Genomic DNA, 270,006 nt, shown 5'->3' on the forward strand with positions numbered 1-270,006 from the left:
CTCACCAGGTAGAAGGCAGCAGCGCTCAGCTGTCTTCATCCACATTTGGAACCACAGCTCTCTAAAGAAAGGACAACACCGGAGAAAGGCCAATGGCATTCCAAGAACAAAAAGAAAAGGCTTGTTTTAAATTGGAGGTCTTTTTGCATGCTAGACAATGTCGTCCATCCACTAATTGCACTATTAACTCCGGTCTATTAGTTACATTCTCTGAGAAGCCCTGTTGTGGTTTACCTCACACGTAGCAGTAACTGGGACGAGATATTACTTAAACTTAACTGAGAACAGGGGAGTAAAATGCAGTTTTCAACTCCTTCTTTGAAAAGCTCCTTTCAAAATTCATGGCTCATTTTCAAATCTCACCTGAGTCGGTTTGGTCTGGAGTCACTGGTTCCTCCCTGCCCGGCGACTGGGTGCTGAGAGCTGCAGGCAGGGGAGCATCGCCTCTCGCACCCCATCGCATCCCCTCATGCCTCTCCCCAGCAGCACAGCCGGGGCACCCAAGGGTGCTGCCACCCATCGCTCTTGTGAAGCAGGCGGTGAGCACAGCTCCGGGAGCAGCAGCCCAGCCAGGAGGAGGGGACGGGGCTCAGCCCCGGCCGTGCCGCTCCCCAGCCAGGCGCTCTGCTCTGCCTCCTGGGACCCAGATGGATCCCTGCCCTCACTTGCTGGGGACCGCCAGCCTCTCTGCTTCGCCAGTGAAGCACTTTCCCCTCTATAAAATCATCATGACTCATCACTATTTTATCGTATTTTTTCCATATTTCTATCAATTACATTCTTTGGTGTAGCTTCCATACATTTGCCTGATAGAGACACTGAACTCTGTCTGTACTTCCACAAATCCCTTTTAAAAAGTGGAATCACATTTGCCATGTCCCTTTCCTCTCATATCAAGGGCGTTTTGTTTCACGGTTACATAAGCAGGTAGATGACTAATTTCTTGTTTAGCGTGCAACACAGGAGCGAGTATGATCTATTGCAAGCAATTTCTTCTTATGAGCAATTTGTCTTAAGATTTCTTCTACTTACTTCAGTTTGAAACAGATTTTCTGGCTGACTCATTCCCTATAAAGAAAAACCTCAGCCAGGGAATGGCCTGAAGCTGTTCTGTAGTAAACAACAATGTACAGGCTTCAGCTGGCTTCTTGAAAACCTTTCAAATTTTCTCTTGGTGTGAACCTCCATGCATTTGGACAGTGAATAGACAGAAATGGGGGTCATCTTGACCTTGGGCCTCATGGGGAAGTTGACCATCACACCAGTGTCCAGCTGCTCCTCCCAGGGTCTGCCTTTTCTCCTGCCCACCCCTGGTACCCAGCTGGGCAGAAAGCCTGGGAGCATCATCCCACCCTGCACGCCCAGAAAGCAACCGCTGCCCACAGCTCTCTGCTTCGGAGTCAGCTCCCAACCCTGTGAGGAACGGGACTGCTTCTGCCCAGCTTGATTACACACTACATTTGTCACACAGGTGTCCTGTAGGCAAGCAATGATGTCCGAGCTTCAGGAGCTCAAATATAAGCTAGAGCTCTGCTTTATAAGCATTTCATTAGTTCCTTGTCACACTGCACCATGCATTTTCTCATAAGCTGTCTTCTACCATTCATATTTTAATTCACTAATTATTTGACACACAGTGAGCGTATTTCCAGTCCAAAGCTCCAGCCCAAACTACTCAGTCTTCAGGGCCATGTATTCAGTTAATTCTACATCCATATTACATCAGTTCACTATACGTCATATGTATATAAGTAAATATCATTAATATATATCATATATAACATACCTACAACCATAACCATTCGTTTATGTACACATATACGTATAGCTTTAATCTGGATACTTTCGCTATTTCCTCAGGCTGCTCTTCTGCAGCGGGAAAATACCCCAAGTGTCTTGTGAAGATTTTCTTCCATCCTTTATTGTAACCTTAGTGGTGTTGTCCTGCTTGGAGCTTTTTCAGAAAAAAATGTGAAAAAATGCTGTCCATCAGTTATTCTCACATTTCCTGCTGCTTCCACTGCACACCTCTAATACGTAGCTGTACCTTCAGGCATGCTTGGCATTCATTGCTTTAGTTTCCATTAATACTTATGAGGAAGTGAACACAGAGAAAGTAAATACTAAACAAGTAAACATTTACTGAAGAAAAGGCATGGGTTTATAAAAGAAAAAGGAATTTGATGAGGTCTGTTTTCTAGGCTGGAAGATATGGAGCTCCCCGTTTGCCCCAGTGCAGGGCACAGCTTGGGCAGAAATGGGGGATTGTGCTGAAAATGAGCAGAACAGTCTTCCACGTGCAGTGGAGCTGCTCAACAGGTATATGATCCTTTCACGCCTGGTCTGCGCCCCTCAACCATAAACCATCTAGCCTACGCGAGGCAGCTTTCTGCCTTGAGACAGCAGAGCAACTAACCCCAGCATCGCCTTTTTGCACGGTTAAGCAACGCTGCCCTGCTTAGACTTGTCAGTAAATGGTCAATACAAAGGATGCGCAGTGACAATGTGGAAAGTGTTTTTCAACATGCCAATCAGGGAAGGAGCAGCCTTTGCAGGAGTTCTTTGAGTGGCCGGCTCAAGCCAAGGGCTCCTTCAGATGTCGGCAAACCATGCAGCGAGCCTACTGGACTGGAGCGGTCTGCTGCTTTGGAAACACATGCCCTGACATCAGGTCCTCTTGCACAACTTACCTTACGGGCTCACCATTCTCCATGTATCTCTGGCCTCACAGTGTAGCACCTTTCTTCATTCCCCATCTGTGACTGAAGATGAGCAATCATGCCATCTGCAGCCTGGGAAGATGCTTGTGAAGCGCAGCCAGCAGGACGGCCCCATCATGGTGAGGCAGAGCTGCACGCTGTTCCTGCAGGAGAGCAAATGCCAGCAGCTCTGCAGGGACAGCTCTGCCCTCTGCTCACAGACAGCTTTGCTCTCTGCATACAAGTGGAGGGGCACGAGAAATCACACTGGCCCAGCAGATTTGAATGAACTCGATGAGGCACGTGTATGTATAGATGGCATAGTTAGGTTGTTAGTTAGGCCCACTGTTCCCCTGACTACCGTAACAGAAGACAGAGGTGGCTGCTAAGGGCCAGCCCCAGGCTCTTCACAGGCTGTTACCTGATCCCTGCTGTCCCTTCCTGGTGTTTGGTGGAAACAAGCCATCCATCACCCAGGACAGCCCTCAACCATTCAAATGAGTCACCTGTGGAAAAAATAATGGAATAGGCTCCCTTTACCTTGCTCTGCAGCTGCAGCTGCTGTGTGCTTCTTTCTGTGCTGTTACAAAAGCTGTCAGAGGGAGAAATGTTAGATTTTGAACTACTTGCAGAATCAGACCACTCACGGCAGCCTTCCAGCTCAATTAGATGCTTTGATGGGGAATCTGTTTTGCCAAAGCTGGTATCTCTGGCAGACACTCTCTCCTTGGAGAGCTGAATGCAAATATGCGGAGAAGATGCTCTAACATCTCTGACTGCAACAAAAAAACAACAGTATTTGGGAAAATCTGACTTGGATTATGCAGAAGAGAGGTTGACAGAGACAGTCTGAACTCTAGCTGTTATTTTCCAAATACAACTTTCCTATGAATGCAACACTCCAAGCATTTAGCTCCACTAAATGTGCACATTTCACAAGTGATGGATGAGGGTTAAGTTGGCTTAAGACAGTTTTATCACTCTGTAGTGAACAATTCATTTTTCTATAAAGCCTGAAAAACAACTGATTGAATTAAAATACAATATAATTTCAAGGCTGCCTTAGTATTTTGAACTACAGACCCGGAAGGGTAGAGTAGTTGCTTCATTGCTACTGATCTCCTAGATTGACTCATGTAAGCTGTGGATTTCGGCAAGAAAGAACATTCAGCCAAAGCTTTGTGAAGGATTTAGGCTGACATGAGAAAGTTTGCAGTTATACCCTGCTGGGTCAGAAATAAACAACAACCGACGCTCTCCTGGCATGAAGTCAGCTGGCCCATCCAGGGCTCATTTGGGAGCTGCCTCAGCAGCCCCCATCCCCCTTGGCACCTTAGCCCAGAGCCACACTGTGCCAGGGCACAGGGCACCCATGCCTTATCACCACCATAAACCAATGGGTATGTTGGGAGGGTTGTACCAATCTCGACTGGCAAAATGGAGCACTGCTTGCCCTGCCCAGGCTTGAGCGAGTGTGTAATACTGCCTGCCTCCGCAGTGCTGAACTGAATCTGACTCTCAGGAAGCAGACTTGACCCAGCATTCAATACTGCAACCTAAAGTGAAGGAGACCATTGAGGCGGATCACACGGATCTGCAGCTCTCCAAAGACCCAAGACTCGGGCAAGAACCGGGTTCACTCCAGCACTAGGAGCCTGAGAGACAACCAACATATTCTACCTCGCTACCAACACCTGGGAAGCATCACATTGCTAACAAGGCCAAAGAATTTGACTTCTCTGCCTGCTTACAGGGGTGTTATTTACCTAAAATGCCTCCTTGTGTGTTCCCTGTATTGCCCTCACCAGGTCTTGGTGGAGGTCAGACTGCAGCTACTTGCAGCTTTGTGAGTGGAGGTTTCCCCCGGTGAGGCAGCTTCTTCTGCTGTCCCCTCAAAGGGGGGGACCGCTGGCAAATGAGAAGGCCGTGGCCTGGTGTTAAGCTAGCTGGACAGGGTGGGAGAAACTACTGATAAATTGCTGGAGATAACAGGTAAGTAGGAAAAGATGACAAGGTAGCAGCTGGTGCTGAGGAAGGTGGCAGGATTTCACAGGCGGTTCAGGGGAACGACATGAAGAAGGGCTGAGGCTCAGCGATAAGGAGAGGGAGAGCACTGGGTACTCAGTGGTGCTGTGTAGGGCTGGGACTGCCCCAGTGGCAGTATGGTCCAGTGCTCTTCTTTCTTTTCTACTGGGAATACGCTCGGGAATGGTTAACCTACATATCGCCTCATCTCTGCCTCCCCTTCTTCATTGTTATTCTGCAACAGCGTTTAATTATTTAAGAACTGAATTAGAGGCAGAGTGTGTGCACGGCCACTGGGTGGCAGCAGAAACCAGAATAAGGATTAAGTTTGGGCAATACCTTGTTTTAAATGTTTGGGGCAGGCCCCTACCAAGGGTAAGGTGAGAGGTGCTAGGGACGCCACACCACCCTGAGAACCGAGGACTTCCCCTTGAAGATGCTCCTGGAGAAGGGGGAAGGCAGGGGGAGGCAGAGGACAGCGCAGGCTCCTTCGGGGCGCGGAGGGGAAGGCCAGGCCTTGCTCTGCCGTCCCTTTGGGAGGGACACCCGCACGAAGGAGCGCGGCCCTGCAGTCAGGCGGCGCGTACGGGGACAGAGGGACAACCGTGACCTCGGGGAGGGCCCCCGACATTCACACTTGCACACTGCCGCAACACCCAGCACAGGGAGGAACGAGCCGATTGGTCTGGCCTACCATGAATTTAGTCTTACCTCCGGAGGTAAAAAAAAAAAACAAACATCAAACCAACGAGAGCCAAGACCGGGTGTTCCAAGCTTTGGAGCGGCTCCGAGGATTGCAGCGGGCGCGGTCCCTTAGCTCGCAATTCGCCCCTCCGTCCCGCTCGCCCCGAGCCCGCGCTCCCTGAGGCGGGCTGCTGCCGCGGTCCCGCTCGCCGCCGGGGCCTGTGGTGCCCGTCCGATGCCCTGGCAGCGTCGGGCCGACCCGCTTGGAGCTTCCAAGCGACTGCTGCGGACAGGCCGACGCCGCTGGGGGGACGCGGCCGCAGCGCGGGGAGCAACGGCGGCACCAAAGGAACTACCCCCAAGATGGCGCTCACCCCCGCCGCGCCGCCCGGCCGCCATCTCGTCTGTAGTCCCGACCCCGCGAAGGGCACCCCGCGCATGCGCGGTCCCCGCGGCGCCGGGCGCAGGCGCAGAGTGCCCCGCATGCCGCGGCGGCCGGAGCTGCTGAGGTACCTGCTGTCCAGGTGAGCCCCGCCGCCGCCCGCCGGTCCGGCAGCGGCTCCGGACACTCCCCGGGCCGGCCCCGCGCGTCCTCCGCCTCCGCCGCCTCCGCGGCACCGTAGGCGCTCGGCTGCCGCTCGGCAGCAGGTGCCGCACGGCGGCTCTGCGGGAGCCCGGCGCGGCGGGCCGGGGTTCAGCCGCTTGCGGCGGCCGCGCCCGCGGGCACCGCCTGTCCCGCCGAGGCCCGCGGCCGGCGCTGCCCGAGCCCGGGGCGCCGCCAGCGTTACCCGAGTGGGGGCGGGGGGTGGCCGGGCGGGCCCCGCGGGTCCCGCTGCCCGCTGGGGCCGGGCGGTCGCTGCCGGCGGGGGGGGTGGGGGGGTGGAGTGTGCCGTTAGGAGACGGCGGAGGGTCGTACCGCCGCCTCAGGGAGCGGGGTTTGGGAAATGGTCCCTCGTCATACCGGGCTTCGCTGGGGAAGAAGAGAAACGCCTCGAAAGTGCCCCTGGTTTTATTGCGGAGATGATTCTTTTCATGTAAATAGCGGACTGGAGGTCTCTGGGCTCTCTGCCTGCTCTCATCGGTGGCTTTTCTTTCTGGTGTTCAGAGCTCAAAATTCTCCGTTGTGTTATTTACTTTGGACAACGAAAACGGTGGTTTTCTTTAATTCGTCCAGTCTTGTCGGTATGTGAATGGGAAAGGAATGGCTTGCAGACGGTTTTTTGTTGACTTGCATCATCACTTTAGGTCAATGTCAGTTTCTGTTTTTATATTTAATGTAAGTCACAGGGAATAATTCAAAACCTTGTAGCAAAGTGAGATGCTTCTGCTACCTTAAAAACCATCGTTCTAAAGTCCGGTGCAGAAAATGCGGTGTTCCCAGACAAATGAGGCTGCGTAGCACTGCCCGTGGCTTCCCCGGGGCGCCAGCAGTGCCGCCGGCTGTCTTGGTGGCAGTGCCGCGGGGCCGTGCGCTGCCGAGCGAGGGCCTGGTGTCTGATCCCGACTTTGATTCCTCTCAAGGCCGCGGAATCTGGAACCGGTGCGCGATCAAGTCGTGATACAGTGCGGTCGCAGTACGTGAATCGCAGTCAAAGTTTGTAGCGGAACTGGGGCGACTCAGTCACACACGTGTTTGCTCCGGAGGATAGGAAAGGTCTGGTAAGTGTCAGGGGGTTGTATCTGGGAAACCCAGAAGAGCTTTTTGTGTGTGAATACTGAGGTGATGAGAAGATGAGGGTTACAAACGGAGAAGAATCCATGTCTGCTTCCTGTGCCAGGCATGCTCGTGAGTCTCCCGTGTTCAGATAGGAGGACCTGGGGGTTCATTACTTCAGCTCCTGTCTTTCCTTTTCTGTAGAAACAAGAGGACAACAGTCTTCCAAATCCTGGAGCCTGTCAAACCGTGTTTAGCACCAGTGTATCAGTCTGTGGTGAAAAGTAAAAAGGTAATGTAAAGTCTAAGAGCTGAGTTTAAAATCAGTGTGGAGCTTTTCTAGTACAATAATTGATTTGGATTAAGGGAGCAGAGTTTATCAAATGAGTCTCTCTCACTGAATTGGGGGTAGACTCCTGAAGAAGCAAGACAATCGCTAGGGTTCATTTGGATTATTGGCCATTGGACTGCAGAGAAGGCTCAGGACTGGCAATGACTGTTCCAATTTCATTTATTTATTTGGGATTCTGAAACTTAGCTTGTGTGTGGCGCACGAGGCACTGAAACTGGCTGTCTTGAGGGCAGAAACTTAGTGTGAGCTATACTTGGCTTGTATTGAGATGTTTGCAAATGTAGAACCTGGGGACGTTAGAAAATAAAAATTAAACAACTGCTGGAAGCAGCATTATTGGAGGCTGTAATTATATTCCTAACTACTCATTTTTTATCTAAGGTTAAAAACTAATTGAAATTACAAAACCTGTTTAATTTGCGTTTTGCTGATCTCAGATCACCTTCAGAAATCCTCCGATACTTCTGTTTGCAGCTCTTACTTTGCATTCTTCATACATGACAGGATCTTTAGTGTTGTTCCTTGGAAAGCATAAGTGTAGTTGTACATTTAAATTCCAGAGGCTTTGTTACGTACAACATATATTTTGGTTCCTTAAAGATATACTAGTACGTTTTCTTAAAGATGCTTCAAGGACTGTTTTCTTAAACTTTCCTTTGTTGCATGCTCAAGGTAAATGTTATAGCAAAGTAGTGTTATGTAGATATGGTATTTTAAGTAAGAAGCTCAAAAAATTATGGTCATAATATAGTCTAAGCACAGAAATAAAAAAAAAAAATAGAGGAGAAAGTAAATCAGCTTTAAAAAATTCTTTGGGTTCAGTTTTCCTGTGTAACAGAATAGGGAATTTAATTTTTAATTATTTAATTGTCATTCTGACAAGTAATAGCTCAGCTGGATTGCCACCACTGTTGCGTCCTGGAAAAAGGTAAAGCCAAAACACTCAGAGAGTTCTATTTCTGTAGGCAGTACTGACACCACAACCCTCCATTATCAGGGTTTATCTTGTCCTCATCATCTGTCAACTGTGTCTTGCATAGAAGAAAATATGCCTTTGCTGCTTATGACTCTTAAGCCTCATGTTGGACAGTTGCACAGTATTGGTTACAGCTATTTGTGTCCGTAACTGTTTACAGCCTGGTTTAATGGGTGTTAGTTAAAGGAGAACAGAGGAGTGGTTTGCTACTGTTTCTCTGTGTAATGTTGAAGAAAACGCTCCTGGTATGTGTCTTGATGCATCTCAATGGTCTCATTTTCATGTGAATGTGGTTTGGAAGGAATAATAAAAATCTGTATTGCTTTTCCCTGGGAATTTTCAGTATTCTGGCCAGATCAGGTCAGTTATTAAGCAAAGCAGTTGTAATTTGGTCCTAACATGGGAAAGACTGGGTGACTGTGCCTTCTACTATGCAAATCAGAGTTGATCAGAGATTTTAATAATCTCAGTCTTCAGTTCTGTTCTCGTAAATTCTGAATTGTAAATGAGATGCTGGATTTTTAATAATATATTCTTATTGATCATTCACCTTTTTCTATCTGGTCATATCCCCTTGGCTTCTGTGACTGAGTAGCACCATTTAATGTAGCAATCAAATTGATGTTGTGGGAAGCATGGGAAGGAATAGCTTTGTTTTCATTTGGCTATCATCCTTACCAGACTTGGATGCATTTCTGTAATTACAACAGGTTTTACTTCACCGAAGAGGTATTCCTTACTTTACATAGTATAAATACAATAGAGGTTATAAATGCGATGTTTAATTTTAAAGTAACCTTTACTATTCAGTTGTGTGTAAACCAAACTCCCTTCATAATTACCAGATGAATTAAAAATGTGAAACTGGCCCTTTTTTTTTCCCCCACAAGAGCTGGAATTGTGGCTTTTCTCTGTGTGTTTGAACAGAGGATATAGAGAATCTGCTGCTTCCTTTTCATCTGTAATTTGGTGATGAAGCTGGATGTTACATCTTAAACTGATCTAATGACTGGTAGGCATGCAAAAGGCCTGGTCGTATTCTTGCTCTGTCTTGTATTACCTGCAGCATTTACTGGATGTTTTCCTGAACCAGTTCAGTTTGCTAAATAAGCAAGGCACTGATGCAGCCCTCCATGTCCCCATCTCCCCAGAAGATCAGCTTTTGCTGGGTAAGCAAGTTGAGTGAGTTCAAAGAAGGGCTGAGGAATACCAGAGATGTAATTGATTTTTACGGAATGGCCATAGAATCAGGTGGAACCTGGATTCTTTCCTGACAGTGACCAAAAAGAGAAAAGCATAAGGTCAGGGCAAATTATGCAAACCTTTGTCTGATAGCCCTCTTGTCTCTCGTCAGCTGTAGGATGTCAAGAGGTAGATGTTGTTTGCATTTATTTGGTTAATGTATCTTTCTCCTGTGAACTTGCCCGTGTCCCCCGTCCATTTGAATGCATCGCACTGGCACATCCCAGGGGAGACCTTCCAGAGCACAAGATAATGTTGTAGGTGCTAACTACCTCTGCTTGTTTTCTTTTGAACTTGACAGCTGCTAGGTTCCTTTCATATCTCTTCGCTTTTGTATTGTTTGCAAACAGCGAACAACTGGTTCTATTTACCTTCTCCATGCAACTCATGATTTTATAGGTTTCTGTCCTATGTCACTGCAGTAATCTGTTTCCAGCCAGAAGAACCCTAGCCTAATTGGTTATTTCTCATTATTCATCTTTTCAAACCTTGTTTCCTTTTAAAAAATATTTTCCCTTTCCCTTATGTCCTCTTGAAATGAAGGAACAGGCGCTGCATCCAGGATTTAAGCTGCAGACATTCTATAGCTTTATATGGTGGTTTAATTACTAATCATTTCCTAACGTTAGGTTTGGGTTTTTTGTATGTTGAATGGCTGTGAGCTGATGGTTTTATCAGTCTGTCATGACTCCAGCAAGACTTTCTGAATCTTAATGATCGGTTTGGAGCACATCACTCTATATGTGAAATTAGCATCTTTTTTCTTTGGACTGCTACTTTGTTTGCACTGAATTTCATCTGTTATTTTGTTTTCCGATTATTCAGTCTCATAGGGTTTTTCTGCAGGTCTTCAGTCAGCCCTTTTCTTTCCTGAGGATATAAGCTATTCTGATAGTAGGCTTTCACTCCATTCCTTGCCCCCTTTTCCAGATTGTTTATGAACACAGTGTATAGCAGAGCTCTGCAAAAGACTCCCGGCAGTCTCCCTCCCTGTGAAAATTGACCGTTTATGCCTACCCTCTGTCATCTGTTTCCAGCTAGTTATTAGTCCGGGCGAGGGCTTTCCCATTTATCCTTTAGCCACAAAGCTGCTGAAGTTCAGTGGCTATCTGAATGTTATCTTGTATTGCAGTTTCATCAGTGCTATAAACACCCACCCGTGACAGCCCTGCTAAAGGAGAGGTTCTGCCCACCCGCACAGCCCTCGCTGATGCTCCCCACCAGCACTCCTGGTGCTGTGCGGTGAATCCAGTCTGGAAACAGATCTGGCTGGAAATGAACCCAACAAATTATAAATTAATGCTGATTTAGTGTTGCTGTACTGATAGTATACAAATGTGTGGATTTAATTAGAATCAATTCAGTTGGATAAGTGCATATTTCTATGCTTGCTGCTGATTGAAAGTGTGAACTTACAGGCTGAACTATAGTCAAGACTGAAGGCAGTGCCAGTATAAGTGCATAGACTTGCACTTTTTGTTTCAAATTGGCATGAATTTGATGCTGTAGTTGGATTAGTATGACTTGGTGTATGAATCGCACCTAAATACTAGTTCGATTGATTTTGTGACTGCTCCTTGAATGTTTTCACTGCGCTGAGGCAGAAAAACAATCTGACCGTGTGTTGGTATCTGGAATTTCTTAAAGACAATGTACAAGGTGGGATTTCTAGTGCATTTCTGTAAATTGGGATCTAGAATTAGTTTTTATTCTCTATATGGACTTTATTCTAATTTATTGGGAACAATTGCATCATAAATATTTCAAAAACATGTAACTGGAAATTCACAAATTAATGGTGTAAATCTGCTTTTCTGTGCTGCCAGTTCAGGTGCTGCATGGTTTGTCTCTGCTGTGGCTGGAGAATTAATATAACAGTGTTGGGAGTGTCAAGCAAGCACACGCTCATCAGTTGATGAAGAGGTGTTTTTAACCACTGTACAGTATTCTACCTTTGCTATTTCGATCATGCAGTTCATTCTGACATGGATTTCATCAAAGAAATGTCCTTGTTACAAATTCAACTTTTTTTTTCCTTCAGCTTGGATGAAAAGGTTACCAAATGCGTTACTTTTGGTCCTCAGGAAAGCTAGGGAAGATTGTTTCCTCATTTTACAATGCAATTGAGATTTATCCATGGGCTAACACAGAGAAAGGCACAGGGCTTGGAGAAAATCTGTACATAGATTAGCTCAGCCACAGAACAAAATTATACTTCCATGACATTTTTAAGAGAAATAGTTAATTGGAAACATTCATTATTTAAAAGAAAAAAAGGTCAATAAGAGAGCTCCTACACCCTAAATGTTTTTGTTTACTTCTAGCAGTAAATGGATGGAACATCCAGCAGGCATTCCATCCAGTTCACGTTTGGCTAATGAATCAAATCATTTGCCAGATCACCTGGCAGTGAGTGGCCTCTCAGTTCTGTTCCCGCAAAGGTGAGCGGGGTCATGCTGCTGTAAGACCTTGGTGCGGGGGAGGGGACTGGGAATACCGTGGAGTTGGGAGCAGAACTGTGGGGCCACAGGTCTGTTGGCTTCTTCTGGCAGCAAGGACGTTGCTGCCAACCTCATAAACTTCAACAAGACCAAGTGCAAGGTCCTGCACGTGCTTCGGGGAAATCCAAGCACAAACACAGGCTGGGCAGAGAATGGATTGAAAATAGCCCTGAGAAGGACTTGCGGGTGTTGGTTGATGAGAAGCTCAACATGAGCCAGCAATGTGCGCTCACAGCCCAGAAAGCCACCTGCACACTGGGCTGCATCCCCAGCAGCGCGGCCAGCAGGGTGAGGGAGGGGATTTTGTCCCTCTACTCCACTCTTGTGAGACCCCTCTGCAGTGCTGCCTCCAGCTCTGGAGCCTGTTGGAGCTGGTCCAGAGGAGGCAACAAAGATGCTCTGAGGGCCGGAGCACCTCTGCTGTGAGTATAGGTTGAGAGAGTTGGGGGTGTTCAGCATGGAGAAGAGAAGGCTCTGGGGAGACCTTAGAGCCCCTTCCAGTGCCTAAAGGGGCTCCAGGAAAGCTGGGGAGGGACTCTTGATCAGGGAGGGGAGTGGTAGGATGAGGGGAGATTTAGATTAGACATTAAGAAGAAACTGCTTACTGTGAGGATGTGAGAACACTGGCCCAGGTTGCCCAGAGATGCTGCGGCTGCCCCATCCCTGGAGGTGTTCAAGGCCAGGTTGGACGGGGCTTGGAGCAACCTGGTCTAGTGGGAGGTGAGGGTGGAATGAGGTGGTTTTTAAGGTCTTTTCCAACTCTAACTATTCTGTGATTCTATGAAATTATCCTTCAGCATTTTACGCAGTATAATACCTATATAAAGCAAATGTCATAGCTGCTGTTGTGGTGTTGGAAGAAACAAAAGGAAGGATGGGCTGTTTAGAAGATTGTCCATCAAGATGTCTCCTTGGTGAAACCTCGCACTCGCTTGTGTCAGTCGGTGAATGTCGGGTTGTAACGCTGTCTCCCTGGCTACAACTTCAATGTTTGTCATTTTGCAGTGTTTGGTATTGTGCTCATTCATAGTGCGACGTCATATAAATGAATGATTGTAATGGAGGAGTCAGCATAGAGTAATCTGGGACTGTCAACTGCAATTTTTCAGTTACTAGCCCACCATCATGAAGATTTCCACACAAATGTCAAAATTGCAAAAAGGGCTGGAATTTTCTGGCAGAGCGAATACAAAAGCACAGAGGAGGTTGTAGCATTGTCTGTACAAAAGAGTTAATGAAGAAGTTCAGATCATCTCTGCCTCCAAGAAAAAGTTATAGCAATTTGGGTTTTTGGAGAGCTAAGTGTCTTTTTTTTTTTTCTCACTGGCATATTAAAAAAAAAAAATATAAATGAGGCCTCAATCCCCAGGGAGGAGTGGAGATATGATCTGTGTGCTATAGTGACTCTATTGTATCTCAGCCTGGGAGTTTTGCAGTACACGGGGTCTTGCCATAAGAGAGTGAAGGTTTAAAAAATTCTTCTGATCACACTGCAGCAGCTGGGCGGCACCCCAGTGTTGGTTACCATTTGGACACTTAATTTGTGCATTTTTAACTGTTTTTAAATGGTCTTGAGGCTCATGGCTGTTCTGGTCCTGGACTCGGTCATGGGGCTGACCACGTGAAGCAGGAGCTGATGCAAGTTGACTGATTCCAGGGGATCACAAAGCTTCTCTAAACTTCTACTATAACGCCACAAACAACACACAGTTTACTCCTGCTGCCGGTCAAGCTTCAGGAAACACCCAGTGCTTCTGTGATCTCTCTTGCTCATCAAAGCTATCTCTATGGTCTCTTCAGCAGCATTCCAAATCTTAGAAAACATAAACCATCAGCATTTCTCCTGGTTTCTACACCCAAAAGGGTTATTTATGGGAAGTTGCTAAGTGTGATGCTTGCAACTGGAGAATGCTCCTTAAAAAAGGAGCTACAGGGGCTTAAAGTGGGGTTGATTTCATTGTCCTTTAGCTCAGGTTATTCACTGTGTTTGAATATACGCTTGTCTGGATGTATTGCATGTGGTAAGAGGATAGGTGTCCAGACTGCTTTTTGTGAGTAATTGCTGACTAATTTTTCTGGGGACGTGCTCTAACGGGAGGAGTAGTCTCAGATGTGTGATTCTTGCTCAGTGGTGTTACTTGTCTTAAGAGGATTGACTTTACTGCAGCACTCCCTGTCCCTCAGCCAGCCTGTGTTCCAGTTTCCTTCCCAAACCTGCGAGGAAGTTGGAGACCTTTGCTTACGTGATTTCCTTGGGGAGTGTCCTGGTTCTTCTGAATTTCTGTGGTGGCACACTGAAGAGCATAGGTGGTGGAAGTGCAGGCATAAGAAACACCATACTCCCCCCCAAAAATTCTTCCTTCCTGAAATAACTATACTTTGGGTGGTGAATGGAAGATATTTTTTTTTTAAATAAAGATGACCTGACTGGGTGTGGATGCACGCAGCCTTTCTGGCCACTCTCCAGCCTGAGATCATCATACCAAGACAGTGATGGAGACTTCTTCCACTCTTCTTACCAAATGCTTTTTGCTTTTTTTCGTTGTTTCCTGTTAGTGCATGTTGAATATGAATTGATTTTGCATGATGTGTACTCCCATGTTGTCTTCACGAATTCTTTGCAAATGCATAGGAATGTTGGCAATGATTCCCAAATTTTGGCTAGCCTGACAGTTGCTGTTGTAGAGGGTTATTAACTACGTAATAGATCCTGTGTGCATATATTTCAGCAGTCCTTTGAAATCTGGGAAGCAACAGCTTCAGTGCCAGGGCTGTCATGTGTCTACTATAGAAGCTTCACTGGTGTAATGAGACCATCAAGCCCTTCTGATAGTGATTCAGCTTACACTGTGAGAAATGGCTTTTATTGTTATGCCTGGTAGTAATTGCCTAAATGAAGTGTTTTCAAGGCTAATTCTAGGCCACTATAATTATATGTATGCTGCCACTCACACCAGTATAAAAATGTCTTTAAAACAATTTGCAGAGCTCACCAGTTGGTTACTCGGGAGGGGGGTCCTGTGCTTGTTCTGCATGAATGCATTCCATTTTTAGTGGTGTTTTTAGGTGTTAGAAAACGATATTTCCTCACTGATCACAGTTTTTCTTGGCAGTGCAGTGACACCTAAAGACTTCTTAGAAGTCTGTCATCCTGCTTCTTTTTGTTAACCATGATATGCCAAAGGGAGCAGAGCTCCTGGAGGACACTTAAACCATGGCAGTGAAGAACGGATGGGTGTCTGTAAGGCTGTGAGGCGGAGCAGAAGACGGCTTTGGAAGGAACAGTGAGCTGTGTGCTCGCGTTGCTGGTGGCCGAGCTGCAAGCAGCATCCTCAGCTCCACTGCCGGGCAGTGCTGTTCTGCTGCGCTTCCAGCAGAAATGGTGTGCGCAGTGATGCTGCAGCACGGAGGCTGAGCTGCTCTTCTCATCTATCCTGAGAAGCTGTTTTGGTCTGGAAAAAAAACTTCTTTTTTTTTCCCCCTCATTTAAAACATGTTTTATTGAGGTTGCAAAACAAGCACGTGACAGCCAGCTTTTAAAATTGTGTTGCACAGGATTTCTCAGGCAGATGAAGGAGGCATTCGCTAAGCATTAGATATTTTTTTTTTTGTCAGTAGTGGAAGGATAGGGGAGGTTTTTCCTTTGGCCTTTCACAAGGTAACTGATTTCCCCCCCCCCCTCCCCCTTGACTTCAATTGCTTCATTCTTCTTTATTAAAGACAGCAGTTTCTTAACAATGAAAGCCATAAAACAGCCAGAGCTTGTGCTCTCTTAAAAAAAAAAAAAAAAAAGAAAAAAGGAGAAATTAAGAAATAGAATATAGTTCATTGTGTGGTATAGTAACCTTTGAACAAATTCCTAGTGGAATTTGAATATGAATTTAAGACTTAACATAAAGGCAGGAGAAATAATGTCAGTACTTCATATTCATAAAATAAGAACTGTTTAGGCAGAAATCTTATTTAGCCTTTTATGGACATCTCCAGAATGTAAATCTCTATACTTTCTCTCATTGGTAGGTAGTAGTTGTTGGGGGAAAAAGATGGAAATGGCTTGAAACACATGCACCAGAAAGCTTAATGTGTGACCCAAGCATTAATTGCCTGAACTGAGAGGTGTTGTAATGCAGGTATCTCGCTTTTCTGTAGTTTGATTTCTTTGATGTGCTGTATTAATGTTTTCTCAGATCTCTAGCCTTCAAACGTCATTCTGGGCTGTGGATTGGTTGTAAACATGGCACTTATGCTGCTATTTTTGTCGTGTCTCCACGTTAAAATGAACTGCTTATGTAGAACCCATCATCAGTCACCTTGTTGGCCTAAAAATGAGTTAAGCAAATACAGTCTTAGTATTGTCAAAGCTTTCAATAAGGAAAGGCTCACAGAGTTTAAATCCTGATCTTGAAACATTTCCTTTAGTGAAGTCTTATCATAAATCACTAGACTCAAATTTTCTTTTGCACTTCTAAGAGAATCCCAGGTCTTCCCAGCAGCAGTGACTCCAAATTGCTTTTCGTAGTCTGGGGCCTTAGCTTTCAAGACTGGCACTCACCTTTCCATAAATCAAGGGACTTGTTCCGCGCTCTTGGCCGCTGTGTCCCCGCAGCACGGTTGGAGCGTGGGTGTGAATGAAGGGGACGTCCAGTCTGCGGGAGCGGAGGTGCTGCCCTCCCCGGGGCTGTCGGGGAGCTCTGGAGCCTCCGAGTTCCCGAGTGCAGTTGCGGCAGGAGGGGGCTTCTCCTTCTCTTATCTGGCCAAACAGACAAGGACTGCAGTGATTTCTGTGCAGCTATTGGAAAGTTCCAGCCTTTTTTTACTGACATACCTGTATACTGATCATTTTTAAGGGATGAGCAGTCACATCTCAAAAATGACAGCTGCTGCCTCTTCCTCCGAGCACTTGCATTAACACAAATTAGCCATCGCCATCACCGCTGGCCTGGTAAGGAGCTTGGTTGAGCAATGCTGTTCTGTCTTTCTCTCTCTCGCAGCGACAATGAATTTTATTACTGTTGACTGGGTAATAAAAGGTAGATAAAAGCTTTCAATCTGTCTGCAGGGCAGTGGTGGTGAGGGGAGTGCTGCTTCGCTCCAGCCTGGCTGCAGAGTCATTGCAGGGGAGTTGGCCTCTTTCCCCGTTTCTCCCCTGATTGCAGCTTAATTTGAAGGAAAACCAAAACATTTAAACTCTACCTGAGGTAAATATTTAACAGGAGGAATGTGTCAGGTGCCTGTGTGTCGGGCTGCAATGGAAGTTGGTCCCTTCATTAAACGGAAAGTTAATCGGTGCTGACTCAAAAGATCACTAGAGAAATGGCATTGCTCAATCTCATCATTCGTGGCTTGGTGAAGGAATTATATAGAGAAATTCATTATCCTGTACTAGGCAGGAAGGCCAGACAGATGAATGAAACTAATCTCTTCTGACTTTACTGTGTTGAATAATATTGACATAAGAAGCATTACTTGAAGGGCCTAAGAAAACCAGGAGTACAGCCTGAAAATAGATTAGGATGAACTACTGAAACTAAGTCAGATCAATGTATTGTTTTGAAAAGAAACAAACACCTGAGCCTGTAATGACCTCCACTGTGTCCTTCTTTTGATTGAAGCTCTGGAACAAGTAGAGGAGTATGGGACTTCACTGCTGTAGTGGATGGACACTTTTCTCTTTGCAGCTACCAGGCACTAACCTAGTGTAGCTCATACACAAATGCAGAAAATGTACATAAAAGGGCTAATTTAAAAAAAAATAATTACAAATTGAGGCCAACTTGAGGTCAAGGGGGAAGAATATGAGCAGTTTAGATTTAAAGTGAAGTAATAAAATATTTTTTAAAAAATTACCAATTCTGGGAGTGGTGGGAGAAGCAGGGCACTATGCAGAAGGTTCCCTGCACATTTGTGAAGGTATGTGGTAGTATTAAGGCACATTTCTAAAGAGAAACTCTAATAAATCTCCCTGAGGAAGCGTGAAAAATGGTCCTATAGAGCTGTAAAATCTTAGACGTAATCTACACTGGAGATCATTATCAGCATAATTATTCTGGCAAATTTGAGTATAAGAGGACTAGAAAAGAGAGAGAAAGGTGACAATACAGAGCAAAGATGTGGAATGAGAAGAGGAGGAGAGATGAGACAGTTCAGGACTTTGCACCTTGGAAAGGAGCCACTTGGAGGACAAAAGGAAGTAATAAAGCTTTATGAAAGCATGACTGGCACAGAAGGTGAGTAAAGAATAACTGGCATTTCTGAGAGCATGAGGACTGTTGGGACATCCAGTAAATATTTACCTGTAAATCTGACAGAAGGAAGATTTATTTTATACAGTGTTTTCGCAATGTTAGCCATTGCCAGAGAATGATGCAGCAACCAAAAGACAAATACATGGATGAAAGGTGACAATGTTTGTTTGTTGATTAAAAAATAAATAATTTATTATAGTAAATAGAAGAGTTAACTTTGAGGAAACGTGGAAAAATCCTATGGCACTGAGGGTTTTAAATTCAGTGCAGTGAAGTAACATACCTGGAGACAGCCCCCACTGTATATATACAGCGACAAGCTCTGGATTGGCTTTCCAGTCATAGATGAAACTTGGGGGTTATAATAGGCAGTTATATCCGAATATTATCTCAGTGTTTGGAAAAGCAAATTGAAGGTTAGATGCTTGTGGAAAAATAATAGTGATCAAACTAGGAAACATACTGCTGCATAAAACCATAGTGCACTGGTGTTGTGAACGCTGCATGAGTGCTGGTCTCATCGCTCTTAAAGACCCAGTAAAACTGGGAGAGATCCTGAAAAGGTTGACAAGAATGATCAAAGGTCTGAAATGAGTTCCTTTTGAAGAATGATAGCTAGATCAAAACTCTTCAGGCTCAGAAAGATATCTTTGAAGAGGATATGATGGAAGCATATAAAGTCTTAGCAGCATGGAGTGTATGTGAACCCATTATGCACTGTCTCTTCCGATAAAAGTACTAAGACCACCAAACGAAAGTAGCGTGTGGCAGGCTCAAAACAAAGTGAGATATTTATAAAGTGGAAGCAGGACCTCCTCCTTTCTCTGTGGCATTGAGGTTTTAATCTGTTGGAACAATTCCCTGGATTTAGGCTGATTTATTCTGCAGTTAACACTTCATCAGAATGCTGTTCACAGGGCTTTGAAAGCTTAGCTCTAGAGCTCTGTTCATAAGAGAAATCTTTTTGAACGTTGGAGTAGGGATATGAAGTCTGGCAGGCTGAAACAGCCCCTCTGATCATTTTTCATTGGGCAAAATCAGTGCCATCAGTGTTTTGGTGCAAATACCCAGTGAAGTCAAATACAAATCAGGTACAGATCGCAACATATAGCCTGGCCTTGTGGCTGGTATTTTGGGGTTGTTATTGGTGTATTAAAGCTTCTGTGACAGCAAGAGCTAATGTATCCTCTTGGTCTGACAGTAAGTTGGGATGGTGGCATATTCTTACAGTTGTGGTAGGTAGTTCCAGCTTCAGCTACTGCAGAAATAACCCAGGAATAAAATACCAACCAGTGGCAGTAGTGTTATTTTGAGATTGCTCCATAGTATGTAGAAAAGGACAGACTGAAGGAGAAGGTTTTGGATTCATGGAAACTGGACATGGTTCCAATGTGCAAGTGGTGTTTATTTGTGGTTTATTACCTGTGGCTTCTTGTCTTCACATATTCATTGACAAAATTATTTTCTTGCCATTTTAGGCTGATTCAGAGCATCTCGCTAAACATTTATCTACTTAATTCTAAGAAGAGGTATCACTTAAACTCATAGACTGCTCAGTTGAATTGTGCTTTGTGTTGTATTTCAGTTAAACATCTGCTTCTGACCTGGAGAAGGGCTTCTGGTCACAAAAGCTTGTCATTATTTCCAGCTAGTTAAAGAAAAGATATTACTTCTTTGAGATATCTTTGAGATATTCGAAGGTTGAAAGAGCGGGGAGAAGAGTGATGGGGTGTGTGGTGTAGCCGAGGTACAATGCCCCTCTGCTGTAAGGTGTTCTGAGCTGCGGTGTGCGCACGCGGCCTCGGGGACCTCGCTCCCTGGGACCCCTCGCTTCTGAGCAGGGAACGGCTGTGCCTGAGGCTGAGGCAGGCTCTCGAGATGGTGCGGGAGTATTCTGTGGTAAGGTGGGTTATAATAATTTTGCTTTTAAAGTATTACGTAAGATCCAGAGTAATTGGATTACTGGGGTTTAACAGATAACTAATTGTGTTATGCTCTGTGGGTGCTCTTAGACCTCTCCACTGGTCAGCTAAAACTCATTAGCTTCAATTGCTGTGGAGGAGGCTCAAAAGAGAATCTGCACTTCGGTTCCATGATGGTGGCTTAAACTAATATGATATTTTTTACAATTGGGTTTGGCACCTGATAGTACCACAATTCACCTGACTAATACCATCCTAATTACATCTTGTGGTATGACTACCCTTCTTCAGAACACTTTAAATCTCTTTTGAGGGTTTCTTTAGAATTCATGGCTGTAACATTGCAATACTGGACACGGGGTAGGTAGGTATATCTGCCATTTTCCAAAAGGATAAGGCAATGCAGCTTGGAGAAGGAGGGGGAAAAAGTACTATTGGAGCGAATAAAATCAATGCAGAACTAACTAGGGCTCTCATTTTATTTCTGAGATGACTGCATCAGCAGTGTCTTTAAACTGAATTCTGCTTAAACATTAATATGGGAGAAATGAGCATGTGATGTTACAGAGAGGAAATACTGAAACCAGGTAAAAATATTTGATAATTTGTCTCCAGGTGAGTGTTGGCGAGCTAGCGTGTCTTTAGAGAAGGTATTGACAGGCTTTTGTAGGGTCAAGGCCAGTGTCTAACACTTGCCATTTGCTAAGGGCCTTGTGTTGGGAAGGTCCTTCTCTGGACAACACACATTGACTTCTGGAAAGTTGTGGCTGCTCAGAGCTGTTGAAATGCGCTGTCAGAAAGAGTTAGTCTTTGCTTTACCCTCCAGAGTGTGTTACTTTATATTCTATATAGTTTTTTGGTTTTGTCATGTTAGGATGAAAGAGTATTCTGTGTATGATCGGTAAAGACGTTCATAATTTTTGTGATTATCAGGGAAGGAGAGAGGCACCAAACTAGATTTCATGGGTGAGGCTGCCTTACCAGGTTTTTTTTGCAGCACAAAGCCTGCAAATAAATAACCTCTGTGGTCAGAAAGAACAACAGCATTTCAGTGCGCCGGGGAAGAAGCTTCTACAGGACCTGAGAAAGACTGATGCTTCTCTGAAATGCGCGTGGATGTACAAGCAAAGAGGGAGCATCACTAGGTGCTGTTCCCTAGGCGTTTGCTCTTGAACTGTATCAGGCCGGATCTTGCACCACGCGGACCCTGTGCAGTCCTTCATGTGTTCTTATTCTGGAAAATATTGAATATTTTTCAGGGCAGGGATCAGTTTAATATTAAACTTGTTATTTTGACATATTAACATCTGCCCTGAAAAATCTACCAGGAGATGAATTTCTGATTCACCTACGCCTTTAATGTGTAGTATTTGACTTGATTCCTTATTCATTATTAAACACTTTGAGAAAGGGAATTTTTAAATAGTGCTGATGTGTGGCTGTAACAGTCACTACTTTTGGATTTTCTTTTTTCTTTTTATTCTGGTCTGTGATATTTTCAGGTTAAAAATTTCATTGTTTCTACATCTGCTTTGCAGCAGCTGCCTGTTTTGCCAAATTTGTTATGGTTTGAGAAACCCATAACAATTTATTGTCATTTAGACAATCATTCTATCACCTGATGAACCCTCCCCACTCACGAAAGGGAATCGGGGGAAAAACAAGGAAACTCTGGAGCTGAAGTATAAACAGATTTAATAGAGTGAGATTAGATAATTAACATTAATGGCACTAAAGAACCAACATTGATCCCAATACCAATACAGAATATGCAAAGATTATCCTCAGCCCATTCTATCCGTAGGAAGCTGGTCACCCCCAACAGGGGACAGCAAATGTGGGACACTGCGAGTGCTGCGGCTTTGGGAGGAAGGGAAAGGCTCAGGGCTCCAGCACCGAGGCACAAAGTTCTCAGGGTCGCTGCCTACCAGCAGCTGCCTTCCAGCCTTGCAGCAAGGGAAATTCCCGTTGGATAAAAGGAAACAATTTTTGCCATGAGAGTGGTGTGTAATGCTGGAATCCACATCCTTAGAGATTTACAAATCTGTAAGGCCCTGAGCAACCGGATCCACCTTTGAAATTACTCCTGCTTAGAGTAGGAGGTTGTGCTAGATGACCTCCAGAGATCTCTTCCAGCCTACCTTGTTCTGCAATTGAATTCAGATCCCATAAATGGAAACCTTGCAATGTCTCTGTCGTGCAGTCTTCACCTGCAGAAGTGGCTGTGAACAGACTTCTGAGAAACTTCCCCCTGGTACTTCCTACTTGAGGAATTAGTTTTGGACTTTGGTGTAGTCAGCTTTATCCTTTACTGTTGCCTTGGAGTGGTATGTCCTCCTTATCTCATGCTGGTTTGTAGGGAATGAAATCAGGAATTAATCTGTTGTAACCAAGTCTTTGTAAATGTGGGAGGATAAACGTGAAACGCATGTGAGGGTTCAGCTTCATTCAGAACTGGAGTATTGAAACTGAATCACTTGCATTGAGGTCTTCAGCTGCTTTTAAAAGAAGTAAAATCTTATGTTTTAACATCTTTGTGGCTTTGTTCACAACAACTACATGTCCTAGTTGAAGTGCCTGTGCTATCATGGATTTCTTTCCTGCCTAAAATGCTAACGGGGCTTGGATGTGGAGGGACAAGATCTCACCAGGGCAGGAAGCACCTTCAGGATGTGTCTGACTTTGGCAGATCTCGGGCACTAATGGCCGGGGTTGTTGAAGGAAGATGTAAACTCGCAAGCATCCAGAGCCAAAAACAGTCACTGGAATCTGTGGAGAGCAAACTGGGTTTGGGTGCGCATGGCACCCGCTAATTAGGCCAGAGATTCCTCCTTAGGCCTTATCTGACAAACTCACAAAATTTGGGAAAGCATATTTGGTACAGAGTGCCATCCTCCTTTGGCCTCCAGCTGCTTTTGGAAAGGCATTCCTAATTTGATGGAAAACATCACTTTCCTTGTGAAGATATTTTCGGTATCTACTTTATGTTTAGTTTTATAATGGACTCCAAACAGAAGTCATTGTTCTGATTAGCGATTTGAAATCAGTAACTGATGGCCAGGAGTCAGACCCTGGAGATTTCGTTGAGGCTGTGCTGAGATTGTTAAATGCCGCTCCAGGGGCCTGTCAAGGGTGACAAATTACTCGAGCAGCCACGAGTGGCAACAATCCACAGAGCTCAGGCCTGTCATCAGAAGGAGCTCCTTTTTTGATTTTGGTTAAAATGCCACTTGGTCATAAGAGCTTATGAAAGAGCAGCGGTTGGCTCCCCAGTGCCCCCTCCTACGCTCGCCTGGGACCCGGGCAGCTCCGAGCTGTGCAGCTGCATCAGACAGGGCCCTCTGAGAGAGACTGAGCCCGTTCCGCTGCTGAAAACTCAGGGGCAAGTGATGTCACTCCTGAAATAGTTAATGTATTTTGCAGGAAAATTTTCTTTGTTCTTTCTCGTCCGGCCAACACCGAAGAAACCCACATGAACACGTTATTTCTAGGCAGCTGCCACCCAGATTCGAGCATTCTGTTTATCCTCAGACTTGCAGAATTTAGGTAAAGGTCAGCATACCTGATGATATTCCAGGCCTGGTGTAGCATGATTCGGCTGCCAGACAGAGGATTTGAATAAAAATTTGTGTCGTTGATGGATGGCAAGGGAAGGAGGGCAGGCATCCGTTTTGGGGCTCTTGGTACAGCTGATAGTGAAATACATCTCTCTCACCTCTGCGTTTCACCGTGAGGTGACTTCATCTGGTGATGGGGGGGGACTCGGCTGTCTAAAAACTGCCACTTTGCTGTATATGGTTGGGGGGTTACAGGTCAGTGGCTCCCTGCTCAGGTGATGAATTTCACAGTTGAAGAGTAACAGTCCCAATCCAGGCACAGTCAAAACCAGTTTGGTGCAGGCAATTCTGTAGTTTCCTTGCAGGCTTCTCTGCTACTTGCTTGTTTCAGTGTGTAGAGAAATGCGTGGTCAGGGCTTCATGTAAAGTGTGTTAGATAAAGATGGGTGTAAGAGGGACGCTGTTTGGCGTGCCCAGCAGTGCATCTGCTTATCTGATTCTCCAGCGTGGCAGTGGGAGAGCTGTTCAGGGAGAGCCTGTGAGCTGGGCAGCTTACTGCTGCTTTTCCCCATTGCTCTCCCGGGATCCACAAAAGTTGGGCTATGGATACTGGAAGAGAGATCCATTTTATTATTTTTTTTTTCCCTGTCTAGTGTCTCTTTATGGGCCTGTTCTCCTGAATGCATCAACCCATTTTTTTGAGTCTCCTGAATTCAAAACCTTGAATATTTGATTTCTATTAATAGTTCTTCTTAATGGGGGTCGTATCCCGCTCTCCTTTCTCCTCACTCCCATCATCACACTGGCTCCATTGCTCCTGTGGTCACAGTGAGCTGCTTCAACTCACTAAAACAGCAGAAAGCAAACCTCTGCCTTAGGAAAAGCATCCACCACCCCCAAGTTTTGCAACTACAGCAGGAATAAAAATGTGGTTTTAAATTAAGCTCTTCAATGAGTTTTAACTTTCAAACATTATCACAAGTACTGAACCACCTGATGTTTCTGTGCATGCTCTTAACCCCAGTGCTCCTTCTGCCCCACGGAACATGCTGGGGTGGGGTTTCCCTGGCAGCTTTGGAAGTGATGGCTGATGGCATGTATTCGCTGGTGCCTGCGATGGCTCTGGCACTGCACAGTGCCCCTTGTACATTGTGGTGGTCGCGTGATCTCATCCACGCTGCCTTCCTGGTCGTGACGTGTTTGAGTAACACAGTTAGCAAGTAAACAAGTAACACAAACTGTCAGTTTGAGCATCCTTTGCCAAGGGACCAGTCTAATTCTTTCTTTCTTTTAGTCCTCTTAGCTTCCCGTTTGCTTTTGGTTTGCTATGCTTCATGGGATTTCCTGTTTTCCTCGTCTGGACAAAATTTCCACTTCTTTTAAATCCCAGCCGTTCCCAGGATAACCTCCTTAAACTTCCTGTTGAGTCATGCAGGGTTTGTGTATAAGGTAGCTCTGTCTTTATGCTTGCATAGACTACCTGGACTTCCCACACAGCATTTTCAACAGTCTCCAGGGTCCTTGTAGGATTCCTTCTTTTGGTTGCTTTTTCTAATTTTTTAAATTTTGTTTTGACAAATTGCCTTGTTTTTTATATAGTTTCTTTTTTTGAAATTGAGTGTCTGTGAGCCAGATTTGCTGGCTTTGTCACTCTACAGCATTTAGCCTAATTGTACTGTGTTTTCTCTTGAAAAGGAGATCTTCCACTAGTATCCTTCAAAGCATTGTTCCAGTCTAACCTATTCTACAGGATAACATTTCCTAAAAGAGCAGCTGTAACAGGTCCTGCTTCAGTTTGCTTCTAGGAAACAGGTCACTTGGAGCCCTCGTGTGCCCGGTGTCACTTGAGGGAAGGGCCAGGGTCTGACACAAGTACATCCCTGCGAACCGTGGAGTTCCCGCCTCAGCAGCTGGGCAGATGTACCTTGCAGGGAGCTGACAGCCTCGGGCACACTGAGCGGTCTTGATTTACTACTGAAGCAGTTGGTGTTTTCCATCTGTGTCTCTGTTGTAGTCATGCAGGTGTTCACAAATTGCTCCCCTGACTCACGAGGGAGGATGCTCAGAATGGCTGGAAGATGGGGTCAATTGCTGCATCCCGTGTCTGTTTCCACCCTCTCTGAAATAAGACATTATTACCTGTTTTAGCAAAGGGCTTCTATCCGTTTCAGAAACTTATAACATGAATGCCCGTGCCGATGCACACTAGATGTTAATTTATAGCCCCCTTGTATCCAGGGAGCACCATGAAGACTGTAGTGAGTTAACTACTTCATTTGTATATTTGCCTACTCTGTATGTTGTATGTGATCCTCAACTTAGACTGCAGGAGTTGGGAGATGACTCCAGAGCTCATTACATGTCTGGTCCCCATTACATGAGCTGATCCTGATGTTCATGTGATTGTCTGATAGACTCATTCGGTTCAGTAAAACAGCAGAACGCTAGCCTGGCAAAAAGTCAGCATTAAATCTGCTCACGTTGCAGTCAGGCGTGCCAGACACTGCTTAAGGCAGGGTTTGGGTCACGGCTGCAAGGGGACGGAGGAGCAGGGCAGAGAAGAGCGCAGGAGGATTGGGTGTTCCTTTTCAGAGCCCGTGAGGTGAAACTTTAGTTCCTCTGTATCCTAAAATAATACCTTACAACAAGGCAACTCAGATTAGCAAACTGAGTTCTGGTTTATATTCTATATACACTTTATCTAAATTGATTAGATTTAGCATATCTTGAAGCTAAGTGCAGGCCCCTGCGTATCGTCTGGCAGTGTTGTGAGCACATACTTTATCCGCTCCATCATTCAACTGAAGAGCTAACACTGCCAAAAAAACTGCTTTCTTACAATCAAATCTCAAAGCAAAGTCTTTATACTTAACAGAAAAAGAGGTGGTATACAAGGAGCTGAAGGAGCCTTTTCCTCAGTCAGTTCACTGATCCAAGTGAAAACTAGTCCTGGAAAAAATTAAGGAGGCAGGGAGCAGATCTGACGTGCCGTGTTGCCGCCTGATCATCGACCTGGTGCAAAGGGAAGGAGAGGGAGGAATTTCTGGCTGGCGTAGGGAGAGGGGAAGGACAGGAACATCCCTTTTGGCAGCAACTGACAGTTATATTAAATGAATAATGAAATTACATCCTGAATTGATTCTGAGTTGCCCTATATCCGTTACTGGTTTTAACTGTGTTAATTTGAGTTGCCTCTCCTGCGCTGGCCAGCTGCCTGAGAAGGGGCATAAAATTCAGCCTGACACACACAAGGATGTTTTCTGCTTGAAAGTTAATTCACAGACTGGAAATGATGGCGGTGACAGCAGTACAGCAGTTGTGATGGTTTTGAAGTAATGACACTGATACTTGAGAGGAGATTGTCCTTCAGATGATGCAGGATGAGCAATAAGCCAAACTGAAAGAGCTTGTTCTGGGAAGCTCTAAGGAGCAGTGCTACATGGGTAAGGGAAAAATGCATTTCGTTAATGAGGAAAAAGGGGGAAAAGCATAGAATAAAAATCTAATTTTAGCAATTTGTTTTTCATACAGTGTATATGCGTTCTTAAAATTTATGTCAATCCTGTGAATGACCCTTTTGCAAGCTATTTGCACTTACAGCAGATTAAAATAGTGAAATTACATTCTGAGAGTTAAGTCTGTCTTCTGTGTACATCTGTAGTCTTACATTCAATAGACATAATTATTTAATACTAAAAAATATGTATTTGCTGTGATAAAACTGAAAAGATCTCTTCTGTGTCAGCTGGTAACTTGGAATTGGGGATGTTGAAATGTTTGATCAGCTTTGACTGCAAGTATATTTTCTGATGGCCAAAATCCATTTTTTCAAGTTTGAATGAAGTAAGAAGGAAAGTTTGGTTTTGCTCTCTGAAGACATTAGTAGAAGTGATTTAGATATATATACGTATGCAGCACAATGAAAGCGTTTTAGTTACCTGAATGACCTTATACGAGAAGTAGTTGTGTTGTCTTAGCTGCTGAGGAGCTAAGACATTATTCCTTCTTCCTGAGCTTTGCACATCTGTGATGATTTCTATACTCACATTAAGCTAGGTTTATCCAGGCTGCACTATATTACACTGCACGTGCCGAGAGATGTGACCAAAACTACTTGGTGCTAGTACTTCACTGTTGAATATATGTTATACATCAGTTTTAGGTTGTACAATTTATATATATGAGTGAACACAAAAAGTTTAAGGTAGTTTTATTTTTAAAATGAAAGTGACTCTACAAACTTTTCCTATGCATTTGATCTGACTATTTTTCTTCCACCCTAATAGCATTTTGCACAAACGAGTTAAAAAAGATCATCACAATTGCATTACAAAATATGAAAAGTGAGATCTGACTAAATGTTTGTTTAGCTACACTATAACTTAAATGGTGGTTCCTCCCACACAGCAAGAAGGCTCAGTTGGGTGTAGAGGCTATATTTAGCAATGTAACTTAATGTTCGGTGGCCAGTGAAAATGCAACTTTTTCAATAAGATAAATAAAATGCAAAATCAGCGTTAAATTTCAGTAAATTGAAATGTGCTGCTTGAGGATAAAAGTCATTGTTAAAATCTCATTTAAACAGATTTCCAATCTGTCTTACTCTTGAACGCTTTATTTTGCTCAATGGGATGTATATTCACATTTTATTTGTTTTTTTTTTTCACTTAAAATGTAAAAACATAGAGTCAATTAGTAGGAAGCATAGTTGAAACAAAGCAGAAACAAGCTTGAAAATAAAACTGCAAAGGGAACCGAAGGATCTGGTGGAAAGTAGCCAGATTTAATCATAAGCTGCTTAGGAGTAAGCTGCTGCTGAAGAGACCAGTTTCCCCGCTTGCCCTGTGTCGTATCAGAGGACGTGTGCGTGCAGAGCCATTGAGTTCAGCTACACGTACAGCCTCAGAGTGGGGAGAGCTTGAAAGTGTTGTCAGGGGATGGATAGAGGAGATGGCACGGGGAGAAGCTGTGGCGAATGCAGTGATGGTAGACAGTGCTGATGAAGAGCTACCAATGTTTCAGTTGGGGCAAACATGCAACTGAAGACTTCGAGAGCCCTCGTCCATACCTGGGTGGGACCTCCTGAACTACGGAGGTTGTGGGAACAGGTGGCTCAGTAGAGGGGAAAGCATCTTTGAACAGATCCATTTGAGCATGTCCTTCACCGTAAAACTGATAAAAATGACTCTGTGGTTTAGTTTGAGCTGTGTGAGCTGAGCTGCTGACGTTGGATAATGCAGGTATTGCTTTAGAGTGGTGCCACTGGGCAAGAAAGGGACATGGAAAAGTCATGTGAATAACATAATCGATAATAACAGCCACTGCTTATTTCATTTGCAGCGGGGAGAAGAGCTTATTAAGGGAAATGCTGCAAAGCTATTTGAAAGAGATACTGTGACCAGAAAAGGCTCTTTTGGAGACAATAATTTGCATCATTTTCGTAGAGAAACTTTTCATTCCAGTTTATATCCTGGATGTCCGCACTCTAAAACCTCTTGGACTGCACTGTACAGGGGAACTCAGCATAGTTCAGGGTTTTCATGGGCACTGGTCCAGGTAACAAAACAATTTGAAAACTTTTAAATTTTTCTTGCATTCTTGCTCAATCAGCCCTATAGTTGATGCCTGTTAATTCAAAAAGTGACTAAGGATGATGTCATGCTAGCTGAGCTCAGTTACGCGCATGGCACTGTGATGCTTCTTGTAATTAGGATTGGACTCTTTCTCCAAAATTAATGGAAAGCTGGGCAAAGACCTTTTCCTTGCAAAACCATTGTTAAATGTAGGTCTCATTTAAACGCCTTAGAAAGTATATTTCGCAGTTGGCATATCTGTCCTGGGTGTAGCCCAAATTTAAAGGAGGTAAAAGCATGCTGTGTTACAAAGCTGCTGTCACTGGTGTGCAGTAGCTGGCACTGTGCTAGTTAAGCGGAACATGATTTCTCTGCAAGCTCGCAGTTTATTTTGGAGGTGGAACGCCATGTGGTGTATTCCAAAAAATGTATGAGCTGGAACACAAAGTGAGTAACCTAGGAAAATATTTTGAAAGTGAATTTGGACCCTTTGCCTGTTTTGCTGGAAGTTTACTGTGTCAGCCAGCTTTTCAGGATAGAAACTGCGTAGCCTATGCAGGTGGTTAGGAAGCACAGCGCTGTTGAGAGGCTTACAAAGGACTGATGAGCAACATAACAGGAATGCCCAAGGGTCTCAAAGGCCGTAAATGAAACTTATTTTACATAAGATCTATATGCCAAGACAGGGGGCTGCCCCACCAGACTGAGGAGCCTTGTCAGGCAACTTGTCTTCTGGGGTGGACGAAAGAGAGAAGCAAAGGAGGCACAGGAGGCAGGAATCCCCTTATGCAGAAAGGAAAAAGCTGTAACGAAAAGCTACACAACACACAGGGCTGAGTAAATGCCTGAGCTGCAGACCTGGGGACCATGGGGAGGTTCCTTTGGTTCTTGCACTGGCTGAAATTCTGGATTTGTTCCCGTTGTTGCCATGAAAAGCTGAAGTCAGGACTCTCACATCACCATCTTCCTTTGCACACTCTGGAGCAGCATTTCTTCTTTCCATCTCGTAAGAAACAGGTAGCTGTGTCAGACAGCAGTTCTTGGAAATGTAACCCAGGTTGTCATGACTGTAGGCAAGTCAGTCCCTAGAGAGGAGGCTTCTTCAGCCAGCCTCTGCTGGGCTGCCAGACAAGGGAGCATGTATTTAGGTACGTTTAATGCCATGTTTTGTAGCATAGCTTGATAACTGTCTTGTGTAATGTTGCCTCAATGCGATTAACATACAAAGCAGGAGCATAACGGGCTATGGAGTTAACAAATTAGAAGCTGTAGTCAAGTTGATGTATGAGTCAAGAGATGAATGAACAAGAATTTTCAGCCTCTAAATACAAGATTTTGTTGCACTGAGTTCCTACATGGCATGGAGAGATTTCACCTCCATAATAAAACAAAATATTCAAGGAGGTGCCCAGAGAGTTGGACTCAAGATCCAGCTCTTGCAGCTGTAACCCTGTGGGAAGCAGTACTGCTGGAGTTTTGGTGACTAGAAACCAGAGCCGAAGTACCCACAGGCGGTGCGGTTTACATGACTGGCTCTGTGGGTGCAGGTCTGTAGCACTCATGCTCTTGATTTACGGAACTTACTTTTAACACAGATTCTTTTTTTTGTATATCGAAAGGATGTAAATTGAGAGCACCCTTCTCTTGGAATAAGCATGGGAGCACATATTTCAGATATTATTTATAGGTAGATGGTTTCTTTCTTAGGCTCACCTGCCTTGTTTTTTTGCAGCCTTCTGTGTCCTACCCTGATTTCTAGTCTCTGTGCTAATGATTCACCAAATGTCTTTCCTCGATTCTTGTCTTAATGGTTTTCAAAGAGCATACAGTCTACTCCAGCCTTCGGGAAGCCTTTGGAAAGGGATGGATGGTTTAAATTGGGGTGTTTGAGCGTATTTATAGTCATATGTAAATGGAAGCAAGAGGAATACTTGCAAAGCAGGTCGTACTGGGACATTTATAGAAAAAATGTATGATTTATACACGGATCATTTCAGGCAAACCTTTTGCTTTGCCTGCAGCCTGTCTTCTACAGAGCTCTTCTGTGTGCTATGAATATTTATGCTGCTTTGTTGTGGTATTTTAAACTTGCTTTCAGCATATGAAATGACATATTTGTTTATTTAAATAACAGGAGGAGTGGAGGGAGAGAATTCATTGTTTCCTGGGCAGACATGTCTGCAGATCTTTTACAAGGAGTCTTTAACATGGTCGGAGCAAGGGATAACCCAGGTCACCAGTACTTTACCCTTCCCTTTGCCTCTGCATTTGGAGATGTGCTTTACCAGGTGTCTCTGCTACAAAGCATTCTCTTTTGAGAATTTTTTATGGCCTTTTTTGGACAAATGTGTCCCTTCGCCATGTTTCAAACCAAAAACCAGGTTGCTGTTGGCATAGAACGGTGCTCAGGTGAAGTTATGGTGAATAACCACGTAGAGCGAGTCAGATCTCAGGCTGTAATAACAAGTTACCCAGATTTGGTCCAGGGCAATCCCATTCAGGTTGCTAAAACCTTGGGAAGAGAAAAGTGCGTGCATCTGCCTACAGAACATCCTCTGAACGGATTCAAATGAAGTCCTGAGGCTGTCACAGCCATCTTCCGGAGAGCTCACAAGTGAGTGGATGGGGAAAAGCTGGTTCAGCAATCTAAAAAAAGCTGCTTGCAAGCAGTGATGGGAACCCCCTGTACCTTTTCCTTCAAAAAACCTTCAAAAAACTTTGAGTTTCTAGGAAAGCAGAAACAAACTCAGAATTGCTGGATGAGCAGATGAGAATCAAAAGGTTTAGAAGAGAAATCCACTGTCTGGCCGTTTATGGCTGTGTAGGTTTAATCTTTCTGTCTGATTTTGCTCTCAGTGCAGCAATTTTCAGTGGCTTGCTGGCTCACCTCAGCGTTTGGTCCCTCCCGGCCGTTTCGGAGGTCCTGCTCTTGCTCCTGCAGCCTGAGTGAGGATCTGCTCCGAGCCAAAGAGTCTCCCAGGCTGACCGTGCTGCAAACTCAGTGCAGAGCATGTCCCTCACTCTTCCTCCCTGCTCCCCTACAGAAGTTTTCCCAGCTACATGAGCCCAGTTGGTGTTAAGGAAGGTAGTCCCTTCTCCTCAAGGGAGTTTCACCTAATTCTGAGCCCAGTGTGCAAACCAGGCGCCTTTCAGGTTGCTACCCAGCTTGCTTTAACAAAGGAGCAACAGGCAGTGCAGGTGCGACACAGCAGTTTGTTGCCTTAGCCCCTAGAGACCCCCCTTCCCCTGAAACTGTATTTGGAGCAATAGTGGCCCCAGAAGATAAGCATCAGATTAATTTCAGAGTGACTTTGTTTATTTTGTGCACTGTAGTTGCATCAAGAGACCAAGTATGAAATCGAGGTTGATGAGATAAAAGCATCTGATAATCCTTGCTTTGAACACCTACTTAGTTTTTTATTATTCTCATATAACAAACGATTAGCAAAGTAGTGCATGGGATTTACAAATTGTGTCTCTCTCCCTCTCTCTCGATTTTACACGCTTTGTGGACCAGCATGCTTGTGTGGGCAGCAAACAATGTCCCACGGCAGGGTTATCCCAGGGCTTGCTGGGAGTTGTTGCTCTTTGTATAGCTTGGGGGAAACTGGGAGGACTATCTGCAGAGCTTTAGCAAAGCTTTAGCTTTGAGCAATCTAACACAGAGCTCTGAGTTGTGTTCTTTGGTCAGTCAAAGATCAGTAGATGCCCTGCTTCACTGTAGGCTTTGGTTTAGGCAAAAATGCTAGGTGTGAGCCTGACTCGTGAACCACAAAGCAACCGTCATTTTCCACTCCCTTGTGTATAAAACCTGACAGAGAAAGGTGGCTGGTGTGTGCAGTTTTTTAATCCCTTTGTGTAGAGTGGACAACTTCTTGGTCTCTTGGGTGACCTCAAGAATAAGCATCACCTTCCTGCCTGCCATCGGGTCCAGTGGGTGTCTTTTCAAAGAAGCGTAAGAGAGGAATGAGCTCTCCAGGTAACGAGTGGGTCGTTTTAGTACTGTGTCACCTGCTGCAGATAACGGTGTGGGGCTTGTTTGAAACTCCTTTGGTGTCTGTAACCTTGTGGGGTGCTGTTTTGGAGAGAACCTGGTAGGTGTTGAGCTCTTAATCAGTCCCAGCGTATACAGGAGTTGCAATTCCTTAGTAGAAAATATTTTTTGGTCTCCATAACACCTTATCAGAATTACAGTAATTACCTCTTCCTCTGGGGCTTACAGTGCATTATATAATGACTCTTACTGCTATTCTGAATAAAAATTCATCATTGGGTAAGGGGGATGTTACCTCTAAATTAACTGTTTTCTTGGAATTCTCATAACTGATGTGTTTTACAGCAGAAAAATCTGAAAAAGAAGAATAATTTCAAGCTTTCCAAAGAAAAGGAGCTAAAAGAGAGGGGAGTTCCTATGGCTGATTTGCAGAAGGAAAAGGCATTATGATTTGAAATTATGATTTGAAAGCTGGAGAGGGACTTTTTGCAAGGGCATGTAGTGATAGGACGAGGGGGAATGGCTTCAAACTGGAAAAGGGAAGATTTAGATTGGATAGTAGTGGTGAGCCCCTGGCGCAGGTTGCCCAGAGAAGCTGTGGCTGCCCCATCCCTGGAGGTGTTCAAGGCCAGGTTGGACGGGGCTTGGAGCAGCCTGATCTGGTGGGAGGTGTCACTGCCCAGGGCAGGGGGGCGGAACGAGATGAGCTTTAAGGTCCCTTCCAACCCAAACCATTCTATGATTTGTGTTGCGCTAGGCTAGCTTCAGCCACACCAATGTTAGTCCTGGCACAAAGGGGGGTGACAAGAATAAGCAGCTTTGCCTAGTGATTGGGGTAAGGGGAGCCTCTCCTTCCTGGGGCAGTGCATGGATGTGTGGAACTAAGGTGGCTGAAGAAGCACAGTTGCAGTACTCTTTTTCCAATTTTTTTCTTCTGTGGTTAGCAGCAGAATATTGTATTGGACAAAGAATTTGATTTGTGACAGTGGTTGAGAGTCTTTTTCTAGCACACTCAGCTATCGCCCAGGAAGCCCACCACATGCCTATTCCTGTCCCTGCTTATGTCCATGACTACTTTTATTTCATCTATAGTAATCTGTATAGTTTTCCTGAACAACCAAATAATCTGCACCATCAGGCATGATCGTCTCCTCTTGCCAGAGCCTTCTTCATATTTCTCCAGCTGCCTGCTCTAGAAAGTCTCCTGTCTAGAAACACAGGTAGAGCCTCTAGAATAAAAATTAAATCCCTGGTAAACTCTGCCGTATTTTTCCTCTGTCCTCATTGTTGTATTTACACTAGAAGATTTCTTCCCTGACTGTGGCAGCAGTGATTTCCTATACGTATGGCAACCTCACATGCTGTTGATCACTTTCTTTTTTTCCTTTGATGACTGTGCACCACCTGATGGAGAATGATTGCTTGGGCTGAACAATTAACAGTGTTACTCTGCACGCGTTCAACTGGACCAGGACTATCTGGGGGCCATTTTTATATTCCACCTCATGAAGCAAGGGCTGCCTTGGGTTCTGGGCTGTCTTATGTTGTGCCAACAAGGTACTTGGATCTCCACACCTCTGTCTCTCATGTACAAATGCAGTGGTGGCTGCGTGTCTGGTGGGTTACAGGCACAGTGCTGCCATTAGTGGCTGGATGCTGTGGTTCAGGTGTGTCAGGCATGGCAGGGAGACGCCAGTATTCCCGCATATTGAACACAGTTTTTCATTCTGCTGGTCCAGTCATTTGCAGTTCATTTCCAGGCAGACTATGGCTGAAGTACCAGCAATGTGTGGAAGTGGATCCAAAAATTCTGAGTAGAAAGGCCTGAGCTTTCAGGGACAGCTTTCAATAGGCAAGGCGATGTGCAGGGTAAGGAGTGACATAACTGAGACACTCTGCAAACGTGGCTGTTTGCCTTCTACAGTTAGAGGTGCTTTGTGTTGCACCGAGAACCAGCTTCTTTCAGACCTTCAGGCTTCGGTTTGAGCATATACAAGTCTAATGAAAGATCTTAAAGCTTTCTTTGGCTAGTATCTATTCTAATACTGGTTCTAACAATATGCTTTTGTTTCAGAATCACCCATTTGCTGCTCTGAGGGTTAATTGGCTCTACCTACAGCACCATGGATGAACTGCAGGATGTTCAGTTGACAGAGATCAAACCGCTCCTGAATGATAAGGTAATGCTAGCTGCTTCTTTGCTCTCACAGGTGTACTCTGGTTGACTTTGGCAAGAAGCCCTGATTGCCAGGGTTTCCTTACAGCTTGGAAGTACCTTAAATACTGGAAAACAGTAAATGCTTCCCCACTCTGATAATCCACCACTCTATAATATTCTTCCAAAGTCTCAGGGAAAGACAGCCCACCACAATACAGGTAAGTTTAGAGTCACAGAATCACAGAATGGTCAGGGTTGGAAGGGACCTCTGGAGGTCATCTAGTCCATCCCCACAGTATGTCACAACTGTACTGAGAATTTGCAAAGGCAGAGCAGAAAATGTTGATACCATTTCTGACCTGGAGGAGCTGTAGAACCTCTAATAAGTTTGTGCTTGTTAGAGAAAGCTTGGATTGTATCCTGTTTTCTTTTTTTTTTTAACTTTTTTTGTTTAAAATCTCGTGTCTTAAATTATCCTTTGGTGTTTTAACCCCCAAAACAATCCTGCCTCCCTGGATTCAGTAATGGAGAGCCATTTCCTTTTAATACCTCCAGAGCCTAGCTAGAACAGTCCAGATTCATGCAATACTGAAACTTTGGAAAATCATTATATAGCAGCAGCTGTTTAAGGCTTTCACTCTGTCTTCTTTGGGCTGGAGGAGAGCCATCTGGGCTTTAGGAAAGCCCTAGCCTCACTGGATTCTGCCACAAACTGTTGCTCCAAGTGCCTAAGTCATTATGGGACATGCCAACAAGATCTAGAATCTTGCATCTTCAAATTTGGCTGTGAGCAATGTGGTTTGGTCACTTTCCATACTTAACAGCCAAGGTTGATGGTATGTGAAGTCATTCCCAGTGCTTTGCTGTTTAACAGCTGACATCAAGAACTAGCTTGTGCTGCCAAAGGGATATGGTACTTTGTCCACTCACTGTGTGCTTGTGAAAGACTGTGCTGTCTAGTGGAGACTCCCACCCAAAATGGGTGAAATTGCTGAAATTCTGCTATGTTTTAGTTTGTGGTGCTTAGTTTTTCCTCGTTTCTGCAGTGTGCTAACATATCTGTTTAGTGTCTGTAAAATCTAAAAATTCAGCTGAAATCTGCAGTCCAGCTATGTATACTTACAGCCTAATGCTGACTACTAGGCTTCCACCATAGCTTAAACATAACTTTTTAATATGTTTCCAAGGGGAGGGTGAGCCTTGGAAGAACAAAATCAGTGTAGACCAGCAGATAAAACTACAGAAAGGCCTTGAAAACAGTTTATGATTTCAAAATTAGAGACAAATATTTACAGAAGACAAGCTTCCTGAATGCAGTGCCCCAGCTCTTGCTCATGATTCTCCTAGGATTTTCCATGTTTGAGTTGAAGAGGCGTTGTGGTTTAACCCCAGCCAGCAACTAGGACCACACAGCCTCTCGCTTATCCCCTGTCCCTACACCCACCCCACCCCATCCCCTCCCCCGAGAAGGGTTGGGAGAAGAGGGAGAAAAGGAGGGGAAAGGGAAAAAAAACCTTGTGAGTTGACATAAAGACAGTTTAATAGAACAGTAAAGGAAAATAACAATGGTAAAAGAGTATACAAGACACAAGTCACTCTAACTGCCTGGTGAATTGGTTGCCCAGCCCTACCTGAGCAGAGATCAAGGATTCCTCCCCGCCCCCCTGGCTAAACCTCACATATATGCTGAGCATGACATCTGTGGAATGGAATATTCCATTGGCCATTCTGTTCTGTCTATGCTCCTTCTCAGCTTCTGTGGGAAGCTGAAAAAAGTCCTTGACTAGTATAAACATCACTTAACAACAACTAAAATAATATGCATTATTGACATTCCTTTCATACCAGCTCGAAAACACAGCAACCACTAGAAAGAAAATTAACTCTATCTCAGCTCAAACCAGGACAAGAGGGTAGATTTCCTGTGCTTCAGTGAGCTGACCTCAGTAGGAGGTATTGAAGCATGCCAAAACACAGTGTTTTTCACTTTATAAGTTTCTAGTCTCTCTGTTGGGTATTGCCTGATCAGGCCCATCGGGTCCCTGCTGTGGTGTCATCTCCACAGCCACTTCTCTTAGCTAATAGCTGGGACAGTTCTGGTTTAAATGCAGAGTGCTTTTCTAAACAGCCCAGTGGTGTTAACTAGCATACAGAAGGACACATACAAAGTCATATTTGGCTTCCTTGACTCAGTTTTGAAGTTACAGGAAGTATATATTGTCTCAGTAGGGGAAAAAATATGTAGAGTGGCTCCAGAGCCATCCTCAGCACTGTGTGGGAAGAGAAGTGTGCTGTGGCTCTCCTTTTTACACTTTAACAAAATAAATGCCTCAGGGAGCTACCATCTCTGAGGTGTGGCCCTTATTAATGCTTTCAAGCTTGAAATAATACATAGGTGCTTTTTAGACATAGTTTATGGAGCATATGGGTGTGGTACCATAACATGCTGTTCTGTGCAGCGTATCAGAGTCCAAAAAGTATTGAGCTGGCAGTTCACTAAGATTTTTACCGACCAACCAGCTTTAGATGTAGGAGTTTGAGCCAGCATGGATTAATGGCCAGAAATAGTACAGTAAATCTCTTAAGGTGCTAATGAGTGAGTGCTCATGAACTCTTCAGATACAAAGGCTGCTGTACTCTGGTGTCTTAATACTCAAACTCCAAAACCAGTGGAATTGCCTGGGAAATGGAAATGGGTCATATCTCGTTCACTTGTCTGAACTGTTGAAAATGCCACTGGGCACCACTGAGTCCTGGGTTGGTTTTGTCTCAAATCTGTCAGCAGAAAATTGCAAGCCTGACTTTTAAAGAATACACTCTTATGTTTGTGTGTAACTTAAGCTGAATAGCAAGTGCAGGGAAGTAAAATACATTAGATTATGTATGTTCACCTCATTCAGGCTCTCTAAAATGTAGTGAGTTTATACTGGGAAAGAAAATCAACTTCAAATGTTCCCATTTAGTTGAACAAGAGAGAAAAAGAGAGTACTGCCTGTAACCTGATCAGAAAACTTATCCCCATGACGCTTTATTATTCTGGCTGGTCCATATTCTGTCACTTTTGACTCCTATTAATACAACCTTTGTGAAAAATTGCTGAAATACAACAGCTTAACTCAGGAAATTGAATGGGGAGCCCTTAGACTGGATTGGGTCATTCCAGCTAGCTCTTTGCCTTTGAGGTGCAGTCGTCACACCTTCAGAGGACTGAAAAAGATGCCTTAATCTTAGACTTTCTCAAGTTAAGACAAGGAATAGATTAATGGTTTAAAGTCAGATTTTGGTGTGTTAAAACCAAGTAACCAGGAGTCAGGACATGGCAGCACTAGTGCTGCTCGTGCATGGTGGTATACCCTGACGTCAAACAACACAGGTGCAGCCTTCATTCTCTGCTTTGTGTCGTTTCCTCCAGGCTCCCCGTCCCGGGAATCTTGCTTTTCTCAGTGTAAATGCAGATCAGCCTTTTCTTTACTTAGCATGCACAATCCAAGTCCAGTTCTGGGTACAGAAGTTTCTTCATAGGCTTTTTTACAGTCCTTAATCACTGTGGCATTGGATGAGTGATCTTTAAAACCTGGCAGATGAGAAGACTCTACTGTCTGTATTTAACAGAGTGGGGAAAGAGGCATAGACAGAGGTGTCGGAAATCTCAACTAACTTCAGGATCTCAAACTGAAATAAGAGGGGGCTGCTTTTTATTTTCTTTTCCCCCATCCTAAGGATTTGATGCTTTGTGTCATGTCACGTTCAGTACTTAACACAGGAGTGATTCTTAAAACAAATTTGCAGATATCTCAACTTAAAGGTCTCAGGCTGAAGAACATAGGTAGCAACCTGTGTTCTTGCTAATGTGGCAAAGCTCTGGGGGGAGGAAAACAGCGCTATTTGTTCACACACGGAGAGGAGTTAGGGTGCTTAGCCAGAAGAAGTATTTGGGGTGGTTCTGTTATGCATATATGGTCCTAGTTGTAATTTTAGCACTAAGGTGCTACACCTAAGACACATAAGCTAGAATGCTGTCTCAAATGATTTGCTCAGCCTTTTCTGGCCTTTGACAGCACTCCATAGCGTAACCTACTCTGTGGTCAGAGTGAGAGTCTCACCACACACGTGGGCATACGGACAAGTTACTGCGGACCTTCAAATTTGCAGTACACCCATTGTGTGCTGTACTTACTGTGCTCACCTTTATGCGTGGTCTCACCCTCTGGGAAAAGTCAGTTGTGAATTGCTGAGCCCAGTTCCCGCGTGCTCTGGTTTCAGTAGCTGCGATTGCTGTGGAACCATACTGCCCACACTGCAGTTACTGCATAGCTTGCTTTCTTGCGCTCATTACGAGAGGTCCCAGTGGTAGTCCTTTCAAGAGTTTTGTATTCAAATTGATAGTGGGCACCAGGATCAGACAAAACCCAACCTCCTAACGAGCCTGACTTGGGTCAGGGTCCTTCCTACGTACCCATGTCCCTGCTTGAATGCTGTCAACTCTCAGCGGTGTCCGCAGGTGCTCTCTTTAGCTGACAGCCCGCCAGCAGACTTGCTCTATAGTAACGTGCAGAACTTGCATGCAGTTTTCTTGTTCGGGTCTTACATTTTGCTGCTGTCCTGACCGCAGTCGGGCTAGACTGTGCTGAAGCAGAGGTCTCTGAGGGGAACTTTCATGGTGTTGTTGGGGATGTTCTGGGGTATTGTGCTGAACTTTTTTTTTTTCTTTTTTTTTTTTTTCTGGTTTTTGTTAACAGAATGCGGCTCGCAACTTCCAAGACTTCGACTGTCAGGTAAGAAATGTGCAGGAGACAAGGATTTGTGTGCAGACTCCCCATTGCCCATCAGTAATGCTGAGAGAGAGAGATAAAAAGCTCTGTATCTTAATTTTAACTCCTGTTAAGGTTTAATCAATAAGAAGTTGAATATGTCCAGTTGGCAGATAATGCCTTTCACCCTTTCGTGCAGAGCACATTGTTCTGAGCTCTGAGGTGCAGACCCAGACTGCTCTGCTGAGGCTCCACAACATCTCCTAGGGTGGCTGGTTTCTGGAAAAGCAGTTTCTTTGAGATATGCAATATGTTGAAGAGCTGCAGCTCTGTCGCATCCCATCTGGTTCATTGGCTAGGAAAGGAGGATCCTGCGTGCTCTGTCTATTTGCGTAGAGAGGAGATGGAAGTCACCAAACTGCCCCAGATACAGCACCCCTGCTTTGCTGGGCCTGGGTCATGACAAAGCCATGGTTGTTTTCTGGGAGGTTATTCACCTGGCAGAGTAGTGCAGAGATGAGCCTGATGGCTCCGGTTGCTATAGGAATAATCCTTTTAGAGGAGCAGTTGCACCACAAGCATCCAAGACAGAGGACGCATTCTTTGTTAGGCGGAGCGCAGCACTGAGATTACGTGGAGCGTTTTGTAGAGCACAGGCTCGTTTCCCATGCCGGATTACCTTGCTGACTTCCCACTCAGCATGCTGGTACGCAGCCGGTGGCTTTTCTTTCTCTTCAGCTGCAAGAGGCTGCTGTGTCTGTAGTGTTCTGCTTAGCACAGGACAGGCTCTCGCTGCTGTATTACACCAGTGGTGCGGCTAGGGGGTAGAGCTGTCAACACCACATGATAGCTTTTAATAAAAGTCTGTTGATGTAGATGATTCCAGAAGACCTTCGGCAAGGGTGTGCAGAACAGGGATATAATAAATACAGTCTGAAGAAGATAGTGTTGCATTTTTTTTCAACAGACACTGAAAATACACCCCATCTGGGCAGGCACATGTCACTGTACTGCTTTAGCTTGATTGATTGTGAGTTTTACTGTTACCTTAAAGCCTATAAGTATAAAATTACTAGTCTTAGTAAGTTGAAACTTTAGTGTCTAGTCTTGGAAGAGACAAGTGTTATGCAATGACTTTTCTATTTTAATAAAGGTAGATAATGTGTTTAAAACACTTCCCTGTACAGTCTTGTCTCTGTCTTTCTGCATCTTCTCCATCTCTGCCAGAGGTGCAGTGTGCTCCCATATTGGATGTAAAAATAGATGCAATGCTTTTGAGTAAGAGCGTTAGGGAGTACAGGCACTGCCTGCTGGGGCCTGTCTGCCCTGGTTGGAGGGGATATAAATACAGTGCCTGAGCATCTGAGTGTATTAGCCGTCGCTGCAAATTCTCTAATGACCCAACAAAGCTTTAGACTGTGTAGACAGCTGCCTGTCTGTGAGCAGGTGTGGTCTTTGGAGCTGGAACGGAGTGGGAAGGAAGGAGGGAGATCCTGTAACAGAGCTGTGCGTCGCTGCTGCCTTCTCACTCTACACTTTCCCTCTACAAGCAAAGCCTCTTTGCGCACTTCTTCAAAGAACACCCCAAACCTGAAGCTGTGCGAGCCCCAGAGGAACGCAATGCTGCAGCCACTGACTCATGGGCGCTTGGCACCTCCCGGTGCTGTTGTTGTCTCGGCTCTCTGTCCACCCTGGGACTGAGCTGTGGGAAGAGCTGCCAGTGGCCCCGCAGCCAGGGAGAAGGGCTCTCTCAGGGAGAGGGGCTCTCATGAGTGCTGGGCCAGGGAAGGACATGCTTGTTGCTTCTCTGTGCTTTGATTTAGATCAGCAGTGAGCTGGTGGCCATGGCAACAGTTGGGCAGGAGACAAGATGTTCCTTCCAGGAGCCCTCTTGGTAATTCATTTAGAATATTTTTTTTAGCAGGAAGTTAACACAGTGTCTCTTGTGACTGTAAATGTTGTCCCAGCCTCAGCTTCCTCCAGCATCTCTCCCTACAAGGGATGGTTTCAGGGCACACCTGGCTTAGCCCCCTGTCCTACCTGGAAAGTACCCCCGGGGGCTGGATTAAGTCTCTGTTTGAAATCTGTCAGAGAGGATAGATGGTGCGTTGGGGTCCTTGGATTTTCTGCCTCAGTTGCTAATACCAGAAACAGTATTTAAACTCGGATGTTGAGCTCTTCTGTTGTCCTGTGAAAAAGTACTGCTGCTTTTTAATCTGCCAAAGCGCATCCAGCTGCCACATTGAGGCCTCTGTGAAATTGGTGTGACTTTACTTACCAGTGTTTGAGAAGGGGGAATTGGAAGAGAAGAGGTTTAACTAGGGCTTTTAGAGCAAGGGAGATCTGGTTGTGTAAAGAGAGACTTAAAAGCACTTACGCTGAGTCTGGGGTTTAATTTGTCCAGAATTTCCCAGGGAGGAATAGCCTTAGGGAGGATCTCAATTATAGAAGAACAGACATACGCTGGCCACAAATTCGTGAAGGCTGGTAACTGGAAGATGGTTTCCAGTTACAGTGCAGTGAAGTTCTCTATCAGCTTCTGATAGCAGTAACATCTGCAAGGGACCTGGTGTGTTTTAAGAGAAAATTTCAGCGGTTTGTGGGCTGGATTATATTATCTTAGAGTGTAGTGTGTGCAGTACGACAGCATGGCATTAGTGATGCAGGACCTGCATTTCAGACCTTGTTTTTCTAATAGTTCAAAAAGAGCTGTTTTAAATGGAGATAAAGCTGTGGCTTTGCATGGTGTCGACCACATCCTGGCCTGTGCTTGCAATGTTGCAGCCAGCAGGACGAGGGAAGGGGGTGCCATCTGTCAGCACTGGTGGCACCCTGTTGACAGTGCAGGTCCAGTTTGAGCTCCCCAGTACAAGACATTGATATACTAGAGTGAGTCCTGTATTATTTCAGCCTGTGTTATTCTGTGCCCTCAGCCATGGATTCGCTGTAAGTCCATCCCAGCTCCTTCCAGGGCTGACCTTGGATACAACCAGAGCAGTGACACAGCCCACCTCTGCGTTTGTTCATCCCACGGTGCCTCTAGACCTCCTTCTGGCTGGAAGCTGGAGTTTCAGAATATTTTCTGCAGTTGATCCGTGCTTATGAGTGGGAGAAGTGTTTAGTTTAGTCCCAGCTTACGAGCATGTCATTAACACTGTCACTGACTCTGCGCACAGGTTAGGCATGCTGTTTTCTGTAAAGCTTTGCCATGTGTTACTTTTGCAAGGTAACATGCATATTTAAGGTTTGTAAGATCTTTCCTTCCTTTGGGGAATACGGGTGATGCCATTGTGAATTTTTGTTGATTTCCCGGTGTGTTTGGTTTTAGTTTTGAATAACTTGCCAGGATCAGACCTGGGCAAAGTCATCAGAGCAAGCATTGTCTTGCCTCTGAAATTTGTTACTCAGATTAACGTGATATGATAAAAGCTTTTAGCTTTTCTGATGCAGCTGACTTTCAGATACGGGTGCCCTCATTTTCTTAAACTGTTCATCTACGAGCAACCGCAATTAACCCTGACAAATAACAGATTGCCTGGGCATCAGTTGAAACAACCCCCACATAATCTGATACCCATTTGCGATGGAGATAAAGGAGAGCTAGCGGGTTGGCTTAGGGGCCTTTATCAATATGAATCTAGGTTATTCTCAGAAATAAAATGTATTAACCTAAATCTGAGACCTACATTTTACTTGAAAGCTATATGAACTCTAATGAAATCTGGGCTTGGCTTCGTCTAATGTTTGTGGGCAGATGGTGGATTAAATGGTCTGGGTTGCTGGTGGACAGATGGCGTGGTGACCTACACGGTTAATAGAGCTGTGCTTGTGCTTTTATTATTATCTGCAGACCCTCTTCAGCTGTTTGGAGAAGTAGGTGGTCTGGTTAGCCTAAATCTCTCCCCTTTTTCCAGGTGATTTGCTTTAAATACCAATGAAGGAATATGCTGATATATTTGTAAAACTGTCCAAATAAATCTGTGTTACCTTTCGGTCTGACATAAGCTAGCGTCTGATCTGTAGCTAGCGCTTCCGCTCTGCTGCCTCCCACCCACGTGACGGGAGAGAGGTGTTTTGCTCCCCAGCACACGCCATGCAAAAGACGACCTGGGCTGTGGAGATGGGTCTGGGATTTGGCAGAGTATTTGCAGAAAGCTCACAAGGTATGGAAGAGGTGGGAATAAGTAAGTTCAGGACATGCACAGTTCAACTGAAATGGAAGGGACAAGACATGCATAAACCCATGCAGGAAAGAAAGGGAAAGTTTCCCTGTACAGCAACTTGCTATGCATTGCTGGAATGAGTTGAAAAGGTAGAGTTACTCGGTGTTGCCTGTGTTCAGAGTAAAACACAGCAAAATGTTTGAAGAGTTAACAACAGACCTCAATGGGGAATTTTTTGCCACCTTTTTCTACTGGAAGTATAACTTTTCAATAAGCCCGTATTTTTACTGATTCAATTTTGGAGAAGTTCTTCCACAAGTATGTTTGTTTAAAGCTTTTTATTCTGCATTTTTAAAAGTTTGCTTATCCTTGCCCAATTTCTTTGCTTTATTTTTGCTTGCTGTGCAGCAGGAGATGGTATTCTGCTATTGAGAGGTTATTGAAATATCCCATCATGTGCATTGCTGATGTCAGAGACGTTGAATCGAAACTGTGCTCAGTTTTTAATGAAATCATTAAAGCCAGCTTGTGATTGCTACACAGTGCATCGAATACAAGACGGTTTAAAGCACTTTCTGTTTATTATAATGAAATAACATGAAACGTTAGCACTTTGAGGAAGGGTTTGCTTTCTCTGTGTGAGTAACAGGGGAGCTGTTCTCACCAGCATTGAAACGTTTTGTCTAAGATATTGAGGACCGTTCTTCTGATTTGTACAATGAGTTCTTTTGTTCTCTTGTTCAAAGTGCTAGAGTGAAATTAATACAACACAGAAGATGTTTTGACCTAGAAATCAAGGGTTTTTTAATGCTTACTAAATTAGGAGCTGCCCCTAATCTTATGAAAACTAGTGACACCACTAAAGTCCTGGGTTTGACTTCTAGTGACATCACAGCAGCAAATACTGTAAAGCTAAAAATTATTAAAATGGTATTTTATTTTGGAAATTTCTTTTCATTATTCTTATTGCTTGGGAAGTTCTTCCTCTGATTCTTCTGACACTGGTTTTCCATCTAAAAAGTTTGTTTTCTGTAAAAGTGCAATGTTGAGTTCTGGAAAGCCTTCGCTAGCTAGACTTGGGCTGAAACATGATTTTTATTTTTAAATGGATGAGCACAATCCTCCCATGGGGTTTAATTAAACGTTACTTTTGCTTTCTGTATGCTTGTGACAACAGTGTGCTAAAGAGGCTGATTATGCAGATGTGGTATTTGAAGTTCCTGTGCTTTTTTTGTTCCTGTCAGTGAGTTCTCACAGCAAAGCAAATGTATGCACTTTAGGTTGAGAAAGGGATTTGCCTCCTTCCTGTCTTCAGAAAAATGAATGGTGCCTTTCCATTAACAGTGACTGATTTGTTTCCATTCGTTATGCAACACCCGTTAATGGTATCTCAGAGCAGCTAATGAGTAATTGCAATACTAGTGATAACTCAATGCAGTTAGACTCAGTTCTAGTTCCCAGGGGCATGGAAGGTTTGGAGACACAGAACACGGCCCTGCTTTCTCTTCTTCAGGAGATTTTAAGATGTTTGTGGTCTTCAAAAATGTAGTTTGGCACACCATGTCAGCAGGTGGACTGTCCTTGGCTGGAAACACGGCCCCTGGCCTGTCTTCCAGGTTGGCTTTAGGGATTGAGATGATCTGAGGTCTAGGAGGCACACAAAAGATGTTTAGACTTGCCTGTGTGTTAGCACATTCAGATCTTCCTTGTGTAGTATTCGGGTTTACAAAGGCTGTGTGTCTGCAGGTTGTGGCACCTTCAGCCTGCCGTTCAGGGGATGGAAGACCACTTGAGGCATCGACTTGTTCGACTGCAGCCTGTGGGGAAGGCTGCAGCCTGATGCTCCACTGACTCAAAACAGTGGTGCAGAGTGCTGGAAAAAGCCAACCCACTGCCATTCTTGTGCAGATGAGAGCTGATCTGTAAGCGGTTTAATTCACCCTGAACTACTATAGATGTAGGAAGGTCCAGTTTCCTGCATTAGGTGGGGAAGGGGGAATTTGCAGGAGTAAGAAGCACCACATATTGCTAAGTCCGTGCTGGGTGCCTTGCACGTGACATTGAAAACTTCACTGGAGCGCGAGAAAGTTGTGGCTTTAAGTGCTGGTTGTAATACATGGGCAGGGCAGGAGATGGAGAAATACATCTTGCTCCATCTCCAACATCTAGGTGTTGTCATTAGTTGTTTATTAGTCTCAATATTGTGTATTGTTTGGTTGTAGGAGTTTGTGATCTCTGTCGGCTGTACTCCTGTTGTAGGTGACTTGACTTCAGTTCATTTGGCTGCAGAGCCAGTATCTGTTCCCTAGGAGAATCTGAGTTTTGGAGGTCACTTGCCATTTCTCTCTGGCTGACACAAAACATTAGAAAGGGTGACAGATACGCACTAGGTCTGTCCTTCAGCATCATGTGCCTTCGGAACAGGAACACACAAAGGCTTGTTTGTATATACAACAATAGGTTGGGGGTAGCCCAGCAGCACCTTTGGCTCCTGATGCTTTTGTGTTTGTGTAAGCAGATTACACACCTTGTTCTCCTGCTGCTCTTGATTCTCACCCAGCATTTCTCTAATTTAAGACTTAATCCAATTACACAAAGTACTAGAAACCATTGCCTGCTTGCATAGATCATATTGTGTTTTCTATTAATAAATTTCTGCTCTATATGGAAATGAATAATTTAGTTCAAGATGTTGCTTTAAATCTGATTTAGGCTTGCTTCCCACACAGCCGTCTCCTTCAGCTCTACTATTTCCAAAATAATTTTGTGCAGAGAGGACATGGTAAGCACTTACCTACCAACTGCGTTAAGGTCTGTGGAACTGTAATGGTAGGAGTTACTAGATGGTGATGTTTTACAGTCTTAGAATATTTTTTTCTTAGCTTATGGGCATGCTGTTGTTGTTTTAGTAATGTGTAGAACTTTGAGGGCAGCTGTTGCAAAGAGCAAGACAGTGGAACCTCTGCTTTAATCTCTGCAGGGTTAATAGCTGTAACAGGTCGCCTGAGGAGCATGCTGCAATTGTTTTCCACCTTTGCCAAGCCTGGCAAAGATGACACAAAGTAAATGATAGCTGTAGCTACAGTTTCACTGAAAAAGGGGAAAACCTGATGTGAGTAACCTGTATCTCCTCCACCTCACAGCAAAGTGGCAGTTTTCTTTGCCTCAGGTGAACTAGGACCTGAGTGTCCTTAAGCTGAATGGTTTTTTTGGGACGTTTCTAGCCCTCTACTAGTAAAGACGTTCGACAAGCTTGAGCGGAATGTGAGCAACAGACACCTTGCTGCTCTGTGTTCTGCTAGATTTGAATTAAAAAAAAAAAAAATTAAAGCGGTTTCACAGATGTGTTCTTTATTGTTGGTCTCCAAATTAAATAAATTCTCAGTTTTTCCAGGGAATTAATTTTGAACTTTGAGCAGCTTCACATTGGGAATAAAACTCATCTGGTAATACCAAAAAAAGAAGCTTAATAAATTAGTCGTGAAAAGCGCTGGTAATATGAATTCTCATCATTAATCATTCCCACTGTGAAACAAATGGTTTACTTCAGTCTTTAATAACTTTTAAAACTTAAGCTGAGGGTCACACTTGACCTGGAGCTGAGGGAGTATGAGTGGAATTTGGCGTACTGCAGTCCGGCACCCGGGTACCTGTGTTTGCTGCCTGGGAGTCTCTGGAGCTCAAGGCATTAGCACCTCCGAAGCTGCTGTTGGGTGCTTCATTTGCTCACTCAGAAATATTTTTTCTTCATATGGGAAATTTCCTGTGGCACTTGTCAGTGGCACTGTCATTGCTTCCCTGTCTGGCCAAAGACAGGGGATGGCAGTCAGCCATGGTTCACCCATTTGAAGCGTTTGCCTCCTGGGCATGCGCCCCACTTCTTCCCGTAGTCAGTCCCACAGTAAATTTAGACTTTGGCAGTCATAGTTGGGTGTGTGTTTTCCTCCTCAGTTTAAGAATTATTCAAAGATGTTAAGGCCAAATAGGACAATGTCCCAGTCTAGTCTGACCTTCTGCAAATCTCCAGCAAGGAATACCTCCCAGCAGTTCCTGCTTGTGTTTAATCTCAAATGTTTTAAAGCTGTTGTTGGGTTGTGTCTTGTCAGCTTCTGGCATCTGAGCCTTTATGGTTCACACACATCTCGTTTTCTAAAGTGTAGGGCTCTGACTAAAAGCAGTGATTCTCAGGAGCTGGGACCATAAGGCATATAGCAAAAATCACAGGGCTTTTGGAGATGGTCAGCAGCATTGGTGGTCTGTTTCTGGCTACTGTCTGTTATTCTGCCCAACCCCTACCTGAGAGTATATCTCAAGAGTACAGCTAAGGCAAGTCAGTGCTTCTGCCACTCTGTGCACCCACAGTGCTTACCTTCCATCCGAATGAGACATCCTATGGCTGCAGGGTCACTTTGCTGCAGTGGGACAGCAAACCCAGCCCTGCACTCCCACTTGTAGGTTTCCATGAGACCGTCAGCTCACTGGACATGGGGCAGGGCAGAGGGATGAGAGGAGCACTCTTTTCAATATCACTTCATGAAATCAGCCAATCTGCAACAAGAAGATGTACACATAATCTCGGTTTTGTTTTGTTTCTGCCAATGGTTATTGTATTCTTATCTGAGATCGTAGAAGAGAGTTGAGGTGCCTCTTGCTGGACACTGACAGTGGAACACTGATACCTGGATGCAGTGTACAGGAAGGAGAGGGTGATGCAGGTGGTGGGAGAGGATGCAGATGGATGTTAAAGGAAGCTTGTTGATCTGATTTGGTTCTAACTAATGTCAGTGAATAACTTAGATTCCCCTTAGACTGAAATCCCAGACCTAAATAAGAAATTTATGTTTTGTCTGTAATTGTGGGAGTGCCCAAGATGGTGATCAGAGAAGCTACAAGGCGAGGAGACAGGACAAGGATAGGAAGGTTCAGCTGCCCAGTGTCAATTAGACGGATGTGGCTGGCTGTCTGGCATGACACCAATGTGCCATTTTAGCCACAAACGTCTATGGAGCAACAAGTTAGGGAGCCCCAGGGGGCAGAAGCCATCATTGACATGATTCTGAGAAGGGCAGAAAAACATGTTCAAAACAGTGTCTTCACAGAGCTGCTCTGTGATGGGAACCATAATGTGCTCCATGTTAACGTCCTTGGGAAAAAATAAAAAAAACCCCAAACCATGGAAAACTTCCACTGGTTTTGCACTCAAAGTTCGAAACAAGAACTGCACAGAAATGGAGAAGCTTATTGAAAATAAGCTAAGCAGAGAGCAAATGCCCACCATCTATCACAGCAGACATGAGAAATGGTGCAGGGAAGCCAGCATGACTAAACAGAAGGGCATGGAGGCTATTGAAAACAAAAAAAGCATTTTTCAAAAAGCTGGAGAAAATGGAAAAGGTTATAAACTCTAGCAGATTAAATATATGAACAGAACAAAGCAGGCAAAAGGGGGTTTTGAGAGATGACTTGCAAAGGACTGGGGGCGGGGGGGATAGTCCTGTTTCAATCTATCCGAAATAGAACTGTGTGAGAGAGTTTAGAGAGTGCTAAGGCTGCTCAGGCTTTGAACGGAGGACTCAGAAAAACTAAATTTATTTTTTTTTCTGCACGCAAGCTTGGCATGGAGCAGCTCACAGAGGTTACCATGCTGGAATGCTCTTTGTGGGCAGAGGCCCTGCCTTAAACCGCGGTGCCTGTTGCAGAGGCTGTGAAAAAGCTAACATCCATGGTTTTATAGCAGGTTGCCAGGACTGGATGTATCAACCCAGAAGTTTTAAATGGGTTTCAGGATGACATAGTTGAGTTGTTAAGTCAGAGGCTGTGCTCCTCTGCTGCAGTTGCTGTGGTGCCCGAGGACTGCAGTGTTTCATCTGTAAGAGTTTTAAAAACTGACCGGGGGGAGTTCTGGGAATTCACTGGCCAGCTGTACCAGACAGACTGATAAAACTAGCAAGGAGTATAGTGGGTGAATTACATGGATAAATATTGGGAAAATGTTACCGTGGTTTTTGCAAAGGGAAGGAGTCCTGCTCTGCAAACTGTTGGAATTCTTTGAAGGAGTCAGTAAAGGCAATTCAGTTGATGCAGCCTACTTGGATTTCCAAAAGACAAGACCCCTTACCAAAAGGGGTCTTAAGACCCTAAGTCTTAAGGGACTTAGGTGGCCATGTAATCAGAGAAGTCCTTTCATGGATGAAAATTTGGTTAAAATAGAAATAAGCCCCAGCAATTATTTTCACAGTTGCTTGAGATCACTCGAGGAGCACCTTAGAGATCTGTGCTGGGCTCTCTGCTGCTCAAATCTACTCTTAAATTATATGGAAAAAGTGATGGAAGGTGCAGTGGCAAACTTTATCTGCCTTTGTGTAAACATGAAGTGTGATGCACATTGAGTAAAACCATCCCACAGCGGAATACGAAAGGGTGGGCTCAGGGCTGATGAAAACCCAGAGGCGTAAGACTTTAACATTGCGAGAGATGAGTGAAAATGTCAGCTCGGGGCTCATGGCTTTCAACAAAGCAAATAAATTCTTGTTTATCAGGAACAGAGCAGCCTCATTGTGCTACCGTGTAAATCCACAGCACACCCACGTGTGTTTGACGTACTGCCAGCCCCCTTGTCTCAGAAAGGACAGAGCACGACAGGGCGCTTTTGGAGAACAACAGTGTGGTCAGAAAAAAGCTGCGGTACCAGGACTGGCCAGATAGTCCAGAGTATGTTGGCCCAGAAAGGGGCACGTGATGGGGAATCGCAACAAGCTGTTGGTTCGTCACTGCTGTGCGTTGTGGAAATGGGATCAGTCGTTCTCTATCTTCCAAACCAAGGACTGGGGGACCTCATGCAAAACCAGCAGATACAAGGCAGGAAACAAAGTGGTTCTTCACCATGCACATTGTTAAGCTTTGGCTTTTCTGGTCACAGGGTGAGGCAGATGCCAAAGGCACAAGTAGCAGGGGGTGACTCCCCCATTCTCGGAAGAGAAAGTCAAAGTGAAGACCACCCCTCTAGTTCAGGCAGTCTCTTTTCACCTACAGATAATTGGAGCTTGGGAAAATTAAGGGAAACTGTTACATGATGCAAGTGTTTGAGGAAGTATTGCTACATGCTTGCTCTATTTTATTTCTCCACAAGCACATGCTCTTGAAGTCAGACTAGGAGGGTAGCAGGGCCTTCGGTCTGACCAGCCACAGCTGGTCTCCATACCTCCTGATCCTCCTCCATCCTTGCTTTTCTCATCCGTGCCCCGAGGGAACTGCTGGGTTTTGAAGCGATGGTTCGCAGCTTGTTTGAGTGGATCAATAGTAGCTGCCTGCACAGGACGCGTGTCCCTGCCCTGTGTCCCTAGCAGCGTGCTGCTGTTCGGCATGTGTGCGTCACAAGCTTTGCGCCTACGGCCAGCGAGAGCAGGCTGCCGAGAGCAAGGCTGCCTCTGCTGTCGAGTTCCCATTTACAGCAGGTTGGCTGCAGCTGCTGTTTATTTTTTACCTACTGTACGAATAAGGGCAGAAGATAAAAATCTCTTCAGAGAAACCTCTGATAAAGTTTCTAGTCCCTAAGTGAAAATTAAATTTTATCAAGCTTTTCAAAACCCAACTGCAGATCATAATCTTCTCTCGCGTACATCTCCCTTATTTTGCAGACTGCACATTTGTTAAAATCTGCCTGTCTCCCGGCCGCATCTTTTCCACCTGCCTTCTCCTATCACTGCTTCCCCGCACTATGGCCCCGATCAGTGTTCAGACCATAGCTGGAGTCACGCAGCTGCAGGGTAACGATCTTTGAACCCCCGTTCAAGCTGTGCTGCTGCAGTGGGTCAGAGTTGGCCTGAACTTTCCAACACTGCATTTCTACATGAGCGTTGGGCAAATCCCAGGAAAGAACATGCGGAATTGCAGGTGGGCAGCGGTTATGGAGGCAGTGTGACACAGGCAGGAGCTCTCGCTGGGTGGCTGGCGGGGAAGGTGTATCTACAAGAAGGACGTGAGGAAATCATGGTTGGCAAGGGCAGAGGGTGCAGCCTGAGAAGCTGCTCTTCTCTCACCGAGCACTCTGCTACCCATTGTAACTGGGTTATTCTGCTCCGGGTTTGGAAGAGTAATAAACCAGTAATGAAATAATAAGGGGGTTTTTGTCCGATTCAAGGTAGCAGTTGGATAAGCGTAGAGACTGTTGCCATCTTAAGCCTGATACCTAAGCTCTGCATTAAGCATCTGCCTCGTGCTGTCCTTTGGCTTTGATATGTGGGAGAGCACTGTTTTGGAGAAAGCAGGTGACAGGGAAGTCATGTGTGCTGTAATTGCGTGACGTCTGAAAATGTTTTTGTCCTTTGCAATCATAGGTCAAGATAAAAGCCCTAAAGCTACAGGGCAAAGTTTCAGCAAAAATAAAGTTCACTGGAAAAAATGGACATAGAATTACCTGTAGAGAAGCTATGGGTAAAACTCGGTCTTATCTCTCCAGGTAATCTTGAAAAGGAGATCAGCACGGATGTTGGAATGTGTACCTAAAAAAGTGAATGTAGAAACCCTTATCTTGAGTGTAGTTTCTGCTGCTTGCTTTGGAGAGCTTGGAAAAAGCCTTTAAAAAGTAAAAGGCTGTAAGTAGAGGAGGGAAACTGCTTCCCAGCGGGAGTACTTCCACCTTGCCTGGGAACTAGCAAGAGAAAAAAGAAATAACCTTAAGCACTCCCAGACTAAGGCTTTGTCACTGGACCGGGCAGGATAAGCAGTTTGCAGATTTAGCATCTTAAATATTTTAAAGTGCTGCTTGCTGACATTTGTTAAAGAAGGGATTTTTCAAGTTGCTTCCATCTTCAGTGGATGTTCCCTGTCTTTGAATCACTGATGTGATTGAAGGAGGAGCGAGGTGAGTACTCTTCAGATTGGGCTAGTGCCCAGTGGACACATGAAAAAGCTCTTCTCGACAAACTATCTCACTTCCCCAAATCACAGTTTACACAATCTGCAAAGTCAAAGTGGGAGAGCAAGGATTGATTTTTTACCTCGAGGAAACTCTTTTCCTTCCCTCCTGGAGAGCGAAGACCCAAGCTCAACTTCAGAACACAGAAATGCAGGGTGTCGCAATATGAAGCGCATTGAGGTGCTTGAACAAAAGCTCTGAGGAGAGGTGGGTGTTTCTGTTTCTAGTACCTTGTCCGGTATTCTGCCTAGTGGAAGCACATGTGACAGTAGCAGTAAGTTTGAATTTAATTCCAGAAAAGACACTGTATTGCTGACTTTTTTTTAATATCATCAGCTCTTTTGTTGATTTTTGCGCTTTTCTCGCTGTTGGCTCAGCTTGGGTTTTGTGCTTGTGTTTCATAGTTGACTTTTTGCTGCTGCTTATAAAACCCTGCCTAGGGCTCGGGAGGTGCAGTTTCATGGGACGTGAGTCAGTTTAACCAGCCTCGTGCTCAGGGCAGGGTTATTTCTTCTGCCACCCCATGCGCTCCCCTCGGGCTCTGAGCCAGCACCACAGCGTTTGCCAGACTTCTCTGTGAGCTTCTTAACTCACTGACCTGGCAGAAGTCAAAGTAAGATTAAAAAAAAATCAAAAGCAGCTGGATAGTTTCCTGCCAGGTCAGTGAGTTAAAGCTGCTTATGGAAGAGGCCACCAACTGCCAGAGCTGGCAGAGAGACCTGCGTTTAATGGCAGCCAGCCCCTTGGTTAGCTCGGGTGCGTAGGGAAGTGCATCCAGTGGTTATGTGCTCCGGCTGCTTTGGCACTTGCTGGGCTCTTCAATGAGTTTCCTGCGCTTCGCCGTTTCAGCCATGTGCCCTGCCAGTCGCCACCCTTGGCCTCGTCCAAAAGTTGCCACTTTTGTTAAAGGACTCGTTAACACCTGCAAACTTGGAGAACACTGTGGCTGTACGTGTCCTGCTGGAGGACAACACAGGCTGTTGCCCGGCTCGGCAGAGCAGCCCAGAACACCCAGAAGATGGGCCAGGGGCAGAGCTGGGTGGTTTTGCCGAGGCTCAGGGGATGGAGGCTGTGCCCGGGGCTTCCTGGTGCGCCCTCGCTGCGAGGACGGCAGTCCTGCCGCGTGGGCCCAGACTCACTTGGCACACACGGACTAGTCGTTCCCTACCTGTGCAGGACGCGCTCGTTTCCCAAGGGAAAGGGAGCCAGGTGAGTATCGGCCTGGATAACCTCACCTGCCGTGTTCTCAGCTCTCCTGCAGGCAGGTCACTGCTGCTGTGCGGGTGCCGCAGCTTCTCCGTGTGCACAACGCATCAGCTGCGTGCAAATAAAACACAACCCCTTTCTGAGGACCAGGGCAGGCAGCTGTCTTGTATCCTTCAAAGCCGAGCTGGAGAAGGCTTCAAGCTACCTCAGATGATTTGGCTGTGGGCATCTTACTCCTGGGGGAAGGGGAGAGGCTTTGGGGCCCCTGAAAAGAAGTATACAGCTGGAGGGAGGAGGATCTTCCACTGCAAGAACTAAATCAGCGTGGCCCACAGCCAGCCCTTGGGAGTGCCCAGAAAGCAGGGCCCAGGTGAATTTCTGATGTGCTGCAAGCCAGGTACTCTCACCTCTCCGTGTTTGGTGTAATCACTTTCAGGTTACTGGAAATTACTTTTAAGAAAAAAATAATCCCATACTTCGTGTAAACTAGTAAAAAATATTTTTGAGGTTGTAATGTCCTGTCTTCATGCTGAACTACAAGGCTATTCTCTAGGCAGATATTTTTGTAATATCAAGAAAATAATTGATGCTTTTTACAGTGTCTGTAAGTCAGCACATCTCTCCTTTGCCTTCTGTGGATGAGAGAAGGGACTTACAGCTGCTGTTGTGTACCCAGCCTTACTGCCATCTCTGCAGCTTTTCCAAAGTTATCCCAGATCAGTGTTTGTCTCAATATGTTTGCAGCTATTTTAGTTAAACTCAGACAACTTCATGGGTACTTCTGTGTTCCTCATCGTGAGGTTGTGGCTTCTGTTTCTGCACTGGACAAGTACTGGAGAGCTACCCAGAGTCCTCGTGGTCCTCTTGCTGTCTTATGCAAGGCGCCCTGCAAAAAGCCCTTGATGTTTTGCTTGGGAAAAGGCACGTAGTTTTGCTGGCAAATAATCATAAGACAGGTCGTGAAACTGCTCCACTGATACCAAGCTGGAAACCAGCATAGCCTCCTGTATCTGTGCCAGCTGCGGGAGGAGCCTAAGGGTGTTTTACTGCCACATTACCAAACCTGGTAGCAGGAAAAAAAGTGTTTGGTTAAGGCTCAGTGCTGAGCCTTCCCTGGGGTGACGGGTCAGTGAATGTTAACGCATCACTGTGGTCCAGATCTGGTGGGCTATTGGCCAAATGGGAGAAGAGGGACATGTGGATCTGTCTTTCCTTTTTAAATGCTGTTGAAAGGAAAACTGCCACCCGCTCCCGTGTGGATGGGTACAACCTCCTGGACAGCTAGTGGTTGCATCTGCAGAGCATGAGTCTCTTTGCTGTCCCAGCCATCTGACAGAAGGCTCTGGTATGTGGTGCCCAGGGGCTGAGGCTGCTGCTGGCCTCTCGGACACTGCTGTGTCCCCTAGCAGACAGGACGCTCCCAGGGGTGTGGGTTGGAGGCACACTGAAAAGTGACTGGTGGGTTGGAGGGAGAGGGATGCCGGCTGGGGAGCAAGGGCCTGGCTGTGGGAGGGGAGCTGCATTCGTGCCGTCGCGAACCCCTAGAGACAGATGGACTCATGACACCTGGCTTCTGCTACGGTGCAGCAAGGTCACTAAAGGCCACTGAAATGAGATCTTGGTCAGAGGAAGACACAGCCCCAAACCCTTCACACATCTGTAGAAAAGCAACCTGCTTTTGGCAGTGGTTGGAGGGAGAGAGAGACTTGCCAGGGTTGCAGATTGCAAGAGCTGTACTGAGCCACCAGCTGTGGGTAGGAGAGCAACGTTGAAGTGCAGATGAGGCCCTTGCTGCTGGCCTTCCGTTAGGGTTCCCTGTGGCACAGGCAGCACACGTAACACTGAGGCTCCTTCTTCTCTCTCTGCAGGAACATGATATTGAGACAGCTTTCGGAGTGGTCCATGTCACCATGCGGGGCACACCCAAAGGAAACAGACCTGTCATCCTCACATACCATGACATTGGCCTCAACCGTAAGCCCTTGCATTCCCAGGACCCTGAAAAAGTGGTTCTTTGTGCTATTTGCTTTTGAGTGTGGGGACCAGCGGGACTGGCCTGGAGCTGAGATGAGACGGGTCATTCCAGGGTAAAAAGATAAAGGTCTGCAGGAGACGCCCCTGTCTGTTCCAGCAGCCCTTGAAAGGTAGGGCCAAGGTGGAAAGGTGGAAATAGGTCCACCCACCCACCATACTAGAGTGCTCTAGCTGACATGTTGCGCTGTGCATTAGAGCTGCCACAAGGCATCCGTTCCCTGGATGCTGGGCAGGTGAGCAAGTCCCTCCTGCAAGGCTGTGGAAGTAGTGTAATATTTCTTGTGGCCTCAGTTGCTCTTTCCACACGTCTTCCTACCCAACACGTACTGTTATGTTCACACAGGTGCTCCTCAGTGTGTACCGGGAGTCCCCAGGTGCTGCAAGGGCCTGTTTTCCTGGGCATGCACGTTGGGGTGTCATTTGTCTGCCCTCCAGTCATGGCAGCTACTTTGCTGGGACTCGCTGCTGCGTTGCAGTCGAGGGGCACAGCAGCATGCATCACCCAGCACCCACCGCCCCGCAGACTCAGCAGGGGGGGTGGGCTCGTGCAGGTGTGTGCCATGGTGTTTGGAGGGTGGATTGCAATATAACTTCAGGAAATGTCTCATTTCTTTTTTTTGTTGTTGTAGACAAATCCTGTTTTAATGCATTCTTTAACTTTGAGGACATGCAAGAGATCACTCAGCATTTTGCTGTGTGCCATGTGGATGCACCAGGCCAGCAGGAGGGAGCCCCCCCATTCCCATCTGGGTAAGAGCTCTGCAGACACCTTTGTTGTTCCAGATGTGGTCTGGACTGCAGTCTGGACTGAGGTAGCACACAGTTTAAGGCAACTGGGACTGCCAGGCTGAGTGTAGTGGGAGGCAGCTAATGGGAGCAGAGGAAATGGGAAGATGAGGAGGCTTCCCAAGAGGCATTCGGGGAGCACTCCTATTCCTGAGGCATGGGTAAAGCCCTCACTAGTGGTGAGTGCTGGTACCAGCTTGCTGACTTGAGCATGAACCCAGCACACTGCAGTCTAGCTGGCGTTCCTTGCTCTGTCTGTCCATCCTCCCACAGAAGTCTGACTGCTCAAAAACCCACAGCTCTCTGTCAGTCTTGCTCTGAGGGCAGGATCCCTGTAGTTGGCTGGAGTATACGGTATTGTTGGAAAATAATCACCTGCGTACATTCCTGTCAGATGTTCCTTGTCTCTCCTACCGTGGGTAGAACTGGAAGGTAACTACTTTGAGATGTATTTGGAGGTGCTTTGATTTCAGTCTCTCTTGGTTTTCAGGTACCAGTATCCCAGTATGGATGAGCTGGCTGAAATGCTGCCTGCTGTTCTAACACACCTGAAGTAAGTCTCTGAAAGGAAGAGGGGTGAGCCAGCTGGACACAGCCATTCCAGCACCCGTCTCTATCTCTGCTTGCAACTTCTGATATGCTCACTGAGTTGTCCCAAGAGGCCTGAGCGTCTCCTAACCTGTGTAACCCTGTCTGGTTCTTACATTGGGAACATTGTCTGCCGCATGAGACGGTTTATAGCTGTTGCATCATTGCTGGATCGTTTTGAAAATGAACCATAAGTGAACAGCTGGATGCAGAGAGGGGAAAGGCTTTGCCTCTAGGGATGCTTCAGGTATGAGCTTAAGTTAGCCTTGCTGATTGTGAAATGCTTATATTTCAGCCTGAAGAGCTTCATTGGGATTGGACTGGGAGCTGGCGCTTATGTCCTCAGCAGGTGTGCAGTAAGTATATCTTCATTTCCTTGTGACTTACATAAGCTGTGATCTTCCACTCATCAAACAGACGATTTGTGGGGCACGGGCAAAGTAGCAGTAATTACAGCAGGCCTGCAGGGAGCCATGTGAGAGCTACTTCGCATCCAGATGGTTAAATTGGAGCAGCCAAGGTTACTCTGAAGCTATGCCAGACATGGAAAGATTGCAATGTGATGCCTTTGAGTCAGCAGAGCCCGTCCTGGCTGCTGCTTTGTCTTCATCCAGCCTTGTGTCTTCACAAAGACTGGCTGCATTACTGTATGCTGTTTCCAGTGTTTATGACGCCAAACAGTTGATTTGGTGATGTGCTGTGAACCAGTGCTGATGAGGAAGGTGCTTTGTCACTGAAAGGAGGTAGATTTTGCACTTCACCCTTTGACAAGAGAGCACTAGCTTGATCTTGGTACTTACTTCTACATTTCTCTGTAGTGGAGCGTTCACAAGCATGTGAAATCAGTGGACATAGTTTAGCAGTCCAGGAATTTGCCTGAATCTTTCAGAAATAGTGTTTTAAAAAAAATACAGAAGTCTGACATTCTCAGTGAAGTTTGCTTCAAGTTGTTGAGTGCAGAGAGTTGCCGATGATTTAGGCTATTATTGCTTCTTAAAGCCACTTCACCATGCAGCTGCCCCTCCTACAAAAAATTCTCTGCTTCCCATTTCCTCCAGTCAGGGTTGAGCCTGGTGCAGTGTGAGGCACTGGTGTTTGCTCTGTTCCTTGCCTTTTGTTATCTTGTGTAGTTTTCAGTCTTGCCAAAGAGAAGGTCACGCAAATAAGCTTTTGTCCTCAGCTCAGTGAAGTGCCAGAAAGCCCTTGCCATGCTACCTGGATTGCAGATGGTTTCCTGCTGACGGAGTTGTTTCCTTCTGCTCAGGCAGTGCTAATCTGTGCAGTGGAGCAGAAGAGCTGCCGTCAAATTTCAGCCTTGGAGTGAGCCTGGAGCTCAAAGTTCTCTGGTTGTGTTAGGTTGCTGAGTTTGTCTTTGCAAGCAGTTCTCAAAGTATTTTGTACCTGTGCTGCCCACGCACCCCCTGAGGTAAACTGCAGGGTGCTGGGGGTGCCGGGCTGGAGCAGGGGAATGGGTGTCTGCGGGCTGGGGGGTGGTGGGGGTGCCCTCGGGTGAGCTGGGTGCCCCTGCAGTTGGAGCTCCCCAGGCCTCTGCTCAGGCTGCAGGTGCTTGCGGGGCCTCAGCCACAGGCAACTCCTGTGCCATTTGCCAAATCTTGCCATTTTGCCACATCTCCACTGGGAGACTGCTTCCTCCTTGAGGAGTGGAAGGAGGTGCTCTCCGGGCACAGGAGTTTGTCCAGGTCCTTCCCGGAGGTGCCAGATTGGAACAGAGATGGTCACTGCTCACAGCCCTGTAATAGATGGGAGCCTGAGCAGGACTTGCAGCTGCACCAGATGATGGGTCACCAGGAGACACTGCTGAGGCCTCCTCAGGCTGCAGGTGCTGTGTGAGCAGTCAATCTCTCAGTGCCAACAACTGAATCGGGTAAGGACTGGGAGCCAGCTTTGGGCCGGGCTCTGAAAAGGCCACTGGCTGCCTAGCACAGAAAGAGCTCCCCACTTGTCTTCATTTTACTCTGTCTTCCTTTTGCAAGGAGCTTTCCAGCTGCTGCACCTGCCGTTCACCAACGCGTGGGCTGAATCGTCCTTCTGAGTTGTGCCTGTGCTCTCTCCCCACAGCTCAGCCACCCCGACCTGGTGGAGGGACTCGTTCTTATTAATGTTGACCCATGTGCAAAGGGCTGGATTGACTGGGCAGCGTCCAAGGTGAGATTCTCCTTCCCCTGCACATCTCCTCTCCACAGTTCTTAATGAACGGCGTGTAGAGTAAGAAGAAAAAGGACGGAGTACAGGAATTTGTCGGTTTATGGTAAAAACTGTACAATCTCATTTCTGTCCCTGCTGCGTTCTCAGTCTGGGTGTAGTATGGCCTCCACTGAAGGAGCAGGGGTGGGTGTGATCATACGTGAATGAGAAATCCTGGTAAACTGTGTGGATATAGGTGGCTGTTGAGCACTCTGCTTTCCTCTGATTTAGTACTCACGCTTGCAGGCTTCATTTGACTGAGGTTGAATGGACCTTTTAACTCTTCTGTTATTCTGGCCCCTTGCAGTTTTGGGAGAGCTGTGTGTCATGTGTGCACAGGCTGCTTTGAAGCCTTTCACGCCCATCCCAAGCTTCAGGCGTTTGTTTCTTATATCACTTGAATGGTTTCTTTCTTGTTTTCTTTAGTCTGAGGAGCTGCTTTGAAATTTGTAATGAAACTGCATTTTCCAGTTATTCTCCCTCCTCATTCACGATCGCTATTCAGTTTTCAGGCTGGACAACCAACATAGTGGATATTGTCTTGGCACATCATTTTGGCCATGTAAGTACCCAGCGGGTGTTAATGTTGTCCATGCAACTGTACTTGCATCTATAACTTCTGTGGGTAGTATGTACCTGCTCTGAAATAGCTCTGGTCCATCAAATGAGGGTTGCCACAGACAGTACTATCTTCTCTGTGTGTCAGGCTTGCATCAGGGCTTTGCACACTGCGGGGAGCACGCACACCCTTACGTTTGTCCTGACTGTCTCCAGACACGTTAAGGAAGTAGTGTCCCACACACTAGTGCTAGAAGTCCTCCTGTCTTTGTGGTGCCCAGGCAACTGTCTGCAGAAACAAGTGGCCACTGGTTCTCTGTAGCCAGCATGGAAGCATTTGGGCTTTGGGTAGAGCACAGATCAGCTGGGAGCTGACAGTGGGATATTGTGTGTGCCAGATGTTGAACTGCTGCATTCTGCTCTGCGTCTTCCCCTTCAGTTTCAGCAGAAGCAAACCAGCCCCTCCTGAAAACTTTGGATACAGCAATGCCTTCTGTTTGGGATTTGCTGGCTCGCAACCAGCAAGCTTACTGGGCAGCTGAAAGGGTCTGTGCCTCATGCGCGCTATATATGACATGCAGCAGATCAGCCCCTGACGTGAAGCCCTCCTGCAACAACACACATCAGCACTGGAATGAGTCATGTAGCTTCCTCCTGCTTAGAGCACATGCTGTTCTCTCCCTGCTTTCGGGACCCTTCCTTATATGTAGTGCTTCCTTACATTCCCTTTTCTGTCTCTTTCTGGCTGTCACTGGAATGCAGTTTCTTCTTAGAACTGGGTGTTGGGATTAAATTTTCCTTTGGTCCCAGTCTTGGGGCTTATAGATAAGGCTTTGATTCTTTAACATTAAGCATAAGCATAAGACCTTCCTAAAGCAGAGTGATTTCTATCTGTATAAGCATTACTGAGGCTCGGGAGCTAACTTACCCCATCTCAAGATACCTTTGTACTCCTGCAGCAGCATGTGCGCTGCCATTTGTAAAAGCGTAGTCACATCAACAAAGTATAGCACCTAACAGTCGTGGTATAGAAGCACTTCGTGTAGCCTAGGTACTAATGCGGTCTGGAGTCGCTGCCCTTTGTGGTGTTGTTCACAGGGGAACGATGTGTATGGTGGCAGTTTAATGCTTCAGTATTTTTATGAGTATCATTTCTTTACTTGTGAAAAAGAGGGTGTTTCCTGTCTTTCAATTCTTCTGCTTTTTTACAGGAGGAACTGCAGGCAAATCTAGATTTGATCCAAACATACAGGCTTCATATTGCGCAGGACATTAACCAAGATAACCTTCAGCTGTTCCTCACCTCATACAACAGGTACAGGATACCTTTTTGCCTGCTAGATTGCTCCCATAGCTTCCCTGCTCAGTAGATTTGCTGCTATATATTTTATTCTATTGGGCATTGTGTCATATGAACCTTTGTCCTAAGTCTAGTCTTCAGCCGTTATCCTGAGCCAAGCTCAGGCCTCATGTCTGGATGACCCTTTCACGCCTCGGTACATCATGTCTCTAGACACACGGCAAGCTTGCCGTGGGAGCATGGATCCTGTTTTCTGGTGGTGACCACTGGGGCTCGGGCTCATGGCATGCCACAGGGAGTGATAACCTGTTGCCTGGGTGCTGGAGCCAGCTCCTGGCTGGATTTTGTATGCTCCCACGATAACCGGTTTCCTCTGCTGACTTGATGGGGTTCTGTTTTGTCTTTCAGTCGTAGAGACCTGGAAATTGAGAGACCAGTTCTTGGCATCAATGAAAATACTGCAAAAACACTCAAGTAAGTTGCTGTGAATCAGCCTGTCTCAGTTACTTACTGCACAGTCCCTTCAGCAGAAAAGCTGCTGCTGCTTCTCAGCAAGAACCCCACAAGCCCAGGTGCTGGGAAGACTGTTCAGACAGTCCCAGGCTGTAGGTGCAGTCTGCAGGCTGGTCCCAGCAGGTCCCAGGCTGTCAGCAGAGACATGTCTGGAAGCCCTTTCATTAAGAACGCATTGATATTCTTCAGAAGGCAGAGGAATAAGTGAACCCACCCAGCAGTCACTGTACTTGCTGAGCTGTTAGTTTGGTTGCTTTGCATGAAAAATTAGGGAGGTGGGTTTTTGTTTGTTGCTACTGACTGCCTTCCCCCCACCTTGCCAAAAAAAGTTACCTGCACGGTTCTCCCAGAGATGGCAGTGGGTTCTGAATGCAGAGAATGCAGTGGTGGTCTCCCACCTTGGCGGTGACTCTTTCGTCTGGGAGGGGATACTCTGTGTAGGGTACAGCTGAGAAGGGACAGAAATCAGCACGGGGGAAGGATAAATAAATTTTCAGATTCCAAGCAAGAAAGCAAAATGGGCAAATTGACTCCAAGGTGTAGAGCACATGAAGACTGCAAATCGCGGTGCTGAGGCAGGATGCCTGGGCTGGGCTAGAGACTGCTGCCTGGGCTCTGCTCTTGGCTCCTTGGAACTGGGGGCTTATGCTCCTGCCAGTCCCAGGAGTGTTTTAGGCACCCACAAACAAATTCTCTAGATCTTGGCTAACCTAAAAGAGGTGGATTTTCCTGCTTGGTCTCCAAGCAAAGGCAATCACGCTGCTCTCTGTGTCTTGCAGACAGCTGTAAGCCACAGAGCACTGTCTGTCCATTCGAGTGACTCACGGGGGTCTGCAGACCCTTAAAATATTTCTTGTGGAAGTGTGGATCTCCGTGCCAGTGGACTTGCATATAGGTCCTCTGTCTTCTTAGAGGTGGTGCTTCACTGGCTCTGAGGTCTGTGGCTCACAGCCTCTCTAATTTTTGTCATCTAGTCAACACACAAAAGCGGGGCCTTGATCTGTAAATGAATCGTGTAAATTCACAGCCACCTGGTCAGTGATCTCCTGTGTATGTTTTACACATTGAATGTTAATTGTTCTTCTAGAATTATGATACATATAAAAATGGATATGAAGGCACAGGTTTGCCAACAGAGGCTTTGATATCGTGACATTGTTCAATATATACCCTGACATCTTTTGCGTTTCTTTCTAAAATCCAAATCAAAATACAGGGCTGAGCCGTAACCAGCCTCAGAAGCATTAATCTCTATTGGATGTGGTTATTCCTGAGTTCTAACAGACGTTCATTTCAGAGAGCACACTCCCTTTTGTAGCCTGGGATGGTGTTTCTCCCAGCCCTAGGCACAACTTTTAACACGTGTGCAGCAGTAGCGGCAGTTGCTGTGCATGGAGGGGACAGTATGGGTGTGCGTGCAAGCCCTGGAGGATGTTTTGGTGCAACAAAATGCCACGGTGTGGTGGCAGGTAGGGATTTTGCTGAGCGTTGTTAACGGTTCAGGAGGCTGTTGGATCACAGAGCTCAGCCTTCTCAGAAATCCCTTAGATGCACTGCGAGTAACGTCTCTCTTTTGGCTTTTGACCAGGTGCCCTGCCTTGCTAGTGGTTGGCGACAACTCACCTGCTGTGGAAGCAGTGGTATGTATAGGTGAACTCTTTCCTCTCATGACATCAGCCCCACAAATCACTTGGCAAACCTGCCTCACCCAGCAGTGCTTTCACCTTGCACAGAACTAGTCTCAGAAAGTGGCTTTTTGTCCCAAGCTCTTTTCCAGTCCCCCAGCTGTTGAGACTTGTCAGCCACCAGTGGGAGAGCTGGGGCTTGGGATACTTACTGGCCCTGAGGGCCACTCTAAGGTGAGGGTGGCAGGATCTGAGTAAGAGTCCTTGTGCCCAAGCATCTTGTTCAACAAGTGATGCTGAGGACCCCTTTCAGGAACTTGCGTCCTCCCCCGAGCTCGGCCAGGCTGCTGCCTGGAGTTCAGTTCAAGTCATGAATTACTTTCCTCTTGCCATTGTACTGAGGCTGCCGACGGCTTAAAAATAAGCAGTGTGACTCCCAATTCCTGTGGTGGGGAGTCACACAGAGCACTGCAAAAGCAGTGCATCATAGGGAAGGCGACACTTAGAAGCAGCTCCTTCCTGTTGTTCTCTGCAGACACCTAAAACCCACTTCCCTCCCAGCACAGTTGTAAACGGGGCATGGCACAGTGCAGTGTGGTTGTGGTGGATGTTGCTCCTCCCCTTCAGCCAGTGATTGTGGGGAGACCAGGGGTTTGTGAACAAAACCAGTCATCTTCAGAAACTGTGGAAGAGTGTAGGAGTCTCCTAAAGCGGTAGCTTGGACCTAGGAGCTGCGCATTGAGAACTGCTGTGGGGCATTTTCTGGTCATGGCCTGTTGCCTTTTCGTCAGTCTGTTTGGCCTGGAAGTCTGAGACATTCTCCAGCTTTTGACTTTATGAGGATACTATCTCTGAGGATTGTCATTACTTCCCACCCACAGCGCGGGGACAGGATAGGGTCTTCTGGGTCTTGGCTTGCCTATCTGGCTGCCCAGGTTGCCAGCTCGTGACAATCTTCCCTGCTGGGGTTGCTTTTCCTATAGGGCCCCCACCTATTCCCTTTGTGCAGCAGCCTTGCAGAGAAGAGGTGGTCGCGGCCTCCTTGTCTGTCCAGGGAAGGAGTGATCTCCCTCCGTGCTGCGCTGCACAGAAGTCTCCTTTCCTCCCAGCGTTGCTGTCAGAGCCCTGAAGGTGCTCCAGGGTTTCACGGTGTATCCCCAAAACCAGGGGATGATTTCCCTTGAAGTCACGACCCCATCTCTCAGAACGATGATATTCTGTAACCACAAGGTCCCCTTAGATGGGAACACCTGCCTTTCCTCTCTGCATCTTTCATTCATTGTTCTCTTCCTACATGCTCTCTGCTCTCTTGCTCAGTCCTTGGCCCCAGAGAAGCTCCCGTTGCTGAAAACAGCCACTGCCTCTGGTGCAGCTGCCCCACGTTTTACATCTGACTCTTCAAGTTTTTGTGTGTGTTATCATGTCCCTGTTCCCTCCTTTTATTTTAGGTTGAATGCAATTCACGTCTTGACCCAACCAAAACTACCCTTTTGAAGGTGAGTGCCACTCCAGAATCATTTCAGCCTGCACAAAGACGTTTTTGCTGAGGCCAGCTCCACTTAGGTTTTTGCCTTCCATACATTTAGCTTTAAGAAGTTTGTGCAAAGTCATTCAGGGCTGTGTTCTCTCCTGAGTGGAGCCAGACTTGGGAGAGAAGAGTTTGTCAGGGGATCCCAGAATTCTGTTTTATGGCTACTTCTCTGTTATCATCAACCAGCCAGGAAGACGGGCTGAGAGTTAGCAGAGGTGCCCAGCCTCCACCCTGCTCTCAGCCAGCAGCAACGTCACTTTTTCTAGCTTTATATCAGTCCTTCCCATCCCCACCTGTCGCTCCGCAGTGTGCCAGACAACTGCAAAGTGACAGGTTTGGGAAGAGCGGCAGGAGGAGCTGGGGCTCCTGGGCTTCTAGAGTATGGCCTGAGATCACTTGGTAATGCAGCCGCCAAGGTGCTGGGTTCCTCCAGAAACAGGCGCCCAGAAGATGTATCACCAGGCCTTGCTTTGGCTTTAGAGACAGGATGGTAGAAGTGTGCCTCATGTAGCAGTGCAGCCTGGTGCTGTCAGCCCCGGTGGGGTTGGCAGTGCTGGCATGGTTCTGGGGTTGTCCTCCTGGGGTGGGAAGGACGGTTCAACCTCCCTTTTGTTTCCTGTTGCAGATGGCCGACTGCGGGGGCCTGCCCCAGGTGGTTCAGGTGAGAAATGCCTCCCGGCTCCCCCTTGGCATTTGGGTTGTACAGAGCCCCTTGCTCTGCTCGCACTAAAGCCAAGCTTTCTGTTTCCACAGCCTGGCAAGCTGACCGAAGCCTTCAAGTACTTTGTGCAGGGAATGGGCTACAGTAAGTGGAAACACAGTTTTCTGGTTTGGAGTGGGGTGGTTGTGAAGGGAACTCAGCCTTTCTGGTCCATCTGAGCCCATTGGCATCTGTGTCCCCGCCTGTGAGTTAGTGTGGTTGCCAGGAGATCCATCCACACTGGAAAATCAACTAGTGTGCCAACAAGCCTTAGCAAACCAGTGTTGTTCCCTGACATGTGTTTAATCCGCACTGCAGCTGGAATGGTGACCCCTTTTTGGTTCCTGGTGTCAGTAAAACCTTGTAAGTCCGTCTTTGTGCCAGGCCAGAAAAACGTGCTTTCAAGAACAGTAGATCTGCTGAAATCTTCTGTGTATACCTTCTCCGGAGGAGAAGGTGCGTCCTTTCTCCTCGGACATACCTATTTCTTTCAGACTCTCGCCAAGGGTAAGCGATATCTCAGAATGAAACCCTCTAACGGCAGAGCAGAGCGCTGCGTGACTTCTGAGACACCCGGGGAGCCCAGAGGGAGCTGTGCTTTGATCCAGTGCACGCCCTGCCCTGTGGCTTTCTCCTTGTGCTTGGAGGCAGAAGGCATTGTCTGAGCGTGTCAGGCTGACAGCTGCTCAGCTCCCCTGCCCTGGTACTCCAGAGGCTGGGGGACTTCAGGAGAAGGGCTTCTCAGTGCGCTAAAGCAACTCTGTCTCCATTGCAGGCATCTTGGCACAGCTCTGTCTTGCCTGCCAGGGGCCAGGGCTAGGAGTTCGCTTCCATGGATGATGAACCCTCAAAAGCTGCAATTATGGGAGGGGTTGGTTCATGTGGCTGGTTAACCACTCAGCATGGCCACCATGGCAGCTGTGACACTCCCAATGGTCTCCACAAGGCCAGAAGTTCTTTGCCAACTCATGGGCACAGAAGAAGCTGTCCTTTCCTTAGAGCTATGTGTAGTTGACATGAATGTAGTCGGACAATCGTGTTCTCCAAGGCTGGCCAGAGGAGCCTGGTCCTGCAGAGGAGGGCGCCAAGTGAGAATGCTCCCTCAGCCTCACAGCCTGAGAGCATTTCGATGTCCACGTCTCTTGTGTTCCTGGTGTTTGTAAATTCAGCAAGTGCCATCATCAGAGGAAGGACTTCAGCAGCACTTTTGGGGTCAAATCTCATGCAAATAGGATGCACAGCACTGGGGAAGGACAGCGGATAATTTTCTGCTTCCAGAATTAGTAGCTAGTCCGAAAATGTTTTTCCCGACTTTGGTGGACAAGACTGTGTGGGCACTGCTCAGCTTGGCCAGCAAGGCCTCCTCTCTCGGGGAGAAGAAGAGAAGCAAATCAGTAGCTTGCCATTTCTAGAAATGCACGAGCCAGTTCCTCAACAGCTATTTTTGTGCCTTCCACACATTGGCTAAAACAGTTGGACCTGCTTGTGCTGACACTGCAGGCGGAAGGTCGTGCCTTGCAGGAGGCTTGTAGCAGGAATCTGACGCTGTCAACTCAAGGAAAGACATGAATTTCTGTTCTGTATCTGGAGTTCCGGAGTATACCCCAGTTTCCCCAACATAGGAAAATGATGTGGCTGTTGAGCAGTTGTGGTGTGTCCGGTGGGGAGGTAGGGTCACCAGGTACATTGCAATTTCCAGCTAAAGGCATTGATGAGATCTGGCCCTGACGGATTTTTGAATCAGCTTGGCATCTCCCTGAGATGCTCGTTAGCAGCTGTTTTCACAAGTATTGGGAGGTTTCAGTGCAGTGTGTGAGCTGGGAGCAGAAGGGAAAGTAGCTGGGGATCCCAGGAGCAGTGCAGCTGCTGGTCACACACCACAACTAATTGGCTCTTTCCTGTATTCATCCCTTTCCTTGTCTCGTGTTGTTTCCAGTCCCTTATGTGCAGCTCAGCCACCTAAGCACTGAGTCAGGTACCTTCAACTGTGCATCCGCCTCGGCCCCACTCTGTGTACGGAGTTGAATGATTCTTCGGGTGCATTGCTGTGTCTCGGCATGTCCTGCTGGCCTGCTGCGGGCTAGGCTGATCCATTGTACAATGTGTATGCTATGGTTTTTCGCCTTTCATTTGTATTTTGTTGATTGTTGCATGACTTCAGCTCTGTGGTTTTCTAGAGTGACGAGACTAACTTTCAAAAGGTCATCTGTACAGCAGCTGCCTTGGTTTGCACAGACACTCCCCATGACTGCACTTGCAAATGATCAGTTACACTTCTGGCATTTGCTCACCTTGGACCTTTTGAAATTGGGCCTTAAACATCTTGCTTTAGACGTGCAAAGACTTAATTTTGGCAGTGAAGAGTGAGTTTTCTTCCTCGCTGGGTATAGCTCTTCTTGTGCTTACCCAGTGGCACATATCTGAGTGACTGTGATACCTGCTGTAGGAGCTTCCTCCTTTTCTAAGTCCCACACTTGTTCTTTCTTGCAGTGCCAGCAGCTAGTATGACCAGGCTGATGCGCTCCCGTACTCACTCCTCCTCTAGCGTGGGCTCTGGTGAGAGTGTCCGCAGCCGGTCTCATACTAGCAACCATGGTGAAGGAAGTGCTGGAACCCCAGAAGGAATTGACCTCCAGGATGCACCTCAAACCATGGAAGTATCCTGTTAGGCAGGAGCCCCTCTTCTGGATTCAGACAACTCCACTCGCCCCCACTGAACCTACTCAGAATCTAGCATTTCATCCAACATGGCATTAACTGTTCTCTCTAACTTGTGCATGCCCATCTGAGCTGCCACCTCCTTGGTAGTCTGTACTTGGCATTACTTTGGTCCTTTCTGTATGCCCTTGGCATCGGAGCCTCTTTAACACTCGTTAACATTCCGCAGTCTTAGTAAGTCACGTTACTGTACATGCTGATACCATCTCCTTTCTGTGCTGTATATCAATCCAGATGACAGCTGTTGTCTCCCCTCTTCATTTAAATATAATTTCTGTGGCTTTGTGAGGTTTAGAATTGCTTTCTAGTTGTGCTTCTGCTAAAGGACCCTTGTGGTGCAGTAGGTATGGCATCTGTGGGACGTGGGAAAGCAAGACCATGACGATGTGAAACTCCAGGTGCTGGAGCAGGCGATGCTCTCTGGCAGAGCTGTGCCTGGAGCACAGAACCCACCAGAAGGTCTTTGTGTTCCCAGGCCTCTTGGCATGCCAGGCAGTCACGGGGAAAACAAATGGTCAGAAATACTGTCTTGGTCTCATCTCTGTATGTGTGTTAAGAAGGAGCAGAGTGATATCTTACCTGAGCCTCCTGAAAGGGCAAAGCAATTAACAAGTAAACTTACACTAACCGAGGTGCACTGTTAACCAAGTACAAGGGATATTAGACGACAGCAGCTCTGGCTTCCAGACCGCCTTTGCTGACTCCTGCAGAAGAGCCAGGCGCAGTTAACACCCAGTCACTGTTCTACCCTGGCACAGGTGAATCTTTAACATCGAGTAGGTTGTGAAACGGGCAGCAGTATCCCTTGTCTGGGGACCCAGAAATCTCCTGCACTGCCAGCTCTGCTTCCCGCTGCCGCCCGCCCCGGGCAGGGGGTCTGCACAGGGTATTAACTGAGGCTCAGGAAATACCAGTGAACGTAAATGACGGCCAGTAGACGCACGTTCCTGTGAGTCAGGTCAGATGTGTGAGCAGTGAATGCCTCTGTGCAGGTACTCTTTACTGCCTTCGTGGAATTCACAATTCTGCTGCCTTTTTACGTCTGGCCGGGTCACAGAGGGCAGGAGGCAAATGCCTGCTGCGTGCCAGGGTCTTGCTGTTAATGGGAGAAAAGGGATGAGTGGTCAGGCTGCTACAGGTCTCAATAGGTGAGCAAAACATTCTTTCTTACCTGTTGAGCAGTCCTGACCCACTGGGAGCCAGCTCCTCCAAGGGTCACGCTCATGTTCTGCTCCATTTCAGGTAGGGAATGGGACTGGGAGGCTCTGCCTGAGGGGGACTTTGTACCAGTTATTAAATAAAGCTATAACTGAGTTTCATTGTTACCCTGTGTGCTGGTGTTGTTTCTCTTGGCTCGACCCCACACCCCCGCCGGTTTTGTCAGCTTTGGTGTTTCCTGCCGTCAGAGGCGAACTCTTCCCTGTGGAAGGGGCAGCACTGGCCACCTCCCGCGAGAGGTGTCCTTGCGGCCGTGTGGGAGCAGCGTGGGCCGGTGTCCCTGTGTCCCCTGGGAGAGGCTGCCTAAAGGCACTGCAGAGCTGGCTTCCGCGAAAATGCAGAAAAGAGACTTCCAGCTTTGACAGAGTGGAGACTAAAGGACAGGTTTGCTGCAAAACAGGCATGGACTGCCACCAAGAATTGCCTCCGAACAAAGGTGAGCGCTAGGAGCTGCCTTTCCTGGTGAGCAGTGCTCTGCACCAGCATCTTTCACGGGCCTAACACAAAATTAACCTGTAAACCCCGTGCCAAGGCTGTTGTCATGACGTGCAGAGGCCGAGGGCAGTTTGGAAGGCAGCGTGAGGTCTGTTTGCCCATCTGCCCCCTGCGCCGCAGCCCGGTGCAGGTGGAGCAACGCACAGCAGCCGGTCGTCTAACCCAACCGTTTCTTCATCTTCTGCTTTTCACATCCAGCTTTTGCTCTCAAGTTTCAGCTGTCATCTTAACTTTCACAGAAAGCTTGCGGGGACTGAAGAGGGGTTAAACTGCTGGTCACAGATCAGTCCTGGCCTTGCTGTCCTGCCCGCGGCGTGGACTCCTGCAGCATAGGGCTTCGACTGTCTGAAGACCTTTGGGGGGGTCAGTGCAGGAAGTGAGACAAAGCGGTTTCATGGATCGCAGATGGAATGAAAGGTGAGAAATGGGACCGATTGGCCCATTGTATTGATGAGCAAGTAGTGAAGTGACAAAGTGAACAAAACTATGAGTTTGAGTCTGCAGAAGACAGGAGAGTTTCGTAGAGCTGGTGCCACCAGGTACCCCATTGCTGCTAAATGCAAGTGCCGGATGCAAAGCAGTGTACGCAGAGCAGTGTACGCAGGAGAGCTGATGTACGCGCACCGCTGTGATTTAATGTCAGCTAATTATGCTGAGAAACGGTCCTTCCTCAAGTTCCCTTATGAAAATACATCAACAGACCAAAAGAAAGGCAAATGCAATATTAAAATGACAATGAAATGAGTTAGAGGAAATAATACCACAGCAGGGGAGGGTGCGAGCTCGCCCAGTGCTCTTCACAATGATGTGGAGCAGGAGAGCTCAGAGCTACAGGCTGCCCATGCACGAGGAACCCAGGAGAGTAGAAAGATGAGATATTTTAGCAATTTGGAAGAGGGGTGATGAAAAAGAGAGTTTTGTTGCCATGGTGGTTCATATAGGTGTGAGCAAGGCAAGATTTGTAGTGAGGGTTGTCATATATTTTATTACCCCAAGCATAACTGGAAAAAGTGAACTTGTTTTCACATAAGCAAGTGCTTTTCCTGGTAAAAATACAAAAATCGAAGCTCAATACAAGTTGAGAAATGAGTTTAATAAAGGACAAAATGTTTCTTTGGGTGGCAAGAGCAATGCCAACCAAATCCAGGAGCAGAGCTTGAGCTCGGGCCGGGCTTCCCTGGGCTGGGATCCCAAACACCCCCGGCACGGGCCCCGCTGGCTGCCAGGGTGGGAGCTGGACACCCACTGGCGGGAGGGACACAGCTGTGCATTTCCACACGTCGAGGGGCAGCGTGGAGGTTAGACTCCATCCCTGTAAATTACCGGAGTATTTCCTAGACCTCTTTCTTCTGGCTGGCACTGGGGTGCCCAGGGAGGCGGCTCAGTGGGAGGTGGGCAGGCGGATGGAGCCAGCACTTTCCAGCTCTCCCACACCCTTAGCACTGAATTCCCAGTTGCTCAAAACTTTGGGACAAGCTCATTCAATGGCACTTCCAGCCTAAGAGCCCAAAGCTTTGCGTCGATAAAAGCATGCATCCTTTTCTTCAGCAGCACGGGGTGAGGCTCGAGGAGCTCAGTTCTGCTGAAGGTTTCTCTGGGGTCACTGACGGAAAAACACTCTCACAGCCATGGGCTGAGGTTTCTGCCAGGCGGCTGCTGGGCTGCGGTGCTGCTTGTGCTGGAAGGTGCTGTACATCACCCAGAAAACCACAGTCCCTGCGAGACGGCAGCTTCGCTCTGCTGACCCAGCGCTGTGGCCCAGCTGCAGCCGTGGCTGTGCACTCACAACTGATGGACTCAAACTCTTCTTGGCCGTGCCAGATGATGCTGTGAGGACTAACAGCCAAACATTGTGGTTTGGGAGGCTCAGAACTGATACTGGGATCTTTCCCCCATTTTAAGCCAGCAGGGTGGGATGAGAGGTGGGGAGGGATGTGCAGCCTTGGAGACTGTCAAGATGGAGCTATGGCCAAGCTGGTGTAGCTCGTGTCAGTCACGCATTGAGGAGGAAGCAGGACTGGGGCCCTCAGGAGCTCCTTCCCCCCAAAACGTCCATTATTTGATCTTAACACCTGAAACACCCTGTTGGGATGGGTGCTGTGGCTTGCTTTGCCTGGAGCCTTGTCCCTCTCCATTGGCATCACTGCTGCCCCTGCCCACTTGTGGCAGGGGCCTGCCTGGCAGGGAGGGGAGGCATGGCTCCTGGGAGCATCCTGTGGCCAGAGGAACCCATGCCTTGTGTGCCACATTCCCACCCATGTGTTAAGATAAAGCCCCTTTGCCCAGCCCTGCTGTCCAGGGTCGGGGGGGGATGGGGACTGGGGTCCCATTGTATTCTCAGCGCAAACCCAGGATGGTGCTGGGCAGCGCAGTGCTGGGCTCGGGGGAGCTGAGCCACATTTGGGACAGGTCATGGCACCCCACATCCCCAGGGACCCCAGTGGAACTTCACCACCAGTTCCAGGAGCAAATGAATCTTCTCCCAAATATAATCAACCCTTTCAAGCCAGCAGCGTCTGAGCTCAGAGCAGGCTCAGAGGGGCCCTGAACCCCAACAACCACACACAGCCCCAGTGGGCGGCTGCTTTCGTAAGCTTTTTTCCATGTGCACTTCACACCGTCACGGTGGTTTTTGAGTGACCAGAAAGTTTCAAGGGCACAGTGTAAGCAGCAGCAGGATGTTCAGCCGCAGCCGAGCAGTGGCAGGGGCACAGCAGGCAGCGGGGGGGACAGTGCCGCACAGCCAGCACAGCATGGCCGGTGCCAGGCCAGGATGGCGGCACAGAAGCTGCCGGGTGCAAACCCCAAGGGCTTTCCTTGAGGCAGGGAGGGGGGCATCAGCAGGGCCTGGTGCTGGAAGGAGCTTGGGAGAGGCTGGGGATGGGCCCGAGGTGGGGCTGCCCCACACGTAACTCAGCCTGGCACGGGCATGGCTGGGCTTGGCAGTGTTGTGCCAGGGGACACCCATGCAGTGTCCCACCCAGCACCACACGCCGTCCTGAGGGCCGCGCATGGCCCTGCTGCTGTGGCCATCGCATGGAGGAGACACCCTGCGACCCCCACGGCTTGTCCAGGCTGGGGACGGTGCTCATCCAGCCTCAACCACGGAGTCCTGCAGTCGGCTCTGCTCCTGCGCGCGGGTCGCCCATCCCTCCCTCTTCCCCACCCCCAAATCCCACATGGTGACCGTAACGCCTTGAGTGCCCTCAGGGATTTTCATAGGCCTTGTCCCCCATGCCGAGGTCCCTGAGGGACACAGCTGAGCAACCTGTCGGCTGAGTGAAAAAGAGAAAACCCCACTGTGGTGCAGGCACACGTCACAGGAAGCAGCGGCAGCCCACAGCCCCAGCTCCAGCCTCGCACCCCTCGCCGGCAGCGCTGCCGGGAGCAGCCTTGGCTCCGGCACCCGAAAACACCCAGCTCTAGAGCAGAGGGACGGGGGTGAACCAAGCAGGTCCTGCAAGGGGTTGCCCTGCACGAGGGAGACTCCCTGCGCCAGAGGGACCCCCTGCAGCCTGGGTGCCCCGAGGACCCACCGCGCTGGAGGAGCACCCCACGGGGCAGAGCCCAGCTGATGTCTGCCCGGATGGCTCCTGCACAATGGTGAGAGCAGCGAGAGGCAGGTGAGTGGGGTTCGACCCTGCTGAGGGCAGCAGCCGGTTGGGGAGCAGGGGGAGAGCTCAACCCGGGGCGGGTGTGGGTCACACACAGCTTTGGCTGCATGTCTCCATGGCTGATGAACCGAAACAGGCAGAGGGGTGTCCCCATAGCCACTGAGCTCCCCATGGGGACCAGCAGCTTGGGGCATTGGGACGGGGTGCCCCACACACTGGGAGACACTGGACTGGGGTGGGCTGGCAGCACTGAGCATGGCCAGGGGCATGGGGCAACCATGGGGATGCGGCTGCCCTGTCCGGGGAGGACCCCCAGGTCGGCCCAGCTGGGGCTGTGAGTCCTCAGATGTCCTCCGGGGTCAGGAGGTGGTTTCCTCAAAGGGTTCTCCAGGGAGCTGCTGCCAGGCTCAGCCCCAGCCCAGAGCCCTGCCCTGGCCCTGCCTTTCTGGGGAGCCACCATGCCAGCATCAGCCGGTGACAATGCCCGGCCCTGTGACCCATGGGCCTGCATCCCAACACTGCCATGCCACAGGGCTCGGGGCTCCACAGGGGACCAATTCCCCTGCCCTGGGCACATGGTGCTGCTGGCACCGGGCATGAGCGTCTCCTTCCCTCCCAGCCAGCTGCCTGCTGAACCCCAGGGATGGGGAGCCTGCCCAGCCGGGAGAAGCCGCTCAGCATCCCGCCAGGGGTTGCTGACTCCATGCAGCCCCCGCTGCCCACACAGGCAGGTAAGCGCCTGGCAGCTGCCAGCTTGGCCATCAGCCCCCGGTGTGCCCGTCCTCCCGCCCCAGCTGGGGCTGGTGCCGGGGGAGCTCTGAGCCCGCTCACCTTCCCCGCAGCCCCCAGCAGCTTCCTGGCCCTCTGCGACTTCCCCTCTGGCGCCGGGGCAGCTGTTGTCCTGAGGATGGGGGAGCAGCTCCGCGTCCTCTCTGAGTAAGTCCCCGCACCGGGCAGGCACCCCTGACCAGTGTGCAGCCCGTGGGGCCATGATGGCGGCTCCCATCCTGGGGGGTCCCCTCCCTGTGCCCGGCAGCCTCGGCCCCTCAGGATGGCTTCTCCCCCTTCCCTGCAGGGATGGGGAGTGGTGGCTGGTGGTGTCTGAGGTGTCTGGCAAGGAGTGCCATGTCCCCAGCAGCTGCGTGGCCAAGGTCAGGCACAGGTAAATGCTGGGAAGGGTCTGTCCCAGGGTGGGGCCAAGGGGACATGGCCCCATTGCAGAGACCCTGGTCAGCCCCGAGGCCAAACTCCAGCCACTGCGCTGGGACGTCCTGCCCCGTTTCTCTCGCTGGGCCGTGGAGCAGTGCTGGGGCTCAGGGAGGCAGCACGGTGTGCCGTGGTGTCCCCAGGACATGAGCTGCTGCACCCCAAGCTGTCCCCTCTGTCCCGGCTGGGGCAGGACAGAACCCGGGGTGCTGGGCGTCCCCGCGCAGCCGGGAGAGCGCCCACCCAGCGCCCGCTGCCTGCGCAGGTGGCTGTATGAGGGCGTCAGCCGGCAGAAGGCGGAGGAGCTGCTGCTCCGGCCAGGCAACCGCAGCGGGTCCTTCCTGATACGGGAGAGCCAGACCAGACGAGGTGAGAGCCCTCGGGCCCCGTCTCCTGTACCCCCTCCCAGCCAGCCCCACTGGGGTGCTGAGTGGGGCCCCAGTGGGGCTGGTCCTCCATCGCTCGCACCTGGTGGCAACGGCCTGCCCCGCACGGTGGTTTCCTGGTGCCGCTGCTCCCTGCTGCGTGCTGAGCCTCCTCCTTGGGGCCCCAAAAGAAAAAAACGCCAGCAGGCTTCCTGCAGCTTTTGGTTAAGCAGAGAAGTGAAAAGGTTCAGCCTCTGAAATGACGTGGGGCCCCCATCACGATGATGTGCCGAGGGGACACCACCGGGTGCCCCAGTGCGCACGGCTGATGCACCGGCACAGCGCTGCATGGCCCTGTGGTGGCCTATGCACAGAGGGGCCATGGGGCTGGGGATGGCTCATCCCTGCACGGCACCCGAAAGTGGAAACGGGCACAGAGCCACAGCACCCGACGCTGAGGGCACGTGGGACATGGCAGGCATTACTTGAGGTCATCCCATGTCCCAGCACTTCCACAGTCCCCAGTTTGGAGGTGCTCATGCCGTGGGGCTGGCAGGGGGATGCTCGCAGCCCTGTGGGGAGACGGGTGCTGCCGGCCACCCCCATGGGGCGATAAAATCCCCGATGTGGGAGAGCGCGGGGCAGTGGGGCTGAGCGGGTGGGTGCCCATGGCAGCCCGGCCACCTGCCCCTTGCCCTGGCAGGCTGCTACTCACTGTCGGTGCGCCGCAGCGAGCGCGCCTCGTGGGACTCAGTGACACACTACCGCATCCACCGCCTGGAGAACGGCTGGCTCTACATCTCCCCCCGCCTCACCTTCCCCAGCCTGCATGACCTGGTGGACCACTACTCCGGTAACGCCCCACCAGCCCCCCAGGACCCCCAGTCTGGGCGGGGGGATGCTCTGCACTCTGCAGGGAGGGAGGGGGGAAAGGTGGCGGCCGGTCCCCAACCTGCCCGGCTGCCCCCAGGGTTGGGGTGCAGGTGAGGGGCTCCCTGCTGACGCTGCCGGCTCCCTGCCCAGAGTTCGGTGAGGGGCTGTGCTGCCCCCTCAGGGAGCCCTGCTCCATGGAAGGGGTGAGGGTGGCCCCAGTCCCTGCCATGCCTGCTGTCGTGAAGAAGCCATCACTCAACTGGGACAAAATCGACAGGTAGGGAAGGGGAGGGGGGAGCGGGGGGGTGTGGGGGTGTGGCTGGGGCTCCCCCCCCCACCCCTGCCAGACCCTCAGGGGGCCTGGGAGCTGCCCGCTGACCGTCCCATCTGCCCTCCTGCAGTTCCCTCCTGTTCTCGGAGGCCACGTCCTCGCCGGAGGAGCACTCTCCCATCAGCCTGGGCCTGCGGGAAGCCATCAGCTCCTACCTCCTCCTGACAGAGACGGCCGCCCCCGAGCAGGGCCCTGCGGGGAAGGGGGCGAAGAGCAGCTGAGGGCAAGGCCCCCATTTGGCCACAGCCCCACGGCGGACACACGGCTCTTGTTACAGCATTCGCCTGGTTTCAGCCACAATGGCTCACTGGTGCGGTGGGAGCCGGCCGCTCTGGAGCTGTTGGCCTGGACACGGGCCAGCTGAGAGCAAGGTGGGGACAGCGGGCACTGATGCTGGAGGAAGGGGCTGCCCCAGCACCCATCCTCCCCAGAGGCGGGTACTTTGAGCACCCCGAGCATCACCCAGCGCCCACGGCAGGAGAAGGCAGAGGCTGCGCACAGAAGGTGCCCTGCCTGCCCCCCCGCGTCCCCACGGCAGCAGGGAAAGGGGATGCAAATGCCCAACGAGCCAACGCCTGGCCCAGGTGGGGGAACACCCCAACCCCACCAGACCCCTCAAGTTGATGCACAAACTTCTTTTGGGGTGGGGTGGCCGTGCAGGACAGGGCCTGTGAGGAGCAGCTGCGGACCTTTGTGCCCTCACCCACCCGTAACTCGCCCCTCTGCTTGTCGGGACCGGCAGAGAAGCGGCCGGGAGGAAACCAGCCTCTTACTGCACTCGAAGTAGCTGATCTTTAAACCTTTCAACACATGGATTGTACTGGATTTAAGGTCCATAAAACAGTATCCTGCTGGACACGCAGCAATAACCTTTTATAGCATCTTAATTAAAGAGCATCTAATTCACAGTTGAGGGTTTGTGAATAAATTGTGAACTGCCAGCTACAACCACAGGGCAGGTTTCCATCTGCCGCGGCCACTGCCCCGGCCCTGCCAATGGCTTTCCCTGACCTGGGATGAGCCGACGGCCACAGGTCAGGTCTGGCCTCTGGCCAACTCACTTAGGGGAAATTAATGAGCCCTAGAGGTTTAGAAAAGTTTAACATCGCAACTGCTGTTTTAGGAGCAATGGGGAAAGAAATGGGTCCGTGCCAGGACTAGATGATCCAAAAAGGCAGAATGCAAATACTCGTGCTCAACCCCGATCTAAGCTACGCCTCTGGGGGAGAGGCGGCCTTAAAAGCAGCAGAAATGCCTCAGAGCAGCAACACACCTGAGCATTCGCTTTCAACAGCCCCTTATCAGCAAAACACAGCCCGGGGAAAGCGCCCGAGGCTTCCTCTGTGGTGAGAACCAGCACAGAAGCAATTTTGCTGCTTGGTGACATCCCTTCCTTCCTTTCCTCGTGCCCAGAGGCCGGTGCAGCAGGAGCCCCGCACCTGCCGGTTTCCTGCTGCTGACATGCTCCAACCTCCTCTTCACGCCCATGCCTGACCAGCTTGCTTTTGCAAATCCACCGTCGCGTTCCCATTCCCTTCCACGCAGCAGCCCAGAGCTGTACACACCTGCTCAGCCTCCGGCCCCGATGTCTTGTCAGGTCAGGACACAGGTCAGGGTTTGTCCCTCAGCCTTGACCTTGCCCCGCAGCCAGCTGAGCCCGCTGCTCTCACCCCCGGGGCAGCCCAGAGGGTTTTGCTTTCTTTAATTTTGCCACCAACGCACACTGTGTGAATGAAGGGGAGGGTGTGACAGCCCTCGGGCCTCCTTCCTCCACCTCCAACCTGGGCCCAGCTTGTTTGGTGCTTTTACACCACAGTGATGGTTCTACCTCAGACTTGGAGGCAACCACACTCAAGAAACCGCTTCTCTGATATTGGTATGGTAGCGACTGGGAAGATGGGAAATACCTGGTAGGAAAGCTTACGCGAATCCTCCCCCCAGCGCTGGCGGCGCTCGAGCTGGCTGAGCCCTCCTCCTTCCCAGCCCCACAGCTGCTCCTTTTTCCCCATCACACTTTGCTCATGCTGGGGAACATCTTCAGAGACCCCCAGACCAGCGGCTGCTGCCGGGGGGATCCCAGGGTGCTTCCCCATGCCGAAGCCCCGTGAACATCACCGGCACAAAGCCAGATGCCAAACCAGGTCTTCAAGGAGTGGAAGAGGCAGAGAGCAGGTCCCAGCATCTCCCAGCAGCAGCTCTGGCCCCAGGCCGGGGAGGGCAGACGCAGGGGCTGCAGGGCCGCTGCCGGGGATGCTGAAGGCTGTGAAGGGACAGGACAAGCCCTGAGGAGACCCACCGGCACCAGGGCAGCAGAGGAGCTGCTAGCTGCCTCAGCCACCCAAGGGCGGGCAGCCACAGAGACTCAGCAGGGCCAAGGGCTGCTGGCTGTCCTCACCAGAGGTGCTCTCAGTGGCCAGGACGCTCGTGGGAAGAGGAGATTCTCAGATGCTCTCCACTGTGCGTTGAGGGCACACTGAGCTTGCAGAGCCATGGGCACTTTGGCCACATCAGCCATACTGTGGACAGCACTGACCTCTGAGAGCTTTGTCACCGACCTCCTCTGAAGTGACGGGTACTTAGTGACATCTGGATGTGCAACCTTGCCTGGGCTCTGCCCACCTGATGTGTGAGCACCTCTTTCACAAGAGCAGCCACCCAGCATTTGCAGGGATCAATAGCCAAAGTATCTCCAGTAGCTTTGGACCTCTGTTCGAAGGACACAGCCATTGCTGGAGCCTAGATTCAGTGTGGCATTCAGCAAACCATTACTCCAACTGACACACGAGGGCACGGACGCAAACCCATCACTTCATGGGCCAGTCCTTCCCTTGGTGTCCCTTGCAACAGCGTAGATACTCCATCTGCATAACCTAAAACCATCGGAGTCTGAAAGCTCAGGAGGTGCACACAACTCCTCCTGAGCCCAAAGCACCCAACATCCCTAAATGACTGGAACGGGGCCCACGCCATCCTTAAAAACTTGGTGTGGAGTGTTAAATCCAGACTGTGCCATCATTCAGCCTTTACTGACTGAACATCTCCGTGGTACACAAACACCACCAGCAGAACCCCCCTGCAGGCAGAACACGGTAAATTCCAGCCTTGTTGTTGCTTTGTTGTTCTGCCGTCTGCATGTGTGTTCTAATAGGAAAAAACCGGGTATTTTCTGTTTTTAACCACCCGCCTCTTTGAACATGGACTTTTTCTGGTTAGCTGTGGCAGGTATTAACCAGACGTGTTTTTTTTTTCCCTTCGCAAGAGAGTTGCTATGCAAATACTGAAGGATTAGTGCAAAGATAGGAAATACTCTTCCAAACAAGTGTAATAGCTTGAGGTGATGAGCAACGCCACTGGAAAAACCAGCCCAAGTACCAGTCACGAACGCTCTCGCGGTGTGATGAAATGCCAGCGCTGCAGCAGCAGGGATGGTACTCCAGCATCAAGGTGAGCATGAACGAGATCTGCGGTCTGGGCAATATCAACAGTAGATCATGTAATTAGAAGAGATGATACTTTGTTCAAATAAAAGTAAGAATATTAGAATGGTTGTGTCAGATTTCTTATGAGTTCAAGGTGAATGTACCCACATGAAGGCTGACAGATGACTTGGCAACTGTCTCCTGGTGCGAGTCCGCCCCTACAAGACTTAAGATCAAGCGAGTGCTAAAAAAAAAAAAAAAAAAAGAAGAGAGGGGAGGGCACACATTCACACATTCCCAGAAACACGGCTAGCCACAGCACCCGTTTCATGGAATTACTTCAAATGCAGATCACATCTTCAAAACCTGATTTTGACATTTAAGCGATCAGCAAAGACCTACGTGATTTCATTGAACCATGAAACGCATCCTGGACCTGCCACCAGCGGCAGAGGTTTCCCCAGGCTTCACGAGGCGGGCTCCAGCAGAGTGCTGCGCCCTCCAGGCTTAAAATCCAGGACTTTTATGGGAAACTTGTTTTGAGAACGAAATTAGGAAGGCCAATTTGTTCAGATGAGGGAATAAACCTGTTTTCCTCCCACTAGGGAAACTGAGCAGAGAAGAGCTGGATCCAGAAATGCACCCGAAGGCCCCTGGACGCCTGCCGGGCCTTCAGGCACGGCCCGTGCCAGCTGCGCTTTCTCTCCAGCACTTCCCAGCTTCTCCCCTTCCCGTGCCTATGCGTTTTTTCTGCGTGGATCGTTCAAATACATCGAAAGTTCCTGCCGGGGCGTTAGTGCTAAAGCAGCGCTCCCTCACACAGCGAACGCGCAGCTCCTACACCCAGCTGCTGCCGCTGCCCAGCGTACCACAGCGCCTCGCAGAACCTCACGGGCGCAGCAGGAGGACCTGGTGTTCCCTTCCAGCTCAGCTCTCCCGAACCTACCTGAAACTCACCTGCCGGCCTGCTGCTGCGTGGGCAAAACACATTTCCACCTGAAAATTCTATAGAAACGACGTAGTTTTCTCTACGCGGTTTGCGCTGTACAGCTGACAGCACTTGTCCTAATCCACCTGGCCTCGGGAACCCCGCAGGGAAGCTACGCCGTCAGGTGCCTGCGCTCCTGCAAGGAGCAGCCCGGCTTCACGCTCACCGCGTACACGTGCTTCCAGGTGCTACAGTGCTGCGCTGTTCTGGTTACAGCAGCTTCCCACCCGCAACACTCAAGTCCTTTGCGATCGGAGGGATGAGCCGGCTGCCCCTCTCTCGTCGACGCTGCCACGCGCTCGGCAGCAGCCCCGGTAGGCTCTTCGTGGAAATAGGCACAAAAATTAGGGTCAGATTTCATATACGAGGTGCTAATATATTACACATATTAGGATTTGGGAATAAAATGTACAAGCTTCTCAGTAAAACAATTTCCAACAATACATAACAGTTTACCTGTTAAGAATACTTATATAAGACTGTCCTGGTTCCAGCAGGAATGGGGTTCATTTCCTCAAGGATGGAGAGGGGACACAGGTAGTCCATACCATGAGCCATGCCCGGGCTACAAGGAGCTGGTGGGGAGGAGGTGGAGCAGGCTGGGGCAGTCCGGGTCCAGTTGATGAGCGACCGCACTGAGGGGAGACGCGAGGTCAACCCCTGGGGTTCTGGAGTCGGGGATACAGAGGATCCGAAGCCCGCTACACTCCAACTGGAAAAGAGATATTGGCAGCATACGAGAGGGTTTGAGCTGCTTCGGAGGTGGTTGGCACTGAAGCACAGCTCCTCTTGGCACCTCGACTGCCAGTGCTGGGCTGGATGTTCAAAGAAAGGGTCCCTGCCACACGTCATGCAACTGATGCTACGTGGAGTAAGGGGATTGCACTGATCACACAACGAACTCAAATATCGCCCGGGAATACTGGAAGTGATCATGGACTGGCCGGAAGGCAAAGATTTCAGAATATCACCAAAGGAGGTGACGCGTGTGGAAGAGGCCCCACCGTATAACAAACTGCCAGAAAATGAGAAGAAACATGCCCTGTTCACTGATGGGTCCTGCTGGATTGTGGGAAAGCATCGGAAGTGGAAGGCTGCTGTGTGGAGCCCAACACCACGAGCTGCAGAAGCCCCTGAAGGACAAGGCGAGTCGAGCCAGTTTGCAGAGGTGACAGCCATCCAGCTGGCTTTGGACATTGCTGAGCGAGAGAAATGGCCGGCGCTTTACCTCTATACTGATTCATGGATGGTGGCAAATGCTCCGTGGGGGTGGTTACAGCAGTGGAAGCAGAACAACTGGCAGCGCAGAGGTAAGCCCAGCTGGGCTGCTGAACTGTGGCAAGATATTGCTGCCCGGATTGAGAATCTGGTTGTGAGAGTACATCATGTAGATGCCCACGTACCCATGAATCAGGCCACTGAGGAACACCAAAACAGCCAGCAGGTGGATGGGGCTGCTAAGACTGATCTGGGATCGTGACGTGATCTGGACGTGGATCTGGGCTGGCAACGTAAGGGTGAACTATCCATAGCTCGGTGGGCCCACGATGCCTCAGGCCATCAAGGAAGAGATGCGACATATAGATGGGCTCGTGACTGAGGGGTGGACTTGACCATGGACACTATTGCACAGGTTATCCATGAAGGTGAAATGTGCTGCCATTAAGCAAGCCAAGCGGTTAGAGCCTCTTTAGTATGATATGATGGCTAAAATATAAACAGGGGGAGGCCTGGCAGATCGATGGTATCACACTCCCTCAAACCCACATGCTCACAACGGTGGAAGCAACCACTGGGTGGCTGGAAACATACCCTGTGCCCCATGCCACCACCCGGAACACTATCCTGGGCCTTGAAAAGCAAGTCTTATGGCGACATGGCACACCAGAAAGAACTGAGTCAGGCAACAGGACTCATTTCCAAAACAGCCTCATAGACACCTGGGCCAAAGAGGCATTGAGTGGGTATATCACATTCCCCATCACGCACCAGCCTCGGGTAAGATAGAACGGTACAACGGACTGCTAAAGACTACCCTGAGAGCCACGGGGGGGTGGGACCTTCAAACATTGGGATGCCCATTTAGCAAAAGCCACCTGGTTAGTTAACACCAGGGGATCTGCCCATCGAGCTGGCCCTGCCCAATCACAACTTCCACGTACAGTAGAAGGGGATAAAGTCCCTGTAGTGCACATGAAGAATATGTCAGGGAAGACAGTCTGGGTCAGTCCTGCCTCAGGCAAAGGTAATCCTAGCTGTGGGATTGCTTTTGAACAAGGACAGGATTTTGGGTGAGAAGAGCCAATGAATCAAATTGTATGATGTTAAGTGCTAAATAACCCTGCCACTGTATGTCATTGTTACTATAATTGCTATCAATGGTACTACAGTAAGAATCACCCAAACCAATGACAGATGGACTTTGATGAGACTGAGCAGCAGTGATGGGACCAGAACTGACCTCAGCAGCTGGCTCAAGATTGACACCTTCAGCCCATCAACTGTAGGCGTGGGCCTCACTGGCCCACCAGCCACGAGCTCACAAACCATCCCCCCTGCCCTGAGAGACTGTTCTCACAGAGTTAAACGTCATGGACTAAATGAACTCAAACATTTTAGAGGGAAGGCCCATAGACTGTGGGAATTAAATCTGTATTTGTATATATGTACATATATATATAGGACAGGGAAAAGTGGTGGTAATTAATTGGGAACTGTAAGATCTGGGCATGACGTAAATGGTATGGAATAAGGGGTGGATAATGTCCTGGTTCCAGCAGGGATGGGGTTAATTTTTCCAGGGATGCAGCAGGGGACACAGGTATTGCACACCACGGGAGCCAGGCCCAGGCTATAGGGGGAGCTGGCCGGGGGAGGCGGCTGGGTCCGGTGGGTGAGTGCTGGTACCATAATCGCATTTGTACATTCCTCTGTCAGTGTTGTTGTTGGTTTTTTTTCCTCTTTCCTTTGCTGTTCTCTTAAACTGCCTTTATCTCAACCCACGAGTTTTGCCTTTTTCTTCCGATTTTCCCCCACAGCTATGGGGGTTGAGCGAGTGGCTGCACGGTTCTTTGTTGCCAGCTGAGGCCAAATCACAACAGAGACAGATCTGGAAAACAATCATTTCCATACTTTAGGAACAGTTAAGATCTATATTCCTGTCCCACAACAGTACCTGCATTTCAATGCTGTGATAAGAAAAAGGTCCAAAATTATTTTATTGAACAATCAATTGAAACAAAGACTTTACTAAGACTTAACCAGCAAAAACCTATTTATTTATTCCAAACACCAAGATACAGAAGTTTTCAAGTTTTGCAAATATTGCTCCAAAGCAAAATTCTATATACAGCGCCCTCGGTTCTAATAGTGCATAAACAAAGACAAATATACTCATGTATCCACAGTGCAATGTTTGCTCATTTCATCAAGGCTCCACGTTGCATTCACTTACCAGTGATTTAAAGAAATAAAAAAAAGTGACCTGCCAGACCGAACAGTTGGCCCAGACTAAGAAATAACAATGTGGAAACTTGCAAAAACAGGGACAAAACTGAATCCAGGCAGAGCACAATAAAGAATCTTTCCTGAACATGGAAACACTACTCTATTTTAAATAAATATTTTCAGTCTTTCTTCAAGGGCTTCCCTAGCTCTACGAAAGGAAAACAAATCTCCAGTATTTGCCATTTGATTCACCCATCGGAACCACCTTTTCTTCCAAATCTTAAAGTACTGCCCTGAGCAAAAATAAACTGGCAAAGTAAAAACGTACAACGAACACACGAAAAATTGCTTGGGAGGGAGAAGTTCCACTCTGGAGTGAAAAGTCTGCTCAGGGATTTAACTGCTTTCACGCCCTCAAATTGACAACACAGTTATGTTCTTCTCCAGAGACGCCCCGTCAGAGTGCTTGCTTTTCAGATTTCAACCAGGGAACACCTTTCTGGTCGATCTCACCTGAAAAAAAACCTCAAAACCTTCACAGTTGTCTGGGGTGCTCCTTCTGATGCTGCTCTGGTTGTCTGGTTACTGCCGCCTGTTCTAGAGCTACATGGTATATGTGAATTCAGGTGTCATTAACAGGAATGAGACAAGGTATAAGCATTGGTCTCACCTTCAGAGAGCAAAGTGATTCTTAAATATCATGTAAGCTTTATGCCAATCGTGTTACAGAAAAATAAGTTTATTTTTCTGCTGTACATACGTTGTATTCACTACATATGAACTAGTACTATAAAACTGTGAGACAATTATTCCCTGAAACGAGTCTTGGCACAAAAGCCTTAGTTACTAACTAGTGTAGCCTAATTATTTTGTTTTCTGAAGGAAGTAAAATATTCACTGTGTAGATACCCTTAACTCCTACAATAACACTGGATATTTCAAGTTTACATTATTCTTTGCAGTATACAGACATTACAGATTCATATCCAAAATTAATAATTTGTACAGTTATGGGCCTTTCAATTACAACTGTGCCTAAATTTTACCCTTTGGTGGTACCGTCACACACAATAAAATCAAGGGAACAAATAGAGCTTTTCAAGGACACCCTCTCACTGCAAAAAGAGCTCACCATCTTCGACAGTGAACTTAACTCAGCAACGTTTGGGAAGGAAAACCTAAAGTCACAGCAATTATTTATGGAGCTGTGATCTGTAGCTCAAAGACTTTTAACGTTTTAAATACTCACAATACGCCAACGTTTCAAAAGGTACTGTATAATGTGACTTGAACATAAGCAGCATTTTCACCTTGCTCTCACAAAGTAATACAAACCAGAAAATTAAGGTATAAAAAGGGACTTTGTGAACATACACCGTTTAAGATAATAACCCACTCACTGTCTGCGAGGACAGCACCTCATGCATAGATCTTGAGGCTTTATTTACACAAATATAAAATAAACTGATTCCCAAAACCACACATTCATAGTAAGTCTTTACAATAAACACGTTCAGAGCATTGAAAAAAGTCTACATTTCAAAATATAACCGGAATGGCAATTATTAACAAATGGGTAGAAAACTACATAACGTCCATTACAGACCTTGCTGAAGTCTGGAACTCCGAGCGCATCTCCAGTCTCTTCCCGGCAGTATCTCATACTGCCACAACGAGGGTGTCCCACTACCACTGCTTCAGGAGGCACAGGATGGCCATATTTAAGAGCTCAAGAACGCACATAAACACTATGTCAACAGGTTTCCCCAGTACCGAGTCATGTGATAGTGACAAGATAAATATGGAAAACAATCATTTATTCTGAAAATAAGTGCAATCCACCCGTGACCTTCTGCTACATTATTTAACATAAGAGAAGTGGGGTTTCGGCCACTGTTACTTGCAAACCTCCACATAACACTTTATAGTTAAGAGCTGGACATTCATACTCACTAAGTCTGAAAACTGTTATAACATTTCCTAATGATTAAATACTGTGTGCTATTATGCATAAACCAGAAGGAATAGAACATGACACAAGTCACTTAATCTATGCAAAGTTATTTACAACCTCTGTCAACTAAACATTTTTGGCTCTTAGAACTCTGTTCTTCAGTGGCACAATTTTTAGTCAATTTAATTATGAAAAAGTCTACCGTTTCAATGAGCAACTTGTAAGGAGTGAAAATTTCAGTATAATTTATCAACCAACACCCAACCTCTGAAGACAACAGTATCACCTCTTCCATATCGTTATAATCGCCTAATAAACCCAAAATTATGGTGAGATAAAATAACCTTTTTGCTGTTCTTTGAACAGTACTTCTTCACGAATCCCTGAAGTCAATCTGCATCCCATGCAGCCAGCATGCTAACTCATTTAAATATACAGAGCTGTTCACATCAGATGCTCCAACTTCACACTCAGTAACAGTCTCCAACATTTTCTAGTCTCACGTTGAGCAGCAAAGTGCAATTTGCTGCACTTTGCCTAGGTCCGTTATAAGCTGCTTTATACAATGTTTGAGCTGTGGGAGTCGAGCTAGTGGTTCTGGTGGTTCCAGCTCTCCTGTATAATCCAGCCAACTCTCCAAAACTGCAAAGAAAAACAGAACTGTCACTATTCCCGTTCTCAGCAAATGGATCACCTTAAGTCACAAACCAGGAATTCTTTAAATCTTGTGAATCTTGAGAGAACAGTGGGCAATGTTTTTAAACACACAGTATTTGAGAAATCAGACCACCAGGGTCCTCACACCAAACTTTGCAAATAGCCTTTGATACACAGCAAAATAATTCCCGGGGCGGGGGGGGAGAAGAGAAAAAAAAAACCAAAACAGGTGTTCCTAGGAGAGAGCATGGAAGGAAAACTCAGGACTAGATATTGTGAAATCTGGTGCTAAGCTTGCTCTGGAATTGATACAGATCAGAGGAAGGACACTGCAGTACAGGAAGTTTATCCTATCAGAATACCCTTAAGATCAGCATTAGATGCAACTGAAGAGCCTATAAGGGTAGGACTACACTAACAGAAGCAGCTTGCCATTACTACAGAATACAATTGTCCACGAGACAGAAGAACTGGGTAACAGAAAATGGAGATGAAATCCAAAAGCACAAACAGCAGACTAGTGCACAACAGAAATGAATTCCTGCTCTAAAGCTTCTCAGCAGGAAGCAAGAACCAGAAATACTACTGACCAAGAGACAACTCAGGTGAAAATGTAATACGACCACGAGAAAGGTGGTCAGACTGCACCGTGAGTTCGGGGGACAGAACAGTACTGCTAAAGGAGACTGAAACAACAAAGACAGAATATATCCACCAAGAGAAGCAGCAGAGGCCATCACCAGTGACTAGATCAACAGGCTAGATCCACCTAAGCGCAGTATCTGCTGAAGAAGTGGTGGGCATCACCCAACTACTGACACATCCAGCCCTGAAATAAGAGAATTCCTGATCAGAGTAGCAATGCTCTGCGCAGCCCTCCAGCTCAACAGCAGACACAAGAAGCCTGACTTTTGCGAACCAGAGCTTCTTCATTTATGGAATAGGCATTATGATTACAGGCCTGACTGAGGGTTCAACTTTTCAGTACCTTACTGAACCACAAAGAGAGGACTCTGCTTTGCAAAGGTTAGATTCCCCAATACACTTGCAAGAAAAGCTGCTGTTGTAACCACTATACAACCAGCAGTCAGACTTAAAAATGTTAAGAAAAAGAACTACCCTGAATTGTTTAATGTAACACAAAGGGTTTAGAAGTTTCTCATTACTAGGAAAACAAATTTCACAAGACATTTAAGTAAAGAATTCGGAAGAGACCGAAAAAGACGAGCTTTGTGCACCCAAGAGGCCACCTAGAATAGGCTAACACAGCCAGCAAGCCCCTGAAAAACAGGGGAGTTCAGATACATAGAAGAGCTATGGAAAACGACAAAAACCTGAAAGCAAAGAGACATGGAAGATATTCCACTACATCATCTGATGCAAGTATTTAGACATGTTCTCACTAGAACTTCTATAAAATTCTGCTCAGTTTAATTTGATCTTTGTTTTTAAATCCACCCCCTCCAACATCAGCAGCATGTCTGTTTTCTGTTAGTAAATGCAGTAAATCTGACGAAGCAATGCTCATCTCTTTGTAGGTCTGCAGAAATAAATTCAAGTTAACATGTTTTGAACAGGAAGTTCAGTTAAATACAGTTAATTTCTGAAATAGAAAAGTGCTACCTACCATCTAGCTCCTTCTCAATGAAATCCATTCTGTGTATGACTTCATCTTGCAGAGATTCCACATGAGCTAAAAGATTAAGCTGCCACTGCAGCTGCGAGTTCACAACTCCTTCTTTGTCTTTTTCCAGCAATTTCATTTCAATAGCTTCCTCTGGAGAGACTTTCTTAGAGACAGACTCTCTTACCTAGCAGAAATACACACATTAATATTTGTTACAGTGAAACAGAATTGGTGAGCCAGACTGTCTGGGTCCCTACGGTTACCCACACTAATTGCTCAACTAATCTTAGGCTAGTGGAGAAGAGACACAGAGAAGAGTTCATAGACAAATATTAAGGCAGTTTGGGCAGGAGGATCTAACTACAGATGTGCTTTTACAGGTATTTTGCTGAGACCTGTTCTTTGCACTTCACAGGCACCTGATTTTCAAAAGGTAACATCTACACACGTAGCTAGCGCCCTGCCAACCTCCAGCTGGAAGATACTGCACTTAATCTGTGCATCCTAGGCAACGCTAAAGCCATTTTTAAACGTGACAATAATCAATTAAAGAGCAAATAATTTTATAGTGAGAAGGGATTTTTCCTCAAGGAACCTAATCTCAATTCCACTAAAACTTTCATTGAAGCATCTAGAAAAAAATCGTTACTACCACTTACAAAACTTGACTACATTGTCAGCAGTATTGATTCTACTCCCCTGCTTTTTTCATCATTCTGCTGAAATACGACAGGGTTTAGAAAAAGGTTCCTAAAAGACTGAGGAACTGAAATATATGCCTTTCTGGGAAACGTAATCTCAATTCATTTGCTAGAAAAGCTAAAGAGAACATAAACGACAGCCTACATAAGTATGAAAGTAGGGGAAAAAATTAGAAAGGCCAAAAAACCCAGCTAGAACTAAACCTGGCTTCTGTTGTCAAGGACAACAAAAAAAGTTTCTATAAATATATTAGCAATAAAAAGAGGACTAAGATAGGGCTGGTAACATAGTGACCAAGGATAAGGAAAAGGCTGACATAATGCCGCCTTTGCCTCAGTCTTCAGCAGTAGGACCAGTTGTTCCCCGAGTACTCAGACCCCTGAGCTGGAAGACAGGGATGGGGAGCAGAATGAAGCCCCTGTAATCCAAAGGGAAATGGTGAGGGACCTGCTTCAGCACCTGGAGGTGCAAAAATCTATGGGGCCGGATGGGATCCACCCGAGGGTACTGAGGGAGCTGGCGGAAGTGGTCACCAGGCCACTTTGCATCATTTATGAGCAGTCCTGGATAACTGGGGAGGTCCCAGCTGACTGCAGGGTGGCAAATGTGACACCCATCCACAAGAAGGGCCGGAAGGAGGATCCAGGGAAGTACAGGCCAGTCAGTCTGACCTCAGTGCCAGGGAAGGTCATGGAACAGTTCATCCTCAGTGCCATTACACAGCTCATGCAGGAGAACAGGGTGATCAGGCCCAGTCAGCATGGGTTTGTGAAAGGCAGGTCGTGCCTGACAAACCTGACCTCCTTCTATGATAAGGTGACCCACTTAGTGGATGAGGGAAAAGCTGTGGGTGTTATCTACCTGGATTTTTGCAAAGCTTTTGACACCATTACCCCAAGCATTCTCCTGGAGAAACTGGCTGCTCATGGCCTGGACAGGTGTACTCTTTGCTGGGTAAAACCCTGGCTGGAAGGCCGGGCTCAGAGAATGGTGGTGAATGGAGTTAAATCCAGTTGGCGGCCGGTCACGAGTGGTGTCCCCCAGGGCTTGGTACTGGGGCCAGTCCTGTTTAACGTCTTCCTCAGTGATCGGGATGAGGGGATCAAGCACACCCTCAATAAGTTCACAGGTGACACTAAGCTAAGCGGGTGTGTTGATCTGCTTGAGGATAGGATGGCTCCGCAGAGGGATCTGGACAGGCTGGACCCATGGGCCGAGGACAACGGTGTGAGGTTCAACAAGGCCACATGCCGGGTCCTGCACTCGGGTCACACCAACCCCATGCAGTGCTACAGGATCAGGGGGGAGCGGCTCCAAAGCTGCCCGGCAGAGAAGGACCTGGTGAACAGCCGGCTGAATATGAGCCAGCAGTGTGCCCAGGTGGCCAAGAAGGCCAACGGCATCCTGGCCTGTATCAGGAACAGTGTGGTGAGCAGGACTAGGGAAGTGATCATCCCCCTGTACTCTGCACTGGTGAGGCCCCACCTCAAGTACTGCATTCAGTTTTGGGTCCCTCACCACAAGGAGGACATTGAGGTGTTGGAGCGTGTCCAGAGAAGGGCTACAAAGCTGGTGAGGGGTCTGGAGGACAAGTCTTATGAAAAACGACTGAGAGAACTGGGGTTGGTCAGCCTGGAGAAGAGGAGGCTGAGGGGAGAACTTCTCGCTCTCTACAACTATGTGAAAGGAGGTTGCAGAGAGGTGGGGGCTGACTTCTCCCTGGTGCCAAGTGATAGGACAAGAGGAAATGGGTTCAAGTTATGTCAGACGAGGTTTAGATTTGGTATTAGGAAAAATTTTTTCACTGAAATGGTTATTAAACATTGGAAGAGGCTGCCCAGGGAGGTGGTGGATTTGCCATCCCTGGAGGTGTTTAAAAAAAAAAAAAGGGGGAAATGTGGTACTTGGGGACATGGTTTCAAAGTGGTTTTGTCAGGGTTGGACTTGATGATCTTAAAGGTCCCCTCCAACCCTCAGCAATTCTATGATTCTATGAAAAAAGCTAAACAACCTTTTAATCTGTAAAAAAGGGCGGTGAGTATTTCCCAGATGCTTTCTAACATCAGGCAAACTGTATTTCATATGACTTGGCAGTAACCAACTGAAGCAAAATTCTTGCACTAGGGTATAGAAAGGCAGGCCCCCAATAGACCTGACTGAGAACCAAGAGCTGAAATGCTAAAACTAGAGTGCTCCAGCAGGAATAAGATACAGGACCATTCAATGGTGATTGTTCTTAAAAACTTAGTTCAGGCTCCTCCTTTTTTTTTTCTCCCCACCATGAAATGCTGCCTGAAGAACCTGGAATTAATTTAGTTAATGTAACTATTAAAAGAAACAGAGGAACAAGATGGAAATAACTAAAAGCTGGAATACCAGTGTATTTGTTAGTATCACACAGGCTTGCCCTCTTCCCTCTCCATCCCGCTGCTAGTGTTTATTTTTGTATTTAACGCACATAAAAGTAAGCAGCAATGAACTGCCAGTAGACCATAACAAGTATTCCACAGACAGTGCAGATGACTTCATGTCGAGAAGTCCTCTTCAACCTATTTTTTTTTTTAATTATTATTTGAAATGGACAAGTTGATAGTATCTATCATTTTAATTCATACTGGCAACTTAACTGTATAGGAAAAAACTAAACACAAATAAACAAACTAAATACTATTAAAAAGGGTTGAGTTTTGCTCTTTGCCAGGCAAATACATCCGCTATGCGGAGAGGGCTGTTTTAATACAAATACCTTAGAGTAATTGTGTTTGGATTCATTTTCTATCTTGCATATTTCTCGGTCCAGATTCCAGCCAAATCTCTCTGACAGGGCATCATCCCCATTTTCCCTTATTCTATTCACTCCATCCTCCATGGCTGAACCTCTCGTTTCCACAACCAGTCTCTGCTCTATGGCAGGGTAGTACGCTCGAGGCTTCTGGTAACAGTGTTCACTCGTAATGTAGGATTCCTCCACGGAAGGAATGGTTGAGGGTTTCTCAACTGTCCCATTCCAAGTTCTGTAACTTGCTGTCTCCTCTTTGCAACAGTCTTCCTCAATGTGAATGATGTGCTTTGTATGAATTTTTTCATCCACCGTAATGTGCTTCCATGGATGGCACCAAAGCTTTAGGTCAGGATGTTCTTTATTTCTGTTCAAACATAAAAAAAGTAAAACACCCAAATTTAAACATCAAAGTGACTGAGCAAACTATCCTATTACGTAAAGAAAATTAAGAATATTTGAACCACTACATGCTTTAGCCATCATACTCAGTAAAAAAACCCAACCCAATATTCTGAAATAATACAATTTCACTGACCTCAACTGTGTATCTTCCTACAATGTTCTTTTATGTTCACTATTTTCATTTCTATAACATGGTATAAAAGCCAAGTGTTGGCATTAAGAAAAAAACTAAAGAGTAAGTTTCAAATAGACACAACTTTTCACCAATGTTGCCCTTGAAGAAGCACTTTGCTTCAATATTTGCAATTTATTAACAGCATAAACTCATTTTCATGGGGGTACTTTTAGTAAGGCGAGTCAAGTACACTGAAGTTAAACTCTGATTTTAATTTTAAACACCAGTAAAACAAAAAGACCCCCCTCAAACCACTCAGTTTAAAACTTTAGCCTGTAGTTCCCCAAAATAGACTTAAAAATTTAATCCATTAATCTTTTATAACCCTCTAATAACAACAAAGTCTGGGGACTTGGGGTAGTGGTAGTGTAGACCTTCTTTATTATTTCCTTTAAAACTTTAACTTTCCTTTAAATCCCAAGATGCTGAGCAAACTACTGCCTGGTACACCAACATGCCATAGTCCCCCACCTACTTCTTATAAAATTCTTATTATAATTGTTTTCAAATTGACTAATACATTATTTATTCCAGCAGCAGGGACAACTATAAGTATCAGATTCTTACATGGATATAGAAAACGAACAAAAAAATTTAGAGTGAGCGTTTTAACTGATGCTGTCCTTCCACAGTCATTAAATGTCAGGCATTAAAACAGCAGTAAAAAGGAGAGCAAAGCAGAATCACTCTGCTTATCTTCAAAGGGTAGGCAGCTTATCTGCTACGGGCTGCAAGAATGCAGCAGCAGCGAATCCTGACCCTAAAGCACCTGCACTCAGCTGCACAGAAAGGGGGGGTCTGCCCCAAAACCCCACCCTGCACTTCCCTGCAAACAAAGGCAGATGGACTTACTCCATTAAGCTGATCCAGCTTTTCCAGCTGTTAGCCAAACCACTTAACAAAACACTACCATTTTACGTCCAAAGCAACTGCTTTCCAATCCGCTGTACAGTAGCTAAGGTTTCTTCAGTGTCTATCGCAGGAAACTACAGTTGGTACAACTGCTCAGACCGCTCTATGCAAGCGCCTCTACCTCCAGCGCCCGCGTTGTCCACGATATCCTCGGGGAGCAACCCTGAAGGCATGCACAGAAAAGTGAAAGCCAAGTGTTCCTTTACCACAGCTTTCTACTCCAGTTCCACTGATACTCTACACCTAAAAGGCGCTACTTTGCTCAGCAAAGAGCAAGGGATAACTCTACAGAAAACAGAAAATTGAAAGATGATGCACCAGTTACATAAGGATGGAAGTTTGAACACTTAATACTCGAGCAACCTTTTAACTATTGCCTTCTGACGGCTGGCTCTCCCTCCCATCGCACCGAAGCTGTCAGTGTCACCTCCGATGCTTTGCCACCTCCTTGAAATACCAAGCACCACTCCTAATAATTTCAGGCAGCTGTGAAATCATCTCCTCTCTCCTAGAGGATAGATTTGCATCAAAAATATAGTCATTCTTCTAATTCAGCAATTTTAAAAATCCTTTCTGATGTATGTAATGATAAACAAAGGATTATAGCTTTTAACAAGACGGTCCTAACGGGACCACACCTCATCTTTAATTAAACCAGGCCATCACACCAACATCAGGACAGGAGAGAAAAGGAACAAAGTCCGTAACAAGCATGACATACTTGTCCAGTGCTCCATACCTTGGTACTAGGCAAATCTCAATTTACTCTACAATTGGGAAGTCACAATCTAAAGTCTTTCTATTTAAGAAAAGGCCTAAGGAGTGGTCTTACAATATTTATGTTCCACCCTCTCCAAAGAGGAAAGGGACTACTTACAGATCTGACTAAAGAATAACATAATGGGAAAGCAAAAACTGATGCTAAAATTGCTACTTTCTTGCTTTAAGCATCCTTCCACCGTTTAAGCATTTCAAGTACTGCCAGTGGCCCTACTGCAGCACTACAGATTAAAGTTAAGGGAAAAAGTTCTAAAGAACACTGGAAACACTAAAAGCTTTGCTTTCCAAATAGCTGCTGCTGTGCAATTTATCAACTAATAAATTATAAATATGGAATTCAATCAATTTAAAACTGCTGGATTTGAGTTTGAAAAAAGATTTTTTTTTTCCCCGTCATCAGAAGCCAAGGATGACTTCAAACAGGAGAAGATGCACAAAACTTGATTTCTACAGTGATTACGGAATATGGTATTTTGTCATATATATCCATAATAATCTTTGCAGAAAAATGAATTGCTACAGGTTGCTGAAAGTGCCGCTGCTGCTCTCCCACTACAACAGAGCAACACATGCCGAACAAAAAGATTTTATTTCTGCCGGCAAAGCTGTGATTTAGAACTACGGGAATTGAGAAGGCAAGTGTTATAAGAATGTCGCCATGGGTTATATGCCTATCCTCTTCTTGTTACTTAAATCTATTTAGGTGCTTTAAGAGAAGCTGTTATTAGTCTTCTCCCTCTCTCCTTCATACTTTCCCAACCCTTCTCTACACACAGTCAATTTATACTCAACACACTTAAACGGTTTTTAAGCAGCCAAGTCCTTTTCCAAGATCACATCTGTAATTCAAACTATGTTGTTATATATCCACAAAGCACAAAAATAAGTCTGAATTTCTAGTTATTTTTCTACTATTTGAAATCTATTTCACATTGAGAACATGCCAACTGATAGTTAAATACTGCTTACTGTAATATGCTCATCTTCAGCTGCAGTCCATGCAGTACTTCTATCACTCTCTGTACATCGCCAAGAAGTTGGTGAGTGGCTACTATCTTCTTGGCATTCTGGTGGGAATAATTTTCTTCCAAAAATGCTAAGCCATGCATGTGACCGTTACTTAACCACTCCTTCTCATACCAGTACTTTAAGCTGGACCTCTGACCTAAAGCAACAGTAATGAGCGTGTTAAAATGCAGCATTAACTATGGTATGTTAACATTACTAGTAGTAATTCTGATTATCTCAAAGTCTTGCAACAGCTTATTTGTTCTTATCAATAGTACCAATAAAGATCCTATAACAACAGACAAAAGCCTGAAGACACAAAGCACTTGTGAAGTGGGAAGTGAGAAGATAACCTCAGTCAAAATCCTCTGCCCAACTGTAAAAGCATTCAGATCCAAAATTCCATCAAAGGACATCAATAAGAGGTAACTGCAGCTGATGCACAGAGAAAAGTGAATTTTTAGCAGGGTATCACACTGTCTAGTAACCACGGTTACAACTAAAACTACAGTTTGAATACAGCTCTCTGCAGACAGAAAAATGCAACAAAAGGCAGTGAACTTCCCTTCTCCAGTGGTCTTATTTTTAAGTGTCATACATGTATTAGTACATTCAAAAGTGAATTTTAAAGGAATCAGTGATGAGGTTCTGATGGAGAACTTGCCTAAGTCAGGCTATTAATAAATGCCAACTCTAGCTTAAGAGGTTTGAGTATCAACAACAGCTGAAATGAAATTATGTTAAATGTGATAAATGCATCAGTAAAGTAACTTAAGAAGCCAAGCAAAACAGTATTAGCAGGAAAGAGTGGAACTTGAGATGCTTGCTAAGTTGCAAAAACACGAACAAAAAAATCCAAGCTAAAAACCCAACAAAAGCCCCCACACCCCCTGGAAAATGTATTGTTACAACAGATGTTCTCAGAAGACAGCTCAGCACCCTGAGAAACACCACACCATTCACTGGCCTATATACAGCCCAGGCAGCGAACCTACAAAATCAGAGATAATATTGGAGCACAGACTCAGAACGATATTCACAGAAAAAGTCTCCAATATAAGCAGGTAAATATTGACTAGAAGTTTATCAGTCAAGCAGAAGTTTAAAAAAAAAAAAAAACCCAAAAAGCAAACAAAAAAAAAGTTCTAGGCAGTGGAGTAAGCACCAGGGATTGCAGTACATGCGCATTACGTAGCGTTGCTGCCCATGCGACTAACTTTGGCACGATGAAGCAAACCAACTCTCTGAAAGCCGTGCTGAGAAGTGAGCAGAACTTGGTCACAGGTGTTTATGTGCTTTTGGAAGGTAGCAAAATGGTTTCTGTATCGTGCCCTGTATGAACAGCTGTAGCCATAAAGGACACTTTCAAAGTTAAATTCAATACTAACGCTCTGCCTCTAAAGGAGTAAAAGCAAAGGAGGGCGCTTGTAAGCACGCTCAGGCACTAGACTGTATAGGATACTACTCAATGTTTTGAGGCAAGACCTCCAAAAACTCTCAAAGAGAAGCCAACACAGGGAAGAAGAAATTCTGAAGGCTGTAACCACTCAGCATTTCAGGCAGATAAGCTGTGTCGAGCGAGAGATCTCCTAGGTGGGGCCAGACCCACTTTGGAGATGTTCCTGACATACCTGTATTACCCCCCCCCCCCCCCCGATTTATTTTTGTGTTTGAGAAGTTACCATCTGTGACAGAAAATGAAGTTCAGTGCACAAGAATAAAACGGTGAGTTTTAGAACTCCACGGGCATCTGAACATCAGTGAGATTACCCAACTTAAGCCCACCCATGGCACTGTTCACTTAGCGGCGTACTCAGGGACAGCAAGTGCTCTCTTTCTAGGTGCATAAGCATAAAAGACGACACAAAACCAAGAAACAACATTTAAGCAAGAGTAAATGTTAACAAATCTCTTAAAAATCCCACTTGATTCAAAGAAAACCTGTCTAAAATGAGAGTTGGTAATGTTTTTAGGCATAATTACACTAAACTTGCTTTTATTCCCAGTAATTTGAATGGTGCTGTTACAAGTCCCAGCACTATACTGGGGAAAGCCCCCAAATAAGAGTTTGCTGAATGGCTATGCCCAGTTTTAAAAGCAATTTTGCAGACTCATGAAGTCTATTTAGCTCATTTTAAGCCAACAGCAGATTCACTGAAACTGAGAAGCCACTTTTGCAGGCAAAAAGGTGGATATGTTTTCCTTTTCCAAAACGGAGGTAAAAATTAAGCCCAAATAAAAAAAAAATTAAGTTTCAGGATCTTCAAAGCAAGAGTTCATAAAAGTGATTAAACTAATTAAGCAGATAAAGTGTTAGTTGTAATCAGTTTTCACCAAAAAGCATTCTGATAAAGCTTCTTACTAAATACAAAGAGTTCAATCCTGATGGCACAACTTCATTCTGAACGTGTTCTTTAGTTATGTTTAAAACTAACTCAAATTGACGCAAATCAAAGCAAAATATCTTGAAAGTAGAAGATTTAAATCCTGGATGCAAGATACTGTAAAAAACTTCGATGTTAAATTATTTTACTACTTAGATAACTGAATGCAAGCACAGCCTGTCTTCCTTGCTTTGAGTACAAACATTAGTATATGAACTACACAAATCAATGAGTTCAGCTACAAGAGAGCTGCTAGTTTTAAACAGCCAGAAAAGCAGATCCAAATGTGTATATAAACCAAAAAGGTCTTGTGATTAGGCAAACAGAGACCCCACTTCCTCATAATTTATGAACATGGACTCAAGCCCGAACCTCATCCATTTCCACACTCAGCGAGGCTTTATAATTCATAGAGTAGGAAGTCAGAAAAGACCCACATAAGCGTAATTTTACCTGCTGCATAAGATGTACTAAGACATTTTAAAACATGTATTTAGGAGTAGAGAACATATTGCTTAATCAACTCTGACTACATTACCCAAGAAAATTTATATTTGTAGTTATACGCATGGGTTGCGAGTGCCTTCCCATAACAAGCCCCAGCACAGCACGGCTGTTGAGAACCAGCGAGCGTCTCGCTGACTTGTTTTAAAGAATGCGTGAGCCTGGTCTTGTTGGAGGAAAGCTGCAGTCACATCCCACGTGGGGAGTCTTTGCTTAAGTCTCCTGAGTGCTTCTAAACTCATTTTTCCATACTCAGACAGTACAATCCTTATTGCTGGCAAATATGTGACAGACGGTCATCACAGTGAAAACATTCATTTCCATTCCTGCCCAACTGTAATTCCACAATATTGACTCATGTACATTCACATAAATTAAAATTTCTGTATCTATAACTGAACTCAATTACCTATAATGACAGACACAGCTAGGGGGGGAAAAAAGTTTAATGTTTGCAATATATATATATATATAAAACCTAATAAAGTTACTACATATATAAGAAGGCTCTGTAACCTTAAGTTTCTGTACCTGGAGGATCTTGGCAAATATAGCAGGTATATTTCTCAGGTACATTATCTTCCAGTAAACCCATACAGACTCCATGCTGCCAGCACAGACACTCTTCACACTGTTTGAAGTCAAGAAGTGCACATCAACAGAAATGAAGCCTACAGGAGCTCAATAAGATTATCCCAATTAAGAGACACATCATCTACATATTTTAAGACAAAAAGGTGTATTAATACCCACCCCCCTCTTCCAGCTACAAGCAAATACATTAAAGAATCAGACTACAATGACATTTGAAGCCTTCCCACACATTTTTCACATGGATTTCTGGAGAATGACAACTACAAAGTGCAAGCAGAGATCCTGAAAGGTGCAAAAATGTTCCCTTTGGAGAGGAAAATCTTTCATGAGATGCATGCACACATAATCAGGACAGAAAACAGTATGCAATCAAGCTTTCTTTAGCAAAATACATCAAGTTTTCTGAATTAAAGGGTTTCCCCCTCAAACAGTAAATCACATTCAATTACAAAATCCAAGGGATATTTTATGTCACACAGGACTGGCCAATACTATGCTTTACTAATACTTTTATCTCTAACATTTTAGCTATTTCAAAGGCAGCTCCACTAATATAAAACTAAAGTGCAGGTGCAGTTGTACTAGCTCTAAAAACTTCTGACATCCTTCCCAGCGTGAGCAACCATATTGGGAAAGACTGAATATAATTTGGCGCTACTTTAGCAGTTATGCTATTTAAAATGCAATCACTGTACTTAAAGCTATACAATTTTAGAGCAGGAAAAAACATACCACATGTTCTGTTTCAGTCACTTTCCCCACACACGCACTTTAACAAGCAGACGCCTAAGGACCACCGAAACATGGGACAAACCCCACAGAAGAATATTAAGTCAATTTTGATTGGAAATTGTGGTGTCAGTTCAGAATTACTATTTTCACGAGCAATGAGACAACAGGTCATAACCTTTATTTCTCAGGGCACAAGCCAAAAGCTTAATGCAGAGATCTCATCAACATTAGCAAAGGTTTTCAAAATCAGCTAAACCAAACAGCAACCACAAGCAATCTTAGATGCTGCTCTTCACTGACCTACAAAGATGGCAACTTGATAAACATCTCATCCTTGTTGAACACCATTTTGACCACTTCTATTAATGCTCTTGTGTGCTGCCTTTCCTCAAGCTAAGACAGAGAGAAAGGAACCACCCATTTTTTTCGTACATCACTGTATTAAATTAGTGGTCCAGGTGTGGAAGAAATAGAAGCACTGGGAACAGGGAACGGTTAGAGAGAAACAGGTTGCCTTACAAAATGGCTAAACAGCCCTAAAGCAATAAGGAGACATCTTCAAAAAAGGCTAAGAGACCATCCTCCTTTCACAAAGATGATTAGTAGGAGCCAGAAAAAGGTGTCCTAAAACAAAGATGACAGATTAAGAAAGATAGACTGTGTGCTAAAAATAAGGAGGGAGCTCCTGGGCGCAGCAACGCTTGCATCCTAGAAATCACGCCATATGGCACAGAGATACACTCAGTGATTTTCCAGGCAAATTTGCCCAGAATTCTAATGAAGCATCCCAACGTTTTTTTTTTAATTTTACTCAATCGATAGTCAAATATCCTCCCCATCTGCATGTTCTCCTTCACAGCTTGGCTGCCAGGCTGCAGGCCGTTGCTCTCGGACACACGCTACAAAGAAGCTACCCCCGGCCCAGGCAGTAGTAGGGAGATTCAAAGCAAGCCAAATAAGAGATTTTGAAGAGGAAAAACATGCATAGTGGAACTTTGATTTAAATATTACTGCACAAGTGTGAAAGAAATAACCGAACCCAAGGGACATGTATTTCAAGCAGCTTTCATCTACCAGAACAAAAAATATCCCAAGTCCATTTGCATCCGTCACCTCCAAAGGCCGCCAAATCCAGCTGCAGAATTCTCTACAGCACACACTAATTCACCAACATTTAGGTATATATATATATATATAAAAACCAAACAAGCCAAAAGGAAGGGACAATGACCTTTTGTCTGGAACTTTTCTGGGCCCAAGCCTTTCCCTAGGAAGGGAGTGCCGTGCCTTCAGAAGCGGAACACGGCAACGCTAAGCTACGACTTCACACAGGCCTCACAGTAACCTCCTTGCAAAGTTATAGAGACTGGAATGAAACAGCATTGACAAGTGATAGATTAATTTTTCTATTTTTTTTTTTCCAGTTTTAACGTCTGCTAAGGCAGGTACTTTAAATGCAAAAGCATATTTCTGTATCCCAGTGTAATGAACGCCATTCTTGCACAAATTGCTTGAGACAATTTAAGGCAAATTCAAGATAGAGGAAGAGTTTTTTGCAAAATTTCTAAGCTGAATTTTTGGGGGTTTTATTATTAAAGATCTAAATGGAACAAACTCTCGGTTTAACTGTGTAAGAGTTTCATTAACCTTAATGGTCCCCGACCTCTCAGGAAAAATAAAGGTGCTGCTTGTGTTTAAAACTAACATTTTTTTCCTCATTATTTCCAGATTTAGGACATTCATGGAAATGAGTACAGCTCAAAGAGAAAATTACTTACCATTCTCCCTCTTTTAAGTGGGCACCATACGCTTATCTTGGGAGGAATAAGCCTCCAGTCATGCACATGGAGAAACTGCCCTGGCTCCTAATTTTGGTACCAACTCGAGGCAGACTGGCACACAGGCACACGCTCACCCCACGTGTCAGCATATTTCAGTCAGATCTCAGAGTGATAAGCAGGGGCAGAATAAACATCGAAACAGAGACTAGTCCAAGAATGACAATATTCTTCTAAAACCCCATACACTGAGCAAAAATACTTATCTTCAGGAAGAAAGGACAAGTCTAAACACAAGTTATCTGGGGTAGACACTTCCCAATTTAAGTTTCCAAGTGTCAAATTAAAGTCTGCATAGGAAATAGGGAAGAAATCTTTCCTTCTTATGAAATTATGACAACTACACAGGATTCTCACTCTATAAAGTCAAAGGGAAGTGTCAATCTCAGCACTACACCTCTGAAAAGCTGAAAATAAGTTTCTCCTCATCGTAATTCCACAGTTGTATAACACAGCATCTTTGCTTTGCGTGAATGCTCTGTAATTAAAGAGCTAACTCAGGCATTTCTACATCAACAACAGAAGGCTGTCTAAAAGATTTTCCCAAAAACTACAGGCTGACAAAAAGGTGTGGGGAGCACAGCATCTGGTATCTTGAGGAAACCATCTGCCTAACCTATCCCCCCAAAATCTTGTTACGAGCTCCTTGCTCCCCAATTCCTATTGCTTCAATCCCTGTAACGAATGCAGGTACTCGCCACGCTGTCAATCTGCATCTCTTTTCCGAAGAGAATAACCCGCTCTCCTAGACAATCCTTTTATAACACAGCTAAATTGTTTAAAACTTCGCAACAGACTCAAAAAGCCCCCAAACTAGTTCAACCTAGAAAACCGATCTCAGAAGCAGCCCACGAAACCTTACGTGAAAGCTGTCCATAGACTATGTTGTGAGCTAGCTGACAGTTCTCTGCATTCCGCAATCATAGTCTACTTTTGAGCCTACTTTTGCCAGAAATATATCTGTTTTTCATTGAGCCATCTCCTCAGAAGGCAGCCGGCCTCCTTTATTCCCAACTGTCAGTCTCCTTTTCCTCCTATACACTCAGATGCTATATATCTAATTTTGTCCACTGCCCATCACTGCACCCTTTCCTACTCACGCAGAAGGTATCTATTGCCCTGGGTTGTCAGGATCCAACACTAATACAAAGGTGTGCATCAAAATGAACTCGGCACTAAGAGAAAAAGCATCCCACCTTCCAGAGCAAATCTCCATAAAGCCGCATGGAAGGCTAAAGAAAACTACCCATTGAAGTTAGCTGTTAAACTTGATTGTTGACGACAAAAAAAAAAAAAAAAAAAAAAAAAAAAATCAAGCGTCCTCTGCGTTAGCTAGCCCTATTAATTTTTAAAATGAGGTTGTTGATGTTCAGAGCAAAAAAGGTGTTTCAACTCTCCTGCTGCAGAAGCCAAGAATTCTTCACACTACAATTTAACCAGTGCACCCCCTCTTCTCTGTAACAGGTTTCTACCCCCATTCAAGCAATAAAGTCCACCAAAAAATAAACAGCAGCTGTGAGGTGGTACAGATCAGTTTGTGTCTTTCCTCTTAGTTCCAAACAGCAAAAAAGAAATTTAGTTCACAGCAGCGTACCAGGAATTACCCTGGCACAGGGTCCCATAAAGTCAGATTCAAACCTCCCCAAAAATTAGCAACAGAATGCCTGGGAAAGTGAATTCAAAAGCTGCAGATTGGGGTGAGCTTCACGTGCCAGAAAAATATTTCTGAAGTCAGTGTCATGCCATATCCTTTCACAAATAAAACCACCTCCTCAAAAGAATGCAATAATTACCTTAAAATTTGCAATGAGCGCAGCTGCCAAGCTATACTACCGCCCTTCGAACTGAGGCCCCGCAACAAGCAAAGCAGTATCTAGCTAGGAAGAGTGGGAGCCTCCTAAAGAACAAAACCAAACAGAAAAACTGAAACCTGATTTCTTCAGAAGGGCAACTAGGAACAGCTCATGATTTTGGCTGAAGCACATGATGCACATTATGCCCCTGCATATGCTTCTTCTAAGACTTCGGGGGAATTACCAAAGGGGACCAGGCAGCTCATGTAAGAAGCAGCAGCAAAATGAACTAGAGCAAAAAATGCTGAAATAGGTTTTTTTTTTTTTATATGTTTGACTTAATTATTTGAAATGAATAGGAACTAGGTGGAATGGCTCAGAGCAGCTATGTGGGGAATGGCTTCCTGATAACTTACAAACATCTCAAGAAGCAGAAGTTCCAAAGAGGCTTTTATCAACAGTTTTATGCGGGATGGATAACAGACACTGCTCTAGCTGGAAACAGTTTTCTGTAAAGTTGGTTCAGAAAGAGTACATATATGGAGAACAGACAGATGGCCTTACGCAGACTAAGAACTCTGAATTTACAAACTACAGAAGAAGCTGCAGAACAGATGAATGCAACTCTTGCTTCAAAACAGAAGACTCAAGTAATGATTTTTTTGTTCATCCTATCTAGTTGAACAAGTTTCTTGCTGGGGCAGAGAAATGGAAGGGTACCACAACTTCATGGCAGTGCTCTAAATATGCTCAGAACTAAGGGGAAGCAAAAAAGCCAGACAAAAAGCCACTGAATATAAACGTATTCTCCAAAACTAGGAAGTGTTCTAATTTTTAGCAAAATGCAAATCCACAAGCGACAACCCAACCCTTAATGGCTTGTATAGAATTGTCCCTCTTCCCCCACTTTCTTCCGATTAAAACCAAAAATGTATCAAAAAGCAGTTTTCTACATATCTTATCAGCTGCTCACCCTGTCAGGTTACCTTAAAAAAAAAAATATGTTTTCAGAGGACAACAACAGTTCATTTCATGTACAGAACGTACCTGTGCATATTTCTACAATGGTTTTTCTACTGACACCTTCCACTGTATTCACCGAAATGCGCATTCACCCTCCACGCACTTCGTACCTGAATCATGAAGTCATTTTCTTCTTTTACTTCACAAACACACCGAACAATCTCAAAATCACTTTCTTCAACTTCTTCGTCAGGGTTCGTGGTTACATCAACATCCTGACTGCAGTCATCATCACTCCAAAGCAAACTATCCATAGATGACTCACTCAGGGTGTCATCCTCTGTACAAAAAGTAGTTAGCAATTATTCAGGATTTTAAGAAGGCCAAATAATGCTCAAGATTTCATCCCAAGTATACAGACATACATTTCTAAAAGTATGACTTCACCGTGTAATTTAAGGAACATCACAGTGTTACTACATTATGTACTAACCTTCAATAAACAGTAAGGTTTATTGAAGGTTACTACATAATGGAATTTTATATTGTCATTAATAGCTCCTTCAAAACATTCCAACTTAACAGCTTCTGTCATTAAAATTGTACTCTCAACATACAGTGCCTCAAACTAAAGGCACAAAGTCTCTTTAGACAAGTAAGTACAATAAACAACACCAGATTTATAAATTCAAATAGGATTCAAACTAGTTTCTGCAATTCATACACAATTGTGACTTGGTACTTTCAGAGTAGAGCTCCCAAAAAGAGATAAGCGGGTTCTGCCTTACAAACCATTCAGTCTCACAAAGCAATGCCTCCGTCACAGAAACATTCAGAGTCTAACACAGAATTTAATCCTGCTTCAGAAGAGACTATTTCCATTTCATCTCCTGTTGAGGACACTTTTGTCAGTTCAGGGGCAGTGCGCTGCCCAAGGTATTCTTTAAGAATGCTCCCACGCTACTTAAAGCATTAACGCATCTCTGGATTGAATAAAAACTGCCAGGAAAATCTTTAATTGAACAACATGCTAAATTGAGGTGTTTACCTCAATACTATTAATGCAATGTCTACAGCTTCCTTGGGGATAGAATGGGAGGGTCAGAGGGACAAGACAAGGACTTCAATTATTTGGGAAATACTGTAATGAGCTGGAAGAAAGTGGACAGTAAAAGTTCAGTCACTCTTAAGTAGACTGTCTCACCCAATATAAATATATATATACCCAATATAAGTCTCACTTATATTGGGTAGAACCATTTCGATCACTTAACCCCTAAAACAAGACTGTAGAAGTAGATAGAACCACCAGTCCGTGGTATAAACTAGACCTTTGGAATAACATCTGTTCTCAAATTTAAGAGGCTGAGAATCTGATGCATTAGTTAATGATCATGTTTAAAAGGTCTATTCCACCTCTGAGATGGGACACTCTTTCCTTAAGTACTCTGGCAGCGACAGGTTAAGCTCACTGCACTTTCATTCTACACAAGGGTGTTAATAGCACATACACCAGATCTCATCTATCTAGGCACTGCTTTTATTGCTAGTACAAGTTCTGCAGATGCAAAAAGCAGCAAAGCAATTGCTTAAAGGATGAAATAAAACTGCTTCCAATGCTTTTCACCCCTTTCAACGTCTATGAACTGATCAAAATAAGTCTGAGCAACTGATGGCCAAGTTGCTGAACTGCCAGTGTGTTCAATGGTCAATATGTTCCAAGCCCACAACTGATCAGACTTGCAGAACATGGTTTAAGACATTATCACCATCTGTGCTTCAGTAGTTTTTAAATGCTTCCTCTTTTCTGTATATAATGGAATTAACCAAAGTTAATTTTTACCTTTTACCTAAGACCAAACAATAGAACAGTTGTGTAAAAAAAAAAAATAGAAAAAGAAACGGTCACCAACAGTGTACCTGTACAATAAGGAACTGGAGGTTCCTGTACATAATCAAGCTGTCATACATTTCCTATTTCCTTCAAATTTGTTAGCTTTAATAATAACTGAAGGATCAAAATGTACGTCTCCCTTCTTTATTGTACTAGCTTGTGACAGTAAATAGCAAGGATGGCCCAAGATATTAAAAATTCTGAAATCTGGAACACAGCTGCCACATTTTTATGAGCTCTGTTTATGAAGTACTACGAAGACACTAATAAATAGCTACTCAAGAGCTTCTAATCATGAAGCTCAGAAAGTCATTATAACCATGTCTCATACTGTGTCTATACAACTACACATAACCACATCCAGTGGTGTCTCAAACAAAACACACATGCTTTAAAAAAATAGATGCTGTGCAAGTTTTAAACTCTGAACGAGTTATTACTTTGTGGAAACCTTTGGAAATATGAAAAGTTTAAATACTGAAGTCTAAGCATCGTTGTTACAGAGTTAATAACGTGCTGCAAAAAGGTGCAAAATGAGTTTGAGTTCTGAAATACGGGGAAGACTTCAGCAGAAAACTGCTTAAGACTAAGAAGTCAAAGCAAAAAGCAACAACATCGAGCTCTCCAAGTGAACTGGTTCAACTTCAGGCAGGGGAAAGGAAACACACAGTCCTGCATAAGAACAGCCAAATCTACATCATGAGTACTGGCTTTAGTGTGTGTTAGGCGCGGCTCACACACTTACTGCTAATGAAAGACAGAAGCAGCAAACCATAGAGGAGAGTCACCTTACCATTTGTTTTTGATTTTCCTCTGTGCTGTCCAGAGTCAGAGCAGTGTAGCAGTGTGCTTGGGTGGGCAGATGATTTATTTGAAGAAAGACATTTTGTGACAACTGATTTTTCAGGAGAAAGCTCCTGCGAGATATCTGTGTTTTCTTCACTGCCAGAGTATTCTGTGAAATTGTAAGAAGTGTTATTATTAGAAATCTGTGGTCAAGATAAGTTGACAGAGGAAAAAAATACCAGGATCATGTCTGCTACGGGCATGCATGGATAATTCACCGAGACAGCTTCCACTTCAATATGCCGGGGTTCCAGGACTTCACTATGCTGCTGAAAGATTTGCAAGCTTTCCAGAGGCAAGAAAGTTGTTATTGCCTGAACCAGGAGAAAAAAAAAAAAAAAAAAAAAAAAAAAAAAAACACTTACACAACTTAGTCATCCTTTACTGCTGACGTAAGTGAGAAAGGCTAAAAAGACTGGTTACTTAAACTTAACTATTCTTCGGGGTGAATATGTCTACAAGTGTTTTTACATTACAGGCACTTGCACACAAGCACTGCTAGCTGGAGACCTCTCCCACACATGGGCTACGCACATTCCCTAACCTCACAGGCTGCAAAGCGGACAGAAAGCATCTCTTCTCTTGTTTTGCCAGTGTACGTATGGAACAGGATGCACGGGTGGAAGAGAAAAGCCCCAGTTAGGAATGCGTGGAGAAAACACCTAGAAATCTGCAAAGTACCCATTTGTCACATCCTGAACTGTGTACGTGGAGGCTGTCTGCAGTTAGAAGCAGTACCCTCCAACCAGTTATCTGGAGAACACCTTCAAAGCTCCTGGACTGAAGAACCACAAGGGTAACACCAAAAAAAAGGCAAGCAACATTTTAAAACCCAACAGTAGATGGACAAGCAGTTTGGGGGTACTATTTGTGCAACTACTGTGTAAGTTTACAAATTATACTTTGCATATTATCATTACATTTGACGGCACCATATAATCGGAAACTCACTAAAATTACTTGTTTCAGTACAACTCTGAGTCAGTCTGCCTGTGGTTCTTTCTTCTACTCTCCCGTGACAGCTTGCCCTATTTCTTCATGGCAGCAAACAAAAAGGTAAGGTATTTCTTCCCCGTCTCAGCAACTCCATACGGAGCTCTAGTTTAACAAATTATGCGTGCCAGATTGAGATGTGCTGCATTAATGATCCTAGACATCCATCAAGAGCTGAGAAAGCTGCCACACTTGATCTGTAAACAGTTCACTAGAGAAATCTTTCAGAACCTATTGTGATTTTTCAGAACTGGAGAATCTGATCACCTGTGACACCTGGGCCCACGTATGAAGTTCAAAGTGTAAAGTGGCCCGAGGAAAGCATTCCCAAGCCTCTGTAGATGAAATCAACAGAGAAGACATGTTCCTACTACAACCCTATTAATACAGGTGGAACAGCACGTTACAAGACATGAGAGGGACCCAGCATGAGTATAGACTTTATATCAGGCTTTTACTTCATGTCTCCAGAAGAGAGGAAATAAATCCTTTAGGAAAAAAATTAGGATGCAACAGGTTCAATAGAGCTTATTGTCACAGGCCCTGAAATCCCATACTAAGTGAGGATGTAAGAAATAACAAGGTTAACAGCAGGAAAAGAGGACCCAACAACATTTCCAAACTCCGCAATTCATACGGGAGCCCCCAAACTAACTCATATAACTGAGAACATCTGGTACATGGGGTACTTGGTAACAAATCAAGGGGATCCGCACCCTCATTCACTGGGTAAAACTTGCATACAAGTACACTTGCTAATGAAAAGCCAGACTGAAAGACTCCTATATCCATTTTGTAGTTAGAATTATTCTGTGCCGTTACAAGCACTACTATAAGCTGTCATCCAGCATTAATAATGCACCTCAACCAGCAAAAAAATTATCTTTCCAATCACAATTTAATATTAACCACTTAATAAAAATCAGAACTACGAGATTAATGAAGAAAGCAGTCCAATCTGCAACGCCCGCTCTTAAGAGCGTGGAACTGGGTAACAGGCAAGACAAAATAATGAAGCTGTTTTCCTCTACTGCAGAAAAAAGAGCTTTACCAGACTGAGTTCTCTTTTTCTTTTTTTTCTTTTTCTTTGACGTGGACCTTCCATAGTCTTTGGATTTTCTTTCTTTGTTCTTCTCATGGTCTTTAACAGCTGAAATTAGACAACATTCCAACTTAATTTTTAAGCTATATACACAGTTATTCTACTTATTAATTTTCTTAAAGACCTCCACAGTTTCTTTGGACAATCAGAGCCAGTTCACTGTAAAAAACAACAAGAAAACTTATTTGCAAGAATTCCCAGCTCTCATAATTGGAATGGTCTGTTTTAAGTCCCAATTTGATTGTCCCATAACAAAACTACAATAGCATGTGGGAGAAATCAACTGCACACCAATGCCCATTTACTACTTACCTGCTTCAGAGATTATTAAAAAAGAATATACTGGGGGATTTGTTATATCCATTTTCTAAATTATTATGGCTGAACATTTCAGTAGCATTGTGACAGAAGTTTGACAAGAACAAAACTGCAAACCCCCAAACTCTAATACAGTTCCTCAGTCAAAGATTTTGTTTTCATTGAAAATGGAGTAACAACTGGTTCAGTTGGCTTTAACTGCTATTTTCTCACCATCTGTTCTCCATCCTATTTTTAAGGGAATAAAAAAACCACCATAATTTTTGAATGATTGGGTGATATCTTTTAATCAAGTTGATCCTCAAAGCATGTTTCCAAAGCACTTGCCATGAACTACAACCCCGCTGCAAGGTAATGTGCAGAAACCCTTGCTTTCCATAACATAGCATTTGTTTATAACTCCTGTCTCTCATACTTAGGTCTCTGCAGCAGAATTTCTAGGTACTTATACAGTTCCTTAAATTAAATTATCCTTACTCGGCCAAGACTGTAGGTGGAATCATAAAATCTATTACGGAAGGATGCTTTGCATCTCAAAAGGGCTCTGCTCTCAGCGTGCTTAGCTGATTAAGCCACTCACCATCCCATTTAGAGACCTATTTCAATTTCTCATTATTGATATTGGAAAAAGACACCCTGTACTGTAAGATAGCTTCTTCTGCGCAAAACATTTATGGACCCCAGCCGGTCTGTAACCACTCATGAAACAAACCAGCAATGCCGGTGTATTGCGTTAACCTCTTTCGTATGTGCTAACAGTAACCTCCCCGAGCCCCAGTCTGAGGCGACGTATCTATGGCACAAACTGCTCACTCTGAGAAACTGGAAATCTCAGTCCCGTTTCACCAGCTGCGAGGAGCATGCAGGAGGCAGGACCACTAGGCTCCTGCTCGTGAGAGTCTTCGGCTCTATCTCTCTCCATCCTCTTAGCCCTTGAAAATCTCCTGCAACTTTGCCACGTATGTTCCTCTTCTGGCATGTCATTAGTGATGGCTGCTAAAATTGTGCATTGCCAGCAGCCACATCAACCGCTGGCCCTGATGGCACCCTGCCATTCCAATTACACGTCCTTCAAAGCCAATATGACTGGCAGCATAAAAAAACTCCATCCCCCCTCCATTACCATTTGTTGAGAGGGGAAAAAAAGAAAAAAAAAAAAAAAAGATTCATATTTAAGTCTCAGCACAGAGCTTCCAACTTCCTTCTTGCTTTCCTTTGTCATTCAGTACCATTTCCTTCTCCCTGCTCATACACAGGGGCACAAGAGTAAGCTCTGCCATTTCATTTTCCAGAAGGGCAAAAAGAGAGCAACTGAGGTCAACGCAGGGAGGAAAATTTTGCATCGTTTCATTTGGGAATTGAAATTTGCACAGTCAGATTGTCTGATTTGTTTTAGGATACTGAGAGCAAAGTATGCTACTTCAGTCACTATCAACATATCCGTGATAAGTATGACAGAAAATTGTCACTTTTTCCCCCACACTTTTTCCCCTTGAGCTTGCCAGTATGTCATTTAAAAATCTGAAAAAGTCCACGTATTTGCAAATTTCTGTGTACAGCTATCTGCTTAAATGCACACCACAGTTACTGCAGGATTTTTTTCTTTAAAAAAATCTGCAAAGAATGAGTATTATAAAAGGCACCTTCTAAAAACCCTGTACTGAAGAATCCTTTTGTCTCACGTTTCTTGTAAGCACTCTGAAGTCCAGTGAATTCTCACTGAAAAAAAAAGACCAGATAAGGAGGCTGCCTAGGTTAGGAGCATCCTCAGAGATTCACGTGATCAAAGAGAAAGGTAAGCCACCCAATATAATCCTAAAAATGCATCACAAAACAACTACATTTTTAAAAAGGATTTTTTTTGGCAAAAACATAAAAAGACCTAAGCCTTCTCAATTTCCTTGAATGGCACAGAGACTAACGGGGACCGAGTACCCAGTCACATCCTCCACCACCACTATGAAGGTTTATTCTAATCTCTCCATGCCACACTCCCAAGTAAGAAGCGTCCCACGGGCTCAGCCCCACGAAGAGACACTATCAGATCGTGGTCAGACCTTCCCACAGGGAAAGGCAGCGAAGGATGCCCCAGAATAAACAGAGGCGCTCACTTCTGACTGACCGCTCTGACCAACGGAACAGTACAGCGACAGGCGAGTAAGGGGACCTTCTCCAGACTGTCTCTAGAACAAAGATCACCTGTCACAGCTAGAATAGTCTAAGCACAGATTTTTTTGGTTTTTCCTCATCACTGTGAGTCATATTCTGACCATATATCTGAAAGAGAGTGGTGACATAGTAAATATAGAAGTATGCTGGAAATCAATTATATATTATTTTTATATATAAAACTATTTAAATAGAAGTATTATTTTTATATATGTGTATATGTATACATACACACCCCTGTCCCTCTGCATGGCGGTTACCCATACATACTATAGTGCATTCCATTATAAATAGGGTTTACACTGTACCACTGAACAGTCAAAGTCGTGAAGTAAAGTTGTTCAGAGATGTTTAGTAGCAAGGAGTAGTGACTACCAGAAGCAGTCAAATGCTATTAAAAATACAAAACATAAAGAAGAAAAGATGAGGTTGTCTTGTCCCGTCCCCCCCCCCCCCTTTTTTTTTTTTCTTTATTAAGTTTAGGTATCTCAACTAGTTCAGGATTACTTAAAATATTTAATGCTTTGGGCAACCAAGAGTTTAACAAAATTAAGACACATATCAAACAAGCAAGAAATAAGCAAGAATATTTTCATGCCCATTTTACATCTTGAAAATATTACACATTGACTGGGAATAATAAACCTCAATACATATAGCAAGAAAACTTGTAAAATCCCCTATTACATCTTCATTTGAAACTACTGCAAAGAAACAGTGAAAAAAAAACACTGCTTGCATTTTATACTGTACATTCATAAAAAATTAAACTCTAAGAGAAGGTATGCAGAACACTTTCTATCAAAATTATCAGTTCCTTACAATACTTAAAGACTTTTCCAAAACTTTTTCAAGTTTAACTTTTTCATGTTAAACCAAAAAGGCGTACCATTTTCAACTCTTTTTTTTTCTTGAGGCTTCCGCAGTGATCTCACTATGTGGTTCTTGGTTTGTTCTCTAACAGAATGTCGATGACTATTTAATGCACTTACAGGAGTTGAAGTTCTTCTCTTTTCTATTTTTTCATCTCTATATGGGGTACTCCTTAGGGCTATGTGTAGAGGACCATCTACAAAGAGAATAAAGACGAAGTCCAAGCTTTAAATACTTTCAAAATCTGATTCCACTTCACCAGCAGCAGTTCTGGCAGTCCGTGTGGAGCTTTTCTGATCAGACACACCGCTCAGCTCTCAAGCCTAGCAACTGGACCACAGCAAAGCTTTTAAACAGAAGCTGAATTAAATGCTAAAACCTGTTATGCTTTTGTTGGTTTGCTTGCTTTTTTCAAAAAAAGAAACAGTGGATGCAAATGCCTTCCCCAAAGATCTGTTCTTCCAGAAATACTGCAGCTTTGGAGAAAGATGCAAAGAGAAACAGTTCAGTTTGGCAGAGATATGGGTAAGGGGCCTGTGGATTTAACTGGAGGAACCACAGCTTGTTCTCAAAAGCGTGCTTTGTCATGAGGCATACAGAAGTGGCATAGAGAAGCTCTACACACCCAAGGAAGGGCATTTTTTAATACATACCACTGAAACACCAGTGTTTCAACTGAGGGCGAGATGCAAGAATTCAGAATCACTACCTAAAATTCATAAAAATCATGAGATAGACATGGCTTCATCTGAGATTCCATTTACTATTTAAGTCAAGTCAAATAGTTCTTATCTTCCTAACTACAGCTAGCAAGCAACTCCTACTGAAAGACTCCTGGACGTGGGAAAAGGGAGGTGAAGCTGATAAAAGCTAAGGCCTCATGGCATGCAGGACAGCCAGACTGAGACAAGTACATCACAATTTTGGAGTATGACATCAAGTATCTTGGTCAATGAGACCCAGCAGCACTGAGCTGACACCTTGCTGACTTTCATCAAGAACATCCAATTCTATCATCATAAGCATTTGAAGAGTTGAGTGGACACAGAACACAACTTCCTTCTTGTCTGCAGACTTACATGTAAGATTTTCACTTGGACACCTCTAACTTAATCGTAAGCAGTCCCCAAAAATGACTGAAAAACAGAAGGAAAAGAGTCCAAGAGAATATACTTCAGAGAAGAAATGGTATCAAGTACTCTGCCCTGACCAACGTTTCAAGTTGAAGCTGTAACAAGGCACATTAAGACATGTCATCATGGAGCTTTCAGAATCAAGCAGATGTCTTCAGGCAAAAGAAACTCCAAGATCCAGAAATCTGAAGGCCATCAGACAACTTTTTCCCTGGTCTCTCCCTCTGAGCTTGCATTAGAACTTAAAGAAAAAAAAGAATAGGAGCCATTCGTAACTATTTCTGTAACCAAATGGTTACCTTCTAGTCACCTGCCATAGTGCTTCATAGGCAAAAGAGAAGACCGATATTAAACTAAACCCCAAATTTCCACACAAGACTGTCTCAAAGGTACTTTCTGTCCAGTCAGGTAACTCACTGCTGCCTTTCCCTGGATGCTTATTTACCTCAAGATCTATGAGACTGTAGAAAGTAGCATGTTTTGTCCATGAAGAATTATCAAAGCCAGAAAACACTCCTTGATAAGATACTGCAGTGTATGTATGGCCTTCCATTTTCAACAGGACTAACTTCTCTTGCAGGAATAAGTATAAAGAAGGATTTTTGTTGCTTTGTTTATGGGTTGTGGTAGGTATTTCAGTTTGTTTCTGTTGGTTTGTTTGTTTTTTTAAATACAAGTCTATTTTTTTTTTAGGAATTCGCTCATCTGAGGACTTCCGTGATTAGTGGGTTGAACAAGACATCATCAGTTCAGACAGCCAAAACTTTTTCCCATGGTACACATTTGCTGAAAAGTAAGATTAAGGTACTTCATAATCTGTTTGGGAACACTAGTGTCATAACAAACTTTCTGAAATGCAAACTGTTTATAGCAGCACAGGGTGAGAAGTCATGTAAAAAAGCCTTTCTTGAGCTTTCCCAAAGCCTACCTTTCTGCATTAAGCTTCAAAAATATTTACAGACCACCTCCTCCAGGAACCCCAAAATCCCAATATAAAAATCTATACAAACCCCTCCCCTCTCCCAACAGCTCAACTCCATTTCATGAATTAACATTTGAAAAACCCTGTGGCCACCTTAATCCCACCAGTCTTTCAAAGAGCCGAAGGTATCTGGTGTTCCTGTGGGCTAAGATTTGTCCACACAGACTCTTGGTGGAATTCCGTGTCCATTAGTTTTTTTCAGCTTTGCAATACTGAAGTTTAAGGAGATTTTTGCCAAGAATATGTCACATCTCTTATGCCACTTAAAGGTTAATACATTTCCGTAAGACTTTTCAGCCACCAGTAACATTGTCTCGGGGGAGTTCAAGGGTACATCCAGTGTATGATGGAGTATTTTTCTTCAAAAATTGACAAAAAATGGTTACAAACAGTTTTGAAACCCCTTTTGCTCCATTGATAGAAAAGTTTAGAGGGTCTATGAGATATTTGAGCACTCTGAAATATATTTTAGGAGTTGAGACTAAATTTCAGAAGAAGATGAGATTAAAAAGCCAGGAAGTTATTCTAAACTTTTGGAAAAGTAAACGTTAAAACTTGTGCCATGAAGACCCAAACTTGTAAGCCTTCCACATTTAGTGTTCCGTTTTCCCTCAATACATTTTCAAGTATAATTCAGACAGGCCCATCTACAAAATGACTCCCAAAAGAATAAAGAACAATTACTTACCATAACCAATCACAACAGAGAACTTTTATTTAGGCACATGCCTTTAAAACTTGCACCTTCCCCATGGTCACACCTTCTTTGTTAGCACCACCTGCAGAGCGTGCCACTTTCATCCTCCCGACTCCCCGAGCCAACCATCATTCTCCAGAAGGCTTCCTACTCCTCTCCCAACCACAGGACCTCCTGATTTCCAGTTTCAAGAAAGGCCAACCCAGAGGGCACAATACACTGTATTTACATAGACAACACCTGCAACTTTTATTAGTGTCATAACTAACTTCTCTTTTAAGTCACTCGTCCGTGTAAGCACTCTACTGAGACTGCCAGGCAACAAGACGACTGTACTGCGAGACTGTAGCGAGCAGGAGGACCAAGCTCGGAGACTCCCATTAGGGTGCATGGGACACTCCTACACATTTCCTAAAGCTGTCTATGCAGGTCCCATGCAGACACCTGCACTTGTCTTATAGAGATATCCCGAGCTGTGACAGTGGTGGCATCTAAGCTACAACTTCCACACATTCCTAACGATGACCAACTCAAACAAAAATAAAAATAGATATTAGTACACTTTAATACCTCTGTGATCCAGAATATCTTTGATCATCATTAGAATTACACAATTCTCTACAAATACACCACAAAAGCCCTCCTGACATCTGGGGCAGTGAACAGTTTCACTGTTCTTCAACAGTGTTGTTGGAATTAAATACCAGCAGATTAATTTCTAGCTCAGATGATGCTAAATACCACCAAGAGGAACAGGAGATGTGTTCATAAAACACTGGAGATGGAGGCTTGCTTATTAACTGCCCACAACCTTCTTCCATAGAGTTCTTCAGGCCTCTCTTCTCTGAGCCTGGAAGAAGTATTGTCTTCCATATTAAGAGCTGATCCAGCAGCAGTGTAGGGTCTTAGAAACTAATGAATACAGACCTGAGCTATGAAACCACCTCAACCATGGCAGAAACGGTAAGGACAGTCTTGAGAGAACTTATACTTAAGCATGTCAAGACTCAGGGACAGAGAAGACAAAAGCTTTCTGTCCAACGGAATACAAAACAGGTCAGACTCCAGTTAAGAAGATAATTCAACCTTCACAGAAAGCAAAAAGACCGAATTGACAGTTCAGTCTGATTGGCAATCAGACAATATTCACCATCCACAGCCCTAAGACCATTTGCTGAGAATATCCACTGATACTTTCAAGAACTGAAAGACCACCTATCATCTTGGCTTACAGCTAGAGCACTTCACACAGCCATCCTTCATCAACTAAATGAAGGATTCTCAAGATAAGCCAAAGATGATCGGGAATTGTGCAGAACACAGAGGGTGTTAATGCAAACCTTCACCTACTCCAACAAGAAACCCTGGGTCTGCAGGTCACTCGTGCACATTCCACCGCCTAGCAAAGGGGCATCCACCAGCCAATACTCGGCGGAAACAGGAAACCCTGCAAAGGATCACCCTGAAAATCACTCAGCCACGTGCCAGAGGTTCATGTATTGACAGCCACCAGTTGACAACTGGATGCCTCAGATGTTTTAAGCTATACACACACGGTTAGGATCCCATCAGCAACACAAAGACGAGACCCCTTTTTTCTTTATGCGTACTCCTGGCGTTAAGACTCTTAGTTACAGTACATTGTGTCAATGCCTAACTTTGAGTAGGCGGTATTTTCTAACAACAAGGTCACACACGAAAATTTAAACCTACTGACAAAATACATGGTTTTTCTTTAAGTACCTTTTATAGACTCCTCAGTAGGACAGATTTTCTACAGCCTCTGAACTACTAATTGCAGGTCTGGTGCCTTCTTTTCTTCCTCATGGCATGGAGACCAGCAGAGCCAAGACCGGCAGCAGCTTGCTGGACTGAGGCTGCCATTATACACCCACATACCCAAACTGTGGCCTAATACTGCACGGTATTCTTAAAAATCTCAAAACCAGGTTTAACTTCTAATAGAACAAAACTCCTCAGGGGAGCTGAGCTACGTCCTAGGAGTGTAAGGGTATCAACTGACGAAGTCCCTGGAAGCACGACAGTCGTGCTGTGGGCAGTTTCAACTCTGTCAGCACTACTAAGTGGTGATTAAGAGCAGTAAGAGTACACCCGCCACCTTAGTGAAAGTTTTGATGGCATTTCCTCGCACACACCTATCAACTCCCCTACTTTTTCACATCTAAGAAGGTTAGAATTTCCTCACAAATCCTCAGTACCTATCAAGCATAGAGCTTCTTCAAGGTCTGAGGTGAGGCGCATCAGCCGCGCAAGCACTGAAGCCTGGCACAAGTTAACTTTCAGATTTCAGAAAAATTGTTCAACAAGGGCATGAATTAAATTTTGTTGAAGCTCCAAATGAAAAGATGTTACTAAAAAAAAAAAAAAAAACAAAAACGAAAGCCACCAATTCAGAAAGACTCACAGTCAAGAAAGAGACACACTTCAGACGTCCAAGTTATAAGCTTGTAGGTACAAACAATGAAATGAAGCTATTCCACGTCTCGTGCCCTTGGAGCGATCTAGGCCAGCAAACAACAAAATTTATTAAAAATAACCTTTTGCAGGCACTTCACATAAAATAACATGGACAGATAGATATATCAGAAAGAAAACCGGCACCTTCAGAAGAAGCTGTTTACAGTAAGTGTAGGGCACAAGTCACAGTATGGGATGACAGACTCCAACAGTAAACTAAGTGATTGCGCAGAGGAAGAGAAGGGACCACAAAGAAAGGTTAACGCATATGAACATGGAATGTGGTTCTACTCCTTTTTTATTACAGCAATCAACAAGTAACTGCCAAGAATTTTAACAGATACTACACCACATTCAGTTTCCAAGTGGTAAATTTGATAGAACATCTCAATTTGAGCTGTCAAAATCTTAAGCAGCTCTCTCCTGCAAGACAAGACTTTGAGAAGCCATCTGCAGCCTGGGCACAAAAAGCGTGTTTTACGTTTACACATCCACGTATGTTTTGCGCAAGTCTTGATTCTCCTCTTCAACAGAAGGGCTGCAGGTGGCTCTATAATGCACTTGTAGAGGTGCAATACAATTAAGAGCTGAGGGCAGAAATGCCTGCATCGCCTATATTCCAGGGGGACACAAAATCAACTGCCTTATTCTTTATAAGGACAATTCTTTCAGTAAAGACCAAATAGCAGCAATACTCACAGAGGTAAGTATTATAACATGGGACTGAGGGAAGAGTTGTTTCATCATAACGATCTGCTAATATTTCCTGATAAATGGAAGTAGTATCGCCTGAATGCACCCAGTAGCCTGCATCGCTCTGTTCAGAGTAGTAAGGCATACCTAAAATACAAGCTAGAGAATGGTAGTTCCTTCCCCTCTGTTCAACAAAGTGCCACTACAGAATTTAGAGAGATCTGCCAAATTTGACACTGCAAAGGTAAAAATCCTTCTTAGGAAAAAGGGAGAGACAGGACAAACCAGTTCCACAGTAACCTTTCCAGCTCACTCAAGTTTTGAGGTCAATGCCAAGTGGCACAATTTACATTTCAGGTGTCAAAATTTCAGAGTTTCCACTTCAGTGCAAAGTAATTATACTCAAATTGTTTCTTTCCTGCATCCCACAACACGGTCATTGAAGACCACTTACATCCATCTTCTATGTGTTGAAATTTTAAGTTTAGGCACTTCAAGGAAAAGGTTTTGCTACTTTTCTGAATATTGTGTAATTTTGTAGAGCTTTAGGAACAATAAGTATTTTCACTTAAAATCTAGCCAACAGTCAATCCCCACCATTTATTTATGTTAATGTGTAGCAGAAACAGTAAGGAACCCCAGAACTCCAAAACAAAACTTGTGAGATAAGGACTTAAGTTGGATAAAGCTTCTAAAGCAAGAGTATCTCCAAGCTTATGGAATAACAAGACTCATGATTTCTAAAGTCTTATCTGTTGGAAATCGACACCTTTTCTTAAGCACTAAAACCTATCTAATATAGCAAAAATATATGAAAAGAAAAGGACATTTGTACCAAAAGGTAAAATGATTTAAATATATGCACTTTGTACAGGAATATTTTTGCTCACAAAAGGATTGTAAAGACGAAAAGTAAATCCACCATGTACTTAATTATGTATTCAAAAACCTTCACTCTCACTAAGCAGTACATCCTGAAAAGCCTTTAAAAAGGTGACATTAAAGCGTTCAGTAGACATGGAGAAAGTCTTGCTTAGCAGGCTGTCTTCCTATACATGCCATCAGGAACAGAAGAGATGCTTGCAAAAAGACAGGAGAACAGAACACCAAATGCAACAGTATGAGCTCATAAACCCCATTAAAGTTGCTTTAGAATGTGTGGTACCCCCACAAGAAAAATTAGAAGAATTAAGAACACATTGAGTGAAAAACCAAATGGCACTTAGTATCAGACATATGATATAACTGATATATGATGACACTACTTTTCCTCATCAAGAAAAACCTTACTGTAGCTCCACAATAGCAGGCTTTGACAGTGAAGGTGACTTGAAAACTTTACAGTCTGCCTTCCACCCTGATGCACTGTTCAAAAGCCGTCAGCACAAGCCAGGGGCTACTTGCAGGGATATGCTATGAAGCACATCATTGAAGCAATCCGGGTTAAAAGTATCCATCCGCAAATGTGTGAAAGGGGTGGGGGCTTAAAGTAAGCAAATACAGTTACAACTCAACACCCTAAAGAATTACCTGCCAGCGCAGTCAAGATGCTGACGTCAAACCAACTGCGTGCACTTGGGGGAAAGGATAAACGAAAGGGTCACGATCCTGAGTCACTAGTCAGTTCATTCAAGACAATCACAGGAAAACAAACTTCTCAAACCGAAATAATTATGCAGTTACAAGAAGCAGAATAGAAGTCTGTTCGTGGGAAAGCAGATGGCATGCAAGAAGCCTGTGTTGATCCCTGTGCGGTTGTTAGCGGCCGTTCTTCACAAAGCGCTCGTCTCAGGTGTGTTTGCACAGGCAATACTTCCCTTTCAGTGAAGCTGCATGCAAAGTATAATACACACAAGCTGGCACATCCTAACACATTTAAGGAAAAATCTTCCTCCACCTAATTAAATCTTACGCCTTTGCATTATTTAAAGTTACAGAAGTTTACATGTAGTAGCGGTATGTTATATTATCTTGTTAGGAACAGGCAGTAGCACCTCAAATGAAAAAAAAAAAAAAAAACCAAACCAAAACAAAACAAAAAAAAAAAACGTTTACCAGACACATTAGGAAAAGCAGACACTGAGCAAAGAAAGGCTAGATGCATTCTGCTGTAGTGAGCTGTAGAGCTCAGTGAACAAATTGCAAGACTTAGACAAAAACCACCAGGGAATTCAGCAAAGAGAAGCTGGATTTTAAAAAACAGGCTCAATCAGAAGACAGAAGAGAGAACAATTTTTACGGACCTGCAGTACAAAGAGAAGTCGGTCCACAAGAACAAAGTTTGGATATATTACTAACAACACTACAGTTCCCAACTAGACCTAGATTGCCACTCTGACACTATGCAAGCCACTAAGAAGAAGGCGCTTCAGAGAATGAGACAGCGAAGCAGAAATTACCGTGTTTCTGAAGACTGCAAAGCAGTTATAACTTCAGCATACATTTTTTTCCTAACAATTAAGTTTTTACCCCTTTCCACTATCTATCAGTTGCATGAAGATATTTTTCAAGTACAGCTGTAGCGATTGCATTTGTTGAATACTACGCCTTTCTTCCCCACAGGTCCAGCAACAAGAATGGTAAATACCGCAGCAACTGGTACCGCGTTTCTACCCAAGTACATTCTTGAAGTCAGACCATCCATGCAAGGTAAAGACCAAATAAGAAACGGGAGAGAACTGGAGTTACCCAAACTATTTCCTTAGTACAGAAATGGACAAAAGTCTTTGAACAATACTATTTAGATATTTGTCAAGTGGGGGGGGGGGGGGAAGAGTCAGAAACTCAGAGAATTGTAGTTTTGAAAGAAGAACAGAATTTTAATACTCAAGTGAGTTGTTACAAAGGAGTAAGAGAAGCTGCATAGTCAGCTCATTACAGAACATGATCTGTATTTCTAGATGAGGGAGTTTCTTCAGTTTTATCATCTCTAAAACACGTTTACATGTATTATGCTGCTTCTCCACAAAGAAATACACTAAGACGGAGCCCTAAAGAGACTCCTTCGGCCCAAAAGAAAATCAATTTCTGCTCTTTCCTGCTCGTCCTGCCTGCTGCTGTTTAAAAAAAGGAAGACATCAGCAACATACTTACACAATGAACCAGCTGCGGTCCGTCCTCTTTTTGACCTTTCTTGATTAGCTTTTTCAGAAGCCAAAGAAGCTCTGGTTTGAATATTTCTTTTTACGGGGTTCTGCTGTGATTCTGCAGCCTTCTCCACTCCATGAAAGTATTTCATGTGATAATGCAATAACTTGGCTTTGCGGAAGGATTTTGAACAGTCCAAGAACTTGCATTTAAACTTGTGATCTTGATCAACAGTTGCAGCTTTTTTTGATGCAAGAAAGTTTGCTCTCCTACAAGGTTTTGTTACTGGAAGAACAAAACAGATAAATTCCCCCATGCATTTGCTATATTTATCAAACCGTTTCCTAAACTTAAAACAACAAAAAAAGTTAAGAAATGGGCATGCATTCAAACATGTTAGCTATGAAATGCTAAACATAAAATTTTAATGCCGCATCTGCCTTTAAGATCAATAGCTTTTAAGGCAAAAATTTGCCCTACTGTGCTCTTAAAAATCTGTTGTCATGACATCAGTGCTTTTATGAATGAGTTATTGTCAGAAAACAACATTTTGCTTCCCAAGTCCCTTGCGCAACCGCTAATATCGCTGTATAGAGCGCTACTATAGATACAAGACCAAATTACACAGAGAGTGTGTATTTTAGAACACTGGATTATGTTCTATCAAGTATTTATTTAATTCCTTATAACTGTTCATATCTTTGGTGAAAGCAATTTCCAAGGAAAACAGTTCTGCGTCTTTGCTTGTAACTAATCTGCTACCTGCTTTCTGGATGCCCTCTCCTACCACCCAAGTCTGATTCTTCCAAGAACAACGGAAGCAGTATGTCAGACCTACATTTTTCAAGTAAAATTGGAATTCATTTTGATATTCAAGCAACAAGGAAAGAATGAAAGGAAGCAAAAGGAAACTTGCTTGCATCTGTTACAAAGCGTCCCCTATGAGCTACAGTTAGTTTCTCAAACAAAGCAAGGAAAGTCTTCAGACTCAAATGGAAAATCATTTTAAGGCATCTGTTTTACAGAGCACTGTTGTGCACCCCCAGGGATACACCTAAACTTGACCTGGTAAATTCCTATTTCTTCTTCCAGCATTGCAGAACCTTTGAATTCATCTTTTTGATAAGAAATACACAAAAGAAATATTTTGAACTAAGAGTAAATCAAATACTGTCACCAGTACGTGTACGCAATGCAACAGAGCAGAGGTAGAAATTTGGAAACACACAGATATAGAGAGATCCAGGCAACTGTCCATCGCTAATACGCACATAGCATCTGAAAAACCCTTCCCAACTAGCAGACAATGGAAAGGAGGTGTCATTTTTACAAAACAGCTTCCAAATACAATTTTTCCATTTGTCTTGCCAGTACTAAAATACTATTTCCACATTTACAAGAATTTTCAAACTTGGAGGATTAAGAAAGAAGAAATGTTTAAAGCTAAGACCTCAACTTAGCAACAGTGATGCCAAACTAAAGGTATGCAGCACACGAATGAAAATTAAGACGTTATATTAGTAGTAGGTGAAAACAAGGAACGCGAAAGGACCCAAAAACATTACAAACAAGAATAAGTGCAGAAAGACTAAGACTTTCTGCAAGCGCACATATGCAGGAATGCATTGAATGGGAGTGTCAAAGGTAGTGTCAACACCAGCTTGGTGTCAGAACGCAGGACAGCTCGTTCAGAAGTTTTTAGCACATAGCAACAAAAATGGTGAGCGTTACTGAGCTGCATACGTAAAGGTTATATCATAGTGAAGAAAAGCATCCCAGATAGCTGTATCTGAAACACACTCAATTTTTATGTAATGCGTTAAGACAAAGAAACTAAACTTGAAGTCATTCATAGCAAAAAAACAAGTAATGGTACTATGGAGGCTGATATACAGGGAAGGATTAAGTAGTCATGTACACAGACTAGTTAAAAGAATATTCAGTTAGTTTTGAGAAGAAAACAGTAGAAACGAAGACACTGCTTTTGGGTGTTTTGCAAAGACAATGACAAGGAGAAAGAGAAAGACATATTGGTATAGCCATATTAAGAACATGCTGACAGGGACGCTGCTTCAAGCAATTATGGTAATAAGATTGCAACAAAGGCAAACAACTGGATCACACTAGCAGAATGAGATGGTTTGCCAACACCAAAATCAAAATATACTGTACACTATCAAAAGCTGCATTCATAAAGAATGAAAAAACACGGCAGGAACAGTCGGTGACGTGGCCTGTGGGTTTAGTGAAAGCTAGTGCAGAAAGGCTCTCTGACTGTAAAGCTAAAAACCAGCACTCGGGACAATGAAAGAGAACTTGCTTCTATTTAATAACTAACATGAAGATGGGAAAACTTAACTGCAGCAGAAGGGGGTAATGGGGTCTGAAGATTTAGCCAAATAAAATATTACAAAGACGACAAGGGAAACTTATACCATCACACAACTGTCACGATGAGGCCCTGTATCCAAGCTCAGAGCACTTCCCTTCCATTGAGATGGACAAATTCTGGAGAAGATACAGGGAATGGCTTCTAATTGATCAGCTACAAGTTAGAAGAGGAGCACAGGATCATGTTAGCTGAAGTTTAGAAACAGAGATAACAAAAACACGGGGTAAGGGGAAAGAAAGCAGACAAAAAACCCTTACTGCAATGTGCAAAAGGAATCTATCCAAAAGTACTAAAAAACACAGACAATCCCACACAGTTTGAAACAAAGCTTAAATTATTACCATCACCACCACATTTGGGGGCATCTTCCTTCTCTACAAGTAACACAACAGACCTCGGCGCTGCCAGGGCACAGCAGGAAGCTGATGCCCAACCCCCCCCCAGGAGAGCCTCTGTGGAGCCTGAGCTCCCAGCCCAGCGCTCTGAAGCCCACGCGTTACACCAACATCCACACTGGGCAGCTTCCAGCTTTACCCATATTTACAATTTTTGCTCACAACGCGTGGTACTAAAACTGGTTTCTACGGAGTCAAAGTTTTGCTGCATTAGCTTCAGGTTTTCAGGCACTTGCCTTTTCAGAGGAGCTTAGCGGGTGTTTTCTCTGGGTGCAGAGGAAAGTTAACGACAGACCTACCACCTACTATTCCTTCCATGTTTATAACCAAAATTAGAACTCCTCACCTGGCATTCAAGTAGCCATTACAATATTAAGCGGAGAGACTCAAGGTCAAACAACAGTGTCTCCTTCAACTACAGAGAAAGAAAACATCCCTTCAGCATTCAAGTCAGCAATGTCTCACTTCTCGTTGTGCTGTATTATCCGAGGTTCACACCACGGCCACGTTCAGCAGCAAGTTTACAGTACAATGTCACCATGTGACATTTCTGAGTCCACCAGAGATACTCCCCCTCAACACACACCAATTCTTTGTTTGAATTGACTCCTGCTGGGACAGGAACGCTTGGCAGCAGCACAGCATCGTGACTGAAGGTCTGCCATCCTGTTGCATCTTCTGCAACGCACCAGTAAGCTATCCCAGAAAGCCAATGCTGTACATAACACTTAGCATTTTCCCCCAATTAAAGCTGGCCTTGCTGCAGTTTCTAGCCATTATATCTTCACACGCAACGCTCTGTTAAACTGATGAGACTTTCAGTCTCTATTTCCTGGTCTCCACAGAAATACTAAGAGAAGACCAAATTATTCCTTTATCTGCTGTTAAACTAAACACATGGAGTCTCTTTACAAGATGTTCTCTGGTGCTTCCATCTCTATTATTTTCAAGATTATTCGTTTGTTACCATTGCCTTTCTCAAGCTAACGCTTTTTACACTGTGCTTTGGCTTGCTTACTCATTAACCACATATTTCTTTGGTCTTATTTCTTCTGAAATCATGTTGTTTTTCTTGAGCTTACCAGAAGTGTTGCAGTTCATCATTTTAGCACCCAAATTATGTTTCTTCCCTTATTTTCAAACACGTGTCTTTCAAGATCTCAGCTGTGAAACAAAGAACACCTTGCCTAATCGCTCTACTCAAACTACTTTAGGTAAGGACAGCATCCAAGCATTTCCAGTGTGTTCGGAATCCACTCAAGTAGAAGCTTGGTGTAATAAATACAAACAGCACCAATAATCACAGGTCATTACATATTTACAAAGTTGTGATTTTTTTTTTTTTTTGAGCCTGAAGCATTACTTGACGATGCAAGAACTACTCAAGATAGCATTTCATATGATCCTCCAACTCCTCATTTTCTCCCTGTGCTGCCATTAAATTTGTAGGGTAAAACTGGGAAGCCTGCACTGCACAAAACGCCGGTGCAAACGCAAAGTGCAGTGCCCTCCTGTGCCAACCGCGCGTACCTTTAGAGGGGGCCGGCAGCTGGGTGGGCGCATGGGCTTCACCCGCACCTTGAGGTGTAACAGAAACACTGGGTCCCGATCACGGTGTCTAGCTGTAAGAAGTAAGTGAGCAAAGCAGGGCGGACGTCTTTACATACTGTATGGTTAGGCTTAAAATGACAGCTTTTACACTACCTTGAAGGAATCAAAGCCCACCTAGGTAAGCTGCAGGATACACAGCTGCTCTCTCAAACTGGATGCAAAGATATTATGCTTCTCCTTAACTGAAACCCAGAGCTAAAAGTGACAAAATTAGAAAAACACGTGGTAAGTATAAGGCAAATGGAATCCCTGATGCATGTCTATGCAAATTAAAAAAGTCATCTTAAGAGTTCTGGGAAATACAACTACAGACACAACAGCAGATCTGTGCGCAGCAAAGGCAGCTCAACTTTAAAGTCAAATCAGTTTGTACAAGTAAAGCCACACAAACAGCTGGGCAGTGCCTCTAAGTCTGTTTTCAGATATATGGAACAGAGCTTTAACTGGCTGCAAAAATTTGCCAACAGACTGTCACCATTTTTTTTTTTTTTTGAAAGACGATTTAGCTAAATCCTAATCGCCAATTTTGGTGCCAAAACATTACAGGAGCCAAACCCCATCAGAATAGGATTTTTATCCTCTAGTGCACGTAATTAATTGGAGTTTTGTTGAAAAGGAACTTGAGTTATGACAAGCAATGCTACATTGCCCTTTCAAAACATATTACAGACATACACATTTTAAAATATACCAGGCACATAAACGCTCCAAATTGTATTTGCTGTTACAACTGTCTGCAATTACTATAGATCTTGAATCATCTACCAGCCAGCGACTGGGAAAACAGTCTTTAATAAGAATGCTTTTGTCCTTAAAAATTCCCGATATTCAAATGCTTAAAAATCATGTTCTTCCTATACATCATGCAAGTTAAAACTAGTCCTACCAGGGTGCATCAGTCACCCGTGTCACAACGACACTAACACAACACACGGAAGAAAATGAAGGTTATTTAGTTAGAATCATAGAATCACAGAATGGTTTAGGTTGGAAAGGACCTTGAAGATCATCGAGTTCCAACCCCCCTGCCATAGGCAGGGACACCTCCCAGCAGACCAGGTTGCCCAAGGCCACGTCCAGCCTGCCCTTGAACACCTCCAGGGATGGGGCCTCAACAGCCTCTCTGGGCAACCCATTCCAGTGCCTCACCACCCTCACAGTGAAAAACTTCTTCCTAATGTTTAATCTGAACCTGCGCTCTTCCAGTTTAAAGCCATTCCCCCTCGTCCTATCACTATGTGGGCTACTAAAGTCCTTCCCCAGCTCTCCTGTAGGCCCTCTTTAGGTACTGGAAGGCCACAATAAGATCTCCCCGGAGCCTTCCCTTCTCCAGGCTGAAGTCCTATGTTTAAACAGAATTTGCGATGTTTCAGTTTGTGTCCGCTGTCTTTTGCCCTGTGCTTAGGCACCAATGAGAAGAGCCTGTCAACGTCTTTACTCCTCCCATCAGGCATTCATCGGCACAGATAAGGTCCCCTGAGCCTTCTCTAGGATGAAGAGTCCCAGCTCTCTAAGCCTCTCCTCAAGTGAGAGATGCCTGCAGTCCCTTCATCACCTTCACAGACCTGCACTGGACTCCCTATAGTAAGCCCATGTCTCTCTTGTACTGTGGAGCCCAACACTGGACCCAGCACTCCAGATGTGCTTCACCAGTGCTGAACTGGGGAATCAAGTTTTATTATGTTTTGTAGTATTTTCCAACAGGAAGAGAATAAATTCCCATCAAGTGACTAAAGCCTACAGATAAATACAACAGTTAGTACTGGGTTACAATGTTGTACTTATTTTAAGTATGAGAAGTTATTTTTGACCTTAGCGGCCAGGCTTTATTTTGTGGGAATCTTCTACGGAAGAAATACCCCTTTTTTCCACCTGCACCACCTACCTGACAATATACTTCTCCCCCCTTTCCAGACCCCAAATCTCTTTAATACCTACAGCAGTCTGAGATCATAACTGCTTGACATACGGTTATTACTATTTGGAGATATTCTATCTGCTCCCTGGGTCATTTCCCATGAAATAAGTTAACTCGGCTTTCAGCCTCCAACACCAGTTATTATAAGGACAGCGTGCTCAGTCTCTTTCGCACTCCCCTGCCCCCAGGAGCAGGAAGCCACTGGAGATTTTCTGGGACATTTTCAGATCCCACACTGAGCGGCCTCTGCCACGCTGCTGCGCGCACTGGCTATACCAGGTGAAAGCCTCACTGCTCCCCATTCGGCAGCTCATCCACACTGGAGGGTACAGGCACGGTCCCACCAGACAGAAGCACATACAGGAAGACACAGATCCACTTTTAACTACAGAAGATTTATAGGATCTACAGATTCTAGAACTCTTGCATCAACAAAGCACTTGTTAATAACATTTTTGATGTTGGTTAAGTATGGAAGCACAGATTTTTTTTTTTGTACTTGAACTTCAGGTGACAGTATTTACTTAAAAAGACTCTGTGCAGTTCTTATTCCCCATCCTTAAAGAGTTTCCAAATTACAAATGCTCAGCAATATATACATTAGGAATACGTTATCACTCCCCTCTGAAGTTCGAGGGGAAGTCAGAGGGGAGTGGTAATAATGGCATAAGATACCTGAAGAGACCACAGATTTTTTGAACTCCCAATGGTTCAGTAGCACACCAGCATTAGACTGGTGCCCTGCCCCATCTACCTGCTGCCAAAACTGTGCTCCGCAAATGCTGAAACTGCAGAATTGAAAAATACTACCTTATAAATTTCAAATGTACAAGCGAATTCATCTCCCTACTTCCTTACAAAACACAGCATTTCACCCCAACATGTATTATACAAGTTCAAGGGGCTAAAACAAGGCAATTGTAAACTACATCTGTAACCTCAAGCAGAATGTAAGTATGCAAATAGAGGAAAAAAATCTGCTGGTATTTTAGTTTGACTTAAATCCTTAAATCTGTCAATCACTTCCCTAAAGTTTTTTCATGAAAGGAGAAGGGATTTCCCCATCAGCAACCAGCAACAAATACAGAAGTAACATTTTTACACAACCAAGCCTGTTTTGTCTATTTGTTCTCTCCCAGTCACTAGAAGAGATTTGTTTGTTGTAACCCCTAACACACACTGCTGAGTATGTGCTAGCTCTCACTGCATTACCGCTCTGAACTCAGATCCCCAAACTTTTTTTTTTTTTTTTTTTGGAAAAAAAGCAGCCTTCTTTGAAAATCACCATACAGCTACGACAACACGTACGCCAGTAAAAATTTTTCAATACACCTTTGCTTTCATAGTTACTCGAAACTGAGACATTGTAAAACACCCTGAAAAGCTTTGCAACCCAAAGGAGTAGTTAGAAAATAGATACTCTTGCAGGAGGCATTTTTAATAGTATTTGACTACTGACCCCAAAGGTTTGTGATTACACATGTTACAGTACTAAGTAAAATCTTTGTTTTTCAGACTATTCTGTGGCTACTTATGAATTATTTTACAAAGGCAGCAGATATCTTCTTAATACTGCATTAACTGTTTGGAAGAACATCTGTACATTAACACAGTTTCTCCAAATTCTCAGACCTTATCAAACAAATTGTGGTTTGTCAATATAGTTCAGTAAGTACCTCCAAAAGATTACACAAGAAGAGTTTTCTTAAAAATGCTACGCTTGAAACTGAAAGTTTGCAGGAATTCACAAAATAAAAGGCTAAATGGGTATCAGCTAAAAAAACCCGCTTTAAGAAATGCAGTAAGTCTATCATGCAAGAACACTGTAGTTCAAAAGCATTTTATCATGCTGTTCTACAAAAAGCATGTCCAAAAGGTGACTGTATCCACTCTAGTGGAAAACTTTGCCATACCTTCTCTTCTATTAATAGTTTGTCACAGACTGAAAATTCAGTCTTTTCAGACATATTAAAAAATCTTTCAATTTTCAAAACTGCTACAACCTCCTATCCCTCTTAGAAGAGCTGTCTCTAAGGTGCAAATCCTGCACGCCTCACCTCAGAGCAATTCAGTTCCCTGTACCTGTCTGGAGCTGTGCCTGTACCTGCACACCTTCTCACGCGCCTAAGACTGGAGTCACAATAGCCACCACTCTTTCTGCTTGCCTGAAGCACAAGATTCCAACAGGATCAAGACGCATCACCACTTTTTAGCATTTTTTCCACTCCCAGTGACACACAAGTCACTGGGAGTCACGGCAGTCTTTCTGTCGAGAACTCCAGTGACATCTTCCAGAGATCCAATGAAGGAGGAAAAAAAATTAACACTCCCCTACTGCTACAGCAGACAGCCCCTCCTGCCATCCGCAAAAGCTACTCCAGGGTGAAAATAGGCAAACAGTACATGGCTGTTGATCTTACCAGAATTACATTCAAGGATGCCTATTCCATTTCAAAGGCACCTTCGTGGAGAGGAACTTAAAATTCCAAAGGAAAGAGCTACAGAGCACAGCACTACCTGCTAACATTGCTGGCGCTGCAAACTTCTAACAGACAGGCTACCAGTTTAGCTAGCCCGGACAGCAGCTTATTACAGCAGCACCTGACAAGTGCTTGTGAGGAGCTTCACCAGCTGTCAACATGTGACCTGAAGGAAACCAGTGATGTTACACTGCAATTAAATAAAAGAGTTAAACCCAGAAGTACTTTACAGACTGAAAAGGACACAGCAGCCCGACTAGCAACAAGAATCTGCAGCCATTCCGTATCTTCTGAACTCCCTGCCAGAATGTAGGGAAGGAAAGGCACGGCTCCAACACACATCAGCTGAAAAGACTGCATATACCACAGTTGGAATACAGGCAGATATATGATCAGCCTGGTTAGGAAGGACAGCAAGATCAAAACAGCTCCAATTTTTAAATAGTAGAAGACCATTTACACTTCAATCCTGAGCAAAGGAAAAGAGGTAAATTCCTTCCTGCACTGAAGGTGCACATCAGTGGCAAAGGGAGAGGACATTTCACCTGTACAGTTACACGAGAGTGGGTGAAAGAGGACATGTGCAAGCAGGAGGGTAAATTTGGAATAACCAACAAACAGAATGAAAGCTAGCACACAGATTACTTGAGCAATGCCAAGCAACCACAAATCCCTCTAAGTGCTCTCCATTCCACCTAAAAATCAAGCTTATTTGATAAAGCATAAACTAGGGAATTTGTAGTTCAAGTTTCTCCAGCTAGCTGCACATACGAGTATTAAAGTTACAAGAAATAATCACAGGACTGCACTATGTTTTGGCATAGTCTACTATCCATATAGGAAATTTTAATCTGAAAAAGATAAGTACACTCCTCAGCTAGGAGAATATAGAATCTACACATTATTAAGACAGACACTGCAATGACTGAACTATAAACTCGCACTAAAACCTCTAAATAGTCAAGAGTTTAACAGAAGCCAAAACATAAGGATATAGAAATGCACAATCAGGATTCCCATACATCAATGCTACCACATACCTGCAGCGCAGAAATAACCTGATCTTTTAAGATGTTAGTCAAAATTAATCCAGAATTACAAACATTAAATTACAACCTGAAAACAAGCAGTTGTTAATTTCACCATTCACATCCTAAAAATATTACACCCAGTCATTTAAAAATTATGATTTCAACTTTTTGGAAGATTGCTGTCAATCTCCCAAGCATAAGATCAAAACTGAGTCCAAAAGGAATAAAAATATGCATTTTCCCCCATGCTTAACATTGCAAGAATGCACAATTTTTGTTAGTGACACTCGTACAAGCACAAAACACCTGGCATCAGTTGCCTTACGAAATGCATCAATACTAAGTACGGAAACAAAATTTGAACCTGTAGCAGCAGCAGGTTCTTCAGTTCTGACAGTAACACTGGAAGATTCCGTGTCTTCAACTTTTTCTTCCTGTAAACTGGCATCCGTACTGAGCGATGTGCTATGTGATGTGTTTCCAGGAGATCCTTGTTCACTGAAATTTTGGTCAGATTCAACAGGAATTTCTAACTGGACTAGAATGGAGGAAAAAATTTTCATTGAGTAAAACGCACAGAAAAGCACATTCCAGAACACCAATACGTGTGTTCGTCACATTATTGTGGAGACAAATACCCATCCATGTTCAGACTGCTTGCTGTTATACTAACACAAAATTAAGTTTTTACAATGCAGCTACTTGTAGCAACCCTCTAAGTTTAGAGCTGCTTAGAAACACACAGGCTGCTAACTCTTTATAGCCTAAAATGAGACAGGTCTCCTCAAACCATTATCAGAGCTCCCCATGAAAGGGAAATGCAGTGAAACAGAGGGCAGAAAAGGGGAGTGTTACCTCCACCTAGACTAAGAATAAAATCATCCCGTTTGGGGTTTTTAACTGTTTAATCCTCTTGTTGAACACCAAGTTCAGCATTTGGGTTACTTCTTCAATCTAAGCATTAAAACTTAAAACCAACGACAACATTTCCTTTAACTTATTTTACAACCTATGGAGCTCTCCTTTGGAACGGCCAATTATCCCGGCCAGTTATCCCTCTACTGGAAAAGCTCCCACCACGCAAGGGAAATGCCAGGGTTAACTGGTGGAGAGGGAATCAAAAGCAAAAGGCAATCACGGCAGCAGAGAGAGAGAGAAACTTCCCTTAAGTCTCCTCTGCACTGCTGATAGAATCAGTTTTTAATTGCAGATATAGTGCCTGCAGGCTATGGAAGTGAAAATATAGTGCTTGCAACAACTATATGACTGCCAGGCCACCACACGCCAGAGTACACCAGGAAGCTGCTTACCCTTCTCAGATTCCTTTTGGTTAGATATTGCATCTTTCGAAGGCTGAATTTCTGTTGAAGTTGTGACATGATCTGTATTTAAAATCTCATGGCTAATACTAGACGAGAGTCTTGAAGATCGTCTCCTGACCTGGTCTCTTTCAGGGTTATCTGAAGAGTTCTTCAATTTTTCCTGAGCTGGAATAGACAAATTGAATGGTACCGTGCAGTTCCAGGATTACTAAATAGCTCACAAGCAAACTTTAAAGACTTCCCCTCCCAGTGACAGTTTGAAAGTGTGGGGGGTTTTTTGTTGGTTTTTTTTTGTTTGTTTGTTTGGTTGGTTTTTTGTTTGTTTTTTGGTTTTTTTTTTTTTAAGGACTGAGGTTAATAGTAAAAGCTAAACAGCCCTGGTGATTAGACCTCTCTGTAAAAGCTGCAATCATATTAACAGTTATAAACTAGCACAAAAATAAAGCAAAAGCCTACCTTATAGGCGTCCAACTACCTCTTTCAGTAACAGATTTGAAGTAAGAATACAGATCGGTGTCTTACTGGTGAAACTTTGCTTTAAACAGCAGTTGTCCCACAGACATAAGTAATACCAGAAGTATGAGACAATTTGGACACACAAACAACTTGGACCCTAAGCTGGATAACGTATGTGCACTGAAATTTTAGGACTTTGTGGTCCTAAGGAAGGGAAAGACTCTCTCTCATGACACTACTATAGAGAATATGATTTTCCTTCCTCATCAACACACTCAACTTCAACATCACTACACAGTATACCAAGATCCAAGATAAAGCAGAAGCTATTAGACTGCAGTGACATGAATATTTATCCAGTATTCAAGTTTCTTTGCTAAGCAATGCAGTAGATTCTCCACCAAGTAACTAAGGAGTTTCTACAACTAGAAAAAGGCTTTTATAACTTTCTATGTATTGGAAGCAATATAATCACTGCCTCCCCTGCATCTACGAACTTCTGCATCAAGACTCACACCTTGATGCTTCCTTTATCCAAACCCAGCTTCCAAGATTTAGGTTGGAACTTCACCATGATGATGCTACACATGAATGGCCAATTTAAGAAAAACAGGTGCTGCATTTCAGGCATTTCATGTATCACAGTTCAAGGTTAATACGACAGACTTTTTCTCCCCCCCTCCACTTAAGCTTCAAGAACTTGTACTTGAAGATATACATGTACTGTGAGAGTTGAATACCAAAAAATACTCACACAAGTTTTTTTCAATCCTGGGACGCTTTGACGGAACGTCACCTCCTTTAGGTATTTTCCGACGTCTTAACTCCAAAGTTATGGGCTGCAGCGTCTGAGAACTTGGCTCTACATATTTAGATAGACAACAAAAATTGACTGGATATGAAGCTGCAAAACTCTTTAACTCACTTCTTAAAGTACTGGACTTGCGTAAATGCAGTTTCACCTGGCTTTCCAAAGTCTACATACGATATATAGCAGTATAGTATAGTTTTACATACCATTTACAGGACAACCAGATGATCAGGCCCAGCCAACACAGGTTCATGAAAGGCAGGTCCTGATTAATGAACCTGATCGCTTTCTGTGACAAGGCGACCCACTTGGTGGACGAGGGAAAGGCTGTGGATGTTATTTACCTAGACTTCAGTAAAGCCTTTGATACTGTTCCCCACAGCATTCTCATGACAAAACTCACTACCCAAGGCTGGGACAGGCATACACTCTGCTGGATCAAACACTGGCTGGATGGTCATGCCCAAAGAGTGCTGGTGAATGGAGTTCAATCCAGCTGGCGGCCAGTGCTACGAGTGCTGATCCCCAGGGCTCAGTGTTGGGGCCACTCCTGTTTAATATCTTTATTAATGATCTCGATGAGGGGATTGAGAGCACCCTCAGTAAGTTCGCAGATGACAGCAAGTTAGGTGTTCATCTGCTTGAGGGTAGGAGGGCTCTTCAGAGGGACCTGGATAGACTGGATCGACGGGCTGAGGCCAATGGTGTGAGGTTCAACAAGGCCAAGTGCCAAATCCTGAACTTGGGTCACAACAATCCCAGGCTTGGGGAAGAGTGGCTGGAAAGCCGCCTGGTGGAGAAGGCCCTGGGGGTGTTGGTCGACAGCCAGCTGAATATGAGCCAGAAGTGTGCCCAGGTGGCCAAGAACACCAATATCATCCAGGCCTGCATCAGGAATAGTGTAGCCAGCAGGACTGGGGCAGTGATTGTCCTGCTGTACTCTGCACTGGTGAGGCCGCACCTTGAGTACTGTGTTCTGTTTTGGGTGCTGCAGCATAAGAAGGTGCAGGAGTGTGTCCAGAGAAGGGCAACAAAGCTGGTGAGGGGTGTGGAGCACAAGTCTTCTGAGGAGCAGCTGAGGGAACTGGGGTTGTTTAGTCTGAACAAAAGGAGGCTGAGGGGAGATCTTATCACTCTCTACAACTACCTGAAAGGAGGTTATAGAGACGTGGGCGTTGGTCTCTTCTCACAAGTTACAACTGATAGAACAAGAAGAAATGGTGTCAAGTTGTGCCAGGGCAGGTTTAGGTTAAACATTAGGAAAAAATTCTACACTGAAAGGGTTATCAGACTGGCACAGGCTGCCCAGGGAAGTGGTTGAATCACCATCCTTGGATGTATTTAAAAGGCATCTAGATATGGTGCTCAGGGACATGGGTTAGAAGTGGGCCTGGCAGAGTTAGATAAAAGTTGGATCTTAAGGGTCTTTTCCAGCCAAAATGATTCTATGATATTAGCATTTAATCCTACTGCAGACATGTTTTATAATATATGAAGACTACTTGCCAAAATCTAACCTCTGACCAAACCACTGAAGCTCCAAATCTGACTAACAAGTATGCTCCCAGCTGTCCTAACCAAGCCTGAACAAAGATGAGTTTAAAACTTTTTAAAAGTTTCTAGAGACTTAGGCTGTGAAAGAACAAGAGCTTTTTCAGTCCTTTAGGTAAGTTTAGAAGGGTTCTGATATATGGCCTAAACACTTAAGTTAAGCAACATACCTGTTGGAGGTGTTATCGGCGGTCTTCCACGTTTTCGTTTAGTTTCCTTTGTGTTTTCCTGTGGACTCTTCACATTGTCATTCTCAGGCTTCTTCTCAATTTGTGTATCTACTGAATATTCCATATCATTCTCTGATATATTCTCTTTATCTTCTTTTCCATTCTTAGATATATTCTTTTCTAAGACCTTGCCTTTTTCTGAGATGACTATCAATTTTCCTTCTTTATCAGCTTGCTTAACTCTTTTCTCAGTCTTTAATGTCTTTTCATCCTTGTCTTTCTTTGCATTACCTGTTGCTTTCCTCTGTTCTTTAAATTTCTCCCGCTTTTCAGGAGATGACGGAATTTCATTACCTCTTTCCTTAGGCTTAGCATTACCCACAATATTCTAGAATAAAGAGAATGACATACAAAAATTAACTTATTGCAATCTGACAGTCCTCCCCTGCCTTCATATTTAGCAGACTCACATTCTTGTCCAATTTTTTTCAAAGAATAAAAGTATATGCTCTACTGCAACCCACAGATTAAAACTTAGAGGCACTCAAACTGTTCAAGGACCCATACAGCTTCAACAGCACAGGGCAACAGATTCACCCTTTTCACAACTCCATGGCATAAGAGATTTGCTGTTTCTTCGTTCTCATGTGCAGGTTAGGTCCGTAGTAGCTCGCACCTTGCACAGTACTACCTAAAGCCTACTTGGGACACTGAGGAAAGAGTGGGAGTCAAGAGCACAGAAAAGGATGAACAGCTCTATCACTTGGATGCAAAACCTGTTTTCCTTTCACAAAAGTCTCATTAAAAAAGACCAGTATTCAGCTTCTAACTATCAATGCTACTGGAACATGCTAAGTAAAGAGTCGTGTAAAGCAACTGCAATCACCAGTTTGATCAGGAATCCCATGATGTTGAAAGTTACATATTTAAATTTGAAAACACAACTTTAAACTTTGTCTTTCTGTAATTTGCATTCAGCATGAGAGGACACAAAAATCCTTATTAGTCCCTGGCCAACAAGTTACTAATACAATATTCAGCTGTAATCTCATTTCCCCATAGTTCTCATATACCACCACCAGACCAGGAAGAACACCCCTATATCAACAGGTCACTACTACTCAGTGTCCTCTCTGTTTTGTGATCAGGTTTCACGTTAACACCACCTGGGGGTATGCCGATTTTGGTTTCTTCCCCTTCCAATGACCCTGCTACAGGCTGTCCCAGAACTTCTCTGGTCTGATGAACAGAAACCTTCTAACTTTGCACCTGGATTAATAATTTATATTTGGTCGTGTGTCAACCCTGTCTTTAGTTGGACTAACTTCCCTCTTCTTGTTGCCTAATAACTTGAAGTATTAAAGAGCAACCGTGCTCCTTTACAGGCATAGTTCTGCAAGGCACAACAAGCTCGTACTTTGAACAGGATCAGAGGACAAGAAAGGCTGAATACCTCTTGATACCTCTTTGGGGAAAGCAAGCAGAACAGCTGATTTGAGTTGCACAAAATTCTGAGAATACACTTAAGACTCACTATCTCCTTGTACTACACTGCATCTTGCCTATTCCCACCCCAATCTTCCTACCTATATGTCGCTCATGTGAACTTACACCTATTAAGATTGCTATTTTCAGACCACAGTCTTGAGAAATAATCTTGATGCAGTAAAATGGTGTGCGGGCAACCTGCTCCACCTTCCACGACGTTATTTCAACCATACTTGGCACAGAGGTGATAAAAAAAAAATCACTTTATAAAACATGAGATAAAATTGCTGTGTATTTCATGAAACCAGATAGGCAAAGAGGAAAAAAGTCTTTCACCTTCTTAGGTGTCTGAGCACCACTGTTACCAGACATCATAAAAATCTGTCTTCTGTAAATTCCTTAAATGCCACAGCTATGGGAGAAGCTTCAGTGGAAACTCAAATATCAGTGAAAAAAATTCAAAAAAACTCAACGCTCAGACATTAGGTTTCATCAGTTGTGCTGTTCACAGAACCATCCGATTTAAATCAAGTATGTGGTACTGGAACACACATGAACCATCTTAATCAAATTATTCTCAAGAAACTGAACTGTAAATACAGTATGTCTAAATTACTTTTTGATGTTACTGAACTCTTAAAAGCAGTGTGTCCTTGCTTAAGTACATTCACACTGGGCAGGTCATTAGTATTTTACCATCACTGTTCGATGTAGCACATTACACCCTCTACACAGGGACAGACTAACACAGTCCTTAAAGAAAAGACAACCAACTTACGTTGCTCTCTTCAGAAATCAGGCAGTTTAGGGGTTTGTATTTTTTTTAAAGAACAGCAAAGATATGAGCCACATGTGTCTTCAGGGCTACAGTCTCTCCTAGTGATGAACAGGAACAAGACACTTTCCCTCCACTGCCAGCATGCTGCTACATTAGAGATGCACCTGTATGCACAGAGCTCACTAGGAAATTCTCCCTTTACGCTTGCTTATGCTAAAGGACTGAACAAAGTGTTCTAGCATAACTTATCTCTTGGGTTACGAGAAATCTTCCTGGCCAGTGGTTAAATAGAGAAGAAAATTTAAACCCCTTTCAAAAACTACCCAAAGCTACTTGGAAACATGAAACTCCCTAAGGGAGAAAGGAGAGACAAAATATTTTGCCTTTCTCATGCAGGATATTTCTTAAAATTCTTCAACTTCACGTATTTAAGGTTAAATATGGTAGAAATATTTCTCATGGCAATGAAGATAGTTCCCTTGTGAGTATTAGTCAACCCTCAACCAGGCACAATTATTACCATTTGAAAGCTATTAAGCTATTAAGAGCACTTTGTGGCAAATCTGAAATAATTTTCCCTCCCAGCCTGGCAGATACACAAATCTGGAGACCTCCAAGGAATGGCATGCCTCTTCACAATAGTGACAGATTTAAATGGTAGCCATTAATATTCATTATTGGAATCTGTATTTAAGACTTTTATTTATATGCCTATGACTTCTTTAGTTCAAGAGATGCATGCATGAGAACATAAACCTGAGCGCTTTGCAAATCATACCATGAATATTTGCATAACCTTTTCATTTTAATAGATTTTATTTCAGATGCATTGTATCTTAGCAACAGAGATGTTTCATTCATTTCATATTTTATCATTCATCAAATCTAGCCACCTGAACTGCCAACTTTAGAATACAGTAGTAGCACGACCACAATACTTACCTGATCTTTGGAAAAAGCTTTGACATGAATGTTTTTGACAGTCTGAACTACACCATCATAAAATTTCACAGTGTATGTACCTAAAATTTGAAAATAAACATAGTAGTTTAAAGATCAGAAGTTATTTAAGAGAGCATTTGCTAACAGCTCCAATATTCTAGCTGCGTATTTAGCTCTAGATAAAAGCTGCCTTATTTATGTTAGAAACTTCAACAGCAGCAGTCTTACACAGGCCAGGTAAGGGAGAAACAGTGAAGTGACCAAAAATAATTATGGTAAGCATAAAGGCGCATGTCTAAGCTTAGAGCTGCTCCTTAGATATACTTCCCTCACAAAATCCAAACATATTTTTGGTGGAATACTCCACAGACTTTTTCCCTTTGATCTTACAACATACAGTCAATCTAAACAAAGCTCAGCACAAGAACAAGTCCTTCGTGGCTCCTTACTGATATTCAAAAAGGAGAAGCATGGCTGTGTGTTTGTGTTTTTTCCTATTTATAAAGCGTTTTTGCAGCTCTGACTAGTTTTACTGCCATTACATGCATCTCTTGATATCAAACTTAAGAAGAAACAACTTTTCCCAAATATATTCCAGTTATTGACTGGATATCCCAGCGTAAAGTTCTGTTATCTCATGAAAAGGCTTATAGGTTAGGTTAAAAAAGTTGATGGCAGACCAAAACACATAATTGAAAATTATAGACAACTTTTCACAGTTGTCTTCTGTCTGCTGTACTACCTTTCCACCTAAGCAAAAACGTTAGAATACAATTAGAAATGCATTACTAACAACCATGACAAAACCAAAAGTGACGCCTTACCATCTTTGTTAACAGAAGTAACTTTGGCTGGATAGAAGCGACAATCGGACCAGCATGCCAATACCTGATCATTTATATGAAATCCCTACAAAACAGTAGTTAAAAGTGTTTTCCTCTGAGGATTACTGAAACATACAACTTCATTAAAACATCAAAATGATTAGTTTTCCAATATTTAAAGTAAATCATAAAACATGCAGCAGGTGACACAGCAACAGTGAAGCATTTTAATGTTCATAATTCATACAACTGCACATTAACCTGTTACATACTCAACTGTCTTGTTTTCTACTTACTGCACAACCTTCTTCCTCATGTAATCCTTCTTTTCTTAACTGTATTTTCTCTAAGGGACGCAAGTAAGGACTGTCCCAACAAAACCATTCATCATATCTATGGTTCCAGCGTTTGAAATGGATAAGTACTTTTCCTTCTTCATAATCAATTTCTTCAATGTGAGCTGGATACCTGGTCAAAAGGTAGATTAAAATATTTCAATTAATAATAAGGTAAGCTGTCTCAAACACTTAACTACAGTACAAAACATTACACAAATGAAGCCTTCTGCATGATCAAAAGCAAAATATCTGAAGATCTGCTTGATCAAGTGTGATGGGGAGCCGAGTAACTACACCTGACAAGCTTTAGCTTCTACAATCTTAATATTATTTGATGTGTCACTTGTATAAGCAATAAAGATGTTACAACATGACTGAATGAACCCCAAAACTTGCAAAAGCAAACATTAGCTGCAGGAAGAGGAGATAACTAAGGTATTCTTGGTCTGGGGCAGAAAAAATTGTAACTAGAGATCAAGGACAGAACAACCTTCCCTACATCTAGAAATTTCACATATTCACAAAACTGATAGCTTCAGCTCCCTCTTATCAAGAGTAACACCTAGAGGTCAATACACTCACTTCTCAGAGATATCCATCAACAGGCATCATGAATCATCTTCCTGGTATAACAGCAAAAGTCTAGCAGGCACACTAAACCTAATTTAAGTTTTAGATTCTCGAAGTTAAATTTCATCTGCAGAGCCCTGGGACATTTAAATAAAAATCTCTCAGTATATTACAAGAACAGGAATCTGACATGAGCCAGATTCAGTTGTTTCTAACCAGGAAGACCTTATAAACTATACATTTCTTTAATTGCATTGGTAATTTGTAACTTCAGTAAGTATTTCAGAATCAGCATATTTCACTATCACAACAGAAGATAACATCCCAAGTATTGATGTTTTCCCCTCCACAATAACAGCACCAGGAGAAAATCTTCACTTGTCAGTGTTTTCACTTACTTGTGGAAGAAAGGCAAGGCGCCACTGAACTCTTGAACAAAGAGCTGAAGAAAAACAAAACCCAAGTACACAAGCATTCTTTACCTGATAAATGTCACTTAAAGATACAACAAGTGGTAGAAAGAAGTGGCATCTCCAAAGGATCAAGCTTAATGCTAGAAATAAACCCCAGACATGTCACAATTAAGACTTAAATGCAATACAAACTACCCCTCTACAATCCTACGCAGATGAAAAAAAGCTACCTACAACTGAAATTCTTCAGCAGATCTGAGACATGGCCAGTCATGACTTCTTCAAAAAGAGCTATCAATAAGCCACGCTAGAGACTTGCGCTGCAACCACAGACTGAGGCCCTGCCTGACACTCAACGCAACGTGCCTCAAGCTGTGCCATAAGTTCATCCCAATACGTTATTGAAACAAATGCAGCAAAGGCTGTGGAGGAGAGGAAAATAGATGGGAGATACTTACAGCATGGATATCTCTAACTGGTTACCAGTTTCCCAGGCGACTTCCCTCATGTAACAGTCAACATATTTCGTATTTAGGTAACCCCAAACACTTCCCTGCACAGGTTCATGAGGAGGGAATATTCAGTCTTTCCACATACAACAACATAGTTCTATTAAACACAGTTTATTTTTAGATATCTCAGCAACTGCCTATCACCAAGTACAGGTAATAACAAAAGTCAGTGTCCTGTTCCCTATAAAGTGCAGCAAAAATGGGGGTAGGAATTCCCAGGTCCTCTCAACAAGAGACTAGCCAGAAGGACACTTCTGCCATGAGGAATACAATGACCTCAGGCTTGTCCAGATTCTCAAAGATCAAGAGGGCAGCTGGTAAATGTTGAGTCAGTACTCCGTCACCTTAAGCAGGCAACCACCTCCGGTAAACACACTCAATCCACTACCTTTCTGCAAGCCCAAGTGACAACACCCAACTGACTCTATGATGCAAGACTGTTCCCTGCTTCACATCCAGTAAAAGGAACCTTTTCCACCAGGAGAACCATCATCCCAGAACCACGCACCAGTATGATCTGCACCCATCCCACCTCACCTTCTACAGACTCCCTTGATGAAGGAGAGATGCTGCTTTATGATCAAGAACAGCAAAAACATACCTGACAGAGTCCAAATTTCAGCCTGGTTGAGAGCCAGCGTGGGTGAACTGGAACTCTCAGCCAGCTCCTGGATAACACGCTGCAGAGCCTGAACAAATCTTCTCTTTCTGAAGCAACCAACATCAACAAACGTACGTTCAGTGCTCCAATCAAACAAGAGACTTCTGCTTATGTTTAAGTGCCAACATAGCAACTAAAGGTCTAGCACTGGGAAAAGCAAGTATCAGCAAAGGGAAAGTTTTGTATCCACGTAAAAGGAGTGCATTGTCAGCACGCCATAGAGTGGCCCTGCTCACGCAGCGGCAGGTGAAAGTAGCTGGGGAAAAAAAAAAAAAAAAAAAAAAAAAAGAGAAGTCTGCTGTCCTCCACAAATCCACACCTGGGGGGGGGGGGGGTGTATCAGCTTGTCACCACTGATATCACCAAGAGAAAATAAGCCCCCAGCTCTTATAAATTTTGGTTCAAAAACTCTGAAAACAGAAACACACGCAGCTCACCAGTCAAGGAAACACAGACTTTCTGACCCAGGGTTCAAAAGCTTAGCAAGCAAAAGCAAAAACTTTCAGAACTGGAGAGTTAACTAAGGTTGTGAGATCAAAGAGTTGCAAAACACTGTGCACAGTACAGGTCATTTAAGATCAAGTGTTTTTAAAAACCAAACAGCATGGCTTGGTTGTGGACATGCAGCATATCCAAAATTCAAGTTTAAACCAAGGGTTACATGGAAAGTATAGCAGGTGTTTCCCCGTCCGCAAAGTTTTCCCATGTAAGAGCAGTGTATGCCCATACTTTGAGATACTGTTGCTGCCCAAGCATGTCAGGTTAACAGTCACGGACAAGTTATCAGCCTTACTCAAACACAACCTACACCAAACTGCATCTTTAATAAGCCTGTATTACAGACAGGCTGAGAAGTCTCTTTTTTTGTTTTTTCTCTGTATAAACAAAGCTCAAGAATACAAGAGATCCATGCAGATTCAGACTGAACCCTACCTACACAACTCTCGGTTACACAGGAAAGCCAACACAATATGCAAGTATGATTTAATGTTTGTACATCATGTTCTCTCCATAAAGAGCTATGTTTACTCACTTTCACAATCTCAATCCCCTTGCACTTGGAAAGTAGAGAAATACTCTGCATTTAACCAAGATGTTCTGGAACAAGTCCCCTGTGTCTAAAGCAGGGCTCCATCCTTCTGGGATGTCCAGATATTTTTCAACACCGTGATTTCTGCACGTTTAACCTGCCAGCAGGTTCCAGAGCCTAAAGTACAATCATGTCTAACCCACACAGACTATTAAATAGAAGTCAACTATAGCTGATTTCGGGAGAGAGGAGATATCTTAAGGAGCTAACAAAACCAAATTAATTCCTGTATTTAAAAAGCCTTTGACTCCAGCTATTTTCATTGTATGCCTCATTCACTGAGCTCTATTAAATGCTAATTTTTTGAGCTGACTTCCTAAAATGAACAGTTAGGAGGCTCAAAGATAGCCTAAGTAACTTTTAGGCCCTTTTTCCCTTCCTACCACAGTGGTTAGTCAAGAAAAGCGTTCTTCCTCACAAGTGAAGCCTGCAAGACAGGCTCCAGGTTAGGCTTCTTAGTGTGGAATGTGTCTCCCCACCCATTTCTTTAACTCTAAAGCTGACCACCCTCGAATGTGCACAGGCCATAACAATTTCCAATCAGACTTTCAAGCCTATGACTTCACAACACCAATGGGAAGAAGTAGTGAGAAACTACCTCAGGTATTCTGCACTGCAAAGGATTTCTCTCTCCATAACGTCTGCTCTGCAATGTGTGTGGGTGAATTCAGGAGTACCAGAGTCTGAAGTCCCACTAGATTTATGAGCCGTACTATTTCCCAGAACACAGACAGCACCAGTACACTTCTTTTTAGCAGCCAGCACAACATATCAGCATCTATCGCCCATTTCAACTACTGGTATATAAACTTTTATAAATTAACTACTTTCCTACAAACCGATGACCAGGACTCTAAATATTTTATCAATACAAAGTGTTTAAGATATTAAAGACTTAAGAGTTAATATAATATGAATGGTTTTAAAAAAATACCAGTTTTTTAATCTGTCACGGGCTTCCAACTGGGCTCCCACCTCAAAGTTGATCCCTCTTCTATTCGGAGGATGTTTTGTCATTTTGTAATATCAACACTGCTGATTTTATTCCCCTGAAAAATGCAATTAAATATCAATCACTAATCAAGACATACACAAAATAAGCTTATGCACCATAATCCCCAAAAGCTAGACGTTAAGGGACCTCTGTATTTTTGGTTTGCAGGAAGTAAAGGGGCAACTATCTCTTAAACAAGGGTTCCCAAGTGGCAGTGTGCAGAATCGTTCCAAAAATGTATGCAAAATGGCAGCTACCGGACCATGAAAAGATCGAAGCTCAACCTTTGTCCATCAGTCCAAATCCCAGGCCAATTAAGAACTCTGCATCCCAATGTTTATTCACAACTGAGACAGACATTTCATGGTATTCTCTCCCCCCTCCCGGTTTTGATGAAAACAAGGAATCCAGTAAACAGGAAGTGGGCAAAACCAAACACAATAACAATCTTTCAACAGCTACCACGTTAGTGAAACCCTCAAGAACACTATGTCACCTCATCACTACAAATGCAAGAGTTCAAAGACATTACAAATACGTAGTTTCTTTAACCAGTTTTAGAAGACTGTCTATACTGCTTGCGTATCTGCATTGCTTCCCACTTCTCCACCATTTTAACCAGAAAATAAAAATAGTCTTCATTAAGACATGTTTCCAACAGACAATATAAAGGTTTAAAAGCCTTGTCAAAGTACTTTCTCTCAAGGTATATTTAGTGGAAAGCCTGATCATGAACTATTTTTCTGAAATTTTTGTCAGTAGTTTCCCACAATTAAAAGATACAAATTATGATCCATTCCTGTAGTTTTCAAGCTCACAGAATCAAAAAAAAACAAATAAGTTTTATTCAAAACTTTCCTCCTTACAGTAAGGCTATATCTTAAAGATTCAATTAAAGATGTATAAAATGGACACAAATCAAATTAAAAATCTTTCCGGTCTTACACTACAAGAATAAGGACACATGCACTGGCAACAGAAACAATCAGCAGCATTTTGGTCCACACAGTGCATAAACAGCAATGCTATAGCTGCGCCTATAAAAGGATTGACACTACTTTATGAAGAGCTACTCTAAGTTCAAGCGTGTTTCAGAAGTCAAAGATTAAACTTCTCTACCAGAAGATGGTCTGCTGTCTTCCTCTACAGCACTGCTTTTAGGCTTATCTTCACTACTGTTAAAGCAGCCTGCAACAGCACAGGGAAAAAAAAATGCTATTGCCTTTAAGCTCAATTCACAACACAGTGATTCCCACAAAAAGAAAAAAATATTTTAGCCACCTAGGAACTGCGAAACATTGCAAGTTACTTTTCTAGAGTATCTGATAATGAACTGTGAGTTTGCCCAGCACGGATCTGAATCAGTCCAGGAATGAATGCCTTCTAATATGGCTAGAGATTGGGGCAGGGGGCAAGTTACCTACGAGCTCCATAACTTGTGACTCAGAAAGGACAGCGGGAAGGAAATAAAGGAAAAGTTAGGATGGTTGGGGTTTTACGTTCTGATGAAAAATAAACAGCAAGGATTAAAAATCTGGAAACCCAAACAGCAAGCACAAAGCTGCATTTTCTTTTTTAAACAGTTTATCCACCCACATCCCAAACATCCACTATTTTCTCTGCAGATTTACATCATTAAAATACCACTTTCTTACACTAGCAATAGAATTTCATGCCTCCAAATGTGGAACAGACACACATTTTGCTTAACAATTGTAGGAGAAATTACAGCTGCAAGATAACTCGCAGTAGTAAACTTATTTTTTCCTTTTCACTAAATAGGGACACACAAAGACAACGTACTCCTAGAAGTACTGGAAGCACATTACTGAAGCTCTCTGCAGTGGTCCCCTTCAGTAATAGCTGCAGTCCTGAAGAACGGGAGTGACTTCAGCTCACCTACAGGAGGCTGAAGAGGAACATAGACATCTCCCAACTTCAGTAACAGGATCTCATACAATACAGCTTCTACAAATCAACATCATTTTCGGTGAGGAAGCCTTTACTAGAGATTCGGTCAAATATTAAAAAAAACTATGAGTATCACAACTAAAGGGAAATACGAGAAAACTGCAAAAGCCATTTAACTACATTTATGGAGGCTGTAGATTCTGTGAAAAATCTGAACTCTATCCAGTTTACAACTAGAGGCAGCTGAACACCAGCATTTGTCAGAGCACACGCCTACGGCACCTCACAAACTCGGTGGAGCCTGTCACAAGGCAGGTGATCAGAAAGTTCAAAGAGAGGAGAAACTGCATGGGCAAAAGTCTCTGCCCCCTCCCCCAAAGTACTCCTTCCTCTTGCCCCCCAAATTATGAAACTTGGGCTGCTTTGGGTTCTCCCTCCCACCCTGTGACAGGATTTAACTTGATCCAGCAGTCCCTAGGCTCAGCATGCCGTGCAAAGCACGCTGTCTTTTTAATTTGCAGCTAATTTCAGGAACAGCTTCCTCAAGCAGAGGCACGCTTGGTACAACATTACACAAGATAAATTACTCAATAAAGGAAGGATCTCAACAATTTTGTCCTAAAACATACAGCAAGACTGAAACCATGTGACATGACCTGCACTGGGAGTCATGACATAGCTTTGGACAAACAAGGCCAAGAGGCAGCAGTAAAGCCCATCCGTGTTTCACCAGCACAACCTTGAACACATGCAGAACTTTGTTTCTCAGCAAGAAAGCGCTGAACACAGGAACTTGCCTCTGCTTCAAGATTGTATGTTTCAGCCTCTGTCCTCTCCTGCAAGAACTACTTAAAAACCTTGAACTACATCAAAAGAGAGCATCAACAACCCACCCCAGACTAATCAGACACAGTCATGGCTCCGACCTTCGAAATAAGAGCACTTCACCAGAACATCACTTCTAAAATCTTCTTCAGCAGAAAATGAATTTGTATTGACTTGGCAACTAAAGCAAGACATAAGCAGGCTTTTCGCTTCAGTAACTCTGGGAATCCTTTTTGCAAGCGCTCAGGACCACGATTAAAACAAGGGGTAGTTACTAGGCCTACCCCAAAAGCCCCATGGCTCTCCTCCAAAACTTCTTATTCCACTATGAGGATCAGACCCACTGCAGGAACAAACACTCCAGGATTTAGGAGAGGAGAGAGGGACAATTAATGACAGAATGAATCGCTACTTCGAACAGAAAATATACTTAAACCTACACCACTGAAACTACACATTACTGTTGTTTAAAAGGGAGAGCCTCTTCCTCTCCAGAAAAGTCACCATGAGGTAATTTAGCTTTTAAAGACTATTAAACTATTCAGATACTTACAGGCACCAATCAGGAATGCACATTTATATCAGGGCAATGCAGAGGACAATATGCTTACACTGATCTCTTCAGGGATCATGGTTTTTGTCTTCTAAAACAAGCTTTCTGCTCTGCCAACAGCACATGCCCTGTATGCCCACACCTGTAGCTGTTCTTAATTCTCTTTATTTTTAAGCTGTGTCAATGCTGAGCCCCAAACCCAGCACATCACTAAGTTCCAACAGAAGAGGGCTCCTCAGGAAACTACAGAAATCTTTCTTACTACCATATAGAGCAAAGCCAAGCAGTTATGGCAAACTTTCTCTTTCACCAACAACAGCCTCTATTGTTTTCTCTCTGGAAACTGCAGAATCACTGCAGCCTTTTTCAAAACCTTACCTTCCTTTGCCAACACTGGTTTCCAAACCACTGGTTTAAACCAGTGACTTAAACCATTCCTTATGTACTATCACACCAAAACCCCTGCCTTTAAATCAGTCCCGCTTCCAAACTTAGTACTGTCTCAATGCAGTACTTAATAAGCAGCTCAGAAGGCAGGCAATTCAACCCCAAAATTACAAAGGGATTCCCCTCCCCCCCATCAGAGCACAATAAAGGGGGGGGGGAACCAACTCCATGAAAAACCATAGAAGCACAGTGACAGTTTGCATAAATATAAGTTTCCCATGCAAAGTTGCATTAAGTTTTATTCTAGGTGGAACGCTTGCTGTCCAATTCCTACGAGGCATTCTGCATCACTGGTGATTCCGTAGGACTACCTGGTTTGACAAGTAGTGGGTTAATAAAGAGCACTGGCAAATCCAGTGAGTCAAGCAACTAGCAAGAAACTGTCCTGTGTTCATGGGAGATGCAGCACAGGTGTAACTGGAAGGGGATAGTGAAGGCAGCCCCAAAATTTGAACTGCAGTTCCTATAAAAGCAACAAGACAAGTTTGGTTTGTTTCCTTCATGTATAGCGGTATGAGCAGTTTCTATGATATAACAGGTTTACAGTCGATTCCACAAATCCTAAACTGACTCTGCCGTTTACTTCAGCACCAGTGTTCCAAAACTGCTAGCATATCTGTGTGCCCATTTTGAACCTGCCACAGACTAAGTCCATTCCTATTTTGCACATAATGTTTTTAGTGCTCTGCAATAGTTAGTTTTTACTTTTCGCTTATACCATCTGCATACATAATGCCAAGCCTCACATCTTCATCAGTGGTAAAACAATGAAAGCCTCACCCAGTTCACCCCCTACAATATGCACGCCCCCATTAGGAATGGTCAATCCAGAGAGGTCCATGTTCCCCACCACAACAGGAAGACCTTGCAAGTGGATGACCACAGCCATGCTGTGATGAAACCACACACCTGCAGATAAGAAAAGGTAACAGCTATATCAGACTGCAAAACAGTATTTACAGACACCATTTATGTTACACAATCCTAATGGCATCTTATGAAGACTAAGTACAAGTCTCACAAACATTTAAACACCACTTTTAAAAATTGTTTTGGCACTGCTTTGGGAAGCTGATTACAACAGACTTTTTATTGCCTGCAGACAAAAAAAACTCTGCCTACCAGGTTTTGGCTACAGCAGCGCTGCTACCATGAAGTATGCCTCACTGTATTTTACCCTACATATAAAAACAGAAATAAAACCCCACACCTGTTAAAGTATTAACCCAGAGACAGTTTCTGTACTAGCTATTCATCTAAGGATCCCTATGCTCCTGCCTCATGTTTTGTTTATGCACACCATTTCATAGCAAGATGAGTACATTTTAGGACTCAACCATAAATTCCAGAAGATGTCCTTAGCACTGATATCTCAACACACAGTGCCTCAGATCTTCAGACTTCTTTTTTTTTTAATTCAACAGGAGCAGAAACAGGAAATATTCAAACTGGACACGAAAACCGTTAGACACTGCAATGAACTCCAAGGAATACTCCCTCACCTCCCTTCTTCTACCCAAAAGATGCATTTCAAACAAGACATTGGTCTACAAGCAGTTCTTACTTGCACCCCGTGTAGGAGCCTCGTCTAGATCTTAACTAGCACTCACTTCTTACTTTGTTTCCCAGATTCCATCAACAACTACACAGGCAAACTCTTTTGACTGAGCAACACGACACTGAAATTGCATCCTGAACTTAGAATTTCTGTAACAAGAATACTGTACAGCAAACTCCTCAATACTGAAACGTTTCCCCAAAGACGTAAGGCTTAGTATTTTATCTCATACTCCTGTTTTTCCTCTAGGTTATACAAGTAGACCAACAAAACTGACAGCAGTAAAAAAAAAAAAAAAAAAAAAAAAAATCTACATTTACTCCCCGCTTCAGGCAGAAACACAGACTTACTCAAAGTACTCGGTGACAAAAGTGAAAAGGTGTCTGTAAACCTAAGTTACCCTCCCCAGACCAAGATTCTCACACTCTCCCTAAGATTACAGGACACCAAGAATGTAATTTTCATCCTCAACAACATCACACGTAACTGTGCTGTCATTTCAAATTGGTGGTGAGACCGGGACAGACCAACATGGAAGGAAAAATTAAGAACATGAACAATTCAACAAAACAGAAAAAATATTTTTCTATAATAAAACCTATATGAATTACCAAGTGCAATTAAAGAAATAAATACTCATTACTGAAAAGAATTCTTTTCAATCGTTTGATCATCTCTTATTTAGCTGTTCTGGTTTTACCTCTTTTTTCCTGTAAAACACTAAAGGTAAGAGACCAACACTCTTAAACACCGAACAAGCAAAAAGATTTGGGAAAAGGGTTTAAGTCACATGAAATAAAGCAGGTTTTTCCTAAATAAAATAACATTCAAGAAAATCTACTTTAATGAAACTGCCATTTTTTCCTCCAACTGAAAATGTGCAGTCTTTGTTTTAAGAATATAAGGATTTAATTTAGAGAATTCTTGCAGCATGTCATCAAGAATTAAGAAAAACATGAATTTTAAAGCAAAAATTCAAAAGCTTAAAGAATAGCTACAATTAGCAAAACCAAGGATCTACTCTTATACTCACCAAGAAGAAACTCGTTGCTTATATGGCTGCAAACATTCCCAACACTGTTGTACAGCTATAGGGAAGGAAAAACATGAGCCATGAGAATTCTGAGACTAAAAGTAGTTTAGAGTTAAAAAAAAAAGAAAAACTTCTCTACAGCCAGTGATAGCCCAATCACACAGTAACACCTCTTGAACACCAACTTAATCTGAAAATATTTCAGTACAACGGGGCAGCAGGCTGCTGTTAAGTTAGAGAGAAACTTAGACATCCTTACAGACACGGAGACACTCCCTCTGCCAATCCACATCAAAATTTCTCCATCATTTATTTATCCTTTGCTAAATAGGAGCCACCAGTAACTTTACCATTACTCCTACTTTGGTGCACCAGATATTTCAGAATTACCCCATTAACTGAGCTACTGGACAGTGTAACTACCAAACCTTGTATATGCAAGTAACTCAAAATTCAAGGCACTGTCTGCAGACATTTAAAGAACAGATCACCAACACGTTAAATCCACCATACGGGCTAAATTGCACTTAAAGGAAATTACACCCTACAGTCAGTTTTATCTTGTACATTGAGAATGTAGGATTCTAGGTGAAATGACAGGCTGAAGATCCAGCACAGGTGACGAGTTCACCATTTCTTCCAGTGGATCACTAAATATGAAAACAAAAGTTCCTACTGTTGCGTGTCCCCACCCCCCTTTATCTCATTTGCCTTTTTTTTTTTCGTTCCCTTTCTCTGCTATTCCAAGTTGCAGCAATGTCTAACTGCTCCCCCCACTTTTCTATCTAACTGCTATTTGACAAGTAAGACTTTTAAGCAAATGTACCTGAAACATTCAAAGACACTTAAAAGCAACCAACGTAACCCAAGTCTAACACCCTCTTTTCCTTCCACAAGTTTAATGAGAGCTACTACTGAGAAAGCCCTACTAATAACACTCCATCAATTCTACTCCTATCGCCCAAACTGTAACTCTGAGGACAGTAGCTAAAAAAAAAAAAAAAAAGCAAGCTTCAATTCTGAAATACCAAGTATGAGAAGCAGCCCATAAACAAAAACAAAACTGCCAAATCTGAGTCAAACAGTCAAAATGCCTGAGTGTTCTAGATTTGGAAGTACATCAAAATTTGGAAGTACATCAAAATTCTTTTGCAAAACAATTACAGCAGACTGCGATTCGCACAACTGAAATCATCACTTCTGATGTAACCCACAATTCCTACTCATACCGGTGGATTTCTGCTGCAATACCATGGTGGTTAACAAACTTTAACAAGTCATCTTTCAGTACAGGTTATTTTGAAAGGAACAACAAAAACCCTAAGTCAGACACAAGCCTTCAACAAGCTCAAATTATACTCTTGCCATCCAGAGGGCCCTGGACAGGCTGGAGAGGTGGGCCCATGCCAACCTCATGAAGTTCAACAAGGCCAAGTGCAAGGTCCTACATCTGGGTCGGGCAATCCCAAGCAAAAATACAGGCTCAGTTGGGAATGGATGGAGAGTAGCCCTGAGGAGAAGGGCCTGTGGGTTCTGACTGATGAGAAACTCAACATGAGCCAGCAATGCATGATCACAGCCCAGAAAGCCAACCATATCCTGGGCTGCATAAGAAAAAGTGTGGCCAGCAGGGCAAGGGAGGGGATTCTGCCCCTCTCCTCCCCTCTTGTGAGACCCCACCTGGAGTACTGCCTCCAGCTCTGGAGCCCCCAACATCAGAAAGACAGTGGACCTGCTGGAGAGGGTCCAGAGGAGGCCACAAAGATGATCAGAGGGCTGGAGCCCCTCTCCTATGAGGAGAGGCTGAGAGAGTTGGGTTTGTTCAGGCTTGAGAAGAAAAGACTCTGGGGAGACCTTATTGTGGCCTTCTAGCCCCTAAAGGGGGCTCCAGGAGAGCTGGGGAGGGACGTTTTACAAGGGCATGTAGTGATAGGATGAGGGGCAATGGCTTCAAACTGGAAGAGGGGAGATTTAGAATGCATATTAGGAAGAAATTTTTCACTTTGAGGGTGGTGAGGCACTGGCCCAGGTTACCCAGAAAAGCTGTGGCTGCCCCATCCCTGGAGGTGTTCAAGGCCAGGTTGGAGGGGGCTTGGAGCAGCCTGATCTGGTGGGAGGTGTCCCTGCCCATAGCAGGGGGGTTGGAACTCAATGAGCTTCAAGGCCCCTTCCAACCTAAACCATTCTATGATTTTGTGATGTCTTATACTTGAGATATTCTCTTATTTAACAAGCATGGCTTTTCAATATATATCATGGTAAGACTGATACTTTCTGAATATTCAAAAATATCTTTTAACTATGCAGAGACAGAAAAAAAAAACACTTCAAAAAAAAAAAACCTTCATAATTCCAACTGCCACGAAAAAAGCAGCCTAATAAATCAGGGGGAAAAAATTCACACAAAACACTTCTTTCATTGAAAAAGCTTCTAGCAACTTCAGACTCTAAACATCTCTATGGTTTTAGATCTCCTTAGTTAAGAAAGAATAAATTTAGTGTGAAGGATATTTTAAGGTGCAAATTAATATACCAGACAGCAAGAATTCTCTCAAGGAAATTAAGAGTTCAAATGTTTAACAACTAAAAGACCTGCAGACAGCTCAAGCAAGCTGCGCTGTTTCTTATGAAAGCAGAGTCTCCCAATCACGAGAGTTCACGTCAACCCGTTCCTGGCTAGCCATGTGAACAACCACAAGCCAAGATGACCAAACACAGTGCTCTCCTGTCAACAGAGTTGACAGTTGGATAAACTACATTCATCACATGGCAGAGGGATCTGCGTTTTGGTCACACAAGAAATAAACCAAAAGAGTTTCTCCAGAACAATTTCTTCATCCACAAATCTGACTCATGTCAATACATGCAAGGCTTCCCTGGAGTGCAGGAGGAGTGGCAGAACAAGCTACAGCCATTCGAATTGTTCTGAGAAGCCAAATTTATCCCACAGAATGGGCACCCCAATGCAATTTCTCCTGGTTTTCTACCTGAACTGCAGCTGTATAAAACCACTTCATAATGCTGAACACACCGAGTGTAACTGTCCTCAAAATGACACTTTTGTCCTGCCTAATGGGTACCTATGGGCTCAAAGTGCCTTTGTCAAATAAAAATGAAATCAGGAAAAGGAAAGAAAGTGGACTGATTCTCATTGCCATTTTATACTCCCTCAGAAGCAAAAACAACAAAAGACTCACAGAACTCCTTGGACAAACTCACTTATGGGGGGGACTACATTTAAATATTTGGTTTAGGGTAGCGGTGCAGCAGCCTAAGGTTGAACCTACTGAATAACCCTGGACAAGGTGCTACCTGTCGGAGAGTGTCCTTGCACAACAGACGAGGAGAGGAACCACACTTGCGTGTAAAAATCACATAACAATTTCACCATTTTGCAAAGACAACTGGTTTCTTCTTAAAAGAGCATACCTTTAAGAAACGGGAAGGGCCCAAGAACATGACTTCCATTTGCCTACCTACCATCTGCTTGGCTACACCACCTACATTACTGAGTCTAATACCATTTTGAACTCCATGCCAATGTTTTTAAGTAAGTACAAACATTTAAATATTAAGAGGCTCTGAAGTATTACCACCTACATCTCTTCTGAAAGCAGTACCTTGGTATTCCAGAAAAATCTACATTTGAGACAAACATTTATTACTTACGGCTATGTGTTGTTGAGTAATCTGACCGATTAATAACTCCAGTTTTGACCACGTCCTGCCCCCAGCTTTGAGGTTGCTCTGGCTGTTCCAGCAGCACACTATTCATTTACAGGACATCGTTGAACCTAAGATTTTTCTTATCAGTGAGCATCAACATGTATTTTAGCTATCAAATGAAAACATTATGACCAAAAAATGGAAGCAGCCAGTAGGAAAGCACAAGAATTATCTGGTGACAGTACCTGCAGCAGTAACTGGACTTGAACTTCTGACTCTTAGAAGAAGTCTACCTGTAAAATAGCCATAAAAAAAAATAAATTGAGAAATATTTTTCAGAGATAATTTGTAGCACCTGCAATATTGACCACTGAAAATCCCATAGGGTACCGTTTCCAACCAGTCAGTATATAGTGTTCTGACTGTTAGACATGGCATTCTCAGGTTCATTATTCGATTGCTTCCTGACTGGACAGGACCAAATCTACCCTACTTGTTGATAAGAGGAGGATATTTTCATGACAGTAAAATAAGGGGAAATCTTACAAGTTACACTGCCATGAGCTTTGATGAAAAATTATGTCCCCATTTAAGATAACACAGACAAATCATCATCTCTGTATCTGCCACACTGTAAGAAGGATGCGACTCCCCTGTTTTATTACAAGAAGAAAGGGGTGCACTTCAAGGCTGCTTGTAGACTTGTCCCCCAGCTCAGGTGAAAGGACAGCACAGGAAAATAAATAAATAAAAATCAGTGTATCTCTTTGCAAGACTGATGATAGCAATACTGACACGACAGAGCTGCAATCCAGGCAAAGGACTGATATAAATACAGGGAATCACATAACAAAAAAGCCATTAGCAACTGGCATTATAGTGAAGATGCACTTAAAGTCTTGCAACCTCTGCTACGCTAACAGCAGCCTTTAAGCCTTCAGCTTTAAGACTTAACTAAAAACCATAACTCAAACCCTATCAACAGCACTGTCTTTGCGCTGCTAGTGCACAAGCCTAGGTCAACGATGCTCAGTTTTACATCTGGAGCACTGGAGGTGTTCAAGATAATTTCCTGACTCAAGTACTCTGTGGAAGAAGAGGATATTCTCTATTTCCTTAGGAAAGAAGTGCTGAGTAGAAGAATCATAAAAGGTCCATATTGAAACTAGTATTTTAACATCAGCAACAAAATCAGGAAAGGTCTTTGCTTGTAACTTCATACTGAAAAAAAACCCACCCCACACTAAGCAGTAGTGCTTCTCCTCTTTCTTTTAAAACAGGGTGCCTAGCTAAAGACAGATGGAGACAGTTATCTCTCTTTTTAACCAATTTCATAAGCGTACCTGAAATGGAGTTCTTAAAAAAAAGAAAAAAAGGCAGACTGCAGCTAGCTGTACTGAACTGAAACAAGGCTGGCTGAAAGTTCTCAAGCCCAGTAAAACCACACAATGGTACGTCAACAAACTAACAAGCCTCAAAAAGAAGGAATTATATTCCAACATGCATTATTTTCTGCCACACACATCCACAGCCAGTCAGCATGGACACATTATACACCCGCACGTGAACGATCACTCAAGTCTGGTGCTTGCATCCACAAAAAAACCTGAAAAGCCACCAGTTCCAAAAAGTTTTTTTAAATACACAGGCCATGTAACTACCAGCATTTTGACAGCAAGGACAAACTAAGAGTTCCAAACGACTATTTCTTACCTGAAAACAGTCTTTTCCTACAGGAAGCACAAGAAGTCAAAATAAACCTGCAGGCAAGCAAGTAACAGAAGTATGAAGATGATGAGGAATAAGTTGAAGAAAAAAAAAAAAAAAAGAGTAGACTTTTTAACTGTTGAATGAACTATTACAAGCACTTAAAAGACTTCTCAACACAAAGCATCATTAAGTCCAAAGTATATACAATTTTTCGTTAATTTAAGAAAACCACTGCACACATGCAATTAGGCAACCATCAAGAATGCAGTTTAAATACTGATGACAACCACTTGTAGGGCTGAACAATAAATCCACCCCCTGCCCCGGGTACATTCTCTAGCTCAGCTCACAGCACTGTTGCTCAAGTGCTCACGTCTGCGCAGGACGGTGCCATATGGTCAGAAATGAGAAGACAAGTAGGACAGCTTTCCTACAGCAACAGTGTCAGCTCCTGTCAAGGTCTGACAAATTACAGCTACAGACACTACCTAGCTTCTAAAGATGCAGTTATAAATAAAATATTCAGCTACAGAGAATTTATCATTCCCTGCAATTACATTAGGGACCATACCCTCCTTTCCTGACCAAGTGGGAGAATTTAGGTCAATATCATTGCCTAGGTTATCCAGGAACTACATGAGCAAAAGAAAGCGCCTCAGAGAACTTATCCAATTAAAGGTAAGAATTAATTACATGCTTCTTACATTTCGGTCAAGGCAGCACTGTTATGAGCAATTACTATTCTAGCCTCATTCCCAACTTGACCTTAATTAATTACTCTGGATTACAGGCAAGCAGATTTTACTCTCAGGCTGCTCAAGTGAAATATTATTTCCGTTCAGGAGACATCAACACAATTACCAGCAAGAAAGTAAACTGAACTCTTCCACAAGCTGACTTAGGTCAAATAATGAGTATTCATCTAATCCACCTCCAATTCCAGAACTATTAAAAAAGTCATACAAAAATTAAGGAGAGAATTATACTATGAGTGATCTTCGTTGTAAGTCTTCTCACTTGGCTTTTTTTGGAAACGTCCTGTGAAAGGAGCCTTACTCATTATAGAAAACTAAAGGAACCCAGTTCAAAGGTATTTCTGTTACAGAGATGCTCCAGTACAAGCTTCTGTACTGATACCTACAAAAGGTTACTTCAAGTCATTAGCACTGATTTTAACATTTGGGTTTATTCTCCTACTGCATACAATATCGAATTCTGTACACAGAAAGACGTTTATTTTATCCAGCTTGGACTCATCAACTTTCAAATATCCCTCCTGATCTATCTGCAAGCATTTAGGCAAAAAACAACAGCCTGGGATCACAGAAACATCTCTAGTGCCAAGATTGCTTCAATAAATAAAGGAGATATAACTGTTTTCCAAAATTGTACTGACAACCTGCTTTGATTAACCAAGCTCCCTGCCAAGCCAACTGGTACAATAATCCATTTCAGCGGCAACAAGCCATACCTGAACCTAGACCTGTCAGGAACAAGAACAGAGTGCCGCCCAAGCCTGTGCATTAAACAGGTGTGACATGGAGCAGCTTTTGGGTTGGCGGGAGGATTCACCGTGTTATTTCTTTTCCTTAAAGACAATCTGAAGGGACAAGGTGCAGCGCTGAGAGATGTGCTCCAGACTTCACGGGAGAGAGGGCCAGAGGCCTCCAGCAGACGGCACCGCCGTGGAAACCAACCCCGGCCTCGGTGCGCGCTTGCTTGGGGGCAACTACCTGCCCCGCGCCACACTCCTCCCCGCTTCGTCCCCGGGGGCCGGGCGAGGAGCAGCCGCCGGCGCCCCGACGAGGCCCCCCGGAACCAGCCCCGCCGACACCGGCCCCGCGCCGCAGGGTCCGCCCGCCGACACGGCCCCGCGCCACCTCCACGGCACCGCCCGCGCCCGCCCAGCCCCGGCCGCCGCCGCAGCCCCCGCGCTCCGGCCACGGCTCGGGCTCCGGCCCCGCCGCCACAAGGTCACTTGACCGCCCCCGCCGGCCGGGCCCGCGGCGCCTGCGCTCGGCCCGCACATACTCACCTGCCCGCGCAGCTCCGCGGGCCGCAGGCGGAGGCGCGGCGGGAGGGAGGGGGGAGGGAAGGAGCAGGCGAGGGCGGGGGCCGGCCCGCGGCCCGGGCCCCCCGGCCGCAGCGCACCAGGCCGCGGCGAGGTGGGAGCGGTCCCGCTCGGCGCCCCGGGCCCGCAGCGCGGGAGGCGCCGCCCGGCCCGGCCCGGCCCGGCTCGGCTCGGCCCGGCCCGGCCCTTTGTGCGCGGGGACGCGTGCCAGCCGCGCCGCGCCCGGACTCCCTCCCCTCACCTCGCCCAGCCGCGGGCCCGCAGCGCGGAGCAGGGCAGGGCAGGCGGCCCAGCCCACCCGGGCGCCGCCGCGCTCTTACCGAGGGATCTGTACAGGAAAAAGGGTTAGACCGGAGCCGAACAGCCCCGGGCCCCGCTCCGCGCCAAGCCCAGCGCCACCGACCGCCCCGCGCCACAAAATGGCCGCCCCGATGCGGCGCCGCCAGGGAGGGGGCGTGGCCCCGGGAGAGGGGCGGGGCTCCCCGGCCACGCCCCTCGCCGCCGGAGGGGCGCACTCTCCTGGCCTGGCGGTGGCGGTTGCGCGCTGGGGGCAAGAGGGGGCGGGGCGGGGTCGGGCGCTGAGGGAGTGCGGCCTGAGGCGGGGGGCGGCTGTACCGGTGCCTCCGCCGCAACGGCAGCTTCCCGTGGAGCCGGCCGGGCCCTCGCCTCCTCAGAGGGAGGACCCCCTGCTCCTCCCGCGGCTGCAGCTCTTCACGCCGCGCCCCAACGGCCCCGCGGCGCCGCAGCGCAGCTCGGGGAAAACAGCCGTGGGGCCGTCGGTGCGCGGCGGCGATGGGGCCTGCTGCCCGCGGGGGCACCGTGCGCGGGAAATACCCGCAGCGAGCACCAGGCGGAGTGCTCTGCGGGCGGGAGCGAGGCGTTTGGGGTGGCGGGGGTCCCGACGAGGGGGAAGGGGGGGCAGTACAGGCGAAACAGAGCGCTCTGACACTTCTGGCCCTCCGTGAACCTGGATGTGGCGCTCCTCCCGCACGCCAGCCCTCGGGCTGGCTCAGCAGCCGTCTGCTGGACGTGGTCCCCTTCGTCCATGTCCCTTGTCCCGGGGAGCCCAGGCCTGGACACGGCTCTGCGGGTGAGGCCTTCCCGGTGCCGACCCGAGGGGAACATTAGCGCCCATACCCTTCGGTACAGCCAGAGAACGGGATGTTCTTCTGTAGATACAGGATTGTACAGGGGCAAATCAATTTAATTTGGTTTTTTTTTTCAGTTTTATGCTATGTTAAAGCCAAAACCAGACTGACACAGAAGAGCAAAAATCTTTGCAGTCTGAAGTTCTTAACGTCAAATATTACGGTGTTTGTCACTGTGGGTGGATAAGCTCTTCTGGTTCAGGTTGTTTTCTTGGGATAATCCATCATTTTCTGCTCAGAGGCCACAGACAAGTGGATGGCTGTGGCCTGTCAGGTTTCAGGATGGAAAGAGTAACTGCTGTAGCCAAGGTGCCCGCAGAAGCAGGGCTTGGGCTGCAGGTGCTGCCAGGCACAGCACAGCCCCAAGGCCGAGTGCTTTTCTCTCCTGTCTTCCTCATCCCAAATTGCTACAGGAACTGCTGTCGCTGCACAAATCTGGCTGCTCCCATGACATCAGCCTCAGCCCAGTGCCATGAGCCGCTCAGGACCCGCAAAGCACAAAGGATGGTTTAAAGCAGGGGGGTCCCCATTGCGGTACAGCAACTCGTGTGTTAACGCTTCTCTGACAGAGCCTGTGAGTTTTGTGCTGGGAATTTGTGGAAGCAGAGTGACTTGCTAAAAATACCACAATAGGGTAAAAAATGTGGCAGAAAATGTAGTTATCAGTTTGGGTTTATTTTTTTTAACCTGGAAATCTCACATGGGGTTTTAACATTGCAGGTTTCTAGAAGCAAGAGAAAAATGGAGAAAGCATTGAAATAGAAAGCTGCTAAAAAAAAACATCTCCAAGGTTTTGAGGGAAATAGATTTATTTTTTTTTTTTTTACCAAAACGTCAGCATAGTGTTTGTGTATTGGGTTTTGTGAGAGCACTACATTTCATTCAGGAGTTTTCATCATTTTAAAAAAAATGATGGAACCTTAGCACATCTGCCATGAGAAGGCACATGTCAGAAACCACTTCTTTCTCCGCAGAAATGATCTTTCTAGGTCCCACTGGTTCTAGATCCTTTGTTCTGCTGTTCCCACCAAGAGCATGTGGCTTTTGGCAGTCCAGGGCTGTGTCTGTGCCAATCTGTGATGTTTCTCCTTGTGCACTGTCCAGGACTCCAGCTTCAATATCCGATGTCAGTGTCCGTGGTTAACATATTGGAAACCCTCGGACGTTAGACATACCTGCCTGTTTTGGCTGACCACGGAGCGGCAGCCCTTCCCAGGGAATGGCACTCCTCCTGCACTGGCACCCACCATAAACACCAGTGCTGCCTCTGCCTGTTCTCAGTCATGTCTCAGACAGATCCCAGCCCCCTCCAAGGGTTTCTGCTCGGCTCAGCTGGATCAGTTTGGATCCAGTGTTTCCCCACACATCAAGGAAACAAATAAATGTGGGCAAATTAAACTTTGCAGCCCAGGAAGGCTCTGTCTGCCTTCTCTGGAAAGCAATTCTGGTCTCACCTGCAAAACCTTAATTTATGCTCAGCACGAGCAGTGTCGTGAACCCCACCTGGCTCGCTGCCGGGGAGTGGGATGCTGTGCCAGGGCGGGCGAGCCGCAGCCAATCTGGCAATGGCACAGGCTGGGCACTGCCCTACCCAGCACAGTGCCGGCCAGCGGTAAGCAGGAGCAGGAGCAGCGACAGTGGCAGCGACCGGATGAGCACACAAGTCCCACAGCGACTGAGTCTGGTCTGAGGTCCAGGGGGAGAGTCAGCCTGTGGGTTGGGGTGGGGGTTCCGGTCAGCACAGGACTGGCAGAGACCCAAGGGCGACGGTCTGTGATGAGGCGACATCCCTCCTGAGGAAAAGGGAGGAAGGTCCCAGCGAGGTGCCCTCCAGCTCTTTCCCTTGAAGGCCAGCCCTACAGCTGTGCTATGGAAGAGCTGGCCTTGAGCGCAGGCGGGCCACACTGCGGGCACCTCCCTTGCCCGCCAGAGAGCTGAGTTTGTTTGCCAGCCTCCCCTATCTCAACAGAGAAAACCAGGCACGTGGCGAGGCCAATGCACCCAGCCAGCCTTCTGCCTCCACTCCAGCACCAGAGGAACTGTGCTCGGAGAACGTCTCTCGCCTTGACTATAAAAGGAGGCCAAACCTACTCCGGCGAGAGGGCTGCGAGGACAGCCCCCGCGCAGGGCTGGAGTCGTCCCCTGCAGGAGACTCTCCCCTCCTCCCTGACCGGCCACCCAAGGGGCCAGTGTGGCAGCGGGGAAGGGGTGTCTCTGTGCCCGCAGGGAGGACACAAGGGCCTCTGCCTGGCGGAGGTGGGGAGCCCTCGGCTGCCTCCGCGCAGCCCACGCGGGGTCACTGCAGGCTGCTCGGCTGCAGAAGCTGTCTCTGCTGCCGGGAGAGGCGGCCATGCCGTGCAGCGCCTCGGCCCTGCCGGGGATTAGATGGGTGCCTGCACAGGTCAGGGGCGTTCACAGACTCATCTGGACACAGTCCCTGCCTTCCACACCAAAGTGCGTGCAGCAGTCCCAGGGGTGAGTGTTCTGTGTCCAGCTCTCCCCACCGTGCCTCACCCTGCCGTACCTGCTCTTGCCAGTGTTGCTGGAGGTCCCTACAGGTCTGGCTGACCTCCAAGCCTGGTCCCAGGGTGCGCACAAGGGCAGGAGATGAGGGACTCGCCAAGTCAATGTGCCTTCCTCACAACGGCACTCCACGTCTGGGCAGTTTCTACCTCTGGACAGTTTCTCACCACTTTGTTGGCCAGAGCACCCAGAGCGGCTGCAGAGCTCCAAGGAAGGATGTTCACCCTCAGCCTCTGCCCGCGGTCAGGGCAGGCACAGCCCCATCCGTGGGGCGGTGTGGGAGAGACATGCAAACGAGCGGGCACTTCTGCACCAATGCACCTAGACACCCTGCCGCTGATTCAACTCGGAGTATGGGGGGAGGCTGCAGCCCCCTTCATCTCCTCATCCCCTCGGGGGCCATCTGCCTGCAGGCGATAGAGATGCTGCTCTGTAGGCCCTTCTGCGGTCCCTGGGGCTATAGGGTCTGGCCGTCCTGCACTCTTCTGAATGGTTACCCTGCCCTGTGAGCGGGGCGGGGGCACACACCACAGGGACACCCCAGCCCAGTATTTGGGTACCGTTTGCAATTGCAGCACCGTCTTCCCCAGCAGGCACCAAGGCCAGGTCATTTCAGGGGAAGCTGTACCTCCTGGCTGAAACCATCCCATAGTTCACTACCCTCATAGGAGAGGGCCCCGTTCCTCCTCTATCCCCTGCCCTCCACATCCCCCCATGACCAACCCGGTCTCTCCTGTTGGTTGTCATCTGAATGAAGCACCAGACCTGGCACAGATGGGATGGAGGAAACGGGGCTGCGAGTGGAGACGAGCTGACATAACCCACTAATTTTCCATTGGGAGTAGTGGGTTGTAAGACCAGCCTTGGTCTGGGGCTTCTGAATACCTTCATGGATTTGGGCCCTGAATCCTGCCAGCACCCAACCTCGACAGCTGAGGTCGCACAGTCCTCAAGTCCTCACTCCTCAGACACAAGCTCCCTTTATGGTACCAGTAAACACTAAGCACTTCAGACAAAGTGGGATGGCCTTGATGGTCAGAGGGAGGAAGCCTCAGGTGGAGGCCTGGGCAGGAGAAGCCCCTGGGAGATGCAGGTTCAAACCTTCACAGGCTAGACAGAGTCCTCAGCTAGTGCCTCTGCTTTGAAAGGAAAAGTCCAGCTGATGAGTGAATCCATGTGTCCCAAAAGATTTCCTGCACGGCCATCTGGAAGCACTCAAATCCAGTGGAGTCCATCTGTGGTCCACCTCACTTGGAATGGCTGGGCTTTTCCCTGCTGCCTCTTCACGCTTGAGATGGTTCCCCAGCTGCCTTCACCCACACCCACTCTCCACTATTTACTATGGTTGACAAATGCTACAGGACAAGAGGAGCTCTAAAAGCAATACTCAGCAGCTAAATCAGCTTCCTCCATCTTATCATTGATGGCTGTCCCACAGACAGTCCACGGGTGTGCCGGAGCCTGTGTGCCGGAGCACTAAGCCCTGCTTAGTGCCGTCTCCACTAGCCGGTTCTGCTGAATCCACCAGTGCTTTGCTGCGCCCACATCAAACCCGCACTGGGGCAGCGTCAGGACAGGGACCCTCCCGTCTCTCCTCCCTCCGCGCTGCAGGGCTTCTGGCGCAGGCTTGCCTGTTCCTCTGGTCTCTCTCTTCCACAGGGCTTATTTAGTGCAAAGCTCAACGTGAGGATTAGGCTAAAAACCTACATGAGGATTAGGCTAAAAACTGGCCTCCCACTGCCCTGCATTTTAGGGGAGGTGGCACAACCTCTGGGCACCTCTGGTTTGAGGGAGAAATGGAGTATCTCTGGTGGGCCAAGAGGAGGGAGACTACTCACATTTGCAAGGGGAGGAGAGACTGCAGGAAGGTTCTCTACCAGGAGGGGTGGTGGGTGAGCAGGATAGGTGGCCTCGTGGTTACCACGTCATGTAAAACACCAGACAGTTGCCAAAGCTGAACCTACAGAGAGGTTGTCCTGGTTTGAAGTAAAACAGGACCAATTTTGTTCAGTAACTTTGCTTCTTAGCTGGGCCTCTTCTAATTACCGAAATTAACAGCATATTGTGCGGACAATGTTCACTCTCTCAGAGTGATCAGACCTGTGTTTACAGCGGATGCCCAGGCACGATGTGCAGAGAGGCTCCTGCTTATACTCATTGCTGTAACACCCCAGGGCAGCTCACTTTGGTACGTGCCCCGTTGGAGGGTCGGAAGCAGAAAAGCGTAGAGGGGTCCCACCTGCGGGGAGGAACGGACAGGACAGGTGACCCAAAATTGACCAACAGTGTATTCCATCCCATCTGCCTCATGCTCAGTGCAAAAGCTGAGGGATCAAAGGGTCAGGGCTCTTTCTTCAATGGCCGATGACTGAGGAGGACTCTGTCTGTTCATCTGCCTGTGATCCCGATCATGAATGCAGATCCGGAATCCAGTTCCCGTCCGTCACTGAGTCCAGCCTGGGACTGCCCCAGTGCCAGCCGATGTTGTGATTGTCATCTTGGGAGCTTGATGCGGTTTTGTATATATTTCATTATTTCCTTTTATTTTATTATTAACATTTAATTAAAGTAGTTTAGTTCCTTCTAAACTCGTAAGTCTCCTTTTCCCTCCTCTGCCTCTCTCTTTGAAGAGGGGTAGAGGGGAGCATCCGTCAGTCCCATCTGGGGTGCCCCACGTCCCCAATAGCCGATTTGGCCTAAACCATGACAGAGCTCCAAAATTTACCCGTGATCCCTGAACAGCTGCCCAACCTCTTCAGGATCTGAGGTGGAGCGTGGACAGCAGACCTGAGGACATGGTATCTGTCAGCTGCAATCAGTAGCTGTGAGAATTGCTTTTACCATTTTTGTTTGCAGATTCCCAGGACACAATCACAGAGATAGCAAAAGGCTCACGCCAGGCTCTGTGAAAAGGAGATTTAAATCAGCCAGGAACTCAACAGCACCAGCAAGGCACCGCAAGGGTGCTGGCCCCATCAGGACACATCATCCTCCCCGACCAGGGGCACATCTCCTCTCTACAAGGAGCCAAAGACAAGTGAGCCGTGTCCCCAGCTGCCCTCTGGCACAGGGTCTTACTGCGCTGCTGGTGGAAGCTGAGAACAAACCACAAGCTCGTTATAAGCCCAGCTGCTACTCTGGCCATTGATTTTTTTAAGTGACCCAGGTATCAGGCCAAGGTGACTGTGGGAGCAAGTCATCAAATCTCTGAGCCTGAGCTGAAGCACTTGGTTTGTGGGCTTTTTTTGATTTGGCCAAAATCAGCTCATTTCACAGCAAAGCCTTGGGGAACACTTAGACATCAGGCTACAAACATCCAGCTAAGGCTGCACGAGGTTATGATGCTATGGGTGTTCCTTCTGCTCTTGCTTGTCATTGCCCCTCTCCTGAAGGCTCCAGACCACTGTCGTGCCAGCAAGGCTGGCATGAAGACCCAACAATTTGGCCAGCACAGGTCATCTTAAACTGCTGGAGTGACCGAGCAGCCCTTACCGGGGCCTGAAGTGCACCATCTTTTCCCAGTGCTGCCAGGACAGTGACCACCCCTTAGAGCATCAGCAGCACTGGCCAGAGCCAGGGCAGTAACTCATCACTGTGTGGCTGAAATGGCACAGTTGGCGCTTGCGCTGCAGCCCCACCGCAGTGTGCAACCAGCATGAGTCTGGAGCACCAACACAGACCCAGCTGCTCCTTGGAGAGGGGATGGGGGAAAGATCAGAGAATCCTCCAGGCTGAAGATAAAAACGTCCCAGGTGGGTCAGCCTGACAGCCTGTCTAACCACATCTCCAGCAGCAGACTGCGCAGGGGAAGCACGCGCGCATGGCCACCTCCTGCAGTCCACTTGCAGCACCCACAGCTGTTGGATGAGGGATATTAGCAGCATCGCCCTCTTACCCTCTTACTGCCCATTTGTGGAGCTATTGCCCATAAACTTCTCTGATCCCTTTTTGACCCTGAAAGGCTTCAGAAGATCCTGCATAAATAAGCATTGGCCTTTATCTGGTTTCACCTGTTCTCTTCCAAGTTTCATTGAGTGTCCCTTAGTAGCTGCTGGAGAGTTAAGGACAACATAACAGCCCACAGTTTGGTTTCCAAAGGCTTACCTCATGCTGTTTCCCAAACATTATTCATGAACACTGACATCCAGCTGAAATCTGCAGCTCCAGGCAGACATGATCATGCTTCAGAATTTCACAAAAAAGACAAGAGACAACCATGGAGATTGTATTTATTATTATAACAGAGGAGAGGCTGCTTTACTGATTCGTATTTACAAATCTGTTGGCAAAGAAAATAATATCCAGTGTAATTTATTAGCCTATTTTACAGCCCTGGCGAGAAGCATTCATTTGTAATAGCAGCAAATGCCTATGGTTTGATTGCCTGCTACAGCTAAGTGCAAGGAATAACATGGATCACCTACGTGGTGGCTGGCTGCAGGCAAAGCCCGACACAGGCACATGCGTCTGCAGCCTAAAGAGGGGGGCAGGCACTGCATGGCTCCTCCACCCCACGGCGGGGCAGGATGTGGCACCCCGAGCCTGTTCAATGATTCAAATTTCAGTACAATATGGCAGAGCCCGTAACCCCCTGCCCGTTGCTAAATTTCTGGGAAAGTAGCGTCATATCTGAAGTACAAGTTGTTCAGCACTTCATAAAGCCAAACTAAGATGACTGGCTTTGAAGGGATGGGATGGGATGGGATGGGATGGGATGGGATGGGATGGGATGGGATGGGATGGGATGGGATGGGATGGGATGGGATGGGATGGGAGTGCGAAACAGATCCTGGCACATTTTTTGAGGCATGTTTGACAGAGCTAATCCTGACATGGGAGCAAGATTTCCTAGCCCACTGTACCACAGAAGCATCTGGTACGAGGAGAGGAACCGTGACTCTTGTTCAGCTGGGCACAAACTGAACTCCAGCTGTGGAGTCCATCCCAGCAAACGTGTGCCCTGGAAACCCCGTTCACACGCATCCATAGATCCAGTAGGCTCGGGGCACTCTGCACGGCACCCTATGCCCAAACTTTTTGTAGATTTGGACATCAGCTTTAAACCTCACTGCTGGCAGGGCTTGGCTCCCCACTGCGACCAGGAAAAGATGATCCCAGGTCCTCACTTGAAAGGGAGGGGGATGCAGAAATGCAAAAGCAACGTTGGATGCTACCGGCAGACTTAGCATTGCATGAGTAATCCCAACACACAGCTTTTTGCAGCAGGCCTGCCTCCAGCTGGGAAAACACTTCAAAGGAAGAGAAGAGTAACACCAGGATGCCACCGAACTGGAAAATGCTGCTTGCTAAGGAATGCGCAACAGTACCCAAAGGCTGCAGGGAAATCCATGCGCTGCCTCTGAAACACACTGTCCTCACTTCTGGCGGCACATGGGAAACCGCAGGGGTTTGACAGCAGCAGTGAGAATGCCGAGCTGCCCGCCTGACACCACCCCTACACAGGCTCCACCACACCTCAGCCCCTCAGACCTGCCTCTTCCCTTCCCAACCCCTCTGCAAATGACCTGGGAATTTGGTGGGAAGAGCACACATGACTCCAGGCTGTATCAGCATTTCAGGAGCACACAGCAGTGCTGCTGCCCTGCCTGGAAGGGCACATGTGAGCACAGGAGCGCTTCTTACTGTCGGGGACCTTCCCTGCTCTCTTTAGACTTGGGCTGAACCAGAAGGGTGGACAAAATGGGTACTCAGTTCCCAGCAGAGTGGTCTGGGAAGGACCTGGTACCAGGAAGGGGGGATACTGGAGCCGTGGAGGCTGCTCTGAGCACGGTCTCAGGTGGTCTTCAGCAAAGCTGGTGTAAGCTCACGCTGCCCATAGCAGAAAGGAGCTGCAAGGCCGCTGGGGTTACTCCTCCAGAGGATATGGTCCTCGTTAGAAGGATGCCAAAGAGGTTGTTTATCTGTTTGTTGTCAGGTGCGCGGCCTTCCTCTTGTCCCAAGCCCCCATGGCGTGGGTGGGTGCTGGTTTAGCTCAGCACAGGGCTGGTCCCACATGCTGACTACACGCTGCTCTGCAGCTCTGAAGCTGCCTAAAGGCGGTGATGTGGATGCTGTGCAGATCCGGCCTGCCAGAGCTGCTGGCTGTGGGCTGTCTGCCTATCCAGCTACCAGCAGCAGAGGCTCAAACACCTCCTCTCCCTGGGCTGCAACGTGCTTCCACTGACCAGGGCAGTCCAAGGAACCTCTCTGCCTCAGCGAAACCCCTGCACCTTCGCATCCCTCTACCAACAGCATCGGGGGGTGTCCGAACAACCTTCATGCCTCCAACCAACCATCTGCAGAGGTGAACCAGGCTGGCTCCATAGCAGTGGGATTATCCCCAATGAGGCAGCATCTCCCGCAGGACCAGCTCATGCCACAATACACGAGTGATATCCTCCTACCTGAAGCCAACTCTGCCGCCAGAAGGGAGATGGAGAGTCTCGCTGCTCCAGGTAGCAGTTTCTCATGGATGTCACAGCCCTTTCAATGAGCAACCAGTCCTGCGGCTCCAAGGAGGAGGGCTGTCCCCCTCTGACACACACTGGAAGGCCAGGAATCACTGACTCTGGCTTGGCATGTCCAAGAACTTCCTGGTGCTGAACATCCTCAACCTTCCAGGAGTCCTTGTCCTCGAGGTCATATGCTGGGAGACGCTCAGGGGCTAACCCAAGGTGTGACAACAGCAAGGACAATGCAAGAAACCTAAGTGGAGGGGAGAAAACTTCGGGCACATAGTGACTCCCCAGAGCAATGTTCTGGACCCCAGGGCCAGCGGCTCAAACCAGCCCTTTGATGAAGCTCGTGTCCAAATGCACTATCAGCATGCGAAGAAAGGACATTTCTTTGCGTGTGTTCTCAAAGATAATGCGAGGGTCGTCAGACTGACAGCGCAGGCAGTTGGGGGCCATCACCATGGCCAGGTTATTCACATCCATCTTCGTTCTGCCCACATTTGATGGCTGAGCAAAGATCTGCAGATAATAAGAAGACAGTCAGGTGGAGCAGAGGAAAAAGGCAAGAGACTCCAAACGCATGGCCTAAGAAGAGGTGCAAGGACAGCAGAGATGTGGCCTCCCTGAAGGACCATGCCCCAACAGCCACACATTCACAGGGGAAGACCACTATGCTCTGACATAGCCATTAGCGTGGGAGCCCCAGCAGACAGGGAACATTCTGCAGATCTCAACCTTTGAGACCGGCCCCATGTCCTACAACATCAGAAACACAGTTTATTGCTTCCAATAAGGGACAAGGCCAGCAGACCCCCCTCCATCAATCACCTCAAATGCAGGTGAGAGGTCCTGAAACCCTGCTGAAACCCACCACAGCTGTCCCACTAACCGTGCCCCGTGTGCTCCAGGCTCCTGGCTGGCAGCAGGGGTGCAAGACTGCGGGGGCTGCCTACCTGCAGGAAGTGTATGAGGTAACACAGCACCAGTCTGTTAAGCTCCGGCAAAAGCTGCACTACGGCCACGGCAGCGTCGGGGTTCTCATAGTTGCTGATACACTCTTTGTAGAACTGCTGGGGGATCACGGGCTCCTCCAGCTCCCGATACCAGAGCTTGAGAAGAGAGGCTGGGCGGAAAGCAGGGTGCGTGAGAACATCTCTGGTTATCCCCCCCCCCCACCTTCAGAGGCAGACTTGGCAGCGAGACTCAATGCCTCAGGAAACAGAGGGCAGAGGAGGGATTCTGCACTTGTGCTGTTTCTTCTTGTTTCAGCCTTGGCTGTGAAATTCTCAGCCAGCCAAACTGGCCAGTTCGAGGGAAAGGCTGGCTCTTCTCTACCTGCTCCTCCAGCGAGCGGCTCTGGGGCCGCCTAAAGGAGAGGACAATGAGACCTTGGAGCTAGAGGGCTGCTCCTGAATGACTCCCAGCTGCTGTGCGCACTGCCCAGCTTGCATGGCCTCACTGCACCAGAGCCAACTGGAGGTAGAGGTTCCCCACCCCCGTGTTTTTAATATGGGCAGTATTTGGAAAGGCCGTGGAAAGGCCCAGAATGAAAACCCAGTGGGTAAAGACAGCCCGTGTACACGTCCCCAGGCAGCAGCACACCTCCTGGGCTGCTCCCGCGCCTTCCCCTCCGCACCACACCATGGCTGAGGCTGCAGCGCGCACGCCTGCCGCCTTCCCGTACCTGGGATGTTGGGGTCACTGAGGCTGCTCGGGATTCTCCACTGATCCACCTGCAACTTCAAGGCGTTGACTTCATCAATGTCTCCAGGTATCCTGCAAACAGAGACACAGCAAAGGCGCTTCAGAGAGCGAGCAGATGTGCCTGGTGTGGCGGCTGGCTGGCAAACCGTGGCTCCAAAGCTGCTTCTGGGTCCCCAGAGAGAAGGGAGCACCCACCAGCGGCAGCTACAGAAGCAGTTCCTCAGAGAGAACAGGTTGCCTGGTTTTAGACACAGCTTTAAAGTGGGGGTAGAAGAAACACTCGTCTCCTTCCCACTAGCTCAGACACCAATTATTGTTCTGTCCTCAGGGACTATTTTCTGTAACTAGGCCTCTCTGCAGCACGCTCAGGCCAAAGATAAGAAGCACCTTGGGCTAAATATAACCCTTATAAGGCAAAGTTGAGTCTTTTGCTAGCTACTGTTTAAGCTACTTAAATCAAGTTTAGCTACTGAAAAACTAACACAAACCTTAAATAAAACAAAAAAACACAAAATAAAAAAAAAAAAACAAACCCAAACCAGAATACCCTATGTTCACCATACAGACTCTCTGTCTCTCTTGACTCCTCATGTCTTGTGCATCATCAAGGCTGATGTGCTGCGTTTGATGAACTGCTCTGCCCGGGCCCCAGGAGCTCGTCCCTTCCCTGCGCTGGCCAACTATTACTGTAAGTTGATGAAAGTTCAACGCCTTGCCTGGGTACGTGCTGTCCTAAGTAGTTCAAGTCACATCTACGCTGTGCCCTCTGTGCTAACGTATGCAAATGGACTAATGCTACTTTGAGAGGCGATTCCTGAATCTGGGAAAGACTGGGTTTTGTCCGATCCACGGCAGAGTGCTATTCTCAGGGACAAGCAAGCACGTGGAGGTCAATCTTGACTTCTCAGCTTTGAGGACTAACGTGTGGGTGGCTCAAAATTAACACAGTGCCCCAAAAGCTCACCTGAAAATCCCCTCTGTCTGTTCTCCTCCCAGAGCCAGGACCTGCTGCGATAGCTGTGTCTGCACCCAGGGCAGCTTGTTACCCGGGTACATGTCCTGCTGCCGCAGCATGATTTCCTCCAGAGAGCTGCCGAAGAGCGATGGTGTCACGATGGCATTCCTGGCATGTGTTATCTCTTCCACTGTCGGTTTACGGAGGCCCTGAGGACAGAGAAAAGCTCAGCGCAGCTCTGGCACAGCCATTCCACAGAGAAACAGTGACCTGGGGATGGTGGCGATGAGCGGCCAGGGTGGAGAGAGCTGCCCATGCACGCGGACACCTCGCTGACCTCCTGGCAGCAGGGTTCTTGCTCTGCAGCCTCTACCTCCTAAAACTGCGGGGGGTGTCAACTCATCAGGCCCAAGAGGAGCAGAGAAGCTGCTGCATGTTGTCAGGAGACCACTTTGGAGAGTCTGGGCTGTTTTTGCAGGGATTCTGTTGCGGTCTTTTGCAAATCAGGGGGACTGCTCCAGCTATAGCTCTAAATGCTGGTGTGGTGGGAGGAAGGATGGACCCCAGCCCGTCCCCGGCCATGGTGAGGTCAGCAGAGGGCATGTGTATACCTCCCTGGCGCCGGGCGAGTGCTTGGCCACGGGACACCTGAAAAACAGCCCTTTGGAGAAGGGAATTCCAGGTATGTCCAACTCCAGGGAAAGCTTCACTCTCAGAGGTGCTAAAGCTCTCTGAAAAGCTGGCACTGGGACCTGTTGCTTCTGAAAGACGCTGACACTTGAAAGGGGCTTTGAATCTCCCCTGGCAGAGACTCAGAGAAACGCTGAGCGCTGTCACAGGGGCGACAGGCTGCCCAGCACGGCGGCCATCCGCAGCGACCCTGCAGCCAAGCGAGAGGCGCAACAAGGGGAAAGCTCCTGCCGACCCCTCGGAGGGCGGCAGCCACCAGGGCTGCAGTTGTGTGTGATGCGTGTCCGGACGTTTCCTGTCCTGCCCCTGCAGGGATGCCGGGAGTCCTCACCCCTCCCGAGGTATTTCAGCTATTTGCTCGCTGTACATGGAGTCCAGATGGCAGGGAGGCCCCAGAGGGATTTACAGAAATAAAAGATGACCGGATCTGGCTAGGAGACCTAGGACGGACAGGCTGGGGCCGCCTGCCAGCTTTCACAGCCCCGCGCAGAACCGCGTGGAGGAAACAGGGGAGGGGGATTTCCAGACAAGGCAGAGCAGAGAGGCTCCCCTCCACGGCAGCCACCGCCGCTGCGTGACTTTTTGAACTGGGTATGAACAACTCTGCACTAAACGAGCTGCAAGACCCGGCCCATGGAAGCTCTCAGTGGCAAAGGAGACCCTTCCCTCACCAGAAACAAAACAAATGATGGGCATCCCCTGCACAGACAGCTCCCCTTACCCTGGAGACAGGTAAACACCTGGTTTGTCCACGTCCCTAAGGCCAGGAAGCACCCAGCGGTGCGGCTGCCAGCAGGGCCGGCACTGCTGTCTGCCAGGATGGTGGGACCCGGGCAGCAGCCTTCTCCCACACGTGCGTGGGTGACGAGCCCTGAGCAAGCCTCCCCCGCTCGCTCTATCTCCATTCCCCATCGCTGAATCAGCGGTGACTTCCGAGAGTCACGGGACTGACTGCTCTGGGACCTGGGATGCAGAGTGCCGTGCCAGCAGCCTACAGGCACCGGAGCCGGGGCAGCCGCTCACCTTTTTGCCTCCAGTGACGGCTACTTTCTGGAGTTTCCGGTAGCAGTATTTGGCGTAGGTGCTGATGGGCAGACCTGGTGGGAAAGAGAAACAAGCGGTGAGCCCACAGTGCTGCGCACCCACCACACCAGAGCCCTTCAGAGAGCGGCAGTGCAGCAGTTCACATCGGCACAAACAGCCACCCCGTCTTGTGCAGGCAGAGCAGAGAGACTGCCGAAACCTCACACTGAGCACCCTGAAGCCTGCAGCCCCATGGCAGGCAGCGTCAGCGCAAGTCGGCGCTTGGGCTTGAAGGGATTTGTCTTCTGAGTCAAGGCTCGCAGCTCTGCACCTCCCAGCCCCGCTCCTGCAGATCTCCACCTCTCGTGCAGGCAGCCTGACCCTGTCCTGACTCAATGCAAGGTACCCGTTTGGCATTCACAGCCCGGGCACGCATGCAAGCATGAGTTCTCGCTCCCGGCGACGCGGCTGGAGTTCCACGGGTCCCAGACACAGGGCTGGGTATTTACGTATTGCCAGATCTCAGCCAAAGAGCACGCAGAGCCAGCCTCCTGCCAGGAAAGATTTCAAAGTGTTTTAAAGAAATTCTTTATGATTCAAGAACTGCAGTCCTGGGCTAGCGAGAGAGGCAGCACCAGAACCAAGACAGTCCTTGCTCAGGATGCAAGGAGAGGCGTGGGAAGGTGGCAGGGTCTCCCTCATCTTCCCGAAGCCCTGCAGAAGGCTTCCTCACTCTCCTGCCTGCAGCCTCCTCCAACCCAACCCTATACTGTGAGGCTTGGGTGTGCTCTGCAATACGAGGAAAAACAGACACACCGGAGCTTAGGAATTTCACTGCAAAAGCTACAGCCCTCCGCAAGAACGGCTGCTCCGGTTGCACTTGGTTCAGCGAACTCTGAGGGTGAGCGGAGCCAGGATTCACAGAGCTAATCCCCCCGTGACACCAAGAGAAATGTTTGCACTGACAGAGCACTGATTGCTGAGAGAGTTTTTCCAAAACCGTTGGCCTTTTGTTCTTTTTCCAGTCAAACCCAAATTGCTTGCTGAAAGCAGTGAATAGATCTGCCCTATTTGATTCCCTGCCAGGCTCAAAGCTTGCAGCAGAGTTCAAAATACTTGTGGCTTTTAAAATCTACATTCTGGTCAGATGCTGCGTATTTCAGATCAGCCTTTCACACAGCCCACGGCTTAGGTAAGCTGCTCAGAAGCCTGGAGTTCCTCAAATCCCCTCAATGCAGAGGGAGGACAAGGTCTTGCCAAGCAGAACGACAATTCACAAAGGTGAGAGATGCGCTTTTCCCTGTTCTCCTCTCAGCCAGCAGACAAACCACAGTCCTTGTCTCCCCAGGACAAAACAAGCACCCCCTGCCTCAATCGACCTGCTTGACTGTCACAGCTGGAGCAGAGCCTCTCCGTAATGCTGCAGCAATGCTGAAGGAGGTACAACAGCATCCCCCTCCGCTGCAGCAATGGGAACCAAAGTCAGTTTTAAGAAGTTCTCTCTTTTGGGAATAGCTAAAGTAAAATATTCCCTGTATGCAAAATTCCTGCTAATGCCAGGCACGATTTATAATGGAAACGTCTAAGGATTAAAGAATATAAAACCGGTGAGCTGCTTCGTGATGCTTCACTATTCCAGGCTACGGCTTCTGTTGTTAAAATGCGCAGATGCACCCTGATGCAAGTGTCATCCGCTTCACGAAGGAGGGAATGAGAAAAAGACTGGACTGTGTCTCTGCATCACAACAATTACGCGGGAGGCAGCACATTGAATGTTAATAATAGGAAATGTTTTTTTCACACTGTAATTAGCCCATGAAACCCATAATCACCCGAAGAGTTTAACAAGGTTTGCAAAGGAGCTAGTTGCCTTGAAGAGCCTGCACGGCTGATGCGTGGGCAGCAGCCAGACCCGTTTGCTTGAAGCCTGTTTTGTACTTTCCCAGAAAGTTCCTTGATAAAGCCTAAAACCTACATCCTGCACTTTCTGCAGTGAGGCGTCCCGCTCCCAACGATGACCAAGCTGCAGCCTCTGACCTGAAGGGGCCACATGTGGAGCCGACCAAATTTCAAGCAAATAAACTGAAAACTAAACTTGCCCTGTGCACAAGGGGCTGGACTCGTTACTGCCCACAGACCTGAACCACGAAAAAAGCAGAGGGAGCCCTGAGGAACGGGGTGACCAGCACTCTGCCGTGGTGGGCACAGAACGAACGGCTCCTGCCGGGGCTCACACCTTAAGCACGTGGCGTGCAGCCTCCCTGCTACGTAGCAGAAGTCACCTGCCCCGATGCGAGGGCTGCCGGCTCCCACGCAGAGCGAGATGGGCGAAGGAGATGGGGAGAGGCCGGGAGGCAAGTGGCGAGCTGCAGAGGGAAACGTGAGGGAGAGGAGCAGAATGTAGCTTTAGCCTCTGTTTTTCCAAACCGGAGACTTGACCATCCGGCTGCTTTTAAAATGCTCAGCTAGAGACCGGCTCCTGGCATTTAGCTCAGCACGGACAGTCAGTTCCGCTAACAAGGGGGCCAGGTACTCCCTCCGCTCCCCAGCTCACACCCCTCGGCACGGGGACGGCAGCTTTGCCTGCGTGGGGTGGAAAGAGCTAATACTGAAGGCAATTCCACTTCTCTGAGCACATCATGAGTCCATGAAATCCAAGTTGATCTGTTATTTCCTGTGGTACCACAGCAGCCCCAGGAGCTTGGGAACAGAAGACTACCGACAACCCACACAGTGAAAAATAGTTTGCAAAGGAAAATATTTTTCCATGTGCTGGCCTAGAAACACATGCGAAGAGCTTCTTAAAGAACCTCTTTTATAACAAGTTAAAATCAGGCAGGGCACACGCAGGAGCATACCTTCTGGAACAGACTTGAATGCTCTTGGGCCAAAAAATGTCTTAAAAAATGCAGCAAACAATGTGGATTCAGGACCTGGCCACGGGACACTGCATGAGCACAGCACGAGCTGTTGTCTCGGTATTTCTCCGATCTACCGTGGCCTCTCTCGGACCTCAGCCCGGCACAGTCAGAGCAGCCTCTCAGACTGGGTCCCCATCTTGCCGTGCTCTTCAGCGCAGGGGTAGGTGCCTCCTGAACAGCTCAGCTGGGCTTTGCACCGGTGCCGCTCTCCTGGCTTAGATCTGCCTAGGCAACCCCATTTTACGGCAGTGTTTTAGTCCCTCCTCCTCACACCACCAGTGCATCTTCTGCATCCCAGCAGTGCTGCTCCACCACCATTCCCTATGTGGGAAATGCTGTGCTTCATCAGCCCAAAGGGCCGTATGAGTCAGCAGCCTGTATCTGCCACCAGCAGGATAAGAAACAGATACAGGATGTCTGAAAAATGAGTATTCCCCTGCAAAAATCTCCCGGCTAACAGCAGCCAGTGCTGCACCTGGAGCATCAACCATCAACTGATAGACCTCCCTTCTTTGAATTTGTCCCATTTCTTCCTGAAGCTGTTTATGCTCCTAACGTGCACAACACCCTGCTTTGCTGACTCTTAACAAGTTAATTTTGTGCTTCAGGACAGAGCGCTCTTAAGACTGCTGCCCAACAACAAAACGAGGTGCTTTCCAATTCTTCTGCTGTGATAAATGACAACAAATTTTCTTCCTCTCGCCTTCCCAAGGCAACCTGCAGTTTCTTTCAACCCACTGACCTTCTCCCCTCTTCTGTCCTCCAGGTCCAGCTCCTGTGGGGCTTCCCCTGCCGCACTCATCAGCCCTGGAGGGACCACAGGTGGGACATGCGGCGCGGGCACAGCACGACTATGGCCGAGTGCTGGTTTGCTCTCTATCCCTTTTTTACAAGGTCCCAGTCCTCTGTTTAGTTTCTGACCTCTTCCCAGCACCGTGTATACCTTTTAGGAAATTCATATACAGGGTGCAAAATGTCTTTCCCTCCTTGAGACAGCCACGAGAAGCCTGCCGCCGCACGTGCAGTGAGGGGCATCTCCCCCGTGTACAATACTTTGCTTCTGTTGACGTGATTTTCTCTGCTGCTTGATCGCTCAGTTAATCACCATTGTGAGATCCCTCTGCCCCTTAGTTTTTACAATCCTGAATAATTTTGTACCAACATCGAGCTGCCAGCTCATTATTTGCTTCCTTGTATAGACCCAAAGCCCAGCTTACATTCCTGCAGGATCAGCAGACAATCCCCCTTCTGCAAACACACCATTTATTTCTACCTGTTATTCTTCTGCCTTTCAGTGGGTTACCGATCCATGAAAAGATCTCACACCACCTTCATATTTCATTTACTCACAGAGAATTACGCTAGAAGACAAAATTGCAGAGGTAAGTGTGGGAAACTTCAAAATTATTTCTTTGGGTGCATGTCAGATGATAAATGTTTACTCACTCAGGTGTTTACTTACAAGCTTCTGCACCGAAGGAAGTGTGTGTGTGTGTGCAGGGGGGTGGGGGGAAATCACTGCTTTAACTCCATTTTTCACTGAAAAACTTACATACATAATGCCTACGTATCTACTGTTCAGTTCTGTTTGAAGACAGTACATTTAATTTCCTTATGGATTTCTCTGCTAAATTGCTGCAACAGCATCCATAAGCATCTAAATATTTCAGAGCCACTAATGAACTACTTCTCACAACAGCCTTACAATGTCAGGGACCTGCGTCCTACCAACCCCTCACACAGCCGGCAAGTGGGGCTGCTGGAGCAGACGTAGGCATCCCGAGGAAAAGCCTGATCTTTCCAGCCAGCAGCAGATAGAAAGAACCTGGTGTGTTCCTGCAGATCTCCCCTTACTTCAGGTGCAGCTCCGAGGTCAGGCCCCAGAAAAATCCTCAGCGTTATCGGTCACTTGTGAAAAAGCTGGTTCAAGTGACCTGCCAGCCCTCCTGCCTCCTTTGCCGTGCTCCTCGCCATCTTTGCAGAAGCCAGCCGGAGCCTGCAGAGCAGCTCATTTATTCTAAAGCCCCAGTTCACTGCCAGAGCAGGTCTGTGTGCCAGGAAGCACAGGGTCCAGCGAAGGGAACAGCCTGTGACCTGTCACCAGAGCCCCAGCTGAGGCCACACAGGCACTTCTGACTTGCAAGTGCTTCATTCTGGAAACTCACGAAGCTCTCCTGGCATGCCTTTTTCATAACATTTCATATATATATTATGTATATATATTTTATTTTAAATTAATTTTTTATTTTTTATGTAAAAACTACCTCTGTCTTCCTAAGCACAACTCCAGCACACGCAATAAAGACAAGCAATTGCACAAAGAACCTGCTCAGCCCACAGACAGAGCACACCCTTTGCAGGGCAATCTCCGGGGAGTTGTCCCGTAAAGATATCAAAGTCCCTCTGAACACATGCAAAATGACTTCTCAAAGGCTCAGAATGGGCTGAACTTTCCCGGGCCTAAACAGGCAAGGAAAAAGACATATCCCTACCAGAAATATTCTGGACAATGTCAGGTCTCTGCTCCAAATCCCACCGGAGACAGAGAGGCCATAGATGCTCTTACTGCAGGAGCTGCGACCAAGGGGCCTCCTCAGCCACCTCCCAGCCTTGCAGCTGCCTCGGGGGAGCAGTGACACAGGGAAGCCACCGCAGGAGAGCGCAGCGGCGGTGTCTGCGTTTCACACGCCTGCCTGCTGGCATCAGGTAGGGCTCAGCAATGCAGGAAATTGGACTTCAGCTCTCCCAGATTAAAAACACCAAGGCCACATGATATAAACTGCTGCCCGATACGAATTCACAGGGTTGGCTCAAGTTTCCTGAAGGCAATATAAAAAAATAAATTGAATGGACTTTGTCTAGCAAGACTTAAGCCAGAAAAAGTATTATCCTGCAGCCAGCAGTTATAACCTGAGGCTGGAGGAATAAGTGAGCCCTTGTTCATTCGGCAGAGATGTTATTGCAAGCTCTGGACTGCAGAGTCCAGGAACCGTGGACAAGGGGAAGCCAAAACTGGAGAGAAAAAGGCAGTGCTCTGACAGATATCGGTGTCCTCCCTGGAAGTCCTCAGGTTGGGTGGGCGTTTACAAAATCCATGACTACAATTGAGAAAGGTTCTTTTCAACACGCTGGCTCGTATGACTTTTACCTCTATAATGTGCTACAGGAAACTCTGTGGCATACACAGACCAGTTGAATTACAACCCCAGGTTGGCATCCAAATTAAAATCCCTTTTCTCACACAACTGTGAGTGAAGAGGTTGCCCCCCGCTGCCACACCACTACGCGTCCCGCCTGCTGCCCAGCTGCCACCCATGCTGCTTATCCGTGCTCTGGTCAAACCTCTCACACCAGCCACCTGCACTGAAGTTTCCTGAATCTAAGTCTATGCATTTAAAGAAATGGTCTGATTTTCAGCGGAGCTCAGCATCCCCGCCTGTCTGAGGTCAGTGCAGTCCTCCCTCTCGGCTCCCTGCATGCTGTGCCTCCCTTTACCTTCATCCTCGGTGTTTTGTTTCCTCTTTTTCCTGGATTTTGAGTTCTTCTTGTTTTTCAGATCCACAAGCTCCTTGATGCGCTGGGCAACTGAAAATTCAAAAGAGGTTCTGGATTAATAATGTGGAGCGATAAAATACCAAAGCCCCGAACTGCCCTTAGACATGGCAGCCAGCCGAACTCCAGCATGAGGAGGTCTGCTCGGGGAAAGGTCCTGTACCACAGCCAGCTCCAAATGCACCCAGGTGAGGGGCCCAGAACATCACTCAAGTTCTCCAAATGGCCAAATAGTTGAGAAGGGTCTCCAGGCGGCAAGCTTATACCTAAATAAACTTACTGTCTAAATACCAGCAGAAGGAATAACCCACTTAAATAGTTCAGATTACTCCTTGCTGCCTGGACCCTGGTGCTGGCAGGGTGATTTTTATTTCACTCCTGGGCTAAGCACAGCTGGAGGGAATGGTTTTGGGGAGAAGCGACAAGGTTTTAGGATCCTCATGAAAACCCAAATCAGTGCTGCACATCCAGCAGTTCAGTGAAGGAACCCCACTATAAGGCTACAAGCATGAAAACAGAAGGCAGAGGCTGTCATTGCAGCACCACTACTCCCAGGACCCACCTCCACCGCTGCACTCACTAGCAGGGACAGAGAGGTGCTGGGGCAGAACTTCTGCACTTGCCCTGGAGATCTGTGGGGGCTTTAACCTGCATTTGAAGCCCCAAGTGGAAATAGGTGTTCTGGTTTCTAGCCTGAGACCAGACAAGACACAGGGAGCACTACTGAAATAGTGACAAATCAGCCAATAAATACTCTGGTCCTCAAGACTTCTGACAGACAGATAAATTGCATCTATTCACAACAAAAGCCAGCATCCTTCAGGATCCCTGACTATTTGCCAAGCTAAGGCCTGTTCGTAATGCCTGCAATAGCTCCCTTAAAAAATTAACATTCATCTTTTTTTTTTTTTTGCCTGCTTTAAGGAACTTTGAAGTAAACCATGTCTTCAGAGAACCATAGAAACTTTGCTTTTGGCGGGTGTGAATCCGCTCTTTTCAGTGCTGATCTTGCCATGCCGATCGGTGAGATGCGCACAGTCTAGGGATGGCATTTCTTTGCCAGACACAAGTGAGAACTGCAGGGAGATGAGCTGGGGGCAGCTTCATCCCACCAAGGAAGGATGAACGTGCCCAGCACATGGTGCTCTCACTGATGGAAACCACAGCCCTGGCAGGTGACTACCTGTATTTTTAAAAACTAGACAACCCTGAGTAAGTTGCACAACCCACCAGAACGCTGCTGGGGACAGAGTGGGTGTGCACGAGGCACTTACTGTTTTCATCACTGTCAAGGTGGCGATAAATGTAACCTTCCAGATAAGACTGAAATTTGGGTGATGGGGAGAAAAAGGCCAGACTGATGGCCATCAGTTCCCAGCCCCATGCCAGACTTCGGTAACATGTATTATCTGTTGTCTGCCGGATCAGTTGTATGTAGAGCTCGTCCCGTAAACCTTGCATGCTCCAGCACTTGGTGACTGTGACCAATGCCACGTGATTCCGGTCCATGCGAGTCTGACGATCTCCCATGTAGCTCTGCACCAGCTTGAACATCTCGCATGCCTCTTTTTTGATGGTGCGGTTGCTAGTGATGAGCATTGGCTTTTTGATAGAGCCACCATTCCAGGACAGCATGTTGGAGATGGAGATCCTTCGGCGGAAGATGCCCTGCGTGTGCATGTTCAGGTTTTTAGAAGCCCAGTCTGCCATGCTGCTCTGAGAAATGGGCTTCCGTAGAGTATTGTAAGGGAAATTGTATCCTACACAGCCGCCAGGCTGGCTGCTGCTCTCCTGCTTGGGGTCCAACTCTATTGTCCCAGGCTGCAATGGAGAACAGACGTGTTAAAAGCAGCTTAGATGACTCCTTACCCTGCTAGGAAAATTATCAACAGTGAGTCATGAAGCTACCAGCAACTGCAAAGTGGTGAATCTGTACAAAACATAATTTTGAGCAAAACCGGTGGCTGACATCTGTAGTTCTGCAAGAGCCTGGCTGATGCTGTCCCTAAGGGAAGCATTGGGACATGGAGTAACAGGGCTGATTGTACAAGTTGTCTCAGAGCTCCCAGGGACAGCCCAAGCAGGACCTGGGCTGACTCCCCGAGCAGCATTACCGCTCTGTGGCACCAAGCACACACCAAGGAGCCAAGTTTCTCCCCGCTCTACACCTCTCAGTTCCTGCAGAGTCACAGGAGTCCAGGAGGTGGGGGGGGGAACACCAGGAGGTGGCAGAGACTGGACAGCCACAGCACTATCAGCGCTGTTTCCTTCTCGCATTTACCCTTTGTGGCCCCTACAATCCCATAGCCAGTTCCTGCCTTTACTATTTTTCCAAGGTCTAGCAAAAAAAAAAAAAAAAAAAAAAAAAGACAAAACCAAATCAACATGGCTAGCAACCATCAGGAGTTGCTAAGCTTTGAGCAGCCTGTGCCTGGACAGCCTCTGCATTGAGGCACTGAAAACACGTATCTTAATTCCACCATGACCTTCCTAATGGAAACACTGGCCAGACATACAAACGGGACAGAAGAAGTGAAGAGAGGCACAGCAGAGCATGGGCACCGCTATTTTGATGGCAAGGCTGTCACCCAGGTAGGATAAATTGTATTTGAGTTGGTGAAGTGAAGGAGACCAGGTATCTGCGTCAGTCAACTTCCATCACCGACGGGGCTGGCTCTCACTGTACCCTACAGACGCACCACCACCTCCTGCCACACAGGCCCTGGTCCTCAGCGTCCACGGGGAAGATACAGGCTGTAGCAACAGACCCAGCGCTTCTGTGAGTACCACGGCACGGGACTTGGGGACACCTCTGCAATGGACTCCCTGCCATGTTTTCCTACCCAAGACAGGCATAAACTTCCCCAAATTAAATCAGAATTGTTCACAAATACTGGGTCGTTTCTTCTTCTCGGAGAACTAGGGACAGCTGCTCCCCACCCGCAGTCTGAAGTGATCAGACTCATTTGCTCCAGGGGCAAGTCCACTGATCACAAGATTACGGAGACAAGCAGCAGAGACAAAGACCTTCCATCCTCCCAGACTTCGTACCCAGTTTTTACATGCAGCCCTTGTCAATCCTTCTTCCCCAGTGATCACTACAGATAACTACATAATTAGAGCTTTGGTAGTACTGATCCCAAGAAAATGATGTGTAATAACTACTTGTGAGAATAAGATGCTTATTTTGCCCATCCAGAATGCCCTGTTTTGGATGGAAGTGTCAGCCTGGGACACATATTGAACTCCCAACACCCAACAAGTTGTTTTAGGAAACAGACTTTTTTGTTAGACTGAAATTCCCATAGACAGCAACTAAGAGCTAAACAGTCCACAAAACATACTTTGCTCGGCACTCTCCAAGGAGATCTCCAGCGAGTAGGAAAAAGCCAAACAAGATAATCTTGAGGTTTTTGGTTTTTAAAAGAAAACAAAGAAACAGAAATCCTGTAAATTTTGGGTTTGTAGTGGAAAAAGGGAAACAAAACATGCATTTTCCTTCTTTGCAAATCACCTTTTACTTGCGTATCACACTCTATTCCAGTTCTGGCCTACAGTCAACCCCAAAACACACATTAATTCTTTAACAGTTAGAGCAAGCCAGTGTTGTCTTAGTAAGGAAGAACTGCTGAACTCACGACAGAGGCTTGTGCAGTCCAACCCTTCCCTATCTTACACCCAACGTGTACCTACATGTGGATGACAGGGTTAGCACACATCACTCCACCTCTTATTGCCAGCCTGGGGCATAATCACTTCTCCTGCTTTTCTACTTCGTTTTGTTTTTTTATCCCTTGGAGTTACCCCTCTACCTCCTCACCCACCCTGAATCAACACGCTGCCTAAAAATCCCCGCCTGCAGATCTTCTCTGCCATCTCCATCCTCGGTCTCCTTCAATCCACCTTCCATGCCTGGGGTTGGTTTTTCTCCTACCACCCTAATTGCTCCTTCAGCATGTTACTTCTGAGGATCCACCTCCTCATACTCTCTAGAGGTTCAACAGGCTCTTGGTTCTCTCCTCTTCTCTCTCTAGAGTTCATCTCTCAGATCTCGTTCGCACAATTACCAAGCTATTATCTTTGTGCTGACAGTACACGTTCACCTCTGCTCAGCATGTCCTAGAACCTCTGCCCACCCTCCTCGGAGAATGAATTTCCTTGTCGCCTGATTCTCCTCTCTGTCACGCAGGCCCAGCACAGGACATCGCTGGTGACTCAAGCCACACGCTGCCATTTCCAGGCAAAGCAGCCATTTTGCTGACATACTCTTTGCAACCTCCTCCCCTCCCTACTTGGACTCTTACATCTCAGAGTATCTCTGTAAACAGAGTATTTATGTATCGACTCATTGCCTTTACCACAACATCCATCTCCTTACATTTTCCACTGTATTCTCCTTCTCCATCCTACCACACATGAATTATTTTTCTTCTTTTTCAAGGCCATTCACAGCCTATCCCCAACCCACCATCTCTTGTGCACAATCAAGACATCAAGTCTCAGCTCTCCCCATCAGTGCACTGAGGTGTAACACATCCTGAGGGCCGGATAGCAGTCTCCCAACAAACCTAAAGAAGCTGTGAAATGAAACTGCTGAACTATTAACTGTAACATATGAGTTGTGCAAATTCAAACTGGCCCTGTGCCTGGAAAATGGAAAATGTGGGAACTTGACACGAGTTTTTAAAAGGGTTTCAGGTGAAAGCAAGGCACTGTTGATCAGAAATGACAATAAAGAGGAGAACACACACACATAAAACTGATACAGCAGGGAGGTGGCAGCCCGGCTTTTAGAGAAAAGTTACACCTCAGGTCTACTGGAGCAATCTGAAATGGTCAAGGAGCTTTGCCAAGTTTCTTCATGAAAAGTTGTGGACTAGCAAACAGGAGAAAAGACAGAACAAAGGGTTAAAATAAATAGTCACTTTTCATGCTGGAGGATTGTTATCAGCTGTGCCTTGCAGAAGAGATGCAGAGACTCAGGCTGTTCAGCAGGAGTGAAATAACTGGAAGAGTGAGCAAAGACAAAAAGGACAAAACCTTCACAGGATATAAAATTACATATGGAGAACCTAAATCTGAACTAAAACCATGAAGAAGGAGGTTCCTTCAAATCCAAGAAGGAGAAAAGATGGCAAACTAAATTCTGCAGAAGTGCTCTGTTATAGAGAAAAACTACTCCACTTGTGCAGGGACACTAACAGGCCTTAAATAACTAGTTCCAACAAGAAGATGCTAGAGTCACTGTCACCAGTTTCCTGAATATTTCCATTCAATGCGCAGGAACAATCGGAACGGAGAACAGAATATGAGGAAAAAAAAGAAGAGAGAGAAAAAAAACAGAAAATGCTGCCATGTGGCCATGGAAATCCTGACGCCTGCATCCCGCACCCCATCAACTCTGGCCACCCCAGTGCGGAAAGGACACGTGAGGGTAAGGGCTACCAAAGAAGACACGAGTGCCAGTGAAATGATCAGGCAGTAGATTTACCCAAATAACACAGCAGAGCTACCCAGAGTGCTGAGGGCTTGCTGGACACAAGCCCCTCCACAATTCCCCCTCCTCTCATGCCACTGGCCTGAAACGGGGTCTCCACCTGCAAAGCTGTGAAGCTTTGTGACCTGATTGCTATTCTGCAGGCACAGACGCGTTCCGCCTGCAGCACGCCCACTAAACCCACCCGGGAGCAGACCAGGTACCCGGCCCTGCTCCACGACAGTCCAGCAAAGGTGTGCGATTTAAACCGGTATAGATGGGGGTACCTGGGAGGAGTGGCGTGTAGCATCTGATGAAGCCAAACTTGTCTGGCTGGTCACATTCTTTTCTAAAGAATCTATTTTCTCAAAAGTCCTCTTCTGTCTCACTGTGTCCTGTGGAGCAGCCACATCGTTGGGAAAGCTGCCCCTGCTCTCCAGGCCCTGTCTATACAGAGACCTATTACTAGCCGAGACGTCGTCCCTTGAGCTCCGGCTGATGCATTTTTTCAAGTGGTCGGACTGAAATCTGACTTTGCTGCTCTCTGCCGGGATGCCACCCTCCAGACTTTCAGCATCGAGGCTGGCTTTGCTTCCCCTGCAAGCTGCTGACCTGCCCACCACAGCACGCATCTCAGCAATCAGCTTATCATTCAAAGCTGTGAGCTCGCTGCTGCTGCCCACAGAGCCAGGTCTTCCTTGACCTGTCCCTTGCCTCCTTCCTTTCCTTTTTCTCAAGCTTGGAGAAGGGCCAGTTGAATAACCAGAATCCTGATGGCTTATACCAGTTGGGTACTCTTGAGTTTGCAGGCTGTTCTGCCGACTGTGGTGGGCTTCCATGTTCTTGAGGACGTTAGCTTCCAAGATCCTCCAAGACTGCTTGAAGCTGTCCTTTGAAGTAAGCTGACCGGGCAGTTTAGTAGAGGCATCAGCTGTTGCAGCAGAAGAATGGGAGAGTCTGGAAGACTGGTCAACGTTGACCATGTGTTTTATATATTCTCTGCCAGCCGGGCTGTATTCAGTGGAAGAAGGATTCCTTGCAAGCTTCTTTGCAGCTTGCTGCTGTTGCAAACCTGGATGCTGTAATAACTTGGTTGGTTGCAGCTGCTTTTTTAAACTATTGCTTGGCGACCTTGGTGGAGACATCCCACTCATACTGACGCTTTCAGTGTCCATATCTACTGGTGGCTCATCATAAATTGGAGACTCTAAAGATGGCTCATCATATATAGGTGCAGGGGAGGCATACTTGGGGGAAGCAGGCTGGGGGGTTCCCGTCTGACTCCTTGGAGGTGTTTGAGAAGTTGGACCATTCATCAGCACCAAGCAAAACCCACCATTTTCCGTCTTTTTGATCTGCATAGACTGCTTTGTTTCTCCTGTAGGCATTTGCTTTGTGGTTCCAGGGCTCTGAGACGTGGACTGAGGCTGAGCATATATAGCTGGTTTTGGAAGAGATTTTTGGCTGTTGGTCTCTGGAGAACTCTGCAGCTGAAGTGAACTGTTCGAAGAGCTCTGTATCTGCCTCAAACTGTTCACTTTGACCAACATAGCTGCTTTTGTGCCTGGCAGAGGCTGCCAGTGGGTAGGAGTCTCCCTAAAGGAAAAAAGATACAAATACAGGGAATTATTTAAGAATTATATTAACTGAGGTATCCTCTACTTCTACCCAAATACTAGATTGTTAGTTTCAAAGTGCCTGGAGATTCCCCAACCAGTTACATCAGCTCCTCGTTTTTTTTTTTTTCCTGGAGATCCCCCTTCCTGAAACAGAAACACACTGTTGTTACACACATGATAAATTTCTGAGTCATGAACAGCAGAACAATAAGGTGAAATGAGTCCATCATACTGTAACCTGTCTGGTATCACCAGCACTGAGGTAGGAAACAACCTATGCTTCCCCTGACTCATTAGCTAGCGTGAGCACAGCAGCCAGAATGACCAGCTGAAGACCAGTAAGATATTCTGTACCACTCAATCTGTGAGTTGGAAAACAATCCCAAGTGTTTTCCACTTTCCTTTGGTTTGTCAAACTAAGATGACAGTCCTTCCAGACCACGTTATTTTCTTGATCTAAGTTTCCAAACGCATGTTTATTTTGCAGAAAAACCTACAAGGTTTATGGGAGGCGGATGGGGGTGGACGTCCTTGCCTCACAGGATGTGTGAGGCACTCCCACACACTCCCACACAACCCACCAAGCCTCTATACAGAGCATCCTCCCAGTCTGGTCCAGATGCCCTCAGATCGGGTTCCCTTGGCCAAACCGACTGGCCCTGCTCAGCTCTCATGGCTGTGAAATCCTCCTCTGCTGGGAGTACCCTCTGACCCGTGGTGGTACTCAGGATCCACCACAACCCAGCATGCCCACTGCAACACCCCAGTCCCAAAGGTGCATTCTGCAGTGTAATAACAACCTGCTGTCAGGTTGCAGCTATACCCAGTCTATATTTGTGACTTCTGAAGAAAAGGGAGTGGAAAGGCTGTAAAACCAGCCTGAGCTTCCAGGTCTTCGAGGGTACTACTGTGCCCAGGAAGGTCCCCTTAAACCTGGCCCTATTTTGTGCCCTCCCTCCATGTATCCCCTACCAGCTGTCACTGGGTAAGACCTGAGGGCAAAGTGCATGTGCCCCACCTGCAATGGGAGATGTTCCTGTAACACCTTCACAGCCATTTTGCTCTATTTGAACTCTAACACTTGTTCCCCATCCCGCACTGCTGACCTGTCCTGCATGGCCCCTGCGCCGGCACACGGACCCACCTCCACCGCATGCCCAGAGCTGCCTCTGGGCGATGCTGCCCCCTGCTTGTGCCTTCCCTGCCAAGCCCCAAGATATCTGGACATCCCAAACCCCCTTGAGCTCTGCTCCTGCTCTCCAGAGGCCTTTCACCAGCCGGGCACCAGTCCCTTCCTTCAGCATGGCTTCCATGGGGGTCCTCCCCCCGTGGCTCTCCCACCGGCAGGGTGCATCTGTACACACCCTGCTCCCCCCGCACCCTCCCCAGGGGGACATATCTGCCCCACAGCAGCAGCCCCACATCACTGTAGGTGCCCTATTTCACCTGCTCCCCACCCGCTTACCTGCCCCACATCCTCTGCCCCACACCCAACATCCCACGTCCGTTCCCAATCACTCCACTCCTGAGGGGGTGGCATACCCCTTCCCCATCCACCGCTTACCATTTCTTTGGCAAAACATGCTCTCTGACGGCACTGCATCGCTGTGAACCCCACCTTGGCACAGTGGTGCCAGGAGAGGCGCGGGTGAGGCCAGTGCTGCCCTGTCGCGGGCTGCCCGCCAGGGTCCAAAGGCCCCCGCCGCCCTCTGGCCGCACCGTGCTGCACCACTGCCTTTGCAAGGCCAGGCTCCTTCCCCATGACAGACACATGTCTCTGCCTCGTGCAACTAACCAGGTGACTGGAGAGGGTTTGAGAAAGGGCCGCCATCCTCTGCTTCCCATCCTGGGGTCTCCCCTGCTCCAGGGACCTCTACCAGCATCTCCCGCTAAGGCACAAAGGGTTTTAATTTAAGGGAGCTCCTGATACTACTTCAAGATGGAGATGCCACTGCCATGAGGAAGGACTCTCCCCCAGCTACGACCTCCCGCTCACAGCATCGCAGCCCAGGACTGACCTAAACCCTGTCCCAAGAGCAGCTGCTTGGAAAACACCAAGGGATTTGGGACTGGCCTCCCTCCACCTGCCCAAGCTGCCATCAAGCACAGCCCCCACTCTCCCCCTCCTGTTTTGCCATCAGTGGCTTGTCCTCTGCGTGCTTCTTTCCTGAGATGTGATACCCGGAGCAGAGGGTAACCGCGAGCGCACCAAGTGAGGACACGGGCAGGGAACAGCCAACAGTAACAGCAGGATTGGGGCAGCACTGGTGAAGACACGCAGTCCTGCAAACCACCAGGCATCCCTCCCTTGGGACCGCAGGGACTGTGCCTCGCACCGATGCATCCCTCCTGCACACAGCCAAGCCCTGATCCCAAGCACAGGCGCTGCCACAGACCCGGTTGTTCCTCGAAGAGCTCCTGGACTAACAGGAAGAACCAGCGCAGCAAGAGCTGGTAGGCTTTTAAATGAGCATTTCTGACACCCTTCCACCTACCCCTCTGTTTGGCTGTACCAGTGGCTCTTTTTGTGGCAGAAAAGTGAGACCCGCAAAGAGCCGTTTCAAGGACAAGCAGGGCCAAACCGCTCACATGCCAGGGATGACTGCATGGGAGTGACTTTAACTCAATGCTATGGCTGGAGCAGCATCGCATCTGGACCAGCACTATCCAGCTGCCGGGTCCCAGGGGAGAACAGCCGCAGCCCTGCAGCCCCTGAGCTGTGCCCCGGCCTCGAGAGACACCCAGCTGTAGCAGGGCTGGAAATTAAACCTGCGCTCTGCTAAGGCGCTGGATCCCACATCCCATGAGCCACCTTCCGAGGTTATTCCTCTCCCTGAGCTACAACATTACACGTCCACCCAGCTCCACGCACAGCTGAACCACCGGCTCAGCAAAGGCTCAGCAGACCCACCTCTGTCAGGCACGGCACGACCAGACTCGTCCCCCTGCACAGGCTCAGCGTGCACCGGTACTTCCTGGCATTGGCAGGCCCACCAGTGCCCGCCGCTCCGGCACTCACCAAACCCCGCCAACCTGCAGCAGCAGGAACTCAGCCTGAAGCCCTGCCGCCTCCTCGCTCAGCTCTGTGCCGCGGCGAGGATGGCACCACCTCCTGCTTGATCAGTCCTATCAGAGCCTGTCCCGATTTGCACCCACGCGGCAGCACTGGGCACGTCCTGATCTGTCCCTGCTCAGGTGCGGGGCTGGGCATCTGAACAGCACCACCAGCCCGGCCTCCAGAGACAGGGCCCCACCTTAGCACGACATTATGATTTTAGGGTTCTGTGGGACCCCAGCTGGTGACAACCTTCTCCTCTGCATCCATGAAAAAGAGCGAAGCCCAGATTTTTGCCCTTAGATAAGGATTGAGGGATTTGATCCAGAAGAGAAAAGGGGATGCTGTGCTTGTGGCCTCCCCCAGAGGACAAGCTGTCTACCTCCAATGGGCGCCCCGAAGCACAACGTCTCCTTTCTGCCCTGAGTCACTTCACCAGGGCGGGAGGAAGGCGTCCCACGCCTGGGACAGGAGGACGGGGTGGTGCCTCAGCACGGGAGCTCCATGCTGGCACTGGGCTCTCCCTGGGCCTGCTCCGCAGATGCTCCGAGACCAGCCGGCAGGGCAGCAGGACAGCTTAGACAGACGGCCATGGCAAGGCAACAAGGCAAGGTGTTCCGCTGCGAGCAGCAAGCCTCCCCGCAGCAGGTTTTCAGCACTTGTGGTCTGCACCCTGACAGGTAACAGGGCCGATGAAACAGGTTCCACTGCCTCAGCGGACTCATGTTCCCTCCTTCAGGCTGAGGGGCAAAGCTCGCGTTGGGACCCAGCCCAGCCCAGTTCAGACCAACTGCTGTGAACCCCAGAGCCGGCAGAGCCCAGTGGCGCTCAGGCAGCTCTCAAGGGACGATGGCACTGGGGCCTTTTGCACGACGGCCACGCAGAGAAGCTGAGCAGGGTGGGCTGCAAAGGTGCAGTCAGAGGCAGGAGATGAGTAAGGCCACTGTGCCACCACTCCTCTCCAGCTGCGATTTGGGATACGAGGACTGGTCCAGGTACCCATACATTTGCCAGGGGTTCCTCAGTACCCGCTGGGTATTGGTACCTCCCCAGGGCACCCCAATGCCCGCTCTGTGCCCACAGGCACTCCAACTTCAAGGGGAGGGTACTGCACTTGGGAGCTTTGCATTCAGGGCTGGCGTGGGACTCGGGCATGTTCCTCATGCCACGGCAGTGTCCTTGCACGGCTCCGCTGGGATACCCAGCGCAGTCTCACAGGGTCAGAGGAGACAGGGGAGCTGTGCTGCTCCGGCATCACTGAGGGCAGAGGAAGCCAGGCTTCAGCCTGACCATGGCCACCATGCTCCCCCTGACCAGGTGGCTTGTAAGTGAATGTGACAGGAGAAGTGAAACCTCTAAACGTGTGCTGTATTCCACTGTGCCTGTTCGTCTCCCTGGCTGCTGGAGATCAGAGGAAAGCAGCACTACTGCAGAGAAGACAAGGCTTTTTTGAAAGGACTATTTCCACACCCATGAATGCTCTCTTGGAGCCACATCTGGGTACAGCTTCCCTCAACCCCACCCGCAGGCTGCCGAAAAGACCAAGCAGAAGTGAATGGGGACTTCCTGACTTCCCATCATGGAAAAAGGTATGGCTTTGTCCTTCCGAGCAGTGAAAGCCCTAATGTAAAGCAAAGCCAGTGGTGGAGAAACGTCCCAACACAGCCTCTTGGCCGTGCTCTTCAGCCACCAGCAGCAGAGACCCTGCTGAGTCCCCTGAGACCATTCCTTCGAGGAATGCTTTCAAGTAGCTCCAATATAAACACCACAACCCAGTGCCAGCTTTCCCAGCCCGCACCCAGCTCCAGCAGGACTAGCGTATCCGGCAGCTCTTCCCAGGCTCCCGAGCTCCATTGTTTGCTCTTCCCTCCCAGAAGCCTAGAGAAAAGGCCCCGCACCTCAGCTCTGCCCTTTCCAGCAGTCATTTTCCTGGTGCTTTGACAGAGGTGACCGAACAGGGATGTTTGTATTACAGCGGCACTGCTGCTGCTGCTGCCCACGCTGAAGCAGGGATGGAGATGCCGTGGAGGCGACCCACCCAAACCCAGGCCTGCATGGCCGCGAGGAGAGCTCTGTGGACACATGTGAAGCATGTTGTGTTTGTGCACCCTGCCCCAAGGCCAGCGGCCTAGGAAGGAAACAAACTTGTGTTAGGAATACTGATGGTGTTTCTTGTTTGATTATGAAGAACTTAATATTGGCATTGCTTAGACTGGGCTTTGAGAGATGTAAGCCCTGTGACGAGGCAAACCAGACTTGGAAGAGGCAGAGGTACCCTCATAGCCACCTTCATGGGCTTCATATCACACATCTCCTCTAACTCCCCTTCCAGCACAGCTTCCTGGCATGGTGAGACCAAGCCCCTTCTCCCTCCCAGCCCAGGATGCTGAGCCATGGGGAAGGTGGGTGAGGAGGGGATGGGCAGCACGACCTGCCACCCATGCAGAAGGGACACACCCTTCTCCTGTGCTAGGGGATGAGACTTTCCTGGGGACGGCGGATTTCTACCTGGAGGACTTTGAGATGCACTGTTATCACAAAGGGAACCTTGGAAACCCCACACTGAAACAAGTCCCCAACCCTGGGAGAACAACGGGAAGAGGAGGAAAAGGGCTGGTCTGCACAGACAGCGGGGCTGGGGATGGCAGAGCCCACTTGCGGCCCTGACCAGTGCCATGCCCGAATGCTGCAGACCAGCATACAAGCTCCACTCCCAGCAAGACTGTTCTCTTCTGGCCTTGGCCCTCCACCATGCCCAGCCCCTTCTCACTCATGAGGCCCAAGAAGCTCCAGAAAACCCCAGCACAGCTGAAGCCACTCACAAGACACTTCCAAAATGCTTCTGGATGCTTTCAGCCCCAGGCTGGTCTCACGGTCCCCAAGGGAACACGTCTGTCCTTTGCAGAGCTTTCCAGCAAGGATCATTTGGCCCCCATCTCCCCTGGAGAGAGTCTGTCTTCCTTCCCAAGGATCCCAAGTGCTCAGGAGGCATCTGGAGCTGTAAGGCAAGTTCTTCCCCGCCATCCTTGCTCCAGTGAGGGAGAAGCAGAGCCAGTGCTGGGCTGGGCAGACCCGGGAAACACAGCCACAAACCAAAACAGGATCAAGAGCACATACACAGGCAGAAGGGCTTCCCCAGGAGGCTCCGGGAATCGCAGCAGCATCTCCCCCTCAGCATGCAGCTGCCATTTCCCCAGGACCTCCCCGAGCCACCCGGGAAAGCCAAGGGCCAGTGTCAATAGTGGGCTGCTCTGAGCTGGTGTGCTTTAGAGAGCTGGAAGAGCAGCAATGAGCAGTGGGGCAGAGAGGGAGGAGGTGGGATCAGCCCATAGGTGGAGGGGACGGGCAGCAAGGAGCAGCAGTGCAGTGCTCGCCTGTCCAGGAGCGTCTCCACTCCGCTGCAGTGTGCGGCAGCAGTTTGGCAGCATCAAGACAAGGCAGCGGGCACAGCAGATTTAGCGATGCTGAGAGAAGGCACAAGAGAGGAAGGGTGGGAAAAATCAGTCTGCTAAAAGAAAAAAAAAAAAAAAAAACACTCAGCCACAAAGTATGACTGAAAAAAAGGATGAAATCCCTTCCCCCAGCTCTCTGTGGCATGTGCTTGCAGGAGGCCCCTCTTGGGGACCACACTGGTCTCTTCTGGCCTCTTCATCTATCATGGGACGACAAACACGAAAGGGAGAAAAACAAATCTTTTGCACTACCATTAGAGACAAAAGTGAAACCGTCTTGGGTGCAGGTACCTATAAAGATGTCAAATGCTACCAACAGCACTCAACCTATTCGCCCTCTGTTTATACAGCTGTATCCCTGCGACGGGAAGGAAGAGGACACACTTGTGTTTGTCTTTGGAGAACAACGCAGACAACAGCACTGACAAACTTGGTGTGCTTTTGCTGTTACGAGACCAGACATGCCAGCAAGGGCATTAGACCCCACCTGGGAACACTTGCTTTGGGCTCAGCTCTTTGCTTACCATCTTACAAGCTAGCAAAAGGCAAGAAATCTCTCCTTGAGCGTCAGACTCGGGTAAAGAAATCGTTCTCTGTGCCATAACCGGATGTGCAACCCCCGCTCACAAATAGCAGTGATGACACATGATGGATGTGCAAGGAAACACTGCTCAGTCTCCTGCTTCCAAGACCGCAGCCTCCACAGCCAAATGCTGTCGCCTTACTGGTGTGGGGATCTGGAAGAGCCTCACACATCCAAGCAGCCTGTTAGCTCCCAAGCGAGCTGCCACTCACACCTTTCCCAGTGTTCCCTTCAATGGAGTGCCCCGAGGTTGCTGCAAAAACTTGGGCTCAAAATGGAGCGAGGGAGAACCCCTTCCCACTCCCCTTCCTTGCAGGAGAACTGGCAGTGATGCCTGAGATGCCGCCTGGCACCAGCCTGGCTGGCAAGGAAAGGTAAACCAAATCCCTGCCCACATCACATTGCTCCCCTTCCTCCTATACGAGGGGGCCTGCATGGTCCCTCCTGCCGAGAGGGCTGGAGAGCTGAGGGACGAGTCACAGCTGGCATCACTTATCCCTCGAGACACAGTTCCCTGGACTGAAGCAGAGGAGGCCATGTTTCACTCCTGAAAGCCTTGAGTCAGAAGTATTTTGACCCCGTGGAGCTCAGGAGGAGCTCTTGCCCTCGCTCCTCTGGAAAACAGTTTGTCAGTGCCTGTTCTGCCTGCCCCAGGGACAAGGAGGGGAAGCCAGCCGGCTCATGGCAAATCCCATGTGCCTGTGGCGTATCTGTGGTCACTGGGAGGGGACCAGAGGGAACTGGGAGCTACTGGGGTTCAGCTTAAGGCACTTCTCACTGTTTAGGTTTCTCCTGGCAGGACAGGGATCATCCTCTGGATGGGTCTGAAGCTCAGAGGGGCTGCTCATGGGGCAAGAGGCACTGGAAGCATTACAGGACCCAGTAAAGCTCTGGGCTCTTTCTGGTGCACTGTATGTGCACAAGCAGTGTCTCCCAGTCACAGAGATCTGAAGTGAATACAGGAGCATCTCGCAGTGCGCAGCAAACAAGTGATAAACCTCAGTTTAGGGCACTCTAGAACATGTATTTTCCAGAATTGCCATCCTACATGGTTTTCATCATATTGGCATCATATTCTTCTCTCCTCGCCAGCACCAGGCACGCAGAGAGGCAACCTTGATCCAAAACCCAGGCTGGGTTGCTGCACTGCCCAGAAGTGGGGACAAAGAGCACTGGCAGGGATGGCAAGAGCGCCAGGCTCACCCAAGCTCTGCTCTAGCCCTTGGGTGACTCATCTCTGCTCGCAGCATGGCCTCCCCAGCTGCTGGTACCATGTTCTCCAGGGCAGGATGATGCCCAGACAGGGCACTAGGGAAGCAGGGCAGCCCTGGGCAGTGCTCCAGGCGGAGGGACTGTCCCCACAGAGGGAGGGGATGCTTTTGTGCAGCTGATGCTGGCAAAGTTTCAATACAAAAAAAAACACCTCAATTGTTGTCAGACTGGTTTGAGTGTAAGAAAATCTCTTAGCCAAACAAAATAGCATCCCGTTATTGTTCTTTCATTTCGGGCTTATGTGAGGAAGTAACGGTGCCCAGGACCTCTGTCCCTGATGCCCCACCTCCCACCCTGGCCAAAGCTGCAAGCACATGCAAGCAGCAAAGCCAGTGGGGAGGGAAAGAGCCAGAGCAGCCAGGCTCACCTGTACACGGCAGCAGCCCTTGCACGACAGTTCAGCCATCCCAGTAAACCTCACCATGAGCGTCCAACAGAGCTCTCATCACTGCATGACACTCCTGCCCATCCCCTGCTTAGGCTTCTATTTAGCACAAAGCACTCTGGAGCAATGATTATCTTTTGATGTGCGGTTTTATGTTGCCTCACACAAACAAAGCCTGGTCCAGACTGAGGATGTTCAAGTGGTACCGCAGTGACGAAAGTGGACAGCTGTATCCTGGGAAGAGGAGGGCAGGATGCGGTGATCACTGGCCTGGCAGCACTTTGTCCCAGTGCTGCACTCTCTCAAGGCAGCGCAGCTTCCCAGCCCATTTGCCAGGCAGCCAGTGCCTGCCTGGCAACCGAAACCACACATTAGATGTAAACAGAGAAGGCTAAAGCTCTCCCTACCTGCCAGGGTCTTTCCTCTTCTCTGCGGCACAGTCCCCCTTGCCCTTCTCCATCTCCTGCAAGAGAGCCATTTGGATGGGAGTGCTTCTGCCGTCGCTGCTGGTGCTGCCCCGGTGCTGCCGGCCTCGGCAGTCAGGCTGGGAACTGCGCTTCATGGCCTGGAGCTGTGCCAAGGGCACGATGTCGCAGCCCTGGGGTCGGTGCCACACGGTTTGCCGTGTGATGGCATTGTAGTAGTAGAAGCGGTTGTTGTTCTGGTCGAAGAGCTCCCACCACTGCTTCTGGTCGGACTGGCGCACCTTCAGGTTGGGAGGGGGCTCCCAGCCACACTCACCGGTGGTCAGGTTGACATACATCCGCTCCTGGGAGCGGGGCTCGATGATCTCCACCCAGTCCGAGCTGTAGGGACATGAAAGTTGTATTAGTCGGGGCCAGAGACTCGAGGCAAATGGGTTGTCCGCAAGTCCTACAGAGCTACTGCCTCTGCCAGGCAGCTGTGCTGCAGATCAAAGCATTGCTTGGGGCCATTCAGCAATCTAACCAGCTCAGGGGAAGATGAGAGGAAGGCTTTGAGATGAGGCCAAGCCAAATCAGCAGCTCCCTGGCACAGGGAAGGGGAGGTCACCCCCCACCCGGACGTCAGCTCACGCCACTCACCAGCCTGGGACAAGCAGCATAGGGCGGGCAAGCATCGTCTGCTGATGCTCTGATAACTCACATCAAGGGCTGGCACGATCGCAGGAGTGCAGGCGCCTGGCGAGATGTGCAGGGGAACTCTTGAGAGCGGGGAGGATCTGCAATGCAGGATCTGCTCCTTTTGGGAGCTGCACCCTGTTGGTAATGCCACCTCAGTAGCCCAAACCCCTGGGTCCTGACACTGTGGGCAGCCTGCCTGCAGGGCTCATGAGCTGTGGGGCTGGAGAGGACCTCTGGGTCCCCTGGTCCCTGCTTGAAGCCAACACTTGCTTGCCCAAAAGATAAATGCAGGAAGTGACTGATGGATGAGACTATCTCCATTGCAAGCTTTTCCCCTCCTCCTTTGGCTGATGGGACAAAGCCCTCGGTTGCCCTTTGGGTGCAAGGTTACAAAAAGGACAGGCACGGCCTGCCATCGATCCATAACCCCTCTGCCACCCAGAGGAGGACCCCCTCCAGCCCCAGGGTCCCTTGCCAGCACCCATGTTGGCCCAGCCTAGGGCTCAGTGAGAAAGCAATGTGGCCAGTGCTGTAGGCTTCATTTTCTGGCAGATCAGCAAAACGGGTTTGTGGCAACAGAGCTGTTGGGCCGTGCAGTCCTCATAGATGGTACATGAGCTTCTAACACTGACCCACCTACCCCAAAACACTGGTCCAGGTGAGAGCAGAGGAGCTCAGCAAAACCAACACCTCCACGATGCTACAGCCAAAACCATTTTGGCTGGCCCAGGTAAACGGGAGGGGGTGCAGACCCCAGCAAGATCTCCTCCCCTGCAGGAGAGATGCTGCCACTAAAATGATCCTACCCCTGGCAGCACGCTCAAGCGTGAAGCTGAAGTCACAGACAGAACCTATGTGTGACCCCCAGCTCCTGCTTGCACCCCCGAGTCCGGGCCCTCCACCCTCCTCCTCCACTCTGTGTCGGCAGAGGCTGCAAGGAGGCCCTATTTAACCTAAGTTGCTTTTGTCATTAATAAAAGCCATATGAAGAGGAAAGGTCCAGGGCCACCCTCGAAACCCACTCCTGACCCGGTGCCTTGGGGGCTTACACAACCTCCAGCTGCACCCAGGCTGGCTGGGGAAGCTAATCGGGGCAAAAGCCCCTTTTTTGGTGACGCGGGTCTGTTTTTAGCCAGATCAGCTGACCCGGCCCAGGCTATCACCACCACGACCATTCACACTGGTCCAACAAGCAGCTGGGAGCAGAGCACACTACCTTTCCCTACAGCACAGATTCCTGCTGGACTCCCACCACTGCCAAGGCAGGGCACTGCCAAGAGTGTGCCTGCGAGTGGTCCCGCTTGGAAAACCCTGTGTCCAGAAAACATCTGGTTTGTTGTTTGCTATTTTTTGGTCAAAACTACATCAGTTCCCCTATTTGATCTAAGGTGCAACACGAACAGTCATACCAGCCCTCCATGCCATGGCTCGGGGTGGGAATCACAGAGCCAGTCCAATTATTTACATACAATTGCAATGTCTAACCATAGGCACAGGAACAAATTACCAAGGGCATCGTCAACTGCAAAGAGGTGTCATCCATAAAAAGGGCATAAAAAGGGAAAACAAGGGCAGCAGCAGAGTCCAGCAGTGCTGGGAGGATAACGAGACAAGCATGTCCACAGAGACAATAGCGAAGAAGTGCAGGTAGCAAGGAACTGGCAAAGAGGGTCTAAGGGACAGCTCTGAGGGGACATAAGAGGAAGAGTGACCTCCAAGAACCCTATAACTCTTCACAGGAAGGACAGGCAGTCAACAGGAAAAGGGGCACAGGGTACTGAAAAGGGGACTTAGACCCAGGTGGCACCCTGGCAGCTTCAAGGGGGGAGAGGCTGCCACCGGTACTGGAAGGTTGGGGGCTTCACCCAAAGGTGGGGAGCACAGCACGCCACCCTGGGGAGAAGAGCAGGCATTGGAAGGGCTGGAAGAGGAAAGCAGGCATGGCACGACCCCCCTCCCCCAAAAGCAATACAGAAACACATGGAGGAGCTTGGGAGAGAGAAAGGAGGCGGTTATGGAGTATTTGCTTGACAAGGAAAAAAAAAAAAAACAAACAAACAAACAACCAACCCTGCAAGACCCAACTGAGTGATCAAGATGCAGTTGAGCGATGAACCTTTTTAATGTTCAAGAGCACACTGGTTTTGATCTGTTTTGCCAGCAAGAGGATTAGCAAAGCTCTGAAACACCGACTGCTCTACCAGTGCTGTTGCTCCTCGGGAGACAGGAGAGGTCAACTATTTTCTGTTAAGTGCAAGCCATTGAAAATAACGAATTCTTCTCATGGCACTTGGCCACAACTGAGCGTGTGTTGCTAACTATAGTCTTCCGTTTTAACAAGCTTACATTTATCTTTGCATGCAAAGACACGTAAGTGGATGACTTTGGTTGGTGACCTCTTTGCTCCCCTTAAAATTGAGGGGCTGAGGATGACTGAGGTGGAGTTTAACCAGGGAAAAAATCTGCACAGAACACATTGAAATACCAAAGAGTTTGGTACAATCACATTCATATGTAAAGAAAGAAAAGGAAAAGCAAGAAGCACATTCCTGGAGCAGGGCCAGCCCCGGGCTGCCACACAAGCCTTGAACATAACATCAGGAACTCTGGAAAGACGTGATAAACCCAGGATTGCAGAGAGATAAGGCCATGACTTAGACATAAAAAAAAAAATAATTAATTCCAACTCCCCTTGACGGGGTTAAAGAAGTTTCTTGGGAATTGCCTGAATAACGTTTTTCCCCCACTCTCCATTGTCTCAGCTCCAAGTGCTGGCTGAGCAGCAGCCATGGAGCGTGCACTCGCTCCCGCTGGCACAGCAGCGTCTGGTCACGGTCACACCAGTGGCTCACTGCGGTCGTTTCAGTCCATCTCACCTCTTGGGACTCAATGTCCCCAGGCACAGGACTTCCCTGCAAGCCCAGTTTGCAAACCCAGACTGAACTCCCACCGCAGCCCAAGCATGGGGACACGCAGCCTGCTGGCACCGCGGCAGCACCAGGGAACTAACCCTGGCACCAGAGCCCACATGGGGGAATTCCAACAAAATCCCCACTCGTTTCCAACAACAAACTCCCGTTCCCACTGTGAATCCTCTTGTATTGTTGGAGAGATCTGAGGAGCGTCCTCTGTGTCCTGAGCACATACACAAGTACTTTCCACGCCTCATAGCCACAGCTCCAGCCGCTCACCCTAAGCGGCCTGAGTCCCACCTGACTGCGAAGGCACTTGCCCCGAGCACACTGATTTTTTGGAGGGGTGGCAGGGCCATGGGGGCGGGACTCGGTCCCCAAGCAGCGGGGTGCTGTGTGGGGGCACGGTGCACCAGGCATGCAAGAAGGAGGAGGAAGCATAGGGCTTTTTGTGCACAATTGCATCTCGCGTGGGCAGATGGGTTTGTTCCCACCTGAAGGCTCAGCCCTCACAGGCCAGCAGCTTGTTTTTTTATGAAGTGCTGTGTAGACAAAGCAGGCAAAAGGCCAAGTGGCTGCGCTCTGTCCTGCCAGCCTCTGGGATAGAGGTGATGGACATTTGCAAACTTCGCTCCTTCAAAAACAGCTTGGGTCCCTCCTGGGTGCCACTCCTGCTTGGCAAAGCCCAGTGTCCAGGATTAATTTCTCTTCTAATGCTTGGCCAAACTGCACTTTTAGAAGACTCTGGTGTCTGAATTTGTGAAAATATTTACTTTACAGCCAGCTATGGTGTGTGGGTTTCAAGGTCTCAGTGTTTTCAAGCTTGCCAGGTGCAGGGACAAGGAGGAGCGAGACCCGGGCACTTGACCCAAGCTGCCAATAGGATTATTTCATACCATGAACATCACATTCAATATAAATTAGAAAGTTTGCTGTGAAGTACTCTCTCCCTTGATGGCTGCCATCCTGAGAACTTTGTGCCCTGGTGCCGGAGCCCTGAGCCCTTCCCTTCCTCCCGAAGCCACAGCGCTCGCAGTGTCCCACATTGGATGTCCCCTACTGGGAGTGCACAGTTTCCTATGGATAGAATGGTCTGAGGATAATCCTTGTATATTTTACGTTGGTATTGGGATCAATCCTGGTTCTTTAGTGTTATTGACGTTAATTATCTAATCTTATGCTATTAAATCTGTTTATATTTCAGCCCCTGGGTTTCCTTGTTTCTTCCAGATTCCCTTTCCCAGGTGGGGAGGGGTCACCGGGTGATAGAATAATTGTCTAAACAACAATAAATTGTTGTGGGTTTTCTCAAACCATAACACCTAGGAATTAAAAAAAAAAAAAATAGTTTTTTAAAAAGGGTATTTCAGCCTGAAAGAGCACCCTGCTAGCATCTCCTGATTAGATGTTCTCACAAAGATGTTAGTGCAAGGTCCAGGAAAAAAAATTGTTTTAACTAAAAGGGAGCAGCACTAGAAATGGAAGGGACCAGATACAAGAGAAGAAAATAGTCGCTTGCAGGAAGAGCTGAGAAACCTCAAGCAGTCGAAAGGCCACTACTTCACAGGAGAGCTGGTTTTCTTGCCACCATCACCCAAGTGACACCACAGCTCAGGCAGCCAAGCACAGTCCCTGGACACCACAAATTCTTTGCAAAGCCATCCAAAGATAAGAATAGTAGAGAGACTTTTCTCAGCTGGAGCTGTCAGCTCGAGACCTGCGCAAGGTTACCATCCAGCCCTCTGCACGAAGCCTTCTCTCCACTCATTACCTGTGCACGCTGCTCAGCACCAACTCAAGGAGGCATTCACCTGCCAAGAGCATGAGAGCCCCAAGGAAAGCCATGGGAAACCCCTGCCTCGGGGAGCTTCACACCAGGCTGTGAGCAAACCCCTCTGCATGGCTACAAGGAGAGCTCTTACAGCTCAATGGCCCATTTCACAGAATCATGGAGTTTTCAGAGTTGGAAGGGACCTCTAGAGATCATCTAGTCCAACTCCCCTGCTAAAGCAGCATTGCCCAGAGCACATTACTCAGGACTGCATCCAGGCGGGTCTTGAAAATCTCCAGAGAAGGGGACTCCACAACCTCCCTGGGCAGCCTGTGCCAGTGCTCTGTCACCCTCACCGTACAGAAGTTTTTCCGTGTATTTGAACGGACCATCCTATGTTCCAACCTGTGCCCATGTTCTTCATGTTCTTCCGTGTTCTGTAGTTTTTGGACTCCTGTGCTCCGAGCCAAGATCCCACCTCCTTCCCCCACTTCCATTCTTTGGGATGAGCTATGCAGAGAGCTGGGGCAGTACCAAGTCCTTCTTGGCCAAACATGAATCCACACCAAGTGGGATTTTTTTTAAGATTAATGTCCTCAAAGGGAGCCTACAGCATGCTCAAAGGTGGCCTCAAGACAAAGAAAAACAACTGGGAAATTAAGCTCTTCCTCCAGGAAACAGGAGTTTGAACGCAGCCCGTGTATGGTCTCATATTTAGTATCATAGAAGGATGACTGCACTCAGAGGACACATGACCCTGCTGGACAGCAGGAGACTGAAGAACTTGAGGGACCATAGGTCAACATGACCTTTACGAGTGTTGATCTTTACATCATCTCCACACCTTGCACAGACAAGGTGTTGCTACCATGCCCTGCGCAGGGCAACAACCTTGCTGTATCCTTGCACAAAGAGCTGCAGTTCTTTGCCTGTGGCTCCAAGCCAGGGCTGCTGAAGCCTCTGCAAAGACCCGGGAGGTGGTGGGGCCCCAGGACCACACAGATCCCATCATCAGAGGTCATCCAACTGAGGATGTGTCAATGCCAAGGCTAAGTGCCTATTAAGTGGTCCTCCTTGAGGATGAGGAATGAAGAGTTTGGCCACCAGACACACACAGTCTGAAGTACAACTCTCAGAGACCGGTCACGCTGTGACAGCAGTGGGAGGCAGGGACCCGTGCGTGGGGTACAGGGCTCCTCGCTGCACCAAGCAGCTGGGGTGATGGGGACAGGCATCTGAAGTGATCTGTCTTACAGAGATAGGGAGATCAGATGGTCGTTTGTTTGCTGCTAAAGGAGAGTATGATGAGGGGCCCAAGAGAGGGAGCAGGAGTAGCCTTATGGAGAGCGCAGCCATGTTTACAATCCTGAGCGCTCCAAAGGGAAGCCCCAGAAGCAGACGAAGGCAAACCAGTTAAGGGATAGGGAGTGAGTACCATCCCAGCGGCACTAAAGCTGCTGACATGGCTGCTCCTCTGCAGGTCCAGGCTCCTGGCTGGCTGAAGAGTAGCCCAGGCTCTGCTCAAGCACCCAAACATCAGCACAGCTTTGTTTTAAGAGGATTGTGCTTGCCCTTTCACCTTCTGCATGATGGGCAAGGCCACTCCAGCACAGCACCACAGCACACTGGGTCAGACAGACTCCTCTTAGAAAACTTCGCTCAGTGCAGACACTGAGCAATGAAGTGCAGCCCCTGGGTGGCTGCAAGTCACTCGAATTTGCCCATCAAAGCCAGCACAAGGCTGTAAGACTCATCCGTATCCTGGAGCTACAGAGGGCCCCCGAGAAGGTCTCTAGCACCAGCTCCCTGCAGCAATGCTCCACCAGCTGACTCAGTCAATTTAGGCTTTATTCACTGCCTTCTCTCAGCCAAGTCCAGAAAAGCTGTAATTTAGATCTTAGAAAAAAAAAACAAACACATGTACCCAAAACAACCCTGTCCCCACACACACATATATATATCTGAGCTTTTTTCCTTTGAATACACATGCAACCTTCTAACAAAAATTATAGAGGAACTAAAATAAATATGGTGTCAGCCTGTTCCTAAAACTCTCCTGCTTCCGAAAATAAGCATTATGCAAACCAACCAACCTCTGCTTCGCAGGAGACAGACCAGACTGTGAAAATATGGAACAAATGGCTGCAATTGCTCAAAGCCTGAGCATGTATGCTCAGCTCCAGCAAGAGCAGAACAGGGGCAGCTCTCTGAGAGCAGAGCCCAGCCTGACAAGCTACAGAGAAAACAGAGCACAGCACCATGACCTGCGTGGGTTAGAGGTGGGGACAGAGCCTGGAAAAGGTCCTATCAAGCAAAGTATCTCATTACCTTGGTGTCTTTAATTAAAAAAAACCCAACAAACAAAAAAAACTAAACCCACACCAAACAAGCAAAGCCCCTAGCCTTCTGTTAAGTGGTATCTTCAAAGATAGAGACATCAGATGAGAAGCTTGATGGCCTTTTGGTTGCTCACTCTGCTGGTTCTTGCTGCTTCTCCAGCCATTCCCAAGCTTTCCCCCAGCCCTCGTACCAGCACTGTTGGCTCTCATCTTGCTGCTGTGAGCCACCCGATTCACCCCAGGTCCAGAGCAGAGCTGACAGCAATGGGGCAGCTCATCCCATGGGAGCAGGTCAGGGCAGCACCCAAATTAACAGCAGATTTCTCTAAGATCCTGTCTTGGAGAGAAAGAAGTAAGAAACAAGGACTTCCAGGACATAGCTGAGACTTCCTGGGGTCTCCACAAGAGGCCCTGGCATGGGGACAGAGGGGAATCCTCCCCAAGGGAGGACAGACTCCATGCCCAGTCACAGCACAAATAAAGCCCAGAAGAGCCCCAAAGGCCTAAGGTCCTATGGTCTGACACCAGCACCTGAACGTTGGGTGGGATGGATGCACAGGCATCTCAGAGCACTGTATCTCAGCAGGGAGAAGGGAAGGCAGTACAGAAACTCCCACCACACCAACCTTCATGCTCTCCATCACGCACTCTGCACTAAACAGGGCCCACCAGGACTTGTGCAGCCCCACTCGCAGCCTCAGGTTCATACTGATCCAGACCCTGAAATCACCCCCAGGCAAGCCCTGGAGCCAGGCAGAGAGCACCCCAAGGGGAGGGAAAGACAGAGCGACTTGAAGTGCTGCTCACCCTCACCCCATCCTCCATCCCTCCTCCATAGGACAGGGGTTCTGCGACAGAAGGAAGAGGAAGGGGCAGAAAACATCCCCATTTTCATTGCTTCGAGACAGACTATAAAGCACCTGATGGGCATTAACAGAGCAGGAGTTCAGGTACCAGAGATGAGGGCACAGGCGCCAGGGGACTGCACAGACCAACACTAAAGGAAATTGCACCTGAGGGCAGGAGAAGTAAAATCCACTCCCATCAAAAAAATCTTGACGATGCAGACTGGGCATAGCTCTGTCTGTGCCTGCACAGCCAGGGTAAGCACGGGCTCTTGCTGCTGCTCCTCTGTCAGAGGAGCAGAGCAGGGCTGGCTGCTGCGCCTGGGGAAAGGACCTGCTGCTCCCTTGAAGACCAAGGGCTTCTCTCTGTCCCTAAATTGTCGGTGAGGGTAAGCACCTTGAATTGCATTATGGCTAGAAACCAGCTGTGGCCGCGGTAGCCTGGGCAGAACGTGACAGACATAAGATGTCAAGAAGCATTCAGCATCACAAAGATTACAGGTGCTTCCCTCTGCTCTTTGTAAGGATCCCTGAGCTGGCCAGGGACACGGATCCAGCTGGACAGCCTCTCCTGCACATCCGTCCCAGCCAACCCAGGCGTTTTACATGACTGGGGAACAAAATCCATTGTATAGCTTGAGCCCCAGGCCACAACAAAGCAGTGAGCCAGTTTCCTTGCTTGGGCTACAGGATCTGCCCAGACAACCTGTCCAGACATTGAGCTGCTGCCATGGCATCCCCTGGATCACTCCTGCCACCACGGCTGGAGTTTGCATTTTGCATCAGAGCACAGCCCAAACCCCCAACCCTTAAACAGCCTCCCTAAAGCTCTGCTTTGCCCCAGACGCAGAGGCACCTCCTAAACTCAGTGAAGGCTTCAGTAGAGTTGTTTTTCCTTTTAAGGGCTGAGCATTTGAGAATGAGTTTCAGAAGGAAAAAAAAAAAAAAAAAAAAAAAAAGTACTGGCAGTTTTCATCCCCTCTCTCTCCTTCCAAAACGTGCTGCATGGATCCACAGCCCCATCCAAATCCCAGCTGCTAGAGGGCAGGCAGCTGCAGGGAGGCTCGGTGCCAGCCGGACGGTCCCTGCCCAGGGGACACGGGGTGCCCCGGAGGGGAGCTGAGGCCTGACGCAGCTCAGTGCTGTCCTCCCGCCTGCACAGCCACGGGCCACATCAATCCCAGGACACATGGCCAGGTCTGTTGCTGCAGGGAGTGATACCAGCAGCGCTGCACTGTGACAGTGACCACATCCCACCTCAACACTCTTATAACCAGACTTTGTCCCCAACAAACACAATTTACATGGGAAAACCTCAATTTTAGCAATATCATAGAGAGGAAATACTTCACAACTGCTTAGGCGAAGGCACTTTGGGACAACCTGCAAGTTCAGCAACAACTGACCACCACAGCTGGGATGTATCCTGCCCTCCCTCCATCCCCTGGGGCTGCCCCACCGAGGCATACCAAGTTCAGCCCCAGGGCAGCAGCCTGACACCTTCCCATTGCCCCCAGAGGCGGTGTCCCCAGTTTCAGGGAGGATTCGTACAGCCATGAACACTGTAAGCACGGCTCGTGAGTGTCACCATGGCCATCCCATCCATACGCAGCTCCAGCGAAGGGGCAGTAGGTGCTCGTGCGAGGCCATCACCAGCTGCACCAGCCGGATCCTTTCAGGCGTGCAAATCTCCACAGTGGAGGTAGCTAGTGTCACACATCTGCTTTCTCCTTATGTCTCTTGGGACTCACCAAGCTAAGACAGATGCTTCCAGTCAGAGCAGAGCTGGGTTTTATCCACCTCCAGGAGCGTGTGCTGGCACTGAATCATACAGGTTCTGCCAAGATGGGACTCAAGGCACCTAAGAGCCTCCCAGCATGAATGTAACCCTAAAATTAGGCCTGAGCTGTTCCTGTTTTTGTCAAGGGGATGGACGCACAGCAAGAGGAAGGGACAGAGCCAGAAGCCACACAAGTCTCCTGCCTTCACAATGAGCCCCAGCACCACAGAGCTACCTGCTGATTGAAACCCTGGTCAGTGACCAGAAAGCTGTGCGTGGCTTGTTCTTGTTTCTATGGACCTCTAAGTCCTCCACGCCTCTCGTCAGCTGCCGAACAGAATCAGACCTAAGCAGAGCGACATTTCCCAATGCTGACAAGGCTGCACCCGGGGCCAAGAGCGTCATGCTGATATGGCTGCAGGAACGAGGCAGAGAAGATGCACCTGCCAAAAGGATGAAGGGCAAAAGCCAAGAGCCCTGGAAAAGCAGCACACTCCAAGCGCTCTCCCTGTGCCAAAGCAAGTAATGTCACACACATGATATCCCTGCTATTTCAAGGACATGGCAGCACCCGCTGCCCTCTCTGTCATTCTAGGAATTACTGACAAAGGTCCTGATTTATCTAGCTTGCTGCCCAGCTGCTTCAGGACTGAGATTTACTCTTCATGGCCTCCTATATCACCCGCTGCCGATTTCAGGGATTCCTCCCAGCATTGCCATGAAGCCCTTGCAGCCAGGGACCCTGCAGCTGCTGCCTCAGCTGGTCGATGCCAAGGAGAGTCCCAACAGAAGGCTCTACAATCAGAAGCTGTCTGGGAAAAGCTACCCCACCACATAAACCCAGCAACTGCTCCACTGCCCCGGGCAGCAGCCCACATCACTCATGTTGCACGAGGAACATGATTCCGCAGCATTAACTCTGCAGCCGACTGATTTTAATCATTTCTGCGCACGAATAGATCATCCTGGGCTTAGTGAAACCATGCAAGGCGTTGCACGGCCACAAACATGCTGCAGTCCTAAAGGGCATATAGCTTCCCCATAAAGGAGAAGAAAAGTAGAACAATTTTTGTATCATCTTTATCTAAGGGAAAAGAGATCCCATAGCAGCCATGACGGAGCAAAGCGAACAGCCAAGTACCAGAGGCTCATTTACATCAGGCACAGAGACGTTCGTTTGCTACACAAGGGAACACTGAGCAACAAGGAGAAAACATTTACAGAGGTTTCTGAACGATGTTGCTGAGTGAAGACTGGGAGACGGGGATGTAGAATAGAAATGAGTATGTCTAGGTTAGAAGGGACTTTTAAGATCACCGAGTCCAACCATCAACCTAATACTGCCAAAACCACCACTAAACCATGTCCCTCAGCACCATGTCTGTCCGTCTTTTAAATACCTCCAGGGATAGTGATTCAACCACTTCCCTGGGCAGTGTGTTCCCATGTTTGATAACCTTTTCTGTGAAGAAATTTTTCCTAATATCCAATCTAAGCCTCCCCTGGCACAACTTAAGGCTATTTCCTCTTGTCCTATCACTTCTTACTTGGGAGCAGAGACCGACCCCACCTCACTACAACCTCCTTTCAGATAGTTGTAGAGAGCGAGAAGTTCTCCCCTCAGCCTCCTCTTCTCCAGGCAGAACCATCCCAGTTCTCTCAGCCGCTCCTCAGAAGACATGTGCTCCAGACCCCATATCAGCTTCATTGCCCTTCCTTGGACATGCTCCAGTGCCTCATTGTCCTTCTTGTGGTGAGGAGCCCAAACCAGAACACAGTACTCAAGGTGGGGCCTCAGCAGTGCTGAGTACAGGTGGGCAATCACTACCCCAGTCCTGCTGGTCACACTAGCAGGACTGGGGCACTAGTCCTAGCACACTAGCCAGGATGCTGGTGGCCTTCTTGGCCACCTGGGCACACTGCCGGCTCATATTCAGCTGGCCGTCCACCAACACCCCCAAGTCTTTCTCTGCTGGGCAGCTTTGGAGCCACTTCTCCCCAATCCTGTTGCGCTGCATAGGGCTGGTGTGACCCAAGTGCAGGACCCAGCACTTGGCCTTGTTGAATCTCACACCATTGGCCTCAACCCATCAATCCAGCCTGTCCAGACCCCTCTGTAGCACCGTCCTACCCTCCAGCAGGTCGACACTCCCGCCTAACTTAGTGTCATCAGCAAACAGACTAAGGGTGCACTCAATCCGCTCATCCAGGTTGTTGATAAAGATATTGAAGAGAACTGGCCCCAGCACTGAGCCCTGGGGATCAGCACTTGTGACCAGCCACCAACTGGATTTAACTCCATTCACCGCTAGTCTTTGGGCATGACCATCCAGCCAGTTCCTTATCCAGCAAAGAGTACACCCACCTAAGCCACGAGCAGCCAGTTTCTCCAGGAGAATGCTGTGGGAAACAGTGTCAAAGGCTTTACTAAAGTCCAGGTAAACAGAAAAGAAACCTACAAAACCAGAAAAGAGAAACTCATCAGCTGGTACCTCAGGACCGGGCAGCCACCTTAGTAAGAGCGTGCAGGGACAGGGACTGAAAGGACCTCTTGAGACACCGACCGCAGGCCTAAAATAACTCCACCAGACCATAAAAAAAACCCACCACAACTACAGGTTTTCTAAAGGAGGCACTGGAGCCGGCAGTGGTGGGGGCAGGAGCAGACCAAGGCTGTAATTACAGGGTGGAGCACCTGCACGGCAAGGCCATGCACAAACCAGCCCGGTGTCACCGAGGGTGCCAGCTGCAGACTGCCTACAAACAGCCAGATCGAAGAGCATAAGGCTTTCAAGCACCAGCCTGCAAAGCTACATATCTGAAGCAGCGACATTCCCAAGTGTGTGGCATTAGCAAAATAATGGCCCTCTGTCTCTCTTCATTTAAAGGGCTGCCAGTCATTTATTAGCTGAAACACAGAGTCCCTTGAAAACTCATGCACAACACAGACGCGGTTTGCAAGGGACCGGGTTATTTCTCAGCTAGCAGAGTCCACAAGACACTGGTGGCTAAAAGTATGAAACAAAGATAACAGTGTTTCATCACAACTTTTTTAGGCCGTTTCATTCTTCGGCAAATCACTCTGGCTGCAGCTGTCTCTGCTGACTTTGTTGAAAAAATAAGCAGGAACAAATGCGGAGAAGCTCTTGAAAGTATTGGCTGTCCAAGCTTGTTAAGCGTGACTTAAGTTAACCGCTGCAATGCCGGGATGGCAGCGGAATTTGGCAGCAAGTCAAAGGCAATAGGAAACACAGAGTCTGCAAACAAATAACTCTCCCCTGTGCCCCGAGATGCCATCAGGAAACTCATCCCGACGGGACTCCGTGCAGAGGAGCTGCTTCAGAGTCGTCATTCTCCCCAGCCCAAAGCACACCAATTTCCTCTGGCAAGGGAAGAGAGGCACTAAATAAATAGCCGAAAACCTCAGCCACAGAGTTCATAAACCCTTCATAAAACAATAAGCAAGAAATCCTCTTTTCCATGAGAAATTAATTTCTTACATTTGTTTTGCCTACAGGAATTGCTGAACAAAAAAGTGCATTGGACATGACAGAGAAGGGATGCTGCAAAGCCAACGAACTGGACCGCACAGCATCAGTCCCCTCCCGCAGCTGGCCCCATGGAGCTGTGCATAGTTTCCTGCTCCATGCACAACTCGATCTCCAAAAAGCTCACCTATCGATGAGCGAATTAGCAATTTGGGATGAAAAACAGCACCTGATTGATTTTTTCCATTGTTTTTAATTCTAATGTAATAAAGCATGAAAAAAGCTTCCTCCAAAAGGAAAGGCGTGTTTAAGTGTTGCCCTGAACTGACATTCTTTTCCCAATCATCTCCAAAACATTACGGTGTGGGTAGAGTCACATCCCGTGAGCTGTATTTCAACCTCTGCTTTGTGTGCTACACACTTGCATCTGTAAGATTAGCAGTGACTATAGTAACACCTTCAAACCCCAAATAAACAAAAATACTAGTTATGTATAGTTCTGGTGCTTTGTCATTAGCAAGATCTGGCTTGATTTAATGAGAAACAAAGACTGAGTCACTCAACCTTGCCTTAAAACGCACTCACAGCCTTTTTTAAACGAACATCTCTGCAGTCGCACGTGTCAGAACAAAGCATGATTAGCTAAAGCCCAAAATCTGCCTTCGCTCTCACCATGTCACAGAAAAAAAAGGCGGGATTAACCTTCCTGAGAGTCAGCAAGAAGCCAGTTATTGGTGAATAACTGTGTCAGTCACCAAAGGCTTTTGACAAGGGTCTCCATTGTTTCTTGGAGATGTCCAAGAGAAAAACCAGCTGGGCCGTGTGAGCCGGTACCGTCCCAGCCAGGCTCACTCAGCTGATCTCCCATATGGCATATGCCACTTCCCCTGGGAGGCGCAGCCCTTGGCAGCACCTCTGGCAGTACCACATTCAACGGACCCTCCTGAGAAACAGGTAGGGCAGCAATAAAAGAAGGATGCAGTCGCTCCCTGCAGACACGACCGAATTATTTCTTGACTTGGACCAACCTTTTGCAGGGTACATTCTCATTTCTTCAGCTTCTCCAGGGAAGTTGGTAGGATAAGAGATCCTGTGTTTTCACCAAATCTTTTTCTCTCCGTTACAACGGTAGGCTACTGATCCAGTGGGTCGGGAAGACCTGGGGAAGGCTGATGTCAAAGACAGTGACATCAGAAGAAGCTGCAAGACTTGAGAGCACTGGAAAATAAGGAAAACCAAACTGCTCATAGAGTGTCTTCCTCTTAACTCTCAAGTTGGTGAGGAAAGGGCGCACGCAGGCTTTTACAGTTAATAGCTAAACTTCCGCAGAAGAAAAACAAATTCCCTGGGGGAGAAGAGATTGGCCTAGCAAAACAACTCATTCCTCTGGAGGCATCAAACTGGATAACTGCACAGTTGTGACTTGTGTACAACCAGAACCAGAGCTGGGGACAGACCCATCACCCTGGTCCTCACCCATCGCAGATGCACAGGCTAGAGAGGAACCGCCAGCATAAGCAAAAGCCCAAGTCCCACCTTTTCCACAGCTCCTTGGCAGATGCCAAAGACCATCTGGTAGTATTTTTGACTCGCTTCCAAAAAGGAGATTCATACAGCCATGCTAATGCAGCTGGGAAGAGGTGGATGCACACTTGGGGGTTTTAAACATAGCTAAATTCAACTACTGCAAGAACAGTCAAACGGCAAATTTGAATACACAAGGTTTATCTCGTTTAAATGACCGGGAGATAAGTAAGGAAATCATGCAGACCAGAGTCTGGCCCAGACCACGTTTAATTGGCAGCGGGTTCTCTCCTTGACCAAGTCAGCTTGAAATAAACACTTAAGCTTCTGTGCATAGCTGGAAGAGTAAATATGTGTCATTTGTTTGTCCTGGTTTAAGAAGGGGGAGAAAAAAAAAAAAAAAAAAAAAGAGGAATGAAAAATTCAGACTGGGCTTTCTTATAAATAGCCCGAGAGAGACAGCTCAGCTCAGGAGGTGGCGGCAGAGCTGGCAGCACTAGACAGGATCTCCAGAACAAAAAAAATCCAGGAAATCCCCAGTGTCACTTCTCCTCACAATTGATTTAAAATGAGCTTATCCCTTGCACTTGGTACATGAGGAAGAAGAAACTTCCTGGCTGTGAGGGGGGGAAACACAGTTATTAATAGCAGCACAATGAGCAAGTATCAGAAGTTATGTTGCAGCCCTGGAAGATCTTGGCTGGATCTTGAAAATATCTGTTGCCATGGCAGTAACTGCTATACATGGTAACAGCGAACAGTGGTGTGAGAACAATTTACTTTTTGATTTTGTGCCCAAAACAAGTTCCCTTTGTTTTCTCTCACCAAAAACCCAAGCATTTATTAGCTTGTGTTGAGTCCAAAACTGAGGTTTTCACTTTCAACAGTGGCAAGGAAGGCAGCAAAAAAGGGGCAAATTCAGAAAGACGTCAAAGCGGGCAGCACTCTCTCTATCCCTCAATTATGGTATAGCCAATGGACTGGGGCATAGATCTGGACCACGTTCAACTTCCCTCTATAGTTGATGTCCACCTAACCAGTCCTGCCTCCAGTACTTGCCACTGATAAAAAAAAAAAAAAGGCAAAAAACCACAGAGGCACTTATTCTACTTTCAGCAGTTAGAAGCAAGGACTTTTCTGTGATGGGGTGACCTAACAGTTAATATTCAACATGACAGCAGACCACAGTGTCGTGACTTTCTCATTCTGTCCTCTGCTCCTCTCTCTTTCCTGTTCACAAACCCCCTCTTACCTTCCTATAGCACTGCCAAACTCCAGCCGACATTTTCGCAGAAATATCCATTACCCCCAACCTCATTCCTGAATTTCAGCCCTCAGGATTTCTTACGATGTTTGCTCAGAGCCATCACTGCGCATGTGGACCACGGCACGCTCTTCCTCAGCCATTGCTTTCATCCCCTTTTCTAGGTCACATACAAACACTGTGAGCGGCAGAGATTCCAGCCTGGCTACCCGAGTGACTTCCCTCCACTGAGAGGTTTGACAGTCTACTCCTCATCTTTGTAGCCTATCTTTTAACCATTTATTCACCCATACACCCCATGATGGACTTTTCTCGGATACCCCACGATGAAACCTTTCAGAGAGGTCCACTAGACCACTCCACTGGATCACCACTCCATGTGCTCGCAAAAACCTTCCAAGTACTGATGGAGTCACGTGGCTCAATTTTGGTCTACAAAAGCCATGCTGGCTCTTCTGCAACGTGTCATGTCTATCTACGTTCCTACTTAATGTTGGTTTCTGAAAACTTTGAAGAATGTAAGATACACATCTTGGGTGAAACCAACTGCCCCTCCATCCTGTCTACAGCCAGGACAACAGGAGAGGTTTGTCAGGCAGCCTATGTGAGCCTGGTCATATCCTCTCTCCATCTTCTTTGTTATTCGCCCAGAATCCACACTTGTATTACGGATGCTAAAGGCACATCCCTGGATGTTCTTCCTAGCATCTGTCTCAGACTGGCTGCCTGTAAGCTTGCCCAAATGCTTTTGGAACCTGCTGATGCCTTTTGCATCCACAACCACCCAGGACAATGAATTCAGAAGTTCATCACACATTGTATAAAACAAAAGTACTTCCTCCTACCTGCTTTAAACCAATCTTGCTATAGGTTTTATCAAGTGCCCCTGGTTCTAGTGCCACAAGACTTAGTAGATAAAATTCAGCTTAATCAGTGCCTTCATGCTTTTGTATACCTTGATGATATGCTACACCAGACTTCTATTCTAAACCAAGGAGTCAGTAATTTTTTTCTCTCTCCTCATAAGGCAGTTGCTGTGCCCCTCAGTCATTTTGTCTTCGCTGCAGCCTCTCCAACACCACTGTCCTTCTCAAGATGCAGAAACCAGAACTGCATACAGCCCCCAAGATACGCACCAACATGTTTCCAAGGGTGAAAACAATGCCCTCTGCTTTGTTATCATCACCCTTGCTGACAGTGGCCAACAGTCACTGAAGTTTTTAGCTGCCATTGCACACTGAGCTGATGATTTCAGAGAACTGCCAATGATGACTCCGAGCTCCTTCCTGAGCTGTAACCACCTGTCCCACGTTCAGCATCATACAGGACCACTATAGATAATTTTCCCCTACTTGTACCCAACATTTCCTACACTGAAGTTCACCTGACACTTATTTGTCAACTTGCTCAGTTATGTGAGGTCCTTCTGACATTCCTCACCTTGAGTGAGGTAATTCAACCCCCTGAAGAAATCGAGGATCCTCTGCAAACCTGCGGATTTCACTGCACCCCTCCATGCCTGAGGTCACCCATAGGATGGAAACCAGTCCCAGGACCAGTCTCTAGGGCCTTACTGCTAACTCTTATTCATGCTGAAAAATTACTAATAAGCTTTGCATCCTATGCTTTCAACAGCTCTTGGTCCATCACAAGACCTTTCTTCTGTGCCCATGGTGACTTAGTTTCTTGAAAGTCTTTGGTGGAGAACCTTGTCAAAGGCTGCTTGAAAACCCAGATATATGAAGTCTATTTGTCCTGCTACCCACTTGCTCACCAAGCTCCAGCAGGTCCATGAGGCAGAGCTTGTCTTTACGTTAGCACTGTTAACTATCTTCCAAGAAGCCATGCTTGGCCATGCCTTCACTGATCATGTTCTTCATTGCAGAGGGCCAGGCATGGATGTCAGACCCACCAGTCTGTGGTCACCAGGATCCGCTCTACAGCCCTTCCCTAACTGTGTGCCTGGCACAGATATTGAGCCACTTCATGTGTCCCTCCCCAGTTTCCCAAAGATCCCCCTCTTTTGAAAAAATGCCATCACATTTGCCCCCATCAATTTCTGCGATACCAAGGGCACTTAAGCAACAGGATACACACAGAAGTATCTCAGCAATTTCAGATTTAAGATCCTACGGCACTCTTGAGTAAACGCTATCTGTTCCTTACAGTTTCTTATCAGTTCCTCTGTTTGCTCTAAAGCTATTTCTACTGACATTCAATGCGAGACAACTTCTCAGACAGCTCTTTTGTAGGGAGCTTTGTAGCTCTGCAAACTACAAAGCTCCTCCACAGGAGTCAAGATGGTCAAAAAATGGTTTAGATTTTTCTGTGATGGCTTTATCTTCCGTGTCTCTCACACCTCTATCTCTTCTGCTGCCTGTCTCCAAAAGGTTTCAATGCATTTGAAAATTAATCATATTTGACAAATTCACTCTTCAAAAGTCTTACTCTGGCCTGCCTTTTTTGATTTTACCTGTAATCTGGTGAAATGCATACTTTTTTTGGTCATCTTGCATGGATACAGCTTTCCCTTTTTGACCAACATCCTTCTCACTCCACCAGCCTTTTTTTCCCCTGCACATTTCTTTTTATTTTCTGTCCGTCTTTAACAGGAGAAAAAAAAAAAAAAAAATGTCTTTGATCTTTTCTTGGTGGAGGTGTCCATTTCTTCTGAGCTGCCAATGTCATCACCAGATAACTTCCATACCACCTCTGGTCCTATCAGCTACTCTTTAGCAGAGGAACAGAACCGTACAAGGCAGACAGATATCAGGGCTCTTACACGACTGCAACAGACAGCCCCTTTTTAGCAGAGTCAGTAGTAAACGCCAGCTCTACAGCAGGGCAGACACGTCTCATTAATTTTATTAATGCTGCCAGTCATAAAGAGCCCATCATAACCACAGGCTCAGAGTTATCATGACTGTTCCTGAGCACATATGTACTGAGTTTTCACAGGTAACTGCATATTTCCAGTTTCCAGATGCACCAAATGAGATGTGTTTCCAGCTGGAAACATGTTATGTGACCAAAGCACCTCCTGAGGGACCCGCCAGATGAGAGGCAGAGGGGTTGAGGCTCCTCCTTCCCAGGGGAACACAGGGCCACAAAGGGCAGCCAAGATCCCTGGAGAGCAGCACCCTGTGGCAGCTGCTCCCTGGAACTGGACCCTCTCCCTTGTTTTCAGCACTGTTGAGCACACAGAGCTGCAGTCGAGGTCAAGGCTCACATGCGGCTTATGCCAAGGTCCTGCCGGAGACAAGAGGCAGGGCCCAAATACTAACAAACTGCAAGACAGGTTTAGTCAGCAACAGGTTTTAATTTAAAAAATAAAAAATTCACCTAATTCACTGATCAATTTTTGCCTGAAGCACAAGAAAAATGAGGGCTTGCATCTCCCAGCTCTTCATTACTCTTCTTGACATCTTCTGTCACAGCTTAGCAGGTGTGAAGATGAAAGAGATGAAGCCTGATACTCTTCTGCATCTTGAGCAGCAGGGAAAGCTCTGCCATGACAGGATTGCATCCCAGAAAGGGGCTGGCCGAACGTCCCCCCAGCAGCACCCAATTTTCACAGCCAGCAGCACTGACATTGCTCTTTGTCCATGGGACCACATACTGCCTGTCCTGCTGAAAGGCTGCACTTCCACGAGGACCAACAAAGCAGTCCAAGCTCTAGTACAGACACAACTCACCATTAAAGCTGTTTGTGCTCACAGACGTCATTTGCCTTTCCCAGGGGAAACAGCCACACCATTAGGAGGTTCTCCAGCTATAGTCCTATAGGCGAAGCAGCACAAGCTTCTACCGCAGGTAACAGCCCCAAAATGGTAATTTCAGGGGAACACTTAATTTGTGTAAAGCCCCTCAAATCCCCTCTGCAGTCCATGGAAACTCCAGGTTCAACCCAGGTCCACCTGGAATGCGAAGGGCAAGAAAGCAGCACTGCAGGCAGCCCCATGAGAAATATCTCTGTTCTCTGACCATCCCCACAAATTCACTTGAGGAAATGGTTACTGCTGCAAATAGAAGATGTTTGAGCAAGGTAACAGGAATTAAATGCATGCCCTGCCCTGTTCACGCCGAGGGCCTGCAGCATGCCGTTCCTGGGGGCTGAACTCTGCTGTGGGCAGGCACCGCAGGCGCTGCCAGGACGGTGGTAATGGAGCCACCGTGGCCAGCTGCAGGGGCTATTTTATTTCAGCACCCAGAGTACGAGATGCACATGGTATCATGAGACACTCTCAAATAGGAAACTGTGCTCTTCCCCAAAGAGCCTCCAGTGCAGGATGCAGCCCAAAATCAACACGCCCCAAGCACAGCTCACCACTCAAACCATCCAGGAACGAGCACATCAACCACTGGAAGTTGCCCATTTTTACATTTCGAGCTGAACTCTGGGCTGTTTCTCTGAGCTATTTGGCAATTGCCACGCTGTCCGCCCTTCTCCACCTTCATGCTCCAAAGACAGTGGGGCAGACAGAGAAAGCAGCCCAAGATGAAGTTTCCCTCTAGCCCCACAGCAAGCATGCCTTGTACCAAACACACTGGGTTACTGACAAACTTCTCTCCCACGCACAGACAGCTCTCACAATTCAGCAGCAGCTTTCCTTATCCGAACAGAGACAAAAGCAAGTGATTTCATCCCTTCAAGACCAAATAAAGTTTAAGCACACAAATGCTCTGCCGTTAGAGGGTGGCTGGGTGGCCGATGGGGGACTCTGCCATCACGCCTCGAGAGGCCGCCTTGCTGGGGAGGGAGCCAGAGAGGCTGAAATTACTGCCATCTCCCCTTTTGTTGGGCTCACCCAGCCCTCTGTTTCAGCAAGAAAAGCAAGCTCCCCTAAAGGGAGCTCTGCCCCACAGTAGCTCTCCGCCAGCCTCCCTCTCTCACAGGCAGGTTTTGGCATTCAAGGCCAAAGTCTCAATAACGTACTCAAAGTCACCCCCAGCATGGTGTCCAAAGCTGGCCCAACAGACCATGAGAGAGGGAACCAGATGATAATATCATGATGCACTGAAAGAAGAGCAGATCCAATGACTTGCTGCTGCTGGAAGGAGAGGGTCCCCTCTGCCACACTCTTTCCCAACGGTGCATCCCCAGCAGTCATCGCACAAGGGCACTGGAGCTCCTCAAATCCCACATGGCGCTAATTCAGCTTGCTTACTAAAAAGCAGCCAGTTTACCCCTGCTTTAGTGAATTCAACACTTCTGGACCCAGGGCCAGAAGAAACAAAGGTGGCAGTATACAGCTTCACCCCCAGATGACCACTGTCTTTCTTATCTTTTATGTTTATTGCCATCCCAAAACAGACTTCTGCTTTGGAAAAGCCTTCAGTCTCCAGAACCTCTAACCGATGTTTCAGACTAATTTCAAATTACAGCTTTAGTGAGTTTAGGCTGAGTTGTCAGACCACCACCTACTCACCAGGCATTTCCTCAACAGCTTCTAAACCCACAGTACAGAAAGGATCACGGCACTTGCTTTTCACCCTTATTTTCAGTGATTTTAAAACCAATTTCATGAACATTGAAGTAGCTTTTTTTTGAGGGGCAAGCTTTCTAAGGAGCTTCCAAGCCAAAACTGCAACGCTTCTGCCATTTGCGCTCTAATGCAGGACCGCAGGTGGGAGCCCAAGGGCAGCACTGACCCAAGCAGAAAGCTGCCCTCCAAGCCCCAATGCTACTTGCTTCACACTCATTTTACTGTACTGACTAAAAGCAACTCAGTTGTATCCCAGCCAGACTATCCATTGTTTTACAATGGTATAAATTGCTAAGAAAACATACTTCCTTATTACAACATGCTTCACGTTTGTCCTTAGCCGTACGTTACATGCTTCTCACGCTGGCCACACTCCAGGCTCTGCACCTCAGCTCACAGCCCTTTCGGCATCTCTCTTTGCTTCCCTTGATGTTGATCCATCACCAAGAATTCACAGAACACTTGGTGCTTCTCCTCTCACCATGCCTTAGAGCAATGCTTGGAAAGCCTAATGAAAAATATCCCAAACCTAATTACTGTGGCTAGAGAGCAAAGAAGAGTTAGACAGTGTGGCTGATACACAGCTGGATATTCACAGCTATCAGAGAACTATCGAAGAACTACAATATACATGAGGAGGAAACAGTTGCCAGACCAGCAGAGGACCAAATATGGCATTTACAGTTTTACGACAAAATGAACATGTTGCAACTAACAGCTGGACCTTGGGTTACTGTTTAAACACACATGAGGGAGACTCAGAGCCTGGATTACAGTGTGCGATCACCCGCAGCTTACCCCATGCCTGGCAACAACCCTGCACTTGCTACTTCCCACACTGCACCAAAAGCGCACAGGGGACAACCCCAGAGTAGATAAGACTGCATGGGGGAGCATGACTGCACAAGCACATCAGCAGGGGGGTGAGGACCTGCGCCGGAGCAGCTGGGGTGGCCAGGACCAGTTGGCTGGAGCAGGTCAGGGTCCCAACAATAAAACGCAGCCAGCCACCTTGAGGGCCCAGCAGACAGTGCAGAGGCATCAAAACCTGCGGCCAACATCCAACGCCTAGTCTGGCCACAGCCAGAGGCAAAAAAAAAAAAAAAAAAAAAGGCACCTTTCCAGGCAACACTACACAGCACTGCTCACCCACTGCATCCCCTGGGTCTGTATTTAATTATTCAGCTATAAAGTCTCCTACAATAACTTTTGCTCTGACTTTGTTACTCAAAATACTTTCATGCAAATTCATCCTTCTCCTAAACTGAGCCCTGGCTGCTGCCACACATGAAAACCCAGGCGCAAGACACTGCACTGCCTCAGAGACAAAAAAAAAACAACCACACAAGACAGCTGAACTCCATGCGGTTAAAGGGGATTTGCTGAGATTGGTCCCAACTCGTTGGGCAGCATTGTGCAGGGCTTTTCTTGCTATCACTGATGATGGAGACAGTAAGCTTTGTCATTCTTCCGGGGAAAAAAGATAAACACAAGCAAAACCAAACAGAAAAACCAGATCTACAGAACAAAGAAGTTATCCCTACTACAGTGCACCTGGCCCTGGGTCACTGGTTCATGATGTCCAAGATGACACAAAATCCCACTACACTGAGTCTTTTCTGCCTCTGTAACAGGTTTCCAGCCAGAAAGCAGCAACCTCGTTTGCCCAGGTAGGAAACAGCCCCATCTGCCAAAGCAAAGCGCCTTATGGCAGTGTCCCACACCTGCCAAGTTACACACACAAGTGAGACCAGTGCAGGTTTGGTTGTCCGTCCTCCCCCTTCCCCCCCCCCCCCCCCTTCCTGGCTTGTTTGTTTTTGGTAGATCATAAACTCTGTGGCTAAGGAAAAGGTCAGTTTAGAGGGGCCCAGGACTGCTCTGCTCCAGGCTGAAACAGGAATGCACAGCAAGCCCGGGGAGCACAGGGCACTCGCTGTCATCTTCATTTCATCCCATGTCAGAGCAGTTTCCATCAAGGAAGGCAGAGTGCAGCGAGAGCTTGGCTTGAGGAGCTGGGCGCAAGCAGAAAATGAGATGGGTAAGAAAATACATCCTCTATGTAGGACCAGCCTTCTATTTGCCTCTGGTGGCTGATGGAGACGCCAATGAATAATTTTATTCAGACCTCTCTATTTCAGAAGTTCCCCAGCGCTCTGCCGCATAAAGCCCTCAGTAGAATTTTATACAATACCTTAAGTCCAAAAAGACAAAAGAGAGTGAAAAAATATATTCTCAGCATCTCCAGTGCTTTGGTCCTTCAGCTTTTTTTTTTTCCCCCCCTCAGGAGGAATTTTCTAAAGTTGGTATCGTTCTACTCGAGTCCCTTCTTTCTGCCTGAAGCACATAACTGCAGGAGGCCAGGCACACCCCGACTCCTCGAGCTGCTATATGAGCCATACCAACCCTCCCCCTGGAGTCTTTTCCATCTCCCGTGCTTCACTGCAAACAAGCAATCTGGATCTTCAGCATCCCCATTATAAGTTTCCCAAACCTCTTTTGGCTCCATACATTGCATAACTAAAAAATGGCACCCACACAAAAAGACTTGGGAGAGTAGCTGGATGATGGTTGACGCCAGCTATGCTGGAACTCGCTGGTCAATATTCAACTGGAAATATAAAACACTGTTGTTCCTCACATCAGTAACCTCAAACACTTGGAACAGTAATTAGGATGAGAGAATATATCCCAAATAATGGTATTTTTTCCCCATTCTCCCATGAGACAAAGACCAAGTGCAAAAAAATTTTCTCTTGACCTACAGTGTCTCATTCCAGATGTACAAGCCAGATGGACCTCACGTCTCCTGCTTTAGTTAATACTTTCCTGCCACACCAAAACCTGACTGCTTTAAGAAATTGCCCAAAGCAGAAGACTATTCTTCCCGATGAAAAGTATAAAAACAATCAGAGAGCTAGCTTGCTTCAGTGGACGCTCATGACTGAGCTACCAAAAAACCGCAAGAAATTGCTTGATCATTAAAGCAGTCTTTCCTACAAGAGCCTTTCTGTGCACCTTGACAAAGGCAGAAATTAATATCAAATGTGTAAGTAATGACAGCAGAGCTCAGAAACCCTCTATGAATCCAGCTAAAACCAAATCCAAGTGTCTGCTCTGGAATTTATTTTTATTACAAACAAGAGGCATTTCAGTAACTATTCAAATCTGCCTGGAGGGCTTCTTAAAGAAACATGAGCATATACATGTCACAACAAGGCACAAATAATTGTACGCCACCTGGGAAGGACTGATGGAGCCTAAATGGAGCACTTCAAATTCTGACGTATTTATTTGCTGAAAGCTTGCAAGCATCTCCTCCTAATTGCATCATCCCCTGAGAAAGCCACTTGGGTAGTACGACAGGAATGGAAGCACTGGGAAAGAAGACCACAGGGAAGGAGGAAATGCTGCATCTTGCCTTTGAACTTTTGATTAGTTTCCATCAGAAGACTCTGGTGTGTCTGAAGGTGTTTCCCAAGGACCAGGCTTTATCTGCATAGAGTCAACACTGTAACTGAAGGCACGACTCCACTTCAGGAGCTAGTTCCAGGCCATGCTGGGCCTGCTGATGGGAGCAGCTTAAAAAGGATACGGCAGAGATGGTAAACAAGACGACTACTTTGTCCTCCACAGCTTACCACCCCTCTTCTGCCTCTGCCAGCAGAACTACTGGAGCAAAACCACACTCCTGGTTACACTTAAAGCCAGTTGGTCTTTCACCCCTAAATCATTTCATCCTGAGGAAACTGCCCTGGCAAGCTCAGCGATAGCTTCAGCAGCATGTTCAGAGGAGCATGGAGAACACCAGGAGCGTGTGGCAGAGGTTGGGCTGCCGATAACCTCTCCCACCTGCACTTATCTCCACTGATGTCAGAGAGCAAACAGAGACCTTCACCACCCCAGCTCATTTACTGTGAAGTGAGTTACCACAATGCTCATCCAGGAATTGGCTCATTCAGCAGATGAGAGTGGAACAACCTGCTGGAAGCAGAAGCTTGTCCTGCGGTCACAGCTAGCTACAGAAAGGATGTTTATACACGGCCTTATTTAAGTCAATTAAGAAGAGGGTAAACCAGAACAGGGCACGTGGACCCAGTTCAGAGGATGTGGGGTGCTCTGCACTGAGTAACAGTGGGAGGTTCAGATGCCCTGCCAAAACCAGAAGACCCCTTTGCTGCAAAGCCACAGCTGAGTTCAGACACAATGAGTCCGTCGGCAGCTCCAGGGCGGGCTGATGAAGCATGGAAGTTTTCACTCGTTCCTAAATTAAAGCTTCTGAAAAAACACAGAAACTAGTATTCAGGCAAAGACAAATTAAAGCCTGAATTAACTATATGCAACAAAGTCATACTCCAGATCCTGAGATTCAATAACAAAATTAAGTCTTCATCATAATCAGAACATAAAGCATTTGAATCCTTTATATTTTGTATTAATCAAATTAAAACGGCCAGCCAGACCAGCAGGTTTCCCACTGAACAAGTACACTCAGTCCCATCCCCAGTCGTTCTACCCACCTACCCACCCAGCTAGCAGGACTTCGGCAATTCCCAGTGCTTCCGGTGCAGGCTGGAAGATCTCCATCTGCTCACGTCCCGTGCTGCTAAAACAGTAAGTCCGAACTGAAGAGCTTTCTTCTCCATAGGTAAAATGGCAACCAAGTATTCTTACTAATGCATTTACCTATCACAAAATACAGATATGACACATCCCTTTGTGACTTCAAATAAAGGGTTCATGAATACGAATATTTATTAAATGGCAGTGCTGGGGAAAAAATAATAATAATAAAAAAAAAAACCACCACCCTCACGGGCCAAAAAGCCAGAATGCTGTGGTAGTTTATGCTTTGTTGTCTTTAATTACAGAAGCAATTTCATTAAAGCTGATTTGGATCTTACAGTCCTTCCCACAGTCCCTCAACAATGCTAAAATAGTTCTTCCTCCATGGCTATATGGGGAAAAAAAACCCAGCCTGTTCCTTGGTTTACAAAACTTTACCTGGTTGCCAACAGGCAGTTGCTCCAATCCTATGAAGCCAACCCCGAAAGAATGACAGGACTGCTTAAAAAGGTGCCTCAAAGCTCAGACACAAATACACTGAAATCTGCAAGATTCTCTTACCCATTAGGCAGTTCACTATAGGAGTCTCAGTCTCTCCTCCATTCATCTTTGCACCATGGCACGCTACATTTTTCTAGAGATCAAGTAAATTGGTTGAACGGGAGGCATTTGCCTTTTGCGTTCAGTGAACCAGATTCTGCACGTCTTGTTGGCACACTAAACGTGCAAGTCTCTCATGAGATTTTCAGCTGCGGATCCAGTAACGGTCAGGCTGAAAGCAGCTTTTGGCATCAGAAGGATGACCATAAAACTCTTCTGGTTACAAAACGCACCAGGCCAGTATACTTAGATCTCGCTGTAGCTTACGTGCTCCCTGCTAAGGCCAAGACATCTGTTTCAGCTAAGCAAACCTGTTGTGAATACAGAAGGCATGTGAACCATCCCACCAAAAACCTGGTTTCAAAATCTACATTCCTATGATCCACTGTGATCTCAGCATCACTCCAAATAGCTTCCACCCAACTGATAGGAAAGAGCTGTCTCATCAACGTGGCACACACTGAACTCAAAAAGCACCAAAGAGATAGTCAGTGGGGATACGCTGGAAAAATCATGCCAAAATCCAGTGCAAGAAGCCCTGTACTCCTCTGTACTGGCTAGCAGAACAATAGCCCCAAATCTATGTGGATTTATCAGGTTTTCCAGTTTATCCCCTGAAACGAGCAACTTGCATCCTCGATCCCCAAGTGCCCTTGGCTGTCACAAGCAGGGAGGCAGAAGCAGCCGCTGTAAGTTGCTGCTGCTGGCAGACTGAGAGCACGCTGCTGTGCTAATCATTTTGCTCTGGATGAATTCTGGTTTTCTACATCCATTCTCAAGGGAATTTGCTATCCCTTCCCAAGACACTCCTTCTTATGAACTACTTCAAACCACGTTCTGCTGGAGAAGATGCAGAAGAGAAAGACAAAAAAAAAAAAAAAAAACACACCACACAAACCCCAGACACCTTAAAACGAAAGAGAAATAAAAAATTATTCCAAACACCTTGCACCGTCACCGAGGTACCGGGAAAAATGCCAGCACGGCCCTCCCTCCTCTCCCCCAGACAAAGGGAATGTGAGAAGCCAGCTGAAATCTGGTGCCCCTGGGGAGAGCCGTTCGCAGGAATGTTAAACCATTCCGAGCTTTTCATCTAGGGCGAAAAAAAAAAATGCTGGCAAAACAGCACAACAGCAACTGGCATCAGCCGCAGGGAGGACAGTGCTTCTGCCAGGCTCTGTACCTTCCTCCCAGCAGAGCCAAACTTAATTCAACCACTTCTGGCTGACAAGCCGAGGCGCAGAGCGACCAGGAGGAATTCTCCCTGAATGGGGTTATTCAGAGGAGCCATAAAATCCGCCCGTGTTTGTCGGAAGCAGGATGCAGCCTGGGAAACTGGCCTGGCTACCCGGCCCTCCATTTTCACTGCCAACAGGTGATCCCGGCTCCCTCCCCGCTTGCAGGTGAGGGGCGAACCCTCTCCTGGTGACCCCTCTGCAACAAACCAACCGCCACAGCCACTCCTGTCCTTGACCAAGAAAACATTGTCATTTTGTAGTTCTGTTCGTTTTTTTAAGCAACGGAGAGCAACCTATGCATGCAAGCCACCCTGGAGCCTGCGAGCCTGCTCCGAAACGGGTACAAAATCAGGGTGCTTCTGATCAGCCTTCAGAGACGTGAGGGCACCCGGCAGAACCCGGCGGCGGTCTGCCGGGAGTGCGACGCTGCCGGACCCCCGAGGCCCGGGCAGGACGGCGAGCTGCGGGTCGGGTCAGCTCACCCCGTGAATCCCGGGGCCACCCGCTTCGCTCGGAGGTTGCCGACAGCCCGGTCTTGGCAACGGCCGGCGCGGCCCAGCGCAGCCGGGCCTTGCGGGGAGCCCCTGTGGTGGGGCCCAGCAGGTGCGGGGGGGAGCGGGGCCGCCCCCCACAAACAGGGGAGGGCGGCGGGAGGCGGCCGGGGGAGCAGCTTCCCGCGCAAGTTGGCCGCCGGGCTCGGCCCGGTCCTGCCGCCGCCACAGGGCCCGGCCCAGCCCGGCGCCGGCCGCCCCTCACCTGCCCGCCGGGGCCCGCGGCTCGCCCGGCCCCGCGCCCGCCCGTCCGCCCCGGCCCGTCCCGGCGGTGCGCCCCGGCCCCGGCCCCGGCCCCGGCCCCGGCCCGCTCCCCGCGCCGGCCCGGCAGACCCCGAGGGGGCGGCGGCGCCTCAGCGCCCGCCTCAACAGGTGCGCGACGGCCGCACTCACCTCTCCGCCATGGCCCGGCCGCGCCGCCCGCTCTACCCGCGAGCGGGGCAGGATGTGAAACACGATCCCGGCCCCGCCCGGGGGCGGCGCGGCCCTGCCCGGCCCGGCCCGTCCGCCGGGACCCCCGGCCGCTCCCCGGGTCCCTCTGCTGGGGGGCGCCGGGACGGGCCGGGGCGAGGCGGCCCGAGGGCAGCCCCTGCCGGTGGCTGCGGCCGCGCCGGGGCCCCTCCCGAGGCCCGGCCCGAGGAGGGGAGCAGCCGAGCCGGGACCTCGGTTTTGGGGGAGCCGAGGTGTTATTCGGGCTGCAGGTCAATGGCGACGGCCAGCCGCCGCGACCCGGTTTGTGCGGAGCCGCGCCGTCCGGCCCGGGGGGCGCGGGGCCGAGGGGGCCCAGACCAGGGGCGGCCTGTGCCGGCGCCTGCATCGCGGCTGCTCCGGTGCATCGTCTGTCCCCGTGATGGGTGTCCCCGGCGCTGCCTCCCGCCGCCCCCGGAGCCGGCGCGGGTGTCTGAAGGGGCGCAGCTGCCCCCCGGCGCAGGGGGCTCCGGCGGCTCCGCGCTGCCCTCTGGTATTCCGGGCGGAATACCGGGGTGGGAAGCGGGACTTGGGCGAGTGGCACTTGAACCAGCCCGCAGCATCCAGAGAGGAAAACGCCCCGGTCCGCGCTGGGTGCCGGGCTGTCCCCGCGGGGTGACACGGCGGGACGGCGAGCCGTGGCGCCATGCTGCAGGTTTGCCCAGGCGGATCCTCTTTTTTTGCCCCAGCAATTTTCTCTGGGCAGATTGTGGAGTCTTTCTGTGTTCATCTGTGTCCTGAGCACACGGTAGCCTGGTCAAGGCTGTGCAGGAAGACCCGGTGTGTCCCCCGCACGTGCAGGGACCAACCATCAGCGTACAAACAGCAATTCAGAGGCCGCAGGAGAAGGTAGAGCCCGGCTCCTCCACCAGCATGGGCAGTCTGAATAAACAAGCCATGCGGTGAAGCTCAGTCCCACCAGATCAGCTGCTGTCAGCCACCAGTTTGGAGTATGTCACTTGGCACTGTGGCGTGGCAGAGCCCCTGTTATCTCAGTGACTGCTGCAATGTGGCACTGCTCCCAAGGAATTTTGTACAGGGTCCTGTTATTCCAGAATAGGAACAGCCCCATGCAGAGGCAAATCCTGGGGGTTGAGCTGCCGGGATGGCTCAGACCCCTCTTACTGGGGGTGGAAGACTTGGCTGATACTCCGTGGATTTTGCCACTAACAGAGTGATTTTTGGCCAGTACCACACCGTGCAGCAAATTTCTGCTACAGTCAGAAATGAGTCTGTTCAGCTTATTAATGACCCCAGGCGAGGCAGCGGATGGGGTCCCTGCACAGAGTGATACCGCAGTCACGGTGCTCTTGCAGACGGTGTTTTGGCACTACTGAAGAACTTCGGAGTAACTTAATCTGAAGACATTCACATGAAAGTCCCACTGCACTTTTAAATAACAAATAGAGAGACAGTGAGATCATGGCCGCTCTGCTCGCTGGCTGGATGCGCAGCTGCGTTGTGCTTACTCAGGGGGGTCCACGCAGCAGGGGCCAGCGGAGAGTGGGGCCCCCGCCGGGGCTGCGAAGCTGCTGGAGATGCCTGTGGTGCTGCAGGGCAGGGCAGGGGATGCTGAGTTTTGTGGGGCCGCAAAGCTTAGGGACCGAGGCATGGGATAGCAGGGAAGGAAAGGAAGAGTTAAGCCAGGTCTGCTTTGGAAACCAAAGTTTGCCGGTGTACCTCTAACGTGGTTAAATTGGCAGCTTTCCTTGTGGAGATGCAGATATTATTTGCCATTGCCAATAAAGGCTATACTTGTCCTCTGAGGGAAGCGGTGATACTGGGAAAATGCTTATAGCAGCCTGGCAGTCTCTGTTCAAGCGCTCTTGTAGATGCAGACTTGGTGTATAAGATCTTTAACAGCCTGATCGACATTGCTGTGCTAGCAAGAGCCTTTGGACAGACTGAAAATAGAAGCTGGGGAGATGGGAGGTTGCAAGACCCCCAGCTTCAGGGTTTCCCCAAAAGAAGTGACTTGAGTGGGTACACAGGAAGTTGGCTGCAGGAGGGACCAGACAAGCATTCATTTTTTCTGCGACGTTCTCATTTTATTTTGCATATTTCAGGGTTTGATGATAATGTGTAGGCTGTTTTCAACCTACACCTCTGGCAGGCTTGCAGGTGGACCTGTAAGTTCATTGCTTAGCTGCTGCGGCTAAAACACTTGCGATGTGATTCTGCACACAGTGTGCTGAGAGATCACCTGTCTCTTAAGGCCAAAGCGGGTGAGCTGGAGGCACTCAAGGATGCAGAAGACACACTGAGATGACATCTCATACTCATGGGCTAGCATCCCTGTGCTGTCTCGCACAAAGTCATATAGCAGGAGGGCATCAAAATGAAGAGCAAGGAAACCACCATGAAGGCAGAACCTCCCCACCAGAGGATGGTCACGAGCAAGAACAGCAGCTGGCAGCAAGAACACTCTTGGAAGCAGAGATCCCCACTGCTGGAAGAGGAAAGCTGGGTGAAATGGGGTTCAGTTACCAGGCACGATGGCTGGTTTTGAGGCTGTCACTTGCACACAGGTGCAAAGCTACCAGACCAGGGTCCACCTCTTCGGGAGAGCCAGGGCGTGCTGGTGGGCATGAGCTGTGTCAAGACCAGTGACTCAGGGAGGGGGAGAGAAATCCCAGAGCAGAAAAATTAAGCAGCTAAGGAAAAAGCTGCTTTTGTGGGACTTCTGCAGTGACTTTTTCAGAGGCTTTCATAGCTCAGGCAGTCATGGGCTGAGGAAAACTTCTGCTAGTGGGAACTGGTACAGTAACACAAGGAGGTCCTCCAGAAATACAGGCAGGTGGGTCACTGTGACACATACATGGGAGATCGAACCCACCAGTTGTGATGCCTGCCATCAATACACCAAAGATGGCAGCAGGAAGTGAATATGAAGGGTCTGAAGAGTCTTTGAGAGCATGGCAAAGACATCGCAGTGTCTCTGAGAGTTATAAACCCTGGCTCTTTTGCTAATTACAAAACCACACTGCCTACAAGAAGAAACAGCCTTGATGAATTGTGAGGCTGTGAACGCTAGATCACTATAAGATGAATTAAGAGATATATGATCAATGTTTCCAGGCCAAAGTATCCCCCTGCTGCCTGTTCTTGGCTGAAGGATATTTCCTACAACTGTCACTGAAGAACTGCAGAAGGAGCCAACACCCTGAGATCATGCTCGAATCATTTCTTCAGATGCTGCTCCCAGGTGGAAGAAACTGGAAGTATCTGGAGTTGTATACCCACCCCCCGCTTACATGAAGCTGCTCATGTTCGTTCTTGTGCACACACTCCACATCAGGAAATGGCAGGTGGAGGACCTGCATGAGGGCTCTTCCTCATCTGTGGGTGTGGAAGAACTGGTGATGCTAAAGGTAAGGAAAGCTCGGTATTGCATTGCTGCTGCCCTGCCCGCACGTACCGGGCTGGGGAGATGGGGCAATGCCCAGGCAGATGTGCTACAGCTGTGAGTCCAGCCAGCACGTTGCCCCAGAAGTTTTGGCCAGCAGGCACTGCCCTTGCTCTGCCTCTGTTGGAACCAGTCCAGCCCAGTACCAGCCCCACAGTAAGTGTCTCCATATACAGCAAGGGGAGAGTAACAGCTCCAGTCAGGTGTGAACAAACCCTGTGTTGAGGAGTGACTGGTGATACTGGGAGTAGACACCTAAAATGCTTGGCAAGGTTTGGGTGTCTGAGCTTATGGCCAGCACTGACCAGGTGCAGCTGCAACCTTGGATCAGCCTTCCAAGGCACTGGTGAAGGTGGGAGGATGAGCTGGGAGATGCTGCATCAGGGGCTCCCTGCTCTTCTCGGGAGCTGCATTTAAGCTCAGGTCCTCACACCCAGCGTGAGCTACGTTTTGGGGAAGCTTGTGCCAGGCTTGGCACCTCGCTGACGCTGACCCACCAACTGGGTCAGCAGTCACTCAACTGTGGCTGACCCTGGTTACCATCACCGAACCTGCTCTGCTGCTCTTGCATGGTGAGCATGGCACTGCCGTGCTGTCACCTCATCTCCAGTTTGCCCATCACCCCAGCACCAATAATACCAGAAAATGTTCTGTACTGTGAAAGCCGTATGTTAAATACCTCAAACTACTACCAAGCTACTACTGTGAGGGCCTACATGTGGGCAAGATTTCTCACCGTGGGCAGCTCTTTGTCGCCAAGGGAAGAAGATAAAGTGCTAGGTTGACCAGGGGGTACAGTTCACCCACATGGGTGATGTGACCTCCATCCTTGGAGGTTTTCAAGGTTTGGCTATGCAAAGCCATGGTTGACCTGACCTAGGGTTGGTGATGGTCTCAGTTTAAGCAAGAGTTCAGGCTAACACCCTCCAAAGGTCCCTTCTGATCAACACATCTGTAATTCTATGTCAAGGGGCTTGAGGTTCAAGCTGGGCAGGCAGGTGTGGTGAATTCTCCGTTACTGCCGAGCACAGGCATCTTGTATCAAATGTCTCAAATACCTGATTGAACAGACGAGGCTGACCTGGATGCAGGAGTTGCTGGCTGAGGTTCTTTGGGTTGTCTGCTGTGAGAGTTCTCTCCGACAAGTGGTCTTAGCGTGTATGAGGCAAAGTAAAAACATCCCTGTTCTTAATTAACCCTGTCTGTGTTTTGAAGCTGACTGAAGATATCAAATAGCCCAGGACTGTCCTTTTGAAAGAGTTAGTTGGATATATCTGGCCATTTGTAAAAATACGTGTTTTTAAGCAGCAATCAGCAGGTTATTTTATAGTGGGCATGATGTAAATTTATATAACAAGCCAGATGTTCTGCAATGGGGCTTTTTTAAAATCATCCTGTCCCAATTTTTTCCATCGTACCATCTTTAGCTCCCTTGCAAAGTAAGCAGTCATGCTATCGCGTTACCAGTTGGCAATGGCAGCAGCTGGCTGTAACCCAAACTTAGCAGCATGGGACGCGGAAACAGATGGAGCAGCAAATGCTCTTTGTTTCCTCTCCTGCTTTCTAAAACAGATTGTGACTAAAAACATACAGGAGAGGTTTCTGCCATCTTCCCAGCTACCGTGGCTGCTGACAAAACTGCAGGATGAGCTCTAGCATGGGTTACTGCTCCCCACGGCAAAGGAGAGCTCTGCCTTTTTAGAGAGGAGCTGTAATGAGGGGAAGGGCATCAGATAGAACGATTCCAAGCCCTTAGAGGGGAAAGAAGGGTGCAGTGGGAGAGATGGCTGGGCTGAGCTGAGGGCTCCCCAAGCATCAAGTCCTGTTCCTCCTGCTTCTCTGAGTCTTGGTTCTGGTGTTCATCTGAGCCTGGGTGAACCACGTCAGCTCATTAAATGTACACAAAACAGAAGTGAGTGGTGTTTTGCCAGGCTAGTAACCTGAACTGATGCGATGGAAAATCAGGCAAGCACTGGGATGAGGATGAGGAGCAAAGCCACACACAAGACTGGGCCGGGAGGAGAAAAGAACAGAGGAGGAAGGTGGAGGTGGGAATGTCTCTTGTGAACCAGGGGATCGACTCTGCTGTCCTGGGTAGTCCTTGTCCCAAAGCCAGGCACACACGGGAAGGGAAGTCCATGCTCCCAGGTCACTTTCTGTGAGCCGAACTCTGAGGCTGCTGGCAATGAAGGTTGGGAATATTTCCACAGCAGTTTGCCTGCCTTGCTTCAAAATTCCTGTGGGATGTAAACTCCTCCAAAAGGTGTGCATGTCCCTGCCACCACATCAGTTACAGGTTCCCAAGGGACTTGTACTTCGTCACAGCCTCTCACACCTCTGTGTGTCTGGTAACAGCACTGCTGCTTTCAGTCTACATCCTCTAAGGATTGTGTGCTCAGTCCAAACATGTGAGCAGGGCAATGGTGCTCTCTCCCCCCCAGGAGACGTTATACACTGGAAAACCTGAAACTCTGTGTGGGTCAGCTGCACGAGTCGCACCATCAGCTGCCTTGAGCTGGGGGACAGCTGCCCAGAGCAGAGGACACTTGCCGAGAGGCGGGTGGCCAAGGCCGATGACACGAGACTGAGCTGGCACCGCCACGTGCACCCAAACAGCACCGTGAGCAGTGGTGACGCAGCTGTCCCTGTTCCCTCTCCCACCGGGCTGCATGAGCTGCCCGACACGTCTGGCTTTGCTGTGGCTGATGTTTGTGCCAGACAACATAATATTGTCATAGGTACTTGCCAAGAACTGAGTTTATTTTTTAGCCACAGACAGAACCTGTAATTCCTCAAGCTAATCCTGCAGTCTGATGTTTCTTTCTTACAAGCCCTGACAAATTAATTGAATCCCCATTTCTGTGAGAAACTTGGAAGGAAAGTCCCACAGTTGATTCCAGAGTTAAAGACAGACGGGGATTTGCAAGGTCACCTATGCCATTTCTCACCCGTGCAGAGGCTCTTCAGGGGGTATTTCTTGCTGGCCTTGTTGTCTCCTGGGGCAATCATTCAGACACCTGTCTGAGATCCTGTCAGGGTGTTTTGCATTATAACCTGCCTAAGTTTTCTCAGTTTTATCCCATTATTCCTGTTCTTCACTATTGCAAAAAATTTGCTCCATTTTGTTGTTTATAGATGTCCCCAACTGAAATACCTGCAGGCTGTTATTTCTCACCGTATCCTTTCAGTGAAATAACACAGATTTGATTTTTTAAAACTTAAGCTTAATCCCTTTTGCCCTCAGATAGTCTCTTGAGTTCTGCCTGCGCACTGCCTGCTTGCTCATACATACTGATAACAGAAAGTCCTATAATGAGTGCAAGAAGTGGTTCATTACTCTTTATCTTTTATTGTTTCTCATACAGTCAAAGGTTTGAGGACCAGCCATGCTCCTGCTGAAGTCAGTGGGAACAGCAGCAAGTTCTTTGCTCTACCACATAACTGCCGGGAGAGGTTTCTGAAGCTGTGGTTGCCAGTGTCGCGATGCCAAATGTCCCTGTTTGCATTTGCTTCACTGACACTGTCAGGCAAGCTCGGTTCCTCTCAGCATCCAGGTATACAGCTTTAGGCAAACCACTTTGAAAGCTGTTCTTTGCTAGGTTTTTAAACATCTTGGATATCTACTAAGCAGACCAACTTAACAAACAGGTTCTTGTATTTTAATTTGAGTGCTGCGCACACAGGCTGGGTGCTGACAACCTGAACTCATGCATCTCTGCCCAAGTCCCTCTATGGCCACCCATTGTGAATAGCTGTTGGACAGAGGACAGAGGAAACGCTTGGGCTTACGCCTGAGCAGCGTCACAGGGGACCACCCGATGCAAACCCTGGGTAATGCCCCATGACGGCACATCCGTAGGAGGCCACAGTCAGCCCTACTGTGCTGGAGCAGTCCCACAGGGCAGCCTGGAGCCCAGACTGTCTGGCAGCTCGTTGGGATAAGGCGGGTCTGATGTCAACCTGGAAAGTCAGTCTGCAGGTCGGAGTCAGGATCGGGCCAGTGATGGCCCTGCAGGTCCGTAGTGACCAGGCAGTCCGTCTGCAGGTCAGGGTCAGAGAGAGCCAGGGATGGACACGGCCAAGGGCATGGGCACATTGGTGCGAGCACTGCAGACAAGCATACCTCCAACACAGCTCAGATGGGTACTGAGGGCCCAGGGCTGATCCAAATTGGGGTTCCTGGGCAGGGCTGGGGTGCAAGCGCCAGGCGAGGCTGGTCAGAGCTACAAGGGCTTGTTAGTGCCCTTGGGGCCCTGAGAACAGCTTCACAGGCAGTTCCAACAACAGCATGAGCGTGGTCAGTCTAAATGAAGCCAAAGGTCTGCTTCCCCCAGTGTCCTGATCTCCAGGAGTGGTCGATAAAGGGAGACCTTACTGTTCCCTCATACACAATTCCTGGGCAAGCAGAGGTGGGGGGTGTGGGTGGTGGCACTGTTGCTCCTTCTATTGACACCTCCCCAGAACTTCTGGAAGGAGAAGGAGCATTGTCCAGCGCTGAGACTAGAAGAAAAGCTGTGGACAGGCAGGTTGGTGCATGGGAGAAGCTCAGATCTTACCACCAGTGGTGCCAAGTCCTTGGGGAGCAAATTGCCCTTCATCTCATGGAGACGGACTACGATCATCTCCTGCCAAAAAAGCGGGGACCTCTGACTGGCAGCCAGTCCCTCCCCGCGTCCTTAGCACAGACCACAGAAACTTCGCACCAACCAGTGGGCTGCAGCTGGGATCCATGTGAGGAAATGGGATCTGCTCAGATCTACCTTATGCAGTTACTGTCAAATCCATTTGACACCTTGGAACCTATTTAGGATCTTCTCTGTTGGCTTACAGACATGGTCTGCACGAGCTTCACATGAAGAGTGTTTTATTTTTCATATTCCAATAGCTAGCTTTGCCATGCTTTGTAGCCATACCAGCCTATTTTTAGTCTTTTTCCTCCTGGTGATATAAACTGTTCTGAGCCATTTTAGCAATCTCCATGCTTCTTACAAGTATGTTATCCTTTTGGCTTATTCATTTTTAATAAGCTCTTTGGGGAGGGATTTCTTTGTTGCTGATGTTCTTTTAATGATACCAGATTAAACACATTATACTCATTCTTATACACAGGTTTTTTAATAGCATGGTTCTGAATGAAGCCCCTCACACATCTCAGCACTAAACCCAGTCGCTTCTTTTATGTTCTCCAACCAGCTGCTCCAAAAATCACGCTTTTGTGGTATCTAAAATGTAGCAACTGCATCATATGCTGATGTGACATTTACTCACCTAATGTGGGGGTAATTGGAGACTCTTCATTATAATGATGTTTTCTGCCTCAGCAGCCTCTCTGATCTCCTAAATCACTGTCACCACCACTGGTACTGAAGATTGTTCACTACAGTAGTCCTAATACTCCCTTTTGCCTATTTAGGTGTGAATTTTCTAACTATAGGGCTTCCGTGTTGCATGTTGGAAGATTAAAATTGTTGAGGCACATGGACTCCGAGGTTTCTTTGGCATCCAGCATCACCCCTCTGCAAGCACAATTTTGTCGGTTCTTCCTGTATAATCTGTGACCTGCTATTGCAGCGTCCCACTGATTATCTGCCTTGCATCGATTTCTGATAAGGTTGTTCTCAGTCAAATCTGGCTAATCCAGTTGTTCCTCTGTATTTTTTGATTGCTGGGATTTGTACAGAAGCACATTTGTGGCTGTTACCTAGTTTCTGTAGCTTTTTAGGCCAGGCTTCATGGGTTCATCCTCCCATTTGTCATTTCCTCCGTCTTCAGTTTTGTCAGCCTCCATCCCCATCTCTTAAATAAGATAATTTTAATGTCTTCAGAAAGGACGGCCCTAATTTTTGTGGGCTTTCGTACATCAGTCTTCTCTGCTTGGTGCAAAAACTCCCTCCGTAACTTGACGAAGTGTCACCAGCCCCACACCTTCGCTCCCAGCCCGCGGCCCTATTCCCACGCCTCGTTCCTGCCAGGGGGAGACACACACACACATACACGGGTTAATTAATTAATTATGGCATGTCTGCACACCCACGTGGCTCCGAGCTTTGGCAGGGGGGGAGTGGGTGAGGCTGAAAGGGTCCCCTCCACGTACGCCCCCTGTTGGGGCGCGGGCAGCGCAGGCAGCGCAGGCAGCACAGGCAGCGCAGGCAGCACAGGCAGCAGGCGGCGCAGCAGGCACTGCAAGTATGCAATCCCACATGGTCTAGCGGTTAGGATTCCTGGTTTTCACCCAGGCGGCCCGGGTTCGACTCCCGGTGTGGGAAAGCGCTACCTTTTCTTTCTGGTTTGTTTTTTTTTTTTTTTAATTACTGCGAGGTTGCACCCTCCGCAGCGCGGGGTAACACGAATGACTGCAACCCCAAACTTTCAGGCTCTCCCCAGGGACGTCCATTAAGCGAACGTCCTGGCGCTTCTAGCAGAGTCAGAGATGATGAAGAAATACCAGGGGTGGCTGGTGTTTCCCCCCTGGTCTCCTACAGATCATCCCACAACCAGGAAAACTTTTCTTAGGAAAGGTCTTACTGAGAGCTGCCCCCTGGCCTTCCCCTCAGCTCCAGAGGTGTAGCGACCACATCAGCAGCCCTGCAGAGCTGAACGGCCATGGCTGATAAGCCAGAGCAGCACTACAACACACGCAGGGCTGACACCGGGGTTGGACATGGAGCTTGTGCAGCTGCTTGCGAGTCGAGGTCCTCCATTAGCCACTCATTAGCTACCCCCACCCAGTCTGTAAGTACCCAGCCCTACGTGCGCATTGGATTCATCCTTCCTCCCACACTGCCCGGGCATCAGCCAAGGGCAAGGGGTGTGTTAGTGGAGTAGACAAAAAAAGACCCGTCCGTGGCATCCTTCCAGAGCCTGGCCACACAGGCAAATGCGGGGAGAGAAAACCCTCAGGGAAATCCACCAACATGAGCCTAAGCACATACTTAAGTTGCAATCATGTGATGAGGGAGCAAGGAACACAGAGCTGGTTAGACCTGACCTTGGGGTGGCAGACTGGGAGCAGTGACGGCAGTGGGGCGAGGGACACGCAGTCAGTGCAGCGCTACTGGAACAACCACAATAAACCTCATTTTGTCTGTGAGAAAATGATTAATTTTGTTTACAACCATCCTGTACAAAAATGATTAGGTTGGAATAGACCTACTATAGTCATGCTTTGTAAAAAATTTTTAAACAGCTCATTTTTCCTAAATGTTGCAAACTCAATGAAGTTGACCAGTTCAGCTAAGAAAGACTTGGAAACTCTGTGCAAGAGCTTCACGATCTTTTTAGGCTATTAACATTTCAGAACTTTGTTAGAAATGACATTAAATGACACAGCAGCCTGGGAGTTCTGCGAAAACAGGTTTTCATTTGGAAATCTGTAGGCCTGAGTTCTTATACCTTAATTGGTTTAAATATTTCTATACACCATAGCAAAATTATCATTTCAGGAGGCAGTTTTTTTTGGAACTTCTCTTTACATTCAGCCTTGTAGGAAAAAAAAGAAATAACTTAAAACCCCTGGCCATGATTGCTTATCTTGTGCTGACTTCAGCAGGAAACACACTCAATGTTATCTGCACTACATTGAACAATTGGCCAAAACTTACTGCGTATTATTAAATTTAAATACAAATGAGCCATTTTGTGGGCTCCCACCGCCAGCGCTGTTAATGAGACGAGTGAGTTTTGTTTCACAAAACACTACTTACTTTCTGAGTTAAACTATGCAGCTTCAAGGCTCCAGAAATCTGCAGGGGCTTGGGCCAAAAGTTGCATCAGAGCATCAAGTCACTGACAATTTAAGTTATACTTGGGACTATAGCGGCGAAAAGCCTGTCAGATAGTGGTGGCCCATTAAGGGGGGGTGTAGTTTCTGGCAGAAGGGTACAGCCGTAACACCTTCAGACACTGTTACTCTTCAACTCAATGAATCCTGCCAAGCCCTCAGCCAAAGGAAGGTCTGACCACAGACGCCGATAAATCGTCACATCAGAAGAACCAGTCATAAAGGAACACAAACAATTCCACCCCCTGCCCAATCTATGACATAATCTGCTATATCTCTCTCTCCTACAATAAATGACTGCCTTGAAACAGCAAATCTTTAATGCTACCCTTGACCATCGTCCATTTGGACCCAAGACAAGATACAAGTATTTCCACAAGGTAAGCACATACAATGCATCCTCCTGTGCTCTCACGCTCCAGTGTCAGCAGCTCAGCGACTTCCTGACCCAGACGTGACTTACACACATTGCATGTTCGTCACAACACTTCAGTTATTTTCAGCTGCCCAAAAAGGCAGTGGCCTTTCCTCCTCTGGCATGAGATCCCCAACACCATTCTCACATGGCATTGCCATCCAAAATGTCATGCTTATGCTGGAAATGTTAGCATTAGGGTCAATCTCAAGAAAGGTGTTAGTTTTCTTTTATAGCAAGCATAAAGTTATTGATATAACAGACATGGGTAGAAATTTGGACACAGACCTTATATAGCCTGTCTGCACAGGACAGATACACTCTTGTTATTACAGTAACTGTGTAGTGCAATTGACATTTGAAGAGCTAACACAGCTTTTGGAGCTGAGAGACTATAAAATAATTTAAGGTGCTCAAGAATAGGGGAAAAAAAAAACAAACCTTTCCATAGCAAATACACATAACCTGGACAAGACCCCAGGACACAGGCTGCGGCAAGTGACAGGACGAAACCCGGGGAGGGGAGGCTTTGTAACACGCTAGCCAGAAGGCCAGAGGCCGTGACAGGGCTTCCCCCACCCGAGGCGAAGGCTCTGGCCTCCAGGATCGCGCCGGAGGGTCTGGGCTGTTCCCGAACCCACAGAGGAACGGAGGCGCCGAGCCCGCAGGACACATCTCCGCGGAGGCGGGGGCGGGCCCTGTGAAGGCCGCAGGCCCCAACCCTGGCCGGGAAAGGGCTGTGCGGCGACCCCAGCAGGGGAGCGAGCGGGCGGGCGGGCGACGCGGCCCTCAGCCATGGCGGGGCCCGACCGCTCACCTCTGAGGTTTCCTCCGCGCCCCGGGCGGGCGAGCTCTCGCGAGAACGCAGAAACGCGTGACAGGCAACCCCACCCGTCTGCCCAAGTCTCGCGAGCGCTTTAGCCGCCGCCGCTTCCGGCCGCGATGTCTCGCGAGAGGCGGGGCAAGGCCAGGCCCTGCGCGCCCGCGCCCGCCGCCTCTCGCGAGAGCCCCTGCGCTGGGCGCTGGGCGCCCCCGTGCCGTGCGCGAGCTTGCCAGTAGCCGGACGCGGCGGGCGCCATTTCGGGGAGCCGCCGCTGCCGCCAGAGCCGGGGCCCAGCCCGGGTCCGGGGACCGCCCGCCACGGTCGCGCCGCCCCTCGCCGCCTGCCGCCCTGGGGCTGGCCCAGCGGCGCCGTCCATCCGAGGTTTAGACGCCTGGAGAGGGCTCCGGAGCCCTCGGGCCCATCCCCCTCCGTCAGCGCAGCCAGCGCCGGGACCGGGAGCCGCCGCCGCCGCTGGATCTTGGGCGCCCGAACGCGGACAGCACCCGCCCGCGGCGCAGGTAACTGCTGGGCGGGGAGCCGGACCGCGCCGCCGGGGGAGCCGCGGCCTGCCCCGCGGAGTGCTGTGGCCCGGGCCTGCGGGCGGCCCGGAAGGCCTGCGCCCCTCCCGCCGCTATGGCCGCCTCTCTCCGGCTAGTCGGCCCCGTCCCTCGCCCTTGGGGACTGCCTCCAGCCTCCCCTTTTCAGGGTCCGGAAAGCCCGGCGGGGTGTCCCCGCCCCGAGGCCGCGGCCTGGCTGTGTGGGGTTCGGTTGTTCCTATGGCCACGTAGCGGGTGGGTCCGGCCGTCCTCGCCGCGGCGTTGTCCCTCCCCGCCTGCCCCCGCGATGGCGCTGTGCGGAGGCACCGGCACTGGCCGGCGCGGGGCTCTGGCTGTGCTACCGCGGCCGGAGCTGGCGGGGCCCGGGCGAAGCGGTGGGGAGCGGCTCCGGGGCTGTTTGCGTTGGGAGACGGGGCGGGGGATGGGGGGGGGGGGGGAGCGGCAGGCGGCTCTCGGGGCCCGGCGGACGGCGCTTCGGGCGGGGCGGGCAGGGGCTGCAGGAGGGCGCGGGAGAGGCGCGGTGCTTGGGGCGGGCGGGCGCTAGCCTAGCCGGGCGTTGGAGAATCCGCAGGCGGTGAGTTCCCGTCGGCCGGGCGGTGTGCGGAGGGCGGCGGGGAAGCCCCTCGAGGAGAGGTGTGTGTGCTGCCGGGGGCTGAGGTTCCCGCCTCGGCCTTCCCCCTGAACCTCCCCGATGGTTGTGCAGGAGCCTCATTGCAAAGCAAGAGGGGAATTGTCATTTTCTGGAATTTCCAAAGCAAATAATTTCGAGGAGAGGACCTTCTGAAACTCCTCTTGTGTAACATAACACAGCCAAAAGGGATGGAATCTGTTTTCAAAATACTGGCTAGATCAGTAGCAGTCCCTTTAGGTGTTCTGTAGACCCGCAAAGCTTCAAGTGTAGTTCAGTCCTTGTTTGTGTTGATGTTTTGGGGTCTGTTGTTGTTTTGTTTGTTTGTTTTCCACAGAGATGTCAGGTATATGCAGCGCTTTAAGCAAGCTGAAAGGCTTTTATGAAAATTATTTTGAGTTTCTAAAATGTTAAATGAAAGATACTTTAAAATACGTCATGATTTTCTACTCTTTTGACTTTAATAAAGACTCTTACGTGTGGTTTTTTTAAAATAACTTTATATGTAGCATCGTTATATGCATTACATGAATTACAAAGTCGATAGTAGGTCTGTGTTGCATGAACAGAAAGTATTCTGATAAAAACATAGTATTGTACCAATGAAAGTGTTTTGTATGGAGTACAAAGGGCGCAGATTGCACGGGGAGAGACCAAAGGTCCATGTAACTCGGGATCTTCTCTCTGATGGTGGCCAACAATAAATGCCTAGGAAAGAATAGAAACACAGGGCAAGAGTACAGTGATGCTTCTCTCTGTGTGCTCTTAGTCGTCAGCTAGTTGTGGTTCAGGGTCACAAGGCATGTCTTTGTTTAATGAAAAGCTTTTTCTGTAAACTTTTGTGCTTTTTTGTTTGGGGTTTTTTAAACACTGCGTGTGGTTTTTGTTTTTGTTTTTTTTTTTCTTTTTTTTTTTTCTTTGTTAGCATCCACAGTGCTCTGTAACAGTGAATTCCATGGCTTAATGCTGTGTGAATAAGGACCTTTGTTTTGAACCCACTGGATGATAGTTCATTCACTCTTTATTATTTGGGTGAATGCAGTAATAGTCATTCCCTATTTGCTTTTCCATGCCACTCATGATTTGGCAGTCCCTACTAGAGGGCCCCCATCCCCCTCCTTTGGCCACCCCTCTTCAGGTTGAAGAATCCCACCACAGGTGTAGCTGGACATGTTAGCTAAATTACACATATGAAAATGTAATTGTAGGTGGGAGTTGTCACGTGGGGATTTTCCTGGGTTTGGCCTGGTGCTTTTTCATGGTCATAATCATACTGATGTACTTGTTAGTACCAAATACTGATAGAGCAGCGGTGAATTAAATCATATGCATGTATGTAGATGACTTGAAAAGCTGAATGTAAATACTTTAGTAAACAGTAAGATTGAGCCATTACATATAAATTAAGGGTGATCGTGTTTGTAAGTAATAGCACTGTAGCCCAAGAGGTAATAATTTTAAAATGGGGTTAGTGTGTCTTGGTTAAGTAACTGAGTATGAACTTCCAGTACTCTGGTATTGGTAAAGGATTATGTTTTATTCTTGATTGTATTAATGGGCGATGGTCAGATGTGGGTAGGGGAGTGACCTGATTCTTACATGCTGTACAGCTCTGGTATAATATTCTCAATTACGAGTGAACAGCTTAAAGGATCTGGAAATGTTGGAGTGATTTCGTTATGCTGGCCAAGTCTCTGGACAGCACACAGTTCCTGCAGCAATGCCTGTAACCAAGGTGCAAGAATTAACCTGCATAATTAAAATCCATTCTATGGCACACATGCAGGAAAATCTTCTCTCTTGGGCTGTCTGACTTGGATCAAGAGGCCTGGCTGTTCTTAAGCTTAGGAAAGAAAAAAAAAAAAAAGGAGACAAACTGTTTTATTAAAAGTTTTGAGGAAGTTGAGCCTCTATACTTTAATGCAGAAAGTCTTGAGAGGTTCTTAGTATCATACCTGTATGGGGAAAGGAAATCAAATGTCAAAGGGATCAGAGTGTAATAAACACAAAATTACATTAGGGGATTGAAGTTGAAAAATAAGAGGAACAATTTAAAAGAAAACAAAACAAAAGCTTCTGGTGACTAGTGTTATGTGGCACGGTGGATCTTTTTTGTCTGGAGCCTGAAGTTCCAGACTGGATGGTTGTTGTGTATGCTTTAGTAGCTCTTAATGCTTGAATCATAACTGTTTCTCCTGTGGCCCCCATTATGCAGGAGGCCACCTTTCTTGAAGGACCATAGTGCTCACTTTAAGTCTTCAGATTAGTAAATGTGATATTAGCAAATTGCTAGGAAGCCGTGAACAGGTTTGCCTGAATGTTTGTTCTGTGGTCTTCTCATGTCTCTCTTGGGTCCTTTGGTCAAGCTCCAGTACTTCTGAAGGTGGCTGTCAGACCTGTGTTTCTGTGTCATAAATGAGCTGTCCTCTTTGTTTTCAAAGAAATAAGTGGAATACCTCTGGGGTTACCACTGGCTCAGTGTGTTCAGTAGCATTTTGTTGTTTGCAGCTGTAATTGTTTTCTGTTGTGTTCTTTATCATCTCACTGGGCAAAGCTTCATTCCAGTTCTTGTTGGAAATGTCTTCTGAGACACTGCTCTGTAAATTTGATCCAATTCAGTGATGGCCTCTTAAGCAAAAGCCTTTGGAATATAAAGTACAAGGGTGTTTTCTGTCTCAGGTGGATTTTGCTTCTCCTTTCAGGTGTCCTGAAAAATGGCTGATGATATTGATATTGAAGCAATGCTTGAAGCTCCTTACAAAAAGGTGAGAAAAATGTGCCAGTGAGGTCCTCTTTACCTTAATTTAGCATTATTCATGAAACTACTGCTGAACTGTAAACTAACATCCCTGGAGCCCTCATGATTTATCTTATTGGAGATGCATTACATGTAACTTACAAGTAAATATATACTGTTAATGTAATTATATTGTGCAGTAGTTTCACTTCAGCGTGATGAATAAATGCCCATCTATCTCTCTTTGTAGACTTGCCTAACGATATCTCACCTCTACTCCCATGAATTCACCTTTGATTCCAGTGTGAACTGTCAATCATAAGGTAGTAATTGAGTGACGTATCGCTGTACCGTGGTCCCCTAGGTTTAAAAAGAAAAAAAAAAAACCAAACAAACCAAAAACAACCACCCAAAAAACCAAAACCAAAACAAATAAACAAGAAACCAAAAACCTCTCCTAAAATTGCCAAGTCCAGTTTGGTATAGCAACAAGGTGAATGCAGTGGTTTGGGAAAACAGCAGGGTTCCAAGAATAACCTTTTCACCAGTCCCTTGGCAAGTAAATATTTGAACGGTCTGCTCAGTGCAAGAAGAGTGAGACTTGCTTTTAATGCAGAAGACTGGTGGCGGTTAATCTTTTAACAGGGCAGATGGAAATCAATTGCTGAGTGAACGAATTTATGGAAATTCTTGGATCCCTGAATAGAACGTTCTTAGCAAGTAAAAGACAGTATCACAGTCTGCGGTGTCATTCTAAAATAAGCTCTTGTATTCTTCTGTCCTAGTTGTTTAATTAGGAAATGTCAATTTTAATGCAAAATTTTTATCAATTAGTGTAGTGATGTCTCTTACCTAAACCAGCAGCAAATGAATACTGTCTTTTTTTGTTTTTCACCAAATGGTGGTGAATTGTTAACATTATGCATGCTTTAGCACTGGTTTTGCAAGAAATGTATATTCAGTTTAAGTTGCTTAGGAATTGTACTTTTGATGTAACTGATGTGATTAAACTGTAAAGTATATAAATTATATAGCAGCTATTGTTAGTCTATTCTGCAGTGTTTATTACAACCATGTCATGAATTTTGGATGAGCATTTGTAAGTTTTAAGCGGTATATTTAGTTTATGTAATCTTTAGCAGTTACGTTAAAATCTTGAAGAGAAGTTTGTAAATTGTTATGTTAAAATTCTTGTGTCCTGGTTTAACATGGATATTTTCCATGTAAACAGGTATGGAAATAGGGAATGTTTAGGCTGGACTGGTGGATTATTGATGACTTTCTTGGGAGTCGACGTTACTAAAGCAGTGTGAATCCCTGTTTGCTTCAGGGCGAGATGTGTGACAGAGGTGACATCAAGCTCTTACAACCCTTCAACGAAAATGAGTGAAGATCTCGGGAATGGCATCGGTCACAGGAAATCCATAGTGGCTGGCTGCTAGCATAGCCACTGGGGCTTAGGCAGAGATATAGCCTTGGTACTGATCAGAGGGGCACACAAACACAAACCTGAAACTTCCTCTTACATTTTATAGAAATAACATTTAACCACTTGAGTGCTGAATTCTACAGGATAACTTGCTCTCTAAACCATGTAAGGAAGTATCTACAATTTAATATACACTTTTAAACGATGTAAGTCTTGTATTTTGTAATTGTATGACTTAAATTTAAGCAGCAAAGTGGTTAAAAATGCCTACTTAAATTTTCTAAATCTTTCCACGTTAAACTGTAAACAAATAATTTAGTATTAAAATTTTTGTTTTGTATTTTCTTATTCCTATTCCCATTACCCTTTGACCACTTGAAATGTTTCCGCTTCGTCCTCACGATGTTCTTCTATCAACCCTGCTTAGGATGAGAACAAATTGAGCAGTGCCAATGGCCACGAAGAACGCAGCAAGAAGTAAGTATTTTCTCAGTTCTCTGCATTTGGGAGGGATGAGGCTGCTGATTTTTGTGAACTTCTGAATGCATGTCAGTAGTGTTAAGGGAAATAAAATGGAAAAGCTTGATACTTGCAATTGCAGCAATTATGAAATTTTCTTTTGTTCACAAATGTAGTTCTATGCCCTTGTCACTGATGTCATCAAAGTTGTGGAAACGTTTAGTGTTAGCATCAGATAAAAGTAAAGACTTGGTAGGTTCAGCATATTTAATTTCTTTTTTGTTGTTTTAGCAATGCAGTGGATCTTGCATTTAGGAAATGTATTTGGTGTAGAATTTTATGTGATTTGGAACAGTGCAAAGCATTTAAAGATACCAGTGCTTTCTTGAAAAGGTTTAGGCTGTTGGATCCCCTCCCTCTCCCCCATTCAAAAAATCTCTAAATTTTTTGTTTCTAATGTAAACTTTGTAAAACTATACTATAACCTCCTTAAAGAACCAGAGTACAAGCCCACCATCTTCAGAAAGCATAATTCCAGGGTCTGAACACCTACTGATGACCCAAACAGTCTGGAATCAAATCAGAAATTTGAAGAGAAATGCCTTGTGTAAGAGTCTCTTAAATACCCCAAATAAATGGAAGGTTTTTAGGTTTGTAAAATAAATTCCTCGCCTTACAAGCGTTATTTGATGATGAGATAGTTGATGTAGGAAGAATCATTATGAATTTGACAGTTGAGTAAACAGTTACCAGTGTGTTTTTGTAATATATTGCTAACTTAAGAAGTTGGCATATATGCTGTTGTCATTTGCTGAAATTATACAGATGAAATGCTGAAGGGATCCAAAGAACATTTCTTCCCAGGTGTAAATATTTGGGAAATGAGAAGTCTAATTCCAATATCAAACTTATGTTGGAATCTAATGATGTAAAATTGATTCTACCTTACATCTGTGTTCTAAACAATACTGTGAACATCATTCTCATGCCAAATATGGAGACCCCTAAAACCCCATTAAAACCAGCTGTTCCCATTTCTTTAAGTTCTGAATTTTTTTTATTGCTTTAAAATATATGTATGGCATGTAGAGCCCTGCTTTCGTTTGGAAGGCTAGACTCAAAATAAGCTGGGATCTGAAAGAAAACCAGTGGTTTTTAAATTTTAAAATTGGTTCTGACCTTCGTTTATAGTAGAATGACGAGAAGACTAGAACGTATTTCAGTTCATTTTCTTAGTTGCTGTAACCTCTCTAAGACTAAGCAATGATACGTTACCTTTTTGCCCGTGGTCCCATTTTCAGGTTGGACCGTATGCTCTGAGTTTGTATTTCTAATTCAGAAAAGCAGTAAACTTAAGTTTAGAAATAACTTATATTACTGTAAAGTAGAAGAAAGTCAAGGTTTTTTGCTGCTGTTAGTCTTGCAATGTTATTTGTTGTGTGGAGTTTGGCCTCTTCTGCTTTCCTAATTGTCCCCTTGTGTCTGTTCAGAAATGTTGCTCCTGTGATATCTCCCCATTTCAGTTTTCAAGTTAGCAATTGCTCGAAGGTTAGTTATTCTTGCACAGCCGTTCTCTGATAGTATGAAGCTTTTTGTCACAGAAATTTGATTTGATACAGCTGTTGTTCTCCTAAACCTTTTAAGAACAAACTCTACCTTTTTGTGTGTGACTTGTGACAGTGTACTCTTGCTGAAGACTAAGGTGTATATAGGCTGTGCAAGACTTCTTGCTTTGCTTATCAGTTAAATTGTTTGGAGCATCAGTATCTAGAGGATATTCTTTATCTACTTCAGTTGGACAATACTGAAAGAACATTCAAACTGTCAGGAAAACCGTAATTCACAGCAAACACCAGTAGCTAAAAAGTTAACGTTAGATTCAGTGTGTAGCTTTCAATAATCGTCAAATCATACTAAATTTCTGTTTTAGAAATTGGATTAAGAATCTGCGATTTTACTAGACTGTGTAATCATGATTGGAAGGCAGAATGTGCGTCTTGACTGTTAGGGGTCACAGAATCACAAACTGGTCAGGGTTGGAAGGGCCCTCTGGAGATCATCTAGTCCATCAAGTGCCTCAGGCTTTCCTCATAAGAAAGATGCCTCAGTCCCCTCATCATCTCTGTAGCATCATTGCTGCACCCTCTGCAGCAGTTCCCTGTACTTGAACCAGGGAGCCCAGAACGGGACACAGTACTCCAGATGTGGCCTCCCCAGGGCAGAGCAGAGGGGGAGGATGACCTCTCTCCACCTGCTGGCCACACTCTTCTTGATGCCCCCCAGGATGCCATTGGCCTTCTTGGCCACCAGGGCACATTGCTGGCTCACAGTCATCCTGTTGTCCACCAGGACTCACAGATCCCTTTCCACAGAACTCCTCTCCAGGAGGTCAGCCCCAACCTGTACTGGTGCATGGGGTTATTCCTCCCCAGATGCAGTACCCTACACTTGCCCTTGTTGAATTTCATTAGGTTTTTGCATGCAAAGAGGGTTCAGCTCACTTTTGGATAGTGAATAGTTGCTATCTTTACTGAAGACTAGTTGCAGTTATTTAATTACTGGTACTGGCCAGTATATTGAGCTATAGGTAGCATTTTTCAGAGCTTTTATGATAGTGAGGGTTTGAGGGTTTTACCTTAAGGTGATACTGGTAAGTGATGGATCCAAGGAGAGAAAAAGGCTATGTGTGCCTAACTGTTACAAACTGCATTACAGTAGGAAGTGTGGTTAAGTGATGTTGATGCAGATCATTCTGGATTTCTGAGTGGTGACATCTTAATGGAGATTGTGAAGCTTCTGAATATCGGGTTTTGATGCAGCAAATTCTCTGTCCATACAAAAATATTAGAGAAACTGATGGGGTATTGTAGGTAAATAATCAATTAAAAACGAAGTATTCCAGGTTTTAAAATCAAATCACAAAATGTTTCTCTTGAGAGATAAATACTAAGATAGTTTTAATGGGTCTTCCTAGGTGGACATTGAAGAGCAAAAGCTGCTAGTGGTGATAAGGCTCAGTTAGATGTGGTAGCCAAGAGATTTTTACTTTGTAATTTAAATTATCTAGAAGTCATTGTTTATACATGTCCATAGAAAGTAACAGGGATGAACTTTTTTAAATGGGGGAGGTGGGGGTGAGGCACACAAAGTTTTTAAGTGTATGAGTGACCACTTCGGAAAAAGATGGTGTATGTAATCAGAAGGCCCAAAAGGAGAAGAGGAGAAATTCAATAGTAAAGGATGTTTTGAATTTCGAAAGTTCAGCAGCAAAGTTGATTATTCCCAAAATGTAGTTTGAGGTAAGTTATTGTCTTAGGTAATTGCTTGAGCATCTGTTTTAATGTGTATGTTAAGCGTGCATACATACATTTTTAAAAACCAGGAGAGTGTAAGGGCTTCTATGGTCCAAGACTGAGATAGAGGAAGAAAAAAATTGTGGGTAACCCAATAGCAGTCTGCCAAGAATGGAACAGTGGCTCAGTGGTTTTCAAATATTGAGGTATAATTGACTTAGGAAACTTAAACTTTTAAAATCTGTAAGTAAAAAATTGTGAAGATCTGCAGCTTGCCCCAAACCTGTAAGAGCTGCAGACTTAGAAAAACAAGTGGCTTACAGATGAGATTAGCAAGTAGGAAGCAAAACTCTTAGGCAGTGTGTTAAGACTGGTATCAGGGAGTATCAAGAGAAAACAACCTTCCTTTCCCTCAGACCTGCCTCTTCCTTTGTTTTTGTTATGTTTTGTTTTACTTTTCTGTAAAAATATAATTTATTCTTAGCATCTTGATGGTGTATTTAAAGTATGTTTGAAAGACATGGAGTGCTGCATTTAGTATGTACTAGAACTAATGCAGGAAATATTTTTTTTTCAGTCCTTTTGCTCTTCCTGGAAGCAAAATTACAAAATTAAAAGTGCTTTGGAGCACTTTGCTCACGATAAATTTTAAAACTGCTGACATGCTTGCCCACCCATTTAACAAAGCAAACTTGCCTAAAAGCCAACAGTTAGATATTTTTTCCTATCAATGTCTGTGACATCATGTTAGAGGAACTGTGGAATGTGAGGTAAATCATAACATTGAGCCACGTGTGTAAACTGAAGTTATATTTTTTTCTTTCTCAGGAGAAAAAAGAGCAAGAGCCGAAGTCGGAGCCATGACAGGAAGAGGAGCAGAAGTAAGGAACGCAAACGGAGCAGAGATCGGGAAAGGAAAAAGAGCAGAAGCCGGGAAAGGAAACGGAGCAGAAGCAAAGAACGCAGACGCACCCGTTCTAGAAGTAGAGATCGCAGATTCAGAGGCCGCTATAGAAGTCCCTAGTAGGTTATTTATATAGGGTTGCATGTGTGCTGCTTCAGTGTATGATGTGGAGGCTTAAAGTTTCACTCTCTGCTTTCTAAATTGGTCACTAACCATCTCAGAAAAGAAGGTGAGAGGTTAAGGTTGAAGAACGTCAATAAATATGGAGAGAAAAAGAGGAGGACAATAAAGTATCCAGTTCCTCCTGCTAGTTTTCATTCTTATCTGAACACAGAAAGATGCAAAAGCAAGTGAAAGAATCTGTACAACTGACTAGAAAACAAAGTTTATCACAAAATTAAAATAACAAGCAAGTTTTCTGCTAATTATCCTAATTATCTTCAGTATATGATCCTGATGGTTTAACTGTCGAAAAATGAATAGTAATCTGTGACTTAGGTTACATGCTCATAAAACCTTTTGCTTGTGTTACTGAAGGTTTTTACTGGGTTGCTGCTCTTAAACACTTATTGCGTAAGCGCTTCCTGTGTTTATGCATCCAGACTGGAAGTGTCTTGTCTTAGTAATGCTCACGTGTTGCATATTTGCCCTGCTTTTTCTGAAACTTGTTCAGAGGCTGTGGAAGAATTCTTCAGTTCCTCTCAGACATTTGGCTTGATAGAACTTCTGGTATAGGTGGTTCCTGACAGTTGTAAATCACTTCTCAAAACCCCTTTCTTTCATTGGTATTTATTCTGTGTTTCCTATCCTCGCCTTTGCTCCCTATTACCTCTTTTTGCCTTCAGAGAAGCGGAAAAACAGAACTGGGCTGTATGCTTGGGTTTCATTGGTTACCTGAGGCTTCTGTTTGTGTCTGCTTTTGTCCGGGCCTCATCTCAACTGTTGTCAAATCTCAGAATGAGACATCATGTCAGAAGCAGGCATTTGAAAGGGATGAATTTTTAATCATGGCATGTAATGTCACTGTCAATGGAGAAATCTCTCTCGAGATGATTGAGAATACGGTGTTTACCTTCTGATAAATTGCAGGCTTTTACAGTTTCCTGCACATGGTTTTTAGGTGGCTGGGTCCCAATCCAGGGAACATGTTCCTCTTGGTACTCTCAGCATGCAAACAAAAAATGCCTGAGGTCTCAGGGTCTCATTTTGCACTAAGTCACCGGGATGTTGGCATTTCATAATGAAAACATACTGCAACTCCTGTGTTTGCTCAGATGCAGTGGCATCCTCTGCTTCCATCAGTCCTGTGTACTTGAGGATCATAGAGCATATCACCCCTGCTTTTACTTTGTCTCAAGTAGCAGGCCTGTCAGAGCCTCTGTAAAGCTGCTCTGGGCTTCAGCTCTGAAGATTTCGGCTGCGCACAGTTGGCAGCTCTTTGGCACCTGTAAGATTACAGTAGCTAGTTGCGTTGTGCCAGTGCCACTGTCGTGCCTCTAAACTTCCTCCTAAACAGAGTACCTTGATCAAGATCTTCAGCCTTCTGTACGTCAGTCTTCTCCCTCCAATGTGATACCTGGAGAAATTTGGGAGTTTGTCTTCCAATCTTTGAAAATAATTTCCTCAAGTAAAGATTGAAAGCATGGATATTACTACAATAACCCATGCCTGTTATAATGCATCAAGATGTGTTATGCCGGAAGGTAAATGATTGTGAGGGGTCTTTTTCATTGTTCTGATACTCTTCCATAGTTATTCTGGGCAATTTCTCTGGTATTGAGAGACAGGGAACAAAAAGGCAAGATAAATTAGTATCCCTTGAGGATACGAGGTTGTGCTTATTGGTTTGGCAATGTTCTGTTCTCTGCTTCACTTGGTTAATTGTTGCTTTCATTTAATGAAATAGAATTTTAGCATTTAAAATAGTTTAGTGGAAGACTGGTGTAGGGCAACTACATGCATCCCAGAGGATTGGTGTACTGATTGTTGTGTAGCTAGCAATTGGCTGTTGTTCACTTGTAATGTCATTAATCGAAAAAACTTGACCAAGTATGCTTGCTTAGATACCTGTCTGACAAATCCCAGCTACTGCTAATGTACAGTAGAAGTCTGTCCTGTTGCTATTCTGGAACCAAGAATTTGGGCAGAGCTGCTAGGGAAAAAAGGGTTATTACCTGGGGAACTGAAAGTTCATCATAATTCTCCTGGACTTTGTTAGCCAGAGTTTGCCTTGTGTGGGACTTTTGTTGGGAGTCTTGGCTATGACTGAGCAGGTGAAAACTGGTATTTTACTGGCTATCTTATGACCTGACTATTGTTCTTGGGCCATGTGGTTTAAGAAAACACATACATACCCTTCTTTTGGCTATTACACAGGACTTAGTGCATTTGTTTTAAGAAGAAGGTAACCCCTAGACCTAAAGATAAATTGCTTGTGACTCGGTGCTTATGTACGTGATAGCAGGAACTGGGCAACAATTGCAAAGACTTCTTAGGCAGCAGCAGGAGAGAAGAAAATTCCCTTGATCTACAGCTTTACAAGCAATTCTGCTTAGAAAAACCCAAAGAAATGCATCCCACAGAATTGAAAAAGGGTCTTCAGAAGGTAAATTGGGCCATCATCTTGCCCTAGCAGCTTTCTGCTCAGTCTGTTCTAGTGGTCTGTTATGGCTTTAGTTTGCTGCAGTTTTTTAATGTTTCTCCCATGAAGTCACATAAATAAGATAACTACTTATTTGTCAAGAGTGAAAATGAAAGAGATTTTTGGAGTTGTGTGGCTGTGTTTGTATTGTTTTTATTTTTTTTTTTTTTTTCTGGAATTTATGCATGTATTTTGAAGCTGTTATTGTGTGTCTTCTCTGGTATTTTTTCATTAGGTTTAGACAAACTCTTAAAACATTCCTTGCACTGTTTCCTTAAAAATTTGTGGTCTTGGTAATTGACCATCATTTAGTTGGTCTGCATGTTAATATACTGGAGTTACTGTAATTGGTTTGTCTTGCTGCCTTTGAATTGAAATGGAGAACACAGTGTTCTGCATCAGGAGTTGTGAACATGCAAGATAATCCCATCTCTGATAAGTCAGCCTCTGGAATTAGTACCAACATTTCCAGATGCAGCTTTTGGCGGTATGTGTCATAGACATTGGAGAACCTGAATGGATGCTCTCATCAGTCGTTTGTCTGAACTTGAGTAGTAGATGGAGTAATTTACCCTAGGCAAACAAACAAAAAAATCTGTTCTGATCAATAGTGTTCTCATCTCAACATGTGCCTGTTTTTTATGTCTGATTTTCTCTTAATAAGTAGTTTCTAAATGGTCTTTTTTTCTTTATTTTTTTTTTCCAGTGTTATAGAGGGCCATATTTCCCTTGCTTTAACCTGGCCAGCACGGTTTTGGATCTTGGCCCACTACTTCCACCTGTGTCATGACATGTTTAAAAATGGGCATCCTCCTCGTTATTGTGGATGCTGAGTTTAACTATAAGCATTACTGCTCCACTGAGTAGCAAGAAGACGTTTATCAGACAAATTGATTGACTAAATGGATTTAGTGAAAGACTACTTAATGTCTTCAGACTGCCATGTCTTTCAGGGTGTTTTCACATCAATTTATAGCCACAGCAGAAAGAATCAATTCTGTGCAGATGGAAAGACAAACCCCCTAGCATTCAGTCTGTGCAGCAGTGCCTCTGCCGTTCGGTGGATATACAGGAAGAACGTTAACAGGTGTTGTTCTTTACCTTGTATCTACAAGGAGATCAAGTTCAGGGAGAACATGATAGGATGAATCTTACTATTCATGTCACAGTCTGTTACCCTGTGCCACAATAACTAGCAAGAGGACTGTCCTTAACATGGAAGCAATTTGGGCAGATTGCCATTTGTTCTAACAGCCTCTGTGAAGCCTGGAGAACTAAAATTAGATTCAGGCAAGAGATTGGATTCCTTCTGTGGTGACATGTCTATATAAGGTTAACTGCTGGCTTTTGATGGCTCTGTGTTTTGATGTCAATTAAGAACTTTAGAAGCTGCATTTACATATTTGTAGCACTTTATTGGCTAGTGCTGTGACAATACTAGTGAATGTGTCCCTTGCAGATGTGTGCAGGGATTTGCTTTGGTTTCCACTTGCATCTTAAATTTCATGACACTTTCAGTTTTAAAATGTTACACTTGAGCAAGTCCTGCCAGCACAACTTTGCTCAAACCTCTGAGACTGAGTTTCAGGCCATTAAGGCCATTTGCAGTCATCAGTAGGTAGAATATGCATGTGCACAAAAAAAAACCCCGAACCTAAACATGTAAAGAATATTACAACAGTAACTGTAGCTCAGAGTATTTTGCACATATAAATGTGCCATGTCTGGCTGGCTCATGGTTCAGTTCTTCCTTGGAGTCGTGCATATTCTGGGTTTTGGGATGTAGACAAAACTGAGCAGGGAGCATATACTGTGCCTTATGGTTTGGAGTGCTGCACGTAGCTTATGCATGCTATGGGTGCTGCTAATAGAAAATGTTTACAAGTTCAGGTGCAGGGGTGGGTGAGCACTTGCGATATAATGTGAGTACAGACAGGAAATTCTGAATTCAGGTACTTTGGTGAGTAATGTCTGTCTTTGCTTTTCTTGTAGTTCTGGTCCGAAATTCAACAGTGCCATCAGAGGGAAGATTGGTCTGCCTCACAGCATCAAATTAAGGTTTCTGAGTTTCCTCTACTTTTAATTGCATCATAAATGGCTTTTGTTTAAAATCAGACTGGTATATTTGAAGATTTTCTTATAATTATGTTGATCTCCCTTTACAGCAGACGACGTTCCAGAAGCAAAAGTCCCTTCAGAAAAGACAAGAGCCCTGTTAGGTAGGAATTTTTACACGTTTTGCTTTTTTTTTTTTTTTTTTTTGTCCAGTTGAAGTTGGAAAAGCAATGGTGAAATAATGCATGACTAGTTGGTCTCCAGCTTATACTCACAAGTAATGCTGGTGTTCATTCAGAAAGCCCATGAGAGGAGAGCATTGAAAATGTTGCTTTCTCCCCATGTCATAAACTGCCCCCCCAAATTATAGTGTGCAACTGTAAATAATGTTAGTGCGAAAAACAAGTCTTGCTTTGCTTTTTGTGTTTCTGCATTCTCAATCTTTTTCCTGTTAATTGTAGCTTAAATTAGCTAGATTTCTGCTCAATCTTAAGTAGGGAATGGAAAAGTACTGTACAAATGCTTTTTTTCCTATTCAGTATGTATTGATGTTGTTTGTAGAGAAGCCAGGTACCTTTAAAATCCAGGAGGTGCTTACCCATTCTTAGGCTTCTCATTTAAGGGAATTAGACTGAGATAGATGCTAATGAGATTATTCTCTAAATTAATGCAGTTAAATTTAACCCATATTGCTTTGGGTTTTTTTTAATTATTAGCAAACTCTTATCGAGATAATTTAAATTTATTATTGTGTATTCTCAGTGATTCTTTAATGTTTATAACAACATAAATACATTTTACATGACTCAACTCATTCCGGGATCCAGCATGCTAATTCTGTCCTGTACTTAAGTACAAGTCAGATTATTTTTTTTTAATAGATTTGAAGCTTTAACGCCTTAAAAGTGATGCATATAATTTCAGGTAGTGATCTGTATCGAAATAAAAGTAATCTAGTGCTTCTGACGTCAAGGATGAGAGTAATTATTCACTGTTCATACTTTTTTATAGATTAAAAAGCTGAAACTATAAAATGGGAAATCTGTTTGTATAGATGTCAGTATTGTCAGTGACTGTAGTGACTCCAAAGTGGCTGTGTAGATGTAAGATTTTAGTTTGCAAAGCCACAAAAAAAAAAAGCTAGTACTACTTGTCTGAGAGTTTAGACAGCTAGTCTGTGCTATTTAATTCCATTTTCCTTTGCTTAGCTGTCGTTTCATCTCATATTTTTGAATGCAAGCTCCCTGTTGGTACTGTGACCTGTTCTGCACAGTAGCAAAATGGCACCTCTCTTTAGATGGGGCTTCTGTACCCATTTTCCAGTCATATTTAATGCTTCCAATTGAAACATGGTGTTTAACACTCATGTTAAAGAAGTAAATATTATTGTTGTTATTATTATTATTACTGTATTAATAGTAGGTATTCTCTTCAGTTCTTGACCCTGCCTTTTTTAATATGGCAGGTGTGTTTTCCCCCATCAGACTTTGAAGTACTGATTGTTTAAAGCTTCATGCATTGTCCAGAGATAAATTATATTAATTCAGATTATTTTTTAACTGAACTTCCTTCTTTCCAGAGAACCTATTGATAATCTCACCCCTGAAGAGAGGGATGCTCGAACGGTATTCTGCATGCAGCTGGCTGCAAGAATTCGACCGAGAGACCTGGAAGAATTTTTTTCTACAGTAGGGAAGGTAATTAATAGGTTAAAATGATTCTGAATACTTCCTCAAACTGTCCTAGTACAGGATTTATATTCTGGCAGAATTGTAAGCAAGTGGCTTTCTGGAACTTCATACAGGTGAAAAGGGGGGGATGAATGATGACCCACTAATTCTTAAAGTCTCTGAACATGAAAACGTAATTTATCAGGAGTTCATTGTTCAGCATGTGATGTGATTCAAAACGCGGCAATGCAATTCTGATTTGAACAACTTCACTTTACTGAAGTTTCAGTCTTTTGCAGATAGGTCTATCAGTTTTAGCATACTTTAAAAATTAGTTTCACTTTTAATTTTGAAAAACTTTTTGTCCCATCAACTGTAAGGTTCTGGCTGAAAGCATCACAGTGCTGCAAATACTCTATTGCCCCTGATTCTGTAGCATACTACATTTGATTTTGAATGGCAGCTTTTAATGCTAGCTTGCCTCTGGGGTATGTTTGTTGAGATAGCTTTATGCTACTCTAGATTTGCTGCATAATTACAAAGCCATTGGCTTGGCAAATAATTGACTGGTTATTAATACCTTTCTGAGAAATGGACTGCAGTAGGTTTTGTTTTTTTCCTTTGTCTCTAACAGCATTTCTGTACTTGCCTTTCAGGTTCGTGATGTGCGAATGATTTCAGACAGAAATTCCAGGCGTTCAAAGGGAATTGCTTATGTAGAATTTGTTGATGTCAGTTCAGTGCCTCTGGCAATAGGACTAACTGGACAGAGAGTCTTGGGTGTACCAATCATAGTACAGGCATCACAGGTAAGGAGTCATAAACCTCATTTTTATTCACGTTGAGTGGTGCCTCTTTTGTCTTGCTGGAAAACTTACTGTTTGAAAATTTGATTACCATGAACATTTGGAAAAACCTAAACAAGAATGATTAAGCTGATTATAAATGGACCTTTGTTCCCAATGGTTGATGGGCAAATGAAAGCATTTCACAGTGATATAAATGCATTTTGAAAATACAGATGTTAAGAAAGTAGTAATAATGAAACTGTAATAGTGTTACAGTATTACAGTATATATTATGTATGTTTCCCATATATGTAAAAAGTAAAGTGTTAATTTACTAGGTACAGGCCAGAATTCTGCATGAAGCATGAAGTTGTTCACCTTGAAGGCTTTTGGAAGCTGGTCTGTACACTTGGTCATGGTCTTGGATTTCATAAATTTTATGTAAAACTCCAATGGATGGTTTGCAGATTATAAAACAGCTTGTATTTTTTGGTAAATCTGCTAGCTTTAATCTGGTACATGTATACTGCTTATGTTAGGATGTTTTGTTAAATTCTTACAGAAAGTTTTTCTTTTTTTCCTTTTCTTAGGCAGAGAAAAACAGAGCAGCAGCAATGGCAAATAATCTGCAGAAGGGCAGTGCTGGTCCTATGAGGCTCTATGTGGGATCGTTACACTTCAATATAACTGAAGATATGCTTCGAGGAATTTTTGAGCCATTTGGCAGGGTAAATTTTAATTTGGCGTGTTGTGTTATGGTAGTTAATCTAAAAACCATACAATAATTGTAGGGCACTCACAGCTTCTGGAAACAATTCAGCCAACCCCCCCAAATCCTGACCTCAAATCCTGCTTCTACAGCTTGTAAATATCTGCTGCCCCATGTGATTGTGAATGGAGGCCCCGTTTCACAGGTTTAAGCACAAAGCACAGAATTGGGTCTGAGTTCTGTTCACCGTGAATGTAGTAGTTTCTTCTGTTTATGAGGATTTATGCTCAAGTTTTAGCTCATGTTACTACCACGAACTAGCAGTGTGTCCTGTACAGCTCTGACACAGGCCCCTCTTCGTTCCTGATTCTTATGTCCCAGTTTGCACCATGGTACCGTTTTTTTGTAGAGAGAGTTTTGGAAGTGAGCACATGAAATCTGGTTTCTGCAGGAGTCATAATAAATATTAGCCGTACGGTGCTAACTAAGGTATCATGGGTATATAATTTTTTGATAGGGCAAAAGTAATATACTTAATATGCTGCTTAATGGAAAGAAAAATTATCATACTACCTTTGGATATTAACCTGCCGCATACATACTGTAACAGTGCTTTATGCAGATTCAGTATGTGTATCCCTTTAATTCTGTTCTGCAAAAGCCTGGAAAATTGCAGCAGTTTATTAAATTTTAATGCACATAGCTGTTCTTGTTTTGTTTGCTCTCAAGGTCTGGCAGGATTAATGTAGTTTAGGAGGCTTAAATGTAGAGCTTGTGAAGGTTTTTCCTTCTCCTGATTCCACATACTGCAGTCTAAAACTCAGTTCATCCTCTTAATTCTGTGTTGCTAACACTATTTCATGGCTCATGGATGACTTACTAATGTTTTAAATTCAGTAACTGTTAACTTCTAGGCATTCCAGTAGGCCAGTAATTTTTAAATTTTGTAATATTTATTTAATATTAATATTTGATATTTATAAAATTTAATATTTAATATTAAAATATTTGATTTTGTAAAGCCCCTGGTCAAAGTAATGCAAACTGCTTTTATTACACTGTGAAATGGAGTTTCTCAGTGTATGAGATACCATAATTATAGTGTCTTAGGATTTGATGATGTCTGCATGCTTATTGTCTGCTAGAATGCTGCATCAGGACAAAGCCTCTGCCTGTAGCTGGACTCAGGGGATAAATTGTACATCACTACTATGTTTACTTGCTTCTATTTTGGTATCGATGTACATATGTAGCTGACTGTATGCTAATTTTGATTTGAGGAAAGAATGAGGAGCTGATTTTAAAAAAAAAAAAAATAGTTTCACATTCATATATTTGGCAGGGCTGTATTCAGGTTTTGTTTTGATACCTTGTGATTTATCCAAAAAATCTGATAATAAGCAGCCTTATTCTTATTTTTAGATTGAAAGCATTCAGCTGATGATGGATAGTGAAACTGGACGCTCAAAAGGATATGGATTTATTACGGTATGACTAGAATTGCCAGACTTCTTACACAATTTCTGAGTGTAACCTTCCCATACAGTAGTATAGCTTACTCAGCAGTGTCTGTTAAGTCTAGAAATGTCGTGTTGCAGGACGTGCAGCTGTGGCCTTTTCCTTTGTTTCTGCCAGTTCTCTGTGGGTATTGCGGTTGAACAGCGCACGTGTTTAGAGTGGAATAGTATACTGTAGTATACTGAGTGTGTGTATATATATATAGTATAGTGGTCAGTACCTGGTAAAGCAATGCTGTCTTCTACAGGCAAAGATAATAGTAAAGACTGGCATTTCTACAGTGCCGTAAAAGTGATTGAATTTGAGATTTATTTTTTTTAGGCGAAATAAAATCTTAGAGGCTAAAACTTTCAGTTTAAAACATCTTTCCTCTCTCCCCTTAGATACATAATTTTGTGAACTTCATATATATTTAATTTGAAAAATATAACTGACAAAATATATTTAATTTGATGTTACGCGTAATGCAGAACATCTGTTAAGAATAGCCAATAAATGCATGGTAGTTATAACGTTACAAAGGAAGTGACTGTCATTCTTGGAAGGCGTTGAAAGAGACCCGCAGCCATGGCTTCTGTTGGTTGCAATATCTAGATGCTCTTGTTTCAAGAATAATATATATCTGAATATATTCTTAATTAAGTATGAGAAACATCCAGACTTGGATATGTTCAGTTTAACAGGAAAATACAGAGCACATTTAAGTTAGCTTGTAGCTACTGTTATCTTAAATTTAGTGTTTCTAATGTTTATGTAACTGTGGGTATTACATACAGTAGAAGTGTTGCTGAATCCTATAGGCAGTATTACTGAATTTATATTTTTCCAATCTGCAGTTCTCAGACTCTGAGTGTGCCAAAAAGGCCTTGGAACAACTCAATGGATTTGAGCTGGCTGGTAGGCCAATGAAAGTTGGACATGTAACTGAGCGCACTGATGCTTCCAGTGCTAGTTCATTTTTGGACAGTGATGAGTTGGAACGGACTGGAATTGACTTGGGAACAACTGGTCGCCTTCAGTTGATGGCAAGACTTGCAGAAGGTATGTGTGATGATTAATTGGAAGTGTGAAAATACGGAAGGTCACAGAATTTGAATTGATACACCCACAGAATATTATGCTAAATGCATGGAATAGTATTCTTAAGCTTTTGACAACAGTAAGATTTCTGCTACTCACGTTACTGCATCACTAACTGAGTGAAAAGTGCTTGCTACAAGGTATGTTCATGTTCTGTTGTAGGTACTGGCTTGCAGATTCCCCCGGCTGCACAGCAGGCTCTGCAGATGAGCGGATCTTTGGCATTTGGAGCTGTGGCAGGTAAGAAATGATGACCTATTTAATTTTCAAAAATGCTTTATAATTTTGAGATGAGGTACTTAACTACATTTTTGTGATCTTTTAAAATGAGAACATAAGTATTACAGCATGTTTTACAAACTGTAAAGCTTTGCAAATCCATGAGCAAATAAACAGTGACAGTATATAACAGCTTTGATGGACGTGATTCACTCTGTATTATTTTTGGCAAATGATTTGTAGTTCACTTAATTTGTCCCAAGCCTTCATCTCTTGATCTTTACTATTCCCTGTACTAATGGGGGTGTCTGTATTCTACTGCAGTGTAAAAGTTGACTTAAAAATGGCAGGCTCATAATTGGAAAGGGATTGACCCTGCTGGAAAAAAAAACTGAGCTGTACCAAGGGAAAGAAAGTTATTAGGACTTTATGGAGGACATGGCAACTAAGACTACAGTCACGTTAGGTTTATGCAGTGTATGTCCTGGTGAGGAAGGACACTGTACGTCAGGGAATTTGTGTGTTGCTTGGAATTGGCTATAGTTTGTGTGTTCTTTAAGTGGGTATGTTGGAAGTGTTACTGAGATTTTATTTTGTGAGAGGGAATGAGGCTGAGGATATGATTGCTGTGGCTAGTTCATAGCTGGCCTAAACAACAAACTGTTGAAGAGGGCTTCAGAAGTAGAGCAATGAGAAACCTCCTGCAGGAGATTAGGAATTTGCAGAATGGAATTTCTTCTTTTTATTAATATGAGAACAAAGGGCATGAAACTGTCATAGCAGTAGAAGAGACTTGAATATCACAAATAACTAGATGTCGGAATGTGGGAGAAGTGTCGGGAAACCAAGAAAAAATTCATGGCATTGTTTTGTATGTCTCCCAGTGGAGTTTGTGATACAAATGATTCAGACTTAAGATATATACCTGAATGATGTTGCTGAAGTTCAGGTGCAGTTTTGAGAAGAGTCTGCACATGGAAGTGTAGACAGTTGCTAAAAGAATGTAATAGGGTCTTTCTCTAGATACACTCTTGGAAGGAAAAGGAACTGCGAAAGCGAAAGAAAAACGTGGGTTGTGGAATACTGTTTTCTGCTCTATCTGAGAAGAAAAAGACAAAAAAGACAGTGGTAAGGGAAAAGTGTATCTGGTCCAGAGAGAGAAGGAAAGGTAAACACTACCATTAGATCACCTTTAATAATGTCCGTGATAAAGTGGTGTGACAGGCTTGCTTGGAAACAGGTGTAGTCAATGAGAAATGAGAGAAATACTTTTAAAAAACACCAATCCTTTCCCCACCCCCATATTTGAAACAAACAAACCAAAGAAGTACTAACTCCCCAAATGAGGAACATGGCCAAAAAGGTTTGACGCAGTTGAACTGTTAAGATAGCGTGGAATCAGTATGAGAAAACATGGCTGTGGAGGAATAACTGATGAGGCTAAACACAGGTTTTTGAAGAGTGTGCATGTTAAGTAATTGTAGAAGTAAAAGTGGTAGGAGTAGCATTGTTTATTCCACTTGTATTGTGCAAAAGGAATAATAGAGACATGTGCAACTTAAGTAACTTTGGAAAAAGATGAAGCTTTTTACTACCATAGTAATGAGCTATCCCCCAAGTGAGATTTGGTTATGGATTAAAGATCTCTTTACTCTTGTTAGAGAAAATTACTACCAGGAATTATGTCATTATGGGAGACTTTAACTTCCCTGATACAGATTGGAGAAGAATTGCTAGTAATAATGGTGGGGCCCAGATATTCCTGGATGTGATATCCGACAAATTTCTTCATCAAACACTCACTGACTCATGAAGAGGGGATGCTATTTTAAACTCAATTTGGTAAGTAATGAAGATGTTATGGGTGAGAATAGAAATGACCATTGACTTGAGGGATCATGAGTTGCTCAGGTTTAAATGGAAAGATAAACAAAACAGGTCTGTAACTAAGGCTTCTGATTTCAGAAGTGGTGGTTGAAGAAACAAGGCAATGAAGTCATCTGGTCTAAGCAACTTGGGTGTTTGAACAGGCAGTATGTAAACAGTTTCTTCAGTTCCAAATTGCTAATGCTACATTGGATCTGTATTCCACAGAAAGAGGAAACTGTCCTGTTAAAAATGGGCACCACACTGAAATGGGTGATTGATTACCTTAAAAGAAATAAGGAATAAGCACAGACCCTATGAAGAATAAAAAAAAAAGGACTGATAATAAACCAATATTTTTAGTTTGGGAAATAAATAAAATATTACCCGCCAACAGTCAGAGTTAGACCTTGTAAAAGACATGAAAACATAGGTGAAGATTTACCAACTCCTGAAAAGAACAAAATGGAAGTGGGGCTGAGATTGAATGAAAAAGTACTCCTGAGATGTTCCAATACAATCTGATTGCCGCAGTTTATTGTGAGGACACTGGTCGTAAAGTTTAGAATTTGAGGAAGATAAGCTAGGAAAATAAAAAATTATTCACAAGGCAAAGCTAAAAGTAAGAGCTGAAAGTACTCATTTCAGAGTAGTAAGAAAACTTGTATCAAATTAGTGAGGGAATAGGTACATGAAATATGATGTCTGATATCTGGTATTGTGAATAAATATTTTAAAACTGTGGTACAGTATATAGCTGGAACATTAATTCTAAATTACCTACGCTTAAAAGGAAGGTAGAAGAATTTAAGCTGGCCGGTTTCCAGTCCTGTTACTCTGACTTCACTTCTCTCCTTCAAAAGTCATACTAAAGATGGGGAAAGCGGAGAATAATATTAAAGTATAGCATACTTGCAGAGAAATGGCATTTAAAGACTAACTGTCTGTGATAAAACTGACTTGCCTGGACAGAGGAGCAGTAGTAGAACTCTTCTCTCTGAACTTTTGGCTTGTGTAATTTGGAAGTTATTAAACTAGAGAACTGGGTAGTACAGGAAGTACAAGATGTGTAAAGAAGTGGACTCAAAGAAAAGGATTTTTTTCAGGTGAAAGCTGGGAAGGTTAGAGGCTGTTGTTGAAGCCAAAGTTCAGGTGTTGGGCTGATCTTATTTTTAATATTTAGATGAGTAACAATGGTCAACAAGAGTAGGAGTGAGGTGAGCAAATACAGAGGTGCTATCAGTAAGGGATTCTTGGGGCATTGTAATCCTTCATCTGTTCAGGATTGAAACAAATTCTAGTTATATAGCCTGGGAGCTTAGTGGTGAAGGGTGGCCAAGGAGGAGGAAAACACCAAAGTTACTCCAGTTCACAGTGAGTGAATATGAATTGTCAGTGTGATGTGGTTTTGAAAAGGCAGCTGTGTTCCTAGATGTAGCATACTTGCGCACCTGAGATGCTACCTGCACGCTCATGAACAGTTCTGGTTACCCATGTTCAAGATGGGCTGCATCAGGCTAAAATGAGGAAGCTAAAGAATTAGTTTTATGGGAAACCTGAGAACTCGGACATTATTCCCATGGAGAAAATTCCAGCAGGAAAAAGAATTGAAGCAAAGCAGTTGTAGCTGTGTACTTTCTGTTCTCTAGTAAATTTTGTCTGAAAATCCAAGACTTAAAATATCCATGAGGCTACAGAATGTTGTTCTAATGCTTTGTGGGACAAAACATTCCTTACTTTTGGGAAGAAACTATCTGTTTGTGATAAATGTACAATAGAGGGACAAATAGGTGTTGTCATCCAGGTCCTCTATTTGATCTGCTGTTCTGTTGTAAGCAGTTAGAAAACTGGGGAATACTTGGCAGGCTTTTGTTTAAAGCTATCTGCGTTTCAAAGTAAACACGCAACTTCATTTTGTTTTAAGACACAAAATGCTTTGATAGATACTTCTGTATTTCTACTTTCTCTGTACTAAGCATGTACTACTTAGGCATGCTAAACTTTCTGCTCTTACAGAGTATATATACAGAACAAATTGAAAAAGTTACTTTGATCTTGACTTGACTTGTATTAATTTTAGTTTCCACACACTATTTAAAACTGCATGAAGGGAAGAATAGGAGTTGACAGTGAAGAGTGACAATGAATTTCTAAATTCTGAGTGAATTTAGAAGTGAGAGGGGAGGACCATTCTTTGGTCGTGAGCAACAAGAAAATTCAGTTAGTTGAAACATTTGGTGGACGGGGGTATGTTTCAGGGGTGGTTGATAATTAACCAGTGGGAGATAATTAACCTATGAAATTGTTGCCAAATACTGTTAGCTGATCTTCCCATGTTTAGAAGAGCTTTGACTCTAGACAGAATGTGAGCTGGTGATTTGTGTAGATTTACCATGATTGGTGCAGGTGGCCTGGAGTGGGGGGCTGCAGAGCCCCAGGCTGGCCGACGTGTTGTGAGTTTGGCTGTACACGATGTACGTGTGCAGTTCTGTCAGAATTGCAAAGGGAGAAGTCTCTGTCCTCATCTGACTAGAGTGATTTTGGAGACTTTGGGTTTTATTGTATTTTTTTAAACACATTTGTTTACAAAATGCTTGGGTAGTAATTAACTGAGTAACCAGTTATGGATCTGGCCAAATCCATGCAGTTTTGGCAGAGAATACAGGCTAAGACAGTCTTCCCACTCTATGGAGTCGAGGATTTTTTTTGTGTTCAGGTGCAGATGCAGAACAAGCTAAAGGTAGCCAATTCTTGTTACAGCTCAATCTTCAGGGCTTGCTCCTTCCATCTCAAATGTTTCAGTGTGGCTCCCAGTATGTGTTCTTCTATGGAAGGCACTTGGGAAGGCACTTGAAGAATACTTGTCTTTGGGGCTCCCACTACCTAATACTTAGAGCTCAAACATGCACTCCTGTTGGGCCCCCAGTGTTGTGAAGGAGGGCTTATTAGAAAGGGGAAAAGTATGTTGATACCTGATACCTTCAGGTATTTCCAAGTAAACTTGGAAGCGTGCTCGGGGTTCATCACTTCACTGCTTTCTAAACAAGTCAATTAAGATGATGGTTAACTTCAGCCTTCTGACTCCTTGTGGTTGTGTGAATTAAATTGGAACATAAACGAAGAGGCTTTTCTTGCATTCTGAAGTTTTCTGTTGGCTTAAAGATGTTGAGTATTGGAGTCACAAACTTGGAAATGGTTAGAAACTCTGCATTTGTCTGTTCCTATTACTTCAAATTGGGACAGCCGTATGTTATTAAACAAGTAATTAGTGTTTTCTTGGCAAATTAATGCTCTGAACACTTGAAAATGTTTTGAATTTGAAAAATACCAAAGTAACTTGTCATAATGACATTTGTATGAAAAGATAACAGATATCACTTGATCTTAAATTTGGTAACTGCTTTCAGAATGTCACATTTGGATAACTGTTTGCTTAAATGCTTTGTGTTAGTAAAGATGCCAAACTTCTAATGCCTGTAAGAATTGCTGTAATTATTTTCTCATGGAACAAAGTACGTGTTGCAGAGTTAAAGCACAGCAAAGGCAAGGTGGAAATAATACATTGATTTAAAGGACATGCTCATGACTTTCCTTTTAAGTTATTGTTTCTCTTTGAAATATGCTTTCCTTTGTGGTCATGGAATCTCTATCAAGTACAGAATATTCCAGCTGAAAAGCTGAAATTAGTGAAGCTACTCACAACTAGAGAGGAACAGTGAGAGTGGGTTGAGGTACTCTTAAGAACAAGCTCTTAACCACAAAAACACAAGCTAAACAACCTGGCTGGCAGGTAATGATACAGTAATGCTGGCGAGCATGCTAATTAATTTCTGTGTGTTTTTCTTTAGATTTGCAGACAAGACTATCTCAGCAGAATGAAGGTAAACTAGCATTTGATACAACTTGTAAGCAGTAGGTTTTGTTGCAGATATCTCTAAGTGAAATGCTTCTGGTGTAGTGCTTGCCAACAGCCTGAGAAATTATATTGTATTTAGTGTCTGTGGGAATCTACTATTTATCGATTATTGACTGAAAATAACAGAATGTATGTTAAACACTTTGCCTTTTCTTTGTAGCGTTTCCTCAGTGTTGGTAACATTCCCCAGCCATATGTTAGTCCTAGGAAAATGTGTGGGTTTGTGTTTTGGTTTGTGGGTTTGGTTGCGGGTGGGGTTTTTCCTGCCTTAGAGGTAGGGACTAGAAGGGTAATTTGAGAATCGGGAGTTTGGCGTTACTGTCCCTGGATTAGTCATCATTTTACTCTGACTGTGCACCCCCTTAATGTCTGCATATGTAGACAGAAGGTGGCCGTTATTTCAGCTAAATTAACAGAAGCTGACAGCCTAGGGAAAGGGCAGCCTATAGGACAGTGCTTATCTTTTAATAAGATGTAGCGTGCTGATGAGCAACAATAATAATTTTAAAGTTCCTGGGCAACATTATAGATCTATTCTACAGTTAAAATACTTACAATTTGAGTTGTCAAATATTTCCGATGTTATGTGTTTCCAAGGGACAAAAGTACACATATATTTTTTTGAAGGATAATTCAACACGCTTAAAATACGTTTTGAGAATTCTCAGAGATGTCTGTCTCTTCCTCCGAAGTCGACTGGGTGGTGCCACTCCATCCAGAGCTGCTGCTTGGCTTCTGTGAGGAGAAAAAAAATTAAAGGTGCTGCTGGCATACAACTCGGTGTTTTGAGATGCATGTGAAGATGCACATATCTGCATTTAAATGTTTAAATTGAAAATCTGCCAAAACCACTGTACAGGGTTATATCTGCACTTTTCAGCTTCAACTGTAGTTCATCTGTGCTATTTTCTGTATTGCTCAGTTGAAAATTTCTCTATCATAGATAGTGTCTAGTTACAAGTTTGGCTTTCCTGCCTTCAATTTTCTGTTTAGTTAGAACTGTTGTTACTGCTGAATGTTGGGATTTTAAAGAATGGATACAAAATACTCATTTAAATTGGAGCTGTGCATAGCAGGTTCTTAGATTTGTTACTGGTTTTTTCCATTATAACAGTTCTGGCTGCAGCTGCTTCTGTACAACCACTTGCAACGCAGTGCTTCCAGCTTTCCAACATGTTTAATCCTCAAACGTAAGTGTTTCTGTTTGGCATTTGTTGATGACTTTAACATCTGAGAGAGGAATTAGTGTGTTGCAGAGGGTTGTGTTTTTTTATGGGTTTTGGGGCGGATTTTGTCCAAGTGATAACAATTCCATCTCTGTCCTGTTCTTTCCCCTACAGTGAAGAAGAAGCTGGCTGGGATACTGAAATTAAAGATGATGTGATTGAGGAATGTAACAAACATGGAGGAGTTATCCATATCTATGTAGACAAAAACTCAGCTCAGGTATGCCTGGTTCCAAGGAGACACTGAGGAGGTTTTAGGATTTTTGTTGCTTTGTAGTGTATAGAGGGAGCATTGCAAAGCCTTCTTTTTTTTTTTTTTTTTTTTTTTTTTTTTGTCCCCTAAACCAAATTTAAATTTCTGAGATTAGGTGTGCCTAATCTCATGCTCGGCAACAGTTGTGTTCACTTCTAATGCTGGAGTCTTGCAGTGGGGATGCCTGGAGTTATAACAGGGAGGAGAAAAAGGGTACCGATGCAGACGATTACAGGTTAATGCCTGTTTGAGGGACTTAGCCTGAATGTTAAAAAGGCTTTTTTCTTCTGTGTTCACTTTGTTTACACAATCCCCAGACTGGTTATCTCTTCCCCTGTATTTTGGCTCTTGGAACATAAACTGTGAAAGATCTGTAAAGAGATTCGGCCTTTTTGAACCCCTTTTATATAGAATTCACAGCCCAAACTGAAGTACAGTTTTCAGACGCTCTCATAGTCAGATTAATTTCTAACCATCAGACCCTGGAAGTCTTCTGTTGAGCTCTGTTCCATTGTGCGAGGATGAAATCTACACTACTGTCCTGTCAGTATTGCTTAGATGGGATTGTTCTGCCCTGGTAATGCACTTGGCACTCACAAACCTTTGTTATCGTTGTGCTGCTTCTACAGAAGACTTTGTCACCTGAAACCCTTTCACGTGGAATACTGGGATGTTAGAGATGAGCTACGGTCTAGTACATAAAACAACATACAGTCTTCCCTAGCATTTGTCATCTTTGTCATCACCGTTGTGTTGGACTACTGGAAAGTAGAAACCTTCCCCACAGTATATTACTCTGTTACTATCTTGGAGAAAACAGTGTCCTTCAACAGATAGAGAAAAAAACACCGACAAAAAAGCCACACAGACCCCAAAAAACGCAACAGCCCTCAACGTACCTCACATAGAGTCTGAGCACATAGAGCTGCAAGTCTGGTTCACGTTAGCCAGTGGATTTAAAAGAAAAAACTACAGCTACTATATCGTGAGTTAGCTATTTGTTACGTGAAATCAGTTTTGTCACAGTAGCACAGCGATGACCCAGATATAAAATATCCACTGATATTTAAAAATACTGTATTTGAACATGTTTTCACTGTGCTGCTTTGTTTTCCAGGCTTAGATTCTGGTCACGTTATCGCCTAAGTGTTTCTGTCTCCCATCTTTTTAGGGCTCTTTCCCAGCCAGCCAGACTTCCCAGGCTAAGGGCTGTCAGTAATCAGCCATGAAGATGTGATTTTGTTTGGGTGAAAAGCCCCAACTGAACACATGGTCTGGTGTACCAAACCAGTCTACACTGTGATGTGTTAAAAAACCCTAAAGCTTTATGTTGCTGTATCATTTCAAGGCTTGATCAGCTTTGGTGCGTGTGCAGGGGGAGGTTGAGAACAGAACTGTGTGTGTTCATTGCTTAGTGCTGTGAACTTCAGCCCCTGATCTCGAGTTTCCCCCCGAGAAGGAGTGAGCGTGATCACAGTGGGAAGAGTTAGTGCAGGCTGGCAAAGGCTGCTAAAGGGAAGGCTGGGTTCTGTTTCTTAATATATCCTTTTCCTGTGCAGTCTCTTTTAGCTAGAATCTGATCTGGTGCATGAATTACTGGTAGTATTCTATTTTTAAGCAGGCAGCCAGAAAAATGCATACACTTTACTGTGGGTGTCTGTATGTCTTGCGGTTGTTGAATATGAGTATTGCAGTACTCTAGATTAGGCTGGTTTAGTGCTTAATTTGCAGATAGAAAACTTGAGATATCTCTAGCAAAGTTAAAAGATCAGTCTGTCATTCACATTAGGTATCATCTTAGGCTCTTGCCCTGTTGTGATGTTTTTTTTTCCCTTCGTCTTGGTTGTTCAAGTAAAGACAGATGCTGTCATGTTCATGTATGAGAATTTTCACAGTAACAGTTGTCTTGAAGTGCTGGATGTCATTCCTGCCCCAGGGAACGGGGGGATGCTTAATCCCTTTGAAAACCAGACTGTGAACTTGCATATCTAGTTAAGCGTTTCTGGTTAAAGTTGGTGATTTGCAAAACTCCTTGTACTTCTCTGTTTCACGTCAGATTTGTAATCAGGAGCCATTAGATCCTCTCTTTGAATGGTTACCACAAGCAAGTAAGAAATCCTTTACTTGTTGATTTCGGATCAAGCTCACCTTTGGTCTGTTTTGCAAAACCCTATTCAGAAAAGTTTTGTGCTAAGGTAATTGTTAGAGTATGGTAATGTGTGTCAGTAAAAAACTGCCTCCTACTCTGTTTTCTCATGCTCATTCTGCACTATCGGTTGATGCCAGTAGGAATACAGCCAGGCAGGTTTGCCTCCATCACGACTACGCTAAGGAAAATGTGAGAATAGACAGTGGGATGTTTCTCAGGGTTCTAATGGACTGTAACCCTTGTGTATTACAGGGCAACGTGTATGTCAAATGTCCTTCAATTGCTGCTGCCACCGCAGCTGTAAATGCGTTGCATGGGAGGTGGTTTGCAGGTGAGTGGATTTCATGGAGACACCTACGCTTATTTATTCATTACAGAAATGACCAAGTACTGATTTTTCTTTTTTAATCTTCTGATAGGTAAAATGATTACAGCAGCATATGTACCTCTTCCAACGTACCATAGCCTTTTCCCAGATTCTATGACTGCAACCCAGCTACTGGTTCCTGTTCGACGATGAAGATGGATTTAGTCAGTTTTGTACATAGTTATTTTTTGGAGGAAGATTGAGTTATCTTTTATTTAGATAAAACTAAAGGAAAGGATTTAATGTCATTTTGTGTACACTTCCTGCTACCTTTAAAAATAAAATGAAGTAAGCAGAAATGCAGTGTGTTCATTCTCCCTAACTAGCATTTCCACTGTATACAAAGCTGTTGACTTCTTGTTCTGCCTTGTAATTCTTGTACATTTACTAAGGTGATCTGTAGGAACTGAGAAGTAGCTCATAGAAAACAAGTTCTCTGTAAAAGGCAGATGGGACATAATGACATTTTTAATGTTTCACAAGCCTTTCTTTTAATGCAGCGATTACATTTTACATTTCACTAAATGTAGGTGATCTGCTAAAGGTTAATATCAGAAATAGACTTTATGAAGGGACATATTTAGTGTTTTGTATAAATGGAAAATTGTAAAGGCTACTGAAAGCTGACTGTAGACAGCCACTCAGCTTGCTTTGTGCTGAATAATTGGCAAGAATAGAAAGATTGAAGGGTTTTATTTCTTGATGGTAACTTTTGATTAATGTATCTGTAAAAGTTTCTTTGTAAATACTGTGTGAGGTGTGTCTAAGTTTCCAAACAAAACGATCTCTGCATTTCCAGATAAGTTTCTATGTATGCAGTGTGGCACAGTTGAAGGATTTCAGCCGAGTCTGAAAATCGGTAGGAAATACAGAAACGTGTTTTGTTCTGGTTGCATATAATCTTTGCTCTTTTTAAGCTCTGTGAGCTCTGAAATATATTTTTGGGTTACTTCAGTGTGTTTGACAAGACAGCTTGATATTTCTATCAAACAAAGACTTTCATATTGCAACAATCTTTGTAAGAACCACTCAAATAAAATTCTCTTAAAAAGGCCTTCATGAAGCTTTATTTCTCCACTCTTCTACTGTGTGTGAAGCAGTGTGTGCTGAAGACTGAAGGTGAGCAATAGATGCTTTGAAGTGGGAGATGTTTGGAATATGACTCCTCTAGGAGAAAACGAAGGAGCTGGTTCCTGCTGCTTTGAACCCTCTGTGTTCGGCAGCCATGGTTGTTGAGGGCCTGGGGGTCTTCTTGCTGCCCAGGCAGCGGACGGTTCTTGCCCTTTCTGAGATTCACTCCAGAGGCAACATCCCCCCTGCCCACCTCCACCCCTGTCTTTCACAAAGGGTTGTGAATCGTGGGGATGTGGGAGTAATTTATGTTGGCTTTTAGTTCCTTTCTGTAGGGAAGCCTGCCCCAGGGGATTGTTCTCTAAGTGCCCCTTTCCCACCTCCCTGCCCTATGTGACCACTGGCTAATAAAAGCTGTGCTTGACAAGGGCAGAGAGAGCGGGTTCCACCCTGGTGGGTGACAGTGGGCTGGGGAGGGACGCTGCCAGTGCTCTGGGACAGAAGGTGGTGGTGACCTGGCTTCTGGCAAGAGGCTGTCCAGCAGTCCAGGAGGGAGCTGTGGGAGGACACAGATGG

The 270,006-nt window shown here is 46.2% G+C and overlaps 5 protein-coding genes and 1 long non-coding RNA gene across 7 annotated transcripts; 3 read left to right on the forward strand and 3 right to left on the reverse strand.

The window, feature by feature from the left end:
• Nucleotides 1-5,886: 5,886 nt before the first annotated feature.
• NDRG3 (NDRG family member 3) lies at nt 5,887-70,491 on the forward strand. The gene is made up of 17 exons (XM_082491068.1): nt 5,887-5,932; nt 7,267-7,354; nt 35,499-35,604; nt 40,322-40,357; nt 56,488-56,593; nt 57,283-57,403; nt 57,930-57,992; nt 58,323-58,383; nt 60,107-60,193; nt 60,738-60,794; nt 62,002-62,105; nt 62,499-62,564; nt 64,192-64,243; nt 65,677-65,724; nt 66,385-66,420; nt 66,513-66,564; nt 68,950-70,491. The coding sequence occupies exons 3-17, from the start codon at nt 35,548-35,550 to the stop codon at nt 69,126-69,128; spliced, it is 1,125 nt and encodes a 374-aa protein (XP_082347194.1). The 5' UTR covers nt 5,887-5,932; nt 7,267-7,354; nt 35,499-35,547; the 3' UTR covers nt 69,129-70,491.
• A 4,656-nt stretch (nt 70,492-75,147) lies between these two features.
• Nucleotides 75,148-77,500, forward strand: SLA2 (Src like adaptor 2; the record flags this gene model as incomplete). The annotated part of the gene is made up of 7 exons (XM_082491357.1): nt 75,148-75,235; nt 75,299-75,440; nt 75,580-75,666; nt 75,976-76,079; nt 76,779-76,928; nt 77,099-77,225; nt 77,350-77,500. 7 exons carry the CDS (start codon nt 75,148-75,150, stop codon nt 77,498-77,500), a joined length of 849 nt encoding a protein of 282 aa, XP_082347483.1.
• Nucleotides 77,501-84,942: 7,442 nt separating this feature from the next.
• Nucleotides 84,943-151,317, reverse strand: PHF20 (PHD finger protein 20). The gene is made up of 19 exons (XM_082491352.1): nt 151,280-151,317; nt 144,893-145,007; nt 140,671-140,842; nt 140,375-140,459; nt 139,551-139,630; nt 136,343-136,730; nt 134,565-134,672; nt 133,343-133,519; nt 132,397-132,570; nt 122,212-122,490; nt 113,152-113,331; nt 109,725-109,823; nt 107,628-107,789; nt 105,111-105,280; nt 99,552-99,651; nt 96,094-96,289; nt 92,820-93,219; nt 89,372-89,555; nt 84,943-87,729 (listed from the first exon to the last, which is right to left on the reverse strand). The coding sequence occupies exons 2-19, from the start codon at nt 144,973-144,975 to the stop codon at nt 87,587-87,589; spliced, it is 3,180 nt and encodes a 1,059-aa protein (XP_082347478.1). The 5' UTR covers nt 144,976-145,007; nt 151,280-151,317; the 3' UTR covers nt 84,943-87,586.
• A 3,888-nt stretch (nt 151,318-155,205) lies between these two features.
• On the reverse strand, nt 155,206-159,116 carry LOC309678203. Its single transcript, XR_014269737.1, has 3 exons — nt 159,047-159,116; nt 156,659-156,705; nt 155,206-155,238 (listed from the first exon to the last, which is right to left on the reverse strand). It is a non-coding gene; the product is annotated as an uncharacterized lncRNA (long non-coding RNA).
• A 7,514-nt stretch (nt 159,117-166,630) lies between these two features.
• On the reverse strand, nt 166,631-225,413 carry LOC309678291 (rho GTPase-activating protein 39-like). Its single transcript, XM_082491282.1, has 10 exons — nt 225,397-225,413; nt 195,947-196,345; nt 185,461-186,769; nt 180,972-181,518; nt 179,641-179,730; nt 173,225-173,298; nt 171,521-171,720; nt 170,537-170,628; nt 169,806-169,975; nt 166,631-169,371 (listed from the first exon to the last, which is right to left on the reverse strand). Exons 1-10 carry the CDS (start codon nt 225,405-225,407, stop codon nt 169,177-169,179), a joined length of 3,087 nt encoding a protein of 1,028 aa, XP_082347408.1. The 5' UTR covers nt 225,408-225,413; the 3' UTR covers nt 166,631-169,176.
• A 12,733-nt stretch (nt 225,414-238,146) lies between these two features.
• Nucleotides 238,147-268,656, forward strand: RBM39 (RNA binding motif protein 39). 2 transcript variants are annotated; one of them, XM_082491042.1, is made up of 17 exons: nt 238,147-238,413; nt 241,783-241,845; nt 243,674-243,723; nt 247,827-248,021; nt 252,536-252,601; nt 252,709-252,762; nt 254,178-254,295; nt 254,925-255,077; nt 255,647-255,784; nt 257,188-257,253; nt 258,120-258,324; nt 258,526-258,603; nt 264,297-264,329; nt 265,479-265,554; nt 265,705-265,810; nt 268,245-268,323; nt 268,412-268,656. In XM_082491042.1, the coding sequence occupies exons 2-17, from the start codon at nt 241,795-241,797 to the stop codon at nt 268,510-268,512; spliced, it is 1,569 nt and encodes a 522-aa protein (XP_082347168.1). In that variant the 5' UTR covers nt 238,147-238,413; nt 241,783-241,794; the 3' UTR covers nt 268,513-268,656. The 2 variants fall into 2 exon arrangements, with proteins under 2 accessions (XP_082347168.1, XP_082347169.1); XM_082491043.1 differs by lacking the exons at nt 238,147-238,413; nt 241,783-241,845 and adding an exon at nt 243,280-243,295.
• Nucleotides 268,657-270,006: the final 1,350 nt, after the last annotated feature.

The sequence above is a fragment of the Vanellus vanellus genome (assembly GCF_965231255.1).
Source record: "Vanellus vanellus genome assembly, chromosome: 15".
In the NCBI taxonomy this organism is placed as follows: domain Eukaryota; kingdom Metazoa; phylum Chordata; class Aves; order Charadriiformes; family Charadriidae; genus Vanellus; species Vanellus vanellus.

What these genes read in the sequence shown, in the direction of transcription:
- NDRG3 (XM_082491068.1), top strand. Translation starts at nt 35,548, where the DNA reads ATGGATGAACTGCAGGATGTTCAGTTGACAGAGATCAAACCGCTCCTG. An exon ending in AACCGCTCCTGAATGATAAG is followed by an intron (nt 35,605 to 40,321) that starts GTAATGCTAGCT and finishes TTTTGTTAACAG; the next exon opens with AATGCGGCTCGCAACTTCCA. An exon ending in CCATGACATTGGCCTCAACC is followed by an intron (nt 56,594 to 57,282) that starts GTAAGCCCTTGC and finishes TTGTTGTTGTAG; the next exon opens with ACAAATCCTGTTTTAATGCA.
- PHF20 (XM_082491352.1), bottom strand. Translation starts at nt 144,975, where the DNA reads ATGACAAAACATCCTCCGAATAGAAGAGGGATCAACTTTGAGGTGGGA. An exon ending in CGTGACAGATTAAAAAACTG is followed by an intron (nt 140,843 to 144,892) that starts GTATTTTTTTAA and finishes CCTTTTGACCAG; the next exon opens with GTATCCAGCTCACATTGAAG. An exon ending in TACTTCTGTTAACAAAGATG is followed by an intron (nt 139,631 to 140,374) that starts GTAAGGCGTCAC and finishes TTCAAATTTTAG; the next exon opens with GTACATACACTGTGAAATTT.
- LOC309678291 (XM_082491282.1), bottom strand. An exon ending in CCGTCACTGGAGGCAAAAAG is followed by an intron (nt 171,721 to 173,224) that starts GTGAGCGGCTGC and finishes CTCTGTCCTCAG; the next exon opens with GGCCTCCGTAAACCGACAGT. An exon ending in CAGTGACCCCAACATCCCAG is followed by an intron (nt 169,976 to 170,536) that starts GTACGGGAAGGC and finishes CTTTCCGCCCAG; the next exon opens with CCTCTCTTCTCAAGCTCTGG.
- RBM39 (XM_082491042.1), top strand. Translation starts at nt 241,795, where the DNA reads ATGGCTGATGATATTGATATTGAAGCAATGCTTGAAGCTCCTTACAAA. An exon ending in CACGAAGAACGCAGCAAGAA is followed by an intron (nt 243,724 to 247,826) that starts GTAAGTATTTTC and finishes TTTCTTTCTCAG; the next exon opens with GAGAAAAAAGAGCAAGAGCC. An exon ending in GATGGCAAGACTTGCAGAAG is followed by an intron (nt 258,325 to 258,525) that starts GTATGTGTGATG and finishes GTTCTGTTGTAG; the next exon opens with GTACTGGCTTGCAGATTCCC.